Genomic DNA, 238251 nt, shown 5'->3' on the forward strand with positions numbered 1-238251 from the left:
CCTGAATATTCATTGGAAGGACTGATGTTGAAGCTGAAACTCCAGTACTTTGGCCACCTCATGCAAAGAACTGACTCATTTGAAAAGACCTTGATGCTGGGAAAGATTGAAGGCAGAAGGAGAAGGGGACGACAGAGGATGAGATGATTGGGTGGCATCACCGACTCAATAGGCATGAGTTTGAGTAAACTCCAGGAATTGGCGATGGACAGGGAGACCTGGCATGCTGCAGTCATGGGGTCGAAAAGAGTTGGACATGACTGAGTGACTGAACTGAAATGAACGGTCCTAGGCTTTGCTTCTGCCATTCTCTCTGCTAAGCATTATTCTCATACATATTGGCAGTGCTTGTTCCCTTAGATCAAGGATTGACATTTTCCGTAAAAGGTCAAAGAATAACTATTTTATACTTTGTGGTCCATATCACCTCTGTTGCAACTACTCAACTCTGCTGTGATAGTGCAAAAGCAATCATAGACAATACATAAATGCATGGCTCCAATATATCTTTGTTTTTGGACACAAATTTGAATTGCTTATGAATTTCACATATGCAATATTTTTCCAAGAAATTTTAAATCATTTACAAATGTAAAAACCAGATGGTTCTTTACCACTAGCACCACCTAGGAAGACCCTTAGCTCTTTGAGCTGTACAAAAACAGGCAGCTAGCTCGTCAAATTTGACTCACAGATTGCTGACGGCTTCCTTATTTATATCTACCAGACCTCTGTGCATATGTGCTTCTTTGGAGAGCTCTTCTATGGCCACTTCATTCCATATAGCCTTCCCCTTCTCTCTTCCTTTGCTTTGCTTTATTTTTATTCATTGAACTCCTCCAGACCCAATATATATTTTTATTTGCTTATTTCCTATCTTCCTTCTAGGATATAAGCACCGTGAGGCAGGACCCTGGTCAGTTCTTTTTTTCAGAACCTCTGTCAGTATGACAGAACCTGAAACAAAATAAATGCTCAATACTTCCTGAATGAATATTTTAGTGCTGGTTTGATATTGTGACTTAGGGCTTCACCAATGGTTCAAGCAGTAAACAATTTGCCTGTGTGCAGGAGATGTAGGAGATAGGGGTTTGATCCCTGGGTTGGGAAGATCCCCTGGAAAAGAAAACGGCAACCTACTGCAGTATTCTTGTCTGAAAAATTCCAGGGACAGAGGTGCCATGGACAGTCAGTCCCTAGGGTTGCAAAGAATCAGACACAACTGAGCGCACACACACAACGCACAGTAAGAAATAAATATTTGGTCTTCATTCCTGGTTTTTGGCACAGAGCTCCTGAAACTTGGAATTTCTTAAGTAATAAGAGTGACAAAAGTGTCTTTTATTATGTTAATAAAGTGACTTTAGGACTTAGGGTGTTGGTAGCCAGGAGAACCATGTGATTTTAAGGTTGGAACTTTCATCTCCACTTCCCACCCTGACCTGTGGGTAGGAGGTAAAGGCGGTGGAAAAGGGGCTGGAGTGTGAATAAATGTTCATGGCTAATGATTGACTCAATCAGGTTTATGTAATGAAGCCTCCTTAAGCGAAAGTGAAAGTGAAGTCGCTCAGTCATGTCTGACTCTTTGCAGCCCCATGTACTGTAGCCTATCAGGCTCCTCCATCCATGGGATTTTTCAGGCAAGAGTGCTGGAGTGGATTACCATTTTCTTCTCCAGGGGATCTTCCTGACCCAGGAATTGAACCTGGGTCTCCCGCATTGCAGGCAGATGCTTTACCGTCTGAGCCACCAGGGAAGCCTCCTTAAACCCCCCAAAAAAGACGGCTTTGATAGCTTCTGGTTTGACAAACAATGGAGGTTGAGGAGCATGGTGATTCTCTGTGTCCTTTCCCCATACCTGACTGTATATATCTTTCATCTGGCTATTCTTGAGTTTTATCGTTTATGGTAAACTGGTAATCTAGTAAGGAGACTGGTTTCCTAAATCCTGTGAGCCACTCTAGCAGATTAATAGAACCCAAGGTGGGGGTCATGAAAGCCTCTGATTTCTAGCCATTTCCAAAGCACAGGTGACAAACTGGTCTTAAGACTGGTCTCTGGAGAAGGGAGGAAGTGCCCTCATGTAGAACTGAGCCCTTCACCTGTTGGCTGTGATGCTCTCTCCAGGTGGATAGTGTCAAATTGAGTTGAATCAAAGGACTCTCACTGGTGGAGAAGTGCTGGGTGGTGTGGGAGACCCCCTACACACATAGATACACACACCAGAATTGGGAGCAGAACCCTTAGCTGGTCATCTCTCTATGATATTACTCATTAGAATTAGAATTTCTTGTGGTGGTCAGAGTTAGGAATTATTCTTAGATATAGTCTGAATCAATGCAGAGTAAAATGATGTTTCTATTAACAGTGAATTTTTATGAAGCTGTATTCAAATGGAAATTATGGCAGAATCAGATTTCTCTAAAACTGTACTTGTGATTGATGTTTTTTGGACCTCTATTGAATTCTCTATACTTACAGTGTTGGTTTGGTTTTGTACATTAGTCTGTTTAAATTATTTTGTACTTTGATAGCCCCTGCATCAGCTATCCCAGACATCTACAAGTCTGACAATGTTTACTATGTTCCTCAAGACCTATCAGAGTAATGCAGAAGGGGACTGATTCTACATGACTCTTTCAGGTGGCTGGAGCTCCATTAACCCAACCTATGGGAAAATCTTGTAAGTGGTCCTTTAGGTCAGGATTACAGGAAAGTCCTCCACACATGAATTAGGAGTAGAGGGAAGGGGGACTTCATATAATTCAACCAAAAGTCAATAGCTGAGGTATTCAAAGCATAGGAAGTGTTTGTTGCTGTTTTTGTTCAGTCACTAAGTCATGTCTAACTCTTTGTGACCCCATGGGCTGCAGCACACCAGGCTTTCCTGTCCTTCACCGTTTCCTGGAGCTTGCTCAAACTCGTGTCCATTGAGTTGGAGATGCCATCCATCCATCTCATCCTCTGTCACCCCCTTCTCCTCCTGCTTCCCTGGTGACTCAGAATCCCTCAGGTAAAGAATCCGCCTTCAATGCAGGAGACCTGGCTTCAACTCCTGGATTGGGAAGATCCTCTGGAGAAGAGAATCACTACCCAGTCCAGTATTCTTGCTTGAAGAATTCCATGGACAGAGGAGCCTGGTGGGCTATATAGTTCATGGGGTTGCAAAGTGTTGGACACAACTGAGTGACTAACACTTTCAGTTTCAGGAAATGCTTAATATCAATATTAATATGTCTAAAGAGAGGATGTGTCTATCATAAGGGTGTGGAATCAGCTGTGGAGAAACAAAAGTGATCCTTGAGACCAATATCAGCCTCACTTCTCTAGCCTTCTGTCAAGCCTCCTGATAGAATATCTCTGTTCAAAGTTGGATATTTGGATCACTTAACAAACTCTGTTTGTTATATCTGATTCCACATTCATATGGACACATTTTGAAGATTCAGCTACTCATGTGATAAACCCACAGGGAGAGAATAGGCTGCTAAGATTGACCTTACACTATGGGCTTTTTTTTCTGTGTGTAATTTCAATACAGCACTGTTAAAATGACATTTGGTTTTAATCAGTTTCTCAGGGATTTTGTAAGCAGGAAGAGATCGAGTTTCTGAGTGAGCCAGGCTGAAGGTCAGAATCTCAACAATGGTGAATATACCAAGGGACTTGTCGTTTTGAAGAGGCCAGTTTGGGACATTGATAAGCATGTGTATTTTGGCATGATAATCCAGTAAGGGTTTTGTCAAATTTCCCTCTGAAACAAAATAAGTTATTTATGGCATTAGTTATACTATTGAAAAATGAACATTAAATACATTTGACATGATTTGTTCTTAGTGAGTGCCTGCTGGCTCTTGATAAATATATTCCTTTAAATAATTGCCACAAGATGTTTTGATATCTATTAAACACTTTTCCAGGTTTACTAGTTTGAAGTTTTTGGTGTCTCTACTATCCTCTTTATTTAATTTATTTATTTGGCTGTGTCAGGTCTTGGTTGTGGCACTCAGGACCTTTAGTTGTGGTGAAATCTTAGTTGCATCATGTGGAATCTAATCCCCTGGAAAAGGATCAAACCTGGGACCCCTGGACTGGGAGCATGGAGTCTTAACCACTAGACCAGCAAGGAAATCCCTGAAGACTAGCCTTGAAACACCATGCTCTGTCCTTGGATAAGAAGGTGGTGAGGGGTGAGAGGTGGAGGTAGAAGGATATAACTGCATTGTTTCTCTGTTTAAAATGTCTGTGTGTTTATATCATGAAAAAAATACATCAAAAAGTTCTAACTAGTTTATAGTAGCGACTAACGTGTTCTAAATCCTAAACACTTATATTATTATATTTCATCCTTAAATCATATTTTTAGAGGTGTGGTTTTATTTTTATTATTCAGATGAAAACACTGAAGATCAGAGAAGTAACCTGCCTAAAGCTAGCAGTGGCACCAACTGAGCTCAAGTCCGTCTGATTCTAAAGCCTGTGTTTCTGATTGATTGATTGATTTTTTTTTTAATTTATTTAATTTTGGCTGTGCTGGGTCTTCGTTGCTGTAAGGTCTTTCCTCTAGTTGCGGTGAGTGGGGGCTACTCTTTGCGGCAGTGCAAGGGCTCTCATTGCTGTGGCTTCTCTTATTGCAGAGCACAGGCTCAATAGCTGTGGCGCACAGCTTTCGTTGCTCCTAGGCATGTAGGATCTTCCCAGTTCAAGGGGCGAACTCGTGTCTCCTGCATCGGCTGGCACTCTCTTTACCACTGAGCCACCAGGGAAACCCTTGATTGATTTTTAATTGATGTATAGTTGAGCTACAATAAAGCCTGTGTTCTTACCTCCACATTATATCAATCAAACAAGTCCTGGCCTATTCTTAAGATCATTTATTCCTCAGTGAGTACATCTTGAATCAGAGAAAAATAGAGCTGAGTGACATTTCCATTTCTGGTATTTATAACAAATTTGAAATGTGAAACAAAATTATATTCTGTTACTCATTTGTTTAAGATGGTAACTCATCCTTAAGTTTTTTAAACCCCATTCATTAGTATCTGGATGTTAGCCTGAGCCAGAGGAACCAGCAGGAAATTCTGCATTTACAAATCTGGAGAGAAAAAAAAAAAACCAGGGAGTTTCAGTGCTACAGCAAAAATGTTTATTAAGTATTTAGTATCAGGCATAGACATAGTAGAGGCCTTCCCTGGTGGCTCAGTGGTAAAGAATCTGCTTGCAATGCAGGAGACACATGCAGAAGACATGGGTTCAATCCATGGGTCAGGAAGATCCCCTGAAGGAGGACATGGAAAACCAGTCTAGTATTCTTGTTTGAAAAATCCCATGGACTGAGGAGCCTGGTAGGCTACAGTCCATAGGGTCACAAAGAGTCAGACAGAACTGAAGTGACTGAGCATGCGCACATGCATAGACATAATAATATAGTTTACAGTGTCCCTAGACCCTGACAAAACCCAGTGAGGGCAGAGACCGTGCATAATCCAGCTGCTTCACAGAGGTCCTGGGCCAAGCAAGGAGCTCAATAAAGTCTGTGAAATGAATGAATGAATAAACAAAAGGCACTTAGAAATCACAACAGATAAATACAAATTGACAGGAGACTTCTTTACCCAACTGTAGCAAACTTGAATCGAGGGATATTGCTTAACGTTTATTAGGTTAATGTAGGCAAAATAATGGACACAACGCTAGGTAAAATGAAAATAAAACAATACAGAATTAAAACAACAACAACACAGAATTGAGAACAAAACAACTCCAACCCCAAAGCCAAAAACAGTCCCTGGCCCTCCAGCAGCACTGAAACCAGTAAGGGGGTTCAGTTCAGTTCAGTTGCTCAGTTGTGTATGACTCTTTGCGACCCCATGGACTGCCACATGTCAGGCTTCCTGTCCATCACCAACTCCCGGAGTTTACTCAAACTCATGTCCATCGAGTTGGTGATGCCATCCAGCCATCTCATCCTCTGTCATCCCTTCTCCTCCTACCTTCAATCTTTCCCAGCATCAGGGTCTTTTCAAATGAGTCAGTTCTTCACATCAGGTGGCCAAAGTATTGGAGTTTCAGCTTCAGTATATCAGTCCTTCCAATGAATATTCAGGACTGATTTCCTTTAGGATGGACTGGTTGGATCTCCTTGCAGTCTAAGGGACTCTCAAGAGTCTTCTCCAACACCACCGTTCAAAAGCATCAATTCTTCGGCGCTCAGATTTCCTTATTGTCCAACTGTCACATCCATACATGACTATTAGAAAAACCATAGCTTTGACTAGACGGAAGTTCACGGTTCACATACTGCGGAAGCCTGGCTTGGAGAATTTTGAGCATTACTTTGCTAGCGGGTGAGATGAGTTCAGTTGTGCGGTAGTTTGAACATTATTTGGCATTGTCTTTCTTTGGGATTGGAATGTAAACTGACCTTTTCCAGTCCTGTGGCCACTGCTGAGTTTTCCAAATTTGCTGGCATGTTGAGTGCAGCACTTTCACAGCATCATCTTTTAGGATTTAAAATAGCTCCACTGGAATTCCATCACCTCCATTAGCTTTGTTCCTAGTGATGCTCCCTAAGGCCCACTTGACTTCACATTCCAGGATGTCTGGCTCTAGGTGAGTGATCACATCATTGTGGTTATCTGGGTCATGAAGATCTTTTTTGTACAGTTCTTCTGTGACCTGTAGGGGGAGTGACCTTATTTAAGAAAACTGGAGTGATGCATTCCTATCACATGCTTTATTAAGGGCTTGCCTTGTGGCTCAGCTGGTAAAGAATCTGCATGCAATGCGGGAGACCTGGGTTCAGTCCCTGGGTTGGGAAGATCCCCTGGAGAAGAGAAAGGCTACCCACTCCAGTGCCTGGAGAATTCTATGGACTGTATAGTCCATGGGGTGGCAAAGAGTCAGACACTACTGAGCCACTTTCACTTTATCATTATAAAAGATACTTAGTGTTTTCCTGAAAGGACTCAGTAATATTGATACCTTTCCTGATGATTTAGTTAGGAAACAGGAACCAGATCATAATTCTATTATAAGTTTGTATTGAATTCTTCAAATATACAAGGCAAAAAGAGAGATACCATTTTTTAAGCACTTGGTTTGTAATAAGTGTTCAATAATGGTCTTTTGATACTTTCACCAGTATTGTCCCTAGGCTTTATAGTGTCTCAGTGATACAGATGTCTTTATTAGGTGAAATGGGATAATAATAACTTTTTGTTATTATTATTAAATTTGACTTGAAACACTTAGACACTTACATAGCACTTATTCTATGCTAGGCTGTATCATACGACTCTTTGCTACCCCATGGACTGTAGCCCACCAGGCTCCTCTGTCCATGGGATTTCCCAGGCAAGAATACTGTAGTGGGTTGCCATTTCCTTTTCCAGGGAATCGTCCCTATCCAGGGATTAAACCCGAATCTCTTCCATCTCCTGCATGAGCAGGAGGATTCTTTACCTCTGCATCACCTGGGAAGCCCCCCAATAATAATGATTTTTTTGTTATTGTCAAATTTGACTGGAAACATTTCAACACTTATGTAGCAGTTACTCTATTCTAGGCAGTATCCTAGGTATTTTATATTTAAAAATAAACACGCATTTAAAAAAAATTGAATCCCTAGGTATTAATTTACTTAATTCTTACAAAAACCCATGAGACAGGCACTACTATCACCTCCATTAATCAGATTAGAAAAGACAGGGTGTGGCATGGTTAATGTGCTCAAGGTCACATAATTAGCAAGTGGTAGATCTAGGATTGGAGAAGGCAACGGCACCCCACTTCAGTACTCTTGCCTGGAAAATCCCATGGGAATGGAGCCTGGTAGGCTGCAGTCCATGGGGTCGAGAAGAGTTAGACACGACTGAGTGACTTCACTTTCACTTTTCACTTTCATGCATTGGAGAAGGAAATGGCAACCCACTCCAGTGTCCTTGCCTGGAGAATCCCAGGGACAGGGGAGCCTGGTGGGCTGCTGTCTATGGGGTCGCACAGAGTTGGACACGACTGAAGTGACTTAGTAGCAGCAGCAGATCTAGGATTTGAACCTAGCATATTTCACTAGCTTCATGTGATGTTGCCTGCTACTTGGGATTTTGTTCATTAGAAACACCAGGAGAAAACTGCACCTCCTACTCAATCAGAATTTCTAGCAGTAGTGTCCATGATCTTGGATCTTATCCAACTTTCCAGGTGATGCTTCTACAATTAGCTCAGTGTGAGTCCATGATTTCATTGACAGTTTTGTTCTTTCCTTTGTTCTGTAATATAACGGTAATCTTAGAGTTGATGGCACTTTAGAATAGATGAAATACAAAAGATGTTTCTTTCATCTCTCAGAACTATCCTTTTTCACCTGATCAGTGAATGAGATATGTATATACCTTCTTAGCAGACTCAGATTCTCATATAGAAAAAAACCAGAACGTGAATTACAAAGTGAAAAGAAATGTCGTGAACCCAGAAGACTAGATGGTAGTCCAGAATAAACCCTCACCTTCACCCCTTTCTGTCATATTATTCCAATTTTGTTGAAATTTTTGAAATATGGGTGGGATGGAGAAAATTGAAGGCAGAAATAATAACTGATTGAGCTGAAAGGTGTAGATAATTTATTATAAGGCTGGTGTGATTATCCCTGGGTGTTCAGTTCACCATACTGACTCCTTTTAGGGTTCAGGCAGGATCCTATCACATTCATATCATCAAGTTCTATGTAGTGAGATATTCTCAAACTAATATTACTTTGCTCACTTAGGCACAATTAATTCATAAACCCCTGCCAACATATTGATCAGGATCTAAAACTATTGAAAAATAAAACAAAAACAAGAAAAGTGTTCTAAAGCTAGCAAATAATCAATTACTACACAAACTCACTCAAAAATTAAAACAAAAAGTCAAAATCTGTTAGAAGCTAGTAATGCAGAGAAAAACATCTTATTGAAAGAGCAAAGTGTAGAAAAGCTGAAGCCAGGTGTGATTTTGTAGCTTGAAAATGTCAAAAGGGGAATTCCGTGGTGGTCCAGTGGGTAGGAAGGACTTTCCTGGTGGATCAGTGGTAAAGAACCTTCCTGCCAATGCAGGAGACACAGGTTCAATCCCTGGGTCAGGAAGATTCCCTGGAAAAGGAGATGGCAATCCACTGCAGTATTCTTGCTTGGAAAATCCCATAGACAGAGGAGCTTCGTAGATTATAGTCCATGGGATTGCAAGAGAGTTGAACGTGACTTAGTGACTAAACAACAACAACAACAATCAGTGGTTAGGACTCTGCACTTTCACTGCAGGGAGCCCAGGTTTGATCCCTGGTTGGGGAACTAAGGTCATGTAAGCCGAGTGGCATGGTGCAAAAAAAGAGAAAAAAGAAATATTGTCCCATTGGAATGATTACCAACAAGCCAATGGCCAAAGCTCTGATAATTTTTAGTTTTAGAAAAGTAATGTGATTTTATTCTACAACTGAAAGAATTTTAGGGAATTATGGCTTTCTTAATTTAGACTTCTCCCTACAACTGTCCAGGTATTTAAAATTAAAAGCAATCTAATGTTTGCTATGAAAAAATATTTAGTAAAGTTACAATTTGTATAGTGTCTGTCTAAAATTGTATGGCCTGCTAGCTTTGGACTTGGTACTCCTTGTGTCTTCAGCTCAAATCAGTGAGAAAGTCACCCAGCCAACTGGAAATAAAGGAGTACAGGAGTACAAAAGTACACTCACACATCCGTGCTGGAGAGATGGGAAGAAACCTCTAGGTAAGAGGCAGTACAGGGGGAAAAGGAGCCAACTCAAGTAAAGAGAGGCTAATTGAGCAGAACCTCAGTTTAGTAGCCTACAGAGATAATCATGGAGCCGCTCTTCAGTCTCTATGAGGTGCTTGGCCATCTTTGAGAATGCTATGGACTTGTTGCTTCTTTTTTCTGTATGCTCTTCACACTTCTTTGTCTGATGTATATTCCATGACTCTGACAAGTTAGGACTGATCACATAAAACAGAAGGGCAGTCAGTTCAGTTCAGTCGCTCAGTCGTGTCTGACTCTTTGCAACCTCATGGACTGCAGCATGCCAGGCCTTCCTGTCCATCACCAACTCCTGGAGTTTACTCAGACTCATATCCATTGAGTTGGTGATGCCATTCAACCATCCCATCCTCTGTCCTCCCATTCTCCTCCTACCTTCAATCTTTCCCAGCATCAGGGTCTTTTAATTTTTTTTTTTTTTAACGCACATTTCTCCAACAGATTTATTTCTTTAAAGGAATGGATTTTGAAGAGAAAAAACATGGGGCAGAGAGGTATGGAATAGAAAATAAATACAAATGTAAGCTGTTTTACTAATTGCTTTATAACCACAAACTAGTACAGAGAATGTCCTGTACAAAACACAATAAAGGTTCAAAGATGGAGGTGGTCCCTTAGGCAAGGCTGAAGACTTCAGTCTCTGGTATTTAGAATTTAGGCTGCAGTCCTTATTTTTGGATGGATCACTGGGTGTGTGGCACAGTCCATGCTTTTAACCAGATTTGAACAGGAGAATGGCCACTTGGCCCAGGTAGAAGTAGATGAAGTGTTTGGTTTCATGTTCCTTCGGAGGAACTACCGAAGTTCCTCCCCACGATGCAGTGCCAGGTGGAGTTGCACTTCTTGTCAAACTCCTTCTTGATATGGGCCGCAATGTCCTTCTCTATATTATACTTTTCCAATGCCTGAGTAGCACACTCCACCGAGTCCTGTTGCATCTCCTCCGACATATCGGCATTCTTGATTACAGCCTTTCGGTCACAAATGGTTACCAAGGAGCAGGGGCTGGCCGACTGCAACAGTCTCCTGGGGGAGGGGCTGGTGAAGCTCGCTACTGAAGCCGTGACGCATCTCACTTCTTTGCATCAGGTGGCCAAAGTATTGGAGTTTCAGCTTCAGCATCAGTCCTTCCAATGAATATTCAGGACTGATTTCCTTTAGGATGGACTGGTTGGATCTCCTTGCAGTCCAAGGGACTCTCAAGAGTCTTCTCCAACACTACAGTTCAAAAGCATCAGTTCTTCGGCACTCAGCTTTCTTTATTGTCCAACTCTCACATCCATACATGACTACTGGAAAAACCATAGCTTTGACTAGACAGACCTTTGTGGGCAAAGTAATGTCTCTGCTTTTTAATATGCTGTCTAGGTTGCTTTTCTTCCAAGGAGCAAGTGTCTTTTAATTCACGGCTGTAAGTCACCACCTACAGTGGTTTTGGTGCCCCCCCAAAATAAAGTCTGTCACTGTTTCCCCATCTATTTGCCATGAAGTGATGGGACCAGATGTCATGATCTTAGTTTTCTGAATGTTGAGTTTTAAGCCAACTTTTTCACTCTCCTCTTTCACTTTCATGACGAGGCTTTTTAGTTCTTTGCTTTTTCCCATAATGGTGGTGTCATCTGCATATCTGAGGTTACTGATATTTTCCCCAGGAATCTTGATTCTAGCTTGTGCTTCATCCAGTCCCAAGGAGAGTGTTTATAAACAGCATTAAGTAGGGACTTCCCTGGTGGTCCAGTGCACTCCCAAGACTGCACTCCCAATGCAGAGGGCCCGGATTTGATCCCTGGTCAGGAAACTAGATCCCATATCATGCAACTAAGAGTTCAAACGCCACAACTAAAGATCCTGAATGCTGCAGTGAAGATCAAAGATCCCTAATGCCACAGCTAAGCCCTGGAGCAACAAAAAAATAAATATAAATGGATAAATAAGTGAATGAAAGCCAGTGCCCTTATTATTATCCTTAAAAAAAAAAAATGGATAAAGCAGGTATTTCATGGACATCCAGAAAAGAAAAGGAAATGGGCCACAAAGGATTAGCACTTGATGAAAGTACAAGGCCAGAGTCTATGAATTCCATTGGTAATGGTTCCTATTGCACTCTACTTTGTTTCCTGGTTCCCTGTAGCCCAGACTTTTGGGTTCATTTAGACATCATTGTTTGGCCTGCTCTTGTGTTCATGTCAATCCTATATTTACAAGACCTTTGAAGTCCTATACCCATCATGATTCAGCTCAGAGGCTCTATGTCCCAAGTTTACATTCCCAGCTCCAAGAATCTGATCTGCCCAGCCAGCCAGTATGTCAGTTCTCATTTAAATAGGTGAGGAACCCTGACCCAGCTAGCTGATGTAATTCTGCCTTTGTGGCAGTCATATGGGACAAGAGTCATCAGTTAATTTCCTTCTTTCAACAGAGAAGGTAGATGGAGACAATTTCAAAGAAGGGGTGTGGTTTAGATTGGTATCCTAAAATACGTCTGTTATATTTGGCACAATTAATTATTACTATGTAGTTCCTAATACATAATTATTACTATGTAGTTCTTGCCTGGAGAATCCCAGGGGCGGGGAAGTCTGGTGGGCTGCCGTCTCTGGGCTCTCACAGAGTCGGACATGACTGAAGCGACTTAGCAGCAGCAGTTCCTATTACCATTATTGCTTTTGTGTGACTGTGTGGTTTTTGTATTCTTTTCTTGCTTCATTAGACTCTCAGCTCCTAGAGGGCAAGATTTAGCACTGTGTGACCTCAGTGTGCTTTGGTTTCCTCATCTATAAAAAGGGATTTGTTGGGGCCCAGGGCAGGCTGCTTCAAAATACTCCTCAATGGCCTATTGATTATTTTTGAACTAAAGTTACTTAAGAAGTGATCAGTGCAGGAGGGACTTTGGTCCTCCTTTCTGTCTCCTGAAAGTAGGAAATAAATCTCTCATATGAAAGGTGCATTCTCTATTTCTGGAGTGTTGACTGAAAAAAAAAAAAGTATAGCGTGCAAGTTGGGAATTATATTTTATTTGGTCACCTTAGTGAGGACTGTAGCTGGGATGGCAGCCTCTCAGACAGCCCGAGGAATTGTTCTAAAGAGGTAAGAAAGGAACCAGGCTATATAGGGGTTCTTGCTCAAAACAAAACATGCAGTCAAACATCAAAAGACTACTGCTAATTACAAAAAAACAGCATCTCAAATTACTGATTTTAGTGCTTCTCTATGTAAAGGAAGATGTAAGAGTCAGGACTTATTGAAATCATTCCTTAATATGCATCTTAACTGTCTAGGGCCTGTATTCAGTTTTTCTTCATCCTGAATTCCCCTCAGGGCGCACCATCAGGGCCAACCCCAGTGGCTGATGGCTTTAGGACCCACAACATCTTTTGTTTACTGAAATGGCAGGCAAGGTTGAATATGAACAAACCTTCTTACTTTTAATTTACTACCCTAAGCCCAAACTTTGTTTAGATGCTTCACTGATGAAGCATTCAAAGCCTGATTTATTTATTCTGTTAATTCCTCACAAATGTATTGTTTCTTTGTCTACAAAATATAAAATCTGCCTGCTTTGAGCACTTCTTAGGTCCTAGTTTTGGTGCTAGTGGTAAAGGAACACACTTGCAAATGAAGGATATGCAAGTGTTGTTCGATCCCTGGGTTGGGAAGATATCCTGGAGGAGATCATGGCAACCCACTGCAGTATTCTTGCCTGGAGAATCCCGTGGACAGAGGAGCCTGGCGGGCTCCAGTCCATAGGGTCACACAGAGTCAGACATGATCGAATTGACTTAGCACTTCTGTACACAAGAATTAAATTTGTTTCTTTTTCTCCTGTTAATCTTTCTTGGGTCAATTTTATTATTAGTCTAGCCACAAGAACTCAAGAGGCAGGGTGGAAAATTTCCTCTCATTCACAGATTCATAAAAGTATCTAGGTCATTAGGTGCTTGTAAGGGTTAAAGATAATGTGCTCAGTAAATATTACCTATCAATATTGTCTCCTCTTCTTTGTAGCTTCTTCAGTTTCCCTGTTCCCAACATACCAATGGTGAGTGGCATTTAAAAATTTGTGTGTGTTTGTGTGGTTGAATTCTTCTTTGGGAAATCACGAGTGGATTTTGCCTTAGGAATGAGTGGGATCACTTCTTTATTAAGAAAATGCCAATTGTGCCTTTTCTTTCCCAGTTCTCTCACTGTTCCATTTTGTTGATATTGCAGATCAATTTTCCTCAATGATATAGCTCTTTTTTTTGCCCTTTTTGACTGTGCCACACAGCATTAGTTCCCTGGCTAGGGATCAAACCCACACCCCCAGCATTGGAAGCCTGGAGTCTTAACCACTGGACTTCGAGAGAATTCCCAACCATATAGCTCTTATATATTGTACGTAAATTATTTGCTTACATATGTTTAACATATGCTAAATAGGTTGCTCTGGGAAGATACTTTTCTGCCTTTGTGTCACATTTGTATCTGTTAAAATCTTTACTTGGAGCTTGGCACAAAGGAGCTCAGTATTGAACAAGTATCTGAAGATCTAGCTCTGAGCTTTTATTCTAGCAGGCCTGTAGACAGATATCCAAGTGATAAAGTGTCAAGAAACATTCAAGACTTGGAGATAGTCAAAAGAAATGACTGGATGTCCTTTCAGTAGAGTGTTGGGCATTGTCTGGGGGAACCTTAGGGATTATCTTATTCTATTTTACTGATTTTCCTATTGACTAGGCTATTTTAAAACTGTGAGAGTAGAAGTTAAATCTTAGGAAGCTAATAGCAATACAAATAATTCACGTTCCTAGCAATGCAAATGAATTTTACCAGGCAGAACATATAAATCTCTCAGTCAAAATGAACTTGCTTTAACATCTTTCTGGTTTTCTCATTAATGAATGAGTTGAATAAAATCTTTGGCACAATTTCATTTTGTATTTGCATGGGAATAGTGATTTTAAGTCTTTGAAAAAGTATACTTTAATAGAAATAATGTGATAAGTCCTGTAAAGGAGGCACAAAGACTGGGGAACACAATGTGGGATCAATTTATTTGCCATCACTGGGGAGGGAAGATTTCACCCAGGAGGGGACTTTTAAGCTGGAGTTTGAAAGAAGAGTTGAAGTGAGGTGAAATTGTAGTTAGGAGAGAAGATGGAGGGAAAGAAAAACTGCAGTCAAAACAAAGTAGCTGTGGGGTCTGTTGAGGGATTCCCCTTGGCTTCCAATGCTTAAGAGGCATTAAAAAAAAAAAAAAAACAACTAGAGATATAAACCTTTATTTTACAACTTTGTCATAATTCACTTTTGAATGAGACATGTACTGCTGCTGCTAAGTCAGTTAAGTCATGTCCGACTCTGTGCAATCCCATAGATGGCAGCCCACCAGGCTTCCCCGTCCCTGGGATTCTCCAGGCAAGAACACTGGAGTGGGTTGCCATTTCCTTCTCCAATTCATGAAAGTGAAAAGTGAAAGTGAAGTCGCTCAGTCGTATCCAACTCTTCGCGACCCCATGGACTGCAGCCTACCAGGCTCCTCCATCCATGGGATTTTCCAGACAAGAGTACTGGAGTGGGGTGCCATTGCCTTCTCCGGAGGCATGTACTGAGGACAGTTTAAAATACTGGGAAAGCGAGATGCTGAATATCTTCCAGCCAGGAGCAAAGATGTGGCCACTCTTGGGGCCTCAGGCAGCATGGATCAGATGCACCCGTGTTGTCCAACCTGTTTTACTTAGCGCCACCTCCTTTTTTGAGGGCCGTTAGTCCTCATTTCCTGCCAAATTTTCACAAGAGGCTTCCTGTTCTTCCAAATGAGCCTTAGAGCTCTCACTGGCTCTTCAACCACTTTTAAGATGTGGGGAGACCTTGGAGTTAGCCCTCCTGATACTGTGGTATCCCATGGAAGTCGTCATCAGCTCTAGGATCAAAGGTCCAGTAGGGATTTGACCCCTTTAGGTATCACAACACATACTCTATGTAGATTTACTGGGGATTTAGAGCTTGTTGTTCAGTCCACAAGTCATGTACAACTCTGCGACCCCATGGACTGCAGCATGCCAGCTTTCTCTGATCTTCACTATCTCCTGGAGTTTGCTCGAATTCATGTCCATTGTGTGGACATGAGTCGGTGGTGCTAACTAACCATGTTATCTCTCTGCCACCCCCTTCTCCTTTTGCCTTCAATCTTTCCCAGCATTAGGGTCTTTTCCACTGAGTTGGCTCTTCGCATCAGGTGGCCAAAGTATTAGAGCTTCAGCTTCAGCATCAGCATCAGCCCTTCCAATGAATATTTAGGCTTGATTTCCTTTAGGATTGACTGGTTTGATCTCCTTGCAGTCCAGGGGACAACCAAGAGTCTTTTTCAACACCACAATCAGGACTTATTCAGGATTTAGAACTGAAATGCTTGTCTTCTTAACAAATTTAGACATATTTTCATTCATATTTGAAATTTTGTGTGCATGTGTACAAATAATTATATTTTAAAAATAGTGAAATATATCCCACAACCCCTTATTCTTATTGAAAATTTAATTCTGCAATAGGAAAACTGCCACAGATTAACTACATAATGTTAATCATGAGCATGGTTTCCTAATTAAATCTATTAATAGACTTAAATGCCATCATTTATATTTTTTCTCAATATAAAAAGAAATACATGTGTTCATTGTGGAAAAATTGGAAAAAAATGGGCAAAAAGATTAAAATTGTTTTTCATAATTCTACCAACTAGACACAAGAACTGTTGACCTGCCTTTCAGGATTTTGTCTTTGTTCACACAGAGAGTTTGTTTTTTTTTAATTTATAAGAAAATGGCTACTTCTGTCTTTCAATTTTAAAAATCAAAGTGAAATTCACACAACATAAAGTTAGCCATTTAAAAGTGAGCAGGTCTGGGGATCTTGTTGCAAAACATTTTCATCACTGCAAAAGGGGACCTGGTACCCATTAAACAGTTACTCCCCATTCCATCCACTCCCACCCTCTGGCTACTGCCAATCTGTTTTCCGCAGCTCTGGATTTACCCATTCTGGCTACTTCATATAAACAGAATCATACAATATGTGACCTTCTGAGTCTGTCGTCTTTCCCTGAACATATGTTTTCTGATGTTCAGCACATTACAGCATGTATCAGTACTTCATGCCTCATTGTGGCTGAATAGCATTTGAGTGGATGTATATATCACAGTTTATCCATTCCTCTGTTGGTGGATGGCTATTTCTTTTTACAATCTGCTTGTTAAAGTACATAATAAAACTTTAATACATCCTGAACATTTGTCCTTGAACAGTTTTTACAGTCTTGCTCCACAAGAGGTCACAGGAACACGCCTACACAAATGCAACATTTAGAAATAGATTAAAAGAAGAGTTAAGTCAGAACTTCGGATTTTGGATTACTACCTCATGCATATCAGTACACCCCCACATTGGCAAACACATACTGTGATTACCATCACCATTGGAACAAGACCCTCCTGAGTTTCCTTTTTTGTTTCTGCCTTCAGATATGAATTCTTTCTTGAAGGAGGGGATATTATGAGGAAGTGCTGATTCCTGTTCACTGTCACCTCTCTTGAGGGATGTGGTGTTAAGAGGCCCAGTCTTTTAATCATCCTGACCTGTCCCTAAGAGTGCTGTACTTGGTGGTCTCAATACCCTCGTGCCTAGCTATTTGCATGATTGTATTCTTTTCCAGCAATCAGAAGAACATACTCAGTTCATTTCATTCTCTAACTCTAGGACCAGATTAGTCCCTATTTAGACACCTATTACTGTCTATTTAAACATTTATTTTCTCAAGCCCCATGCCATCAAACTCAATTCATTTCTCCAGAGGCATGGAATGGTCTGTGTATGCCTCAGCAGGCCACACCTAAGTTTTGCTAACTAATTTCAACCATTGTTCCTCATCTCAAAGCCGCTGGCCTTTAGCCCCACAACCACTATCTGCCCCTCCCCAGTGGATGGGGTATTTTGTTTTCTGAGGTCTTGGAAAGATATGTGAGCTCTAAAGTATTTGTCAAATTTTTACAAACTCAATTTACATAATGTACCCCCAATCCAGCTAATAACTACTTGGCTTAATAAACATTTCTTGAGTTCCTACTGTGTTCTAGGCACTCTGCCAGGCTTTAGGAACTAAAAAAAAGAGCTAAAAATATGAGTTAGGATTTGAAACAATTCTAACAGCATTCACAAAAAATAGTGGCTTAAACAAGACTATCTTTATTTCTCTCTCATGTAAAAATCCAGATGTGGAAAGATGGCTCCACAGTTGTCTGGGACTCAGAGGAAAGTGTCCAGACTTTCTACTCTGCCATCCTTGGGGTTGGGCCTCATCCCCATTTACCAAAACAGAGCTCCAGCCATCACATCTATATTCTAGAGAAACAGGAGGGAAGGAGGAAGGAGAAGGCATAAAGGCTATGATGACTACCTTGTAAGGAAAATTTCCAGAAACTGTTGTACATCTCGTCTTCATTTTGTTGTTGTTCAATTGCTCAGTCGTGTCTGACTCTTTGCAACCCCATGGACTGTAGCACATCAGGCTTCCCTGTCCTTCACCATTTCCTGGAGTTTGCTCAAACTCACGTTCATTGAGTTGGTGATGCCATCCAACCATCTCATCCTCTCTTGTCCCCTTCTCCTCTTGCCTTCAGTCTTTCCCAGCATCAGGGTCTTTTCCAATGAATTGGCTCTTCACACCAGGTGGCCAAAGTATTAGAGCTTCAGCATCAGCATCAGTCCTTCCAATGAATAGTCAGGGTTGATTTATTTTAGGATTGACTGGTTTGATCTCCTTGCTGTTGATGGGACTCTCAATTGTATTCTCCCACAACGCAGATGGAAAGCATCAATCCTTTGGTGCTCACCCAGCCTTCTTTATGGTCCAGCTCTCACATCCATATGACTACTGGGAAAACCACAGCTTTGACTATATGAAACTTTGTAGGCAAAGTGATGTCTTTGCCTTTTAATATGCTGTCTAGGTTTGTCATAGTTTTTCTTTCAAGGACCAAGTGTCTTTTAATTTCGTGGCTGCAGTCACAGCCAACAGTGATTTTGGAGCTCAAGAAAATGCAGTCACTATTTCCATTGTTTTCCCATCTATTTGCCATGAAGTAATGGGACCTGATGACATAATCTTCATTTTTTGAATGTTGAGTTTTAAGCCAGCTTTTTCACTCTCCTCTTTCAACTTCATCAAGAAGCTCTTTAATTCTTCTTCACTTTCTGCCATGAGGGTTGTGTCATCTGCATATCTGAAGTTATTTATATTTCTCCCAGCAATCTTGATTCCAGCTTCTGCTTCATCCAGCCCAGCATTTCACATGATGTATTCTGCATATAAGTTAAATAATCAGGGTGACAATATACAGCCTTGATGTAGTCCTTTCCCAATTTGGAACCAGTCCATTGTTCCATGTCTGGTTCTAACTGTTGCTTCTTGACCTGCATACAGGTTCTGGGGGAGGTAGGTAAGGTGGTCTGGTATTCCCATTTCTTTAAGAATTTTCCACAGCTTGTTGTGATCCACACAGTCAAAGGCTTTCACTTAGTCAATGAAGCAGAAGTAGATGTTTTTCTGGAATTCCTTTGCTTTTTCTATGATCCAGCAGATGTTGGCAATTTGATCTCTAGTTCCTCTGCCTTTTCTAGATTCTGCTTGAACATCTGGAAGTTCTCGGTTCATGTACTGTTGAAGCCTCAGTCAGTCAGTTCAGTCGCTCAGTCGTGTCTGACTCTTTGTGACCCCATGAATCGCAGCACGCCAGGCCTCCCTGTCCATCACTAACTCCCAGAGTTCACTCAGACTCACGTCCATTGAGTCAGTGATGCCATCCAGCCATCTCATCCTCTGTCATCCCCTTCTCCTCTTGCCCCCAATCCCTCCCAGCATCAGGGTCTTTTCCAATGAGTCAACTCTTTGCATGAGGTGGCCAAAGTACTGGAGTTTCAGCTTTAGCATCATTCCTTCCAAAGAAATCCCAGGGCTGATCTCCTTCAGAATGGACTGATTGGATCTCCTTGCAGTCCAAGGGACTCTCAAGAGTCTTCCCCAACACCACAGTTCAAAAGCATCAATTCTTCAGTGCTCAGCTTTCTTCACAGTCCAACTCTCACATCCATACATGACCACTGGAAAAACCATAGACTTGACTAGACAGACCTTTGTTGGCAAAGTAATGTCTCTGCTTTTCAATATGTTATCTAGGTTGGTCATAAATTTTCTTCCAAGGAGTAAGCGTCTTTTAATTTCATGGCTGCAGTCAACATCTGCAGTGATTTTGGAGCCCCAAAAAATAAAGTCTGACACTGTTTCCCCATCTATTTCCCATGAAGTGATGGGACCGGATGCCATGATCTTCGTTTTCTGAATGTTGTCTGAATATTTGAAATCCTAAAAGATGATGCTGTGAAAGTGCTGCATTCAATATGCCAGCAAATTTGGAAAACTCAGCAGTGGCCACAGGACTGGAAAAGGTCACTTTTCATTCCAATCCCAAAGAAAGGCAATGCCAAAGAATGCTCAAACTACCGCACAATTGCACTCATCTCACACACTGGTGAAGTAATGCTCAAAATTCTCCAAGCCAGGCTTCAGCAATACATGAACTGTGAACTTCCAGATGTTCAAGCTGGTTTTAGAAAAGGCAGAGGAACCAGAGACCAAATTGCCAACATCTGCTGGATCATCAAAAAAGCAAGAGAGTTCCAGAAAAACATCTTTCTGCTTTATTGACTATGCCAAAGTCTTTGACTGTGTGGATCACAATAAACTGTGGAAAATTCTTCAAGAGATGGGAATAGCAGACCACCTGACCTGCCTCTTGAGAAACCTGTATGCAGGTCAGGAAGCAACAGTTAGAACTGGACATGGAACAACAGGCTGGTTCCAAATAGGAAAAGGAGTACGTCAAGGCTGTATATTGTCACCCTTCTTATTTAACTTATATGCAGAGTACATCATGAGAAACGCTGGACTGGAAGAAGCACAAGCTGGAATCTAGATTGCCGGGAGAAATATCAATAACCTCAGATATGCAGATGATACCACCCTTATGGCAGAAAGTGAAGAGGAACTAAAAAGCCTCTTGATGAAAGTGAAAGAGGAGAGTGAAAAAGTTGGCTTAAAAGTTGAAGCCTAGCTGGAAGGATTTTGAGCATTACTTTGCTAGCCTGTGAAATGAGTGCAATTGTGCGATAGTTTGTCTTCAGTTAATATCCTGTTTGTCAGAACTTTGCCACATGACCAAATAGCAAGGTAGCAGGCTGGGAGATGTGGGCATCTATTTTCCAGGTAAAATGTGGGATTCTAGTGAGGAGAAAACAAATAATGGTGAAGGCACTCAGCCATTTTTCATTAAGACACAGGCCCTGCCCTCTGGACAGATAAGGGAAGGGTCGGAGTCCATGACAGAGGGATCCAATTCACTCTGGGCACAGCTCTCCAGAGGTGAACTAGAGCAAACTTCAGGAGATAGGGAAGGACAGGGAAGCCTGGCATGCTGCAGTCCATGGGGTCACAGAGTCAGACACAACTTAGTGATTAAACAACAACTGAGAAGGAAGAATAGAAACTAGTCAGGCAAAGGGTGTGGTGGACGCGGTGGTGACTGTGGTGAGGGAGTTTCTAGATGGGAGCGGTAGCCAGTTTCCAGAGGCTAGAAAAATCCAAGGAATTAGTAAACTGTCAGTGTGGTTGCAACATATACTTAGAGTTCAGAGTATCAAAAAATGAAACTAGAAAGATAAGCAGGGGTCAGTTCATGTCATGTCTGGTGTATTTTACATAGCAATTATTTAATTGGCAAAAACTAAAACCAAAAATATTAGTTTCCCTGTAAACTCTCACTTAAATGAGTTTATGAAACACTGATATTTAAGGAAATAAGTTTTGTTTATAGAGCATTTTATTATTCAGAGTAGAATCAGTTTCTGCAAAGAAATGAACCATTTACTATCATTCCTCTAAGATGATGTGTCTTCTCAGATCCTAGCAACAAAAGAATCCAAGTAGATAAAAACTTACCTTATTCAGCTGCTTATAAGAGTCATCCCTACTCTTTAAAACAGTGTTTAAAAATTGCCCTGTGTTTAATGTGGGGCTAGTGGTAAAGGACCCACCTGCCAGTTCAGGAGATGCAAGGGACTTGGGTTTGATCCCTGGGTCAGAAAATCCCCTGGACTGGGGGCATGGCAACCCACTCCAGTATTCTTGCCTGGAGAGTCCCATGGAGTCCCATGGAGAGCCTGGCGGGCTATAGTTCATAGTGTTGCAAACAGTTGGACATGACTGAAGGGACTTAGCACACATGCACTGTGTTCAGTGCACCCATATTAGAGATAAAAGGCTGAAAGCATAAGGTATGAGTAAATAACTAATATTCTGAGATACAGTCACCAAGAAGACAATAATTTGATGCTGCCGGTAAAGAACTTGACTGCCAATACAGGAGACGTGAGTCGTGAGTTCGATCCCTGGTTTGGAAAGATCACCTGGAGAAGGACTTGGCAACCCACATCAGTTTTCTTGCTTGAAGAATCCCATGGACAGAGAAGCCTGGCAGGCTACAGTTCATAGCATCTGTAATGGGGAGTCAGGGCTTGCATTGCTATCCACCAAAGAAAATAACATCTTAAAGATGTAAAAAAACTATAAGGTCTCCACAATGAGAGTAAACATTTAAAAATATGGGTATCAGACCCCTCAAACAAATGGACTCACTTGGCAAATTCAATTTTTAAAACATACAGATAGTTCACCAATAAAGAACTGATAATAGGACTTCCCTGGTGGTTCAGTGGTTGAGAATCTGCCTGCCAATGCAGGGGACATGGGTTCAGTCCCTGGTCCAGGAAGATTCCACATGCCACTGAGCAACTAAGCCCGTGCGCTCTGTGCTCCGCAACAGGAGAAGCCACTGCAGTGAGAAGCCCTTGCACTGCAACTAGAGAAAGCCCCTTGTGCAGCAATAAAGACCCAGTTCAGCAACAACAACAAAAAAGAACTGATAACAGACATATTAAAGATCAGCATTATAACACTAGGTTTACAAGTAGAAATTCCAGTTACCTCTGTAGGTAAGAATAAGAATGACAGAAATGATGCCCTTTAATGTTTGAAGAGAAAATCCTTGAGTTCCATGGCATGGTAGTCAGCCCCCAAGGTGGCACCCAGTGATTCTCATTTTCTGGTATTCACTGTTTTGGAAAATATTCTCCCACACCAGATCATGGCTCGCCTGTGTTTCTAATAAAATATGGTGGAAGTGATGGTGTGTGACTTCTGAGGCCAGGTTATAAAAAGCATTGCAGTTTCCTCCTTGGTCTCTCTTGGATCACTGGTTCTTGGGGAAGCCAGCTGCTGTGGAGCGGACAATGCTATGGGGAGGACCGCATAACCAGGAACTGAAGCTCCCCCGCCCTTCAACCACGGAGCCACCAGGATCAGATTGCCAGCCATCAGAGTGTGCTGTCTTGGAAAAGGGTCCTTCAGTTTCAGTCAAGCCTTCAGATGACTGTAGCCCTGGCTGACACTTCTTTTTTAGGATAGCTTTATGAGCCTACAGTTTATTAATAATAAAATTTACTCATTTTAAGTGTACAATTCAATGATGTCTAGTAAATTTACAGAGTTGTGCAATCATGACCACAGTCTATTTTTAGGATATTTTTGTCACACGCAAAGAAACCCCATGCCCATTAGCAGTTACTTCCCATTCCACCACCAGCCCCAGGCAACCACGAATCTTCTTTCTATTCTATAGATTTGCCTTTTCAGAAAACGTAATCAAAATGAATCATGCAATATATGGCCTTTTGTGTCTAGCTTCTTTTATTATCTGGCTGACATTTGGAGACACTCCAAGAACTAGAACCTCCCAACTAAGCCACTAATGAATTATTGAGGCACAGAAACTGTGTGTTTATTGTTGATTTTAGCCACTAAGTTTTGGGGTAATTTGTTACACAGTAACGGGTAGCTTGGAGAAGGCAATGGCACCCTACTCCAGTACTCTTGCCTGGAAAATCCCATGGGATGGAGGAGCCTGGTAGGCTGCGGTCCATGGGGTCGCTAAGAGTTGAACATGACTGAGCAACTTCACTTTCACTTTTCACTTTCATGCATTGGAGAAGGAAATGGTAACCCACTCCAGTGTTCTTGCCTGGAGAATCCCCGGGGCAGGGGAGCCTGGTGGGCTGCCGTCTATGGGGTCACACAGAGTCAGACACGACTGAAATGACTTAGCAGCAGCAGCAGCAGCAGCAGCAGCAATGGGTAGCTAGTGCACAAGAGTATGTGATTACTGCTGGGAAACTACCTCAGATGGCCAATGTTCCATTAAACCCTAAAGGTACAATATTTTTATTATTAAAACATGTAGACTTATAGTTATGAAATAAATAATCATGGAAATGCAATGTACAGCATAGTGACTATAGTTAATAGTACTATATTGCATATTTGAAGTTGCTAAGGGAAGAGGTCTTAAAAGTTCTCATCAAAAGAAAAAGAATTTTTGTAACTATGTGAAGCCATGGTATTAGCTAGACTTATTGTGGTGATCACTTACAATATGTATAAGTATCAAATCCTTATGTTGTATACCTGAAACTAATATGTCAATTATACTTTAATAAAAAAAACAAAAACAAAAACTTGTGGACATGAGAAGCCATAACTTACAGCTGTATTGAAATATTTTGTTAATGTTACAAAACTGATACTTTTTCTAATTTTTTTTTAAAGTAATTACCAGATCAGAATAAAAATCCCCACTTTATTTTCAGGTCCATGCAAAAGGTTGATGAACTAGGAAGAAATGACTGTAGACAGTTAAAATGTAGTAAGGCTGTCCTAGTGGGTGGGCTACTAAGGAAACTTGACATATTAGTCTGGAATGAGTTTTGATTGATCAGATTGGACAGCAAAAGGCTTGGCTGTGATTCCAGGAGACTTAACTAACCAGTTCTGAGTTTAAGGTGTTGCTTTGCTATCATGAAGTCATTTAAAGGATTTGTGAAGGAAGAGTGAAATAGGTGGATGCAGGCTTCAGATTTTCAGTTGATATCAAAAGGAAGAAGGAAGAGGTCTCCAATCTAACAACTGTGTGACTGGGCCAAAACCTCATGGGATGTTGTAAAACAAGAGCCAATAGTGAAATGATTTAAATACTATGAAATTAAAAATGCTCTTAACAATCCGAGTAAAAGGTTTTGTTTGATAATGGTTTTGACTCTTTTTTTGGGGGTAGGGAGGCACACTGCACAACTTGTGGGATCTCAGTTCTCTGACCAGGGACTGAACCTGGGCCTTGGCAGTGAAAGCCATGAGTCCTAACCACTGGACTGCCAGGGAACTCCTTGACTCAGTCTCTAATGCAGTGAAAGCTGATGATTAAGAGATTCATCTAAAGTCCAGTAGCAGCAATGGTTTTCAAGCTTCGGAAATGTTTCTTTAAGTTTTGAGGGTGAAGATTAAAAATCTTTATGACACTTAGAAACTGTTCGTTTCTTAGTACATAGCTATCATTCACTAAAACACTAGCTTCTATAACACATATTCATTATCCCTGTTATTCAACATGTATTACTGTTTAGTAAAATATTTGCCTTATGTATGAACATAATGTTGGGATTCCTTCAAACCTATTAATCTGCTTATATTTTGTTCCAGTTTTTACAGAAATGTTTGTCTACACACATTTAGAAGTCACTTCTAAAGGAATTTATTTAAATTTACTGTATTTAACTGCTTGCCTTATACCAATTCTTACTGCTACATACTGTATATATAGGAATTATCCCAAATGTATTTGCTACTGTGGCATGCTTTTTAGTTGCTAGTACCAAGATGCAGCACCAGTACTTGCCTTTATAGTGCATTATGCATAGTACGGGGTTTCATTTTTTGTGTGTACATTTTGCTGTCTGTGATATTTTCCCTTTAAAAAAAAAATATGGCTTATTTCATGGGCTTCCCTAGTGGCTCAGTGATAAAGAATCTGCCTGCAATTCAGGAAATGCGGATGTGATCCCTGGGTCAGGAAGATCCCCTGGAGAAGAAAATGACCACCCACTCCAGTATTCTTGCCTGGGAAATCCCATGGACAGAGGAGCCTGGTGGGCCACAGTCCATGGAGCTGCAATAGTTGGACATGATTTAGAGACTAAACAACAAAAACAACACTTATTCATGGTTAGTAATATATGGTTAAACATATAGAACCCATGATTTCCTGGAACCCAACATACTGTACACGGTATACTTTATTTACACAAGTATGTTATGCTTCCACAAAACCATTGAAAATCATTTAAACGCTTTTACACTCACACAAATAAATGCATGTATACTGAAGTGAAGTGAAAGTCACTCAGCTGTGTCCCACTCTTTGTGACCCCATGAACTATACAGTCCATGGAATTCTCCAGGCCAGAATACTGGAGTGAGTAGCCTTTCCCTTTTCTAAGGGATCTTAACAACCCAGATATAGAACCCAGGTCTCCCTCATTGCAGGAAGGTTCTTTACCATCTGAGCCACAAGGAAAGCCCAAGAATACTGGAGTGGGCAGCCTAGCCCTTCAACAGTGAAACTTCCTGACTCAGGAATCGAACTTGGGTCTCCTGCATTGCAGGTGGATACTTTACCAACTGAGCTATCAGGGAAATCCCATGTATACTGACAAATACTTTTTTTTCAATCACTATTAATACTTTACCTAGAATTATAGTAGGCATGACTGATCTTTGTATTTAAGCATTTTATTTATTTATTTTTTCACTTCAAATATTGATTGATTTCTTGATTTTTGGCTGAGTTGGGTCTTTGTCACTGTGCAGGGGCTTTCTCTAGTTGCAGAGAGCACGGGCTTCTCATTGCAGTGGCTTCTCTTGTTGTGGAGCACAGTCTCTAAAGCTCTGACTCAGTAGTTGTGGCACAAGGGTTTAGTGGCTCTGAGGCATGTGGGATCTTCCTGGAGCAGGGATTGGACCTGTGTCTCTTGCACTGGCAGGTGGATTCTCAACCACTGGGCCACCAGGAAAGCCCCTGACAGGTACTTTTTTACCCCATACATTTTTTCAGGAAAAATTGGGTTTTACTCACTTTAAAATCTTGTATTTCAGCACAAATAGAGTACTATGATGCAGGCATCAAGAACATAGAGAAAATAAGATACTGATCCTGACTTGAAGTATCTACAACTCCAGTAGAAGAAACAGACACAAACCAAGACTGAGATCCCTATGTGATATGTGTGTTTCAAGAGGAAGAAGCCTCAGGGTGTTTGGAAATAGACAAGAAAGGTTTTGAGTAACCAACTTTTAAGTTCTGGTTTGTCAGATCAACAAGGGGAAGGAGAAAGTAAAGAGCATGAACCCAGAAGCTTAAGAGAACCTGTATGCTCCAGACACAGCAAATAGCTCTGTGGGGCTGGAGCATAGTGGGTGTGAGGGAACAGCCTGAGATAAAATAGGAGGATTAGGCAGAAGTTGTAGAAAGTGGAGATTTTAAGCAGAGGAATTTTTCCCTTAAAAAGGTTTCTCAGGCTGCAGAGCTGTGGATGGATTGGAGAGCACGGAGATGAAAAGCTGTCAAACCAGTTAGGAGGCTTTTAGAGTAATCACTTGAGAAATGATGAGGTAAAGGGCAGCAGGGATGATGAAGGGCATGAATTAGGGACCTGGAAAAGTGATCCTTGGATATGGACAAGAGAGAGAATGGGAGTGAAATTAGCTTGCAGTTTCTAGTTTGGATGACTGGGGGAACAGTTATGCCATTAATTGAAGATGAAAATAAAAAGGCCTTAGGTCACTGGGAACTATCTTTTGACTCGTTTCACTAAACAGATTACCAACTCTGGCCAGGTTGTTGCCTGCAGTCTTCCCCAAATTTCTAATTATGCTCACAGTGATAACAAAGTCACCTTCCTAAAGAAGCAGAGGTTTATACATTTCTGCATTTGAAGCATTTGACGGACACCCCCCCATCCCCACCCCATGAGATTCCCAGGTGGTTCAGTGGTAAAGAATCCGCCTGCCAATGTAGGCGACAAGGTTCATTGTCGCCTGGGTGGGGAAGATCCTCTAGAGGAGGAAAGTATTCTTGCCGAGAAAATCCCATGGACAGAGGAGTCTGGCAGGTTACAGTCCGTGGTCGCAGAGTATGACTCTTTTGAGCACGCACACATTCCTCGCCCCAGCCCCCCACCGGCAGCCACACACACTGCGGGCAGATTGATATCTAAAATCGAAGCTTTTTAGTGGAACATTCAGGACTCCACATGTTCAGGCTGGCCACAAACTAACTTCTTGCAGGTATCCATCTCATGTTAACTACCTTTCCTTTTCCCCACCCTATATATCTTCAGACTTAAACATTAATCTAATCTTTGTTCCTCTAACCTACCGGGTGCTAGGTCGCTTCAGTCGTGTCTGACTCTTTCCGACCCTATGGACTGGAGCCCATGGGCTCCTCTGTCCATGGGATTCTTCTGGCAAAAATACTGGAGTGGGTTGCCATTTCCCCCTCCAGGGGATCTTTCCCACCCAGGCATCGAAACTTCATCTCTTATGTCTTCTTACATTGGCACATCCTGTCACTTTACACTTCTAAGCCTTAGCTCAGGTTATTTTCTCTATTTGAAGGCAGCGTTTATGTCAGCCTCTTCCTAACACCCATACTCTTCTTCTTCTTCCTCTTGTGGTGCATAGACTTTTGTGTCTCAATCCTAACACTTTTGGCGTTCTGCTTGGTTTTATAGTTGTATCTTGCTCCCTTCTACTTCCTTGCCTCAGTGACGTAAATCACACACACAGTATAGGCTGAAAACCTTGTGACAGACAGTCTAGAAAAATCAGGGAATCCGTGACATCACGCATGAAAAAAGAGTCTAGAGGAGTCACTCATTCCAGGGGGCTCCTTTCGATGGTCTAGAACAAACTTGTGACGAAAAGGGGGAACAAAATAATTTGCTGTTAGACGGCTTCTCTACACAGTTCCAAGATATTTTTACTGTTTACATCAAATAAAATATCTAATGCACTGTACTTTTAAAAAGCACTAAGGGATTTAGATTTACAGAGGTGGGATTTCCTGGTGACGGGTGTCCTCCTGAGGTCAACTGCACTGACCATCATGCAGTGTGCTTGGTAATGGATTAAAGACTCAGAGAAGGAAACACACACCCAGCGGTGCGTCTGCGAGAGGGATTGGGCCTTGGCCAGGAGAGGCCTCCACCCCGCCCCGCGGCCACCCCGGCGACCGCCCCCAGCGGCCGCAACCCAGAGGCTCCAAGGGAACTCCCGCAAGTCTGCGCGCGCAATCCTGGGACAGGGGTCCGCGAGGCGCGCGCTATTGCCCTGGAAACCTCTGTGCGCGCACGCGCACAAGCGGGGCGTGAGAAGAAGGACCTTGCTAAGGGCTTAACAGCGGGAGGAGGGGTTTACCCTTCCCCTCGTCCGGCTCTGCTCAGAGGGTGGACGCGCGCGCCGCCCACCTCCCTCGGGAGGAGCGTCTCTTCCAGCACGCGCCCGGCTCGCGTTCTCCCCCACCCTTTACCCCTCCCCCTCCCGCACTCTTGCTCTCCTCCCGCATTTGTGCGCCGGTGCAGCCGGCGGTGGGAGCATCCGGGCATTTCCGCAGCCGAGCGGCAATCCGGGCGGCGGCGGCCGAAGAGCTTCTATAGCTGGGACGACGCCGGGGGGAGACGAAGGGGGGGACGAGGCCTTAAGCCAGAGCCGCAGCGGGGTGAGTCCCGAGAGAGGCGAAGCGGGAAGCTTTCTCGCGGCCGGAGGAGGGACGGGAGCAGGGCTCTTTGCGCTCCTCGCGCATTCGCCTCCCAGCCGGGTCTCCGGGGATGCATCTGCATCAGGTCCTCACCGGAGCTGTCAACCCTGGAGACAACTGCTACTCCGTGGGCAGCGTCGAGGATGTCCCTTTCACGGTGAGTGGTAGTCCGGGAGTCTGAGGGGAAGAGGCCGCGGGCTCGACGCGGGGGCCGAAACACCTTGTCCCGAGCCCACGCCTCCTCGGTAGGCTGCGAAGTGTTGGGGGGCCCCGCCCGCGTCCTCTTTGCACCCCAGCTTAGGGGGCGGGCCGTGGGACTGTGAATCCTGCGACTGCTGAAGGAAATTACCCGTCTGGGGGAAGGTTTAGGAATCCACCGTTATGTGCGTCCTCAGCAAGCGGGCCCCTGGGGGTGACTGGACTAGAAGGTTCCTCGCCTAGGATGGCCCCCTGGTCTGCGGTGGAGGAAGGTGAAACCACTGAAAGCCCAGAGCGTCCGTTTCACACCTGCTCTTGGAGGCGCAGAGACTCGGTCTGTCTCGGCGCGTGGAGGCGATGCTGCACCTGGCTCCCCCTGCCCGCGGTGTTAGGGCAGCGAGGAGCCGCTGGAGCCGGTGGCTTTAAGCCCGACCCTCTTCCTCCTGATATGCAGAATCTTAATTCCCACACGAAAATGGAAAAAATTAATTCTCTGCCCCCGAGAAATTTAGAATGGAATAATTAGAGTGACAGAGGCCTGGGGAGCTGTTATTTATCACGAGATCACGGTTTGGTAACCTCCCTAGATAATATTTTAATCCGTTTGCCAGGTAGGCTTGTTTGTTTATGAGATAAGGCAATGTTCAAATTTTATGACAGTGTTTTTGTTTGTGAGGTTAAAGTTAAAGTGTATGTAAACAGTAATGTGTTAGATAGAACCTCTTAAAAATCTGGGTGAAACAGACATGTTTCTCAAGGAGCATGGCTGAATTAGTCCCTTTGAGAATGGGATGTTGTTAGTATAGACAATTCAAACCAAGCCCTGGAGCTTCTTTTACCCGTAGAGAGACTCCCATGGATTGATGAGTTTTTTGTATTAAATTCGTCCTCTTCAGAACAAAATGTAGACGATGAGACCTCGACTAAATACACATTGTTATTAATAACCATTCTGCTTGGTAAAATTGGAAATAGTATAATGTGCTTTTAAGAAAAAGGAAACACTGTTTTCCAGAAGCATGTTTTTAAAGCTGCAGAAATAAGAAAAGCTCCTGCAAAACTGCAGAATCATTATGTAGCACAGTGCATTCTGGAGCAGAAATTATCATTGTGATGCATTAGAGATAACCCCATAATATTGCTTTTTGGGCACTTTAATTGTAAATGTAATCAACTTGGCTTTGTACCAGTTTAGAATGAACCATTAGAAAATATAATTTGCCTGACTGTATTGTTATACCTATCCATGTCAATGTTGTCATCTATGTTTTGTGTACTGGTGACGTAAAAGATCCATATGGTGTTGAACTTGGGCTTTAGGTGTGTAGACAGTTTGGGGGATGTAGAAGATATTTCCTTCTCCCCTAGTTTTGTAGCTGGAGAGGAAGTTCACCAGGGTTAGAAGAGCAGGCTTTCTCCATCAAGAAACCAGTCTGGAATCTTGGCTTATGGGGTATCTCTATACTATTATGGTGGTGGTAGTTTTTAGTTTCTATCTAGAATAGAACGGTGTCTTATTGTGAGGCTGGTATATAGGGCTAAACAGGTTCAGGTGCAGTCAGGAAAAGCCAGTTAATGCTGCGCAGGTGTGGTTATGCTGTAGGCCGCCCATGAGCAGGTCCTTGGAAATCATTTTCAAATCTTTTTCCTTTTCCCTCATTAGTCTGTTAACCACGTCTAGCTGACTCTCTGCAGTGACTATCAGATTTACCCCCTTTCATGTCTTTAGCTTATTGTAGAACCTTATTTGTATTACTTAATATTAAGGATTTCAAAACTGGATTTTTTGACATTTCTGATCACCTCAGTTCATGCTCCACACAACTGGTGTATAATAATCTTCAGATACCATTTTACCCTTTTATTCTTGGCTCAATAATACTTAGTTGTTCCTGATAGCTGTATTGTGCAATTTAAACTTGTCAGATATTCTTCTGCTGTCTTTGACTTGATATTTGAGTGTGTACTCTTTATCTTGGCCCCTCTGCTACAGACATGCTAATCTTCTTACTCCAGCCTACATTTTTATGTAGACAAGAGAATCCTTTTTGTTTTCCCAAATAATGATTCACAGTTTACCTGGTTTAGGATGGCTGCCTGTGACACTGGGTCTTTTGGAATTTACACTCTTGTTGTACCATCTCATTTTAATATCTTGGTTTTGAATGCACTGATCCAGCTATAATTTTGCCTTGAACTAGAAATGACCTTTTGGGCTCTGTGAAGAACAGAGTTGCTTGAAAAAAAATGAGAACAAGCTGTTTTCAAGTACTCAGGAATCAGCTACCAGTTATTTCAATGCCAGTGATAGTACAGGGAAAAATGAAATTAAAAAAACCTCCTTTATGTTAGCATGCCGTTTGATTTGTACAGAAATCAGATGAAACAGCTCTAGTTCTGAGTCAGGTGACTAAAAAGGGGACCAGCCAGGGCTGTAATGGAAGTCTTGTGACTTCTCATCTGGTGGGCTTTTTTTCTGTAGTATGTCTCTTTCCTGTCAGAGTCCTTGCTCTGAAGGGTGTGTTTGTGTGGAAGGCCTAGACGTGGCCAGTGTAGAAGGAAAGACCGTCTTGGAGCTAGCCAGTAGTAGTCTGAGGACCTTTTCAAAATTGGGCAGATCAATTATATCAGAGTCTACACACAAAGTTTTTGAAAAAGAGTTGTAAAAGAACTTTGATGTGTTCATGTCATTGTAATTGAAATACAGTCATCTATTTATATTGCACCGTGTGTGGTGGCTGTGTTGTCAGGGCATGATCTCTGCTCTGTTGACGTGGTGGTGCGGTTTGTAGTGGACAGTCCCAGTGATGAGTGTACTTTTAGTGCTGGCGTGTGGGCTGTGATGCTTTTCACTTGTGTTTTGACAGTTTTTTTAAACACTCCATTGTAATTTTATAAATACACTTACATAAATGCCACCTTTAAATAGTTCTTTTCTCTTCAATATAAGTTCTGAGTTCTGGAAATATTGTTATCTTGCAATAAGTCAGGTCCTAGGTAGTTCAGGGTTGATCTTCTACCATGTATGAGCTTTGTTGTACTTTTATTATGCCATCAAGACATTTCCAGCTACCTTCTTATAGGTAGGTAGGTGGATGTTTAAGGCTTAATGCAGCAGATAGTGTAAATTTCTCCTTATTTATATTGTTTATTACTCTCTGAAAATAGTATTCAGTTTATTAATTTTACTTTTCTGTAAGTCTAGTCAAGGCTATGGTTTTTCCAGTAGTCATGTGTGGATGTGAGAGTTGGACTATAAAGAAAGCTGAGCGCAGAAGAATTGATGCTTTTGAAGTGTGGTGTTGGAGAAGACTCTTGGACTGCACAGAGATCCAACCAGTCAATCTTAAAGGAAATCAGTCCTGAATGTTCATTGGAAGGACTGATGTTGAAGCTGAAACTTCAAAACTTTGGCCACCTGATGCGAAAAGCTGACTCATTTGAAAAGACTCTGATGCTGGGAAAGGTTGAAGGCGGGAGGAGAAGGGGACGACAGAGAATGAGATGGTTGGATGGCATCACCGACTCAATGGACATGAGTTTGAGTAAACTCTGGGAGTTGGTGATGGACAGGGAGGCCTGGTGTGCTGCAGTCCATGGCGTTGCAAAGAGTCGAACACGACTGAGTGACTGAACTGAACTGAAGCATTAGAATATTAATTAAAACAATGATGGTACATGACGATTATTAATATTAAAATATTTTTTCACTTAAGGGGTATAATCTATATTTTCAGACATATAAGGGGTGTTGATGTTATTTACTCCATTCTAATTTGAATTCAACACACTGAAGGATATTAACAAAAATTAGCCATTTCTAGCCTTCAGGGAACTTATACTGGCAGAGATAAAAATGATGTACATAATTACGATATAAGGCAGATGAAAGCGATCACATGTAGTTGGGAAGATAAGAAAAGATTTCTTGGAAGATTGATACTTAGAAAGACAGGGAGTGGTATTAGGTGTTTCTGGATGGCAAGAACAACAAATGCAGTGCACGGGACATGGGTTCAATCCTTGGCCCAGACAGATCCCACATGCTACGTGTAACTAAGCCGTGTGCCACAACTACTGAGCCCATGCCCCTAGAACCCACAGGCCACAGCTGCCCAGCCCATGCTCACAACAACTAGAGAAAGCATGCGGGCAGCAACAAAGACCCAGAGCAGCGAAGTCAAGGAGTGGTACGATATAAAGGACGTACTTGTTTAGTTGCTCAGTTGTGTCTGACTCTTTTGCAACACCATGGACTGTAGCCTGCCGGGCTCCTTTGCCCCTGGGATTTCCCAGGCAAGAATTCTGGAGTGGGTGGCCATTTCCTCCTCAAGGAGATCTTTCCCAACCCAGGGATTGAACCCGTGTCTCCTGCTTTGGCAGGCGGATTCTTTACCACTGAACCACCTGGGAAGCCCAAAGGATGCATTACTGGGTGACTGTTCTTTCACAAAAGTGGTTAAAAAACAAACACAGGACTTAAAAAAGCAAAACAAGACTTCTTTATTAGATAGCAAATTCAGTTAGAATTTTGAGAAATAGGATTTGTAAACATTACCTGGGGCTTTTTAAATTTCCTTGCTGCTCCGGGTCTTTGTTGCTGCCTGCATGCTTTCTCTAGTTGTGGTGAGTATGGGCTTCTTTTCTAGAGTGTGAGGGCTTCAGTGGTTGAAGCTCATGGGTTCCAGGTGCCTGGGCTCAGTAGATGTGGCACTTGGCTTAGTTGCCCCACAGCATGTGCGATCTTCCTGGGTCAGGGATTGAATCCATGTCCTGTGCATTGGCAGGCAGATTCTTAACCACTGGACCACCAGGGAAGTCCTTTACCTATAGCTTTTTAGGAAAATGTATTTTCTGACATTCTTGACTTTTATTATTATTATTTTTTCTAGTAATGAATGAAAAAAACCCTTTATTTAAAAGTTAGAAGATAATATTATATGATTTTTTTTGACATTTAGATATATTTTAATTCTACTGTAGCATAATAGTATTCTAGTCCTAGAATTACAGCAACACCAAACTTTGAAAATAATCAGCTTGTTTATACATTTAACAGATATTTGTTGAGCACATGGATGTGTGTGGCTCTGTGGAGATTTTAAAAAACAGAACAGAACATAGTCCTGATTTCAGGGAGTTTATTAAAAAGTGCAAGAACCTGGTAATCTACTAGGGGAATTAAGACATATACTTCACCACAGCAGGCCAGCTGTGTGGTATTGTGAGATATTTAAATTCTTGCAGGAATACAGAGGAAAAAGAGATCACTTTTGGCCGGGGAAACTGGGGAGTTGGACAGAAAAACTGCTGCTATCCTGACTGGTTATCAACAGGTATTAAGGACTTTACCTATGCTAAGAATAAAGGAAAGACAGAAGTCAAGAATTTAGAGTGGACTTGTTTTCCAGGAGAAATTGGCCCATTTATTCTGGGAGAGTAGCTTCTTGTGTATTTAAATTGATACATTTTAGAGTTTGTAGCCTTGTATTCATTGTTAGCCTTTAGGTTAATAGGAGGTTCTGTAAGGTTTTTACTTATGTCCCTGTGTAGATTGTTAATTAGCCTCCCTTTTAGAGAAGACTCTTGGCAGCTACCCTGAAACTCTGGTACAGCCCCAACTAGTGCCTCCCTAGAAATGGGAGGTCAGAGACCAACTACTCATAAGACCCTTGGTTAAATCACTGAACCTTTATTAGGTTTATCATCTGTAGAGTGAGGTTCTTAAATTAGGTTCTCTTTAAGTATTCAGACCTCGGATGGCATTATATGGACCTCTCTAGGAGAAAATGGAACCAGAAACATAAAGTAACTGTGGTGAGGTTGTGGGTCTGGAGTCTGTGTACACTGCCCGTCCACTTGTATGTATGTACGAGACTGTTGGTCACACTTCACAGTCAGGGAACCTGGACCTCCATTCTGGCTCAGAGATTAAGCCGTACAGAGCCTTTGTGAAGTAGCGGGTCTTCTTTGGGCTCACAGTTGAGAAGGAGGCTCTTGTTTATGACTGTATTCTCAGTATCTGGTCCTTGGTACTGTCAGAGTGCAGTATGGAGTGGGAGATGGGGCCAGGGTGATGGTGTTCAGGGTCTCTATACTGCTAGATAGATTTACCCCTTTACTTTCTGTTCTTAGCTTTTTGGGTATTTAAAAGATGACTTTAGAAATTATCTTAAAAGATGATATAAATGAACTTATTTACAAAACAGGAATAGATTCATATAAAAAACAACTTGGTTATCAAAGGGGATGTGGGGTGAGGGAGAAAAATGAGTTTGGGTTAACATATACATACTACTATATATAAAATAGGTGAACTACAAGGGCCTACTGTATAACACAGGGAACTATACTCAACATCTTAGAATAACCTACAAGGGAAAAGAATCTGAAAAGGGATGCATACATGTGTATACCTGAGTCATGTTGCTGTACATTTGAAACTAACATAGCATTGTATATATGTAAATACTTCAATTAAAAAAATTTAATATCTTTTTAAACTTGGATCTTGAGACACTTAGAACAAATTAGTTTCAATATCTAATCATCAAAAAGAGTATAGGATGTTGGGTTACAACCTCAAAGGCACAGTGGAAAAACAAGTCATGCCTGACCAATTTAATTTCCTTCTATGATAGAATGCAAAGCAGTGTTTAAAAGGGGATACTAATAGAGAATATCTGTGATTCAGATTCAGTAAGGGTCTTCTAACTTGTGGCTTATCTTTTAAACAAGTTTGGAAACCAAATATTTTAATATTATGAGAAGTTTCAGGGTTTTCAATCTTTTTGAGTTTGTAGAATCCTTTTTCATTGTGTTTTTGCTCTGGAATGCTAATTCATGATATATTAGGACCTGTTATTGAGGAAGCAGGTGCAGGCTACACAGGTGGTGTGACTATAGCTCACATAACCCTGGCACTTGATACATAACACAGGAAACCAATTGACTGTGCTTTTATTCTCAGTCTGTCTCATGTTATGATTGCTAAGGGCTCCTTTAATGCTCCCCTTTCCCTTCATCCTAAACACACAAAAAATATGGTTAGCTTACATCTTTTTAATGGAGAAGTCACTCAGTATAAAGGGGTCACTGGATAGAACCAGGCTCCTTTAAACATAGTACATGATAATTTGGTGTGGTGATTTGAAAGGCATAAATGACATCCTCTTAGATTATCATTGGATATATGTTCCTTTAGGGGTATTCCTTTAAAAATTGGACCCTTTCAGGAATAATAATTTAATTTATACTGAGTCATGTTTTCTTCTGTGGTTTTAGAAGAAACCTAGGAAACCGGAGACTATTTGGGGATTATGCAAGGGGGCATAGAGAGACCCCCCTGCCAAAAAAAAAAAGTTTTGGCTCAGTCTGAATTCAGACACACAGATAGCTTATATGGTAGCTACAGTTCAATAATAAGGCTGATATTTATAAGGTTGATATTTTTCTAGGAGTAATGACTTTGATTTTGTGATATGCCAGCAGCCTCCTCATGTTTTCTCTGGCCTTGACTATGTCTCTACTTAAGAGGATCTAATCAGAAGGAGATACTCAAATTATTATCATGTACTCTAACCATAGCATCAGAGAAGGCAATGGCACCCCACTCCAGTACTCTTGCCTGGAAAATCCTATGGATGGAGGAGCCTGGTAGGCTGTAGTCCATGGGGTCGCTAAGAGTCAGACACGACTGAGCAACTTCCTTTCACTTTTCACTTTCATGCATTGGAGAAGGAAATGGCAACCCACTCCAGTGTTCTTGCCTGGAGAATCCCAGGGACGGGGGAGCCTGGTGGGCTTCTGTCTATGGGGTCGCACAGAGTCGGACACAACTGAAGCAACTTAGCTTAGCAGCAACCATAGCATCTTTTATATGGATAAATTGTCAGTGTTTCCAGCAAAGGCCAGTTCCTTTGTTGGTACCGATGATCTTAAATTGGAAGTCATTTTACCCCAAGTAAGGCATTTGGCAGTATCTGGAGATGGGTTGTTGATAAGGTTGTGGGGGAAGGACTATCATCTAGTGGGAAGATGCCAGAGATCCTGATCAATATCCTATGATATGCATGACAGCCCCCCCCCCCCCACCATGAAGAATTAGCCTAAATTGTCAGTGCTGCTGCCATTATGAGAAACCCTGGTTAATATCCTAGGTCCCATCTCCTCTTACGTACTCAAGGGAATTGCTTTAACAGTTTTTCTTTTTGCTGTCCTATAAAATTGCTTTTTATTCTTCTTTGAAATAGTTTCTTCATTTTCCTCCCCTGGTTTTCTTTTACTTCCCTTAAGTACTTCTCAGCCTGATTCCAGATTGCTGTAACTAGCTGTTTCTTTGATATCTCCCTCTTGAGTGTAATAGCTATCTGATAGTATTCTCCTCCTTCAGCCTTTTCTAAATCAGTAAATGACTACCTTATCTTTTTTTCCTCCCTCAGTTCCCTTGGAATCTTTTCTTTCATTTCCACTCCAGACCTACTGTTGCCAATTTCTGTTGGCTATTCTTCAAAATGCATCCAGAATCTGCCCACTTGTCACCTGTGCTGCTCCCACCCTGGTCCAGGACACCATCATCTTTTTCCACAATTACGACAATAGGTTCTTAATGGGTCTCCCTGCCTGGTCTGTCTTTAGTTTTATCCTTCTTCAGTTTATTTTCAACATAATAGTTGGAATGATCCTATTACTATATAAATCAGATCTTGTTAGTTTCTTGATCAAAATTTTCAAATGACTTTTTTTTTTCCCCCAGAGAAAAGAGCCTAGTGCCTTCAATGCCCTTTATTACTATTTCTTTAAGCACCTAGAACAAAATCTGTTGGGTATAAAAAAGTACCCAATAAGTTAATAGATGAAAAAGGACACCTTAGTATAATATGAAACATTGTTAAGTAAACATGACCACTTTTATAAGATTATTTTATAATACTTTTGATATAGGTCAATGGCAGTTAGGCCATATTTATATAAATGAGTTATAGGATGGGGTCAGGGAAAGCTCAGAGAATACAATCCAGGTATAAAGCTTCATTGGTCTGGTTTAATCTGTGTGCGTGTGTGTGTGTGCTCAGTTGTGTCTGACTTTGTGATACTATGTACTGTAGCCTGCCAGGGTCCTCTGTCTGTGGGATTTCCTAGGCAAGAATAGTGGAGTGGGTTGCCATTCCCTGCTCTAGGGGATCTTCCCAACCCAGGGATCAAACACGCATCTCTTGCATTTCCTGCATTGGCAGGCAGATTTTTTTACCCCTGAGCCACCTGGGAAGCTCCTGGTTTAATCTAAGGATGCATATTAATATATTAAGAAGAATTGACAGATTTTGTGCCCACTAAGCAGTTCTAAATTTTTCACAGTTGTGTTTTTAAATGACTCTAATACCTAAAAAATTAGAGATTAACCTGATACCTGGACTGTAGGGATTCTGTATTTTAAGTTACAGGTTTTAAAAAATAGCTGAGGTGGGGTGGGGCCTGAAATTGAAAATTGAGTCCAACAAAGACTTGATTGAGGTGGTTGCCCCATGTGGTGGTAAACTGAACTCAGCTAAAGCAGTATTCCTGATTAGAAACAAGATTTTCTTTAGAAAGTAATTTTAAGAATGTTGGGAATTCCCTGGCGGTCCAGTGGTTAGGACTCCATGCTTTCACCTGGTTGGGGAAAGCCTTGGGGCACTGCCAAAAAAAGAAAAAAGAATGTGCTAATAAATACACTCATGGAACATTTAAACATGGCTATCATTTTATGCTGAAAAAATTTTATATAATCCAAAGCCCAGGTTGGCCATTAAAACCAAAAGCAAACAAAAATCATTAAGAATTTGATTTTTTGTTTTAATATTATTAAATATGGTATCTAGTGTTAAAAACTCAACAGTGCAAACAATGATGAAATATAGAAAGTGGAAAGGAGAGTTTCCTTTTCCCAGGAGAATTTTGTTTAGCCTAACTTCCTGGTTTTCTTTGATTGAAAAAATATTTGAATGCTTAAGCATTGTGCATACCCTCTAAGGCAAACCAGCTATTAAAAATGCACTGTTGTATACTGTTGGTGTGTATTGTTATAAGCTGTAAACTAGTAAAATTGCTAAAGTAGTTGAACAGTAGCTCTTTTTTCTGGAAATATTTAATAGTGCCCGTTGTATGTGGTTGATATATAGAAACAATTTTTTTTGAAATTAAAGGATTAATATTCATCTTGTATGTTAAAGTGGTATATGAAATGAAATGTTTTACAATTTAGATCTGGTATAGGAATTTTGAATCTCAGAATTAAAGAATTTAGTCAAAGCCACACAGCAAAACCTGTGGTAGGATTAAGACTGGAACCAGTAAGCAGATGGGATCTAATTAAACTTAAAAGCTGTTGCATAGCAAAGGAAATCATTCACAAAGGGAAAAGACATCCTGTGTAATGGAAAATATTTACAAATGATGTGACTGACAAAGGATTAATGTCCAAAATATGTAGGTTAAAAAAATAAAAACAACCCAATAAAAAAATGAGCAGAAGACCTGAGTAGACGTTTTTTGTTTTTGTTTTTCCCAAAGAAGACATACCTTCCAGAGAAGGCTAATAGGCACATAATTATCAATGCTGAGCATTTTTTTTTTAATCAGAGAACTGCAAATTAGAACAGCAGTGAAGTATCATCCCACACCTGTCAGAATGGCTGTCATCAAAAAGTCTACAAATAGTGAATGTTGGAGAGGATGTAGAAAAAAAGAAACCCTTGTACACCCTTAGTGGAAATGTAATGATGGTGTGGGTACGATGGAAAATAGTCTGGAAGTTCTTCAGAAAACTAAAACTATCATATAGTTCCATGCCTGAGTATATATCCAGAAAAAATGAAAACACTAAATTGAAAAGACAGCTTCACCCCAATGTTTGTTTATATTATAGCTGGGATATGGAAGCAACCTAAATGTCTATCAATAGACAAATGGATAAAGAAGATGTGGGGTATGTGTGTTTGTATTTATATATACACACATACATACACAATAAAATAGTATTCAGCCATAAAAAAGAATGAAATTCCACCATCTGCAGCAGTGTGGATGAACTTATGAATATTATGCTTAGGGTTGTTGATGTTTAGTTGCTAGTTGTGTTCCACTCTTTTGTGATGCCCTGGGCTGTAGCCTGCCAGTCTCCTCTGTCTACAGGATTTCCCAGGCAAGAATACTGGAGTGGGTTGCCATTTCCTTCTCCAGGGGATTTTTCCTGACCCAGAGATAGAACCCATGTCTTCTGCTTGGCAGGTGGATTCTTTACCACTGAGCCACCTGGGAAGCCCCGTGTTTAGTGAAGTGAGTCAGGTAAAGACAAACACTTCATGATGTTACTTACATGTGGAATCTAAAAAATAATGTAAACAAATATGCAAAAATGAAAACAGAAGCGGACTCAGATATAGAAAATAAACTAGTAGTTACCAAAGGGGAGGGGTAAGGGGGGAGGGGCAAATGAGGAAAACGGCATTAAGAAATACAGAGTACTATATATATTGGGCCACCCGGAAAGTTTGTTTGGGTTGTTCCATAACCCAAATGAACTTTTTGGGCAACCCAATAGAATAGGTAAGCAGCAGGGATATATTGTAAAGAACAGGGAATTACAGCTATTTTTATCTTATAATAATTTTTAATGTAGTATTATCTATAAAAATATTGTTATATTTGCTGAAGAGACGCTTCTCCATTGTGTATTCTTGCCTCCTTTGTTGATTAGTTGATGGGAGGTGTGTCAGTTTATTTCTGGGCCCTCTAGTTTGTTTCATTGACGTATATGGCTGTTTCTGTGCCAGTACCACAGTGTTTGACTACTGTAGCTTTATGGTATTGTCTGAAGTCTGGGAGGATTCAAATTATGTTTCTTCTTGATTCAGTTTTGGCAGGCTATATGTTTCTAGAAACTTGTCCATTTCTTCTTGGTTGTACATTTTTTTTTGGCATTTAGCTGTTAATAATATTTTCTTATGGTATTTTGTATTTCTGTGATTTTGGTTGCTGTTTCTCCTCTTGCATTTTTAATTTTATTTATTTGGCTCCTCTCTCTTTTTCTTCTTGGTAAGCCTGGCCAGAGGTCTATTTTTGTTTATCTTTTCAGAAAATCAGATCTTGGTATTATTGACTTTTTAAAAAATCTCTTTTATTTATTTCCTCTCTGATTTTTATTTCCTCCCTTCTATTGACTTTAGGTTTTGTGTTTCATTCTTGAAAGACATTTTTGCTAGGTTGAGGATGGCAATATTTTCTTCTTAGCATCTTGAAGATGTCACTCCTTTGTCTTCTGGCCTCCACTGTTTGTGTTGAGAAGTTAGCTGCTAGCCTGTTGCTCCTTTGGAAGTTATATTTTTGCTTTTTTCCCCTCTAACTGCTTCTAAGATTTTTCTTGTCTTTCTGGAGTTTAACTGTGTTGCATCTAAGTGTGCCTTTTTTTTTTTTTTTTTAAATCTTCTTTGGGACTTTTGAGATTTTTGAACCTCTGAGTTGATGTGTTTCATCAAATCTGGAAATTTTTCAACTAATAGCTCATTGAATATTGTCTCTGCCCCATTGCCCTCATGAGACTAATATATTAAACATACATTAGACTTTTAGTTCTATGTCTAAAACTATATCTACTGTATTTTCATTGTTTTCAGAAAGTGGTTTTTTCTAAATCCCTTTGCTAATCCTATCTTAAGTAATACCTAATATGCTCTCTTGTACTTACTGCACTGGCTAGTCCTAGATTTTGTTTTTTGTATGTGCATTATAGGATTGAAAAAAAGTTCCTTTTTTTGCTGAAAGTTTATATCATGAAGACATCTTGAATATCGTCAATTTTTTTTCGTTGATATGGTCATGTAATGCTTTATTTAAGCTGTTATTGTGATAAGTTACATTGTGATATTTTGCAAAATGAATTAGCCTTGTATTGCTGGTATAAATCCCACTTGGTTATGGTGTGTATTATCTTTTTTATATAGGACTGGATTTGATTTGCTAATATTCTGTTGAGTGTTTTTGCATCTGTGTTCATTCTTGAACATACCCATTGTCTTTTCCCCTCATATTGTTTTTGTTTAGTTTTGGTATCATTGTAATGCTGGTTTTGTAAAATGAGTTTGTAAGTGTTTCTTCCTTTTCTGTTTTCTACCAGGGATCAGGTAGAATTGATATCATTCTGTAAGTTCTTTAACAGTTAAAGAACTATTAAGGTAATTAATTCATCTGGGGTGTGTTTTTGTAGTTTCTCATTTTGGAGGAATTAGTCTTTTTCTTCTGTTTCACTGTTAGATTTATGTGTGTGGAGTTGTTTACAGTATCTTATCTTTTTATTATTTGCAAGATTAGTACTGATATTCTTTCTTTTCTTGATATTTGTAACTTGTGTCTTCTCCTTTTCTGTGTATACTTCTAGAGGTTTATAAGTTTAATTGAACTTTTTCAAAGAACTGTATTTTAAAAAATAATTTATTTTAAATTGAAGGATAATTGCTTTACAATATTGTGTTGATTTCTGTCATACATCAGCATGAATCAACATAGGTATACATATGTCCCCTCCTCCTCGAATCTCCCTCCCTCTTCCTACCTCATCCCTCTGGGTTGTCAGAGAGCCTCATCTGAGTTCCCTGAATCATACAGCGAGTTCCTGTTGACCGTCTGTTTTCCATACGGTACTGTATGTGTTTCTGTGCTGTCTTCTCCATCTGTCCCCCTGGTCCTGTGTCCACAAGTCTGTTCTCTATGTCTGCATCTCCATTGCTGCCCTGCAAATAAGTTCATCAGTACTGTCTTTCTAGATTACATAGATATGCATTAAAATACGATATTTGTTTTTCTCTTTCTGACTTACTTCACTCTATATAATAGGCTCAAGGTTCATCCGTATCATTAGCACTGACTCAAATGCATTCATTTTTATGGCTGAGTAAAATTCCATTGTATGTATATACCACAGCTTCTTTATCCAGTCATCTGTTGATGGACATATGGGTTGCTTCTGTGTCCTGGCTATTGTAAATAGTGCTGCAGTGAACATTGGGGAACGTGTGTCTTTTTCAATTATGGTTTTCTTAGGGTATATGCCCAGTAGTGGGATTGTTGGGTCATCAGTTCAGTTCAGTCGCTCAGTCGTGTCCGACTCTTTGTGACCCCATGAATCACAGCACGCCAGGCCTCCCTGTCCATCACCAACTCCCGGAGTTCACTCAGACTCACATCCATCGAGTCAGTGATGCCATCCAGCCGTCTCATCCTCTGTCGTCCCCCTCTCCTCCTGCCCCCAATCCCTCCCAGCATCAGAGTCTTTTCCAAGGAGTCAACTCTTCACTTGAGGTGGCCAAAGTACTGGAGTTTCAGCTTTAGCATCATTCCTTCCAAAGAAATCCCAGGGCTGATCTCCTTCAGAATGGACTGGTTGGATCTCCTTGCAGTCCAAGGGACTCTCAGGAGTCTTCTCCATCACCACAGTTCAAAAACATCAATTCTTCGGGGCTCAGTCTTCCTCACAGTCCAACTCTCACATCCATACATGACCACAGGAAAAACCATAGCCTTGACTAGACGGACCTTTGTTGGCACAGTAATGTCTCTGCTTTTCAATATGCTATCTAGGTTGGTCATAACTTTCCTTCCAAGGAGTAAGCGTCTTTTAATTTCATGGCTGCAGTCACCATCTGCGGTGATTTTGGAGCCCAGAAAAATAAAGTCTGACACTGTTGCCACTGTTTCCCCATCTATTTCCCCTGAAGTGATGGGACCGGATGCCATGATCTTCGTTTTCTGAATGTTGAGCTTTAAGCAAACTTTTTCACTCTCCACTTTCACTTTCATCAAGAGGCTTTTGAGTTCCTCTTCACTTTCTGCCATAAGGGTGGTGTCATCTGCATATCTGAGGTTATTGATATTTCTCCCGGCAATCTAGATTCCAGCTTGTGCTTCTTCCAGTCCAGCGTTTCTCATGATGTACTCTGCATATAAGTTAAATAAGCAGGGTGACAGTATACAGCCTTGACGTACTCCTTTTCCTATTTGGAACCAGTCTGTTGTTCCATGTCCAGTTCTAACTGTTGCTTCCTGACCTGCATACAGATTTCTCAAGAGGCAGATCAGGTGGTCTGGTATTCCCATCTCTTGAAGAATTTTCCACAGTTTATTGTGATCCACACAGTCAAAGGCTTTGGCATAGTCAATAAAGCAGAAATAGATGTTTTTCTGGAACTCTCTTGCTTGTTCCATGATCCAGCGGATGTTGGCAATTTGATCTCTGGTTTCGGTAACCAGTGTTATTCCTAGTTTTTTAAGGAATCTACATAATGTTCTGTTTTCCATAATGTTTGTAGTGACTGTATCAATATACATTCCCACCAACAGTGTAAGAGGGTTCTCCTTTCTCCACACCCTCTCCAGCATTTATTGTTTGTAGATTTTTTTTCTCTTTCTCTTTTTGATAATGGCCATTCTGACTGGGTGTGAGGTGATAGCTCATTGTAGTTTTGATTTGCATTTCTCTAATGAGTGAGGTTGAGCATCTTTTCATGTGTTTATTAGCCATCTGTATGTCTTCTTTGGAAAAATGTCTGTTTAGGTCTTTTGCCCACTTTTGGATTTGATTGTTTTTTCTGGTGTTGAGTTGTAAGAGCTGCTTGTATATTTTTGGAAATTAATCCTTTGTCAGTTGTTTCATTTGCTTTTATTTTCTCCTATTCTGAGGGTTGTCTGTTCGCCTTGTTTATAATTGCCTTTGCTGTGCAAAAGCTCTTAAGTTTAATTAGGTTCCACTTCTTTATTTTTGATTTTATTTCATTACACTAGGAGGTGGGTCATAGAGGATCTTGCTGTGATTTATGTCATGGAGTGTTCTGCCTATGTTTTCCTTTAAGACTTTTATGTAGTTTTGGCCTTACATTTAGGTCTTTAATCCATTTTGACTTTATCTTTGTGTATTGTGTTAGGAAGTGTTTTAATTTCATTCTTTTACACGTAGCTGTCCAGTTTTCCCAGCATTTCTTATTGAAGATACTGTCTTCTTCCCATTGTATATTCTTGCCTCCTTTGTCAAACATAAGGTGCCCATAGGTGTGTGGGTTTCTTGCTCGGCTTTCTGTCTTGTATCATTGGTCTATATTTCTGTTTTCATACTAGTACCATACTGTCTTGATGACTGTAGCTTTGTAATATAGTCTGAAGTCAGGAAGGTTGATTCCTCCAGCTCCATTCTTCTTTCTCAAGATCGCTTTGACTATATGGGGTCTTTTGTATTTTGTATTTACAAGTTGTGAAATTTTTGCTTCTAGTTCTGTGAAAAGTGACACTGGTAATTTGATAGGGATTGCATTGAATCTGTAGATTGCATTTGGTAGTATAGCCATTTTCACAATATTGATTCTTCCAACCCAGGAACATGGACTGTCTCTCCATCTCTTTATGTTGTCTTTGATTTCTTTAATCAGTGTCTTACACTTTTCTGTATGCAGCTCTTTTGTCTCCTCAGGTAGATTTATTCCTAGGCATTTTATTCTTTTTGTTGCAGTAGTAAATGGGATTGAGTCCTTAATTTCTCTTTCTGATTTTTTGCTGTTAATGTGTAGGATGCAAGTGATTTCTGTGTACTGATTTTGATTTCTGTGACTTTACTGTATTCACTGATTAGCTCTAGTAGTATCTTTAGGATTTTCTATGTATAATATCATGTCATCTGCAAACAGTGTTTTTACTTTTTCTTTTCCAGTGTGAATTCCTTTTATTTCTTTTTCTTCTCTGATTGCCATAGCTAGGACCTCCAAAACTGTGTTAAATAATAGTGGCAGGAATGGGTACCCTTGTCTTGTTCCTGATCTCAGAAGGAATGCTTTCAGTTTTTCACCATTGAGAATAATGTTTGCTGTGGATTTATCATATATGGCCTTTATTATGTTGAGGTAAATTGCTTCTCTGCCCATTTTTTTAAAGAGTTTTTATCATAATGGATGCTGAATTTTGTTAAAAGCTTTTTCTGCATCTATTGATTATCATATGGTTTTTATCTTTCAGTTTGTTAATATGGTGTATCACATTGATTTGCTTATATTGAAGAATCCTTGCATTCCAGGGATAAACCAAACTTGATCATAGTGTAGAAGAAAGTCACCCAGTCGTGTCCGACTCTGCAACCCCATGGACTGTACAGTCCATGGAATTCTCCAGGCCAGAATACTGGAGTAGGTAGCCTTTCCCTTCTCCAGCAGATCTTCCCAACCCAGGAATTGTACTGGGGTCTCCTGCATCGCAGGTGGATGCTTTACCAACTGAGCTATGAGGGAAGCCTGATCATAGTGTATGGTCTTTTTAATAACTTTCTGAATTTTGTATGCTAGTGTTTTATTGAGGATTTTTACATGTATGTTCATCAGTGATATTGACTTGGATTTTCTTTTTTGTGTGTGATGTCTTTGTCTGATTTTGGTATCAGGTTGATGGTGGCCTTGTAGAATGAGTTGAAATTTCTTCTACAAGTTTTTGAAAGAGTTTCAGAAAAATAGGCATTAGCTCTTTAAATGTTTGATAGAATTCACCTGTGAGGCCATCTGGCCATGAGCTTTTGTTTTTTGGAAGATTTTTGATCACTGTTTTGATTTCAGTGCTTGTAATTGGCTTATTCATAATTTCTATTTCTTCCTGGTTCAGTCTTGGAAGGTTGAACTTTTCTGAAAATCTGTCCATTTCTTCCAGGTTGTCCATTTTATTGGCATATAGTTGTTTGTAATAGTCTCTCATGATCCTTTCAAAGAACTAGATTTTTATTTTGTTCATATTGTTTTCCTGTTGTCACAGGACAACAATTTCCTGTTCATCGATTTTTCCTTTTATCTTTATTATTTCCTGACTACTGCATGCCTGGAATTTGTTTTGCTCTTCTTCTACTAATTAAGATGGAAGCTTATATTACTTGTCTGAGGATATTCATATTTCTATGAGCATTTTTATAGTAGCCATTTCAACATCTATGTGTGACAGTTTCAAAATCTGTGTCTGTTGATTGTCTTTTCCCATATGAGATTTTCACAGCTGTTTGTATGCTGAGGAATTTTGCATTGAACCTGGGCCGTTTAAAATATTGTGTTATGAGACACAGTATTTAGGTTTTGTGTAAATTCTGTGGAGGATGTTAATTCAGCAGGCAGGCAGCTTATTTGGGTTCATGCCAAAAGGTCTGACCGGCCTCCTATAGGTTGTAGTTTCAGTGTGAGTTCCATTTTCAAGGGCCTTGCAGTGCTGTTTGAAGATAACCTGTGTATATGCAACAAGTGGCCAGTATACAGTAAGACCTGGGCCGTGGTCTTGCCAGTAGTTCAGATCCCCAGGGTGTTTATTCTGCTGTTTTAGGTATGATCTATGCATGTGCTGCCCAGGGATGAGCCCAGAAATTTATAAAAATAAGCATTGGATTGTTCTTCGAGTTCTTCCCTTTTTGTGATTTCTCTGATACTTTCTGGTTCCCCGGGGCTCCCCTTGGTGGTTCTCTGGCTGGAAAGTTGAGAGTTCAGTTACCCTGCTCTGTGCTTCCTATGACTGTGTTTGTGTTCAGTGCCAAGCAGCAGTAGGGCAGAGAAAGGAAAGTACCAGGGATTTCCCCGAGTCTTGTGGGATTATAGCTCCTCCTGTTGGAGCTCTGAGATTGCTTGGGGCTGACAAATGAGAAAATGGAGAAAAGAACAGAATAAATGGGGAATTTTCTCTCCCTCTCTTGGAAAATTGAGAGTCTCTTTTCCTACTTCTTGAGCCCAAAGTAAATTGCTGCTCCTGGAGCTATTTTTTCGTGTGTTCTGGTTTCATCCTAACTTTATTTTTTATTTATTATTTTTAATACAAATTTATTTATTTTAATTGGAGGCTAATCACTTTACAATATTGTATTGGTTTTGCCATATATCAACATGAATCCACCACGGGTGTACACGTGTTCCCCATCCTGAACCCCCCTCCCACCTCGCTGTCCGTACCATCCCTCTGGGTCATCCCAGTGCACCAGCCCCGAGCATCCTGCATCGAACCTGGACTGGTGATTTGTTTCACATATGATATTATACATGTTTCAGTGCCATTCTCCCAAATCATCCCACTCTCGCCCTCTCCCACAGAGTCCAAAAGACAGTTCTATACATCTGTGTCTCTTTTGCTGTCTCGCATACAGAGTTATCGTTACCATCTTTCTAAATTCCATATATATGCATTAGTATACTTACTGTATTGGTGTTTTTCTTTCTGGCTTACTTCACTCTGTATAATAGGCTTCAGTTTCATCATCCTAACTTTAAACTCTCTGCTAGTACAGTAAATTTCAAATTTTGTTCTTTCCTAGTTCACCTGTTATCATTTACTTTTCAGAGTTTTAAAATACTTATTCCATGCATTTTCTCCATGTTTTAATAGCTACATTCAGTGGCAGAGACATATTGTCATCCTTACTTGGACCTGAAACTATGATACTGTTTTTCATATAATCAGAAAATATCAAGAATCAGCAATAAATCTAATAATACATGTAGAAGATTTCTGTGGGCAGAATTTAATAAGACTTTATTGAGAAACCTAAACAACAGGAGGTAGATACCATATGTATGGACTGGGAGAATCAGTACTGTAAAAGTATCGATTATTTCCAAGCTTATTTATAACTTTGATGTATTCCCAGCCAAAAATTTAAGAGGATTTGTGAGATGTGATGGAATGATTCTAAATTTGATGAAAATAGATAGGGCCGAGAATAGAAAAGTCTTTTTCTTAAGATGAGAGGACTTCTGCCAGCCCAAGATTTATAAAGTTGTAGTCATTAAGGTAGTGTGGTGTTGGTGGCCTAAAAATATACCAAAGTAACAAAACAGAGCACCAGAAACAGACTCACACATTCCTTGATGCTTTTTTTTTTTTTTTTTTTGGACCATGCTGTGTGACATGTGGGATCTTAGTTTCCCTATTGGGAATCAAACCTGTGCCCCCGTGCATTGGAAGCTCAGTCTTAACCAGTGGACCACCAGGGAATTCCCAATTGATGCTTGATTTATGTCAAAGATGACATGGTACAGTAGTATAGAATGGTTGATTGTCTTAGTCAGTAGTACTGGGACATTTTCTTATTTATATAGGAAAAAAAAAAAGAAACTTGGCTTCTATGTCACCCCATACACAAAAGTGAACTCCAGGTAGGTTACAGATCTAGTTTGAAAGACAGAACAATAAAGCTTTTAGAAGGGTTTATTTTCTTTATTCATGACCTTCAGGCTTCAAAATATTTCTTAAACAGAACACTAAATATACCACATTGTATATAAATTTATTTTTTGATATGAAACAGGTTTCTCATTATTGAAGAAGGGAGTTAAAAATATGTAATGTAGGAAAGCTGGAATGAAACCTGTGGTGGATATAATCTGATTAGAAGTGTCAGTGGGACCTCATATGTATATATGTATATCCATATATGTATATGTTATGTGTTTATAATGTGTAAATTTGTGTATGTATTTATATATATTTGGAGAGCGAGAGAGAGAGAGAGCAATGATGTATAGATATAGAGACATATAGATATGGTGGGAATGTATGTATGTCCTGGAAGTCATTGCTTCTAAACCTTTCAATGGAGAGTTGAAGATGTATGTTGGTGTCCACATACATACACACATGCGTTTATGAATGTAAGCATGTGTGCACACAGACATGTCTGTTTCCTAGTCGGTCAGCTGAGAGGGGCCTGGATGCAGTTGGTACTCCAGTAGCAGAAATGACTGGCATCAAGATCTTGGTTTTCAAATGCCATTTTCCACTAAAAGGAAACAGCATTGGAGAAACATCTGATTCTAGGTTGGACGATAAGCCTAGATGGAACCTGGAATCTCTTATGCCAGAAAGTAAGGAATTGTTCAAAGAATGGCGAGAATATGTGAAAAGAATGCAGGGCTAGCTTGAAGGATTCCTACTGGCCAAGTCTGGGACAACTGGAATATGAAAATAAGTGATGGTAGTAGATTATCACCCTTTGAATAAGGTAAGAATCCATGATCTTAAAGTGCAAAAATCATTAAGAAAACTCAAAGGGAAGGGATAAATTAGGAATTTGGAATTAACATATACACATTACTATATATGAAACAGGTAAATAGCAATTTCCTACTGTATAGCACAGGTAACTATATTCAATATCTTGTAATAAACTTTAGTGGAAAAGAATATGAAGAAGAATATATGTATGTATAACAATCACTTTGCTGTACACCTAAAACTAACACAGTGTTGTAAATCAGCTACACTTTAACTGCGCTTCAATTAAAAAAAAATAAGAGGACTTCCCTAGCGATTCAGTAAAGACTCCATGCTGTCACTGCCAAGTGCCTAGGTTCGATGCCTAGTCAGGGAACTAAAATCCAATAAGCTGCTCAGCCAAAAAAAGAAAACTCTTCCTTATAGAAGAAAGTCAACTAATAATGCAATGATGGAATTAGAAAATTACCATTAGACAGCCATCATATTTAATAGTAATAACTGACTAGGTAAGAATCATCAAAGGGATGCTTGCAGGAATATCTTCCTGCAAGATACTTATTAATTACAAAGGAAAATTAATACTTTTATAGAGGAGAAACTTTGCAGATACTGCCTTTATCAACTGATTGAAGTTAACATCACCGGAGATGGGACAGATAGATAAATGTGCTTCTTAGTAAAATGCTGTGAGACAGTGGCCACATTTCTGTGCCGTTTCTGCCCCAAATCCATAACTGGAATCTAATTTTGAGGATCTGAAAATGTAGCCCATGAATTTGGAAAAGATAATTGCATCACATATATTTAACAAAGGTTTAGTATCCAGAATATAAAAATACCTACAAATCAGTAAGAAAAGAACCGAGAACTTTTTAGAAAGTAGATAAAAGTCGTGACCAGGTATTTCACAAAAAAAGAGAAAATCTAGATGAATTACAAGCATACGAAAAGGGAATTTTCCTCCATAGTAATCAGAAATTCAAGTTGAAATCATGAAACACCATTGCAAACCTACCACATTTGCAAAAGATTAATTTGACGTGTCTGGTGATGGCCAGAATATCCAGAAATGGAAATTCTTATACTTCGATAGTGAGAATATTATTTCATACAGCTACTTTGGAAAATGTTTTATCATTATATACCAAAATCTAAGATACATATACTCTATGATCTATCAGTTCCTCTTCTGTATATATATTCTAGAGAAAAACATTTAATATGCAGTATATTGCTACAAGTACTCTTGCCTGGAAAATCCCATGGATGGAGGAGCCTGGTAGGCTGCAGTCCATGGGGTCACAAAGAGCTGGACACGACTGAGCGACTCTTTCACTTTTCACTTTCATGCATTGGAGAAGGAAATGGCAACCCACTCCAGTGTTCTTGCCTGGAGAATCCCAGGGACGGGGGAGCCTGGTGGGCTGCTGTCTATGGGGTCGCACAGAGTAGGACATGACTGAAGTGACTTAGCAGCATATTGCTACAAGAATGTTCAGAGCAGCATTCTGGTTTATTTGTTTTTTACAGCAGCATGGTTTTTAATATGCAAGCTGTTCAGGGACTTAGAATGGATGCATTGTGGTACATAAAAGGTAATATTAATAAGGTAATAGTAATAAGTAATGAAAGTGAATGAATCACAGCTACATGTATCATGTATCATGAATTTACCTCTGACCAGATATTCCTGAAAAGAGCAAGATAAAAGAATATATGCATTATGCTTTCATGTACACAAAGAGAACTGGCAAAACTAAACCAAATTATTTAGGCATGCATGCACAAGTAGAAAAACTACAGAGCAAAGCAAGGAAGTGGTTTCCCAAAAAAGTCAGGGTAATACTACTCTGCTTGCAGGAGAGAAGTGTACTTTTGAAGGGACGTGTGGTCTTTTGGACTGCTGGAAATACTGTCTTTTTAAAGCGATGGTTACACACATGTTCATTTTAAGTTTATTTTTTGTGATGTCTGTTTTATGTAAACCTCTAAATTAAAAAAAAATTGGCTTAGTGGAGTTTTCTGAGTAAGTGAATATAGATGTACTTTGTTTTTTTGTCCATGATTTTAATGAGAATCTGAAGCCTTCTTTGTAAATTAAGAAATATATAAACAAAAACTTATCCGCCTCTCCCTTTCCCTGGCAAAATGTAAACTTCATATGATAGAGAGACCCTGCCTGTTTTCTATCGCGTTATGCCCTGAGTGCCTGGTCCACACTAACTGCTCAGTAGACATTTGTTGACTTGAATCCCCAACAGTCATCTTGCTGTAAATACTTGTTCAGAGTTAAATGGAACAAGTCAAGATACAAATTACCTAAGTAATGGGGAATTGTAAGAATATAGAAGAAGAGTTAGAAGACTGACTGAATGAAAACTGTTGCCTGCCTTATCAGTAAACAAAGGATGTTGCAGCTTGGAACACAGGGCAGAGATGACTGGGCTGCCTGCAGCCAATCCTCAGCCACTGCAGCCACCCCCAAAGGTGAGCCGCCAGGGGACTCAGGATGGGAAAGAAGGGGACACTGGTCCTAGGTAGCTAAGGTGCATATCAAGCTATGCTTTCAGTGAGCCCCCTCTTTCATTTTCCTGTACATAGAAAAATGCTCAATTCATTAACTTGGTAATGTCTGGTTTTCTTCAGTTAACAGTGATCTTTTAATGTTCTGACTACCTGGTCTTTGTTGCAAAACTCCTATATATCCTAATTTCTCCCTTACTACTTCAGAGTAGTCCCTCAGAGCTATCTGAGAGGCTGCCTCCCAGCCTTGAGGTCCTCAGAAAGTCCATCAAATAAAATATAATTCTGAATTTTTAGGTTGTGTATTTTGTTTTTTTTCAGTCAACAAGAAAACTCTTCCAAGAATCTTGTAACACAAGGCGTACATGGTACAGCTCGGCCTCGGAAATCAGGAAGCTGGTCATCTCTGGAGCTTGGTTCCGTTGTCTCTGTTGGGCTGTGTGGCTCTCATAATATCTCAGTCTCGCTCTCTGTTGGATCCATTAAACCTGGCTTATATGAGGATCCCAGGGACTGCCCTGGTGTTTGTGTACAAAAGTCCTGTTGGGTTTACTGCCTATTACTGCCTGCTACATTTCTTAGTATTTCCTTGAATATCTGGAAATTGGAATCTGACCCAGGTCACCTTTTTAAACCAGGCCACATCATGGATTGCCTGCTAGAATATAATTTTTAGTATTAAATTCTTGGTCTTCAGAATCAGTGTCAAACCCTGGGTGGTCCAAGCAGTTGTATGCAGTGAGTGTCTGTCATGGCTGCCCTCTCAGAAGGACTGTGGGTGGGGCAATTTTGCTTTGAAAGGTCTGTGAGTATGGTAGACAACACACTTGACATGATAAAGCATAATTTTTCTATTATGGGATGTTTAGGTTTCCATTTAAAATTTTTTTGTGTGTGAAATTCTTTATTGGAATGTAATTGCTTTACAGTGTTGTTAGTTTCTGATGCACAGCAACGTGAATCAGCTATATGGATGCATATGTCCCCTCCCTCCTGAGCCTCCTTCCCACCTCCCCATCCCCCCATCCCACCCGACTCCTGTAGGTCATCACAGAGCCCTTTTTTTTTTTTTTTTTGACTTTAAATAATACTGCAGTAAACATCTTGGTACTAGTTGTAATGTTTGTTTGCATGTCTGAATGTCTTTCAGGATAGAGTCCTAGAAATAGAATCAAAGTACTTAAATCTCTTTAGAGTCTCTTAATTCATATTACCAAATTGTTTTCCAGAAAAGTCACATGTTTTTATACTGCAGTGATGTATGAGAGTTGAGTGGTGCACCATATTCTTGATCATTGGTTTTTGCTGTTTATTCTTCGAAGGTGAAAAAAAGTACACTTGGCTATTTAGTGCTCCAAAGCCTTTCTCCAGATACATACAGGTTCCAAGGGATCACAGATGACTACTTTAGTAACTGTATCTCTGTTATGCATTTTTTTTGCTAGCTTTCTATCCTAGCATGTCCTTATTGCTACTGCTGCAATATCTTGGACAAGTCCACATTTTCCTTGAAGCCCTGCTCTGCATGTCCCCAGTCTTTGTACCAGTTGAGGTTCCACTCAGGGCAAGGGACAGAGGAACTGAAGTAAAAGCAAGGTTTATTTCTGTATACACATTGAATCATCAAGGAGGGCAACTGAGCTTCAGGGTGGTTTGAACTAAAAAACTGGTAAGATCAAACTGCCCCTTCTTAGATAGTTTGGATACATGTTTTCTTATGAGTTCTTTCTTATTCCTTGATATCTCATCCATTTGCTTCTCAAACTGGTGATTTCAATTTCACAGTGCACATGGGTCTTAATGGCTGCCTTATCCCTGAATATGTATGACTTTTCACATCAATTCTTGTTGATTCTGGTTTCTTTGGCTTAAATTCCTCAGACTAGACTTTGGCATAGCTCATCCTTTCCATCTGTTAGCCACTGGTCATTATTCTGGACCCATCCTTGTCTCCTGTCAGCTTTGAGTAGGGGAAAGAGTCATAAGGTATAAAATATTTAGGGTTCTGTGTAAAATAGTGTACACTGGATTACGTGATCTTTTTATCAAGATATTTGGAAGCACATTTGTGTACACTTAACAGAACCACAGTTTAAAGGTGAAAGGAGTCTCAGAAGTGATCTAGTCACAGTCTTTTATTTGGCTGATTGAGGAACCATGTACAGAGAGACTATGATTTTTCCATTGTTACAGTCAGTGTTAGCACCCCTAGGTTCTCAGGAATGTACTCTTTCCATCATATTGTAGGATTGGAAGTTTAATTACAATTTAATAGTTTAATCATATTAGCTGGGAAATATTTTTATGAATACTATCAGGACTGTCTCCCTCAGAATATCAACATTTAAGTTAAATGATTTTCTGGAAATCCCCAGTAGTTACAAAATAATTGAAAGTTGTCATAAACATTACATATTAATATTGCTATATAATATACTTAACCTTAAAATTCTTTCACATGGAAAACATATTAAGAACAAATTAAGAAGCAAGATATTGGATACTTATTTTCTCTATTTCTAATAATTTAATGTCCAAAAAGTTCATTCTATTTCTTTAGATGTAGAAGTTTTAAAAAGTAGTATTTTACTTCAGTATTCTCTATGAGGCAAATAGATGGAGAAACAGTGGAAATGGTGGCAGAGTTTAATTTTTTGGGCTCCAAAATCACTGCAGATGGTGACTGCAGCCATGAAATTAAAAGACACTTACTCCTTGGAAGAAAAGTTACGACCAACCTAGACAGCATATTAAAAAGCAGAGACATTATTTTGCCAACAAAGGTCCATCTAGTCAAAGCTATGGTTTTTCCAGTAGTCATGTATGGATGTGAGAGTTGGATTATAAAGAAAGCTGAGCTTCAAAGAATTGATGCTTTTGAACTATGTTGTTGGAGAAGACTCTTGAGAGTCAATTGGACAGCAAGGAGATCCAACCAGTCCATCCTAAAGGAAATCAGTCCTGAATATTCATTGGAAGGACTAATGTTGAAGCTGAAACTCCAATACTTTGGCCACCTGATGCAAAGAGCTGACTCATTGGAAAAGACCCTGATGCTGGGAAAGACTGAAAGCAGGAGGAGAAGGGGAGGACAGAGGATGAGATGGTTGGATGGCATCACCAACTCAGTGGATATGAGTTTGGGTAAACTAGAGTTGGTGATGAACAGGGAGGCCTGGCGTGCTGCAGTCCATGGGGTTGCAAAGAGTCGGATACGACGGAGCAACTGAACTGAACTGATGAGGCAAATTACTTTTAAGCTTTAGAGTACAGATTTGATGAGGTTGAAAGGTAATTCTCAGTTTTTATACGTGCTGGCCAGTCCATAGGGCTTATTGTTACCAGTGTATAAATAAAAGTGCAATAAGATCCAAATTTATATGCCACTGTGTGTGCCTTGTGACTTAAAATTTTGCCTTGTGACTTAAAATTTTGATTAAATTGTGTGAACTTCCATTTCCTTATAGCAAAGTGGGGTTAATAACTAACTTGTAGATTTACTGCAGTCTTGAAAGAAAGACTAGGAATATGGAATGCCTAGTACAGTACTTGTTACCCAGCAGGCTTTCAATAAATGGCCGATTTTTCTTGTATTTATTTTTCTAGCTTTAAATATGGGTGCCCTGTATTTATATGAATCAAAACTCTAAGGAGAGGTGGTAGTCTAACAGTAACACTGTGGAGTTTTCTTGTTAAATTAGACTATAACACTTTATTAGTGAAACCTTTCAACATGCTTAGTGCCTCTTGATTGATCAGTGCTATTCTTTTTAAAATATAGACCCATCTGTCAGCAGTTGTCAGTGATCTTAAACTTTGACCCTGTAACTACCAGGATGTTAAAACATCCAGCTACTCCATAGAAAATGCCAGTTTAATATACTTGTACTCTGTTTTCTTTTAGTAAAGGTCATGTTTGTGTAAGATTTTAAAGAAAATTGGGAATTCCCTGCTGGTCCAGTGGTTAGTACTCAGTGCTTTCACTGCTGAGGGCCTGGGTTCATCCAACCCTGGTCAGGCAGCTAAGATCCCATTCCTTTACAGTTTAATTTAGCTAAGACTGAAGGGAAATCTGAGAAATTAGAACTGTGTTTGAGTTATGAATATTAGTTATTTGTATTTTTAAAAATAATATAGTCACAGCGATGAGCATCTGTAAAACTAAGGTTAGAGCAGACTCTGTTACGCCTATTCAGATACACTTAATCATTGTTGAGAAGGACACTGAACCCACTAGAGGAAGCAGCAGTATATTATGATCATGATGGTGTGTTAATTCAGAGAATTTTATGGCATTAGAAAATGAGACATTTTTTTCATGTGTAACATTTTAATAAAGTAGAGAGTTGCTTTGTTTTTCAGCCTCAACTAATTGACAGGACTCCTAATGAAATTTTGGGTATCACAACTAAAAACATAGAATCTTGGTAATAACAAATACACAAGTTTTTAGCTTCCATGTAATAATTTTGGGGAATATAACACTTTGTCTAAGGAAGAGATTCTTTAAGACAAAGGAGATTTATGGTCCCTGGGAAAATCAGCACATTCACTTGACTTTAAATATTATTTGCAGGATTTCAGAGACCTCTCCAGATCAACTATGACTCACACACAGTAGACTCAGGTTGAAAACTTGGAAAGTTAGTTTCAGTGCTCAAAGAGGAGACTGCTTTTCTCTTTCCTCATGGGATGGATTTGGTCTCCAAAAGTAAGGTTAAAAGAAGTGAGGATTGATACTTTTAGAGCACGTCGTTGCCTTAAGAACTTGGGCTATACAATTATCTCTTAGTTATAGTAGTTATTCTTTATCATCATAAGGACAGTTCAGTCCTCCCATAAAAGAAACTCCTTCCATGAATAGAAGGAAAAGATGCTTTTTAAGACTCTTCCTCTTTTCTTGGACTTCATCTTTGTGTTTGGACAAATCATATCCTTGACTTAAGGATAAAATATTTTATAGGTCATACTGTTATACGTACTGGTATATGGTACTACGGCAGAGGAATGGTTCTCCCAGGAACCCAAGGGAAGATGAACTTAGTTAAGCGATTCCATTTTAGTGCCCATTTTCCTGCTTCCCTATAATGATCCTGTGATCTCTGTACCACATGTGGAGTAGCTAGTTCAGAAAGATTTATTTACCTAGTACAAAGGAGCCCACATCCTGTACTCTCTGGAGTTGGATTAGTATTTGCTTGTAGTCCCAGTGAGCACTTGCTTTTCTTCCTGCACTATAAATTCTTCCTCTGGTAAAACTGAATTCTGATAAAGAAGAATGGAAAAAATTGCATTTGACCTAAAATTGAAAGAATGGAAATCTCTTGAGTAATTATAGGTTTTGTAGAAACCTTCTTAGTTGCTGGTCTGAGCTAGGTGCTATGGGAAATTATACTTGGGATTGCAATCCCTTGTGGCTCAGCTGGTAAAGAATCTGCCCGCAATGCGGGAGACCTGGGTTCAATCCCTGGATTGGGAAGATTCCCTGGAGAAGGGAAAGGCTACCTACTCCGGTATTCTGGACTGGAGAATTCTATACAGTCCATGGGGTTTGACTGAGCAACTTTCACTTTTCACAAAGATGTACATAGGCCTTTAAGACATCTTAATGGAAGAGAGTTGGGGTGATGCAGTGGAAAGAGAAGGAGCTTTATTATGACTCAAATGAATCCTCACTCTGTGAACTTGGGAGAGTCACTTATCCTTTCCGGGCCTTGGTTTCTCCATCTTTGAAAGGAGGCCTGTGAAGATATAATGTTCATATGAGCCCCTAGCAGACTGCCTGATCATAGAGGGTATTCAATAAATGGTAAATAATTAAGGAAGGCTTTGATAGATTCCCTTATGGTGGGTCTTCTAAATCCATGATGCTATTACATCAGAAGATGAGCCAAAATATCTCTTTCTTTGTATAGCTACCATCATAAACTTGGCCCAATTATTTGTTTATATCAACTGTCTGAACTCCGTATTCTTTAACCTAATTTCCAGGTACATAGACATCTGGACCCAGAAATGTGGAGTAGCTAGTTTATGTTTGGCCAAGTCAGAGAGATTTATTTACCTAGTACAAAGGAGCCCACATCCTGTACTCTCTGGAGTTGTGTTAGTATTTGCTTATCCATAGGATAAGCAAATAGGATGATTTTGAATCATTTATTTGTTATACAGGTATCTGTATCTATTGAGGGCTGCTTATGTGCTGGGTGCTGGGACTACCGTGGTAAGCAAGAAGCTGATCCTTGCTCTGATGGACCTTTCAGTATAGTAGCAACCAGATAAACACACATGTATATAAAATCTTGTGAGCCTTCATGTAATTAGAAAGCATGTAATTCAGTAGTGACTGATATGAGTCCTCTGTCCTTGCATACTTGGGGATTATGTGTACTTTAGACTCTTTGGAGAAAGGTAAAGAATTATAGTATTCAGCTTCTGCACTTTTCCACCTCTTTGTCTGCAGTAGTTCATGGGTTCCATTTTAGCCATGACTATGGATATTATATAAAATAGTAGGCACTACCTAGGTGTGGTTCCACAGTTCTGTTATGATGGTTAATTACTAGTTTGATAAAGGATTTGACTGTTTTAGACGAGTAGTCCCTAAACTTTTGGTGATGGTATAGTATTCTACTCTATGGATATTCATTAATTTAACCACTTCTCTACTGATGATGATGTTGTTCACTCACCCAGTCATGTCCATCTCTTTGCAATGCAATGGATTGCAGCACGCTAGTCTTCCCTGTCCTTCACCATCTCCTGGAGTTTGCTCAAATTCAACTCATGTACATTGCCTCAGTGATGTTGTCCAACCATCTCATCCTCTGATGCCCTCAGTCTTCTTCTCTGTCTGCCCTCAGTCTTTCCTAGAATTAGGGACTTTTCCAATGAGTCAGCTGTTCACATCAAATGACCAAAATACTGGTTCCTACTGATAGGTGGTATGATTATTCTCAGTTTTTGCTGCTTTAAATAATGAAGCAGTGAATATCCTTCTCTATATATTTTGGCAAACTTTGTAAGTATGCTTATAGTAGAATAAGGACTTGTCTAATCAAAGAGTATGTTGTATGTAATTTTGATAGATATTGCCAAATTCTTTTACCCATGAAGATTCTCATTTAGTAAGTCTTAGGTGGGACCAAGCAATTTGTATGTTTAACAAGTTCCCTAGGTGGTTTTGATGCAGCCAGGTTTGAGAACTATTGCAGTTCAGAAAGATGGCAAGATTCTTGACTGCTGAGGAGCATGGTACATGTCCTGTAGTAAAGGTCAGGCAGTTATGGCCATCTAGGGAGAAGTAAAAATCCTCTTCAGTGACTGAGCAGCAGGAGCCCAGGTCCGGAGCAGCAGTTGCTGGGGATGGCCCATCTTCCAGAGAAGACTTATCTGAACTATTTCAGGTCTCTTTGATATGTCATATAGGGGAAAAGAACATAAGAATTATTTGAATATCTTCCACTTACTGTATAATTTTGGGAAAATAAATGAACTTGAATGTTTATTTATATAATGATAGTCTCTTCCTCTCAGGTTTGTTGCAAAGGTGAAAGAGGGAGTGACCTAATGTTTATTGAATGCCTTTTGTCTTCTGCGAGTAACTTAACACATCTCTCTCTGTTGTGGCAGTTCATCCTTTAATTGTGATTGGTGATTCACTAGGTGATCTCCCCGTTAGACTCCCTGGGACCACATCTTGGGTTTTTGTATTCCCAGTTGCTAGCCCAAACTTGGGACATCATGCACTGTTTTGTTTCTTTAATGAGTGATGTGTGCTAAGCACTGTAGATAGAGTTTCTACTTTAATTCTATTATCCTGTGAGGTAAGTACTGTTTCCTCTCCACAAGGAAGAGCTCAGAGAACTTTGGTGACTTGCTTAAGATCAAGTAGTACTGCAGAACAAACACTGAAAACCCTGCTTATGGTGATTCCAGTCTCTGTCAGGTTTTGCTCTTACCATCAATCTGCTTTGCTGAGGTAATGCTATGAAGCACTTTGGAAATTGTGAAATGTTTAAGGGTAAGATTATTTTTGTTATTTTAATAATGTAAGTGTAAAGACTTTTCTGCCTGTACTATTACCAATCAGTTTAGCTTTCTCGAATATATAGTGTAGCAAATCTGCCTTGTCTGGGAGAGTATAAGTAGTTATTTCCTCCTGTGAGTGATTTTTTCCCCCCATATTTCCTATGCTTAAAATTCTGTTTTTGTTTTTCCATTTGGGAAACTTTTTGGTACACATAAACACAGGAGTTGAAGATATTTGGTAACATTGGAAGTTTTGGTAACAGGTAGAAATAGTGTCTGTCTTTCTCGTCTTTACCTTCAGTTCCCTTTTTCATTAACAGCCGTATGTGGACCTCACTGGCTTAGATATTAACAGACGTCAGCCCTGGCTACTGGATATCTGTATTTTGCAGGATGTGACCATATTGCTTAAGGCTGTAGAAATAGTGGGGCAGGGGAAACACCTCATAAACCTTATATTTATGGTGCTTTTTAATTTGAGAATTATCTTGTTAGGTGTTTTGAATATTTACTTGTAAGTTGAGTTTGGAACAAGAACAACAAAATGTCCCCATCCTCTGCTCTTTGTGTCATCATAAAATTCACAAAGTTGCAAAACAGGAATAGCACACATCAAGAAGTGTGGCAATAGGAAGAAATAACATGGTTTTGCTCAGTATAGTTCTGTTGAACAAGGGAATTTTCCAGGAACTTGACTTTGTGTTTTTTTTTCCCATAGCAAATATTTGTCACATTTTATATACTGGTTTGTTTTTTATTTTCTTTAAATGTGTGTGTGTGTAGCCACTTTGAGTTGGTCTCCTCCCCGTCTGTGTGTCTCTCTCTCTCTCTTTATCTATTGTGCTTGAGGGGAGGGGGCAGGCAGGCTTCATCATGGATTTATTTACGCAGTTGAGTTTGGTTAGTGTTTGCCTGTAGTACATGTAATTCTGCCTCGGGGGTTCATGTCTATTTAACTAGATCTTTAAGCCATGTGGAATTGTATTGGAAAATGCATCTGATTTCTATCTTGATCTTCCTGAAGCCTGGTTTGAACCCTGGGAACACAACTGCAGCCTTCAATGCGTTATTACTCTCAGATGAAGGTTTTATTTTTCAAGGTCTCATCTCATCTCTGAGATGAGCATCAGAGAGAAATTCCAAACAAAAGGATTAATGAGGTATGGAGGCTGTAATGTTTAAGACCTGGAAGAACCTTTTTTCCTGTTAGTTAGCAGTTATTGAATGATAATGTATGGTGTGTCATGCATTTGGTGTGACTTTTAATGTTCTGATTTGGAAATTGGTATTTTTAATATTACGTTAACTATATTTGTAAGCTATGTCATAGTATCCTTTGCAAAAGCAACAAAAACTAAGATAAACTAATAATAATTCACAAGTTACATATTTTACATAATATAAAACTTTTCTTTTTAGGCGTATGGATCAGGCTGTGATATTGTTATTTTGGCAAGTGACTTTGAATGTGTGCAGATCATCCCTGGTGCTAAGCATGGAAACATCCAAGTCAGCTGTGTGGAGTGTTCTAACCAACATGGAAGAGTAAGGGATTTATTTACTTTATTAAATATCATCTTTTAATATATTTAACTATCTCAGAGAATATTCTTATGCTTCTGTACAAGGCTTGCCTACAATTTCTAATTATGTAGTATACCTTGCTTAGATGGCTATTAGTAGGAAAGGGTAATGATAGGTTGTATACAAATTACAAAAAACTGTTAAGCTGATAAGTGATAATTGTTCTTCCTGTATATACTGTCTTAAAAGATCTGCAGGCTTCACATTCCTGTACCTATTGATATTCTTCCAGTTGATAATTCTGGCAGCTATTATGCCAGTAGCAGGAAAGTAAACCTTTATCTTCTATACCTAGCATACCTTATCTCTCTCAAATTACAATAATGTCAGATTTTTATCAAGAAATGTAGCAAGTTGTTAACATCTAGTATAATATTTGTCATATAACTGATGCTTTGTCAAGTTTCTGTTAATTAATGAAACTCTTTGTTGTTTGAAGAATATTAAAGCTCATTCATTCAGATGTTGAACAGAGAATTTATTTTAAAATTATTCAGATTTCATCATTTGTTGCTGTCCCCCCAAATTTCAAACATGATATACATCAAATTTTGATTATATGTAAAGTAAATATAGCATTTTTGCTGTATATTCTAGCAGTTCTTTAAGGCCAGTATTGTGTAGCAGAGTTAAATGTTTCTATGAGAATATAAGAATGATATTTTTCCTGTAATAGTTTTAGTGTTCTAGAAATTTGTATTTACTGAGTAATAACAAATTTTATCAAATATATATTTAATCAGAATATTTATGGTGCTACATAGTAATGCAAATTTATGCCAAACAATAAATTACAGTTATTATACCATTTCTACCCCTGCCCACCTGCTGGGTACCCACATTGTCCTACCTTCCTGTTTGTATCAAGCTTTAATATTTGTATGAAAAATATGACAGTCCAGTAAAAAAAACAAAAACTGACATAGTATAAAACACTGAATTTCCTGGTGTTTTCTGACACTTGTTTCTTGCTTTTATGATTTTTTTCCCCCATTTGTTCTCCTTAAGTATTGTGTACTTTTTAGAAAACACTCAGTGTCAGATTTCTCATTAATTTTTCATTGCTTATCTCCCTATGCCAAGTGTGGTAGCTTTAAACCTGCCTAGAGCTGTTATGATAGTTGTCAGAGATGCATTTTAAAAAGTTATTTATGTGCTGGTGATAATAAGAATAAGCAGATTCTCTGGGAGCAAAGTTTTTTTTTTTTTTTCATATAGAAGACCTTGGTTTTCATAACTGTGTTTTTACTTTTTCCAACCTGGTTGGAGGTAAAGAAGACCAAGTTGGGACATCCCTGATTCATTGTCTTTTATTGCCATCTTTTAAAATTTTCTTTATCCCCAGTCCTTGTGATGGTTACTCTCAGTTTAGGACTTTGTATTAAGCCATGATAATCATTTGTTCATTCATTCATCTACATGTTGAATGTGATCATTCATAACACTTCCACCTGAGTGTTACCTTAGCCAGGCATTTTAAGTAGCTCTCCTCCTACCATTGTGGAGGGAAAGCTTTTTCTTGAAAAGAGTGTTAGATATTAAATAACAATTAAAATAACTTTTTTTTTTTTTTTTTTTTTTTTGCATTAGAGTGCCCTGAAATCAGAGTGGATGTTTTTGGTTGACCTTAAAAACCAATGCCTAATTTAGCTTTATAGGTTAACTCATAGACCCATGATAGGTGTGAGAAGAGAGGGTTTTTGGTCTTTCCCCTGCAATTGGTTCTCTCTTGCCAACAGGAGGATAGATTGGGAACTGGCTTTCAAGGAATTACTAGAGAACAGGCACTGATAGCTCCTAGGGAAAGAGGAATTTGTGGGTCTTCTTAGGTGTGTGACCTGGAACAAAGTCCTCTGGGCTCCCAGACCCTTGGCTTAAGTTCATTGGAGATGTCCACATCAGTTGTTTATCCTTTAGTTGCAGAATGTCTCTCTGGTTTCTCCCTAGTCCATTTTTTTCTATTCCTTCTTCTCCATGGTGTTCCCAATTGGTAATTTTTTTTGTTTGACGGTATAGTTCATGTCATTTTTTTGATATATTTTTAATACCTGTTGCTCTTTGATGTCTTTTTCTACTTCTCATGGTTTTAATAGTATTTTCACTGGACTGTAAGGTTTCTGACAGATGTACCATTGAAATGTATCTTTGTTAGTAAAATTTATTTCTGTATTTGAAAATGAAATTTTTATAGGAAAAGATGATTTCTTTGAATAGGTCAGCCTTATATTTGATATGTGAAATAAAGCCTGTTGAATTTTTGAACAGAGAAGAGATTCTTAAGTCCAGGACTTTTCCAGTTATATTTATCGAAAAGAATAAACCATGAATACTGTATTCGGATTGCATGCAGTCAGTTTACACATTATTGTAAAAAGGAAGTTATTTTTGTTTTCTTTTTCCCTTAAATATTAATGCTTTGTTTATTCTCTTTTAGATTGCAGCTTCATATGGTAATGCTGTTTGTATTTTTGAGCCCTTGGGCATAAATTCTCATAAGAGAAATTGTGTAAGTATTAAATGGTAGTAGAAAAGTTTTATAATTGAGTTTGGAATCCAGTTGACAGCAGTAAAGAGCTCCTTAGGAGCAGGTGCTGAAGGTGGGCTGGAATATCAGTGTGAAGTTGGTCTGGTGATTTATGGTAAAATCTTTTACATTCACTGGGAATATATTCCTAGGCCTTTTAGAAACTCAGTTTTCTAGAATATTCCTAATTGAGATTGCCTTGTTAATTGGAATCTACCCTAGTTGAACTCTTATTTATTATTTCTTATCTAGATGACTAGTCTCTTGTCTAATATCTATACCCCTTGCCTCTTCTCTTAGCAGAGTAGATCGTGTCACTTTTCTGCTAGAAACTCTTTTATGGCTTCATATTTCTCACATTTAAAGCCCAAAATTCTTAGAACGGACCACAGTCCTTCCTCCACGCCTCGCTTGCCCCTTCATCTGTACCCATTTATTACCTCTCAGAGCTCATCTCCTGTTTTTGTCCTTCTGGTCACTCCAGCCGTAGTGGCATTTTCACTGTTCTTTGGATAGTTGCCCTCCCATCTTAGGGCCTTTACATTGGTTGTTCTTTTGTCTGGAACGTCCTTCTTTCTCTAGGTAGCTCCAGGCCCAGCTCTTACAGACCCTTTGTTTTTGTTCAGTAGTACCTTTTCAGTGGGATGTGCGTTGACTGTCCTTTTAAGAATTGCCACTTGCTTCTCCCACCTTCATCCTAACCTGCCTGTCCTTCTATTTTTAACCTTTTTTCCATAGCACTTAACCTTGTTTATTTATTTATAGATTACCATTTAGTAAGTAACGTAAGCTCCATGTAAGCTCCATGAGGGTAGGGAGCTTTGTTTCTTTTGCTCACTGATGCCTCTCAAGTACTTAGAACAGTATTTGGGACATTACTTCTACTCTCTGGGTACTGAATTATATTTTATGTTATTTAATACTCAGAACGGAGAAGGCAACGGCACCCTACTCCAGTACTCTTGCCTGGAAAATCCCATGTACGGAGGAGCCTGGTAGGCCGCAGTCCATGGGGTCGCTAAGAGTCGGACACGACTGAGCGACCTCACTTTCACTTTTCACTTTCATGCATTGGAGAAGGAGATGGCAACCCACTCCAGTGTTCCTGCCTGGAGAATCCCAGGGACGGGGGAGCCTGGTGGGCTGCCGTCATGGGGTCGCACAGAGTTGGACACGACTGAAGCGACTTAGCAGCAGTAGCAGCAGCAATACTCAGAAAATCCAATATGGGTAGAATGCTTTAAAAAACTTAAAATTACTGTATGCATTTGGGACTTCACCATCTGAGACATATTTGCAACTGCCAGTGTGAAATCTGAATGCCAGGATTTCACTTCTTGACATATTTACCAGTAATTAAAAAAAATATTGTATTATTAAATGCAGTAAATAAGTGGTTTTGATATTTTTCATTAAATGTATGTATGTGAATATTACATTTCTTTTCAGAAGTACAAGTTATATCAGTCTTTTCCCTCTAATAGTGTTATGAAATACATATCAAAGTTTTGGGTACTTAAGAGTCATCTAGAGTACATATTTAAAAATTCAGATTAAGTAAATAAATGATACAAATGACCTTATTTACAAAACAGAGACTCAGACTTCAAAAACAAACTTACGGTTACCACAGGGAAAAAGGGGAAAGTATAAATTAAGAGTTTAAGATGAATGTATACACACTAATCTATATAAGATAGATGATCAACAAGGACCTACTGTGTAGCATAGAGAACTCTACTCAATATTCTGTAATAACCTATATGGAAAGGAATCTGAAAAAAATATATGTATATGTGTAACTGATTCACTTTGCTGTACACCTGAAACTAACACAATGTGGTAAATAACTGTACTCCAATATAAAATAAAAATTAAATTAAAAAAAGGAAAAAAATTCAGATTCCAGACCTCACTTCCAAAATTTTTGCTTTGTAATTGGTCCACAAGTTACACTCTGAGAAAATATTAAAGGAAAGAATACCAGGGATAGCTCCAGTTTTAGGAATAATTTAGTTTTTATTTAAAAATAGATCTTATGAGTAGTATTTAAAATACTATTGTGACTTGTTGGGTTAGTAGAGATAGGGTTTAAAAAATAACTTTTCCCTAATTAAAAAATATAAAATTATTTTTATATACTGAAATTCAGGTTTTGTAGTTGTATTTTAAAATTCCACTTCCAGATAGTCATGAAATCTTGAATAAATTATTTAATTGTTAAAAATATTTTTAAGGTATTATAATTAGAGAGGGTATTATCATTTATTAAATTATTACTTGCCAAGCAGTTAATATATAACTTGCCTAATAAAAGCTGGGGATGACATGACATGCATTAAGTTGCACCATACTTTCACAAAAGTACATTTTATGTTTGTCTACTGCAAAGAAATAGCTAAACTTTTTTACTGAATTTAATGTGAAAGGCCTTTGGCTTTTAAATTTTAAATCTTCTTTCTATACTTTACAATGAAAACAGTAATAAAATAGGATGCAGATTACTCAAATATAATATATGTCAGCTTTGTGGGTTTTATGTATTACATAGTTTAAATTTGTTGACTTTTTGGAAGGTTGAAAGAAAAAGTGAAACTGAAAGTCGCTCAGTCATGTCTGACTCTTTGGGACCCCATGGACTATCCATGGAATTCTCCAGGCCAGAATACTGGAGTGGGTAGCCTTTTCCTTCTCCAGGAGATCTTCCCAATCCAGGGATTAAATCCAGGGATCGAACCCAGGCCTCCCACATTGCGGCTGGATTCTTTACCAACTGAGCTATCAGGGTAGACCTAGTTTTATTTTAGACTTTGACGCCAGAAGATGATGTTAATTTGCACTTCATTCTGATGTGCATTTGCTTTGTTTTTACAAATGTTTATTGAGCATCTGTGTACTAGTCATTATCACACTCAGTACACAAAGCTCATTATGGCATAATTCCTGCCCTTGAAGAGTTACAGTGTAATAGGAGAGTCAGACATATAAACAGATAATTCAGTCTGATCAGCATTACCATGGTGCATGTGTGCTAAATCATTCCATTGTATCTGACTCTTTGCTACCCCCTGGACTATAGCCCTCCAGGCCCCTCTGTCCATGGGATTCTCCAGTCATGAATTCTGGAGTGGGTTGTTACAGTGGTATAATGCAAGTAAAAACTGCTCTGAGTGCTGCCAAAATGTCAGAAGAGGCTTCACTGGAGAGGTAATGGTTTAGCTAGTTATTGATGTAACTGTAGGAGTTGCAGGTAGAGAAGAAAGGATACCCTAGGAATAAGAATGTGTTTTTAGACAAGGAAGGAAGCCTGGGAGACATGCTTTGACTGGGCATGGCAAACAGCTTTATATGGTAGAATAGTAAGTGGAACCACTGTAAATGATTTTTAAAACAGTATTTTGAAAATAATAGTGAAATATTTATATTTGTTTCAGATCATGAAGTCTTAAGTTGAAGAAAATGATAATGTAGTGTTTGTGGATATTATTTTGAAAACGTATCTTTTTCTTTTTTTCTTTCTCTGTATATTTCAGCAACTCAAGTGTCAGTGGCTTAAAACTGGGCAGTTTTTTTTGAGTTCCGTGACATACAATTTAGCATGGGACCCTCAAGGTATTTAGCAATTATCTTTAAAAATTATGGAAAGTTAATAATTTGTTTTAAGTGTATGATTACAATGTGATATAGCCTCCCACAATAAGAAAATGATCAGTAATATTCTTTTTTTTTGTCTACTGAATGAGTGTACTTTCTTTTTCATATACACTGCTTTGTATAGTGCTTAATTTACTATTAGTTCTGTGCTTCGCCCCCTACTTTTGAATGTTTGTTCCAAGAGACAATGATGATTTGTTTCATTAGTTAATGTGTTACACTTTACTTTTATTGTATTTATTAAGAAATAAAATCAGGAATAAAACAAGATAAAAACCTATCTCATTTTGTTATTTGTATTTCAAGAAATTATTGTCTTTAATATTGAAAGATTAGAAACTTCTAATAATAATGGTTATTGTCCCTTTTTACATTCACAGTTAATGAAGGTAATTTAATAGTCTGTGTAGAAAAAAACAAATTTTATTAATCTTTAGTTATGTCTCATAGCCAGAGAATATCCTGTGTTGTATATATCAGAGTCTTTGGGTTTGTTTTGTTATTCTACTTTGCTGTTTTTTTTTTTTTTTTTCCTAGATTTTACCTGATAGACAACGTCTCTGTAGGCTTTTTGTTGTTTTTGTTCTCAGATTTCTCTCAAGTTTTCTTATCTAGTGATTCATGCAACTTTTTAAGTGGATATACTCTACAAGTGTTTTTCATAGACAGTTTTGCTTATTTTTCACAGAACAGTTTATAGACTGGAGTAGACACCCTCATGTGTATTTATTTCTCCAGATAATCCTTGCTTATTATAGAACATTCTTTAATTTTCAGATAACAGATTGTTGACAGCAACCGATTCTCTTCAGTTGTGGGCTCCTCCAGGAGGTGACATTCTGGAAGAGGAGGAAGAAATCAATAATAAAATTCTTCCTGTTTTAAATGATTGGAAGTGCATCTGGCAGTGCAAGTTAGTGTCTCACTCTGTTGTTCATTAATTTATAAAATGCTTCCTAAACAAAGTTCCCTTTCATAATGATCTTAGAAGCCTAGAAAATAGACTTTTTCTGACCAAAACCCATTATAACTTCATCCTCTAATATGTGCTACAATAGATTGTTTAAAAAAAAAAGATGAAAATATTTTCATAGTTAATAACCTCAGGACTTGGGTTCAGATGGTTGACACAAAGGAAGTATTCATTAGCGCATAAACTATAGATGGGCTAGGCAGAGGGAAGATGTGGTGAAAGGATGGCTGTACCATTGACAACACAGATTATATGAAGGGATCCAACTAGCCAGGGAAGGTGATGAGCTCAGTTTTTAAAATGTTGCATTAAGATGTTGGTGGAGCATGTAGGTTGTGATATCATTTAAGCATGTTAATTGCATTCTTTGGATCCCCAGAGTGAACCTTGGGTTGGTTTTAATGAGTTAATTTGTATTTTTAGGGAGGTGAAATATTTAGACTTATTTTTAGAGAAGTGAAAACACTCTTCTTTGATGATGTTATGAAAAATCTTATTTTGACCATTTATATATATATATAAAAGGTGTTCTAGATTTTAAAAATGCTAACTGTTTAACTTTGTCTTTTTAGAACCTCAGTATCTGTACATTTGATGGAGTGGTCCCCTGATGGTGAATATTTTGCTACTGCTGGAAAGGTAAAGGACCAAACAATACATAAACAGGAAAAAACAAAAGAATTAGAAATATTTCTCACTCATTCTCATTTTCAGATTTTTCATCTGTAAAATTGGAAGGATCCTACATTACAAAGGTGGCCTGAGGAATAGGTGATAGCTTTGTAAAATACCTGATATGTCTCCCATAGGCAGTTGGCATTTGGGAAATAGTGGCTATAATTTTTATTATTTGACCATTGCAAAAATTTACGGTTTTTAAAAATAATTTTTATGTTTGAAAATAGCATATATGCATAATTTAAAAAGTAAAATAATACTACTAGATTTGCAATGAAAAGATGCACTCCCTTCTGAATCCCACTCTTAATTCCTGTGTCCTAGAGGCAGTGATTTGTACAATTGCATATTTAAATACTTCTTTCCATATTCTTAAGTAACTTGCTTATGCTCCCATTGTTTAATTATTTTTTTTTTTTTCTTTTTGGTTTTATGTATCATCTCTGGCCTCACTACTATGGAGGCTGAGACTAGTTCTCTAGCTGATGTCTCCAACTCCATCTCCACTTAACCACACATATGTGTATTCACTTCCCTTCCTCCTATCTTTCTGCTCTAAGTGTCTCATAATATTTGGGAAAACCAGTATTTATTATGCACATTATTAAGAATATGTAAAAGACTCTTCATGGAATAATTACTTTGGTGTTAATAATATGTTTTACTGTTTGCTTAGTTTTCTGTATACCTAATTCATCCCTCACACCTCTAATGTTCTTTGAATCTCCTCTCAGTATAATTCCCGGTAGAAGGTATCCTGGAAATGTGTATTCTCTTTGCTCTGGCTTAGTTGCTCAGTCTGGCTTAGTTGCTCTTGGAGTCTAATATAGAGCTCTCAGTTCAGGATTTTCTTTTACCAACCTCAGGGGATTCTCTGTCCATCTTCTTTGTTAAATTCTCTGTTTCTTAGCATCATTTATCTTCTTTCCTTGTTTTGATGGAGATATCCTCTAGTAGGTTCCTGAGAAAAGATGAATGGGAAAAAAACACATTAGAGGCCTCTCAAGTCTGAGCAATTCTTTCTTCTGCTGTTATGCTTTATTTGACTGGGCATAGAATTTGGTGGGAACTAATTTTCCTTGAGAATTTTAAATGTCATGGTTCTGTTGCCTTCCATTGTTGCTATTTGAGAGGTACAGTGCCATTAAGACCCTGTTCTCCCAGCTCCATCCAGCTTCTAGAGGTTTTAAGAATCTTCCCCTTATCCTGGTGTTCTGAAATGTCAAGATGTGGTGGAATGGGTCAATCAGCTATAAATATTTACATATATACACACACACACACACACACACACATAAGGGATAAAGACTCTTTTTGTGTAGGTAATTTGATGTACCCATTCAGTCTGAAAGCTCATGTTCTTCAGTTCAGGGGAATTGCTTTGTATTATTCCTTTTGTGTTATCTCCTTCCTTTCATGTTCTCTTTTCTCTCATTCTGAATCTCCCCTTATTCAGTTGTGGATCCTTCTATACTTATCCTCTAATTTTCTGTGGGCCCCCTCATTGTTTTTTTGTTTGTTTAAATTCTGGGGTTTTTTCCTACTGTCACATTTTTTATTTTCAGGAGTTTTTTTCACCTAATTCTATGAATGCTCCTTTAAATTTATGTAATATTTCATAAGTATAAAATGATAATTAAACACATGCAGTGTATTTACTTGTATTCAGTTGTGCATGGAATTAAAATTTCCATATTACACTTCACAAGGCAAGGATAGGTTTTCCAACAACATCAGAATTCACTCAAGGCTCTTTGAGTTAATCTTTAGTTGTAGAACACTCAGCTGTATTGTGGTTGAATAATTGGCACAGAGGTAATTAGTTGCTCAGTAGTTGATGACATTATAGACAGGAAGACTGCGTAACATAGGCAGAAAGACTGCAGTTGTGTGCAGTTTAGCAGTAAACTAATAAATAACTATTTCAAAGAATATTTGGAGGTATTTGCATGAGGTATTACATGATGTGAGTTGTCATGTAATAGTAACACATCTGTGATTTCTTTTAAACACAAAGTCACAAATACTGTTAATAACATTTTGGTATGTTCTTTACATTCATAACTGAAATTTAGCATGTCCTTCAGTTCGCAGTTATAAAAATAGAGAAGTAATTATTTTCCCTGACTCAAGTTCCTGGTAACTCTGGGTCTTGGTTTTCTTGGTTTCTCAAGAAGCAGACTCCCAGACAAGGATTCTAGTTCAAGTCATTAATATGGGTGGTGCTCACAAAGAAATACACTGGATTTGAGGCAGGAAAGTAAAGTTGCTTTAAAAAGACTGTATTTACAGGTGATGAACAGGCTTAAATCTCTGGGTAATTCTGGGAGCCAGCGCTTCTTGCAACATTATGTTCCTCACACTCTTCACGCGCATCACACATACACATATTAGTTAAGGGCTAGTGAGGGCAGAACATTGGTTCTCAGCTTTTATAAACAATTTCTGAAAAACTCAGGCAAAGTTATGTAGATACTGTCAATTGGAAATGGCTCACTGAAATGCTAAGGCATGAGAGGATACAGTTGATGTATCAAAAATATTTTTTGTATCTTGAATTCTATCTGCAGGTGCCTTGGGTTAGAAGACCTCAGAACCTCTGGTCTAAACCTGGATATTTTATTTATTTATTTTTAATTGAAGGATAATTGCTTTACAGTATTGTGTTTGTTTCTGCCAGACATCAGCATGAATCAGCCATAGGTATACATATGTCTTTTCCCTTTTGAACCTCCCTTCCACCTCTCTCCTCATCCTACCTCACTAGGTTGTTACAGAGCTCTGGTTTGAGTTCCTTGAGTCATAAAGCAAATTCCCATTGGCTGTCTATTTTAAATATGGTAATATAAGTTTCTGTGTTACTTTCCCCATCCATCCCAGCCTTTCCTCCCCCCAACCCCTGCACTGAGTCCAGAAGTCTGTTCTCTGTGTCTGTCTCCATTGCCGCCCTGCAAATAGTTTCATCAGTACCATCTTTCTAGATTCCACATATATGCATTAGTATACAATATTTGTTTTCCTCTTTCTGACTTACTTCACTCTATATAATAGATTCTACGTTCATCCATCTTACTAGAACTGACTCAGATGCATATCTTTTTATATCTGAGTAATATTCCATTGTGTATATGTACTATAGCTTCTTTATCCTTTCATCTGTCGATGGACATCTAGGTTGCTTCCATGTCCTAGCTGTTGTCAGTAGTGCTGCAGTGAACATTGGGGTTCATGTGTCTTTTTGAATTTTGGTTTGCTCAGGGTGTATGCCTAATACTGGGACTGCTGGGTCATATGGTGGTTTTATTTCTAGTTTTTTAAGGAATCTCCATACTCTCTTCCATAGTGGCTGTATCCATATACATTCCCACCAACAGTGCAAGTACAAGTCGACCAGTCGTGTATGACTCTTTGCAACCCCATGAGCTGTGTAGCCTGCCAGGCTCCTCTGTCCATGAATTCTCTAGGCAAGAATACTAGAGTGGATGGCCGTTCCCTTCTCAAGTATCTTTACAACCCAGGTCTCCTGCATTGCAGGAGGATTCTTTACCATCTGAGCTACTAGGGAAGCCTAAAAGTACTGGAGTGGACTTACATGAGCTGCTTGTATATTTTGGAAATTTATCTTTTGTCAGTTGTTTCATTTGCTTTTATTTTCTCCCGTTCTGAGGTTGTCTCTTCATCTTGTTTATAGTTTCCTTTGCTGTGCAAAAGCTTTTTTTTTTTTTTTTTAATTTTATTTTATTTTTAAACTTTACATAGCTGTATTAGTTTTGCCAAATATCAAAATGAATCCACCACAGGTATACATGTGTTCCCCATCCTGAACCCTCCTCCCTCCTCCCTCCCCATACCATCCCTCTGGGTCGTCCCAGTGCACCAGCCCTAAGCATCCAGTATCGTGCATCGAACCTGGACTGGCAACTTGTTTCATACATGATATTTTACATGTTTCAATGCCATTCTCCCAAATCTTCCCACCCTCTCCCTCTCCCACTTTAAGTTTAATTAGTTCCCATTTATTTATTTTTGTTTTTACTTTCATTACAGTAGGAGGTGGGTCATAGAGGATGTTGCTGTGATCTGTGTCATAGAGTGTTTGGCCTATGTTTTTCTCTAAGAGTTTTATAGTTTCTGGTCTTACATTTAGGTCTTTAATCTATTTTGAGTTTATCTTTGTGTATGGTATTAGGAAGTGTTCTGATTTCATTCTTTTACATGTAACTGTCTAGTTTTCCCAGCACCACTTGTTGAAGAGGCTATCTTTGCCCCATTGTATATTATTCCTCTTTGTCAAAAATAAGGTACCCATAGGTGTGTGGGTTTATTTCTGGGATTTCTATCTTGTTTTATTGTTCTACATTTCTGTTTTTGTTCCAGTACCATAATGTCTTGATGACTGTAGCTTTGTGTTACAGTCCGAAGTCAGGAAGGTTGATTCCTCCAGCTCCATTCTTTTTTCTCAAGATTGCTTTGGCTATTCAGGGTTTTTTTGTGTTTCCAAAAGAATTGTGAAATTTTTGCTTCTAGTTCTGTGAAAAATGACATTGGTTATTTGATAGGGATTGCATTGAATCTGTCGATTGCATTTGGTAGTGTAATCATTTTCACAATATTGATTCTTTCAATCTAGGTACATGGAATATCTCTCCACCTGTTTATGTTGTCTTTGATTTCTTTCATCAGTGTCTTAAATATTTTTCTGAATATAGCTCTTTTGTCTCCTTAGCTAGGTTTATTCTTAGATATTTTATTCTTTTTGTTGCATTGGTGAATGGGATTGATTCCTTAATTTCTTTGATTTTTTCACTGTTATTGTATAGGAATGCAAGTGATTTCCATGTATTGATTTTGCTTTGCTAAATTCACTGATTAGCCTTAGTAATTTTCTGGTAGTATCTTTAGGGTTTTCTGTGTACAGTATCATGTTGTCTGCAGAGAGGGAGAGTTTTATTTCTTTTCCAATCTCGATACCTTTTCTTTCTTTTTCTTCTCTGATTTCCATAGCTAGGACTTCCAGAACCATGTTGAATATTAGTGGTTAGAGTGGGCACCTTGTCTTGTTTCTGATCTTAGAGGGAATGCTTTCAGTTTTTAACCATTTAGAATAATGTTTGCTGTTGGTTTATCATTTAAGTCCTTTACTGTGTTAAGGAGAATTCCTTCTATGCCCATTTTTTGTAAAGTTGTGTGTTTTTTAAAATCAAAATAGCCTTTGAATTTTGTCAAAGGCTTTTTCTGCGTCTATGGAGATTATCATATGGTTTTTATCTTTTACTTTTTTAGTATGGTGTATCACATTGATAAAATCTGGATATTTTATTTTTTATCATCCACATTTAAATCTAAAATCCATGTACAAAAATTCTGTGGTTTGAGGAAGAGGTCAGGTTTCACTTTTTCCATATGGATATCCAGTTGTAAAGCTAAATTTATTGAAAAACCTCTGTGTTGCCACCTTTGTCAAAAGCAAATATCCAAACTAGTGTGGCTCTGTTTCTGAATTCTTTTCTCTGGTCCATTGGTCTTTCCTTGTAGCAATGCCACCTTCATTTCTATAGCTTTTAAATTGTCTTGATGTGTGGAAGAACATATTTTCACATCTTGTTTTTCTTCTTCAAGATTATCCTATCTACTTTTGGCTCTTTATGCTGCTGCTGCTAAGTCGCTTCAGTCATGTCTGACTCTGTGCGACCCCATAGACGGCAGCCCACCAGGCTCCCCCGTCCCTGGGATTCTCCAGGCAATAACACTGGAGTGGGTTGCCATTTCCTTCTCCAATGCATGAAAGTGAAAAGTTAAAGTGAAGTTGCTCAGTTGTGTCCGACTCCTAGCGATCCCATGGACTGCAGCCCACCAGGCTCCTCCATCCATGGGATTTTCCAGGCAAGAGTGCTGGAGTGGGGTGCCATTGCCTTCTCCATGGCCCTTTATATTTCCATATAAATTTTAGAATGAGTATGATAAATTTTATAAAACCAACGGAAAACCTCTTGTGATTTTGATCGATACTTCATTGATTCTATAGATCAGTTTTGGGAGAATTGACATCTTTACAGTTGAGCCTTCTCATCTATGAACATGACATAGTCTTTCATTTAGATCTTTTTACTTTTCTCAGTAATGTTTTATAATTTTTTGCAGCAGTCCTAAGTATCTTTCGTTGGATTCATTCCTAGGTATTTGATATTTTTGATGTTGTAAATGATATCATTTTATAATTGTATATAGAAATTCAATTAATTTTTGGTCTTATATCTAGCAGTCTTAATAAACTCAATATTAACAAGTCCCCTGTAGATCTTTCTGTACTTTCTGTTTGCATAATTCTATTATTTGTGAATAATGACAGTTTTATTTCATCTCTCCTAACTCTTAAGTGTTTTAATGTCTTTTCCTTTTTTTACTCTAGTATCTAGAACCTCCAGGATAGTGTTGAGGAAAGGTCTGAGTTTGGTTATCTTTTCCTTGTTCCCAGTATCAAAAGGACACCTTTCACAGGGTCACCATTAAGTATAATATTTACCATAGGTGCTTACTATACTCTTTTTTAGATAAAAGAAGTTTCCTTCTTATTTGTAGATTGCTAGAATTTTAAAAATAGCAAATGTTGAATTTTAGCAAATACTTTTTCTGCATCTAATGATATTGTCATTATTTTCTTATTTTCTTTATTAGTGAGATGAAATTTGTTGGACTTATTTATATAAGTCTTGTGTTTTTGAAATAATCTCAACTTGATTGTAATGTATTGTCCTTGATGGATTTGCTTTGCTGATGTTTTATTTAGGATTTAGGAGAGCTCTCTGTTAGAGTGAGACTTGGCAAATATTTTTTCCTTTTTTGTACAGGTATACCTGGTTTTATTGTGCTTTGTTTTATTGGGCTTTGCAGTTAATGTGTTTTTTAGCACTTTGAAGGTTTGTGTCAACCCTGTGTTGTCAGATGGTGGTTAGCGTTTCTTTAGCAGTAAAATAATTTAAAATTAAGCTGTACATTTTGAAAGCTGTAATGCCACTGCACGCTGAGTAAACTACTGGATAGTGCAAATGGAGCTTCCGTGTGCACCAGGAAACCCAAAAATTCGTGTGGACTCCCTTTATTGTGATAGTATTTGCATTATTGTGGTGGTCTGGAACTAAATCTGTAATATCTCTGAGATGGCCTGTAATGATTTTGATTTCAGTGTCATGCTGGCCTCATAAAATTGGATATATATTTTTAAAATATAGTCAATAGAATGGGTTTCTGCAAGGTTGGTGTTTTATTCTTAAATGTACTGGTGAAGCCATCTGGACCAGGAGTTTCCTTTGTGGGATTCAGTTTTTTAAATAGTTACAGGGCTGTTCAGATTTTATATTTCTTTTTTATGTCAGTTTTAGTAAATTAGATTTATATGGAATTTTCCAGTTTTAACTAAATTTTCAGATTTATTGGTGTAAAATTGTGCAAAACGTCTTTTTAATATATATATGTGATGATTTTTTTTCATCTTACTAAGAATTTATCAATTTTATAAATCTTTTCAAAGAACTGACTTTTGGTTTTGTAGGCTTACACATTGTATGTCTGTTTACTCTTTTATTAATTTATTTGGTTCTGTTTTTTCCTCAAACATTTTTAGGTGGATGTTCAGCATTTGTTGTTTCTTTGCTTTTTTCAGCATTTGTTGTTTCTAATGTGTACATTTAACACTAGAGATGTCCCTTTAAGCTTAGCTTTATCCCATAAGGTTTTTTATTCCATAATTTTTGACATGTATTATTTTCATTATGATTCTAAATACAAATTTTTCTAATTTTCAGTGTGGTTCATTTTTTGATTCATGGGTTGTCCAGAGTATGGATTAGAGCCTGGTTCAATTATGTTGGGTGGTGGTGGATGGCATAGAAGTGTTTTATTGGTGGTGACAACTTTTATTTTGTGTTACTAAGTAAACTTACAAGTAATTGGTTGTTAAAATAATAACCAGTGATAGGGTTATAATAGTGACTACTAGTAGTTGACAGTTCAGTTCAGTTCAGTCGCTCAGTCGTGTCCGACTCTTTGCGACCCCATGAATTGCAGCACGCCAGGCCTCCCGGTCCATCACCAACTCCCGGAGTTCACCCAGACTCACGTCCATCGAATCAATGATGCCATCCAGCCATCTCATCCTCTGTTGTCCCCTTCTCCTTCTGCCCCCAATCCCTCCCAGCATCAGAGTCTTTTCCAACGAGTCAACTCTTTGCATGAGGTGGCCAAAGTACTGGAGTTTCAGCTTTAGCATCATTCCTTCTAAAGAAATCCCAGGGCTGATCTCCTTCAGAATGGACTGGTTGGATTTCCTTGTAGTCCAAGGGACTCTCAAGAGTCTTCTCCAACACCATAGTTCAAAAGCATCAATTCTTTAGCGCTCAGCTTTCTTTATAGTCCAACTCTCACATCCATACATGACCACTGGAAAACCAATAGCCTTGACTAGATGGACCTTTGTAGGCAAAGTAATGTCTCTGCTTTTCAATATGCTATCTAGGTTGGTCATAACTTTCCTTCCAAGGAGTAAGCGTCTTTTAATTTCATGGCTGCAGTCACCATCTGCAATGATTTTGGAGCACAAAAAAATAAAGTCTGACACTATTTCCACATCTATTTCCCATGAAGTGATGGGACCGGATGCCATGATCTTCGTTTTCTGAATGTTGAGCTTTAAGCCAACTTTTTCACTCTCCACTTTCACTTTCATCAAGAGGCTTTTGAGTTCCTCTTCACTTTCTGCCATAAGGGTGGTGTCATCTGCATATCTGAGGTTATTGATATTTCTCCTGGCAATCTTGATTCCAGCTTTTGTTTCTTCCAGTCCAGCGTTTCTCATGATGTACTCTGCATATAAGTTAAATAAGCAGGGTGACAATATACAGCCTTGACGTACTCCTTTTCCTATTTGGAGAACCAGTCTGTTGTTCCATGTCCAGTTCTAACTGTTGCTTCCTGACCTGCATACAGATTTCTCAAGAGGCAGGTCAGGTGGTTTGGTATTCCCATCTCTTGAAGAATTTTCCACAGTTTATTGTGATCCACACAGTCAAAGGCTTTGGCATAGTCAATAAAGCAGAAATAGTAGTTGACAGTTAAGTACCAGCAACTGTGCCTTCAAAAGCTGTGGGGCAAGTGTTTTACAGAAGGGGAAACTGCAGTTTCACGATTTGCCTGAGAACACAAAGGCAGTCAGAAAGTAGAAGTGGGATTTTAACCCAGATGTTTTGGATTTCATACCCAAATCAGCTGGCTTTATAGTTCATGAAGAAATACTTATTGCAAGTGCATTTGTGCAGATGCTTTGAGGCTTGAGTGAGTATGCATTCTTCTAGGAAAGGTGTATATAGTTTCTACCAGGTGCCTAGGAAGCAAAAGAAAGTGTTAGTCACTCAGTCATGTCTGACTCTTTTTGACCCCATGGACTGTAGCCTGCTAGGCTCCTCTGTCCATGGAATCCTCCAGGCAAGAATGCTGGAGTGGGTTGCCATGCCTTTCTCCAGCGGATCTTCCCAACCCAGAGGTTGAACCTTGGTCTCTTACATTGAATGCAGATTCCTTACTGTCTGAGCCACCAGGTACCTGGGGGCACGCCCAATTCAAACTAAATTCTCACCTTGGCAGTTGTACCATACAGTGTGTGCTTGGGTCTCATGAGACCTGTTTTGTGGGTGCAGATGCCCAGCAGAGACTTCTTCCTCCACTCAGAGTCCAGGTGCAGGAGAATCCTTCTTTACCATACTCCTTTTCAGAGAGGGTTTTTTCTTGATTTCACCTTTCATTTAGGGATAGTCCTTAGGGTTGTTCTTTTTTTTTTTTTTGTCCCTTTCTTTCTTTTTTTTAAATGGTGTTATGCAAGTACCTCTGGTCTGACTTCTCACCTTGCATGTATGGTGAGCACTATGTGCTGGACAGCACTATGTGCTGTCTCTATGTAGAGAGACATAAAAATTTTATTTTTAAAATTTATTTTTGAATGGATCATAATTGCTTTACAATATTGTGTTGGTTTCTGCCATAAGAGCATTGTTAATCAGCCATAAGTATGCATATGTCCTCTCCCTCTTGAACTGCCCTCCCACCCACCACCCTACCCCACCCCTCTAGGTTGTCAGAGAGCACCAGATTGAGCTCCTTGTGTTATATAGCAGTTCCCACTAGCTAACTATTTCACATACAGTAATGTGTATGTTTCAACGCTACTTTCAATTTGTCCCACCCTCTCCTTCCCCTGCTGTGTCCACAAGTCTGTTCTCTATGTCTGCATCTCTATTCCTGCCCTCTGTAGGTTCATCAGTACCATTTTTCTGGATTTCATATATATGTGTTAATATACGATATTTGTTTTTCTCTTTGACTTATTTCATTCTGTGCAACAGGCTCTCTATTCATCTACCTTGCTACAACTGACTCAGATTTGTTCTTTTTTATGGCTGAATAGTATTCCTTTGTATGTATGTACCATAGCTTCTTTATCCATTCCCCTGTTGATGGACATCTAGGGTACTTCCATGTCCTGGCTATTGTAAATAGTGCTGCAGTGAACATTGGGGTACATGTTTCTTTTGAATTATGGTTTTCTCAGGGTTTATGTCCTGGAGAAGGCACTGGCGACCCACTCCAGTCCTCTTGCCTGGAAAATCCCAGGGATGGAGGAGCCTGGTGGGCTGCAGTCCATGGGGTCGCTGAGTCGGACACGACTAAATGACTTCACTTTCCCTTTTCCCTTTCATACATTGGAGAAGGCACTGGCAACCCACTCCAGTACTCTTTCCTGGAGAATTCCAGGGATAGGGGAGCCTGGTGGGCTGCCGTCTATGGGGTTGCACAGAGTTGGACACGACTGAAGTGACTTAGTAGGGTTTATGTCCAGTAGTGGGGTTGCTGGGTCATACGATAGTTTTATTCCTGGTTTTTTAGAAACCATTCTATTGTTCTCCATAATGGCTAGATCAATTTACATTCTCATTAACAGTGCAAAGAGGGTTCCCTTTTTACCACATCCTCTCCAGCATTTATTTTTTGTAGGTTTTTTGATGATGGCCGTTCTGACTGGTGTGAAGTGATACATCATTGTAGTTTTAATTTACATTTCTCTAATAATGAGTGATATTGAACATTTTTTTCATGTGTGTATTGGCTATCTGTGTGTCTTACCTGAAGAAGTGTTTAGATCTTCGGCCCTTTTTTTGATTGGGTTCTTTTTCTGTTACTGAGCTACATGAACTGCTTGTATATTTTGGAGATTAATCCTTTGACAGTTGCTTTGTTTGCAATTATTTTCTCCCATTCTGAGGGTTGTCTTTTCCTCTTGTTTACTGTTTCCTTTGTTGTGCAAAATATTTTAAGTTTAATTAGAACCCATTTGTTTATTTTTGTTTTTTCTTTGCATTACTCTCAGAGGTGGATCAAAGAGAATCTTGCTGTGATTTATGTCAAAGAATGTTCTGCCTATGTTTTACTCTTAAGAGTTTCATAGTTTCTGGTCTTACATTTAGGTCTTTAATCTATTTTGAGTTTATTTTTGTGTGTGATATTAGTAAGTGTTCTAATTTCATTCTTTTGCATTTACACATAGCTGAAGAGTTTTCCCATCACCACTTACAGAAGAGAATGTTTTTTCTCCATTTCTTGCCGCCTTTGTCAAAGATAAGGTGCCCATAGGTGTGTGGGTTTATCTCTGGGCTTTCTGTCTTGTTCCATTGAGCTATATTTCTGTTTTTATGGCAGTACCATACTGTCTTGATTACTACAGCTTTTTAGTATAGTCTAAAGTCAGGAAGGTTGATTCCTCCAGCTCTCTTTTTGTTTTTCAAGATTGCTTTGGCTATTGTGTTTCCGTACAAACTGTGAAATTTTTTGTTCTAGCTCTGTGAAAATTGCCACTGGTAATTTGACAGGGATTGTGTTAATCTGTAGATTGTTGTGAGTAGTGGAGTCGTTTTTGCAATACTGATTCTTCCAATACAAGAATGTGATATATCTCTCTGCTTGTTTTGTCTTTGGTATCTTTCATCAGTGTCTTATAGTTTTTTGCATACAGGTCTTTTGTCTCTTCACAGGTAGGTTTATTCCTAAGTATTTTATTCTTTTTGTTGCAGTGGTGAATGAGATTGTTTTCTTAAGTTCTCTTTCTGATTTTTTGTTGTTAGTGAATAGGAATGCAAGGGATTTCCATATATTGATTTTGTATCCTGTGACTTTACTAAATTCATTGACGTAGCTACTGTATTTTAAACTGAAGCTGTATTCCATTGGACATTGGTAGAGTCCCTTATGACAGTTCATGCTCCCACTGTAAGCATTTGAGCAATTAGATGTAATCAGAAGAGAATTTTGATAAACTCCCACTACGTACCTACCCCTGTCTCCCTACATCTGTGCCAGTATGTTTTGCCTTCCCTTGTGTTGCCATGGATGAACTATCTGCTTTTATACAAGTCATTTCTTCCACTTTTGGGCTGGATTCTGTTTGTCCTGGCTTCCTCAGGGACCTCACTGTTGCAATCCACTCCTCTTTTCTCAGTTTCCCTTCTCCACTGGGGCATCATATTAGCATACGTTATGGACTGAATATTTGTGTCCCTCTGTCCCCATTCATATGTTGAGCCCTAACCCCACCCCCCAAAGTGATGGTATTTGGAGATGGGGCCTTTTGGAGGTAATAGTCATGAGGGTGGACCTCATGATAGGAATAGTACTCTTATAAGAAGAGACACCAGAGAGCTTGTTCTCTCTCTACTACATGAAGACATACCAAGAAGGTAGCTGTCAAAAAGCTGGTAAGAAAGATCTCACCAGAACCTGACCATGCTGACATGCTGATCTTAGACTTCTAGCCTCCAGAACTGTGAGAAAATAAATTTCCATTGTTTCAGTCACCCAGTGTATAGTATTTTGTTATGGCAGCCTGAGCTGACTAATACAGCATAGCATACCAAACATGCTCTATATAATCTTGCCCATTCTAAAACAGACAACAGCAGTTAACACAAACCATCTCTTGACCTTCTCTCTCAGATTCCGTTAGTTCTTTGCCTCATAACACTTTGAAAGGCTTGCTCATAGCTGCTATCTCCAAGTTTTTCTATTTTCTCATTTTCTATTACAATTGTTATTGTTTTAACCCAGGAAAATCCTTTCCCCAGAGACCTGTGTGGCTTTTCCCCTTAATTTCTTAAATGTCGCTGTCTTAGTGAGGCTCTCCCTAAGCATGCCTTTTAAGATTGCATCTCACCTACCACTGTACTTTCTTTTCCCTTTGCCTGCCTTAATTTAACTCACAACATTATCACGAGGAGTTTGTGTTTGTTTTCTTTTATTGCATAACAAATTACCACAAACTTAGCAACTTAAAACCACACATTTATTATCACAGTTTCCATGGGTTAAGTGTCTGGATGCAGCTAGCTGGGTGTTGTGATCAAGGACTCTAAAGGCTGGAATAAAGGTGTTGCTGAGCTGAATTCTCACCTGGAGACTTGACTAGGGCAGAATCCTCTTCCAAGCTCTCTCAGGTTGTTGCAGGATTTCTTCCTTTGTAGCTGAATGACAGGGCTGGTAGTTGATTTCCCTCATATATTTTAATGTTTCTGTTTATCTCCTTTTGCTTACCCAGTATATGACGTTTGCCTCTGCTATGTGTGACAGCTAGCTAAGCTATGAGACTATTTTAGGATATATGGTGTTTTGACAGGGTCACTTGGTGCTTTAAAAAATATTAATGAGCCATGTAAGATGATCATTATTCATTGTCTGAACATCTTCTGATTATTTGAACTATCTCCTCTAATGAATCTGAAAGATACCTTTGTGCTTCAGACAAAAATAAGTAATAACACTGAAAGGTATGTCCTCTTAAATAGGACAGCTAGATTTTAAGCTCCTCAAAGATGAGTTTGTTTGTGCATTCTGTAATGCCTCATACCCTTTTTTTCCCCTGAATTTTTATTGCACACAGCCTTAGTGATTGATTGATTTTTTTTTCCATTGTGTTAATCACATTCCCTTAAGTTTTTAATGTTCAATTCTGAGAGCTAAGTGCTTTACATTTCTTAGGGAAAGATAAGAACAGTTTTGGGATTGACATATATACACTACTATATATAAAAGCTTCCCTGGCGGCTCAGAGGTTAAAGTGTCTGCCTGCAATGCGGGAGACCCAGGTTCGATCCCTGAGTCCGGAAGATCCCCTGGAGAAGGAAATGGCAACCCACTCCAGTATTCTTGCCTGGAGAATCCCGTGGATGGAGGAGCCTGGTAGGCTACAGTCCATGGGGTCGCAAAGAGTCGGACACGACCGAGTGACTTCACTTTCACTTTCTTTTCATATATAAAATAGATAATAAGGATCTACTATATAGCACAAGGAACTGTATCCAATTGTCTATAATGATCTATATAGGAATATAATTTAGAAGTGTGGATATATATGTATATCTATGTATATCGGACTGACTTTGCCATATAGCAGAAACTAACACAACATTGTAAATCAACTATACCCTAATAAAAATTAATTAAAAAAAAAGAATGCCTTTGGGGGTTAGTAAAGTATGTCATGGATTTAAAAAACTTACTTTTTTGAGAAGATAACCACATCTGATTAATATTATCTTGATAAAAAGAACAGAAACTAACATTGTAGTGTTGTGTCTCCCCCCTCTTCAGTCTGTTCTGCTGCTGTTAATAAAGCCAAGTTTGTCTGACTTGATGAAACAGATGGTGACTGTGATCTCCCACTAGAAGGCATTTTCCACCACCTCTGCTGCACATGACAGGATTTCAGTTATGGGGTTTGGGGACTAAAATTCAATTAATTTCAGGATTTCTAATATTATAGTTCATTGAGTTAATTTTGATGGTAAGATCTATTTTTTAAAATTTATTTTAAATGAAACAAAGGTGAATATTTTTAATGATAAAAGGTGCAGTTCACAAAGAAGATGGACATCATAAACTGCTAGACACCTAACAACAAAGAACAGATATAAATAAAAAATGAAAAAATGTAAGGGAGAAGAAAAAAGCATATGCTCATAATGAGACATATTAACATTTCTCTGAGAATGTTTTATCAAGTGAAGAAAAAATAACAGCATCTTGAATGATGTTGTTAATAATTTAAATATAATAGACTTACATTTAATTAATTTATATTAATCTTGTATCCTACACAAATATATTTAAAATTTTGTATCTCATACATTGTTATTGGATATCCATAGGACATTTAGAAAAACTGGCAAAAAAGACATTACTAAATTTCAAAAAGTAGAATTTTTTTTTGTGTGTGTGATTGTTATATGTATACACATATATTATTTTTGAAATAATTTTCCATTATAGGTTATCACAAAATATTAACTATAGTTCCCTGTGCTATGCAGTACACCTTTGTTGCTTCTTGCATATCTATTTTTTAAAATTAGAAATCTAGCATTCTACTCATACTAAGTCAAACAAGTAGAATCAAAATGTCATAAACTTTTTAGTTAGGTAGAAATTCATAATTTTTCAAAATATATATATTATACATATTATTTATATATATGCATACAGAAGCTTTTCTTCTATACTTGATAACAGCTTGAGAGGACCTCAGAAAAAAAAAGGAAGGAGAAATTGGAAAATATAAACCAAATGAAATGGGAGCACTGAATATCAGATAGAAAAAGTGAAACAAATTAGATGAAAGTAAAAGTTAGTCCAGTTGTTTTTAACATGGCTGCTCATTAGAAACATATCTAGAGCTCTGGAGAAAAAAAAAAGCAATACCTGGGCATTTTTATTTTTCGAAAAATTCCAAGGTAATTCTGATATGCATCTGGATTTTAAAGAGTGATTACAGGTTTTTCTATTAAATGGTAGTTTTGGTGATACAGAGTTCTGTTATTTTTCTGTTGACCAATCATGATACAGTGGTATTAAGTGAGTAATAGTTACATAATCACAATAGTAAAAGATGTTTATGAGTTCTCATAATCAATAACCAGAAAAAAAATAAAAGATGATTACAAGCCACAATGGGAACATGATTAACCTAACATGCATCCCTGTTGGCTCAGACATAAAGAATCTGCCTGCATTATGGGAGCCTGTGTTTGATCCCTGGGTTGGGAAGATACCCTGGATGAGAGCATGGGAACCCACACCAGTATTCTTGCCAGGAGAATCTGCATGGACATAGGAACCTAGTGGGCTGCAGTCCATGGGGTTGTAAAAAGTCACACTACTGAGAGCCTAGGCAGGCACGCACATAAAATAATTACTTAGAATGGGGATGGCGTGGGTCAAGCAGAGAAATGGGGTAAATTGGAAGTGCATACACGCCTGTGTTTTCATTGCTCAGACAGTCTGTATCTTTAGGTTGGTGCATTTAATGTACTTACTGATATATATGACCCTGTTATCATTTTCTTAATTGTTTTGGGTTTACTTTCTGTAGGTCTTTTCCTTCTCTTGTTTCCTCCCTAGACAAGTTCCTTTAGCATTTAGCAAAAGCTAAATTTAGCAAAGCTGATTTGATGGTGCTGAATTCTCTTAACTTTTGCTTCTCTGGAAAGCGTTTGATTTCTCCATCAAATCTGAAGGAGAGTCTTGCTGGGTAGAGTATTCTTGGTTGTAGGTTTTTCCCTTTCATCACTTTAAATATATCATGCTATCCCCTTCTGGCTTATAGAGTTTCTGTTGAGAAATCAGCTGATAGCCTGATGGGAGTTCCCTTGTATGTTATTTGTGATTTTTCCCTTGTTGCTTTTAATATTTTATCTCTGTCTTTTAATTTTTGTCAGTTTGATTACTATGTGTCTTGGTGTGTTCCTTCCTCCTTGGGTTTATCCTGCTGGGAATCTCTGTGCTTCCTGAACTTGACTGACTATTTCCTTTCCTGTGTTTGGGAAGTTTTCAGCTATTATCTCTTCAAATATTTTTCTAAGTCCTTTCTCTCTTTCTCCTTCTGGGCCTCCTCTAATGAGAATGTTGGTGCACTTAATGTTGTCCCAGAGGACTCTTAGGCTGTCTTCATTTCTTTGCATTTTAATTTTTTTCTATATTCTGTTCTGTGGCAGTGATTTCCACCTTTCTGTCCTCCAGGTCATTTATCCATGCTTCTATCTCAGTTATTATGCCATAGATTCCTTCTTGTGTATTCAGTTCATTTCAGTTGCTCAGTCATGTCCGACTCTTTGTGACCCCATGAACCGCAGCACACCAGGCCTGCCTGTCCGTCACCAACTCCCGGAGTCTGCTGCTAAGTCACTTCAGTCGTGTCCGACTCGGTGCGACCCTATAGACGGCAGCCCACTAGGCTCCTCTGTCCCTGGGATTCTCCAGGCAAGAATACTGGAGTGGGTTGCCACTACCCAAACCCATGTCCATCGAGTCGGTGATGCCATCCAACCATCTCATCCTCTGTCGTCCCCTTCTCCATCTGCCCTCAATCTTTCCCAGCATCAGAGTCTTTTCAAATGAGTCAGCTCTTTGCATCAGGTGGCCAAAGTATTGGAGTTACAGCTTCAACATCAGTCCTTCCAATGAACACCCAAGACTAATTTCCTTTAGAATGGACTGGTTGGATCTCCTTGCAGTCCATGGGACTCTCAAGAGTCTTCTCCAACACCATAGTTCAAAAGCATCAATTCTTTAGCGCTCAGCTTTCTTTATAGTCCAACTCTCACATCCATACATGACCACTGGAAAAACCATAGCCTTGACTAGATGGACCTTTGTTGGCAAAGTAATGTCTCTGCTTTTCAATATGCTGTCTAGGTTGGTCATAACTTTCCTTCCAAGGAGTAAGCGTCTTTTAATTTCATGGCTGCACTCACCATCTGCAGTGATTTTGGAGCCCCAAAAAATAAAGTCAGCCACTGTTTCCACTGTTTCCCCATGTATTTGCCATGAAGTGATGGGACCAGATGCCATGATCTTAGTTTTCTGAATGTTGAGCTTTAAACCAACTTTTTCACTCTCCTCTTTTACTTTCATCAAGAGGCTCTTTAGTTCTTGACTTTCTGCCATAAGGGTGGTGTCATCTGCATATCTGAAGTTATTGATATTTCTCTGGGCAATCTTGATTCCAGCTTGTGCTTCCTCCAGCCCAGTGTTTCTCGTGATGTACTCTGCATATAAGTTAAATAAGTAGGGTGACAATATACAGCCTTGACACACTCCTTTTCCTATTTGGAACCAGTATGTTGTTCCATGTCCAGTTCTAACTGTTGCTTCCTGACCTGCATACAGGTTTCTCAAGAGGCAGGTCAGGTGGTGTGGTATTCCCATCTCTTTCAGAATTTTCCACAGTTTATTGTGATCATTTCTGTTTGTTTCTTCTTTGGTTCTTTTATGTCTTTGGTAAACATTTCTTGCATCTTCTCAAGCTTTGCTTCTGTTCTTTTCCAGAGATCCTGGATCATCTTCACTGTCATTATTTTCTGGAAGATCGCCAGTCTCCACTTCATTTAGTTGTTTTTCTGGGGTTTTATCTTGTCCCTTCATCTGGGACATAACTTTCTGCTTTTTCATGGTTATTGATATTCTGTAATTGGTTTTGTTTTAGTTGCTGTGGGATTGTGGTTCTTCTCACTTCTTCTGTCTGCCCTCTGGTAGAGGAGGCTAAGAGGCTTGTGTAAGCTTTCTGATGGGAGGGACTGATGGTGGGAAAAACTGGGTCTTTCTCTGGTGGGCAGGACCTTGCTCAGTAAAGCTTTAATCCAGTCATCTGCTGATGGTTGAGGATGGGCTCTCTCCCTGGTAGTTTTTTGGCCTGAGGCAACCCAGCCCTTGGGGCTTGTTGTTGTTGTTGTTCAGTCCCTCAGTCATGTCCATATCTTTGAAACCCCTTTGACTGCAGCACGCCAAGCTTCCCTGTCTTTCACCATCTTCCAGAGGTTGCTCAAACTCATGTCCATTGAGTCAGTAATGCCATCCAACCATCTCATCCTCTGTCGTCCCCATCTCCTCCTGTCTTCAGTCTTTGCCAGCATCAGGGTCTTTTCTAGTGAGTCAGCTCTTCGCATCAGGTGGCCAAAGAATTGGAGCTTTAGCGTCAGAATCAGTGCTTTCAGTGAATATTCAAGACTGATTTCCTGTAGGAGTGACTGGTTTGATCTCCTTGTAGTCCAAGAGACTCTCAAGAGTCTTCTTCAGCACCATCAAAAGCATCAGTTCTTTGGCACTCAGTTTTCTGGTCCAAGTCTCACATCCATACATCACTACTGCAAAAACCATAGTTTTGACTATACACTTACCTTGGCAAAGTGATGCCTCTATGTTTTAATATGCTGTCTAGGTTGGTCATAGTTTTTCTTCCAAACGCACGTGTCTTTTAATTTCATGGCTGCAGTCACCATCTGCAGTGATTTTGCAGCCCAAGAAAATAAAGTCTGTCACTGTTTCTATTGCTTCCCCATCTATTTACCATGAAGTGTTGGGACTGGATGCCATGATCTTCCTTTTTGAATGTTGGGTTTTAAGCCAGCTTTTTCACTTTCCTCTTTCACTTTCATCAAGAGGCTCTTTAGTTCTTCTTTGTTTTCTGCCATAAGAGTGGTGTCGTCTGCATATCTGAAGTTACTGATATTTCTCCCAACAGTGTTGGTTCCAGCTTGTGCTTCATCCAGCCTGTCATTTTGCATGATGTACTCTGCGTAGAAGTTAAATAAGCAGGGTGACAGTATACAACTTTGATGTACTCCTTTCCCAATTGAACCCGTTTGTTGTTCCATGTCCGGTTCTGTCTGGTTGGTTCTTGACCTGCATACAGGTTTCACAAGAGGCAGAGAAGGGGTCTGGTATTCCCATCTTGTTAAAAATTCTCCAAAGCTTGTTCCACACAGTTAAAGGCTGTAGTGTAGTCAGTGACACAGAAGTAGATGTTTTTCTGGAATTCTCTTGCTTTTTCTATGATCCAATGGATGTTGGCAATTTGATCTCTGGTTCCTCTGCTTTTCTAAATCCAGCTTGAACATCTGAAAGTTCTCAGTTCACATACTGTTGAAGCCTATTTTGAAGAATTTTGAGCATTACTTCGCTAGCATGTGAGATGAGTGCAATCGTGCGGTAGTATGAACATTCTTTGGTGTTGCCGTTCTTTGAGATTGGAATGAAAACTGACCTTTCCAGTCCTGTGGCCACTGCTGAGTTTTCCAAATTTGCTGGCCTATTGAATGCAGCACTTTCACAGCATCCTCTTTTAGGATTTGGAATTACTCAGCTGGAATTTCATCACTTCCACTAGCTTTGTTCGTAGTGATGCTTCCTAAGGCTCACTTGACTTCCCATTCCAGGATGTCGGGCTATAGGTGAGTGATCACACCACCATGGATATCTGGGTCATTAAGATTGTTTTTGTATAGTTCTTCTATGTATTCTTACCACTTCTTAGTATCTTCTTTTTCTGTTAGGTCTGTACCATTTATGTCCTTTATTGTGCCCATTTTTACATGAAATGTTCCCTTGGTATCTCTAATTTTCTTGAAGAAATCTCTAGTCTTTCCCACTCTGTTCTTTTCCTCTATTTCTTTTCATTGTCCACTTAAGAAGGCTTTCTTATCTCTCCTTGCTGTTCTTTGGAACTTGGCGTTCAGATGGCTGTGTTTTTCCTTTTCTCCTTTACTTTTTCCTTCTTTTTTCTCAGCTATTTGTAAGGCCTCCTCAGACAACCATTTTGCCTTTTTGTGTTTCTTTTTCTTGGGGATGGTTTTGATCATGGCTGCCTGTACAGTGTTACAAATCTCTGTCCATAGTTCTTCAGGCAGTCTGTCTATCAGATCTAATTCCTTGAATCTATTTGTTACTTCCACTGTGTAATTGTACGGGGTATGATTTAGTTCATACCTGAATGGTCTAGTGGTTTTCCCTACATTCTTCAATTTAATCTGAATTTGGCAATAAGAAGTTCATGATCTAAGCCCCAGTCAGCTCCCGGTCTTGTTTTTGCTGACCATATAGAGCTTCTCCATCTTTGGCTGCAAAGAATATAATCATTTGATTTCAGTTTTGTCCATATGGTGATGCCCATGTGTAGAGTTGTCTCTTGTGTTGTTGGAAGAGGGTATTTGCTGTGACCAGTATATTCTCTTGGCAAAACTCTGTTACCTTTGCCCTGCTTCACTTTGTACTCCAAGGCCAAATTGCCTGTTACTCCAGGTATCTCTTGAATTCCTACTTTTGCATTCCAGTTCCCCGTGATAAAAAGGACTTTTTTTTTTTTTGGTGTTAGTTCTAGAAGGTCTTGTAGGTCTTCATAGAACTGTTCAACTTCAGCTTCTTCGGCATTAGTGTTTGGGGCATATTCTTGGATTTCTGTGATATTGAATAGTTTGCCTTTGAAGTGAACTGAGATTATTCTGTCATTTTTGAGATTGCACCCAAGTACTGCATTTTGGACTCTTGTATAAGGCTTCTCCATTTCTTCTAAGGTATTCTTGCCACAGTATTATAGTGGTCATCTGAATTAAATTAACCCTTTCTGGTGCATTTTAGTTCACTGATTCCTAAAATGGCAGTGTTCACTCTTGCCATCTCCTGTTTGACCACTTCCAATTTGCCTTGATTCATGGACCTAACATTCCAGGTTCCCATGCAGTATTGTTCTTTACAGCATTGGACTTTACTTTTCACCACCAGACACATACACAACTGGGCATTGTTTCTGCTTGGGTCAGCCTCTTCATTTCTTCTGGAGCTGTTTCTCCACTCTTCTCCAGTAGCATATTGGACACCTACTGACCTGGAGAGTTCATCTTTCATTGTCATATCTTTTTGCCTTTTCATACTGTTCATGGAGTTCTTAAAGCAAGAATGTTGAATTGGCTTGCCATTCCCTTCTCCAGTGGACCATGTTTTGTCAGAATCTCCACTATGACCTGTTTTGGGTATCCATACATGGCATGGCTCATAGTTTCATTGAGTTAGACAAGGCTGTGATCCATGTGATCAGTTTGGTTAGTTCTCTGTGATTGTAGTTTTTATTCTGTCTTCCCTCTGATGGATGAGTATAAGAGCCTTGTGGAAGCTTCCTGATGGGAGAAACTGGCTGTGGGAAAAACTGGATCTTACTCTGCTGGACAAGTCATGCTCAGTAAATCTTTAAACCACCTCACCTTGGCTTCTTTGTCTTTGGACATGGGTTATCTTTTTTTTCCTAGGTACCAAGCATCCTCCTGTTGATGGTTGTGATTTTGATGCCTTCGCAGGAGGAGATGAGTGCATGCTGTTCTACTTGAACATCATGTTGAACCCTAAGCTAATATCTATATTTTTTAATGTGTGGTAAATTAAATTTGTGGAGGGCTTACGAGTGTTTTAACTTTTTATCTAAGCTAGAGTCTTACTTATTAAAGAGCCCTTCCCCCCAGGACATACCCAAGTAAATCTTCAGCTCAATAATTGTTTTTTTTTCTTTTGTTTCCTTGATAGGTTTATTTAAATTCTGTTTATGTTTCCAGATAAAATTTGAAATTATTTGTTCTAGTTCTGTGAAAAATGCCATTGATATTTTGATAGGGATTGCATTGAATCTGCAGACTGCTCTGAGACCTAACCACTGGACTGACAGGGAATTCCAAGTATGATCATTTTAGCAATATTAATTCTTCCAGTTTAGGGACACAGCATATCTTTCCATCTGTTTGTGTCATCTTCAGTTTGTTTCATCACTGTCTTACAGTTTTCTGAGTATAGGTCTTTTACTTCCTTAGGTAGGTTTATTCCTTGGTATTTTATTATTTTTGATATGGTGATAAATGGGATTGTTTCCTTAATTTCTCTTTTTGATACTTGATTGTGACTTTTAGAAATGCAACGGATTTCTGCATATTAATTTTGTATCTGGCAACTTTACTGAATTCATTGATGAGTGCTATTAGTTTGTTGATAGCGTCTTAAGGGTTTTCTGTGAATAGTGTCATGTCATATGGAAACAGTGACAATTTGTATTCCTTTTATTTATTTTTCTTCTCTGACTGCTGTGGCTGGGACTTCCACAACTATATTGAATATGTGTGATTAGAGTGGACACCCTGTCTTGTTCCTGATCTTAGAGGAAATGCTTTCAGCTTTTCACTGTTCAGTATGAAGTTAACTTTGGGTTTGTCATATATGGCCTTTATTATTTAGAGGTAGGTTCCCTCTGTGTCCATTCTCTGTAGAGGTTTTAGTGTAAATGGCTGTTGAACTTTTTAAAAAGCTTTTTTTTTTAATTTATTTTTTAATTGGAGGATAATTGCTTTACAATGTTGTGTTGGTTTCTTCTGTAGAATAGGACAAATCAGTCATAATTACATATATAAATCCCCTCCCTCCTTAAGCATCTGTTCCCTGTTCCATCCCACCCCTCTAGGTAGTCACAGAGTGCCAGGTTGGGCTCCCTGTGTTATATAGCAGCTTTCCACCAGTCACCTATTTTACATATGATAGTGTATATGTATCAGTGCTACTTTCTCAATTCATCCTACCCTCTCCTTTACCCATTGTGTACACAAGTCCATTCTCTAAGTCTACATCTCCTTTCTTTCTCTGTAAATAGGTTCCTCAGTACAGTTTTTCTAGATTCCATGTATATGCATTGATATAGAATATTTGTCTTTCTCTTTCTGACTTACTTCACTCTGTATAACAGTGTCGGTGTTCATCCATCTCACTACAACTGGCTCAAATTCATTCCTTTTTATGGCTAAGTAATATTCTGTTGTATATTTCTTTTTATATATCTTCTTTATCCATTCATCTGTCAGTGGACATCTAGGTTGCTTCCATGTCCTTGTTATTGTAAATACTGCTGAGATGAACATTAGGGTACATATGTCTTTTTAATTGTGGTTTTCTAAGGGTATGGGCCCAGTAGTGGGATTGGTGGGTCATATGGCAGTTTTATTCTTAGTTTCTTAAGGAATTTCCATACTGTTCTCCAGAGTGGCTTTATCAACTTATATTCCTACCAGTAGTGCAGTAGGGATTCCCTTCTCTCTGCATCCTCTCCAGCATTTACAGTTTTTTTTTTTTTTCTTTTGATGATTGTCATTCTGAATGGTAGGAGGTGATACCTCATTGTAGTTTTGATTTACATTTCTCTAATAATGAGCAATGTTGAGCATCTTTGCAAGTATTTATTGGCCATCTGTATGTCTCCTATGGAGAAATGTCTTTTTAAAAGCTTTTTCTACATCTATTGAGATGATCATATGGCTCTTATACTTCCTTTATTAATGTGATGTATCACATTGATGTGCAGATACTGAAAAATCCTTGCATCCCTGGGATAAATCCCATTTGATTATGATATATGAGACATTTAATGTACTGTTGAATTTGGTTTGCTAATGTTTTGTTGAAGATTTTTGCATCTATATTCATCAATGATATTGGCCTGTATTTTTTTTGTGTGTGTGTGTGATGTCTTTGTCTTGTTTTGGTGTCAGGGTGATATGCTGGCCTCATAGAATAAGTTTGGAATTATTCCTTCCTCTGCAGTTTTTTGGAATAGTTTCAGAAGGATAGGTGTTAAATCTTCTCTGAATGTTTGGTAGAATTCACCAGTGAAGCCATCTGGTCCTAAACTTTTGTTTGTTGGGAGTTTTAAAATTGCTGATTCAGTTTCATTATGGATAATTGGCCGGTTCATGTTTTCTATTTCTTCTTGTTCAGTTTTGGAAGATTGTACCTTTCTAAGAGCTTGTCCATTTCTTCTAGGTTATCCAGTTTATTGGTATATAGTTGCTTAGAGTAGTCTCTTATGATCCTTTGTGTCTCTGTGGTGTCACTTATAACGTCTTCTCTTTCATTTCTGATTTTACTGATTTGGGCTCTCTGTGGTGTACACTGGAGAAGGCAATGGCAACCCACTCCAGTACTCTTACCTGGAAAATCCCATGGACAGAGGAGCCTGGTAGGCTGCAGTCCATGGGGTCACTAAGAGTCGGACACATCTAAGTGACTTCACTTTGACTTTTCACTTTCATGCATTGGAGGAGGAAATGGCAACCCACTCCAGTGTTCTTGCCTGGAGAATCCCAGGGACGGGGGAGCCTGGTGGGCTGCCGTCTGTGGGGTCGCACAGAGTCAGACACTACTGAAGCGACTTAGCAGCAGTGGTGTATACACACACACACACACACAGTGAAATACAACCCAGCCATAAGAAAGAATGAAATTTTACCATTTGTAGCAATGTGGATGGACTTGGAGGGTATTATTATGTGGAATCTAAAAAATACAACAAACTAATGAATTAAACAAAAAAGCAGGCTCACAAATTTAGAGAAAAAACTCTATAAATATAGAGATAAATATAAATATTGAGAACAGTGGCTAATGTGGGGAGTGGGAAATGGGGGAGGGGCAGTGTAAAGGTAGGGAATTTTGAAAAGGGGTTTATTATGGGATTATATGAAATCATGTGTATGAAACTTGAAAATTATATATCACTATAGATTTTAAAGGATCTTTCAGTATAAACAAATTCTGTTCATTTTTATGAAGTTTATATCTAAACACTTTGTAAAACAGTTGATTACTTTTTAAAATTTGAAAGTAACTTAAAATATCTTTGTTTTTTTCCAAAAACATTTTTCCTTAATAGAGGATTACCCACTGAGAAAAAAACTGGGCTTTCTCGGGGCTAGAGTGAGAAGAATTTTTGAAGAGCATGATTTTGGTAGGAAGGGAAGGAGCAGGCTACAGAATGTTCCCTGAAACTTTTCCTCTTCTTGAGAGTGCTTCTCTTTACCTAGATATACTGTTTTGGTTACTCAGAGATTGGCTTATTGACTTTTATTTCCCCTTTAACATGGAAATATCTTTACTTCTTTAGCATAATATATATTTATTATTAAGAGAAACATGCAAAGAAAATGAAAATCCCCTGCCAAATAGCCCTACCCCAAGTAACAACAACAAAAAAAAGGCCACTGTTCTCTATTTAATATATATTCTTTTAGACTTTTTGATGCCTTTGTAAACCACACAGAAGTGTATGTGTATACATATTCTTTAAGCTGATTTATTCACTTAATGTATCAAAGACTAATGTGTCAATACACATATATCTTTAAAGGCTACATAGTTTTCCATTATATGAATGAATGTATATCACAATTAATTTAACCAGATAAATATTAATGAACATTTAATAGTTCTAATTTTTTTCTGTTGCTATAAAGAATGAACATCATTTTGTGTAAATCTTGTCCCTGTATTTTTTTTTAATAATCAACTCTATATGCTGTAATTATCTCATTAAGGTAATTAACCTAAAAGGTTTAATTAGCATAAAATGAAATTATATTTAAAATATACAGTTCAGATTATTTTAATAAATTTAGAGACCTGTGTAATCACCACCATGATCAAGTTATTGGACAGTTCCATCATCTCAGAAGGTTTCCTTTTACCTCTTCCCAATTAATCTTCACTCCTATTCTTAATCCCAGATAATAAATAGCTGCTCTCCTTTCTATCACATAGATTTGCCTTCATTAGAGTTGCATGTGAATGAAATTGTATAGTTGAATACTAGTATATATATCTATTGTGTCTGAATTCTTGCACTTAGCACAATATTCTGTGATTAATCTATGTTGTATGCATCAGTAATTTGTTCTTTTTATTTCTGAGTTGAATTCTATTACTTCGATATTTCATAATTTGTTTATCCATTTATCTGTTGATGGATATACAGGACATTTGGCGTTTTAGGCTAAAATGATCAAAGCTGCTATGACCATTCATTTGCAAGTCTTTGTATAAACATTTTGTTTCTCATGGTTGGAAAAATACAGTAGCAGTGAAATTGGTGGATCATATGGTGCTTTACAAAGAGGTACCAAATACTTTCCACAGTTGTACCATTTTGCATGCTCACCAACAATTAAATAGTTTCAGTTGCTTCACTTGCTTGCCAACATTTGATACTGTCAGCCTTTTTAATATTAGCCATTGTAATAGTTTGTGTAGGTGGTATCTTACTGTTGTTTTCATATGCATTTCTCTGACTTCTAATGATGTTGAGCACATGTTTATTGGGTGTCTGTATCCTTTGGTTGGTGAAGTGTTTATTTGCCTTTGCCAGTTTAAAAACATTGGGTTGGTTTTCTGATCATTACAGAATTGTAAGAGTTCTTTGTAAATTTAGTATAATTGAAAGATAAAGGAGAGCAGGAAGATGATGATGAAATAGGATGGTGAGACTACTTTCTGCCCCACAAATTCATCGAAAGATCACTTGAATGCTGAACAAATTCCACAAAACAACTTCTGAATGCTGGCGGAGGACACCAGCGACCCAAAAAGGCATCCCATTCTCTTCAAAAGGAGGTAGGACAAAATATAAGAGAAAAAGAGAGACAAAAGAGTTAGACACAGAGACCCGTCCCGGGGAAGGAGTCGTGAAGGAGAAGTTTCTAAACACCAGGAAACCCTTTCACCAGCGGGTCTGTGGGGAGTTTTGGAATCTCAGAGGGCAACATAACCGGGAGGAAAAAAAAAACAAAACACCCCCACATATTACTCATCTAACTGCAACACTCAGCAGAGAAGTAGCGCAGACGCTTGCGTCCACTAGCAGCGAGCTGGGGCTGAACAGGGAGGTGCCAGCTACATGCTTAGGGTAAGGACAGGGCCTGAATGCCCTGAGGACAGTCTTAGGGAGCTAACATGAGATAGCAATCCAAACTGGGATAGCCAGAGAGAAAAAGAAAATGAGAGAGAGAACTTTCCCGGGAAAAGCTCTAACCTGAGGCACAGCCTGGCCCACTCACAGAACAAAGGACTGAGCAAATAGCAGAGGAGAGCTAGCTGGCTGCAGACTGGCCCCTCCACCTACTGGAGGCAGAGAGGCAGGCGGGCGACAGCCAGAGCCAGAAGTCAAGGGGCAATCTCGTCCCCGGAGATGGTACCCTCTACCAAACTGTGAGTGGGCTCCCAGTTGCTAACCAAGTCTTCCTGGGATCCTGGACGGTTGACATCCGCCAGGAGGGTCGCAGTCAGAGATCAGCTCCCCAGAGGAGACACACAGCACACCTGAGATGGCGCTCCCGGGAAACTGAGTGACTGGGACCTGGGAGGTGATGATGCACCACCCACTTGGGGAGAATGTGCTTGCCAAGCACTTGGTTGCCTGAGCTGCTTGGACCTGGGAAGGCCACAAAACTCAGGCTCAAATGAGTCTGTGCCTTTGTGGAGTACCCAAGAACCCGAACCTGGGTGGCTTAGACTTGGGAAGTGCACGCAACCCAGGGCCCACTTTTGACAGTTTCCCTGCAGAGCAACCTGGAGCCTGAACAGTATAGACTGAGAAAGCACACACATGAGCGGGGGCAAACCCAGCATGGTCCGGATACTGTGAGCACTCCCCAGATACAGTGATGTTTGTTTGCAGTGTTCCTCCCTCCCCACAGCACAACTGAACAAGTGAGCCTAAATAAATGACTACCTTCGCCCCCTTGTGTCAGGGTGGAAATTAGATATTGAGTTCAGTTCAGTTCAGTTCAGTCGCTCAGTTGTGTCCGACTCTTTGTGACCCCATGAATCGCAGCATGCCAGGCCTCCCTGTCCATCACCAGCTCCTGGAGTTCACTCAGACTCACGTCCATCAAGTCAGTGATGCCATCCAGCCATCTCATCCTCTGTTGTCCCCTTCTCCTCCTGCCCCCAATCCCTCCCAGCATCAGAGTCTTTTCCAGTGAGTCAACTCTTCTCATGAGGTAGCCAAAGTACTGGAGTTTCAGCTTCAGTGTAATACCTTCCAAAGAAATCCCAGGGCTGATCTCCTTCAGAATGGACTGGTTGGATCTCCTTGCAGTCCAAGGGACTCTCAAGAGTCTTCTCCAACACCACACTTCAAAAGCATCAATTCTTCGGCGCTCAGCCTTCTTCACAGTCCAACTTTCACATCCATACATGACCACTGGAAAAACCGTAGCCTTGACTAGACATTGAAGACACTTGCAAACAGAAGAAGCCAAATTAAAGAAGAGGGAACTGCTTTGGAAGTGACAGGTACAACAGATTAAAATTGTGTAGTTAGCACTGATTACGTTGGAAGGGGCCTATAGACCTTAAGAAGAAGTATAAGCTGGAACAAGAAACTATCTGAAACTGAACTGACCCCACACTGCCCTCAGAAGCTCCAGAGAAATTCCTGTATATATTTCACTATTATCATTTTTTAATTTAAAATTTTTTTAAAAAATTTTAAAGTTCTTTATTACTCCTTTAATTTTTAAAACCTACTATTACCTTGCCAAAAAAAGACCCTCTTTTAAAGCAAATTTCATATATATGTATTTTGTAATTTTTGCAATTTTTTTTAATATTGTATTTTTGAAAGTCTAATCTCTACTTTGGATTTTTAATCTTTGCTTTTTGGTATTTGTTATCAATTTTGTATCTTTAGGAATCCAATCTTCAGTTACCCACTTTTACTTAGGAGTGTAATTACTGGCTTGATTGTTTTCTCCCCTTTTGACTCCTTTTTCTCCCCCAGGTCAACTCTATCTCCTCCCTCCCCCTTCTCTTCTCTACTTAACTCTTTGAATCTCTTTGGGTGTTCTGGGCTGTGGAGAACACTTAGGGAACTGGTTACTGGCTAGATTGGTCTCTTTACTTTTGACTCCCCTTCTGCTCCCCCAGGTCACCTCTATCGCCTTCCTCCCTCTTCTCTTCTCTGTGTAACTCCATGAACCTCTCTGAGTGTTCCAGACTGTGGAGAGCAAATAGGGAATTGATTACTGGCTAGCTTGCTCTCTCCTCTTTTGATTCCTCCTCTTCTCCTCCTCGTCACCTCTAACTCCCTCCTCCCTCTTCTCTTCTCCATGTAACTCAACCTCTCTGGGTGTCCCTCACTGTGGAGAATCTTTCCACCATTAACCTAGATGTTTTATCATCAGTGCCATATGGATGGAGAGGTCTTGAGGCTACTGTAAGAATAAGATTGCAAACCAGAAGCAGGAGGCTCAAATCCAAAACTTGAGAATACCAGAAAACTCCTGACTCCAGGAAAATTAATCGACAAGAGCTCATCCAAGAGCCTCCATACCTACACTGAAACCAAGCTCCACCCAAGAGCCAACAGGTTTCAGAGCAAGACATACCAAGCTAATTCTCCAACAACACAGGGACATAACCCTGAGCATTAAAATACAGGCGGCCAAAAGTCACACCAAACCCATAGACACCTCAAAACTCACTACTGGACACTTCATTGCACTCCAGCGAGAAGAGATCCAGCTCCACCCATCAGAACACCCACGCAAGCTTCTGTAACCAGGAAACCTTGACAAGCCACTCATCCAGTCCCACCCATAGGGAGGAACCTCCACAATAGAGAGGAACCACAAACTTCCAGCCTACAGAAAGGGCACCCCAAACACAGCAATCTAAACAAGATGAAAAGGCAGAGAAATAATCATCAGGTAAAGGAGCATGATAAATGTTTACCAAACCAAACAAAAGAGGAAGAGATAGGGAGTCTATCTGAAAAGAATTCAGAATAATGATAATAAAAAGGATCCAAAATCTTGAAAACAAAATGGGGTTACAGATAAATAGTCTGGAAACAGGGACTGAGAAGATGCAAGAAAAGTTTAACAAGGACTTAGAAGAAATAAAAATGAGTCAATCAATAATGGATAATGCAATAACTGAGATCAAAAGCACTCTGGAGGGAACCAACAGTAGAATAACGGAGGCGGAAGATAGGATAAGTGAGGTGGAAGATTAGAATGGTGGAAATAAATGAAGCAGACAGGAAAAAAAAAAGAATTAAATGAAGACAACCTCAGAGACCTCTGGACAATGTTAAACACCCCAGCGTTCAAATCATAGGAGTCCTAGAAGAAGAAGACAAAAAGAAAGGCCATGAGAAAATTCTTGAGATAATAGTTGAAAACTTCCCAAAATTGGGGAAGGAAATAGCCACCCAAGCCCAAGAAACCCAAAGAGTCCCAAACAGGATAAACCCAAGACGAAACACCCCAAGACACATATTATTCAAATTAATAAAGATCAAACACAAAGAACAAATATTAAAAGCAGCAAGGGAAAAACAACAAATAACACACAAGGGAATTTTCATAAGGATAATGGCTAATCTTTCAATAGAAACTCTTCAGGCCAGAAGGGAATGGCAGGACATATTTAAGTGATGAAAGAGAAAAACCTACAACCCAGATTACAGTACCCATCGAGGATCTCATTCAAATATGAAGGAGAAATCAAAAGCTTTACAGACAAGCAAAAGCTGAGAGAATTCAGGAGCACCAAACCAGCTCTTCAACAAATGCTAAAGGATCTTCTCTAGACAGGAAACACAGAAATGGTTTATAAACTCGAACCCAAAACAACAAAGTAAATGGCAATGGGATCATACTTATCAATAATTACCTTAAATGTAAATGGGTTGAATGCCCCAACCAAAAGACAAAGACTGGCTGAAAGGTTACAAAGACAAGACCCCTATATATGCCATCTACAAGAGACCTGCCTCAAAACAAGGGACACATACAGACTGAAAGTAAAGGGGTGGAAAAAGATATTTCATGCAAATGGAGACCAAAAGAAAGCAGGAGTAGCAATACTCACATCAGATAAAATAGACTTTGAAATAAAGGCTGTGAAAAGAGACAAAGAAGAACACTATATAATGATCAAAGGATCAATCCAAGAAGAAGAAATAACAATTATATACACACGCAACATATGAGCACCACAATATGTAAGGCAAATGGTAACAGGTATGAAAGGGGAAATTAACAGTAACACCATAGTAGTGGGAGACTTGAATACTCCACTCACACTGATGGATAGATCAACTAAACAGAAAATTAGCAAGGAGACATGAACTTTAAATGATACGAAGGACCAGTTAGGCCTAATTGATATCTATAGAACATTTCACCCTAAAACAATGAATTTCACCTTTTTCTCAAGTGCACATGGAAACTTCTCCAGGATAGATCACATCTTGGGCCATAAATCTAGCCTTGGTAAATTCAAAAGTTAAAAAATTGAAATCATCTCAAGCATCTTTTCTGATCACGATGTGGTAAGATTAGATGTCAACTACAGGGGAAAAAAAACTATTAAAAATACAAACATATGGAGGCTACATAGCACACTTTGGAATAACCAACAAATCACAAGAAATTAAAAAAAAATCAAAATATGCATAGAAATGAATGAAAATGAAAACAACAACCCAAAACCTATGGGATTCAGTAAAAGCAGTGCTGTGGGGAAGGTTCATAGCAATACAAGCTTACCTCAAGAAACAGGAGAAAAATCAAATAACCTAACTCTACACCTAAAGCAACCAGAAAAAGAAGAAGAACCCCAGGGATAGTAGAAGGAAAGAAATCTTAAAAATAAATGCAAAAGAAACAAAGGAGACCATAGCAATAATCAACAAACCTAAAAGCTGGGTTTTTGAGAAGATAAACCATTTGCCACACTCATCAAGAAAAAAGGGAGAAGAATCAAATCAACAAAATCAGAAATGAAAATGGAGAAATCACAACAGACAAAACAGAAATACAAAGGATCAGAAGAGACTACAATCAGCAAGTATATGCCAATAAAATGGACAACTTGGAAGAAATGGACAAATTCTTAGAAAAGTATAGCTTTCCAAAACTGAATCAGGAAGAAATAGAAAATCTTAACAGACCCATCACAAACATGGAAATCAAAACTGTAATCAAAAATCTTACAACAAACAAAAGCCCAGGACCAGATGGCTTCACAGCTGAATTCTACCAAAAATTTAGAGAAGAGCTAACACCTGTCCTACTCAGACTCTTCCAGAAAATTGCAGAAGAAGGTAAACTTCCAAACTCATTCTATGAGGCCACCATCATCCTAATATGAAAACCAGACAAAGATGTCACAGAAAAAGAAAACTACAGGCCAGTATCACTGATGAACATAGATGCAAAAATCCTTAACAAAATTCTAGCAAAAAGAATCCAACAACATATTAAAAAGATCATACATCATGACCAAGTGAGCTTTATCCCAGGGATGCAAGGATTCTTCACCATTTGTAAATCAATCAGTGTGATACACCACATTAACAAATTGAAAGATAAAAACCATATGATTATCTCAATAGTTGCAGAGAAAGCCTTTGACAAAATTCAGCGTCCATTTATGATAAAAACCCTCCAGACAGCAGGCATAGAAGGAACATACCTCAACATAATAAAAGCCATATATAATAAACCCACAGCAAACATTATCCTCAGTGGTGAAAAATGGAAAGCATTTCCCCTAAAGTCAGGAACAAGACAAAGATGCCCACTCTCACCACTACTGTTTAACATAGTTTTGAAAATTTTAGCCACAGCAATCAGAGAAGAAAAAGGAAGAAAAGGAATCCAGATTGGAAAAGAAGTAAAATTCTAACTGTTTGCAGATGACATGATCCTTTACGTAGAAAACCCTAAAGACGCCACCGGAAAATTACTAGAGCTAATCAATGAAGATAGTAAAGTTGCAGGATATAAAATCAACACACAGAAATCCCTTGCATTCATATACACTAACAATGAGAAAGCAGAAAGAGAAATTAAGGAAACAATTCAATTTACCATTGTAACGAAAAGAATAAAAACTTAGGAATAAAGCTACCTAAAGAAACAAAAGACCTATATATAGAAAACTATAAAACACTGATGAAAGGAATCAAAGATGACACAAATAGATGGAGAAATACACCATGTTCATGGATCGGAAGAATCAATACAGTGAAAAGGAGTATACTACCCAAAGCAATCTATAGATTCAATGCAATCCCTATCAAGCTACTGATGGTATTTTTCACAGAACTAGAACAAATAATTTCACAATTTATATGGAAATACAAAAACCCTCGAATAGCCAAAGCAATCTTGAGAAAGAAGAGGAACTGGAGGAATCAACCTGTCTGACTTCAGACTACACTACAAAGCTACAGTCATCAAGACAGTATGGTACTGGCACAAAGACAGAAATATAGATCAGTGGAACAAAATAGAAAGCCCAGAGATAAATCCACACACATATGGGCACCTTATCTTTGACAAAGGAGGCAAATGGAGAATGGAGAAAAAGACAATCTCTTTAACAGTGGTGCTGGTCAACCACTTGTAAAAGAATGAAACTAGAGCACTTTTTAACACCATACACAAAAATAAGCTCAAAATGGATTAAAGATGTAAATGTAAGACCAGAAACTATAAAACTCCTAGAGGAAAACATAGGCAAAACACTCTCTGACATAAATCACAACAGGATCCTCTATGACCCACCTCCCAGAGTAATGGAAATAAAAGCAAAAATAAACAAATGGGACCTACTTAAACTGAAAAACTTTTGCACAATGAAGGAAACTATAAGCAAGGTGAAAAGACAGCCTTAAGAATGGGAGAAAATAATAGCAAATGAAGCGACTGACAATTAATCTCAAAAATAAACAACCAACTCCTGCAGCTCAATTCCAGAAAAATAAGGGACCCAATCAAAAAGTGGGCCAAAGAACTAAACAGACATTTCTCCAAAGAAGACATACAAATGGCTAATAAACACATGAAAAGATGCTCAACATCACTCATTATCAGAGAAATGCAAATCAAAACCACAGTGAGGTACCATCTCACACCAGTCAGAATGGCTGCTGTCAAAAAGTCTACAAACAATAAATGCTGGAGAGGTTGAGGAGAAAAGGGAACCCTGTTACACTGTTGGTGGGAATGCAAACTAATACAGCCACTATGTAGAACAGTGTGGAGATTCCTTAAAAAAATGGAAATAGAATTGCCATACGACCCAGCAATCCCACTGCTGGGCATACACACCGAGGAAACCAGAATTGAAAGAGACACGTGTACCCCAACGTTCATTGCAGCACTGTTTACAATAGCCAGGACATGGAAGCAACCTAGATGTCCATCGGCAGACAAATGGATAAGAAAGCAGTGGTACATATACACAATGGAATATTACTCAGCTATTAAAAAGAATGCATTAGAATCAGTTCTAATGAGGTGGATGAAACTTGAGCCTATTTTACAGAGCGAAGTAAGTCAGAAAGAAAAACACCCTATATAGTATATTAACGCATACATATGGAATTTAGAAAGATGGTAACGATGACCCTATATGCAAGGTAGCAAAAGAGACACAGAGGTAAAGAACAGACTTTTGGACTCTGTGGGAGAAGGTAAGGGTGGGATGATTTGAGAGAATAGCATTGAAACATGTATATTATCCTATGTGAAATAGATTGCCAGTCCAGGTTCGATGCATGAGACAGGGTGCTCAGGGCTGGTGCACTGGGTTGACCCTGAAGGATGGGATGGAGAGGGAGGTGGGAGGGGGGTTCAGAATGGGGAACACAGGTACACCCATGGCTGATTCATGTAAATGTATGGCAAAAGCCACTACAATATTATAAAGTAATTAGCCTCCAATTAAAATAAATGAATTTTAAAAAATTTGAAAAAAGAAAGATAAATATATTGTAGATATTTCCTCCCAGATTATGACTTGCTTTTTTATTTTTTTTAATTGATGTCTTTTGATGTATGTTGTTCAGTCACTCAGTTGTGTCCAAGTCTTTGTGATCGCATGGACTGCAGCTTGCCAGACTTCCCTGTCCTTCACCATCTCCTGGAGTTTGCTCGAACTCATGTCCATTGAGTTGGTTGTGCCATCCAACAAGTTCGTCTTCTGTTGTCCCCTTCTCCCCCTCCTTTGATCTATCTCTGCATCAGAGTCTTTTCCAGTGAGTCAGCTCTTCTCATTATGTGGCCAAAGTATTGGAGCTTCAGCTTCAGCATGAGTCCTTCCAGTGAATATTCAGGGTGGATTTCCTTTGGGATTGACTGGTTTGATCTCCTTGCTGTCCAAGGGACTCTCAAGAATCTTCTCCAGCACCACAGTTCGAAGGCATCAATTCTTTGGCACTCAGCCTTTTTTTTAATTGTCCTGCTCTCATATTTGTGCATGACTACTAGAAAAACCATAAGTTTGACTGTACAGACCTTTGCAGGCAAAAATAATATCTTTGCTTTTTAATATGCTATCTAGGTTTGTCTTGCTTTTCTTCTAAGGAGCAAGCATCTTTTAATTTCATGGCTGCAGTCACCATCCACAGTGATTTTGGAATCCAAGAAAATAAAGCCTGTCACTGTTTCCATTTTTTCTCCATCTATTTGCCATGAAGTGGTGGGACCATATACCATGATCTTTTGATGCATAGAAGTTTTTAATTTTGAAGAAATCCAACCATTTTTTAAATATTGGTTTGTGCTTTTTATGGCCTAGATTAAAAAACTTCTTTGTCATTAAAAAAAAAAATTTTGTCTATCCTGAAATCACAAAGATATTTTACTATGTTTTCTCTTAGAAGTTTTACAGTTAAAAAAAAAATGTATATTTTATTGAAGTATAGTTGACTTACGCTGTTCCAAGTGTACAGCAAAGTGATTCAGTTATACAAATACATGTATATTATTTTTCAAATTATTTTCTATCATAGGTTATTATAAGATATTTACTATAGTTCCCTATGTTATATAGTAAACCTTTGTTGCTTGTTGCATATCTAATTTTTTATTAGAAATACAGCATTCTATTCATACTAAGTCAAGTGGAATCAAAAATTTAGGCAAAAATTGATAAGTTTTCTAATATATATTGTACATATTTATATATATATATGTATACAAAAGTTTTACTACAGTTGATAAAGGCTTGAAAAAGAACAGCAAAAAAAAGAGATGGAGAAATTGGGGAACATAAACTAAATGAAATGGGAGCAATGAATATGAAATAGAAAAAGTAGTATACTAGATAAAAATAAATGATCATCATATAGTCCAGTTGTTTTTAAACATGACTGTTCATTAGAAACATCTGGAGCTCTGGAGAAAAAAAGCAATGTCTGAGTATTTGTATTTTTCAAAAAATTTCAAGATAATTCTCATATGAATCTGGATTTTTAAAAGTGATTACAGGCTTTCTTATTAGATCCTAGTTTTGGTTATATAGAGTTCTTATTTTTCTGTTGATCAGATGAGTCAGTGATATTAAGTGTGAAGTAGTTACATCATCACAATAGTAAAAGATGTTTATCAGTTTGCACAGTCAAAGCCAGACAAAAAATAAAATAATTACAATTGCAGTTCATAATGGGAACACGATTAACTTAACAATATAAAATAATTACATACAATTTTGGGGGGGTGTCAAGTAGAGTGTTGTGGTAAGTGGAAGTGCATATATGCACGTGTTTTCGTCTCCCAGCCAGTCTATGTCTTTTGGCTGGTGCATTTAATCCATTTACATTTAAGGGAATTAAAAACTCAGCAGTGGCCACAGGACTGGAAAAGGTCAGTTTTCATTCCAATCCCAAAGAAAGGCAATGCCAAAGAATGCTCAAAGTATCGCACAATTGCACTCACCTCACACGCTAGTAAAGTAATGCTCAAAATTCACCAAGCCAGGCTTCAGCAATATGTGAACCGTGAATTTCCAGATGTTCAAGGTGGTTTTAGAAAAGGCAGAGGAACCAGAGATCAAATTGCCAACATCCGCTGGATCATTGAAAAAACAAGAGAGTTCCAGAAAAACATCTATTTCTACTTTATTGACTATGCCAAAGCCTTTGACTGTGTGGATCACAATCAACTGTGGAAAATTCTGAAAGAGATGGGAATACCAGACCACCTGACCTGCCTCTTGAGAAACCTATATGGTTTCTGTCTTCCCTCTGATGGATGAGGCTGAGGCTTATGTAAGCATCTTGATGGGTGGGAGTGGCATGGGAAAAACTGGATCTTGCTCTGGTGGGCAGGGCCTTGCTCAGTAAAGCTTTAATCCAATTATCTGCTGATGGGTGGAGTTGCACTCCTCCCTGTAGTTGTTTGGCCTGGGCTTCCCTGGTGGCTCAGAGGTTAAAGCTCTGCCTGCAAGGCGGGAGACATGGGTTCAATCCCTGGGTCGGGAAGATCCCCTGGAGAAGGAAATGGTAACCCACTCCAGTATTCTTGCCTGGAGAATCCCATGGACGGAGGAGCCTGGAAGGTTACAGTCCATGGGGTCGCAAAGGTTACAGTCCATGGGGTCGCAAAGAGTCGCAAAGGACACGACTGAGCGACTTCACTTTCACTTTCAACCAAGCTCTGGGGTCTGTGGGCTCTATGGTTGGGTTAACGGTGAACTTCAAAAAGGTTTGTGCCAAGGGAAACCTTCCAGCGCCCCTGTCCTTGTGGTGAGCCGCTGCTGACCCATGCCTCCACAGGAGACCCTCCAACACTAGCACATAGTTTTGGTTCAGTCTCCTGTGGGGGTCACTGCTTCTCGCCTCTGGGTCTTGGCGTGTGCAAAATTTTGCTTATGCCCTTCCAGGCTGGAGTCTCTTGTTTCCCCAGTCCTTTATAAGTCCTGTAATCAAATCCTACTGGCCCTCAACACCAGATTCCCTGGGGATTCCAGTCCCTTTGTCAGATCCCTAGGCTGGGAAGCCTGATGTTGGGTTCAGAGCCTTCACAACAGTGTGAGAACTTCTTTGGTCTTATTGTTATCCAGTCTAAATGGCAACCCACTCCAGTATTCTTGCTTGGAAAATCCCATGGATGGAGGAACCTGGTAGGCTACAGTCCATGGGGTTGCAAAGAGTCGGACACGACTAAGCAACATTTACTTTACTTTTACTTTAGTCTTTGTGTCACACACTTGTCAGATATGGGATTTGACTTTATCATCATTGTGCTCCTCCGACCATCTGCTATGGCTTCTTCTTTGTCTTTGGACATCGGGTATCTTTTTTTTGGTGGGTTCCAGTGTCCTCTTGTTGATCATTGTTCAACAGCTAGTTACTGTTTTGATGCTCTCACAAGGGGAGATGAGTGTATGTCCTTCTGCTCCACCATCTTGAACCAGAAACCCTTAGAGTTTTGATTTTTACATTTTGGGATTTATTTTTTTTTTTTGCATTTGATTTGAGGTCAGTTTTTTCCCAAAGGGATATCAAGATAATCCCAGTTACATTTTGAAAAGGGAATCCATTCTCCATTGAATTTCCTAGACAGCTTTGTTGAAAATCAATTTCCATACATATGTGGATCTGTTCTTGGCTTCCTTATTTTGTTCCATATATAAGTTAACATACACATTTATGTGTGTGTGTGTGTGTGTGTGTGTGTGTGTATATATGCCTTTATGCTAATGATATGTGTCTTGATTATAGTGACTTTATAGTTAGCTTTGAAATCGAGTAGTATGACTCCTCTTTTTTTTCCCCTTTGGAAATTATATTTATTAAATAAAGTACTTCTGTGAACATACATACTCCTCAGCTGTTCTTTTTTTTTTTTTTAACTTTTTACTTTGTATTGGAGTATAGTCGATTATGAACTCCTTATTGCCAAATTCAGACTTAAATTGAAGAAAGTGGGGAAAACCACTAGACCATTCAGGTATGACCTAAATCAAATCCCTTATGACTATACAGTGGAGGTGAGAAATAGATTTTAGGGACTGATAGACAGAGTGCCTGATGAACTATGGACTGAGGTTCATGACATTGTACAGGAGACAAGGATCAAGATCATCCCCAAGAAAAAGAAATGCAAAAAAGCAAAATGTCTGAGGAGGCCTTAAAAATAGCTGTGAAAAGAAGATAAGTGAAAAGCAAAGGAGAAAAGGAAAGATATACCCATTTGAATGCAGAGTTCCAAAGAATAGCAAGGAGAGATAAGAAAGGCTTCCTCAGTGATTAATGCAAAGAAATAGAGGAAAACAGTAGAATGGGAAAGGCTAGATATCTCTTCAAGAAAATTAGAGATACCAAGGGAACATTTCATGCAAAGATGGGCTCAATAAAGGATGGAAATGGTATGGACCTAACAGAAGCAGAAGATATTAAGAAGAGGTGGCAAGAATACACAGAAGAACTATACAGAAAAGATCTTCAGGACCCAGATAATCATGATGGTGTGATCACTGACACTCACCTAGAGCCAGACATCCTGGAATGTGAAGTCAAGTGGGCCTTAGGAAGCATCACTATGAACAAAGCTAGTGGAGGTGATGGAATTCCAGTTGAGCTATTTCAAATCCTGAAAGATGATGCTGTGAAAGTGCTGCACTCAATATGCCAGCAAATTTGGAAAACTCAGCAGTGGCCACAGGACTGGAAAAGGTCAGTTTTCATTCCAATCCCAAAGAAAGGCAATGCCAAAGAATGCTCAAATTACTGCACAATTGCACTCATCTCACATGTTAGTAAAGTAATGGTCAAAATTCTCCTAAGCCAGGCTTCAGCAATATGTGAACTGTGAACTTCCAGATGTTCAAGCTGGTTTTAGAGAAGGCAGAGGAACCAGAGATCAAATTGCCAACATCCGCTGGATCATGGAAAAAGCAAGAGAGTTCCAGAAAAAACATTGATTTCTGCTTTATTGATTGTGCCAAAACCTTTGACTGTGTGGATCACAATCAACTGTGGAAAATTCTGAAAGAGATGGGAATACCAGACCACCTGATCTGCCTCTTGAGAAATCTGTATGCAGGTCAGGAAGCAACAGTTAGAACTGGACATGGAACAACAGACTGGTTCCGAATAGGAAAAGGAGTACGTCGAGGCTGTATATTGTCACCCTGTATATTTAACTTCTATGCAGAGTACATCATGAGAAACGCTGTGCTGGAAGAAGCACAATCTGGAATCTAGATTGCCTGGAGAAATACAATAACCTCAGATATGCCGATGACACCACCCTATGGCAGAAAGTGAAGAAGAACTAAAGAGTCTCTTGATGAAAGTGAAAGAAGAGAGTGAAAAAGTTGGCTTAAAGCTCAACATTCAGAAAACTAAGATAATGGCATCCGGTCCCATCACTTCATGGCCACTAGATGGGGAAACAGTGAAAACAGTGGCTGACTTTATTTTTGGGCTCCAAAATCACTGCAGATGGTGATTGCAGCCATGAAATTAAAAGACGCTTACTCCTTGGAAGGAAAGTTATGACCAACCTAGACAGCATATTAAAAAGCAGAGACGTTACTTTGTCAACAAAGGTCCGTCTAGTGAAGGCTATGGTTTTTCCTGTGGTCATGTGTGGATGTGAAAGTTGGACTATAAAGAAAGGTGAGCACTGAAGAATTGATGCTTTTGAACTCAGGTGTTGGAGAAGACTCTTGAGAGTCCCTTGGACTGCAAGGAGATCCAGCCAGTCCATCCTAAAGGAAATCAGTCTTGGGTGTTCATTGGAAGGACTGATGTTGAAGTTGAAACTCCAATATTTTGGCCACCTGATGCGAAGAGCTGACTTATTTGAAAAGACCCTGGTGCTGGGAAAGATTGAGGGTAGGAGGAGAAGGGGACAACAGAGGATGAGATGTTTAGATGGCATCACTCACTCAATGGACATGGGTTTGTGCAGACTGCAGCAGTTAGTGATGGATAGGGAGGCTGGCGTGCTGTGGTTCATGGCGTCTCAAAGAGTCGGACATGACTGAGCGACTGAACTGAACCGATAGTTGACTAAGAATGTTGTGATAGTTTCAGGTAAAAGTGAAGGGAACTAGCAATACATAATACGTGTATCCATTCTCCCCAAAATGGCCCTCCCTTCCAGGCAGTCATACAACACTGAGTAGAGTTCCGGGTGCTATACAGTAGGGCCTTGTTGGTTATCCATTTTAAATATAGCAGTGTGTACATGACCATCCCAAACTCCCTAACTGTCTCTTCCCTTTCAGCAACCATATGTTCTGTTTTGAAGTCTGTTACTCCTCTGACTTTTTTCTTTTCAAATATTTTTGGTGGTGTCAGTCCTTTGATTTCCTTACAGATTTTGTCAGTTTTTACAAAAAAACAAAAAACAAAAAACAAACCAACTGTGATTTTGATAGTGTTTACATTGTATCTCTACAGGTCAACTTGAGAAGAATTGTACATTAGTAGTAGTTGGTCTTCTTATCTACAAATGTGGTATACTTCTCTCTTTATTTAGGTTTTCTTTCTCTGAGCAGCGTTTCATCATTTTCAGTGTAAACAATTTATCTTTCTAATGTAAAACGTATTTACAAAAATTGCATTTCTAATTATTGGTAACATATAGAAATAGAGTTGATTTTTTAATTTTGAGCCTTAATCTCATGACCTTGCTTATCAGTTCTAGCAGCCTTTTTGGGTAGTTTTCTTAGGATTTTGTGAATAAAGACAGTTGTACTTCTTCCTTTCTAATCTGTATGCCTTTTATTTTTTTTCCCTTACCTAATATATTGCAAGTACTAGGACATCTAGTACCATTTGTTGAATAGAAACAATGAGAACAGATGTTCTTGTATTGCTCCCAGTTTTATAGGAAAAGCATTGTCTTTTACCACTATATATGATATAAGTTGAAGGTTTATCATAGAGTCACTCAACTTAATCATGTGATGTATATTCCCTTTTATTTTTCTTATTTCTGTGTGTTGAGAGTGTTATTTTTCCTCCATGAATTAGTGTTTACTTTTGTCAAGTGCTTTTTCTGCATATAGTGAGATAATTATGTAGGTTTTCTTTTTCATTGTGTTATCGATAATATGATAAAATGCAGTTACTGATTTTTCCAATGTTAAACCCACTTGTCTTTGCTGGGATAAACTCCACTTGGTCAAAACTTGTTTTTTAACATACTGCTGGATTAAGTTTAAAGGTGTTTGCATCTTTGTTTATGAAACATATTCATGTATAGTTTTTTTATGTCTTTGCTTTTGATGTCTGGCTAATAATAATGCCCTTATACAATGAGATCATTTTTTCCTTAATTTTCTGAAACAGTTTGTGAAGGATTGGTGCTATTTCTTCCTTAAATGTTTGGTAAAATTCATCAGTAAAGCCATCTAGGCTAGTATTTTAGTTACAGTTTTAGGGTTTTGTTTTGTCCTTTGGTGAGAAAATTTCAAATTGTGAATTCAACATCTTTAATAGATGTAGAGCTATTCAGGTTTTCTATTTCCTCCTTTGTCAGTTGTTTTGAAATTATCTTTTAAGGGATTTAATATACATTGTTGAATTGATTGGGATAAAATTATTCATGATATTCCCCAGTTCCTTTGTTGTTTATGGGATCTGTAGTAATGTCATATCTTTCATTCTTGATAACAGTAATTTGTGTTTTCTCTCTAAATATTTTTGATTGCTCTAGATCATAAATTTTATTGATCTTTTCAAAATAGCTTTTGGATGAATTGATTTCTTGTTTTTTTTTTTTCGTATTTTATTTCATTGGTTTTTATTCTTCCCCTTATCTCTTTAACGTGAGTTCTCTTTGCTCTTCTTTTACTTGATGCTTCAGATTGAAGCTTAAACCATTGATTTGTGACCTTTCTTCTTTCTTGATGTATAGCATCTAAAGCTGTACATTTCCTTCTAAGCACTCATGTAGCTACAACCCCGCAAGTTTGATGTTTTGTTTTTATTTTCCTTCAGTTCAACATACATAAAATTTTCTCTTGTAATTTAGAAGTGTTTTTGATTAGTTTATAAATACTTGAGAATTTTCTCTCTAATACTGATTTCTAGTTTAATTCTTTGTGGTTTTAGAGTTTTAGATAGTAATATATAAAAGTGTTGAGGCTGCTTCACTAGAGGGGAAGCTAGTGGAAATGGGAGAAGGGGCTAGATTGCCTTGGTTGTGGAGGCTCTCTGACTTTCCTTTTGACTCCTTAGGGGCTCTCAGGTACGTTAAGGGTTTTTATGGTACATAATCTGAAACTACTGACATAGACTATGCAGTAAATTTGGGAAGGTGAAAACAATGCTAGGTGAAGAAGGTACTTGGAGGAAAGCAACTAGTGCATGGTTAAGCGCTTTGTCTCAGAGTAAGTACTTAAAGAGATCTGTTGTGTAAATCAGATATCTGAATAAATGAGCCCTCAATAGAAACATACACTGTGTAGTATAGATTGAGAATGAATACTAAGATGGAAAAGAGGCAGAAGTGTTTGTCCAGTTCAGATGAAAATATTTGCACCTATACACACTTTCCAGAAACACATAATTTCATTGTTTCTTAGAGATTGAGATTTTTTTTCCATAAATGTTATTTTATTATTTTCCTTCATAAACTTTTCACCATTGAGGATGAAGCACTATAAAAGAGATAGTTCCTGTTAAATAGGATAAAATTGTTTAGGCCTTTTAACAAAATTCTTAGAGCTAAGTAAAATGATTGTGAGTGCCTATTGGTATACCTTTAAATATCTTAAGTGGGCATAAAGGTGGTTCCCCAAAACTGCCTAAATGCCTTCTCGTCATAAGAACACACTATGGCCCATGAGCCAAGGATGGATTTTACATTTTTAAAGAGTTATAAGAAAAAAACAACAACAACAAACACAAAACCAATAAAAATCTGTATCAGAGGCTGTGTGGTCCACAAAACTTACTTGGCCTTTTACAGGAGAAGTTTGCTGCATCCTGACTTAGAATAAGAAGCAATTTTTAAAAAAAGGTTTGACTCATCCTTTCAGATCTCTTCAGAAAGGAGAAAAGGATAACAGTGCCAGATAGCATGGCTTCTTTCTTATCCAAGTTATCATCTGGTTTCAGAGTCTTTTGAGTCTTGTCTTTATAGGGAGGGCCCTGGTGTATTGAAGTGGGGGAGTTTGGCTTCAATCTCTATTTGAAAACTACCTTTGTGTAGAGAATATTGATAATGAGCACATCCATTTATCCTTCATGAATGGTATCATTTAGAGTAATAAGCATTTTATTAATAGATTTAGTTCTGTACTATATATATAAACTTTATATGTATTTTTTATATATAGGTTAATTTTTAAAGCTTCTGTTCAAACCACTTAAATTTTGAATTGTGTGTGTACAAATTAATTTTATGTTGGCCTATATATTTTTACAGGATGATTGTCTTTTGAAAGTGTGGTATCCTATGACTGGTTGGAAGTCTTCAATTATACCTCAGGATCATCATGAAGTGAAAAGGAGACAGGCATCTACTCAGTTTTCCTTTGTGTATTTGGCACATCCACGAGCTGTAACAGGTTTTTCATGGCGTAAAACTAGCAAGTATATGCCCAGGTTAGACGAGTATGTCATATAACTTCATTTTGTATACTTATATGTTTATAAAAATAATGAAAACCAAAGTTCTTTTGATTGATATGGTGACAGTTAAGAGCATAGGTTCTGGGTGTCAACTGCCTGAATTCATATTCTGCTGTTGTTACCAGGTTTGTGAGCTTTTGACTAAATTTCTTAAGCGCTCTTTGCCCTTGTAGATGAGGGTAGCAATAGTACCTACCTCAGAGCGTTGTGTGAGACTAAAATACGTGAGTGCGTGTGAATGCTTACACAGGCCTTTGCACACTGTGTGTGCCCAGGCAGCATTAGCTAGTATTGTCAGTATTAGCAGCAGCAATAGATTCTAAGCAGCAAACATTTACAGGTAACAGAAAAGCACACATTAAGGAAGAATAAAACATGGTAATAAACTGTTAGTAATCCATATGCTGGTAAAGTGTAACCACATACAGTGAATAAAGTGTCCCAACTTTTTCTTAAGGCTAGCAATAGAAACTTATCAAATTATTCTCATTGTTACAGCATCTTTTAAAAGCATTTGAAAGATTAAACAAGCTATAAATAGCCTAAACAAATGATTCTTGTATTATATGTAAGTTCTAAAAATGCTTTCTTAGAAATCTGTATTCCTTCTTGAGGAAAGGTTATTTCATCTGCTAAGTACATCTGAGCACCATTTGCCCTTGATGGGAAATATAGCACACTCTTTGTGGGGCTCAGTAAATGATAACATGGGGAATGTATACAGTTTTGGAATCTAAATAAAAGGCTATTCTAACTTAATCTGCTTAAGTTATTTGCACCTATGGAAAACATTTGCAGAACACTTTACCTTTGACTGAGTCAAATTCTGTGTAAGCATTTTTTTAACAGGAAAATTTTTTGTGCTTTTTTTTTTTTTTCCATGATGAGAGGTTAAGTCACTTCAGCTGCTTGATACTGTGACATTTTTGCTTAACTTAATGGAAATTGATTTATAGTTTGAAATTATAGTCTTCTTACAGTTTTATTAATACATTTGTTTCTCTATTTGTAACTGTTTAGATTATAAGAAGGATAAGGCGACTACTGTGATCAGCCATATAGTTTAATTATAATTAATGATCTTTTGTTATGGTAATTCTATAATTTGTAATGACAGAAATGTAGGTTTCCTTTTGCTGTTTTGTTTGTTTTGTTTAGGAGATACTAATCCTCCAGAGCCTTGTTTTCAAGCAGCACATGTATATAATCTGGCATTAATTTATTTGTTTCCTTTGTCACCCCCACTTCCTAGTTTTTATGGTGTTCAGCAGTACTGTGTGTGATTTCAAGCTCTTTGATTGATACTTTTTCTCCACACAGTGTAACTTCTAAAACAGTTGGACACATGCTATACTGTCATTTAGTTTAGCTATTCAGAGTTTAAGTTTAATGTATTAAGGTGAGTGTCGAGCACAGTTAGGTTGTTCTTATTTCATGGTAACAGATTGCATCCTGAGTCCAGCCTGCCACCTTGCAGGTCTGAGCAGGTAATAAATGGGTGTTGGTGAGAGTGTGAAGTAGTCAGTAGAAATCCATTATCATTATTGGAAAAATAACTGCAGATAGATATACTGTTAGTTTTGTACTAATGTCGTCTTTAAGCATGAGGAACTAAGTATGAATAGCCTTTAATTTTTGATGGCATTGGTATTCATAGTAACTTCTGTTTATTTCTCTTTATCATTAGAGGTTCTGTCTGTAATGTGTTATTAACTTCATGCCATGATGGTGTCTGCCGGCTCTGGGCAGAAACCTTACTTCCAGAAGACTGTCTTTTGGGTGAGCAGATTTGTGAAACTACCACTTCCAGCGTTTCCAGCAACCTTACTCATGCTGGAAAACACAAAGACAGAATACAGCATGCTCTTGAGGTACTATGTTATATAAAACAGTAAATGAATCTTGAAGATAATGTGTCATGTAAAAGTCCTTGAAATTGGTTGTAATTAAAAAATATATTTTGTGGGGAATTCCCTCATGGTCCAGTGGTTAGGACTAGGTGCTTTCTCTACCAGGGCCCAGGTTCAGTCCCTGGTCAGGGAAATAAGATCTTGCAAGCTGCATGGCATAGCCAAAAGATAAAAAAATAAAATACCACAATAACCTTTAAAATATAAACAGAAATATTTTGCTTTTGTTTCATGAGGATTGAATTTTACTAACTAAAAGTGACTTAAAAAATAAAGTTAAAAATGACTGTGAATAAGAATAAAAGTGTTAAGATATTAAGTGAACTTATATAATTGCATAATTTTCATGGTTTACTATTTTGAAAGTGAAATAATTTTTCTAATTTTTAAATACACTATAAAAGTGCTTTCTAAGAAATTAGATTTTTATAATATAGTGTGAACTATTGTGCCCATTATGATTAGGGAATAAAATGAGATAAACATATTACTTATGCTTATTCTAAAAGTAGATTAGGAGAAAGAAAAAAAATGTGGAGTTTATAATCCAACTCTTCCAGTATGTGTGTTTGTGCATTTTTTTTTTTTTTATTTATAAGATTGAGATTGTAGTAATGTTTTATAACTTGCTTTTTATACTAATGTGTTATAAACATCTCTCTACAATACTAATTATACTTTTACATTGCATATTTACATGAACACTTTAATGGTTGCATAGCCAAAATGGTTTTTGGATTTTTCAGCAGGCAGAAGTATTTTGGGGATTTTATAGGCTTAAGGATGTGGTCCTTTAAAATTTTATATAAAGTAGTCCTGCTCTGATACTGTGATTAGGCACTATTTATACATTTTTTTCAACATTTAAATCATAAATGAAATTAAAAGAAGTCAGAACAGAGTTATAGTATGTTTTGATATTGATTGCAATTTAGTAGGAAAAAGTATTTTATTTACTAGATGTTTACAATAATTTATATATACTTGTGTAACATTTTATCTTTAAATTATATATAAGCTTTTGGAGGCTTAAGGACTTTTAGATATTTCTGTATCCTGCATGTTACCTAATATATTGCTTTTCAAGTATTAGTTAAACTTAATTACTGCCACATACAGTAAAAGCAAAAATGTAATATGTAATCAGTGATTTGACAGTTTTGCACTCTTTTAATAAAATGTTGTTCAATAGTAGTGTTAAAATTGTTTTTAATAGAAAAAGCCTGATTACTTGACTTACAAGCTATTTTGCTTTCTAACACCCTTTCCTACAAAACTCCTAACTGTGAGGTATATATAATTCTATATATACTTAAATTATACCTTTTGTTTCTAGGAGAAAATAACTGGCCTTGCCAATCTAATTTAAAATAATGATAAATGTCAAAGATTGAGTGAAAATAATTTGATAGGTATAATCAAAGAAATAAACAGGGAGACCAGAGACAGAGGACACACCATAGAACTGATACTGTTTTTCACACGAAAAGTGACAAGAGCTGTGGAATTGAAAGGAAGGTGCAGATATTTTACCTTAATAGAGAAATAACTGAGAGGATGCTACATTTTGTTTAACAATGTGAGGAATAAATGAAAAGAATGGTATATTATTAAATATTATTAGGCATGGTTTTGGGGGTGGTTGTGTGACACAACAAGGAAGTGCCATGAGGTGGAGTTATGATGTGGAGAAAAGATGGTGCCAAGAGTTGACATGGCCTCATGGGAAATGGCACCCCACTCCAGTACTCTTGCCTGGAAAACCCCATGGACGGAGGAGCCTGGTGGGCTGCAGTCCATGGGGTCGCTAAGAGTCGGACACGACTGAGCGACTTCACTTTGACTTTTCACTTTCATGCATTGGAGAAGGAAATGGCAACCCACTCCAGTGTTCTTGCCTGGAGGATCCCAGGGACGGGGGAGCCTGATGGGCTGCCGTCTATGGGGTCGCACAGAGTCGGACACGACTGAAGCGACTTAGCAGCAGCAGCAGCAGCATATCAGAATAGTTCAGATGATGGGGTATGTCAATACAGAATTTTTATCATAGATACCTATCACAATTTAAGCAAATTCCATAGGTCATCACTTTCATGAGGTCTTTTCTGGCTAAGTTAAGGTTTCCCATTGTTATTCTGTATTTTTGTACCCTCTTTTTGTCTTTATAATAGAGGTTATATATGATTATTTAGCTGGCTATGTAGTCCTTGGGTCTGCCCTGGTGGCTCAGAAGGTACAGAATCTGACTGCAATGCAGGAGACCTGGGTTTGATTCCTGGGTCAGGAAGATCACCTGGAGAAGGAAATCACAACCCACTCTGATATTCTTGCCTAGAGAACAGTGAGAATTTTCAGGAGGAATATTCTTTCTGGTAGGAAGATTTGGAATTTTTTTTAAACACTCATATGACTAGTAAATTTCATCTCAGTACTGGGATATTCCCAAAAAACTAGACTTTGGATTCCTAATCTTTATAGCAGTTTCTGTAGATAGTAAGTGTTTTTGAGCAACTGCTACCTTGAATTATAAAATATGCAAGGCCAATGGAGAATATATTCATAGTTGTTCTATTGTAGTTAAATTCTCCTATAAGATAGGTTTTATAGAAAGGAAAATTGTAAGATCCTTAATTATCAGAAGTACTTTGATCAGCATTAGTTAGACTTCCCAGACTTAGATTTAGTAATTATTTTTCTGTTTTAGACAATACACCATTTGAAAAATTTAAGAAAAGGACAAAGGAGATCTTCTGTTCTTGTAACTCACACTGAATTAAAGCCTGACCAGACGACAACACATGAAGTTCAAAGACATATTTCCCACCATGCAAATGCACTGTGTCATTTTCACATTGCAGCAAGCATCAACCCCGCCACAGGTAAAGGATAGTAAAGTTTTCCTTACTATCTGCTGAAACTAGATAAATTGAAAAGTAGTACTACTTTTATAATCTGTTTTTGATTTTATATTAACACTCCATGTTTCCTTTTAAAATACTTCTTAATTAGAATAGAAATATAAGATACCATTTCTTACATTGAGACTGTGATTTTCAGGGAATAATTTCGGATAAGTATTTTTGAACACCTTAGTTTGTCTAGAATATAGCAAAGTTTCTAAGTAAATTAGAGCTTTAGTTGAACCTCGGGATGAACAGAAGTGGCAGCTTGGTTAATTAGTGTGATATTCCTTCCTTCCTTCTATATTTTCACCATTATTCTCTCTTCTCAACTCTTCTTTATAACTTTGTTTTTGTATAGTTTCCTTTATATTTCAGCATATCTTGTTTTATACACTCATACACTTTCTTGTCCTGCATTCGAGATAGTTTTTCTTCTAACCTTTGTATTTTATTTTTGCTTTTTTCTTCCCCTGTAGTTGAGAAGTATTTTCAGGCAGGTTCATTGTTGGCAAGAGCATGTTTAAAACTTCTGTTTAAGTCATTGTTTTCTTTCTGCATGAAAAACATGTGATAAGGCCTAGGAGTTTCATATTATATTGCTTGAAGAACTATATTTGTACAAAGTTATAGGAGGGATTTATCTGGGCTTCCCAGATGGTGCAGTGAGTAAAGAATCCACCTGCCAATACAGGAGATGTGGGTTCAATCCCTGGGTTGGGAAGATTCCCTGGAGGAGAAAATGGCAAGCCACTCCAGTATTCTTGCCTGGAAAATTCCATGGACAGAGGAGCCTGGCAGGCTACATCCATGGACTCACAAAGAGTCAGACATGACTGAGCATGCACACATTTGGTTATGGGGCTTCCCTGGTGGTTCATTGTTAAAGAGTCCACCTGCCAATGCTGGCGGAGAAGGCAATGGCATCCCACTCCAGTACTCTTGTCTGGAAAATCCCATGGACGGAGGAGCCTGGTGGGCTGCAGTCCATGGGGTTACTAAGAGTCGGACATGATTGAGCAACTTCAGTTTCACTGTTCACTTTCATGCATTGGAGAAGGAAATGGCAACCCACTCCAGTGTTCTTGCCTGGAGAATCCCAGGGACGGGGGAGCCTGGTAGGCTTCCCTCTCTGGGGTTGCACAGAGTCGGACACGACTGAAGCGACGCAGCAGCAGCAGCAGCCAATGTAGGAGATGCCGGTTCAATCCCTGGATTGGGAAGACCCCTGGAGAAGAAAATGGCAACCCATTCCAGTATTCTTGCCTGGGAAATCGATGATCAGGGGAGCATGGTAGGCTATAGTCCATGGAGTTGCAAAAGAGTCAGACATGATTTAGCAACTAAACATAGTTATGTTTTATTGAAATGGCAGTCTCTTGCTTCAGGGTAAAGATAGAGGATTTTATTTTTAAATATTTATTTATAAAAGATGATACTCAGCAGATGGAGTTGTGAAAAAGTGACCTTTAGATGCTTACCCCCATTGTATTAAATAGTAGTGGTTATAGGTGTGTGTTGTTCAGTATGGTGGCCATGAACCACATGTAGCTGTTTGAGCAATTGCAATTCGGATAGTCCAAACTGAGATATGCTCTAAAATACACACTGGATTCTTAAGACTTTAGAAAACAATGAAATAATGTAAGATCTCTTATTAATAATTTTATTTAATATTGATTACATGTTGAAATGATAATATTTTACATATATTGGGTCAGATAAAATATATTATTAAAATTAAGTTTACCTGTTTATATAATGTGGCTGCTGCTGCTGCTAAGTCGCTTCAGTAGTGTCCGACTCTGTGCGACCCCATCGATGGCAGCCCATCGGGCTCCCCCGTCCCTGGGATTCTCCAGGCAAGAGCACTGGAGTGGGTTGCCAGTTCTTTCTCCAATGCATGAAAGTGAAAAGTGAAGGTGAAGTCGCTCAGTCGTGTCCGACTCTTAGCGACCCCATAGACTGAGGCCTACCAGGCTCCTCCATCCATGGGATTTTCCAGGCAAGAGTACTGGAGTGGGGTGCCATTGCCCTCTCCGTATAATGTGGCTACTAAAATAAAAATTATGTATTCGCCTTGTATTTGTGGTTTGCATTATACTTCTATTGAGTAATAGAAGTTTGCTGTGCTACTTGATTAAATGTTTTTTTAAATAGATTATCTTTTCTGACCTAACATCTCAATTGTATTCTAAGATTTATAACACCACTTGTTTTCATAATGGTGGTGGTTTTAGATTTTTATAGATTTTCAACCTTTGTAAAAGAACCTTATCTTGAGTTATTGACTATGATGAAAACTTCAAACAAAAAACAATCAGTGATAGTATGCAGATACTGTGTTAGAAAGTTTTGACTTTTACCTGTATGTACTATTCTAATCAAATGAAATAGGGTCACAGGATCATTCCTTGTGGATAGGCATTCTGTTACATCATTTGAGTCTAAGTACTAGATGTGTTCTTGTGGCCATTAGGCTTTGTCTTCTAGCATTTTTATTAACTTTCACCATTTAGCCAGTTTTAACCATCTTCACCCTAACTTATCTACACATTATTTTAAAAATTATTTTGTACAAAAATTGAACATCATGTGTTTATAGGTACTGTTTGTAAAAAAATATATTTAGGTTGACCTAATTGTTTGTTAAATACAAGTAATTTTATATTGCAGGACTTGTCCGCCTTTTTTTTTTTTTTTAAAGAAAACCTCTCAACCTTAGAGTAAAGTTGAAAGCATAATATAGTGAATACCCATGTGCTCTTTACCCAAATTCAGTCATTAACCTTTCACCAGGTTTGCTTTTATTCTGTGTGTGTGTGTGTGTGTGTGTATACCTTTTCTCCCTTTTCCATTATCTTTGGCCGAGCCATTTGAAAGTAGTCACTGACATTTTCCTTCATCCCCTAAATATTTTACAACATTACCTAAATATTTCAAAATGTGTCTTCTGATAAAAAGAGTATATTCTAATGTTATAGTTCCTATTTACATCTAGATTCTTTTTTTAAATGCATTTGTTATTTCTCTTTAAGTCCCACTAATTTAGAATAATCACTCTTCAAAAAAATGTCTCAAGACAGTTATCTCTCAGTTATCTTTTAGGATGTCTTACAGTCAGAATATTTGTCCATGATAAGATTTGGGTTGAGATTTGGATTTTTACCTAGTACATAGGTATGTAGGGGATGTACTGTTTTACAGGATTGTTAATTTACATTTCTAATTTTATTTGATTTGTTTAATTTCTGTTAGAAAACCAGGCTTGTAACCCAGGAAGTAGAAAAAAAGAACACTTTGGAGCTTTATTTAACATTGATATTTATAAATAAAACACTTCTAGAATATATTACTTATTTCATCTTTAGATTCCCACTTCTTTTGCAGAGGACAGTCTTTTTTCTTTCTATTGAGTGGGTTCTTTACAATTTGATTCGGGATTAAGGAGATTGTTGTTGTTTTTGAATTATACTATTTTGCATGAACTGATCTATAGCATGAATTTCAGTTACCCCACATGGACAAAATCTGCTATACTTAGAAGTTTGCTTGCCTTCCTGCATTCTTTCTTAGCATTATTTGCCTAAACTTTTAAGGAAAGTTTAAAACAGTCAACAAAGTTGGAAGAATAGTACAGTGAACACTGATTTCACCCACTTTGATTCAACAGTTGCTAACATTTTCCCAATTGCTTTATTCTCTCTGTGTATACACACACATATATATATGTGTATGTGGGGGTGTGTGAATGAAATTTTTTCTTAATGTTTTCAAAATAACACATCATAGCACATCACCCTTACATAATTTAGCAAGTGCCTAAGAATAAGGAAATTCTCTCACATAATCACAATATCATTATTGTACCTAAGAAAATTAGAAATAATTCCATGGTCTCTAATCATCATAGTTAAATTTCAGTCATCTCAAAAATGTCTTTTAGAGTTTCTTTTCTGTTGTATCTTTCTGTTCCCTTGTCCTCAAACCAGGATTCGATAAAAGTTTGTGCATTTGGTGTGTTTGGCTTTTAAATGATTAATTCCATGTAAGTCTATGCCATTAATTCATTTGCCATTAAATTTAATTAAAATTTCAAATCCTGCTAGAGTTATATTTACTTTTTGTTTAGCACATTTTTTGTGTAATGGAATTAGTCTTTCTAAGCACATGTAGTATTTTAAAAGATGTTAAGAATTGATATAGAAATTTTATCTTTTTTGATTCCACAGATATTCCAAATGTCTTTGTTGGCACTGTATTTAACATTGATGATGGAAATGGGGGCTTTGTAGTTCATTGGTTAAACAACAAAGAATTTCATTTTACATCATCTACTGAAATATTTATGCAGCAATTAAGAAAACTTTCTGAAAGGCAGGTAGATCATGAAAGTGATGAAGGCAATAAAGAAGATGAGGAACATTCACAGGAGGAAAGAGAGAGGGGTTTACATATGAAACTAGATCATGGTGAGTATCCTATATTCAGGTTTTTCTTTTTTTTAGGCTGACAGCTTTTTGTGAAGCTACTTTTGGTTTGTAATCTTTCCTTACTCCTCTCCTTCTTTTTCACTTTTCCATTCATTCCACAGGTCTTTTCTGACCATCTAATATGGACCATCTACCATCTAACTTCGCTGTCTTATAATGTATTGCTTTGAATAATGTATTACTTTGCGAGCAATGTTTTTTGGCGGGGGCGGGGGTGGCGGGGGACAGGTTTTGCTAATAATAGAAATGATAAAGATAATGTGATAGTGTGAATGAAATTTTGATTTATCTAAAACTAAGAAATGTAGTAAATTTCAGTTCAGACCAGAAAATAATTTCCTTCCTTGTTTTTTTTTCCCCGGCCATAAATTGGGGAAGGGATTCGTGATTGCTAAAGATAGTATGCTGTTTATTGATTGTCTAGTATGTAAATAGGCTTCCTTGGTGGCTCAGAGGGTAAAGCCTCTGCCTGCAATGTGGGAGACCTGGGTTGGGAACATCCTCTGGAGAAGGAAATGGCAACCCACTCCAGTACTCTTGCCTGGAAAATTCCATGAAAGGAGGAGCCTGGTAGGGTATAGTCAATGGGTTTGCAAAGAGTTGGACATGACTGAGCGATTAAACTGACTGAGTATATATGTGAATTTTCATATTATTATTACTATGTACTGATGAATTTATTTTCTGACTTAGAATTATCCCTAGATAGAGAATCTGAAGCAGGTACAGGATCATCAGAACATGAAGATGCGGAAAGAGAGGGAAGTCCCAGAACCTGTGCACGGCCTATTATATCAATGCCACTGCCTACGGTCCTGCTTGATCGGAAGATTGAAATGCTTCTAGCTGAATGGAATAAGAATCCTGACATGCTTTTTACCATACACCCAGTAGATGGTACCTTCCTAGTGTGGCATGTAAAGTATTTGGATGAATATAATCCTGGAATATTTAGACAAGTCAAGGTATATTTGACCGATGAAGCAGCTTTTACATTTCTTAAAAAAGTGAAACAGATACCATTCAGATTTAGCAGTTTTTCGAAAATATTTAAGCATTTTATTTTTGATAAGCAACTGAGAAGAGAATAACTTGCTCCCAAAGGGGATCAATAATAGCCAATTTTACAAACGTAATTAATTCAAGTAAAATAAATTTAACTATGAAATGCAATAGTGAACGTCTGAAAATGTGTATATTAGGTTTTTTTCCCTAGGAATTAACAGTATTTTGAATAAACTTAAGAAATTACCCTAGGAGGCTTCCCAGGTAGCCAATGCAGGAGACATAAGAAATGTGGGTTCACCTCTTACACTGTTGGTGGGAATGCAAACTAGTACAGCCACTATGGAGAACAGTGTGGAGATTCCTTAAAAAACTGGAAATAGAACTGCCTTATGATCCAGCAATCCCACTGCTGGGCATACACACTGAGGAAACCAGAAGGGAAAGAGACACGTGCACCCCAATGTTCATCGCAGCACTGTTTATAATAGCCAGGACATGGAAGCAACCTAGATGTCCATCAGCAGATGAATGGATAAGAAAGCTGTGGTACATATACACAATGGAGTATTACTCAGCCATTAAAAAGAATACATTTGAATCAGTTCTAATGAGGTGGATGAAACTGGAGCATATTATACAGAGTGAAGTAAGCCAGAAAGAAAAATACCAATACAGTATACTAACGCATATATATGGAATTTAGAAAGATGGTAACAATAACCCTGTGTACGAGACAGCAAAAGAGACACTGATGTATAGAACAGTCTTATGGACTCTGTGGGAGAGGGAGAGGGTGGGAAGATTTGGGAGAATGGCATTGAAACATGTAAAATATCATGCATGAAACGAGTTGCCAGTCCAGGTTCGATGCACGATACTGGATGCTTGGGGCTGGTGCACTGGGACGACCCAGAGGGATGGAATGGGGAGGGAGGAGGGAGGAGGGTTCAGGATGGGGAACACATGTATACCTGTGGTGGATTCATTTTGATATTTGGCAAAACTAATACAATTATGTAAAGTTTAAAAATAAAATAAAATAAAATAAAAAAAAGAAATGTGGGTTCAATCACTAGGTGGGCAGATCCCCTGGAGGAAGGGATGGCAACCCATTCCAGTATTCTTGACTGGAGAATCCCATGGACAGAGGAGCCTGGAGGGCTGCTGTCCATAGGGTGCAGAGTCGGACATGACTGAAATGATTTAACACTCAAGAAATTATCCTAAAACTGTGACTCAGGATGAGTCCCCCCACTACTCCAGTTTTATTCATTAAATCTAGCTATCTTTATCTGTTACCTTTCTGAACAATATTTGTTTAGATTTGTAGTTGTAGTTATTTAGATGTACAAGCGAAACACCTGCAACTATTTCTTCACTCTTCTCATAGGCTATGAATAGAGATGGTATTATATAAATAGAGGAAAAGGATTAGAACATAAAGAAGTTGAAAGTGATTTTTTTGCTAGGAAGCTGAGGTTTGACATTTTGAAAATTAAAGTATTTTTAGAAGACTTTGAGTGGAGGCAAACTACTTACACTGAGTCATAATAATTGTGTTTTTCAGGTTTCTTTTTCTTCTCGGATTCCTGTTGCATTTCCATCTGGTGATGCAAGCTCTCTTAGTAAAAATATCATGATGTATGCCTGTATAAATGCTGTGAAAGATTCTCAACACACTCCCTTACACCAAGACATGCTGGCTGAATGCAGTCCTCATGGATCACTGACGCACTCTGGATCACACAGTACAAATATGAGCATTTTAGCTCCCACGGTAATGATGGTCTCTAAACACATAGATGGCTCTCTCAATCAGTGGGCAGTCACGTTTGCTGATAAGTCTGCCTTTACCACTGTTCTAACTGTATCTCACAAATTTAGATATTGTGGTCATCGATTTCACCTCAATGATCTGGCATGTCACTCCGTTTTACCGTTATTATTGACATCATCTCATCATAATGCTCTGTTGACTCCTGAATCAGATTTTCAGTGGGCCTCAGACAGTAAATTAAGTAGATTGATAGATCCTATAAGACACATAAAGGGTTCCTTGAAACAACCTCTCAGAAATGCAGCAACGCGTACATTTCATGACCCGAATGCCATCTACAGTGAACTTATTCTGTGGCGTGTGGACCCAATAGGACCCTTGTCATACACTGGAGGAGTGTCAGAGTTGGCACGAATTAACTCTTTACATACTTCAGCCTTCTCTAATGTTGCTTGGCTTCCAACTCTTATTCCCAGTTACTGTCTTGGTAAGTGTTCATTTTAATAGTAAAATTAATAAATCTTTAAAACTGTTATTTATATACAAAGTAATTTATATTTATTATTATTAGGGGGCTTTTAATAAGTATTCAAATGTAGGTATCTGACTTGAGAGTTTCTAAAAGTTTGTTTTTAATTTTTTCACTCTCATAACCTATTTTCTATTGAATTTTTTGTTGATAATTTTATATTTATTAATTGTATCCATTTCATTGTGATTCTGGACCACAGTTATACCTAAAAAGAGAAGTATGGAATTTTTTTCTTGTACTTCAGTCATTAATAAAAATATATATTATAATGCAGAGTGTTTACTTTCTCAGGCACGTATTGCAATTCTGCTAGTGCTTGCTTTGTTGCTTCTGATGGCAAAAATCTGAGACTCTACCAAGCTGTAGTAGATGCAAGGAAATTATTGGATGAACTGTCAGATCCAGAATCTTCAGTAAGTATTTCCTAATCTTTATTAATATATCTAAGCTAAGAAGCCATTCTCTTTTGTCTAGGACTTTCATTTGTTAGTAGGTGTTCAGGGAGTAACCATCTGGTCTGGGCTCTCTGTAACTAGTTTGTTTTTCCTTAATTTCTGTTTCAAGGTAAATGAGTCAAAATTACCATCTAATGATGCCTTCACTGCTGTGGCCCAGATTCAATCCCTGGTCGAGGAACTAGAATCCCTGTAGTCCAGAAAAAAATTACAGTTTATACAGCACACATCAATTTTACATTTAAAGAAATAAATATGTATTTTTTTCCTAAAATATATTTTTTTCTTGACATTTTTCACTCTCTCATTTGGTTCCGTTAATTTTTCTTTGTTCAAGAAAGGTTTTAAGGGAGCTTCACCAAGCTCTATGTTTAGGTTGGGAAAATTTGAACTTTTCTTAGCTTGAGTCATTATTTTAAAAAGTCCTGTGGTTAGAATATGTTATCAGTGGGTGGCAGTATCTCATTCCACTCATTCTGTATTTCAGCTGGAAGTCATGTATGTTAGTTAATACTCAGATTTGAATGGTGATTTTTCCATTTAGCTATGAAAACATGGCTTTTTATAAAATAACTGTTCTAATAAAAATGCTCCCAATATTGAAAATCAGTGACTGTTTTTGAATGCCTGTCATGTGTTCCTAGATACGTAGGGACTATAGTATCTGCCTTTAAGGAGATTTAAATTTAGTTGAGATAAATTATTAAAAGTTTAAATAACAGTTTAAGACAGAAGAAGTGTCTGAAGGTGATATATAATCAATTGGCAAACACTATTTCATAATTCGGAGAAGGCGATGGCACCCCACTCCAGTACTCTTGCCTGGAAAATCCCATGGATGGAGGAGCCCGGTAGGCTGTAGTCCATGGGGTCGTGAAGAGTCGGACACAACTTAGCGACTTCACTTTGACTTTTCACTTTCATGCATTGTAGAAGGAAATGGCAACCCACTCCAGTGTTCTTGCCTGGAGAATCCCAGGGATGGGGAGCCTGGTGGGCTGCTGTCTATGGGGTCGCACAGAGTCGGACACGACTGAAGCGACTTAGCAGCAGCAGCAGCATTTCATAATTCAAGAGGCGAGAGAGATCAGATTAGGGTAGCCATAGAAGTTTTTATTAAGGACAGTATTCGAGTTCATTTTTGATATAGAAAGATAGATCCTTAGTCTTTGTTGAGTGAGAGGATGGCCTGAAAGTGGATATAGGAAAGTACATGTCTAAGTAAGTCTTGTTCCAAAAACAGTGATAATTGGATTGGAGTCACAAGGTTGACATAGAGAAAGTCTAGAAAAGTAGCATCTTAAAATTATGTAGGTGGAAGATTTGAGGTTCCCCTAGTCTAACTAGCTGTCTGATGCTTTGTTTCTCTCTACCATATTCCTGCCAGCTTGTCTTCCGACTTCTGAGGAGGGAAACTCCACTCTAAATGCAGCACATTCAGTCTTTGAATTACCATCACAGTTATATTGAAATTAAATTTGTAGCCCTTAAAATCTACTTGTTAGCTGTAGTTTCATTTAGAATAAGTCTAATGTTTCTTATGGGCTTCTCAGGTGGCTCAGTGGTAAAGAATCCGCCTGCCAGTGCAGGAGACATGGGGTCAATCCCTTGATCAAGAAGATCCCCTGGAGAAGGAAATGGCAACCCACTCCAGTATTCCTGCCTGGGGAATCCCACGGACAGAGGAGCCTGGTGGGCTACAGTCCATGGGATCTCAAAAGAGTCGGGCATGACTGAGTGACTAAACAACAACATTTCTTACATGAGAGATCACCTCAGACACCTGTCTTGTAATCCCCAAATTTGTTCCCTCAAGCCAGACCTGCTGCTCCTCTGCCCATAAATTTATCTAACTGCTTTGTATTTTACCCTGGTTACTGTTCTGAGCAACTTTCGGTTTGTTTATACACTGGAAATTGTAGGATCTCTAGCATATACATTATGCCCTCTCTCAGTAGATTATGTCTTGTCAGTCATGCCACATTCTTTGTATGTAATTAATTCATATTGAGCTTTCAATTAAATGTCAGTCTTTTTTTTTTTTTTTTTTTTTGCTAGCAAGCCATCTTATATTTGTGCATTTGAATTTGGGACTCAAATATAGACTTACTTCCCTATTGCGTTTCACTCAGTAGTACAGGTGTTTAGCATCTTTTTGAATCCAGATTCCGTTATTTGTGTTACTTCCGTATGACTTACATCATCAGCCTGTTCGATGAATGTTGTTCTGCGTTTTCATCTAAGTCAGTTAGATGAAATTCAGATGTAATTTCTGAATTTTATTACAGAAATGTTAAATGTACTGGGCTGAAGAAAGGACCTAGCAGTATACATTTGAAATCTTTCTCCATTTTTTATTGTCTAGAATATTTCTTCAGCTTATCCCAAGTATTTGCATGAGTCAGCTTGTCATGCAAATGAAATGCACCCTGTCTGCCAAATCTCTTGTAGTCAAAAAAGGAAGTCAGATTTGTATGAGATTGTTTTAATGTATGGTAGATTGTGTGTACCCTGATGTCTTTTGATGACTAAAATGAACTAAATAGACATCAGACTCTTTATTCCAGCTTACAGAAGTATGCTGTTTTCCTTTTTGAAAATTATAACATTTGTCTGCTTTTTGTCTTTTGGCTGTGGCAATCCCAATAATTTCTCAGAGAATATACTCTATGGTTCATTCTTCTCATTGGCAAAATGTATCAATAACCTGGGCATTATTTTTCCAAGAAAATAGAAATTTCATTTAGAGCAGATGAATACGTTCTTGGAATTTTAAAATTTATCTTGGTCTTCTGCTCCAGTGTAGTTACAAATGTACTTTTTTCTTAAACCTTCCATTTTAATTTTTTTAAAGTTAGAATGTAATATTTATTCATTGTAGAAAATTTTTGACCCTTTCTACTTTCATAAGCTAAATTCTTGAACAAAAGACTCCAGAGACAGGACTTCCCTGGTGTTCCAGTGGTTAAGAATCCACCTGCCAATTCAGGGGACATGGGTTCGCTCCCTGGTCTAGGAAGATCCCACGTGCCCCGGGGCAGCTAAGCTGGCGTGCCACAGCTGCCAAAACCCCACACTCGAGAGGCTGTGCTCTGCAACAGGAGGAACCCCTGAGTGCTGCAGCAAAGAGCCCTCACAGGCAAAATTAAAAAACAAAACACATTCCAACGCTGTGAAAAAAATCTACTTATCTAATTTTCTCTATATGTACTTTTTTTTTTGCCATGTAAAGTAACATATTCTTAAGTCCTAAGAATTAGAATGTAGGCATCTTTTGGGGCCATTGTCCTGACTACTACAGCACACTAAGTTCATGTTCAACATGAAGATATGAAAAATGAACTGAAATGCTTTAGATTTTGAATTGCTCACTGGAGAAAAATAACGTTATGTGGATAATCTTGTTTACGAAAACCAGCCACTGACTTGGTTTTTAAATATTTTGATAATTTAAGTCTTACAGAAATTTCATCTGAAATAGTTTTAAGTGACATGCAGTGTCAGTAATTTGTAATATAAAGTCAGCATTGTATTTGGATTTTCTAGAACCAATTCACAAATTTTGCTTAGTGTAGTCTTATCCATACTTAAAAATGGACTTGGGAACTTAAAAAAAAAAATCCAGTCACAATGTTGCAAAAAGAAGTTTTGGTAAGCTGAAGTTAAGTTATTTTTGGTAAAAATAAATTTAAAATGATTTTGTGAGTTTCAATATACTCCCTTTCATTTTTTAATGTTTTTCAACCACTTTAATGTTCTGAAAAAAATTAACCTTAAAAAAAAGTATGAAAACATGTCTGTGTAATTTTACTTTTGTCTTAGGCTCCAATATGGTTCATCAAGACACTGTTGGATCCTGTATTAAAACATTTGCTACTTTTTCTTCATTATTATTTACTGTATTAATTTTTATTTAAAAATATTGCATTAAGAATTTATTTATCTTGATTTTTGAGCTTTTGATGACCCCCTTAAAATTGAAGGTGACATTGAGTGGGATCCTGTAGTGTTGAACAAGGCATTCAGTATGTTTGTTCGTTATAGCGCTGGCAGATAGATATTCCTGCAAGGGGATCTCAACCATGGCTATATGTTGGATGCAGCTGAAGAGCTTGTAAAATGCCTGATGATCAGATTGTACCCAAGAACCAATAAGTCAGTATCTACAAGTGAGACCTAAGCACCAGAGATTATTAGTTCAGTGTGCTGAGAACCATTGTTCATAATTGAACCGTAGTTCAAGGTTGAGAACCATTTATCTGCAATAGTACTTCTTAAATTTCAGCATGCCCGTGAATCATCTGGAGAGCTTATTAAAATAAACATGTATTAGCTTTGGAGTCTAAGAAACTGCATTTGTAAAAAGCTGCTGCTCCAGTGACCACACTTTTAAGGAGCAAAGATTCATGGTGTGTTAGAGAAATTCTGGTGTTCTAACCTCACTAATTGTAGGTCACAGTTGAGTCCAGCTTTCAAATGGACAAACCCAGCAGACTGTTGGCAGCACTTCCAGGTGTCTTAACTAACATTTAAAATCCTGAATCTTGGGTGAATGTACCCATAACAATAAATTAATCCCTTCCCAAGCACTTATTTTGTTTTTGTCTGATAACCCTAGAATCTGTTCCCATGCACGCCCTCTGGAGTTCTGCTGATATAAATTGGGAAGATCCTACAATTGCAGTGTATATTGCCACTTTCCCATAGCTAACCTTGTACTTACACCCCGGGCTAAGCTGGGATCTTACTACTATGAGTGTTCTAAAGGCAGTAAGAGTGGAGGTAGTACTAAGGAGAATGGGCATCTCCATGAGAAGTAATTGCTTCAGGTGAAGTTACTGAAAGGTTTCTGTGCAAGAGAGAGCTGCTTGGAAGGAGAAAGAAGGAAGACTGCGTTTTATTTATTTATTTTATTTTTTAGCAGAAAGATTTTGTGGTTTGGGGATCCAGAGTTAGGCTTCCTCTGTTTACATATCTCCATCCCAAGTCACAGAGTCCCACTTCTTCTCATCCTTTGCCCCTATTGTTGAGGGCAAGTACAAGCCCTAGCAAGATTGTACTTTTAAATAGCATTGTAGATCTGCAGCCATCCACATAGGCACAGGGCCATGTCCTCAGCCAGGTCTGTGTTGGACCATTAAGGTTGCTAAATGAAGACATGTTCAAAGAACTAGATGTCTTGAAATTGTATACTGCTTATGTAATGGTGGCTCAGATGGTAAAGCGTCTGCCTGCAATGCGGGAGATCTGGGTTCGATCCCTGGGTTGGGAAGATCTCCTGGAGAAGGAAACGGCAACCCACTCCAGTACTCTTGCCTGGAGAATCCCATGGACGGAGGAGCCTGGTAGGCTACAGTCCATGGGGTCGCAAAGAGTCGGACATGACTGGGTGACTTCACTTTCATTTTCACTTTATGTAATCACTGTAGGTTTTTCTGCTTAGTTAATTTTAAATATGAGAGTGAGTATAAAAAGTTGAAATATTTCTTTGAATTTGTGAATTGCCATTGTAAATCAGTGAATATTTAGAAGAGCCTTAAATATCCAAGATGCTGTTTCATACTGACAGTAGATTCATATATTGTTGACTATGAACCTTCTCTTTCTTTTTTTTTTTTAACAGAAACTTATTGGAGAAGTGTTTAATATTGTGAGCCAACAGTCAACTGCTCGACCTGGCTGTATTATTGAACTTGATGCAATAACCAACCAAGTAAAAACGTGTTTGTGAATTGGTGATATTAACTTGCTTTATCCCAGAGTGCTTTACGGGCATATGATACACAGTTGAACCTTGAATGTGGGAACTGGGGGCACTGACCCTTCTCACTGTAGAAAATTCACTTATAACTTAACAGTCGGCTTTCCACGTCCTCATTTCTGCATCTGTATATCCAACTAGCTGCAGATCATGTAGTACTGTAATATTTACTATTGAAAAAATTCCACTGAAGTGGACATATGTCATTCTTACATGTTGTTCAGGGGTCAACTGTATTTCATTCAGAGAATAATTCTGTTGTTTGATACTAAATATACCCAACTTCTTTTGATTTCTGTAGTGAAAATTTACAATGATTTATGTACAGTCCAGCTGCATAGAGGCTCAGTTTGTGGTTTTTCTTTTTGTATTATTACTTACTTCAGCTCAGTAGATGCCTTTGGAGTGTTTGGCTTGTTAGGCTGAGTATTATATATTTTTTATGAGATCCATTAAAATGAAGATAGAAGTAGGATCAAAGCATGCATTTACTCTCTAATCATAGATCTTTGATGTGGGCGCTGTTCTTCCCTCGTTGACTTAGGAAAGGAGAATGCTTTTGTCTATGGGGAGTTTGTAAACCCCATCATAGCCCTCAGGATATTTGTTTTTTCAGGGCAGGGTCATGTTTATGGACTGAAGGGGATAGAGTAGTATATTCATTCCAGATATGAAAAAAGGTTACTTTGGTGAGGAAGTTGCCACCACTTTTCAAACAAGGAAATGAAGAAAGAGCTGACCGTATTTAAAAACAAATACATAGTTAGGTCATTATTTTTTCATAGTCCCTTGTACATTATGTCAGGCAAAATTTCCACCACTGTAGAAAAATGATCACATCAGCTCTTGGCAACAGAAATGTGGCTGCCAGACTCAAGTTACTAATTTCAGGAAACCCTTAACCTATAATTTCCTTTTTTTACTCCATAGGGATATGGGAGAAGAGTGTATTAGCTTCATTCCCGTGAATGTCTTAATTTTTAGTGAACTGGCTGTTAAAATTCATTTCCCCAGCGTACTCCCTTCTCTACTCTTCACTATGGTATATTATTACAGACTTTTTTTCACTTAGCATTTCGATTTTTACTTCATTCTTATTGAAGATTTTTTTTCCCTTTCCATTTGTGGCTATCTTTATCACAAGGGCTGGTAAACTGCAAGCACTGACAAATGACTTATGCTTATAAATTACAAACTTTAAAACTCATTCTACATTTGTTTCCAGTGTGCTGTATTATTTCTGTGTACATAAAGGTGTCACCCTTCCCTTTTCTCACATTTGGGCATCCTTGGTGGCTCAGTGGTAAAGAATCTGCCTTCTAGTCAGTCCCTGGGTTGGGAAGATCCCCTGGAGAAGGAAATGGCAACCTACTTACTCATGGACAGAGGCGCCTGGCAGAGTACAGTCCATGGGGTTGCAGAAGGTTGGATACAACTTAGTGACTAAACAACAGCAGCAACATTCTTCTTCCTTGGAGGAGATGACTGTTTATACTTTGACTGTGAAGGGATTTTTTTTTTTTTAGTGTTTCTATATAGAGAGACATAAAAATACATTACAATTTTCATTAAAAATTTGTTGGTCAATCTGATCAATAGTCCTTTAATTTTCTTCTACTATGAAAGGAGGCTGATTTGCTTTATACCCTAAGATTGTAGCCCATCCATTGAGTGCCAGGATTATCACAGTTGCTTCCGTTCCTTGAAATCCAAGGGACAGCCATCTAATTAATTGTCTTGACCTACTTCCACAATAAGTTTTTGTTTGGATTTAGCCTTTCTTTGAATTTCAGTTCACTTTTGTGATTCTAAGTAGCTATTTGTGATCATCTGTACTCTTCTTCTCTGTGTGGTCCCACATGATTATGTAACATCAGCTGATTGTGATGTTTCCGTCCATTCTTTTAGAAATCTACTTACTTAAATGTAGATACATTTTTTCACAGATGTGGTCATTCTCACTGGCTGTTATGGGATCCTTCATAATTCCTACTAGACAGATTTTTTGGAAGTACTTTGTGGAATTTTCTGGGTTTTCTTTTTCTGGTTCTCAAGTGGAATAAGAAAAAGGAACCTGCAGTAGTGTGCTTAATATGGTCTGCATGGCCTTCTCCATCTGGTCTTGAAACCTTTTTTTTTTTTTCAGTATTTTTTTTCCGAGATGCAAACCTGTTAATTTGTTTTTATTAGTTTCACAGTTCTGCTATTGACTATAGCATATTTGAAAGTAATTTATCTAGTGATTTTTTTCTCTTCTTTTTCCCACTATACTTTGTTATTCTATAAAGAATAGAAATTGTTGGATTTATTTCTTCTACATTAGGGTTCTTGGAGAGGTAGTGAGTGGAAGATATGGAATTGCAAAGATAAAACTTTACTTTTTTTCATATTTGTAGTGTGGCTCTAATACACAGTTGCTTCATGTGTTTCAAGAAGACTTCATTAGAGGATATAAACCACATAAGGAAGATATGGAAAAAAAGGAAACAGAAATATTTTTTCAACCATCCCAAGGTATTTTTAAAAATAGTCTTGAGTTTGATACCTTAATCTTAAAAAAACTCTAAACTTTCACTGAATGTAGGTCTTTTATCAAAAGTCATCACTCTCATGATTTTTGACAAATATACCAGTTCTGTGATTATGTTTTTTTCTGGGTAAAGAACATATGTGGGTAAAAATTTGATATATTTATTTTTTAATTAAACTTTTAAAAATAAAATAAAATTAAAAAAAAGAGTGGGAACATTTAAAAAAAAAAAACTTTTTGGGATGTAACTGATTAATAATGTGATAGTTTCAGGTGGACAGCAAAGGGACTCAGCCATACATATACGTGTACCTATTCTCCCCCAACCTCCCTAAAAATTATATTTTGAAAGATACTTTCACTGGTGACATAGCCTTTTGCCAATAAATGTTATTTATGGAATCTAGTTTAATTGTTTAAAAATTTAACCTTGATTGTTCAACACTACAGTTAAATTGTTTTGATTGGTAGTAGGTATCCCTGTGGTATCTTAAGGAAGCCAATTAATTGCAGTATAAGTATACTAAAGATTATTGATGACTGTAGAAGGAAGATATTATGTTGTATGGTATATATACCAGGAAACTCAGGTACTCTGAGCATTAAAGGTACTGTCTCATAGATTTACTTTCTGAAGGGTTGTATTACTTTCTTCTTGAGAGAAAGTAGTTCTCTTAAGGCCATTCAGGGGTAGGATGGGGAGGGAGGTTTAAGAGGGAGGGGACATATGTATATCTATGGCTGATTCATGTTGATGTATGGCAAACACCATCACAATATTGTAAAGAAATTAACCTCCAATTAAAAATAAAATGTAAAAATGTAAACCATATGCTGTTTAGTTTAAACTTTTATTATTTAGCTTAAAATATTCCTTTTAGAGGTTACAACTTTGTAATTATAAAACTTTCATGTTCTATTTGAAAGTGAAATTTGAAAATAGAACATACCGAGTAGAATACTTTCTGTTTGAAGATAGGAAAGATATGTCCTACTTTAAGAATTCATTTTCTGTGATGAATAGTTTTTAATTTTCAAAGAGTTTCCAGATATTTTATCTGGTTATAGCTTGAAAGTATTAGAAGTTTGTGAGTATAGCTTTTATCACAGAATTATGTACAGACTTTTTTTTTTTAATTGTTATATATTTCTTTTTTTTTCTTTTTCTTTTTTTTAAATTTTATTTTATTTTTAAACTTTACATAATTGTATTAGTTTTGCCAAATATCAAAATGAATCCACCAATGTACAGACTTTTAAGGAAGACATTTCTACTGAATGTGTATGGTTAATTTCATTTCCTTTAGTGGAAAATCAGAATGAGTTCCTGTACTCTGTGAGGCTAGCTCAAACATCTTCTCAAACATCAGCATGAATCAGCCATAGGTATATATATGTCTCCTTTAGTTTTTGTAGTTTCCTCAATATTCTTGATTTTATAGCTGTTTTCTTAAGGGACTTGAAATGCGTGTTTCTCCTCTTCCCTTACCCTGCTGCATGTTATACACTGTTAAGTGTTTTGTTTTTGGCTATGCTAGGCCTTTGTTGCTCCATGGGCTTTTCTCTAGTTGTGGCAAGTTGGAGGCTGTTCTCTAGTGGTACATGGGCTTCTCATTGTGGTGGCTTATCTTGTTGCGGAGCACAGGCTTTAGTAATTGCAGTTCCCGGGCTCTAGAGCACCGGCTCAGTAGTTGTGCATAGGCTTAGTTGCCCCATGGCATGTGGGTTCTTCCCAGATCAGGGATGAAACCCGTGTCTCTTGCATTGGCAGACAGATTCTTTACCACCGAGCCACCAGGGAAGCCCAGCATTGTTGGTTCTTAATTTGTTTGGATCCATATCCATATAGAGTCCACACATAATGTTTCATTTCTAGGAGTCTTTTAAGCTAAAGCAGTCCCCCTTTATACTCTTATCATGCCACTAATTTCTTTTAGAGAAAGTTATTTTATAGCAGTTTTTCTGACCAGTTACTTGTGGATATCATTTAAAATTTTTCCTGTGAAGTGCAAATGAGCTCTTATGTCCATCACAGAAGGACATAAGAAAGAACATAATGTTAGGATGTCTCATTTTTAGTGATGCTAGGATTCAGAAAATTCACCTGGTGGCGCCAGTGTGAAATATGCCAGCAATCTGTTATCTCATGGTTTCTTCCATTGATATTGTTGCTTTTCAGTCAGTTATTTCATTAAGGATTGTTCAAGTATGATTTTCTAGTTTTATCAATTCTCATTTATTTATTAGCTGGAAAGCATTTGTAAGGAAAAGCTTTTCCTTATCCACGAGAGCTTTTTGGCTGTCTTGAAATAGAGTTCTTTTTAGAAAAGTCAGAGTAAGTGCTTAGTTCTTTCTCTTTAATTGATGATTTCAAAGGAGTTTGTTCCCAGGTTCCTGCTGGTGGTTATGGATGAATGTTGTTGTCTTTCTTTTTACTTTGTGTGTCATTATGAACCCATTTTAGAAAAACTCTTTATTGAATAATATGCATACAAAGATATATCAGTCATTAATTTTTATATACTTAACATATTTCAGTGAGAACAATCATAATTTTAATGTTCACATTGTCCTGTATTAGACTGGTAAAGATACTTTGAATTGGTCCTGAGTCCTTTTGACACAACCCTGTTAGTTTTGATAATTTGCTTTCTTTCAGGCACAGCAAGATATACCAGCCTTCTCTTATAAATAGCCTTTGCAAGAATGGAGTCACCCCCGCCCCCAAATTGTTCCTTCCCATGGAGCATGGTATTCAGAGGCCACAATTTGCATTTTAGCAGTGCTCCTTGCCAATGAGTTGCCATTATGAGTTTTCATTTTTTTCTATTCTTTCTTTTCATTGAATGAAATATTCTTTAAATTCTGTGGTGATTTACAGTTTTCAAAAGTTTCACACCCATAACTTCATATAATGTACAGGTTTACATTTTTCAAGAAAGTTTTTGCTGTCCTTTGTAGATCTCATTATCCTATATGAAAAATGTAATTGTCAACAGGAAAAATTATGTTCACAAATAATCTTTTCATAAAATGTAAAATTTCTAAAAAGTCTCTTCGGTACCACCACGATCAGCCCTCCATCCGTGACTGTTAATTTTTTTTTAATGCTATCTTACATATAGAAAAAGCAGAGTATATGTTTACTTCATTCTTTGCATTTAATTTCCAGTTTTCCATTTAAGGAGTTAGTGCCCCACTTACTTCCAGGGGCATCCAATGAGGCTGACTTGCTCCTGGGCTTTTCTCCCTCTCTTGCTTTGCTTTCTCTCTCTCTCTTCCTTTCATTTCTTCCTTTCGGTCCTTCTTGTCCTTCCTTTCCTCATTTATTGTTAAGTGCCCTCTTATTTTTGGTATTTTTATGAATGTGTTTTAATAAATTGTGTTCGTTTTTATTCTTTGTTGCTCAGATGGTCCCATCTTTGATCAGTAGGCATCCATTCATGTTGGCTTTTGTACTTAATGACGTAGCCCCATTAGTCTTTGATAGCCACTTAACTTTTAGCACAAAAGATATAAAACTTTCTAAACATCTTTTCTTCCTTTTCCTTCCAGCTTCTATACATACCAAGAGATTTTGTTTAAACAAATGTCTATCTCTTAACCCTATAGAAACATATGAACGTGTGAAGTCACTCAGTCGTCTCCAACTCTTTGTGGCCCCATGGACTGTAGCCTACCAGGCTCCTCTGTCCATGAGATTTTCCAGGCAAGGGTACTGGAGTGGGTTGCCTATAGAAACATGTTAACTTAAATTATTTTCCTTTAACAATAGGATATCGGCCACCACCATTTTCAGAAAAGTTCTTTCTAGTAGTAATTGAAAAGGACAGCAATAATTGCTCTATTCTCCACATGTGGCACCTTCATCTTAAATCCATACAGGCATGTTTAGGTAAGTAATTATATAACAATTTTATGTAGAGATAATGTGAGATAAATTCATTTTTACTGGACATGCTTTAGGTTGGTTAAAATGATGATCCAGTGAACTGTAAATTGAATTGCTGAGTTGAAGTATGTATATGCCAAACTTTTAATTATAGGGCCATAAATTGTTAATGAAACAGGTTAATCTAAAAACAAACCAAATGGGTTCATTGAGACATATTAAATTAATAAATTTGATTGATTTTTAATTAGTATGTACTAAAGGTCTATTATGACTCTGTTCTAGATACCATGTCTCTATAAGTCAGTTTTGCCCGTAAAATTAGTATTATAATTTTTTGTTGGTTAATACACACTGTCATCTGATGCTGTGCACATTTGCTATAGCATATCTAAAAGAAGCAGATTTTCTATTTAGAAAAATGTGATTCTGAAGTTCAAAAGGGTGGAACTGATTTTGTGGAATATTAGGAAATGCAGCAGTGATTAAAAAAAAATTTCAGCCACACTTTTGCCATTCATGTTCATATTGATGTTTTTTCAAACCAGAAGATGTGTAATATGAAGTACAGAAATTGATTATGAATCTTTCTTTTTAAAACAAACTTTGACTTCCTGAGAGAGAATTTAAATGAATAATTGCATGGTTAGCCTTATCAAACTGAATCTGCCTTAAATTGATTAATCCAAAATTTTTTAGAGTTTTGAAAATTGATGATTATATAATTTTAATGATTTTATACATACTAAACATTACAGAAAAATACTAGTGTATATGTTTTTTGTTCCCTTGGTAATCAACATCATCATGTAACTATGTAAATAGCAGTTCTAACTGGGCCCTGAACTGGCATTGAAGAAGTCAAATGATTCAGTAGAACCTTTACCCATGCCTGGTTGAGCCTAATCCTCTTGTGGTAGGAGGAATCCCCAAATCTTTTCAAAGCCTTTGGAGTTAATTCTTGGCATAATGTGTTGTTTCACAGAAATGCAGGAGTAGAGGGATCTAAAATCTTGTCAGGAAGATAATTTTATTTCTTTTTTTTTAAATTGAGGTAACATTGGTTGATAGCATTATATAAGTTTCATGTCTACAATAGTTAATTTGACTTCTATATACACTACAGTTTGCTCATCACCAAAAGTCTGGTTTCCATCTGTCACCATAGAGTTGACTCCCTTTACCCGTTTCACTCCCCACCACCCCTCTTTCCCCACACACATCCTCTTTCCCCTTTGGTGACTACCAATCTTTTCTCTGTTTCTGTGTTAGTCTTTATTTGTTCATTTATTACTTAAAAATATTCTACATATGAGTGAAACCATATGATATTTGTGTTTTTCCATCTGACTTATTTCACTTATATAATACCCTCAAGGAAGAGAATTCTTAACCTACCAGATGGGGACAGAGGGTGAGATGAACATACAAATATAATAAATAAATGTTGCAGAGTATCTCATACATGTCGCAGAAGCACAAATAACTAAATCTGCTTAGAGATTTTTCACTTCACCTAAATGCGAAAGCTGAAAACTTTTTAAACAAAGATCAAGATCACTGTGCTTACAAAGCCATTCAACTAGTACTATCTGAAGTTTGTCTGAAGTTTCCTATGTTCTTGAAATCGTGTTTATTGTTTCAGCATTTGATAGTTGATAGGCGGGTATTTTAGTGTCTTCTTTGCCACTAGCTAATTATAGGAGCTTAGGAAAATCATTAAGCTTTCCAAGTTTAAATTTCTTCATCTCTTGAGTGAGTCAGTACCTTGTTATTTGTCAATTTGATTTATGACCTATCTCTTGCAGAAACACCTCGGCTGCTTATTAATGCAGATTTCTGGAATCTACCCCAGAACAACTGAGTCAGTGTTTCTATGTTTAGGCCTGAGAATCTTCATGTTAAAGCTTCCTCAAGTTTTTGATGTGTTTTCAAGGTTGAAAACAGTGAAACTAGGGAACATAAGTTTTTTTTCCCTATATCTTACATGTTGTGCTTCTTCACTGACAGTATCCCTGTGATGTAATTGATGATGCTAAGAAAGGGTGAAATAGTTTAAGAAAATTCTCTCAAGGAAAATTTTAAACTTGATCTTGTCTCCAGAACATTTTGAAGAAACTCTATTTCTTATATTATAACAAAGTATTGTTCTAGTTCATGTACACAGTGATGATAGTAATCTATTTCATAATTTGTTTTCAAAGCTAAAGCTTCAGAAGGTGTTTCATCAGAGAGTCTACTTTCAGTCCCTGGACAGAAGCATGTAGACTCTTCTCCAGAAACCTCTCCTAGCATGAGCCCCATGTCACATTCCTCATCAATTGCCAACCTTCAAACTGCTAGTAAACTGATTCTGAGTTCTAGATTGGTATATAGCCAACCTCTTGATCTCCCAGTAGGAGTTGAAGTAATAAGAGCAACACCTTCAGCAGGTAAGATGTTAAAACTGGACACTTGTAGCTCAGAGCAGTCTTCAGTGCATAAGATGGATGTCTCTTCTGAAACAGGTGTAAATTTGACATTAAAAGTTTTGTTTTCTAACAGACTCACAGACTTAGAAAATGAGCTTATGATTACTAGGTGGGGGAGGATGGAGGAAGGGATAGTTAGGGGGTGTGGGCTGGACATGTACACACTGCTGTATTTAAAATGGATAACCAATAAGGTCGTACTGTATAGCACAGGGAACTCTGCTCAATGTTATGTGGCAGCCTGTATGGGAGGGGAGTTTGGGGGAGAATGGATACATGTATATATATGGCTGAGCCCCTTTGCTATCCACTTGAAACTATCACAACATTGTTAACTAGCTATGAAAAGTGAAAGAAAGTGTTAGTCTCTCAGTCACGTCCGACTCTTTGTGACCCCGTAGACTGTAGCCCACCAGGCTTCTCTGTCCATGGAATTCCCCAGGCAAGAATACTAGATTGGGTAAGCATTTCCTTCTCCAGAGGTCTTCCTGACCCAGGGATCAAACCCACGTCTCCTGCATTGCAGGCAGATTCTGTACTGTCTGAGCCACCACTGCAGTATGAAAAAAAAATTAAAAAGAAAGATCTGTTTTCTACTAATGATGCATCTTTTTAGAAACATGTATATATTAGAAATTATTTCCTGTGATAAATATAAAATAAATACAATCAGCTTGTCAGATTATGGTGTGAATGTTTTAATGCAGGGTTTCTTGCCTGCACTGTGGTTTCCAGGGAATTCTCCAGGAAAGAAGACTGGAGTGGGTAGCCGTTCATTCCCTTCTTCAGGGGATCTTCCTGACCCTGGGATCAAACCCATGTCTCCTGCATTGAAGGCAGATTCCTTACCATCTGAGCTACCAGAGAAGCCCCCTATAAATAGGAATACTGTGATAGCAAAATTGCAAAGAACATATATGTTCATATGTGAATTATTGAAGCTTTTTTTTTTTAAAAAAATTAAGGCTTTTCATCCACATTGTGCTATTATAAAGTATGTTTGAACAGGAGTTGGCAGATACTTTGGGGGGAAAATACAGGATACAAGTTTATAGTTTGGTTTGCTTAAAGATACTGACTTTAGCAAGGTGGATAAAATAGTTTGGAGAACAGGACTGACATCTGAGTTTAAAATGATCTGTCACTTGCGGAATTTGTGATTGAGGAGATCCTAGAATAGTGTTTTTGAAGAATCAAAATCAGAGTTTCAAGACTATTCCAGTTACTGATGAATGATTTTGAGTATGAGATTCTCTTACTCATCCCTAGCTTTTGAAACTTTCAAAGTATTTGGAAAGCTTATGATATATGCAAATAAGTTTATTAGAATTAATAATGATAAATTCTATTTTGCAGGGAATTTATAAAATGCTTTCAAACATCTTACTGGACAGTAACACTCCAAGGGAAGTAGTAACATAATCCCCATTAGATAGGTAGACCAGACTCAGATGTTTAAGTGGCTTTCCCACTGTTAGGAAGGTGTTGATAGACTGGAACTTGAATCCAGGCTTTCTGATCAATCTTAAGATTAAGATTAACCAATCTTAATCACTGTTACCCCTCATGTTATAGTTGACAATAAATGGGAAATGTTAATCTTTTGGCCATCAGGAATAAATATGATAGTTCTAGTTCAGTGTTAGGAGAGCATGAATTAAACCTGTGAAAAAGGTGAGATCTAATGTCTGTCTGGTTGACTGAAAGCATTTTGTGATGGAGTAGATCTAGTGTCTGGATTATTTGAGGGCCAGTTAGAGGAATTTGAAGGGCAAATTCTAATGACTGTTAATGTATTTATGATGAAAGTGATAAAAGATATAGCATGAAAGTCCAGCGAAGTGTGTGTGGTAAAGATGTAATTTATAGCAGATAACAGGTTTATTGATTGATTAAACTTTGACTTGTTTGATTGATTTTGAGTTTCATTTTAATGAAATATTTGATTTAGTAAGGGACTACAGAGTTATTCTGAACAAGCTCATAGTGGATTTGAATTAATCACATTCTAGACTTTGAGTATTAGCATATTATTTTGTAATTCTCTTACTATGATGACCTACTTTTTCTTTTTTAAGGCCATCTGAGTTCCTCTTCAATTTACCCAGTGTGCCTTGCACCTTATTTAGTCGTTACAACTTGTTCTGACAATAAAGTACGCTTCTGGAAATGTTGTATGGAAACCAACCTACAGTGTAAAAGTGATGAGAAGGAAACCTATCATTGGAGAAGATGGCCCTTGATGAACGATGAAGGAGAAGATAATAGCAGTACAGTGAGCATCGTGGGAAGACCAGTTGCTGTTAGCTGTTCATACACGGGTCGCCTTGCAGTGGCTTACAAACAACCGATCCACCACAATGGTTTTGTTTCGAAAGAATTTTCCATGCATGTTTGCATATTCGAATGTGAATCTACAGGAGGGTCAGAATGGGTTTTAGAACAAACAATTCATCTTGATGATTTGGTCAAAGTTGGGAGTGTACTTGATTCAAGGGTCAGTGTTGACAGTAATCTCTTTGTGTACAGCAAATCAGATGAACTTCTGAGCAAGGATAGATACCTTATTCCGAGTATCAAACATTTAGTACATTTGGACTGGGTATCAAAAGAAGATGGTTCCCACATTCTCACAGTGGGAGTCGGTGCTAATATCTTCATGTATGGGCGGCTTTCAGGAATTGTGACTGAGCAAACCAACAGTAAGGATGGAGTAGCTGTCATTACTTTACCACTAGGTGGAAGTATCAAGCAAGGAGTTAGGTCACGATGGGTTCTTCTTAGATCTATAGACTTAGTGTCCTCTGTTGATGGTACACCTTCATTGCCTGTCTCTCTCTCTTGGGTAAGAGATGGGATCTTGGTGGTAGGAATGGACTGTGAAATGCATGTATATGCGCAGTGGAAGCACGCTGTCAGATTTGGAGACGTTCACACTGATGGTTCTGAGGCAGAAGAGACAGCAATACAAGATCATTCTGCCTTTAAATCTAGTATGTTGTCAAGAAAAAGTATTGCTGAAGGAACAGCTATTGCTGATGATGTTTTTTGTTCACCAACTGTAGTTCAAGATGGTGGCTTATTTGAAGCTGCGCATGTCCTTTCCCCTACTCTCCCACAGTATCATCCCACCCAGCTGTTGGAATTGATGGATTTAGGGAAAGTTCGCAGGGCCAAAGCTATTCTCTCGCATTTAGTAAAATGCATCGCAGGAGAAGTTGCAGTAGTTAGAGATGCTGATGCTGGAGAAGGCACTAAGCGACACCTCTCTCGAACCATCAGTGTAAGTGGCAGTACAGCAAAGGATACAGTCACCATAGGCAAAGATGGTACTCGAGATTATACTGAGATAGATTCTATTCCTCCACTACCCTTGTATGCATTGCTTGCTGCTGATCAAGATACAACCTACAGAGTTTCAGAAGAAAGTACCAAAGTGCCACAGAGCTATGAAGATCATGCAGAAAGTCAACCAGAGGACCAGTACTCAGAGCTGTTCCAAATCCAGGATATAACAACGGATGATATCGACTTAGAGCCAGAAAAGAGAGACAACAAATCAAAAGTAATAAATCTTTCTCAATATGGACCAGCTTACTTTGGCCAAGAACATGCTAGGGTACTTTCTAGTCATCTCATGCACTCAAGTCTACCAGGCCTTACCCGTTTGGAGCAGATGTTCCTTGTAGCTTTGGCTGACACGGTGGCTACCACCAGTACTGAGCTTGATGAGAACAGAGATAAGAGTTACTCAGGTAAATACTCTCACTAAAAATTTAGAAAGTTATTGTCAATAGAACTAACTGTCTGTGTTATTTATATAATGACTCACGTATTAAATTGCAATCTTTCTTTAAACCTTACAGGGAAATGTTCTCTCTAGTTGACAGTTACTATTAGGTAATATGATCAGTTGTGAAAGAAAAGACAATTGGGGTAGACTCTGACTTGTGCACATAACTTTATGTATTTGTGATATCTGTGTATATCCTCACCTGAGTTTTTATCCTGAAACTCTTATATAATTTTGGACATACAGTCTTTTTTTTTTTTTTTTAATAGATTGATTCTGTTTAAAAATAAAAATGGTTTATTTTTATTTTGCTTTTAGTGATAAAAATGGCCCATTTGTTAATTTTACTATTGAACCACCAGGTTTGTAAGGAGCTACCCCACCCCCCCCCACAACTCCCCTGGCACAACTTGTTCATCTTCACATTTCTAGGTACAAATAATTTTTTTTATAATCACCTAATTTTCTCCAAAAAGTCTTGAGAAAGAGGTTTTCATACATTTTAATGTAACGCGTGTCTTGCTTAATTCATTCTGTAACCAGAAAAATTTTGGCTACCTCCTGAAACTAGATTCCATTGTTTTTTATGCAGATAGTTGAAGGTAATGGTGTTGATTCTAAATGATGACATTAGCAAAGGATACCGAAAATGATTGATCATTCATTCATTCAGTAAATACTGTGGAGGAGTGAACAATTGCTATGTGCCAGCAGCTTCATGTACTTTATCATATTTAATTATCACAACAATCTGCTAGTAGGTAGCCATTATTATACTTTATTTTTTTAGAGGAAGACACTGAGAGATTCAGGAACATATAAGATCTCATAGACAGTAAATGGCAGAACTGAGATTCAGATATGGATAAATCATTGCCTCCAAGCCTGTACTCTTTTAATTATTTCACAAGATTTACAAGTTTGAGGAAAAAAGTCTGTTCCTCAAAGCTACCTGGAATATCTCTCTTCATATAGACTTATGCCCTTGTAATGTGTCTCCAAAGTTTTTTGTAGATTAAAATAACTAGTGACTTTTAGAGGATTTTGCCTATGACTTATTTTATAACTCTAGTAATTAAAACTTCTTTGAATCATTATGAGGTTGTATGCAGTAGAGCAGGATTCTTCCCAGAAGAGCCTTAAGCCTTTGGAAAACTTAATATTTATTAGTATATATTAGAGATTTTACTCTGGGGTATTAAGAAAATAGCTATGTCACAATCTGTGAAAAATAGTTTAAATTTTCGGATATAAAACTGCATCCTTCAGTTCAGTTCAGTTGCTCAGTCATGTCTGACTCTGCGACCCCATGAATTGCAGCATGCCAGGCCTCCTTGTCCATCACCAACTCCCGGAGTTCACTCAAACTCACGTCCATCTAGTCGGTGATGCCATCCAGCCATCTCATCCTCGGTTGTCCCCTTTTCCTCCTGCCCCCAATCCCTCCTAGCATCAGAGTCTTTTCCAATGAGTCAGCTCTTCGCATGAGGTATCCTTAAGTAGGCAATATAAAAATTGTTCCTCCTATTATAGACTTTCATGAGGTAGATGAGGCAGGAATGAATGTCTCCATTTCACAGGTGGGAAACTGAAGCTCAGAGATTAAATAGTTACTTATCTCAGTTGATGGATTCTAAGTAAGTGAATCCCTCCTTTGTTCAGATGAGACAACCTAGAGGTATTCTGGATTCAGCTTTCTCTCACTCCCCAATCTAGTCCATTGTCATATGCTGTTAGTTCTACTGTGTGGAGACTCCAGACATTTCTCATCACCTCTCCTGTTACCACTCTGGTCCAAGTCACTGTCACATTTTGCCTAATTATTGACAAAGGCTCCTAAAACTGGTTCATTCCTGTTACCTCAGTCTGTCCCTCACATGGGAACTAGTGATTGTTCTAAAACAAAATCACCTTAAATCTCACCTCTGCTCAGTAAACACTGGTGGCTTCCCATCTCACTTTAGAAAAAAAGCCAAATCCTTCAGTGGTCTACAAGGCTCCAGGTGATCTGTCTTCACATCACTCTACTGCATTGGCTTTCCTGCTGTCCCACAAACACACCAGGCACAGTTGTCTCAACATCTTTGTACATACTGTTTGCCCTGCACAGAATACTTGTCTTCCAGATTTAGGCACCCTTCACTCCCTAACCACCTCAGATTTGTGCTGAAATGTCATCTTGGTGGAAAGTTCTTCCCTGGTTGCATAATATAAAATAGAACCCTCTTACTCCAGCACTCCCTTTTCTCCCAATCCGGCTTTATTTCTCTCTGTAGCATTAATTTTCCCCTAGACACATTACTTCTTTGTTGTTTCTCCCTGTCTCCTAAGATGTAAGCACCCTGGAAGTAGGGACCTTGCCTTATTCCTGCCCAATCTGCAGTACCTAAACTGTGCTTCCGATGTAGCAGATGCTTAATTTGTTGAATGGATACATGAATGAGTGTATGAACAAATACAGCTGATGGGAAGTAGAGCTGGAACTTTGACAGTTTAAAATGTTTTATTTTCTTCAAGAAAATATTTGATTCAATACTCTTGAGTACTTCCTAAGTGGCAGTTACTGGGCTAGGTGCTGTTAGTATTTTTCTGTTGCTTTTATCCAACAGTGGCTATAATTTTGAGTTAACTTATGCTTTCATACCTCTGCTCAACTTTTGACTAAGAGCAAATTTGTGAAATCAGAATTGGAGTTCAACCTTAACTTGGTAACACTAGCCTGAGGAGTCAAATTTCAAATATGGATAGTACTGTATTTCATTTGAGCTAACCAATCTAGAAAATATTAACCTGTTTAATTATATAATAAATAATTTTACTTTATTATGTAATTCCTAGTTTTTAAAATAGGAAAAATTCTCATAGGGAATATTTTTTAAAATTATACCTATTACTTTATACTGGATTTCAAAATTTCTTTCCTTTTCATTTATTATGAGTAGCTCTAAGTACTGTTATTACCTGTACTGATAGGTGCTTACATTTTTCTCAAATTTTTTCTTTTGACCATTTTATTATATACATGTACTTATTGAGAAGCTATATGTATTGATAAAGATATTGAAGTATTCAGAAAGGAATACACTCAAAAATATGTATTTTTTGTAAATTATTATTTAATGTTTATTTTCTAACTTTCCATTGGTTTATGACCTGTTGCATTCCTTTTTCCTTAAATTATATTGTCTTTAAAGGAAGAGACACATTGGATGAGTGTGGTTTACGGTACTTATTGGCGATGCGCTTGCACACTTGCCTTTTGACATCGCTGCCTCCTTTATACCGAGTACAGCTACTTCATCAAGGTATTGTTTGAACCTTTGTGCAACTTTTATTTCATATTGAAGTGGTTGGTATATTCACTGTTGTGTATAAACGTTAGATAAGTCATCACATGCATACGCATCGCTAGCCTTAAGATCTTCCTGTCACAGGGTAAACTTACCCTTTTACTGTGTTATTTTTCGGCTGTACTCGGTGACTTTTGCTCATCTGGCTCAGTTTCTCAGACTTCAGTCATCAAAAGTCATAGTAATTTAGGAGTAAACTGGGTAGTCTGGTGTTATAACCTAAAGTGGTCCTGAATTTCTATGATATCTGATACCCTTGCTTTAAAAATTTTGCCCTATGCATTGTTGTTTGTGTTTACTTTAATATAAGCATTATAAGTTATTTACTCACAACTAAAGCTGATGTTTCAGGAATATCTGCCATATAGTAACCCAGTAGATTTGCATACTTCCAGCACACTGCCACATATGCTGATTTGAGATATATAGACTTATATCAGCCCCCTAACTTAGAGATTAAAAAATCAAAACTGTAGAGTTTAAAGTGACCTGGCAAGATATAGGTTGTTAGAGTTTGAATTAGAATTCCAGTGTAGTGGGCTGTGTCCCTTTTGAAACCAGCATCTTGGATACAGCCCCATAAAATATGTTTTAGTATTGTAGGACCTAGAATATCAGGCTTTATAGTTCATTATTCTTACCCATAGTACTTAACCTTTACCGTCAATAAATGCTTTTTTGAAAATATGATTCCAACAGCTGTCTAATAGTCTATCATGTTTTTAAACTATAATTCATCTATCCTTAATTTTTTTCTAAAAATACAAATTTTGCTTTTTTTCTTACTTGAATTATCATGCTACTGAATGACCTTACAACTTTACATATAAATATTCATATATATCTAATTACTTCCTTATATTAGTATTCTGGTGGTGAAACTACTGAATCAAAGGGTTTGAAAATTCTTAACACTTATAAGTATTGCTACTTTCAGAAAGACTGTGCTAACTTAAATTCCCAGAACCAATGTTAATGATGCCAAAACTCAACTCATTGCAATACTTGATATTATCATTTAGAACAATCTATGCCATTTGGAATCGGAGAAGGCAATGGCATTCCACTCCAGTACTCTTGCCTGGAAAATCCCATGGATGGAGGAGCCTGGAAGGCTGCGGTCCATGGGGTCGCTGAGGGTCGGACATGACTGAGCGACTTCACTTTGACTTTTCACTTTCAGGCATTGGAGAAGGAAATGGCAACCCACTCCAGTGTTCTTGCCTGGAAAATCCCAGGGATGGGGGAGCCTGGTAGGTTGCCGTCTATGGGGTCGCACAGAGTCGGACACGACTGAAGCGACTTAGCAGTAGCAATGCCATTTGGAATAGGTTAAAAAATGGTATCTCAAATTTTAGTTTTAATATTTTAAATTTTAGTTTTAAATGATGGTCAGATGGTACTGAATCACTTAATGACAGTTATGTACGTTGCCTAAGGAGACTTAAAACACCTCAAATTCCTAAAGCTTTGTCAAATTCCATTTTCCCTTTAGTACAGTTAAAACATTGGAGATGAGAAAAGTGACTGGTATTGTCGGTGATGGTCTGATAACAGTTTTCAGGGAAAAACTTAAATAGCTAGTTGTTGTTCAGTCGCTAAGTTGTGTTTGACTCTTGTGACCCCATGAACTGCAGCACACCAGGCTTCCCCATCCTTCATTATCTCCCAGAGTTTGCTCAAACTCAGGTCCATTGAGTTGGTGATGCCATCCAACCATCTCATCCTCTGTCCCTCCCTTCTCCTCCTGCTCTTAATCTTTCCCAGCATCAGGGTCTAAGTAGCTAGTAGACAAGCTAAGAAGAACAAAGATATATTACAAAGAATAGCCTGATGTTGGTAGACAAATAAAAATAAGTGCCTGTTGGTGTGCCTGGTTTTTTTCTTCTTAATACCTTTTTTCACTTCTAATAGTTAGGTTTCCAAATAGAGTCACTGCTCTCTTAATCTTATTTTTGAACCAAATTCCTCTGACATGCCTGTTGTGTGTTTTGGTTTCCTTTTAGTTATACCAAAAATTTAATCAACGAAATTTATTTAAGGGTATAGGGTATATTTTATATTGTTATTTTATATTAAAATGTTTGTGTCAGCAAAAGTATGCATTTTGCATTGGCTTATAATAGCAATTTCTAAATAAGTGTCAATTTTTTTATAGTTATTTCATACACTGACTATTTCTTAAACCAGACAGATTTGGTGGTGGTGGTGGTTTTGTTGCTAAGTTGTGTCCAATGCTTGTGACTCCATGGACTGTAGCCTTCTAGGCTCTTCTGTCCATGGGATTCTCTAGGCAAGAATCCTGGAGTGGGTTGCCATTTCCTTCTCCAGGGAATCTTCCTGACCCAGAAATCAAACCCAGGTCTCCTGCATTGTAGGCAGATTCTTTACCAACTGAGCTGTGAGGAAAGCCCCGGACAGATTTAAATAGAGAATTAATCTGCATTTTAGGGTATGACAAAATACAAATTGATGTTTCTAAGTTTTGTTCATTTTCCTCTACATTTATAGTGACAGTTAAGGCTTTTTGCATTGATTCTGTGATATGATTTCAAACACAGTTGTATAGAAATGGTAGCAATGAGAAATGTGTTGAGAGTCCTGTGTTGTAATGTGACTATCAGACTGTCATTGGTCTAAGGCATTTCTTTGTTTCCAAAGGGATTCTTGCGGATGGCTGATTTGACTGTCTGGCTTCTCTCCTGGGATCCTCAGGGTTCTTCCCGGGAGCATTCTCACTGTCTCACATCACTCCATGGTTCACTTCTGTCATGTTTCTATTTCACCTGCTCCAAGTGGAGTAAAACCAGTCATTCAGCTGTTAACAGACTCATGGAGGGTGTCACTAAATCCATTTTGTTGCCTCTAATACAGCCTAGATCCCTGTCAGTTTTTTTTTTTTTTTTTTATCAGGGCAAAAAAAGTATTTGCTGTATACCATCAGTAATTAGGCAGCTTTAAACTCTCTTTTTAAAGGAGACACCAAAGACAGAGGAACGTGCCTCCTAACAGTTCTTCCCTGGGGCTGTCATTAAGGTGAGAGTTTGCTTTCAGGTAATACATGTAGCTTCTTGGCCAGAGGGATGAATGGGGCAGTTTTCAGTGTCCAGTAGTGATGGATATGGTCTGCAAGCAGGTGGCACTGTGAAATGGGACCTACATGTTCATGGAGCACATAGGCTTGACCAGACCTTTTATTCTTGATTGGTTTGGTATGTGTGAAAACGTATGAATGGCTCAATATTCAAATATCTTTCTTTCTAGTGATTAGCTTTTAATGTTTCCATTCTTCCAGCAAATATATTTCAGAAAAAGAATTTGGTTTTGTGTTTCCTGTCAGTGATCTTGTATTTAGATGCTTACACTATAAAAGTTTGAATGAAGAAATCCTTTCATACTTTTTTTTCTGCTTGAAAATTCTCTCTAGGAGGAATTACATGAGTATGTAGAAAATTACTTTTGTTTGTTTTGATAGAGTTCTGATGCTTATTATTTTGTCTTTTTAATTTAGGTGTATCTACTTGCCATTTTGCCTGGGCTTTTCATTCTGAGGCTGAGGAGGAGCTGATTAATATGATTCCAGCAATTCAGAGAGGGGACCCTCAGTGGTCTGAATTGAGAGCTATGGGAATAGGTTGGTGGGTCAGGAATATCAACACTCTTCGAAGATGCATTGAAAAGGTAAGTGTATGTCATTGCATTTTGGAGTTAAGTATTTTCTTAGAGCATAAAAGATATTATCTTCAGAAAACCTGTGGTGAGGGATTCATCTGTACATCTTGAGATCTTGAGAATTTCTTAAATAAAAATTTTTGGACATTTCTGAATCTTGACCTTTATAAACTCTCCATTCAGTATATCAGTTGTCTTTTACCATATATACTAAGTATATAATACTTATGCCATATATACTAAGTATATAATACTTATGGAATATAGTATATTCTGCAATCAGTTGAGATGTGTCCCGGTTTAGGAAAATACAAACTGTATGTCAGTTATATACATTAGATAGAAAAAACATTGTTTTTATAAAACAGATTCTCTGCATGGCTAGGTTAATACATAACAAACTTCCTTTGTACATTTAAAATACCATTCAAAAAGTTTTGATTTGTGGCACTTGAGGAAGATATCTATGGCAGCAAATGAAACATGCTATAAATTTCAAGATGGGTGTTTGAAATCAGTTTTCTAGTAGAAAAAAATGTTAAAAATTTTTTAGTAGAAGCTGACAGTTATTTCAGTGTTGGCAGAACCTAACCATGACTGAGCACTTTTTGTGTACCAGGCTTGGTTCTAGTTGCTTTTCATAAAATATTTCATGTTATCTTCTCATTGGCTGCATGTTCCTATCTTGATTTTACACCTCATAGAACTATGACTCAGAGAGTTTGGGTAACCAGTCCACTGAAGTTCTCAGAAGTACAATTCATGATACATTTGTGGAGTATGAATTCATTTCTTTCAAGAGGAATTTACTCCTCTAAAGTAGTAGTTCTCAAATTTTAGTGTCTGAAGAATCACCTGGCAAACTTATTGGAAACACACATCCCTCACTTCCACTCTCAGAAATTTTTTTTGTTTTTTTGTTTGGCCGCACTGTATGGTTTGGGGTAGTTAATTCCCAGACCAGGAATTGAACCTGTGTCCTCGGCAGTGAAAGTGGCAAATCCTAACCACTGGACAACCAGAGAAGTCCCCATTAAATTTTTTCCATATCCCGAAGTAAAGGAAAAAGAGGAGATCATATTTTCTCTGAAATGTTCAGATGTTGCCTACAAAGTCTCTTTAGTTTTTTATCAACAATGTGTCTTGTCATTATAAATTGAGTATTTTTTATAATACATATAATTAATTTCCACAAGTCATTTATCTCTTAAAATTCAGTCAAAAGGATATGTAAGATTTTTTTCTCTTGAAATGTATGTTATAAATCATTAACTGAAGATGAATAAAAATTCTTGTAAAAATTATTAAATATTGAAGTACTAAAATAATTGAAGGCAGAGAAAATGCTTAAAAAGGGGGAGGAGAAATAAAAGCATTGAGAGTAAAGCATTTTTGTGATGTGACTTTTAGGTATCTTCCCCTGTCTCTCCCATGCCTTGGTAGTGTTCTACTCTGCCATCAGGCAATGTTAGCTGAAAAAACATATCATTTCGCTTCTCAACTTAGTTTTATGCAGATGTTAGCTTGGTATGTTTGAGAAGTATATGGTCTGCATGGTACTGTGTTCAAAACAGTATGATATGTACAATAATGTTACTGGGTTAATAATTTTTAAATTTACATTGAGTTCATTGGTTCTGTATAATTTAGCAAGTTTGGCCATATGGCTCAAAGGGGGGTTGTCTGTTGTGGTACATGGGGAATTAGGTATTCATTAAGACTTTTTTCTCATGAAATTTCTAAGAACTAAAATTTGAAGGCCGTTCAAAATAACAGAGCTTCGACCATCTACATTTTAATTACATGCCAGAAAGCATGTGTCAGTCCTTCAGAACTGTCAAATTTGATTGAAAAATACCAAGTTATGTTTGTTTAAAAAAAGAAAAGAACATTTATTTTTGCCTGTAGTTTTTTAAATGTGTGTGTGAGTATAATTGATTTTTGTTCATAGATGTATATCAATATTGTAAAATCACATATATTTATATACCATAGAAGTCAACATTTTAACTTTAACAAAACATTAAGGAATTTAATATGCTTAAGTTTTAAGAAAAGGTCTCACCAGGAATTCTCTGGTGGTCCAGTGGTTAGAACTCTGTGCTTCTACTTCTGGAGGCCCAGGTTCAATCCCTGGACACAAAACTAAGATCTGGCAAGCTGAGCAACACGGCCAAAAAGCATAAATCATGTCTATCAAATATTCTGCCTTCTTTATTGTTTCCTGTGTTGGTTTTGTCACCATCTGGTTTCTAATACCTTTTGCACCCCTTGTTTACTGTGCGACCTCAAGTATTTCAGTTAACCTCTCTGTGTCTCAGTTGTTTTGTGTAAAATGGGGATAGTAATAGTACTTCTTGGATCATGGTGATTCAGTAAGACAAATGAAAGGTTGCCTGGTACATGGTAAGTAGTCAGTAAATACTAGCTGCTGTTACTGTTTTTATTGTAATTACAGGTATGCCAAGGGTTGTCTCTAGGAGCATGTGTTATGAGCTACTGGAGATTGTGGAAGAGAGTCAGTTCTTCCCATCGTCATAGTTTCTGTCAACCATGGAAGTAGTAGGGAAACATTAATTGTTGTAATTCTTTTATCAAATAGTTAATTCATTTTTTTATTGACCATTTAGGTTGCCAAAGCTGCTTTTCAGCGTAACAATGATGCCTTGGATGCTGCATTATTCTACCTTTCAATGAAGAAGAAAGCAGTTGTGTGGGGTCTGTTTAGGTAAATTGCTTCAACACTTAATATGATTTAATGGAATGAAGATTGTGCTGTGAATTGAAGTTGTAACACTTCTGAAAGTACTTGGATAAATCCTTATTTGTTTAGTTTCCTTATTTGTGCCTTGGTTTCTTTATTTAAGAAAAATAAGCATCGTATTATTTGAGCTTAACTAAAGAGTGGGATATTGTTAAAAATAAGTTGATGAGAACAGTTGGGAAAGTAGAGTGCTCTTGCTTCCTACTTATGTGTACGTATTTTGAGTTTTCTCCTTATTAGAAGAAATGAAGCAAAGCTTGATAACAAATACATCTCACTAAAGTTGTTATTCTTCTTTTAGCTGGCTGTTTGAGATTTTAATTGTCTATTTTCATATATTCTGTACAGGATTAAATATTTGAAATTTGGTTTAACCACTTATGTTTGTGCTCTGGTACCCAGGTCACAGCATGATGAAAAAATGACAACATTTTTCAGCCACAACTTTAATGAAGATAGATGGCGTAAAGCTGCTTTGAAAAATGCTTTCTCTTTGCTTGGAAAACAACGCTTTGAACAATCTGCTGCTTTTTTCTTGCTAGCTGGTTCCTTGAAAGATGCCATTGAGGTATATCTGAGAAAATGTGCTATGAAATACCTGTAAGAGCTTGAAAACCTTGGAAGGTCATAGAGTAGATTGTAATGTTTGGTCATGTGTTTATAAGGATAGAGGGTAGAGAATAAACACAGAGGTAACTAACTTAAATAGTGGCACTGTGACAATGCAGTTATAAGCAGATGCAAGTGAGAAGCATAAATGGGACATTTTATATAGAGAATACTGCATTTCAAGGTAAGTATATGCATTTCAATTATAAATATATAGAAGAAGTGGTTTATGAATATCTTCTTCCTGGCCATCTTGTGATTCTAAACTATTGAAAGTGTGCACAGGTCAGAGTCCCCTTACTTGGTATAGACAGGCAGATATTTTAAGTTCTTTTTCTTCTAAATGAAATTCATAGCTAAAGAACTGAGATCACAGTTTATACTGTTTTGTAATGTAGTCATCTTAGATACTGGAAGGTGAGTGGGAAGAGATAAAACTTTGATTTTTGGATATAGAATTTTGATAGCTGATTAAGAGAGTAATTACAGATATTTCTATTTATGAGATAGTCTTCTTAGGATATCAGTTATAATGAATAATCCAAACAGGTGAAGGAAAAATGTAATTGGAAATAATACACCATGGAAAATATCCAGCAAAGTGAAAGTACTCTGTATAGAATTAGTCCTGTTTTCAAAATTATCTTAAGGTGTGTAACTTTTTAAAATAACAAATATTTATAATTTTCAAATGGGAAGTTTAGCCTAGAAAATACTCAGGCAAGAAGAGAAATATTGATTGAGATGCTCATATTGCCTAAAGGACCTCAAATTCTCAGATGAGTAGTTACTTTAGAATACAAACTCAAGAGAGAGTAAGAATAGTGTATGTAGCTTTATTTCTTAAGCTACTTGCTATGTAAATAGAAGATTCTTTTAAAATAGTAATAATTGTGTTTTTATATGGGAATATATTTGGAAATTAAGAGGAACTGATTATATCACAGGTGTTATTTAATTTAAAAATGAACCTTGTTTAAATTAATCCAAGTCTAAGATGGTACTGATATACCTTCTTTTATGCTTATTTTATAAATGAACTTTCTAGATTGGAAGCTACTAAGTTCTCAGTTCAGTAGCTCAGTCGTGTCCGACTCTTTGCGACCCCATGAATAGCAGCATGCCAGGCCTCCCTGTCCATCACCAACTCCCAGAGTTTACTCAAACTCAAATCCGTTGGGTCGGTGATGCCATCCAGCCATCTCATCCTCTGTAGTCCCCTTCTCCTCCTGCCCTCAATCCCTCCCAGCATCAGAGTCTTTTCCAATGAGTCAACTTTTTGCATGAGGTGGCCAAAGTTTTGGAGTTTCAGCCTCAGCATCAGTCCTTCCAATGAACACCCAGGACTGATCTCCTTTAGGATGGACTGGTTGGATCTCCTTGCAGTCCAAGGGACTCTCAAGAGTCTTCTCCAACACCACAGTTCAAAAGCATTAATTCTTCAGTGCTCAGCTTTCTTCACAGTGCAACTCTCACATCCATACATGACCACTGGAAAAACCATAGCCTTGACTAGATGGACCTTTGTTGGCAAAGTAATGTCTCTGCTTTTCAATATGCTATCTAGGTTGCTCATAACTTTCCTTCCAAGAAGTAAGCGTCTTTTAATTTCATGGCTGCAGTCACCATCTGCAGTGATTTTGGAGCCCCAAAAAATAAAGTCTGACACTGTTTCTGCTGTTTCGCCATCTATTTCCCCATCTATTTCCCATGAAGTGATGGGACCAGATGCTATGTTCTTAGTTTTCTGAATGTTGAGCTTTAAGCCAACTTTTTCACTCTCCTCTTTCATTTTCATCAAGAGGCTTTTTAGTTCCTCTTCACTTTCTGCTATATGGGTGGTATCATTTGCATATCTGAGGTTATTGATATTTCTCCCGGCAAACTAAGTTCTAGTTTTTTAAATTTCTTGCTATTTCTTAATCACTCTCTCAACCTCTGGACCTCTTTCCTCTACTCTGATAATATAAATAGTGGATAATTTCAGGAGTTCAGTGGGATATTTCATATCTCTAAATAATTATCATTAAATAAATATTTATTAATATTTAAATTTATAGGTATGTCTTGAAAAAATGGAAGATATCCAGCTAGCCATGGTAATTGCCCGTTTATATGAATCTGATTTTGAGACTTCTTCCACTTATCTGTCCATCCTAAATCAGAAGATTTTGGGTTGCCAAAAGGATGGCTCAGGATTCGATTGTGAAAGATTACATCCTGATCCTTTCCTCCGTAGTCTTGCTTACTGGGTAATGAAAGATTACACCAGAGCATTGGACACGTTATTAGAACAGACACCAAAGGAGGATGATGAATATCAAGGTAGGACATTTTATGTGTTTCTCTTTCTTTTTTTTTAAAAGGCCGTTTCTGAATAGATAACATATACTTAGATAATACACACACACACATACACACACCCCCCGCCCCACCCCCCCGCCCCTGCCCTCTTCGTTGCCAGATTTACTTTTCAGCTTTGAGAAATCAGTGTCAAAATTTTTTATGTGGCTAGAAGTTCAGTCACTTACTACCTGTAATTGAATCTGGCATTTTGTTATCATAATTTTAGTAGTACTAAGAAGATTTCACACATGTTTTTACTCTCATAGCTATATATCAAGGTATATAAGATTACCATACTATTCTAATTTCATATATATTAAAGTGAAGCATACAGAATGTTCCCACATTACATAGCTCTTTCCATGTATAATAGCCAGTTTTCTAAAAAAGTGTATATTTTGGTTGTTACACATAGTTGGTATGATGTATGGGCCTACAAAAACTTTATTCTTGTGTGATGAACTTTCTTTTAGTTATCCCAAATAATTTATTTTCCTAGAAGCATTTGGAAGGTATCTATTAGCATTGTTTGCAGTAATCATAAAATGGAACATTTTAAGTATTCATCAATAGAATAGTTAAATTAATTATAATGTATCCATACTGTAGAAACAGTATGCTATTAAAAGTGAGGTAAGTGAGGTGGAGTGATGTGTTAATGTATGTTGTATTCAGTGAAAAAAGTAAGGTATAGAACAATATGGTCCTGTATTGGTGTTTTTCTTTCTAACTTACTTCACTCTGTATAATAGGCTCCAGTTTCATCCACCTCATTAGAACTGATTCAAATGTATTCTTTTTAATGGCTGAGTAATATTCCATGGAATTTAGAAAGGTGGTTATGATGACCCCATATGCGAGACAGCAAAAGAGACACAGATGTATAGAACAGTCTGCTGGACTCTGGGAGAAGGCGAGGGTGGGATGATTTGAGAGAATAGTATCGAAACATGTATACTATCATATGTGAAACAGATTGTCAGTCCAGGTTCGATGCATGAGACAGGGTGCTCAGGGCTGGTGCATTGGGACAACCCTGAGAGATGGGATGGGGAGGGAGGTGGGAGTGGGGTTCAGGATGGGGAACACATGTACACCCATGGCTGATTCATTTCAATGTATGGCAAAACCCACTACAATACTGTAAAGTGATTAGCCTCCAATTACAATAAATAAATAGAAGAGACATCATTTTTCTTCCGTATCTTGTGTTGTTGAGACTTGTACTTTAGTGTTAATTTCAACAAATGTATTAAATTTCTCATTTCGAACAAAAAAGGAAAAAACCAATATGGTCCTTGTACTTATGTGCATATGTCACACATACACGTACTGTGTGCACGCGCACACTGTGTCTGGTTTCCCGCTCCCTCTCCCTTTTTTGTTTTCTGGAACAAATCATAAACTAAATTGGCACTGGTTACCTTTTAGGAATAGGAGTGGAGAGATGCAAGCTTTTACTTTTCATTTTGTACTTTCCTTAGTTATAATTTTATGTGTTATTTTTAAATACTTAAAGAGCTTAAATGAATAAAGAGATTCAGGCTCATTTTTTATTTTCTTCTTTACAAAAAAGAAGTGTAATAATTTAATACAGTAGTCCCCTCTTATCCACAGGGATTATGTTCTAGGACCCCTAGTGGATTTCTGAAATGGTGTATAGTACCACATCCTATATAAACTATGTTTTTTCATATATATATGAGATAGTTTAATTTATAAACTAGGCACAGTAAGGGATTAACAGCAGTGACTAATGATAAAAGAGAACAGTTATAACAACAATATACTGTAATGAAAGATGGGAATGTGGGTTTTCTCACTCAGAATCTTATTATACAATTTTAATGCCTTTTCCATCTTAACCAAGCACTTATCATGCACTGTGCCCATAACTTCTGCAGTTTGAGGTGTGACAGAAAAACTAACATGAATTTCTTTTTCATTCTTCACAATTTTGTGGATAGATTTTTTCTGACCATAGATAATAGTACCCTTGGCTTATGAATTTTTTGCTTTCCTTGTTAAATAGAGAACTTCCAAATTTTCATATAAAGGAAGCACTTGCAGCTTCTCTTTGGCATAGATGAACTGCCAGCATCACTACTGTTGCATATGGGGCTCTTTGTTATTAAATAAAATGAGGGGGACTTGAACACAAGCACTTTGGTGCCCTGATAGTGAATCTGATAATCGCAGTGGCTACTAAGTGACTAGTGGGTGGAACACTCTGGACAAAGGATGATGATCCCTGTCCTGGGGAGGATGGAGCAGGATGGTGCGAGATTTCATCTTACTTCTCAGAACAACTCACAATTGAAAACTTATGAATTGTGTGCTTCTGGAATTTTCCATTTAATATTTTTAAACCTCAGTTGACCTCTGGTAACTGAAACCGTGGGAAGCAACACTGCAGGCAAGGGAGGGACGACTGTAAATATTAAAAAAAAAATTTAAAGCAAAGGAAATAAAACCTTTAGAAGAAAAATATCTGAGCTACCCAAGTAATTTTAATAAAAGGTACACATTTTTACAGAAGGAAGATTCTATTTATTTCTTAATATTTTCCAGGTTAACTTTTAAGAGGTTGTTATTGGGGAAATTTTAATGTATACATAAAGAGTTATACCCATCTAACACAATCAGCTGTATTAATACTGCACTGTAATAGATTTATAATATTTTTCACACAAATAATACATAAACAAACACAAAAAATAATAAAACATTTTTAATTATATGGTATCTTGAAAAGTACACCAAACATGTGAACTAACTTATATTAGACATGTAAATGCCTGTTCACATCTTTGAAAGTTTGCAGTTTGAAGGTTTGTATTTAGGGAACTTACTGTATAGATATATTTTGAAGCAAACCCAACAGATCATTTCGTCTGTAAATATTGAAACATGCATCTCTAAAAAATAAAGACTCTAAAAAACATAGCACATATCAGTTATAACACATAACACAGTTTTGTGAGTAATCAAATCCTCATTGTTCAGATTTCCCTGGTTGTCTTATAAAATCTTATACAGTTGATTTGTTTGACCCAAGATCCAGATGAGGCCTGTATCCTGTGATTGGTTGAGGTGCCTCTTATGTCAGTTTTCATCCATATTTAGTTACTGCAGCATGCCTCACCCCCCAATTTATTTGTTAAAGAAGTCAGATTGTCTGTCCTGTAGTTTCCTGAGTTTTAGATTTTGCTGGTTGTATTCTTGTTGTTTCATTTAATGTTTTTTTCCCCCTCTGTTTCTCTGTATTTCCTATAAATTGATAAGTAAGATTTTAGAGGATTTTAGTAGTTTTTTTTGGCAGAAGTATTTAATAGATGGGTAGAGCACTTCCACCAGGGAACTCATTTGGAAGTGTTAGTTGCTCAGCTGTGTTCGACTCTTTGTGACCCCATGGGCTATAGCACGCCAGGCTCCTCTGGCATGCTTCCATGGCGTGCTCCATGGAATTCTCCAGGCAAGAATACTGGAGTGGGTTGCCATTCCATTCTCCAGGGGATCCTTCCATCCAAATGATTGAACCTGGGTCTCCTGCATTGCAGGCAGATTCTTTACCATCTGAGCCACCAGGGAAACCCTCAGGGAACTCATAGTGTCAGCTTATTTTGCTTTTTGTGGAATTAACAGCTATCAGTGACTGCCATCTACATTAGTTTTTGTAAAATGACAATATTCTAAATTTGTCATTTTATCCTTTTTGAGCTGGAATGCTTCTCTAGAGTACAGTCTCCCTTGGCAATGACTTGATTACTCAATTCCAGTCGAATACATAGTAAAAGGAATATAAATGTTGGATTCTTATTTACTAGTTTTCAAAGTAATAGCTTGGTTCTCTAGCATCCTAGAAAGGTGACCAATTAACTTTCATTTTTTAAGGTTATTTTGAATTCACAGATTAAGATAGAGGTGTGTTTTAATCCATTGCAGGTTATTATTATGGATGCTCAGATTATCAGAGCCTCTTTAAGTCCTTGCATTTGACATTTTTCTTTGATAGTTTCTTTGCTTTCTGGTATGGTAAGATGTTTCAGGCTCATATTATACATCTCCTGCCCAAGACCTGGAAATGACCAATCCTCCAAAGAATCCTGGTTCCTTTTAGTTAGGAGTGATATTTAGACACCACAGCCTGAACACAGGGATCCCCATTGCTGCGGGTGTGGCCATTGTTCCTAGGTTGTTTCAATGAATGAAGCTAGGAAAAATTTTCCACCCTGAGGTACATGTGTTCACACTGACATTTCTAATTTCAGATATAGAGTTCAGATATTTCAAAAATGTATATCATGAAAAACTTGGATTCTTATGACATTAACATAATTATTTGCTGTTTTATATAATATATATATATATAAAATAGTTTCAGAGTAATGATGCAGATATTTTTGTAACAGCATGGTTACTGAGAACAGCTTAAGCATTTTTTTTTTCAGTTTTTTGTTTTGATGGTATATATGACTCAGGATGGTCAGTCATATTACTTATTTTTAAGTCACTTTTTAGTTCCTGTCTTGTGATTATGGTACCAGCTTGATGCAAACAATCATTTGTGTAATTTTGCTTTTATTGTAAATTTTTAAAAAGTAAATTTTCTTTTAGAATTATATAAAACGTTAAGTGGTTTTGAAATAAAATGAAGGTATTTTTAGAAGAATCTATCATCTTTCCTCATCTTTCTACCCTGTTTTACCCTCCCTTTTTAGGGGACTAGTTGAAAAAAAATTGTGTATTCTTTTTCTATTAAAAAATGTGTGTTTGTGTGTATAGATGTGTTTTTAATTTTTCTAATTTTTTAAATAACAGATGGCTTACTATATATACTCTTATGAATCTTCTTTCACTTAATATATTCTGGATATCACAGGGAAATTTTAATTTCAGCTATATTGTGTGGATGTACCATAGTTCAACTAATCCTGGGTTAATAATTAAGTTTCCTTTATTTTGAGGAAATGCTGACACACTTTATTCTTTTGTAACATAATTACAAATTAACATCATACCTTGCAATTGTCTCTGTTTGATTTCTATAGTTATCATCAAGTCTTGTAACCCAGTGGTGTTTAGTTTCTACAACTACCTTCGAACTCATCCTTTGCTTATTCGAAGAAACCTTGTCTCCCCTGAAGGAACTTTGGCAACTGTAGGTCTCAAAACTGAGAAGAACTTTGTTGATAAAATTAACCTCATAGAAAGAAAATTATTCTTTACTACAGCAAATGCTCATTTTAAAGTTGGATGCCCTGTTTTAGCCTTGGAGGTACTCTCCAAAATTCCAAAAGTTACCAAAGTGTCTGCCTTACCCTCAAAAAAAGATCAGCCTGATTTCATTTCTAAAAAGATGGATGATGTACCTTCAGAATCAAAAACTCTGAGCGACAGTGATAGAAGTTTTGGCACTGATTGGTCAAATGTCACTTCATCACAGATTGACTGGAGTCAGCCAGTGGTAAGGATAGAAGAGGAACCCCTTACTCTTGATTGGGGTGAAGAGCATGATAGTGCCTTAGAAGAAGAGGAAGAAGATGCTGTTGGTTTAGTAATGAAAAGTACAGATGTCGGGAAAAAAGATAGACAAGAAGATCAGAAAACTCCAGACCCTAACGTGTTATTGACCCCTCAGGAAGAGGATCATCTTGAAGGTGATACTGAAGTTGATGTGATTGCTGAACAACTAAAATTCAGGGCTTGTTTAAAGATCCTTATGACTGAACTAAGAACATTGGCTACCGGTTATGAAGTAGATGGAGGAAAACTCAGATTTCAGCTCTACAACTGGCTTGAAAAGGAAATTGCTGCCTTGCATGAAATATGTAATCATGAATCGGTTATTAAAGAATATGCCAGTAAAATGTATTCCAAAGGAGAGAGTGATCTTCTAGATCAGGAAGAGAAGGTGAACAAACCAGATATTGGCTCCTATGAGCGGCACCAGATAGAAAGGCGGAGACTCCAGGCTAAACGAGAGCATGCGGAAAGACGGAAGTCATGGCTGCACAAGAACCAAGACCTCCTTCGAGTGTTTCTTAGTTACTGTAGCCTCCACGGAGCCCAAGGTGGTGGTCTGGCCTCAGTACGAATGGAGCTCAAATTCTTGCTACAAGAATCACAGCAGGTATCAACCTTACATTTGTTCTCAATCTTGGTTATTTTAATAATTTCAGTAACTCTTTCATTTATAGTTTTAAAGCTCTTTCTACCAGTTAATTTTAACATGATCAGCTCCTCTATTCAGAGAAGCAGATATTTACACTGTGCATACATATTTTTAGACAAAAGTTTTGATAAATAGAAGTAGGCTAAAAGCTTGAGAGCACAGCTGTGTCAAACTCATCTCTATACTCTCTGCATCTCACATAGTACCTGGTATGCCAGTTTTTGTGGAATGAGCAAGTACATTAACATATTGCTTTTACTCAAATGTTTACTGCCAGTATTTTTATCATATAACTTAATTGCTTTTTTTTCTCCTTCATTTTAACCACTTTGGAAAAAATAACCTACTGTCACTCACAGGAAACTACAGTGAAGCAGCTCCAGTCGCCACTGCCGCTGCCTACCACTCTACCTCTGCTTTCAGCAAGTATTGCTTCAACAAAAACAGTCATAGCTAATCCTGTATTGTACTTAAATAATCACATCCATGATATACTCTATACTATTGTTCAGATGAAAACACCACCTCATCCCAGTATTGAAGATGTGAAGGTAATGTAAAGTTTATGATCATTTGATACTGTACACACTGAGAAGGTAAATAAGTTATACTACTCTTCCAGTTTGAACTTGGAAGAAATATCTAAAGTATTCTTATTTGCTGCCTTCTGAGTCTGATCAGTTCAAGACTGTCTGTCCAATGAATGTAAGTTGAAAGTAAGCATTCTTGAAATTCTGCCATTTGCCACACTGGATGGAATATTATGCTAAGTAAAATAAGTCAGATAGAAAGACAAATACTGTATGTTATCACTTATATGTGGAATCAAAAAAATAAAACAAATGACTATGTAACAAAATAGAAATGGACTCACAGACATAGAAAACAAACAGTGGTTAACAAAGTGGGCATATGTGTATGGGGGCACATTAGGGGTAGGGAGTTAAGAGATATAAACAACTAAGTGTAAAATACTTAGTATAAAATAATTAAGCAACAAAGATATCAGATCAGATCAGTCGCTCAGTCGTGTCCGACTCTTTGCGACCCCATGAATCGCAGCATGCCAGGCCTCCCTGATCACCAACTCCCAGAGTTCACTGAGACTCGCGTCCATCGAGTCAGTGATGCCATCCAGCCATCTCATCCTCTGTTGTCCCCTTCTCCTCTTGCCCCCAATCCCTCCCAGCATCAGAGTCTTTTCCAATGAGTCAACTCTTCGCATGAGGTGGCCAAAGTACTGGAGTTTCAGCTTTAGCATCATTCCTTCCAAAGATATCCCAGGGCTGATCTCCTTCAGAATGGACTGGTTGGATCTCCTTGCAGTCCAAGGGACTCTCAAGAGTCTTCTCCAACACCACAGTTCTAAAGCATCAATTCTTCCGCACTCAGCCTTCTTCACAGTCCAACTCTCACATCCATACATGACCACAGGAAAAACCATAGCCTTGACTAGACAGACCTTTGTTGGCAAAGTAATGTCTCTGCTTTTCAATATGCTATCTAGGTTGATAGCACAGGAAAATATAGCCATTATTTTAGAATTATCTATAAAAAGATTGAACCACTATGCTGTACACCTGAATCTAATATAATAGCTTCTTCTTACTTGTGGAAAAGTTACTGTCTTCCTTTAAGACAGGCAGATACTTTTTTGGAAAAATTAATTCATTTTCTATACAGTATTCTCAACACACATTCCTTTAGATCCCCATCTTGTTTAAATGAATCATTATGTAGAAATATTTATAACTGTTCCTTACATGCTGGGATATTATGAAAATGTAAGTTCAGGAAGTATCTTGGGGAAAACCATGATTGATTAGAAGTGGTCCCAGCGAAAGTACTCTCATTGGTATCTGCCTGAAGATTTTGTTTTGTTGGAAACTGTGCAGTAGTTCAGGGTAATGAGAATATGGACAGAATTCAGTTCAGTCCCTCAGTTGTGTCTGACTCTTTGCGACCCCATGGACGACAGCATACAAGGCCTCCCTGTCTATCACCAACTCCCAGAGTTAACTCAAACTCACCTCCGTGGAGTCAGTGATGCCATCCAACCATCTCATCCTCTGCCGTCCCCTTTGCCTCCTGCCTTCAATCTTTCCCAGCATCAGGGTCTTTTCAAATGAGTCAGCTCTTCACATCAGGTGGCCACAGTTTGGGAGTTTCAGCTTCAACATCAGTCCTTCCATTGAACACTCAGGACTGATCTCCTTTAGGATGGACTGGTTGGATCTCCTTGCTGTCCAAGGGACTCTCCAGAGTCTTATCTAACACCACAGTTCAAAAGCATCAATTCTTTGGTGCTCAGCTTTCTTTATAGTCCAACTTTCACATCCATACATGACTACTGGAAAAACCATAGCCTTGACTAGATGGACCTTTGTTGGCAAAGTAATGTCTCTGGTTTTTAATATGCTGTCTAGGTTGGTCATAACTTTCCTTCCAAGGAGTAAGCATCTTTTTATTTCATAGCTGCAATCACCATCTGCAGTGATTTTGGAGCCCCCAAAAATAAAGTCCGACACTGTTTCCACTGTTTCCCCACCTACTTGTCATGAAGTTATGGGACCGGATGCCATGATTTTAGTTTTCTGAATGTTGAGCTTTAAGCCAACTTTTTCACTCTCCTCTCTGACTTTCATCAAGAGGCTCTTGAGTTCTTCTTCATTTTCTGCCATAAGGGTAGTGTCATCTGCATATCTGAGGTTATTGATATTTCTCCCAGCAATCTTGATTTCAGCTTGTACTTCATCCAGCCCAGCATTTCTCATGATGTACTGTGCATATAAGTAAATAAGCAGGGTGACAATATACAGAATTAACTACCCCAAATTAAAACTATATCCTATGCTGAAAACGTAAAAGCAGGTAGATGCTAAGAAACCCTAGGGAGAATGGCAGGATCTGGAGAGTTGATCAAACTTCCTCTGTACTAGCCTAAGTGTATTTGTCCTGTGCTTTTTCCAGTTCCAGTGGCTGATGTCATTTCAGTTCCCCAGCATTTTTTCTTTAAAATTTTTTTGTATGAAATGCACATTCAGTCTCTGGTAGTGTGTGCTTCTGAAGAACCCTAGATTTACTGGTCATGTCATCCCATTGCTTGCATGCTGAGTCGCTTCAGGTGTGTCCAACTCTTTGCGACTCTGTGGACTGGAGCCCACCAGGCTCCTCTGTCCATGGGATTTTGCACACAAGAACACTGGAGGGGGTTGCCATGCCCTCCTCCAGAGGATCTTCCTGACCCGGGGATCGAACCCATGTCTCTTGCATCTCCTGCATTGTTAAGGCATGATCTTTACCACTAGCGCTACCTGGGGAAGGCCCTGTTGAGATTACTTAAATTATTTGATAGGTGAATATGGAAAAGTAGAAAATTCATTCAATGCTTATAATTAAGTTGGCATTTAATGTAATCTAAGTTAACATTTCTAGTTCCAGGAAATTTGGATAAGCTTTGAAAAAGTATGAAACTATTTCTAAGATCCCTTCAGATTTTAAGATTGTAGGAATCAAGTGTTGATTCAGCATGGCATTGTAGGTTTTGATATTATATTGATAATTTTTTAAACTATCAAAATTTAAAATTTTCAGACTGCATTACTCCTAAGTGGATGGATGTCTTGCTTTCTGGAAAATTAACCATTTCACACAGTGATTGATACATTTTCTAAACATTTAATTCATTCTTATTGATAAGATCAGTTCTTCAGTTTCATCAAGGGGAATTTAATAAGGCAAGTTTAAATAAAAGCTCTGAAAATTATCTGCTAATTTTGGTTCTGTTTTTTTTTGAGTATTACTATTTAAGCTATTCATTAGCAGGCTAGGACAGTCCCAGCAATGTGAACGTTGACACTTTACTCAAGGCCTGCAAAACGGCAGGCTCACAGTAATGAATATTTGATAAATATGTGTATAAATCAGTTAACTTTGTTGTAAGAATGCATATTAAATTAGGTGAGTGTTATTTTAGAAGCTTTAAGGCAGAGTTAGTAGTCTCATGTAGGATCTAGTCTTATTTATGATATTGCTAGTTTCTTGGGTATTTTCTGATCTTTAACCTACTACTGTTTGTAGAAATATCAGTACAAAATGTAATTGTGGCTGTTTTGGTTTTAGGTGCACACACTTCATTCATTAGCAGCATCACTTTCTGCATCAATTTACCAAGCATTATGTGACAGTCATAGCTACAGGTAAAAAAAAAAAAAAAAAAATCACCCAAATAGTATTTATACAGCAAAAACATTAAACTGTACCACAGTTATATTAAGGTTCTGCTTCCAAGGGACTGAAAAATCCTGGAATATGACCACCGTGTGTACTTTATGAGAATGAGAAAATAATTGTTTAGTTTAGCAATCACCTAGTAACAACAGAGACAAGTAGAAAATGACAGATGGTAAAGGAAAATTATCATCATCATCTTCTTTTTGTTTTCAAGAAAAGAAGTATCCATTATCCAAAGTAATTTATAATATGAAGTTTTCTAATTTTTTTCTCCCTTAGGAGCTATTCCTTTGGCATTAGATTAGTTCCTGTTTGTTTGCTTTTCAGTTGAAAGAGGGAAAACTTTTGAAAAATGATAAAGTACATTCCTAGGATTGAATTATTAAAATCAATTTTACTTACCTATTTCGGTATCAGTCTTTAAAAGTGATATCAACAGATGTAATGGTTTGAAATTTTGTTAAATGTCTAATTGCCTTCATCAGTGTATACTTTATATTTTAATGACCGGGGCAATATAAGTAGTAAGAAATTGAATCAGTCAGAAAGATGACCTAGACTTAAATGAATTATGTTAATAAATGAAAATTTGTACTATAAATAGGATCACATTAAATGTATATTAAACATGTATCTAGATTTTTTTTTTTTTATAAATTCAGCAGCCTCTTGTGGGAAGACTGTTATTGCGTAAGGAGTTAACTCTCTCAAAACGGCCTAACTCTTGATGTTGGCCTAGTAAGGCCATGTCTAAGTGAACTCTCAAAACTTGGAAGTGTAAATAAGAAAAAGGGTTTATTTAGTTGACAGTGATCACCTTAATGATCAAAGACAATTTGTTTGATATCAGTCACTGCTTCAAATGGTGCCAGATGAGAATCCAAATACATTTTGTTTAAATATATCTTTTCTAGTTCTTAGGCTGTGATTGACTCTCTGAGAAGTCAGATTTATTTTCTTCTTTTGTATTTCCCCCACTCCATAAAGATGAGGAAAGTAAATATTTGGGCATGTTTGACTTTAGGTTTTTCTAAAATAGTTTCCTGCAGATTTTAGTTGACCTTTTAATTCAGAATTGAGCTTGCACAACTTGGCAGGACTAAGAATGCAACAACATAGTTGCTGAAACTTTCTGATATCCTGTTACCAACAGTAATCTCCTTACAGCAGACTTTTAAAATACAAATAAGTGAATATGGAAAAGATTTTTAAGTTTTAAGCGGCATTTGGGAAAGGTTTTAAAGACTAAATGTCATCTGCCCAAATAGAACATTTGGTATTTTCTTGTAAAAAACTATCAATAAATAATTGTAACTAATTTAAAAAACTTTCTGAAATAAGTTATTATTGGAACATTGAATTCAGTTTTAAGAGTTTTGTTTTTGCTACAGTTATTTAAAAAGTGTGCTTAAGGTATACTTGCTTTTTACCTCTGTGGACGATAAATAACAGAATTTTGTTTGGTTTGGCAGTCAAACAGAAGGAAACCAGTTTACAGGAATGGCTTATCAAGGGCTTCTTTTAAGTGATCGTCGAAGACTAAGGACAGAAAGCATTGAAGAACATGCAACACCAAATTCTTCTCCTGCTCAATGGCCCGGTGAGAACTCGAGTGCTGTTTTTATATTTGTTTAAATTTTCTATTTGGAAACTCCTTTTTACAAAACTACTAACTGGTTCCCTGATTGTTGTTTGTGGATTTGGTGAATCACTTTTTGTTTGTTTGTTTTTGATGATATTTTCTGCCATGGATTAGGAATTCTTAAGTATTGTAATGTTGTCTGAAGATTCAGAAAGTTAAGGCTTCAAAAACCAGCTGTGCTGACCAGCATAAAAAAAGCAAGGTTTAACATCTTTCCCAAGGGTGAGCACAATTGTGTTTCTTATCCTTAGACATCCTGAGTTAGAGTCTTAGAGAGCCAGTATCACACAGGTTTTTTCACTGATGTGTCAGAATACAGTTATTCTCAAGATGTTGGTATATTTAGGACAGGAGTGACCGTCCTGTGACACATATGTCATGGTGTCTGCCAGTCCTTTCCCTCTGGTTAGCTCTTTCTCACTCTCAGTATCAGTTATTTCAAACCTCTACTCTCATCATCCTTTCCTCATTTGCCATGTCATTTAATTTTTACTGTAGTTTTATAAATTTCTACTCTTTATCTATGTCTGTGATTACATGTTAATGATCTTTGTAAAGAGGGGCAATGAAGGAAGTGACAGACTCAGAGTGTGTATTTAAAATTCTTTTATACATGTTTCTCAAAACATTGTTGTTTTGACTTTTTATTGAATTTCAAACTTGTAAAAGTTTCAAAAATGGTACAAAGAATTTTTGTATAATCTTCACCCAAATTTCCCAACGTAGACATTTTACCATACTTGCCTTATCATTCATTCCTCCTCTCTCCCTCGCTTATTGTGTGTCTGTGTGGATATATATATATACTTTTTTATGAAATATTTGAGGATAAGTTGTAAAAATGATGCCCCTTTACACATATCAGTTTATCTTTCCTAAAAATAGGCATTCTCTTATTAAATATAACATTGTTACCAAAATTTAGGATGTGTTAGGAAATTCAGCATCTTAATATTGATACAGTACTGTTGTCTAACCTGTAGGGTTTTTTTTTTTTTTTTTTGACAGTTTCACCAATCATCTCACTGAAGTCTTCCATGTTGTATTCTTAGTTGTATTGTCTCACGAATCTCCTCTAATATGCAGTCCTCCTTTCTTTGTCTCTCCTGACTTTGACACTTTCAAAGAGTACTAGCCAATTATTTTTTAGAATGTTCTTATGTTTCAGTTTTTCTGATGTTAACATTAGATTCAGGTTATGAAGAGAGATTGTACCCTTCTCAGAGCAAAATAGCAAGAGGCACATGATGCCACATTGGTCCCAGCACTGGTGCCATTAACTTTGACCACTTTGTGTGGTAGTTTCTGCCAGATTTCTCCTTTGTAAAACTATTCTCTTTTGCAATTCATAAGTATCTTGTGAAGAGAGTGTTTGAGGATTGTGTAAAATGTCATACTTTTACCTGCTAATTATAATGTTCAATGATGACTCCTGCCTGAATCAAATATAACTGTGGAGATTACTCAGTGGTGATTTTCTAATTCTATGCTTCTTTCTATGTATTAGTTGAAATTGTGATATAAGGAAGAGCTTTCTCTTCTTTTTGTTTATTCACTCATTTATTATTTCATTGTGGATGAATGGATTCCTGTTTTAGTCTGTAGGTTATAAACAATTTCTATCATTTATTTTGTTGTTCAAACTATGGATGGTGATTTAGTCACTAAGTCGTGTCCAACTCTTATGACCCCGTGGACTATAGCCCTCCAGTCTCCTCTGTCCATGGGATTTTCCAGACAAGAATACTCAAGTGGTTTGCCATTTCCTTCCCCAGGGGATCTTCCTGGCTCTGCAGTTGAACCCAGAATCTCCTGCTTTGCAGGAGATGTAAGAGATCTGGGTTCAGTCCCTGAGTTGGGAAGATCCCCTGGAGAAGGAAATGGGAACCCACTCCAATATTCTTGCCTGGTAAATCCCATGCACAGAGGAACCTGGTGGGTTACAGTCCATAGGGTCGCAGAGTTGGACACGACTGAAGCAATTGAGTATGCATGCATAAGTGGATGAAAACTGTGGAATTGTATGTGTATCTGTCTATCTATCTATCTATATATATCTCCATGTGTGTATATTGATACTATATATATAGTATAATATAGATACATAATTGTGGTTCAGTTGCAGATTTGGATTTGTTTCCCTTCTGGAGCTTTATGCTGATATACTTCTTTTAATATTATATACCCTTACAGGTGTGAGTTCACTTATTAATCTCTTGAGTTCAGCCCAAGATGAAGACCAGCCAAAATTGAATATTTTGTTGTGTGAAGCTGTTGTCGCTGTGTACTTGAGTTTATTGATACATGCTCTTGCCACAAATTCCTCCAATGAATTGTTTCGACTTGCAGCCCACCCATTAAACAACCGAATGTGGGCTGCTGTTTTTGGAGGAGGTGTGAAACTTGTTGTGAAGCCTCAAAGACAATCTGAAAATATTTCAGGTAAGATAAATTTGATAACAATAATGTATATAAGTATAAATAGTTTCTTATATGAAAATTAAAGATTTAATGTTTTAAGAATTTTTGTTTTGAAAATCAGTGATGTTTAATGTATAATCAGTCTTAGAATAATAAATAATCTCATATTAGAATAAAGAGTACAGTTTCAGTGTAACATTTTTTGATAAATTTGAAAAGAATAAAAAAGAAAAAAGGAACGGTAAAGTTAAGTGAGGAAATAGTGTTGAGGAATGAGGTCGTGGAAAAGGATGGTTTTTATTTTTTTATAGTTTATCATGGTGATTTTGAGTTTATAAAAGCTTTATTAATAAGTTTTGGTCATTATCATAAATAACTGGGCTAAAATTTTTGGACTTTCCGTAATGCACAAAGTTGAGTTAGGTCTGAACTCATTGCCATGATATATAGGCATATATAAGAAAAACACTCAAGGTTTGTTGATTGAAGTAAGTAAAAGCATTAAGGGTGTTATCTGTAACATAGCATGGAAAGTTAAAGATTTCTTAACTATGGAATAGTAAGCTAATCTGTATCCTAGTCAATATTCTTTAGAACTTTCTTTAGCAATGTGTTTGTTTAAAAGGTAGAAATATTAATTGAGAATTATTTTATTTTGCAACCCACATTCTTTTCTCAGCTTTTATTTTAAGATATCACACTTATTTTTTAAAAGTTTTAGAAAAAAGTTTTTAAGTAGAGAAGATTTAGATAAATCCTCATAGTTCTTACAGACTATACCAGTAGTTGGCTTCAGATTAAGTTCATGGTCATACTCAGCCTCTTCCAATCATGCACATGGTCTTTGAATTCCATTTTCTGTGCTCTTTTTTTTTTTTCCTTAGGGATGAGAATATATTTTTAGTCCACTTTTTAAGATGGTAGGATGGTAAGGTATAGACTGATGCTATGGGAACGTTTTCCACCTTGGTGCTGTAACACAGAAATTGCCTGTCTTAATTCATCCATAGAAATGGTCATGTTACAGATGATGAGATAGTGGCTCAGAGAGCCACTAGCTAAAGGCACAGGTTCTAACCTGTGTCCTTGGTGCCCAAGATCGAATCAAATGAATAAGTTCCCATGTAAATCAAAGTAAGGGAGATGATCTTACTGACTCCCATTGTCTCCACTCCTGTTACATATGGATGAGTCATCTCCATCTTCCTTTCCAGTTGTACTCCACTGTAAATTGAAAAGTTTTCCTCCCAAATCACTTCTTTTCTCTTCCTGAGTTTTCTATTATTGTTTCATGGTAATTCACTCATCAAATCATCATGCTTAAACTTCTGAGGACATATTCATGTTTACATTCACGAACACCTGCCATATGCCAGGTTTTGGGGTATGGTGAACAAAACAGACAAACTCCATACTTTTCATGACGCTTACACCTAGTAGAGGTAAACACACAATTAACAAATAATAGTATTTCAGGTATGGTAAGAACTGCAATAAAAATATAGCAGAGTGAGTAGACAGAGAATGATGAGGGAAAAGGGGGTGGGAAGACTTTAGTTAGGGTGGTCAAAAGACACATTTCTGAATAGATGACATTTGATCAGAGTCCTAGGGAAGTCAGGGATCAGATTGTACAGATACCTGGGGCCAGAGCATTTCAGGCAGATGGAGAAGTGAGTGCAAAAGTCATGAGGTTGGACTAACTTGACTTTTTCCAGGAACTGTTGTGCTGGCCAGATGGCTATCCTGAGCCAGGGAGTATGGTCAGAGATGAGATAAGTAACTGGGGGCAAGGTCACTTAGGGCTTCATTGGTCATTTATTATCACTGTTATTCTAAAGGAAGATAGGAAACTACTGGAAGATTTTAAGCAGAAGAGTGATGTAATCTGATGCAGATGTTTAAAAGACCCACTCTAATTGCTGGGTGGAAAATAGTCTGTGTGAAAGAATAAAAGTAGGGAGCCCATGTGGGAGGCTGTGGAAATAGCCCACTTAAAAGATAATTGTGAAGAACAAATTTGAATCAGTTCTAGTGAGGTGGATGAACCTAGAGCCTATTATACATAGTGAAGTAAGTCAGAAAGAGAAAAACAAATATAGTATATTAACACATATGTATGGAATCTAGAAAAATGCTATTGATGAACTTGTTTCCAGGGAAGGAATGGAGATGCAGATGTAGAGAATGGACTTGTGGACACAGTGGGGGAGGGGGAGAGCGGAACAAATGGAGAAAGTAATACCAACATACGTACACTGTCAGGTGTAAGATGGATAGCTGGTGAGAAGTTGCTGGGTAGTACAGGGAGCCCACTCTGGTGCTCTGTGATGACCTGGAAGGCTGGGCTAGGGGGAGGAGAGGGAGGCGAGGGAGCGGGGGATGTAGGTATAATTATGGCTGATGTGCATCGTTGTGTGGCTGAAACCAACACAATGTTGTAAAAATTAAAAAAAAAAAAAAGTCTTCTCCCAGAAGATAGTTGTGGGTTACCATCAAGAGTGAATGGATAAGCAAAATGTGGTATATAAGTAGAATGGAACGTAATTCAGCATAAAAAAGAGTGAATATTAACACATGCTATAACCAGCATGAACCTTAAAAATATGATGCTCAGTTTAAGAAGCCAGACACAAAAGGTCACACAGTGCATGCTTCCATTTATATGAAATATTCAGAATAGGTATATCCATCCGTAGAGACAGAAAGCATATTGGTTGCCATGGGCTAGGGGGAGAAAGGAATGGGGAGTGATTGATTAGTGTGGAGTTTTCATTTGGTGTGGTGAGAATGCTTTGCAACTAGATAGGGATGTTGGTTGCACAACAGTATGAATGTACTAAATGCCACTGAACTGTACATTGTAAAATGGTTAATTTCATGTAAATTCCACCTCAATTAAAAAAAGATAAAAGTGGTGTAGCCTAGTGACGGACAGAGTGAAAAGTGATCATGTTCATCAAAGAGAACTTGAGATAGAATTATCATTTTCTGTGACAGGGAGCCTCAGGAGAGGACCACGCTGACTTCTTCCTGGCTATCTCATATCCAATTAGTCCTGAATCCTTTTGATATTCCTTGTATGTATTTCTCACATCTAAACCTGCCTTTCGGTCTTTACCACCCACTGTGTTAGTTCAGGCCGTTCCATCCTCATCGATCGTGTAGACTTTACCTCACCATGTGCCTCATTCAAGATGCCTTCATGAGAATGGCCCACAGGATGAGCTCCTAGCTTTCTATCCACAGGCTAGTCCATGCTCCAGAGTATCCATGTTACTCCCCTCCCTGACCACCTGTCTAGCAAAAGAAAATTATTCCTCATTTAGCCAAGCCATTGATCGTTTGTTTCTGGTGTCAACTTCCTCTTTTCACGTTGAGCCTCTGCTTTTCTTTTAAGGCATGCTTTATATCCTACATATTCATTCAGTGACTCTTTCTTGAACAGCATAGCCAGAAATAATCCCTCATGTGCTCTGTTTACTACTTGTTGAATCTACATCATTTATTTGATACGTTGTATATAGAATTGCTTGAATCTTTATTCCGTATATTAATGGTACATAGGCTGCTTCATTGCAAGTTAATCCTTTATAGTCTATCCTCATCTACATCTCTGTCATGATTGCTGGAAAACTGATGCAGTGACTAGAAAAGTTCACAAGCACAGATACAAGTAATTTAGTGGAAACCAAAAACATGGCAAGAATGTTCTTTGCAAGGCTGAAAAGAAAGGTTAACTCTTGGAATTAATAATGGAAAATAAGAATGGGATTTTTTTTTTTCCCTGTCTTTAAATTCAGCACCTCCTGTTCCTTCTGAAGACATAGATAAACACCGTAGGAGGTTTAACATGCGAATGCTGGTCCCTGGAAGACCTGTAAAGGACACTACCCCACCACCTGTGCCTGCAGAAAGACCATCTTACAAAGAAAAGTTTATTCCTCCTGAACTTAGTATGTGGGATTATTTTGTTGCAAAGGTAAGGGGCCTGAGGAACGCATGCTTTATGTGTGTCTGTTTGCATCACATAGGAATGATGGGGCAGCCTCTGGGTTCAATCACCATGGTTCATACATTTCATCTCTCAACCCCAGAAGCTGAATAATCATTCAGGAATGATCAGACACTTGATATGGTTGAGACAAATTAAAATCATATGGGACTTAGGTATAAACCAGAACTCAGTTTACTAACATAATCAGCATCGTCCTTTTCTAGGGACTGGAATACTTGTATCTGCCATCTAGCATCCCTTCTCAGAGAAGGCAATGGCACTCCACTCCAGTACTCTTGCCTGGAAAGTCCCATGGATGGAGGAGCCTGGTAGGCTGCAGTCCTTGGTGTCGCTAAGAGTCGGGGACTACTGAGCGACTTCACTTTCACTTTTCACTTTCATGCATTGGAGAAGGAAATGGCAACCCACTCCAGTATTCTTGCCTGGAGAATCCCAGGGACAGAGGAGCCTAGTGGGCTGCCGTCTATGGGGTCCCACAGAGTCAGACACGACTGAAGTGACTTAGCAGCAGCATCCCTTCTGATTGTCAGTAGTTACTTTGGTTAGCATGAAATTAGAGCAGGAGAAGGTGGATGGATATTTCAGAGTTTCATCAGACCGTGGATTTCATGGGGCCCTACGACATATCTATTTCTCCACAGCAGAAGGAACTTCTCTGGGGATCAGAATTCTCATGGTGACTAGATCCTACACAGTCCCGTTTTGTACAGTGTTGGGTGTGTGCTTTTCTGCACTTGGTGCTTTGAGCACTTCACATTCTATTGATAGGTTTCCTTCTTTACCTCTGTTGCATTATAATTCTTCCCACTCCCAAGATTGTTTGGGAGCAAATCCAAACATGAAATTTCATTCATAAATATTTCATTATGTATTTTTTAAAAAGAAGGGTTTTGAATCAGTAACACACGAGCATTCTCTCTCTCTCTCACATAGACACACAAACACACACAAATTTACATGCACACACACTCACACACGGTTCTTTACTATCAAGTATCCAGAGAATGTTCACATTTTCCCCCATTATACCTTAAATGTTTTTGAATAGTTGGTTTGTTAAATCAGGATCCAGAATGATTCATATATTACAGTTGGTTGATACGTCTTAAGTCTCGTTTAATCTGTAGGTTCCACCCCCACCTCACTTTGTTAAATTTACCCCTGCCCCTTTTTTGCCCCAAAATTTGTCATTTAAAATTTTTCAGTGGCTTGCTGATGGCATCCCTGTGTTTGGTCTTTTGACCATATTCCTCTGATTTTCTGTTTTTCTCTAAAGTGAGAGTTAAATTTAGAGACATTATCACATTCCACCATGATTAGGTAGGGAAAAGGGAGTACAGGATTACTTCATAGGTGGTTTTGTGTATTTCCACCAGGAAACATTCTTTTTTGGGATGTTAATTGATGATCTTTGCTTGAATCCATTATCATGAATTTGGGGAGTTTTATTTATTTGCTGAAATATTTCCTTATTCATCCTATTTGGTTAACCTGAAGTGCATTTTGAAAGAGAAATACAGGATAAATGCTTTATTCTTTGCTTTTTGTACCAGTTTTCAGAGTGATGAGTTGATTCTCTAGCATCCTTTAGAGGAAGCAAGTGGCTTTTGTTATTATGGATTTCAATGTGATTTATGTATTGAATATTTTAATCCACTGCAGTTATCCTGTGTAAACATTTTATATTTTGATCCCAAATTAGAGAAAGTACCTCCATGAGTAGATACATTTTATAAAGCTGAGATTTTTATAATGCTGGAAGCAAGTTAAATTTCCTCATCAAGTATCCAACTATTTCAAATGTCAAGGGCTTGAAGCAAGGATCTGCTGGAAATTTTATAATGCAAATCAAAACTCCAATGATGTATCATCTCACACCAGTCTGAATGGCTATCATCAGAAAGTCTACAAACAATGAGCACTGGAGAGGGTGTGGAGAAAAGGGGACCCTCCTACACTCTTAGTGGGAATGTCAGTTGGTATAGCCACTATAGAGAAACAGTATCCCTTAAGAAACTAGGAATAAAACTACCATATGACCCAACAGTCCCACTACTGGGCATATACCCTGAGAAAACCATAATTGAAAAAGATACATGTACCCCAGTGTTCACCGCAGCACTACTTATGATAGCCAGGACATGGAAGCAACCTAGGTATCCATCGACAGATGAATGGATAAAAAAGTTGTGGTACATATATACAATGGAATATTACTTAGTCATAAAAAACACATACAAGTCAGATCTAGTGAGGTGGATGGACCTAGAGCCTATTTTACAGTGTGAAGTAGGTCAGAAAGAGAAAAATATCTTGTATTAATGTGTGTATATGGAATCTAGAAAAATGTTACTGATGAACCTATTTGCAGGGCAGCGATGGAGACATAGAGAATGGGCTTGTGGATGCAGTGAGTGAAGAAGAGGGTAGAATGAATGGAGAGAGTAGTATTGAAACATATTACCATATGTAAGATAGATAGCCAGTAGGAATTTGCTGTATGGTGCAGGGAGCTCAAACTGATGCTCTGTGATAACCTAGAGGGGTGGGATGTGGTGGCGGGTGGGAAGGAGGTTCAAAAGGAAAGGGGCATTTTTATTTGCCCTACAGATTTTAAGTTTATTAGTTTGAAGCAAATTTTGTTTGTTAAAATCATTTATCATTTTGAAGTCTTAAAAATACTACTTTGTCAATTTTGCTGCTACTGCTAAGTCACTTCAGTCGTGTCCAACTCTGTGTGACCCCATAGATGGCAGCCCACCAGGCTCCCCCATCCCTGGGATTCTCCAGGCAAGAATTCTGGAGTGGGTTGCCATTTCCTTCTCCAATGTATGAAAGTGAAGAAGGAAAGTGAAGTCGCTCAGTCATGTCCGACTTGTAGTGACCCCATGGACTGCAGCCCACCAGGCTCCTCCGTCCATGGGATTTTCTAGGCAAGAGTACTGGAGTGGGGTGCCATTGCTTTCTCCGTTGTCAATTTTAGGTTTTCTCTTTTCTGGTAAGGCTGCTTCAGATATAAAAGGTATCAAACTGCCCCAAAATACTTCGGAGCTGTTGCTGCATAGACACATTTTGACTTAGCTGATCAAATGTTGAATTTTTTTAAATTATCAAAAATTAGGTATTAAGAATCTATCTCAAAATGTGAATCATGTGAAATAACTATTCATTTTGATGAGTATGTTATAGTTTACATAGCCATGTTCCTATTAGCTTTTTGCTATATTTATTTTTTCATTTTTATTAATAATCTGTTTTGAAAAGCCTATTCACATTCTGATTATGTAATTAAGAAGTACTGGGTCAAAGGCTTTTGATATATATCTCCAGATTACTGATTTATACTCTGAGAATAGTGAGCACACATATGACTTTACTCTCATTATGTATTCCTTTTTCGTTTTTGTTAATTTGGTTAAATTTTTATTTCCTGTTATAGTGATATAAAAATGTTAATGAATCTACAGCCATTAGGTTTTCTACTTTGAGGAACTGACTGTTCATGTTCTTAACTAAATTATCTATTAAAACTGTAATATTTTTCTTACTTTTAATGAACTATTTATTAAGCATATTAGCAATTTATCTTACTTGTGATACTTTTTCCAGTTTATTTGCCTTTTAATTTTATTTGTGTTTTTAACATACAGAAGTTTTAGGAAGTTTATTTAGTCATGTCTATTCATACTTTTGGAGAAGGAAATAGCAACCCACTCCAGTATTCTTGCCTGGAGAATCCCAGGGACAGAGGAGCCTGTTGGGTGCCGTCTATGGGGTCGTGCAGAGTCGGACATGACTGAGCGACTTATTTTTATAAAATGATGTTACATTGTTTTTAAGCAAAGTTCTTCCCACTAATAAATATTTGCTTTTGTTATCCTCTCCTCTCCCTTTGTTCCCTCCTCCTCCTCCTCCTCCTCATTCTTTGTAACTTTTAACTCTCCTGTTCATCTTGAGTGAAGTGAGAATCACACTTTGGTGCCCTCCTTATCCTCTCTTCCCACCCTTACAAGTAGTTGTCTTTCCTTCCCTCCCAACAACTTAAGATGTTACCTTTGTCATACATTAATTTCTTATTTATATACTCTTCTTGGACTATATTTTTCCATCGATCAATTGCTAGACTGCACTTGTTTTAATTACTGATTTTAATATTCACTAAGAAACCTTATCTTTCACTTTAGACAGATTTCTCAGCTAATCTTACCTATTTTTTTCTTCCCTGTGAACTTTACAGTCATTATCAAGTTTCAAAAAAGGAAAAGAAATCCCTATGGAAATTTTTATTGCAATTACCTAAAACACATAAATTAAAGAATCATTATTTTTAATGCTCCATTAAAGGGATTTGTAATTTCCTTCACCAGTAGGTCTCACAGTTGTCATAAAGTTTTTTCCTTTGGTATTATGTTTCTTAATTACCTTTTTTTCTTCAGAGTTTTTGAACTAGTTGTTGCTGATATATAAGAAAAAGACTATTAATTTAAAAAATATTTGTGTTGTATGTAGCTATTATTGAATCTGAGAGTTTTAACTTGGTTTCTTGACTTTCCCAGGTCTAGTATAATTTTCAAAAGAAAATTTTAATTTAGATTAATACCACTTTAAATGTTAATTATTAGGATAAAAATAACCCAATTATACATTCAAAAATAACTTCACATTTTATTGCAGCCATTTCTCCCTTTGTCTGATAGTGGAGTTATATATGATTCTGATGAAAGCATTCATAGTGATGAAGAAGAAGATGATGCTTTTTTTTCAGATATACAGATACAGGAGCACCAAGACCCTAACTCCTATAGGTAAATGAGGCTTTCTTCTTTTTCTTTCTGCCTTTTCTTTTGTAAAAATTCCTGATATTACTGGTTTTAAGCAACATTACTATTATATCATGAATTTGTATAAGAACCGACTTATATTTTCAGGTTAGGAATTCTTTACTTTTGAGGTAAATTGCTAGATAGTAGAGTATTTCACATCTTGTTTCAAAGAATAGCTGGCAAAAATATTTTTAGTGAGGAAAAAATTACATAATTTATTGATATGCTATTAGATTCCATGTGGCTGTATAATAAAACCCTTTCCATTGTTGCATATCTTTTATTTTCAGAGACTGCAAAAGTACTATTTTTTTTTTTAGTAGTAAATGGTTAGGAAAAAACAGCTTATTTTCTGGGTGGGAGATTGGGCCAAACAATTGACACAGTACTATGTTCTCATGATTTTATTTTTCAATTAAGCAGAATTTTTTTAATCCTATTTGAACAGCTGGGCTCTTCTACATTTGACAATGGTTAAGCTTGCACTTCACAATGTCAGGAATTTCTTTCCCATTGCTGGATTGGAATTTTCTGGTAAGTTTGGAATTTGGAAATTAATGCTAATAATTACCAAGTTTCTTGTTACAAGATCCATATAAAAGAACTGGAAAAAAAAAAAACAAAAACTGCATTGGAGATGTTATGAGGTGTCTTGTTTATCTTAGGTTCCAGTGTGTGGTTTTTAGTTCACATGGCAAGAATTACTGACCACCTGAAAGGTTGGAAGAAAAAGCAGGAAACCAGCCTGTAGAAGTGGAACATTTTCTCAGCTCATATTAGAAAGCTGGTCTTTTGTTCAAAGCATTAATAATCCAAATGATGTTAGATTAACATTTTCAGATTTGTTTCTATTTTCAGACGGTTTGGCTCTAACAACTTGGATTTTGTAAATATGTGGGGATGGTCGACATCTTTAATCAAAGTAAAGTATATCCTATTACATTTTAGAGTTGCCTGTAACATCACCATTGGGTATTGCTGTGATTAAAAACTTGGAGAATTGGGAGCAGATCTTACAAGAGAAAATGGATCATTTTGAAGGTCCTCCCCCCAACTATATCAACACATATCCAACTGACCTTTCAGTTGGAGCTGGACCAGCTAGTCTTCGAAATAAAGCAATGCTAGAACCTGAGAACACTCCATTCAAGTAAGAATTCTCTTATAATGCTAATAAGAGTAGCTTGGCTTAACCTTTCTGGAAGACAGTTTGGCACAATATTATACCAGTAGCCTTTAAACCATGCATGACTTTGAATTTGCAATCCCGTTTCTAGCAGTATATGCCAAAGAAAATATCTGAATTCTGGATAGAAAATTATTTTTCCTCTATTACCTATGCTTCAATATAGAATTTTATAATCAGGAAGAAACCTTTATTTTTGTCATCATTTTAAGAAGTCTTAAATGCTTTGGGATAACAGTCTACATATGCAAATAAGATGCTACTGACCTTTTGTCTGTAATTTAATGCTAAACACAGTAAGGTTTTTTTATTGATGTTTTGATCTTCTATCTGTTCATCTGTGTGCTGTGTGCTTAAGTCACTTCAGTCATGTCCGACTCTTTACTAGCCCATCGACTATAGCCCACCAGGATCCTTTGTCCATGGGATTCTGCAGGCAAGAATACTGGAATGGGTTGCCATCCCTTCCTTCAGGGATCAAACCTCTTATTTATTGTCTTTTGGCAGATGGGTTCTTTATCGATAATGCTACCTGGGAAGCCCCTTTTGATAAGCAGCATCCTGTTTTTTGAGGCAGCTGGCCATGATGTCGAGTATTGCTCATAAACTTGAAAGATCAAGGCTTTTTAGTTTGTTAGGCTGTTAAAAATTAAATGTGGGACTTTATATTTATTGGTGACATGCTATAACCAGCAGATCCAACCTAAAGAATAATTTAAAAAGAGAATAAAAAGAGATTCATTTGACTCTCAGCTCAGCTTGTCCATTTGGAGAATCAGTAATTAGAGAATTAATTGCCAGATGAAGGAATGATTTATAGAACTAAAAATTCAAAGTGAAACATTGAATTTTGTTGAGGTTAATGCTATATTTTCTTTGCAGTAATGGAGGTTTTGAAAAATTATCTGCAAATAATGAAACATTTTCTATATACTAAAATAGTGTGATACATTTTTTTTTTTTTTTTAACTAGATCCCGGGATTCTTCTGCACTTCCAGTCAAACGACTTTGGCATTTTCTTGTTAAACAAGAAGTACTTCAAGAGACATTCATGAGATATATTTTCACTAAGAAAAGAAAGCAGAGTGAGGTATTTTGGGAAAAAAAATTCTCTCATAATTTTCATTTAGTTTTCTTTAACATTTCTAATGATTCTAGTGCTTGATTTATTTGAAATTTACTTTTGGTTTGAACTCATTATCTTTCATACATCATAGGTAACATTGTACCAAACTTGAGAGAATTTTTTTAAGATAAAAACTTACAATTTTTATTTCATAACAATCAAACAACATAGGTCCTTGGATAAATCCGGTATAATCAAATGAAAGTTGATATGTCCTTTATAATATTTGCCATTGGGATTTTTACATGTAACAAACATTGTGAGGGATGGCTTAGGGAATTTAATATATAAATGAGTATACTCTATGTTATGATTCTCCAAATATCATTTAATTGAAAATGCAGCATAACCCTTTATTTACTTATTACTTAGCATTTAGAAATGAACAGGATAAACTGTAGAAGCAACAAATTCAAGATAATTTTGTGAGAGAGATTAAACTACAGAAATAACAAATGTGAGATGAAGGAGATTACTTTTAAAAAGTGAGGCAGAGATTCTACACTGCATGGTGATTTTTAAGCTAAATATAAGTTAGGAATGTAATGCCATACAGAGTTCAAGAAGAACCATGAATTTGAGAGAGTGGCACTTTTGACCTTAAAATGATCTCATTATAAAATGAAGGGTACACAGATGGTTTATATAAGCATTTCAGTCCATTTGGCTATTTAATGAGCTAATGAGCAGTTTGAAGAGTGTTCTGAGTGTAAGATGTGATTAAAGATTTGGCAAACAAAAACAGTGAGAAAAGAAAAATGAATTATATTTCACACCAAGAGGGACAATCTATGTGGTTCAGTTTCCCAAGGTAGAAAGTAGAACTGCCTCTCACATGTTCCCCGTGCCTACGGCAGCAGAACCAGACTCACTCTTTTCACTAGTCATTCACTCACTTGGATGGCCATTGTGGTCAGTTCTGGTCAACAGTCATTTATTTTTTCTGTGGATTTAAAAATTATGTACTTAAGTGAGGAACTGGAGGAATGAAGTATAGGGATTCTTTTGTATCTTATAAGCTTTTTTAATAACAAAAGACTCCAGTGGTATGGAAATTATTGATGTAGGGTTTTATTGAGGGAACCCCAGAGCTATATTCATTTCCTCTCATTTAATCTGTTGTTTACTGCATTTTCTATAGTGATACTGAGTCCAAATCCCATAAAACAAGATATAGAAAGTCTAAGAAATAGATTTAAAAGATATTGCTTAATTAGAGCTCTGTTATTCACAGAAAGCCAGTTCAAGCCAGTTTATTGAAGGATCAATTTTCTGAGTGTTAGTTCTTCAAATTATTGACTGATTTCTTGAAAGTATGCTTTAGTTGTTCATAAGGTTTCTGACAGTTTTGTTTTGTTGAATCATCAGAGCCTCAGAGTGCTGTAGGAAGCCAGGGTCAAGGTTGATCGGACCCTCAGTACTTGTCTTGAGATTCAGGATCTGTTGTTTCCTTTCTGGTTTCCCTCATTCTTAACAAAAGTCTCCCCGATTCTGCCCCTTACCTCCACTTCTCTATGTCCCTCCATCTCTGTGCTCTTGGAATCAGGAGCCCAAGCTGTATGTACTTTTCTGTTTTTCTACCAGAAGAGGCTCTCCAGGTACAGGGACGTGGGACAGACATAAATTGAACGTTTCTTAAAATGCTGTTTATGTAAGTGTTGGTTGGCTCCAGCATGGGAAGTACATGGCTGGGGGTTTACATGGAAGAATTTTTATCATGTACCCTTTTGTACCTTTGAATTTAAATGGTTGAATGAAATCAATATCTTGTTCGTGCTTCGTGTTCAGTCGCTCAGTTGTGTCTGACTCTGTGACTCCATGGACTACAGCCCACCAGGCTCCCCGGTCCATGGAATTTCCCAGGCAAGAATACTGGAGTGGGTTGCCATTTCCTTCTTCAGGGGGTCTTCCCAACCCTGGATTGAACCCCCATCTCGTGTGTCGACTGCATTGACAAGTGGTTCTTTATCACTGCTCCACCTGGGAAGCCCAGTGTCTTGTTCAGTACTGTCCAGTAGAACTTGCTGTGATGATGGGAATGTGTATCTGTTCTGTACAGTGTAGTAGTCATCAGCCACATGTGGTTATTGAGCCACATGCGGTTATTGAGTTGAAATATGGCTAGTGTGATTGACGAACTGAATTTTTAATTTTGTTTGAACAGCCACATGTGGTTAGTGGCTTCTGTGTTGACTAGCACAGATCTGCTGAAAAAATGGTTTTCATTTATGAAAAAACATTATAAAAACAATGTTAAGGCTGTTAGGTCAAAATAAAATTGGTAATTTAGTTCAGAAATATGCAAAATTTATTAAAACTACCCATATAATAAGAGTGGTTTATCTTTTTAGATTATTAAATAGGATATTGGTGGTCTATAGGTTTGGTAAATCTAGTGAATTAATGACCAAAATTGGCAAAATAATCTTAAGAATGCTAAAATTTTGGCTAATTTTTTTAAAATCACTTAATAAAAATAAAATTCTGAGAAATGCTGAAATTTTAGAATCACTAGAAGATATGTTTACTCACTGAGTATGTTAGAGACTACTCTACAGAACAAGTCTTTGTGAAATTGGTAAGTGTGGGAAGCTTAGCCCCTTGATTAAAGGTGGATAGGGTCTTCAGCAGTTGGCTTCTGCTGAGTCACCCTCTGCACACATGGTCCCATTCCTTCAGCATCAGCTGCAGCAGCCCTTGGACAGTCACAGAAGGCGTGGGGCATTGGGCATGTTGGCTGAAAGAGAAGCAGGCACTTCAGGAAGTTTTGGTATTAGGAGGAATATGTTGCTGCGATGAAACCTTCAGCGGTTTCCACAGCAGAGCAGAAATACCACTTCTGATTGTAGGCATCCCTAATGGTCCCGTCATCAACCAGGAGCAAAGTTATTTGTGTGATTTCTTTCCCAAGCCTCAGCTCATCAAACATGTACTAGTAAGGAGAAAAATCCTAAAATTATGTCTAGTAAATGGTTGATGTGAATTTTAATCCTTGAATCTCTCTTCATGGATATATTCCTTCTGAGTAAGAATGTACTTTTAATCTGTGTTTAGAAAAAAAAAGTTTTCATTTTTTACTTGAAATAAACCCCTATAAGGATAGGAATCTATAGTAGAGAATGCATCTGCTTGTATAAATAGGTTTTATTTTTCAAAATTTTGGGGTTTTTTCAGTTTACAGTTAGAACTTACAAGTTATATAACTGACATACAAATAATGAATTTAATGAATTTTTATTTTGAAATTGCTTTTAAATGTATAATACATAAATTTTGCCTGTTTTGTGTTGTGTTTTATCTGATATCACATTTTACTCAGTTTAATTCTTAACGTTGTGCTTGTAAATTCATTTTTACCATCTTTAAGTGATGGAGTGTCCATTTCAATTTGAAGATTTTTTTTTTTTTTTTTTTTTTTATAATTCCGTTTCATGCGTGTGTTTTGCATTTGTGACGATGTGGTGTTGTTTAAGTCTATAGAAGAACATGTGAAGCAGGTCAAACAAAACTGCGTAGCAGAAGATTGCCACATCAAGGTAGTGTTCCATGCTCTCAAATTTAGCTCATTCTTTAAAGTTCGAGGAGCTAACCCCTCATCTCTGATACTAACCATGATCTGCCCAGCTGGCTAACTAGTCAGAGTGCTCACTGCTCCCACACACCTCAGTGGCACAGGGTAGGAGAGGCTCCACTGTGTCAGGCTTGAGCTCTCTTGCAGTTGGTTCTTCTCCTTGTTGCTTCCTGTCCCGTCTTCACTTCTGTCCCTTTTCAAAATCTGTTCTAAAGCATGATTGTTTTATGCTTCCTCCTTCTTGCTTCTGCCTCTTGTTGCCTTCCTGTCACCTTTGACTCTAAGCATAACACTTGCCTCTCATCCATCTCCTTCATTCCTTTCTAACTGTTCTTCTCTCCAACTTCTTACTCCTATCTCATCACCCTTATTTAAAAACATATCATTTCTTACATGACTCCACTGTCTTTCTCTGTCTTTTTCTCTCACATTCTTGCTGCTATGTCTTTGTGCACTTTGGGAAGAGACAAGAGACACATTTTCTGTTACAAACACTAATGAAAATTATGTTAGCTAATCTTTTGTGACAGTTACTCAATATCCTGTAATCAAATGGAAATTTTGTAATTGGGGTGATTGCAGGGCATCAGAGAATCAAAGCTAGTTCCACATTTAATTATCAACACACTAAAATTATTGGTACCTTCTTTCTTGCTGCTGCTACATTTTCTTCTTGTCCTTTGAAGTTTTGTGGGACATACGTATATCTTTATAAAGCTGTGCCGTGACAACTAAAACTGCTGACATGTGTCTTGTAGGTTGAAGCAGATCTGGGCTATCCAGGTGGGAAGGCAAAAATCATTCATAAAGAGTCAGATATGATCATGGCATTTTCCATTAATAAGGTAAATGCTTCAGTTATTATGAAGAATGTAGTACGTTGATTTAGTGAAATTGCTTAGTTATTGACTCTGCCTTTGCTTTATAGGCGAACTGTAATGAAATTGTTTTGGCTTCAACACATGATGTACAAGAACTCGATATTACTTCTCTACTGGCCTGTCAGTCATACATATGGATTGGAGAAGAATATGACAGAGAATCCAAAAGGTTTGCTTATCTTATATAGTCAATTTATTTTATTTATTTTTAACACCAAAAACACTTTGCATGGGGTATAGTAGTCAGTTTTAAATATAGCTTTCTTCAAAGAGTCTATTAAATGGTTATGCTTGTGATTTGAAGTGTCTCGAAAACTATTTGTGTCTGTCTCCCTTCATTTGGGAAGGAGACAAACATAATTGGTTTAGCTCCCAATAAAGGCTCTCCTTTACTTCAGTATACAAAGTACTCCTACTTCTTCCATTAGACCCTGAGCTACTCCTAGGTTTTGAGTCAGAATAATCCTCAAAGCCTAATGCTAATTACTGACATTTTAACTCCAAAGAAATGTCAGAAATTTACACAGTGATAAATAAATTTACCTGATTTGGATAATTACTGTAAAAAGCAGAATACACAAATATATTAAGTAGACTGAGTCATATATACTAATTTTCAGTGTTTCTTCTTACATATCTCCTTATAAGCATACCTTTTTTTTTTTAAGATAAAAATGTAGACAGCCTTACTTTTCAGTAAAACTCTGGACACTGCACCAAGAGTGCAGGAACACTTTCCTATTTTGGGGTGTCTCCTCCACGTTTGCCCTCCCTCTTTTCTCCAGACTCTTGGAAATTTTATGTACTGGGAATGGTGCCAGGATAGCCTCTTCCACTGTTCTGGTTCTCGCTTGTTAGTATAGAATATAACTAAGTTGCAGTCATACTACAGGGTAGATGGAACTGTGTTATATAACAATTAAAAATTAACATTTTAATGTGATAACTAATACCTCACTCTAGGAAAACTTTTAACTCAGATTTCTTCAAAATGTATGAATTTTATAAATGGGTATCTGTACTTGAAGAGAACATACAGTCTTTTTCTATACAGGATAAAAAGCCAATCTGTGTTAAATACTTCAAAACAAACATTTGCTCTAATTTGTACAACAACAAAATTCCCCCAAACATTTAACTTACATTTTGCCTAAATGCAAAAAGTTAACCAGTACTAAAATTGGCGATGATTGGGACTTGTACCTAAGTTTTCCTCATGGATATTTATTCATTTTATTTTTTTAAAATAAAGACTGTCCTTTGGGTAGATAAAAAGGTCTGTAATTGGAATTTGTGTTGAAAAATGGAACTTTCACAGTAACACACAAATGTTTTCCACAGTTCAGATGATATTGATTATCGTGGTTCCACTACAACTCTTTATCAACCCACTGCAACCTCCTATTCAGCAAGTCAGGTGCATCCATCTTCCTCTCTGCCATGGCTGGGCAGTGGACAGACTAGCACTGGAGCTAGTGTGGTATGTCATTTACTATTAGGTATGGTTTCTGGATATGGACTCGCTCAAAAATAGGTGTAAGTCACTTTGACAGAGGAATGGTGGGCTGCAGATCTGAGCCCTGGCCAGCAGGTGGTAACCACAATGATGCTAGCTAGCGTGCTGTGAGTATGTGTCAGGTGCATGCTTGTTTTTTTCTCGTAACAACCTAGGTGATTTTCATTTTATAAATGAGCAAACTGAGAGGCACATGGTGGTAAACAGACGGAAAGGAATTCGTGTCTACTCTGTGTTTGAAAAGTGCACCAATGACATTATTGTTAATCATGGTAGTTAAGGGGTCCCATTCTCATGTTCTGCTCTGAAGAATCTGGAGATAGTTCTGATTGTCCTCAGGGACGGGCACTTGGAGGAGAGTTCCCTTTATCCCTAGATGAAGCCGCTTGGTGTCCTCACAGTCCACACAGACCAGGGCCAAGCCATCAAGTGACTGTGCTTCCCCAGCCTGTTCAGACAAGTGTCACGTATTTAGGGGGTCAGAAAATCCACAACAGGGTTTATTTAAGTACTAATCCAGTGTGAGAGAATAAATGTTATTAGAATTATAGAATTAGATGTGGCCTGAAGCATATCCTTCCTATCTCTTCTGTGATGCCACAATATAAATTCATTTTCATCTTCTTTTAAAGCTTATGAAAAGAAATCTCCATAATGTTAAAAGAATGACGTCACACCCAGTTCATCAGTACTGTAAGTGTTTGATTCATTATCAAAGAACTGTGAGTGGCCTCTATAATTTTGAAGCTGGCTTATAGAATTGGAAATATTGGAACCCTTTCTTGAGCTTTATATCTTAAGTTTTTGCTTTTCCTCTTGTGTCTCAGATCTTACGGGTGCACAGGATGGCAGTGTGCGAATGTTTGAGTGGACACGACCTCAGCAGCTTATCTGTTTCCGCCAAGCCGGCAATGCAAGAGTCACCAGATTATATTTTAATTCACAGGGCAACAAGGTTAGTTCTAGGGGGTTACTACTAAATTCATCTGAAAATAATTGTGGATATTTATGAATAAATGGCTAGTAAAGCTACATCTAAAAACAAATTCAGTCACTATAGATCTAAGCTTAGCAGGCAGTTTGGAATGGAAACAGAGAGAGATTTATTTTTAGGGGGGCTCCAAAATCACTTCAGATGTTGGCAGCAGCCATGGAAGTAAAAGACACTTGCTCCTTGGAAGTAAAGCTGTGACCAGCCTACACAGCATATTAAAAAGCAGAGACATCACTTTGCTGACAAAGGTCTGTCTAGTCAAAGCTATGGTTTTTCCAGTAGTCATATATAGATGTGAGAGTTGAACTATAAAAAAAGCTGAATGCTAAAGAATTGATGCTTTTAAACTGTGGTGTTGGAGAAGACTCTTGAGTGTCTCTTCGACTGCAAAGAGATCCAGCCAGTCCAGCCTAAAGGAAATCAGTCCTGAATATTCATTGGAAGGACTGATGCTGAAACTCCTATACTTTGGCCACCTGATGCCAAGAATTGACTCATTGGAAAAGATCCCGATGCTGGGAAAGATTGAAGGTAGGAGAAGGGGACGACAGAGGATAAGATGGATGGCATCACCGACTCGATAGACATGAGCTTGAGCAAGGTCTGGAAGTTGGTAATGGACAGGGAAGCCTGGCATGCTGTAGTCCATGGAGTCACAAAGGGTTGGATACAAATGAGCGACTGAACTGAGGCAGTTTGGTGTCTGTTTATATAGCCCTTTGGCTCTCAATAAGAGCATAAATCCACAGAATTTTGTGTGGATCAATTAATCATCCACTTACAGATACACTAAATATTCTGTGATTGTAAAGAATTCTGTTTTTGTTGCATGTGTTGATGGTACCCCTGTGTGAAGTCAGGCACCTGAGAGAAGCCAGTTCCCGCCCCCCCCCCCCCCCCAAATTATACTACAGAAATTTGGAGTAAAGCAGTGAAATAGGCATGGAAAAGCCTTTAAAAGGTGGCAGGATATTTTCAGTACTTGGGGTTTCCTGAGACCAACCTAGATAGCATATTGAAAAGCAGAGACATTACTTTGCCAACAAAGGTCCGTCTAGTCAAGGCTGTGGTTTTTCCAGTGGTCATGTATGGATGTGAGAGTTGGACTGTGAAGAAGGTTGAGCGCTGAAGAATTGATGCTTTTGAACTGTGGTGTTGGAGAAGACTCTTGAGAGTCCATTCTAAAGGAGATCAGCCCTGGGTGTTCTTTGGAAGGAATGATGCTAAAGATGAAACTCCAGTACTTTAGCCACCTCATGCGAAGAGTTGACTCATTGGAAAAGACCCTGATGCTGGGAGGGATTGGTGGCAGGAGGAGAAGGGGACGACAGAGGATGAGATGGCTGGATGGCATCACTGACTCAATGGACATGAGTTTGGCTCAACTCTGGGAGTTGATGGACAGGGAGGCCTGGCGTGCTGCGATTCATAGGGTCACAAAGAGTCGGACACAACTGAGCGACTGAACTGACTGAGAACTACAGCAGCAGGAACGTACGTACAGGCAGGATGTTGGTAAAGTAGGACTGAGTGACTCTCCTTTTGTTGTTTTTTTTTTAAACTTTACATAATTGTATTAGTTTTGCCAAATATCAAAATGAATCCACCACAGGTGATTTTAGCTTTGACATGGCTACTCAGAAGCTGTATTTAATATTTACACTATTCTTACAGTGTGGTGTTGCAGATGGAGAGGGTTTTCTGAGTATCTGGCAAGTAAACCAAACTGCGTCAAATCCTAAACCTTACGTGGTAAGTATCACTCAGTATTCCCGGGGTACATGCAGAGGCTGCCTTGTTTGTGAAGTGTTTGTTTCAGACAGCAGATCCTACTGGTAGATCTTTTGGGAAAGGGACCGCTCTGCCAGGAACCACAGCCCAGCACCCATTGCCCTCATTCTAGGTCAAAATAACCAAAGACTTTGGTCATCCTTCAAGCTGTGAAAACCATTGTATTTGAAAATTTTTAGGGACCTTCCCTGTGTGTAGTACTATTTAAGATACATTTCTATTATACTTTTATCCATTTTGAAATCTCTAACTTCTTAATGATAGAATTTTATAGTGATTCATTTTAGGTACTATAATAAGAACCAGACAGTTCCATGCATGCCAATTTTCTCCAGAATATTACTTACTAGATTTTAACCAGTCCCCATAGGCGACTTCATCCATTAATCCAAATCCCGTTTCAGTCATTTGATGATGCAGATGAGCATGTCTGGAGATGTTTCTCTTAAATTAATACATTATAGACTGTGTCATAAAGTCTTTATAGAAGTGGAAGTGACCTTCAATCTACCCTCTGGCCTTTGTCATTTCTGTAATATACCAAAATAATTTCAAACAAAATGTCTATTTTATTTTAAATACCCTGCTCCTCCTCCTGACTCCTCACCTCCAAGTTTCTGTTCTTCCACACCTGATACAAAAAGGAGAGTCATATCTGTCTCAGTAAGTGGTTTGCTACAGCTCTGGGACATCCTTAGGCAGTCTTGGGCAACCTTAAACCTGTGGATTATTTTTCAGGACTACTTTTGACTTTGTTTTTTACTATTGCTCTTTACCTGGAGTGAAGGCAGGGCCCACAGAGGTGGTAAGGAAGCTAGGTATCTATATTAAGGTTACAGTTTGACTTAAGTCCTTCAGGTCTAAGACTAGATGGGCATGTAGGAGTTGTTCCTCTTTGGGTGGTGGCTGTTTGTTATGATTTAATATTATTAAAGCTTATTAAATATATTTGAGATAAGCACTAAAATTGCCTGGACCCTTAATATAATTAAATTTCTTGCTTAAATTCATGTACTTGTTTTATCCCTTTGTTACATAATCTAAAAAAGTCACCTTTAATTCCATGTTTTTACCAACTTCTTTAAGTTTGATATTAGCCAAATAATGTGCAGATGACAGCAAATCCTATCATTTACTCTTTATTCTAGATTTTAAAAACTGTCTACAGCTTTTGCATGTAGTAAATGATTAGCAGAGCGGTGTGTGTGTGTGCTGTACCACCTCTTACTGGGTTCTGAGATAACAGCAGCTGCACTTCGTCCCCACAGAGCTGGCAGTGCCACAGTAAAGCCACAAGTGACTTTGCATTTGTTACCTCTTCAAGTCTAGTTGCCACATCTGGACACTCCAATGATAACAGGTGGGTTGACAAAGATGCAAACCAGAAATAAGCCTATTTTAGGCAGAAAGGCACTCTTGCTAGAAAGTATGCTATGCTAAGTCACTTCAGTCGTTTCCGACTCTGTGCAACCCCATAGACGCAGCCCACCAAGCTCCCCTATCCCTGGGATTCTCCAGGCAAGAACACTGGAGTGGGCTGCCATTTCCTTCTCCAATGCATGAAAGTGAAAAGTGAAAGTGGAGTTGCTCAGTCGTGTCTGACTCTTAGCGACCCCATGGACTGCAGCCTACCAGGCTCCTCCGTCCGTGGGATTTTCCAAACAAGAGGTACTGGAGTGGGGTGCCATTGCCTTCTCCAGAAAGTATGGATTTCTATATTTAGTCAGGTTTTACAACCTCAGAAATACAAAAACTGTTACAAATTCTTTTAAGCAGTTTTCCTTATCAGAAAGAGGCAAAAATTACTTTTTTTTAACCGGTGTTAAATACTGGCAGATTTTTGAGACTCTGTAGCACAGAGTCGGACACGACTGAAGCGACTTAGCAGCAGCATTCTCAACATCTTCTTTGCCTTCGATTGTTTTCATTGACAGCATGTGCCCATGAATGATACCTCTCATTTCCCTGTGGTGTTGATGCCCAGGGATAGAGAAGCATCTCTTCTACTCAGGAAATAATGTCTCATTTTCCCTGGAGTAATAATGGAAGAGAGAGAGGGCCAGGAGATGAGATGGGGACGAGTCAGGTGGGACCCATGTGAGACACAGAATCCTGTAGTTTGAAAAGGATAGACTCTTGGAAGTGATATATCCTCAGTCCTAACGTCTACTACCCTTGTCCTAGTTGAGAATCACTGCTTTATAAATGTAAGTGAACCAAAAAACCATAAGACTCAATAAGTAAAAATATTTGATGTAAATCCCAGTGATGATTTAGAACAACTTGTCTATGATGTATTTTTATTAGAAATGTATGCCTCTGGGACACATTGATAACACCTGGAAACAGCCTCATTCATGGTGAGTCAACTCTTCGATTTTCATTATGCTGTGAAAGAGTGCTTTCCTGGTTTTAACTAGTAAATTCAGTGTGTATAGTTTGTTCATGGGTTAAAAATGGAGAAATATATAGAATGAATAAAATTCTAAAAGTTGCCTGGAATGCTGGCTGGCTTGCTGAGGTAAATATGTATGGTCTCAGACATCCAGCTAGGCTAGAGTAATCTTTGTGTTGTATTCCCTTCAGAATACATGGTATGGGGAGTGGTGCTACTAACAAGTCTTCCCAGTTGGTGCTGGTGGTAAAGAACCCACCTGCCAATGCAGCGGTCACAGGAGACACGAGTTCGATCCCTGGGTCGGGAAGATCCCCTGAAGGAGGTCATGGCAATCCTCTCCAGTATTCTTGCCTGTGGAATCCCACGGACAGAGGAGCCTGGTGGGCTTCAGTCCATATGGTTCCAGAGTCAAGGCTGTTGAAGGAGTTAGTGGCAAAGTATTTATTGAGCTCACCAGAAATGAGATCATATTTTAAAGAATTAAACCTAACCATAAAATGAAAGTTAACCTTATGATGAATTAGAAATATGAACAATGCCAATTGAACATTATTCCTTTTGTGACAGCGTTTCCAGATTGCCATCCTATAGATCAGTTTTCCACACGATACCACCAAAAATGCTCAAAGTTCTAGTAAGTTTTGAGTTAAAAAAAGCTAGGTGGACTTAAAAAAAAAAAAAAAAAGATTTCTTTTACGATGAAGAGGTATTATTTGAGAGATGTAATTTTCAATTTTGATTGAAAAATTCTTGTTTTGGTGAATAATTATTAACATCTTTTAAATTAATATTAAGGCTTTAATCATATTAGAATGCAGAGAGTCCCAGGAAGGATAGCTTCTTAATTTGTAGCTGGCAGTTTTCACACTAGTGTAGTTTTAATTACTTCATTAGGAAGAATAGTTGATTTACAGTGTTTTTGAAGTATAGTTGATTTACAATGTTAATTTCTGCTATATAGCAAAGAGATTCAGTTGTACATGCATTCTTTTCCATTATGGTTTATCACAGAATATTAAATATGGTTCTCTGTGCTCTAGACAGTTGTTGATAAGGCTTTATGTATAGACAGGGACTGTGAAAGGGTAAATACTTGTTGTCATTGGTGGGTGTTAGTAAAGACATTGAGTATCACTGAGAAGCTTGTTCTCTGCATTTTGGCTTCTGCATTCTTAGGAGACAGTATAGCTTAGTTAGGGCTTAAATTTCCTGTGTATATGTGTGTTTTCATACTAAGGTTATGAATAAGAAGTTTTTTTCTGTCAGCGCTTGCAATCTTTTTACTTTGATCATGATTATAGAAATTTAGAAGGGAAACTGTGACAGTAATTTCTGTATTACTGAAATGTGTATTTAAAAATTACCAGCAGTACCAAAGTAGACGTGGTTTGGGAAAGGCTCTTGATGTTTCTCTCCAGGTTTCACATGCCACGATCATGGTGCCACGGTTCTTCAGTATGCACCAAAGCAGCAACTCCTCATATCTGGAGGCAGGAAAGGCTACATCTGCATTTTTGACATCAGGCAGAGACAGCTCATGCACACATTCCAGGCGCATGACTCTGCTATTAAGGCACTGGCTCTCGACCCCTGTGAGGAATATTTTACTACAGGTTCAGCAGAAGGTAACATCAAGGTGAGTCATCATATGAGAGACGTGCAAGCGTGCTATTATGTTTATCTTCTGTCAAGGCTGATTGGCAAGGGGACCCAAAGCAAAAAACTAACCACCCTCTTTGTGCGAACACTGTCTATCTCTTGCTTCCTTCCTTCTTTCCGTGTGGTTCTTGTTAGGACCTAGAAAACCAGATGAACTCAGTATCCTCTCAGGTCATAAAAACCTTTAAAGAACTCTATGTGTTTAATTAATGCATGGAGTTTCTGGGGACCTCCTCCCCTCTCTCTACCTCTGTCTCCAGTCCCTGACTCTATTTTGCACAGTTGAGGTTTCCAGATAAGTGAGGCAGTACTGTTCTTTTATACTGCCCCAGGGCCAAAGCTTAGTATGTTAGGAATGTATTTAATTGAACTAGAGATGGGGTTATATATGGTTAATATGAAACAAGAAGATGTGGAAAAAAGGAATTTGAAAGAAGGTACAGGGAACTGTAAAGATAGTAAATGGCCCTGTGAATGGTGTTATTTTTAATTAAATAAGCTATTGGGAAAGAGGTAGTTTGGGCTTTAAAGAGGTCATTTGGGCTGGGAGAACACAAGTGAAGGTCTTGTTTTTGAAAGTTTCTCATCTCTTTCTTAAAAGACTTACACTTTTTTGTTTTCACGTTTTCCTCTAAACTAGGTTTGGAGATTGACAGGCCATGGCCTAATTCATTCATTTAAAAATGAACACGCTAAACAGTCCATATTCAGGAACCTGGGGGCTGGAGTCATGCAGATCAACATCACCCAGGGCAACCGGATCTTCTCCTGTGGGGCAGACGGGACATTGAAAACCAGGGTTTTGCCCAGTGCTTTTAACATCCCTCATAGAATTCTTGACATTCTGTAGGCTTAAAGGTTGGGGCTTTATTTTTATAAACACTTCAGTTAAAAACACCCTGCAGAAATTGTTAGGCATTTCTGCTTTCCAAGCAGTTGTTTACCCATTGAAAAGAATACAGAGAATCTCTGTAGAATCTGATCAAAGGTGAGTGTTAGGCCGCGTTGTGCCTATGTGGGCTGGTAGAATGACTGTGCATGTAACCTTTATCATGCTGACAATATTTAAATAAAGCAAAACCTAGTATTGTATGAAGGGTAGCTATTCTTTACAGCATTTAGCAAACCTGACTCAGAAAACAATCAAGGTTAGAAGTTAGCCTGTAACTAAGTTATAATAATGAGAAGGACTTTTACACTAAATCTAGGAAGAAAATGTTGCTGTTTCAGGTTTTTCTTCCTATTCTTACCACGATTGTAGCATGCCTGCAGTCTCCTTTGTTGAATGAAGAACAGTCATAAAGAGTTAGAAGCTCCAGGTCACCAGAAACACTCTAAGCTTTGGAGCCCCGTGCAGTGACTAGTTCTCTGCTGTGAGAGGTTGTTCCCATTCTTTTCCTGCTGAATATTTTTCCTGTTAGTGTTTATACTGAGCTAGTACTGTAATTTGCAAATGAGTGCAAATTAAATGCAATGTTTTCCTCACAGTTTGCACATTCACATTTTTTGGACTGCTAGTTTTTCTATTTAAATATTTGCCTTCATGTTAGGAATGTAATAGTTGGACATGACATTTTTGTAGTTAACCAAACCATACCAAGTTAATATTTCTTTTTTTAGTCCAGTTTAGTACTTTTTCTTTTCACTATTCAAGGTTAAACACTCACAACATTTGAAGGCTATGTTGAAACTATACCAGTAGAGCATTTCATATTATAATTAAAATGAATGTTAGGCTTTTTGTGGCCAATTAATAGTTGATGAGATTGGTGATATTATTTATTATCACAGCCTATTGTATAAACTATGCAGAGTTAAATATTATTTGCTTGAAAAATATTAGCCAATGTTGTCATATTTTGATGTACTTCTTGGTTATGACCAAAAATATGTTCTTGAAATATTGAAACCAGTGTCTGTGTGTTTAAATGTTTACCAGCAAATTGTCTTATCATGTTAATGAGAATGTTTAATGCCTGTGCAGTAAATAGTGAAATATAATGGCATCAAAGCACCTTTCTCTGAGGGCAGTGTGGTATTTAGGCTGTGAAATACATATGTAAAAGGAAAATAAATGTTATTTGTTAGAGTTTTATCTCAGTTTGGTGTGGCATTCTTTGATAATATTTATAACAGTTGAGACCATTTTAACTTTAATAAAACTTTGCTTAACTATTGGAAAATTCTTAAGATATTGGGCAGTTCATTCATTTACAAATATTTATGAGTGCCTTCTATATGAGAAGCCATTTTAGGAAACGGGATACAGAGGTGACCAGACAGAAGGCACGCAATGTTGGGATTCAGTAGGGTAAGAACTAACATTACTTTATCTTCTTGATTAAAGTTAGAGTGCGTTTTGGTGTCCACACTGGTGAAGGAGCTAAGCTGGGGATGGTGCTCATGTGGACTGGTGAAGAAAAGGGAGGATGCCTAAATACTTAGGAACACAAATGCGACAAAAATAATAAGCATACACATATACATACCGGGGCTTTCCTCAGTGGCTAAGCAGGTAAAGAATCCGCCTGCAACGCGGGAGACAAGTGTGTGATCCATGGGTCAGGAAGATCCCCTGGAGGAGGAAATGGCAACCTGCTCCAGTATGGGACAAAGGAGTTTGGCGGGCAGCAGTTCATGGGGTCACAAAAGAGTCGGACATGACTGAGCATGCATGCACATACACTTACCTCAGTTCTGCATACAGTAACTTCTATATGTTGCATTCTCTCCATCACTGTATGTATTATACTAAAGTAGTACCTGGTGATGTGGTCAGTCTGTAAGATAATAGAATTTTTCAAAATTGTAGATGATTTACAATACTGTTAGGTACGCAACAAAGTGATTCAGTTATATATATTTTTCCAGTTCTTTTCCATTATATTGAATGCAGTTCTCTGTGCTATACAGTAAATCCTTGTTTATCTATTTTATATATAGTGGTGTGTATCTGTTAATCCCATACTCCTGATTTATCCCCCACACCACCTTTCCCCTTTGGTAACCATAAGTTTGTTTTCTATGTCTGTAAGTCTGTTTCTGTTTTGTAAATAAGTTCATTTGTATTTTTTTTTTTATAGATTCCACATATAAATGATATCCTTTGTCTTTCTCTGAAGGTTTACTTAGTATGAAAATCTGAAGGTCAATGGGCTTCCCTGGTGGCTCAGAGGTTAAAGCGTCTGCCTGCAACACAGGAGACCTGGGTTTGATCCCTGGGCCGGGATGATCCCCTGGAGAAGGAAATGGCAACCCACTCCAGTACTCTTGCCTGGAGAATCCCATGGATGGAGGAGCCTGGTGGGCTACAGTCCATGGAGTCGCAGAGAGTCGGACATGACTGAGCAACTTCACTTTCACTTTCATCTGTATTACTGCAAATGAACTCCGGGAGCTGGTGATGGACAGGGAGGCCTGGCGTGCTGCACTTCATGGGGTCGCAGAGTCGGACACAACTGAGTGACTGAACTGAATTGATCCATGGCAGCATTTCATTCTTTTTAATAGCTGCATAGTATTCCATTATATATATATATACACACACACCATATCTTCTTTATCCATTCATCTGTTGTAAACAGTGCTGCTATGAACACTGGGTGCATGTATTTTCAAATTAGAGTTTTCATCTTCTCTGGATATATGCCCAGGAGTGGGATTGCAGGATCATATATGCTAAATCTAGTTTTAGTTTGTTTTTGAGGAACCTCCATACTGTTTTCCATAATGGCTGCTGGAATTTACATTCCAGCCCAACAGTGTAGGAGGGTTCCCATTTCTCCACAGCCTCTCCAGCGCTTATTGTTTGTTGATTTTTGATGATGGCCATTCTGATCTTCATGAAGTGATACTACTCCTGGGCATATATCCAGAGAAAACTATAACTCAAAAAGGTACATGCATCCCAGTGTGCATTACAGCCCTGTTTCACAACAGCCAGAACATGGAGGCAACCTAAACGTTCATCAAAAGATGGCTAAAGAAGATGTGGTGTGTGTTATATATATATATTACACACACACACATACACACACAACAGAATATTATGCAGCCATAAACAAAAAAAAACCAAAATGCATTTGCAGCAACATGGATGGACTGAGAGATTGTTATACTGAATGAAGTCAGAGAAAGACAAATAGCATATGATATTGTTTTCATGAGGAATCTAAAAAAGGATACAAATGAACTTATTTAACACAACAGAAGTAGAGTTACAGATGTAGTAAACAAACTTATAGTTACCAGGGAGGTAAGGGAAGGTAGGGATAAGTTGGAAGATTGGGACTGACATATACACAATACTATATATAAAATATCAGAGAAGACAATGGGACCCCACTCCAATACTCTTGCCTAGAAAATCCCATGGACAGAGGAGCCTGGTGGGCTGCAGTCCATGGGGTCGCTAAGAGTCGGACACGACGGGGTGACTTCACTTTCACTTTTCACTTTCATGCATTGGAGAAAGAAATGGCAGCCCACTCCAGTGTTCTTGTCTGGAGAATCCCAAGGATGGGGGAGCCTGCTGGGCTGCCGTCTATGGGGTTGCATAGAGTTGGATACGACTGAAGCGACTTAGCAGCATATATAAAACATAAGGACCAACTGTATAGTACAGAGAACTCTACTCAATACTCTAATGGCCTATATGGGAAAAGAATCTAAAAAAGTGGATATATTTTACTTGTTCTGAAATCTATTTTGTCTGAAATTAACATAGCTATTTTAGTTTTCTTTTGATTCATGTTAGCATAGTTTACCTTTTTCCATTTCTTTACTTTTAATCTGTGTCTTTAAAGTAGGTGTTGGGTCTTGGGTTTTGTTGTTTTTTTTTTTTTTAAATCCTGACTGTCTTTTACTGGTATATTTAGATCATTTACATTTAAAGTGATTATTGATAAGAACATGGTAAATATTAATACAGCTATAACTGTTTTCTCTTTGTTGCACTTGAAAAAATCTTTTCTGCCTTCTCTGGTGTTAGTTGAGCATTTAATATGATTCAACTTTATCTTCTCTTATTAAATCTATTATACTTCTGTAAAAGGAGTGTAAGTGGCTGCTCTAAAATTTTTCTTCTACATTTGCCACAGATTTAAGTTACTTTCAGGTAACATTATACTGCTCCATAGATAGTACAGGTATACTGTACTGTTCCCATTCCTCTCTGCCGCCTCTATAACGTTGCTGTCATTCACTTCCATTTTCCATCATCTCAGTACATTGTCTCTGTTATTACCTTTAACAGTTACATATGGAAATCAATTGTGAGTAAAAAAAATACGATCTTACCTACATTTATTTCTTCTATTTCTTTTCCATTCTTGATGTAGATATCAGTTTCTGATCCATATAATTTTCTATCTCTTGAAGAACTTTAACCATTTCTTGCAAGGCAGACCTGTTAGTGCGATTTCCACAGTTTTTGCTGGTCTGAAAGACAAAAAAATCCAGTAAAATTCTTTTCCTTGTTTCTTTCTTTCCCCTTTTTTTTTTCTTTTTTCTCTGTACCACTTTGCTGGTGGGATTTTAGTTCCGTGACCAGGGATTGAACTCAGGCCATAGCAGTGAAAACATCAATGCTAGAACCCCCAAAACAAACCCATGAGGCATTTTTCTATTGTTAGTGATAAATAGATTTCAGAATCCCTGTTTTATAGGTAAGACAGTTGAGACTCAAACTCTGCAATGTAAGAATTCAAATGAGTTTCACTCCTCAGTTCAAACCCACATAGCCCTGCATTGTTGTGTAAATATTGCCCTCAGTTCAGTTCAGTTGCTCAGTCATGTCTGACTCCTTGTAACCCCATGAATCGCAGCTCACCAGGCCTCCCTGTCCATCACCAACTAGCGGAGCTTACTCAAACTTGTGTCCATCGAGTCGGTGATGCCATCCAGCCATCTCATCCTCTGTCGTCCCCTTCTTCTTCTGCCCCCAATCCCTCCCAGCATCAGAGTCTTTTCCAATGACTCAACTCTTCACATGAGGTGGCCAAAGTATTGGAGTTTCAGCTTTAGCATCAGTCCTTCCAATGAACACCCAGGACTGATCTCCTTTAGAGTCATGGACCTAACATTCCAGGTTCCTATGCAATATTGCTCTTTACAGCATCGGACCTTGCTTCTATCACCAGTCACATCCACAACTGGGTATTGTTTTTTGCTTTGGCTCCATCCCTTCATTCTTTCTGAAGTTATTTTTCCACTGATCTCCAGTAGCATATTGGGCACCTACCGACCTAGGGAGTTCCTCTTTCAGTATCCTATCATTTTGCCTTTCATACTGTTCATGGGGTTCTCAAGGCAAGAATACTGAAGTGGTTCGCCATTCCCTTCTCCAGTGGACCACATTCTGTCAGACCTCTCCACCATGACCCACCCGTCTTGGATAGCCCCACACGGCATAGCTGAGTTTCATTGAGTTAGACAAGGCTGTGGTCCGTGTGATCAGATTGACTAGTTTTCTGTGATTATGGTTTCAGTGTGTCTGCCCTCTGATGCCATCTCGCAACACCTGGGTTCCTCTACAGATATCTAAATACTTCTCACAGATTCCCATGGACTCTCTGAGAAATATATGGTAGGCATATTACTGATACTAGATATGTCTTTGGACTTCATGGTGCATTCTTCAACTTAAGCTCCACACGCACACCCACCCCCCAAGTTAAGGGAGTTAAGAGTATGCAGGCTGACACAAAGAGCGAGAGGAAATAAGCTTGTGAGAGACTCTTATCCAGTCCCTAAAGGAAAACTGCCTCAGGCTACCTGTATAGGACAGGATGTGTTGCATGTCTGTCAGTCACGCAGTTGTGTCCAGCTCTTTGCGACCCCATGAACTGCAGCACGCTAGGCTTCCATGTCCAGTCCCCTTGATGAGGCCAGGGATCTGATTAGTCTGGTGGTCTGGCATGTAAAGCACCGGGGGGAAGTCACAGAGAGAACAAGACTGAGAAGTTTGCCTCAGGCATATTCCACTCAAATTCAAACCTAGGAATCTAGCTTTGGCTAAGGCTCTGTTTGACCCAGGAACCTGAGGTGGGCAGGAACGTGCTATAACCTTGTGGACACTACCTGTAAGTATAATGGCACCACACTTGCTCAGGGCACCTGTAAGTCACAAGGCTTAGGGACTTGTGAACGATAACCGCTGTTCTTAGGACCTGTCCTGCGGCAGGTATTGCAGAGATATATTCCAAACACCTTGGACTTTAAGGTGGCCAACCGCACAGGTATATTTTCCAACACACACTGGAAGGAACAACAAAAAGCACATAATACCACACTCAGGGCAAAACACTCAAGATCCCTGATTCCTGAAGGAATACCAATCAAAGGGACAAGGAGACATCAAATCCACCAGGCAAGTTAGGTGTCGTCACAAGGCTACAGGCACTAAATGCGGGAGAGGGGCTGGAGCAAAGGGAGCCCCCGACACTGTCGGTGTGAAGGACTGGCAACTCCCAGAAAAATGGACAGTCTTCGAATGCCTGCCAAAAAGTTCTCAAGAGAGACTAAGCCTAGGCGCTGACATTCCCAGCCCTGGGCTTAAACCCCTAGAAACCCATCATTCAGAAAGAGACGTGCACATCCACAAGCACTGCAGCAATATTCACAGGAACCAAGACAGAGAAACAGCAAAATCCCCACCGATACGTTAGAGCTTCAACAAGATGTGCCGCCTATAAGGGACGGACTATTACTCGGCCAGAGAAAACCCCACTGAGAGACGGGGATGTTATGCCCCTGGAAGCCACGGGGATGGAAATTGAAGGATCCTCTGCTCCAGAGACTCAGCCAGACAGCGGAAGACCACAGGGCCCATAATGTCCCCGTCTGGACTGAAGAAAAATAAACGAAGGATCGAATTTACACCCCAAAGAGAGACCCTGAGAAGGTTCTATCTCATACCAAGGGAACCAGAAAAAAAAAAAAAGACAAATCCAGAAGTGAAGGGGGTGGGGATGAATTAGGGGGTCCAGGCTAGCAGAAATAGAGAACTCGGTATCCATCATAGATAATCCACCAGAATTATCAGCTTTCTTACTTTCTTCTTTCGTTTGTTTTTCACATACACACAGAAGTTTCTGCCTCTGACCCGACCACAGAAATGGCCATCTCTAAAGGTAATCCACAGAGATAGTCTCTTTCCTTCCTCATATACACTGAAAACTGGGTCAGACATAGATAATCCACAAGGACCTTGTGCTCAGCAGGGGGCATGACCTTCTGCAAGAAGCTCTGTGACAAAAAAAACCCAGAAACATAGATACAGCCTATAGTTACCATCATATCTGTATCAGAGGTCTGTACACTGACAACAAGCACAGAACAACCAATAGACTATACAACTTGGGCACGATGTCAAAGGAAAAGAAAAGTAATTCCTACTGTATCTCCTCGAACCTACTTTATTTGACGTTTCTCCTATACCAGGAGTCGACGCAAGCTTGTGTCCCAGGTTGGGACAGGGTGAGGTCGAGACAGCCTGGCAGGGTGCCCTTCCTGAGACCCCTCTTCAACCTCCAGTGTCTGCTCGGCTCTGGCTGGGACTGGAGTCCGGAGTGGAATCAAGGCCTGGAGGATCTTGGAAGCAATAGTCAACTGATCTCCACCCTCTCCTGGTGCTAAGGTTCCCAGCTCAAGCTTCCTTCCCGAGAGTGCAGCTTCCTAGGCACCTTGGTGTCTAGATCTGGGTGCTCTGGACCTGTTGGGATTAGTTAAAATGCAGGAGAGTATAGCTTTAAGGAGAGGAGGCTGTGGGACACAAGCCCCTAGGTGTTTGCTCAGACACATTGCACTGGAAGGCACAGCCCAGGAACCTGACATTCCCTAAGGCTCTGGTTGCACTAGGAACCCAAGGTGGATGTGGAAAAATGCTGCCCACTTGTGGACATGTCCTGGCAGTACAACCGGACAGCCAGGGCTTCGGGGCACCTAGAGTCCACAGGACATGGGGGGCTGTTAACCATAATGGCTGCCCTTAGGACTTGTCCCAGGACGGGTATTGCAGAAGTAAATTTTGGCCAAGATGGAACTTAAGGAAGTCAGTTGCTACAGCTATATTATCTTCACACCTTTGAAGGAAAAATCAAAACCAGAAAACTTAAACCTCAATAAGAAACCAAAATGCTTCCACATTCCTAATGACTGCAGGCATGTCCATAAGAAGGATGACAAGAAATCAAATCCCACTGGTCTAGTTAGCATTCTCACAGGGCTACAAACAGTAACTGGGAGACTGCCTGGAGGAAAGGAACCCTGCTACCTACCCCTGGGAATATACACGGTTGGTGCCCAGAAGAAAGGACAGCCTCCAAATACCTGCCCAAACACTGTCAAGAGAGGTCAGTCAAGGAGCTGACATTTCTACACCTGGCTCTAGATTCCGAGAAATCTATCATTCAAGAAAACACAGGGACCCCAACATGCACTGCACTTCTAATCACAAAAGCCTCTCTATTGCTTCTGTAGCTATTTCTCCACTCTTCTCCAGTAGCATATTGGGCACCTACTGAACTGGGGAGCTCATCTTTCAGTGTCATGTCTTTTTGCCTTTTCATGCCGTTCATGGGGTTCTCATGGCAAGAATGCTGAAGTAGTTTGCCATTCCCTTCTCCAGTGGACCACATTTTGTCTAAACTCTCCATCATGACCCATATGTCTTGGTTGGCCCTACACGGCATGATCATAGTTTCATTGAGTTAGACAAGGTTGTGATCCATGTGATCAGTTAAGTGTATATGTTTGGTCCATATGTGTATATGTTTGGTGGCTCAGAGTTTAAAGCACCTTCCTGGAATGCAGGAGACCCGGGTTCGAGCCCTGGGTCAGGAAGATCCCCTGGAGAAGGAAATGGCAACCCACTCCAGTACTCTTGCCTGGAGAATCCCATGGAGGGAGGAGGCTAGTAGGCTACAGTCCATGGGATCACAAAGAGTCGGACACGACTGAGCGACTTCACTTCACTTCACTTCACTTCACTTCAACATACAGACCAGTTCGGTGTATGTGTGTACTCATATAGCTGATTCAGTTTCTCTACAGAAGAAGCAAACATTGTAAAGCAACTATACTCCATTAAAAACTAATAAAAAACAAAAAGTAAAATAAAATAAAACCCCCCAAACTCATAGACAGAGAACTGGTTGGTGGTTGTAAGGGGAGGTTGTTGGTAGTAGGGGAAAAATAAGAAAGTGGTTATAAGGAACAAACTTTCAGTTATAGATTAAGTCTTGAGTATTTAAGTTACAGCATGCTGAGTATAGATAATATAGATGAAAATACTGTATTGCTGATTTGTAAGCTGATAAGAGACTAGGTCTTGGAAGTTCTCATCACAGATTTTTTTTTTAGCTATGTCAGATGTTGGATATTAAGTAAACTTACTGTGATCATTTCACATTATATATATACATAAAATATGTATAAAATCACTGTGTTGCATGGATTAAAATTAACGTGATATTACGATTATATGTCCATAAAACTGGAGGAAAAATCCAACCAACAAATTGACTGCCTGCTCCCCCTAAACATGAAATGAAGTCTCAAATATGAAAATGGTCAATTTGTCAACTGCACATCCATATAGAAGAAATGCGAAGGGAATAGAAAGGAGTCAGTCCTTCAAGCCAAAAGGAAATGGTACTACATGGAGGTCTGCACCTTCACAAAAGACTTAAGAACACAAGTAAGTATATCGGGAAATTAAAGACTTTGACCTATTTACCTCTGTTTAAAAGACAATCAGATTCCCTGAAGCAAAAATAATACAAACATTTCTGGTTTTATAACATAAGTACTGGTGAAATACATGACACCAATGTCAAAGAGGCCAGGAAAGGGGAATGAAAGTATGTTGTCAAATACTGCATATAAAATGGTATATTGCTGAGGCAGACTGTGATAAAGATACACAGTTAAATAATGTGAAAGAACACAGAAAGGACTTATAACTGCAAAGCCAGAAAGAGCATAAGGTGAAATTACATAAAAGTTTTCACTCCTCCAAAAGATAGCAGCACACGGGAAAAGGTGCAAAGGACACATGAGACAACAGAAAGACAGTAGATGTAAACAGCACACATTGACCATTACATTAGATATAGATGGTGTAAACTTGAGGGCCGAAAGGTAAACGGTTTCCTGTTGCAGGTCGTGAAGTCTCTGTTGCAGCGACGTGACGCTGTTGTAGCACAAGTGCAGCCGCAGTCTATACATCAAGGGATGGATGTGGCTATGTCCCAACAAAATAGTATTTTCAAAAACAGGCCATCTGCCAGGCCATAGTTTATTAGTCTCTTAAGTACCTCAATTCAGAAGTAAATATGGGGCAGAAGTAAGTAAATACAAGGCAGAAGTAAATATGGGGAGATAGCATGATCTATATATGCTGTCTACAAAAAAGATTTCAGTATGATACCCACAGATTAGAAGTAAAAGAATAGAAACACATAGATGTACCATACTAATGTTGCAGAGAAGAACCAATTCTGACTCCATGTTGGGACTGTTTCTTTGACTTGTTTTGGTTGCTATTGTTATAATCATACATAAAGCCCTGCCTCAGTAAACCAACCCTCAGCCTGAATGTTGGATTAATGTGCCTTTGTTCAGCCCACAGATAATTTGACCCCCTACCTGTTAATGGCTGCAGGAAAGAAAGATTGGTGCTGTGTCTGCTCAAAACTGTTTGATGCTTAGTCACCTAGTGGACTACAGTGCACCAGGCTCCTCTGCGGAATTTTCCAGGCAAGAATACTGGAGCGGGTACTCATCCCTTTGTCCAGGGGATCTTCCCTACCCAAGGGCTGAACCAACATCCGCATGGCAGGTGGATTCTGTGCTGCTAAAGGTCCAGGGGAATCCATTGATTAGAGAAACATAAAACCCCAGTGAGGTATCCTCTCACACCAGCCTCAGAATGTCAGTTATCAAAAAGGCTACTAACAATAAATGATAGAGAGGGTGTAGATAAAAGTGAATCTTCTACATTCTTGGTGGATATGTAAATTTATACAGCTACTATGGAGAACAGTATGGAAATTCCTTTAAAAACTAGGAATAAAACTAATATATGACCAAGCAATCCATTTCTGGCCATATATCCAGGAAAACCCATCATTGTAAAGGACACATTTGCCCCAAAGTTCACAGCAGCACAATTTACAATAGCCATGACATGGATGCAGTCAAGATATCCATTGACATCTGCCTTGATAAACAAGTTGTGATACATATACACACAATGGAGTATTACTCAGCCATGAAAAGAAATGAAACTGAGTTAGTGTATGAGGTGGATGAACCTCACAGAGAATGTCATGCAGAGTGAAGTAAGTCAGAAAAACAGATATTAATTCATATATATGGACTCTAGAAGAGAGAGATACATACTTCTGAATCTATTTTCAGGCAGGGCAGGAAAAGACAGGCAGTGGGGGAAGGAGAGGGTGGCATGAATTGAGAGAGTAGCATTGATATACACACACTTACTTGTATAAAAATAGATAGCTTGTAGGACAGAGAAGGCAATGGCACCCCACTCCAGTACTCTTGCCTGGAAAATCCTATGGACGGAGGAGCCTGGTGGGCTGCCGTCTGTGGGGTCACACAGAGTCGGACACGACTGAAGTGATTTAGCAGCAGCAGCAGCTTGTAGGAAGCAGCTATGGAGCACAGGGAACTCAGCTCAGTTCTGGGTGATGACTTAGACAGGTGGGATGGTGGAGATGGTGAGAGGGAGGCTCAAATGGCAGGAATGCTGATTCACATTGTTGTACACCAGAAATCAGGAAGATATTGTAAATCAATTATACACCAACTAAAAAAATTAAATATTATCTGTACCACCACCAAGTTCTGGACAGAGTGTGGAGAGAAGGGAACTGTCCTACGCTTTTGGTAGGAACATAAATTGATACAGCCACTATGGAGAACAGTATGGAGATTCCTTAAAAAACTAGGACTAGAACTACCACAAGCCCAAGCAATCTCGCACCTGGGCATATACCTGACAAAATCTATCACTGAAAAAGCCACATCCTCTGTAATGTGCACTGAAGCACTGTTTACTTTAACCAGGATATAGAAGCAACACAAATGTCCATCAGTGAGGACCAGCTAAAGAAATCATGGTACATATACACTGGACTATTAGTCATAAAAAGAGAATGAAGTGTGTTATGTGCAGAGATGTGGATGGACCTGGGGACAGTCATACAGAGTTCAGTTAAGGCAGAAAGAGAAAAAGAAATATTGTATATTAACATGTGTGGAACCTAGAAATGTGGTATAATGAACTTATTTGCAAAGCAGATCTAAAGAAACAGAACAAACCCTACAGACATCAAAGTTAAAAAGGACATTGAGAAGAATTAGATTTGGATTGACAATTTATACTATTGAGTCTATGTCTAAGATAGATGACTAATGAGAACCTACTGTATAGCTCAGGGAACTCCACTCATTGCTCCATGATGACCTAAATTGGAAGGATATCCAAACAGAAAGCTGATGCATTTTCTGTACAGCAGAAAATTAAACACTGTAAAGCAACTATACACCATTAAAATTTTTTTAAAATAAAAATCCCAAACTCAGAGATACATAGAACTGATTGGTGGTTGTTAGAGGAGTCTCTTGGTGGGAAAATTAGGAAAAGGTAATGAAAAGGTACAAACTTCCAGTCATACAATAAGTCCTGGTGATACGATGTACAGCATGTTGAGTATAGATTGTAACACTGTATTACATATTTGTAAGCTGCTCTGAGGGTAGGTCTTAACATTTTTACTAATTTTTTTTAACTATGGCAGGTGATGTATCTTAACTAAAATTATGATGATCATTTTATATTACATATGTACATACATATATATACATGTATAAAATCACTATGTTGTACACTAAGAAATGGAGAATTTCCTGCCATACCAATAAATCAGGATCACAGTTATCAGTGATTCCAGCCCATCTAACGTGAACTTCTGAGCCCAGAGGGCACCCAGGAAGAAAAATATCTGCTATTCATAGCAGCCACCAGCCACTTCCCAGGGTGAGCCTTGAGGAGCTTGGGCGGGGGAAAGAAAAGTCAGGATAGTGGCTTCTGATAGCAGAGATGCATATGACAGGAATGATTTCAGTGAGCCCAGACTCTTGCATCTTCCCATACATAGAAACGTGTAAAATTCCTTAAGTTGAGATATCTGGTTTTCCATAATTAACAATAATATTTTGATGTTCAGACTACCTGCCCTTTGTTGCAAACTTCTATATAATGTGACTCTTCCCCACCCTCCTTGGAGTTTCCTCAGGGTCATTTGAGGTGGTGTCTCCTGGGCTTGAAGTCCTAAAAATTCCCACCAAATAAAACTTCCTCTCAACTTTTAGGTTGTGACTATTTTTCAAGTCAACAACACCTAAAACTAATGTGCCAATTATACCTCAATACTACTGGAGTAAAAAAATCCAACCAAGAAACAACTGATTACCAAATATGCCTAAACATTAAATGAAATCTTAAATATACAAAAGGTCAAACAATAGGTCACCTACAGATCCAAACAGAAGAAATGTGAAAGGAATGTAAAGGAAGTCAGTCCTTGAAGCCAAAAGTAAATGGTGCCACATGGAGGTCTGGATCTACAGCAAAGAGTAAACCGCATCAGTAATGGCAAAACTATTGTTAATTATGTAAAGGTTTTTACTTCACTATTTGCCTATCTTCAAAAGATAATCAGATTGCTTGAAGCAAAATAATACAAATATTTTGGTTTATAATACATGTACTTATGAGATATATGACAAAAATATTAAAAAGCCCAGGAAAGGAGAATGCAAGTATTCTGCCAATGTTTTACACTGTGTATAAATGGTGTATTGATTGAAAGTGGACTGTGATAAACATGCACATTATATGGTGGATTCATGTTGATATATGACAAAACCAATACAATATTGTAAAGTTAAAAAATAAAAAAAAAGTTATAACTACTAAGCAGAGAAAGGAAATAAGGTGAAGTTATAAAAAAAAAACTTTCACTCATTCAAAAGACAGCAGCAAAAGAGGAAAAAAGGAACAAAGGACACATGAGACAAGAGCAGGACAGATTTCAACCAACCATATCCATCTTTACATTAGATGTAAATGGTGTGAACCAAAGTTCAGCAAACCTTTTCTTACAGGGCCAGATGATGAATAGTTTCCCTTTGCAAGTTACCAAGTATCTGTTGCAACTCCACGACTCTGTTGTTGCACAAAAGCAGCCACAGTCAATGCAAAAAGAAATGGATGTGGCTATATTCTAATAAAATATTATTTTCAAAAACAAGCCATCGACCAGGCCACAGTTGACATATGGCCATAGTCAACAAAGTCATAGCTCCTGTTGCAACACCTCAATTCAGAGGCAAAAGTAGACTGGGGGAAAAAGCATGACCTAAATATATGCTGCCTAAAAAATGTATTTTAACAGTATGCATAGATTAAAATAATTAAAAAAAAAGTGTACCAGGCTAATATTGTAGAGAAGAGCCAATTCTAACTCCATGATGGAATTGTTTCTTTGAGTGGTTTTAGTTGCTGTTGTTACAATCATACATAAAGCCCTGTCTCAGTAAACCCAGTCCCTCTGCCTGACTGTTGGACCAAAGTGCCCTTTTTCAGTCACAGGAAGATAATCTGACCATGCTGACCTAAGCATAGTTTCAGGAAAGAAAAGATTGTTAGTGCTGTGTCTGCTCTGTTATGTCTGACTCTTAGCCACCCAGAGGACTCTAGCGCACAGGCTCCTCTGTCTGGGGAATTTTCCAGGCAAGAATACTACAGTGGGTAGCCATCCCCTTCTCCAGGAGATCTTCTCTACCCAGGGATTGAGCCCACAGCTTCTGCATTGCAGGCAGATTCTATATTGCTGAGGCTCCAGGGCAATCCAATTGCTGCTGCTGCTAAGTCGCTTCAGGTCGTGTCCGACTCTGTGTGACCCCATAGATGGCAGCCCACCAGGCTCCCCTATCCCTGGGATTCTCCAGGCAAGAACACTGGAGTGGGTTGCCATTTCCTTCTCCAATGCATGAAAGTGAAAAGTTAAAGTGAAGTCGCTCAGTCATGTCCCACTCTTAGCAACCCCATGGACTGTAGCCCACCAGGCTCCTCCATCCATGGGATTTTCCAGGCAAGAGTACTGGAGTGGGTTACCATTGCCTTCTCTGTCCAATTGTTAGAGAAACCCAAATCAAAAGCACGAGGTATCATCTCAGAAAAGTCAGAATGGCTATCATCAAAAAAGCTACAAACAACAAATGATGGAGAGCATGTGGCAAAAAGTGAACCCTCATATGCTCTTGGTAGGAATGTAAATTTATATAGCTACTACGGGGAACAGTATACAGATTCCTTAAGAAATTAGGAATAAAACTACCATGTAACCATGCAATTCCATTTCTGGACATATATTCAGAGGAAAACATCATCCAAAGAGACACATGTATTGCAGTGTTCACAGCAGCACAAATTACAATAGCCATGGCATGGATACAACTGAAGGTCCATCGACATCTGCCTCCACAAATAAGTTGTGATATATATACACAGGGTCTTCCTCAAGGCTCATATGGCAAAGAATCCACCTGCAATGCAGTAGACCAAGGTTCGATCCCTGGGTTGGGAAGATCCATTGGAGATAGGAATAGTATCCAGTCCCATATTCTTGCCAGAAGAATTCCATGGATAGAGGAGCCTCATGGTCTACAGTCCATGGGGTTGTAAAGGTTGGACATGACTGAGCAAGTAACACTTTTCACTTTTCATATATATACAGTGGATATTATTCAGCCATGAAAAGGAATGAAATTGTCAGTGTGTAAGATGGAGGAACCTAGAAGACAGTCGGTCACAGAGAGTTCAGTGAGTCAGAAAGAGAAAAACAAATATGGTAAACAGATATATGTGGAAGCTAGAAACGTGGTAGAGAGGAACTTATTTGCAAAGCAGACCTGGAGGGATAGAATATACCTATGGACATCAAGGTTAAAAGGGGTTTTGGGAAGAATCGGGTAATTTGGACTGACAAATGTACACTATTGAATCTATATCTAAGATAGATAACTAGTAAGAATCTACTGTATAGCTCAGGGAACTATACTCAATGCTGTATGATGACCTAAATTGGAAGGAAATCCAAAGAAGAGGGGATATATGCAAACATAGAGCTGATTCACTTTCTGTATGCCAGAAACTAAAGCATTGTAAACCAACTCTACACCATAAACAATAAAAATAAATAAATAAAACCCCAAACTCATAGATTACAGAGAACTGCTTGGCATTTGCTAGAGGAGGCCCTTGGTGGCGGGGGAAATAGAAAAAGGGGTGTATAACTTTCCTGGGGATGTCATGTACAGCATGCTGAGTATAGTTTTTAATGCTGAGTTACATATTTGTAAGCTGCTCTGAGAATAGGCCTTAACTTTTTAAAACTATATCAGGTGATGGATGTTAACTAAACTTACTGTGATCATTATTATCTATTACATACTATATATACATATATATGTGTATATTTTATTTATATATATATAAATATAAAATCCCTATGTTGTACACTGAGAAATGGAGTATTTCCTGTCATATCAGTAAACCGGATGTCACAATCATCAGTAATTCCAGCTGTACAAATGTGAATTTCTGAGCTCAGAGGATGCCCATGAAGAACAATATCTGCTATACAGCTACCAGCCACTCCCCAGGGTGAGCCTTGAGGAGCTTGGGGATGATGTGAAAAAGGCAGGATAGTGGTCCCTGATAGCTGAGATGTGTATGAAAGGATTGATTTCAGCAAGCCCAGACTCTGGCATCTTCTCATACATAGAAAAGTGCTGTATTTCTTGAGATATCTGGTTTTCCTTAATTAATAATAATATTTTGATGTTCAAACTACCTGCCCTTTACTGCAAACTTCTATATCACCTCACTCCACCCCTTGCCTTCTTGGAACAGTTCTCTTAAAGTCACTTGAGATGCTGTGTCCTGGGCTTGCAGTCCTAAAACTTCATACCAAATAAACCATTCTTCTTAACTTTTAGGTTGTGACTACTTTTTAGGTCGACAACACCTAAAACTAATGTTACAAGCCAATTATATCTCCATAGTACTGGAGGAAAAAAATACAACCAAACAACTGACTACCTGCTCTCCCTAAACATAAAATGAAGTCTTAAATATGCAAATAATCAAATGATTTGTCACCTGCACACCCATATGAAAGAAATGTGAAAGGAATGTAAAGGAAACCAGTCCTTGAGGCCAAAATAAAATGGTACCTCATGGAAGTCTGCATCTGCACAAAAGAGGGAAGAACACCAGTAGTGGTAACTACACTGGTAAATTATATAAAGACTTTTACCTTTCTACTTACATCTCTTTAAAAGACAATCAGATGGCTTGAAACAAAAATAATATAAAACATTCTTGTTCCTATAACACATGAACTGATGAAATACATAACAACAATATAAAAAAAGCCAGGAGAAGGGAATGAAAGTATGTTGTCAAAGTTCTCACACTTCGTTTAAAATGGTGTATTGTTGAAAGGAGACTGTGATAAAGATACACAGTATCAGTTCAGTTCAGTCGCTCAGTCCTGTCCGACTCTTTGCAACCCCATGAACAGCAGCACGCCAGGCCTCCCTGTCCATCACCAACTGCCAGAATTCACTCAAACTCATGTCCATCGAATTGGTGATGCCATCCAACCATCTCATTCTCTGTCGTCCCCTTCTCCTCCTGCCCTCAATCTTTCCCAGCATCAGGGTCTTTTCAAATGAGTCAGCTCTTCGCCATCAGGTGGCCAGTATTGGAGTTTCAGCTTCGACATCAGTCCTACCAATGAACACCCAGGACTGATCTCCTTTAGGATGGACTGGTTGGATCTCCTTGCAGTCCAAGGGACTCTCAAGAGTCTTCTCCAACACCACAGTTCAAAAGCATCAATTCTTTTGCACTCAGCCTTCTTCACAGTCCAACTCTCACATCCATACATGACCACAGGAAAAACCATAGCCTTGACTAGACGGACCTTTGTTGGCAAAGTAATATCTCTGCTTTTGAATATGCTATCTAGGTTGGTCATAACTTTCCTTCCAAGGAGTAAGCATCTTTTAATTTCATGGCTGCAGTCACCATCTGCAGTGATTTTGGAGCCCCCCAAAATAAAGTCAGCCAGTGTTTCCACTGTTTCTCCACCTATTTGCCATGAAGTTATGCAATCTTATTTTTCTGAATGTTGAGCTTTAAGCCAACTTTTTCACTTTCACTTTCATCAAGAGGCTCTTTAGTTTTTCTTCACTTTCTGCCATAAGGGTGGTGTCATCTGCATATCTGAGGTTATTGATATTTCTCCTGGCAATCTTGATTCCAGCTTGTGCTTCCTCCAGCCCAGCATTTCTCATGATGTACTCTGCATATAAGTTAAATAAACAGGGTGACAATATACAGCCTTGACTTACTCCTTTTCCTATTTGGAATCAGTCTGTTGTTCCATGTCCAGTTCTACCTGTTGCTTCCTGACCTGCATATAGTTTTCTCAAGAGGTAGGTCAGGTGGTCTGGTAGTCCCATCTTCAGAATTTTCCATAGTTTATTGTGATCCACACAGTCAAAGGCTTTGGCATAGGGAGACTGTGATAAAGATACACAGTATAAACTAAAACAACACCACTAGAACTTATAACTACTAAGCCACAAAAGGAAATGATGAAGTTATAAAAATGTTTTCACTTGTCCAAAAGATAGCAGCAAAAGAGAAAAGGAGAACCAAGGACATATGAGACAATAGCAAGACAGTAGATGTAAAACAATCATATACATCATTACATTACATATAAATGGTGTAAACCAAAGATCAACAAACCTTTTGTACAGAGCCAGAAAGTAAATAGTTTCCCTTTGCAAGTTATGAAGTCTCTGTTGGAACTACATAACTCTTTTGTGGTAGCACAAAATAAGCCGCAATCAATACATAATGAAATGGATATAGCTATGTTCCAATAAAATATTTTTTTAAAGTCCCTGTTTCAGTACATCAATTCAGAGGTAGAAGTAGATTGGGAGGAAAGCATGATCTCAATATATGCTGCCTACAAAAAATATTTTAATGTGACGGCCACAGTTAAAAGGAAAAGTATAGAAAAGATGTACCTTGCTAATTTTGCAAAGAAGAACCAGTTCTGACTCCATTTTGGACTGTCTCTTTGACTTGTTTGAGTGGTTGTTTTTATTATGATCTTATATAAAGCCCTGTCTCAGTAAACACAGTCCCTCTGCCTGACTGTTGGACAAAAATGCCCTTGTTCAGCTCACAAGGACATAATCAGACCCTACCTATGAATGACAGCAGGAAGGAAGAGATTGTGTGTGTCGTGTGTGCTCAGTCGCTCCATCCTGTCTCACTCTTCATGACCCCATGGACCCTAGCACACCAGGCTTCTCTGTCCATGTAATATTCTAGGCAAGAATACTGCGGTTGGTAAAGGACCAACTCCAGGGGACCTGCCCACCCGGGGATTGAACCCACATCTCCTGCATTCCCGGCAGCTTCTTTACCACTGAGCCACCAGTGGAGTCCACTTATTAGAGAAATGCAAACCAAAACCACAATAAGGTATCATCTCACATCAGCCAGAATGGGTGTCATCAAAAGGGCTCCAAACAATAAATGCTGAGAAGGTGTGTAAAAATGGAACCATTCTACATTCTTGGGAATGCAAATGGATACAGCCACTATGATGAACAGGATGGACATTCCTTAAGAAACTAGGAATAAAACTACCATGTGATCAAGCAATCCCATACCTGCGACCCCCATGGACTGCAGCACGCCAGGTGTCCCTGTTCACCACCAACTCCCGGAGTTTACTCAAACTCATGTCCATTGAGTTGGTTATGCCATCCAACCATTTCATCCTCTGTCATCCCTTTCTCCTCCCACCTTCAATCTTTCCCAGCATCAGGGTCTTTGCATCAGGTGGCCAAAGTATTGGAGTTTCAGCTTCAGTATCAGTCCTTCCAATGAATATTCAGGACTGATCTCCTTTAGGATGGACTGGTTGGATCTCCTTGCAGTCCCAGGGACTCTCAAGAGTCTTCTCCAACACCACAGTTCAAAAGCATCAATTCTTCAGCGCTCGGCTTTCTTTATAGTCCAACATTCACATTCATACATCACTACTGGAAAAACCATAGCTTTGACTAGACGGACCTTTGTTGGCAAAGTAATGTCTCTGCTTTTTAATATGCTGTCTAGGTTGGTCATAACTTTTCTTTCATGGAGCGAGTGTCTTTTAATTTCATGGCTGCAGTTGATGGATGAAACAGATGAACAGGCTCCATCTTGAAAGCAGGACTCCATCTTGGCCCAGACTGTGGACTTGGAGCTATATGCCCAGTGTCTATGGAAAGGACATACCAACTGGAAAACTAGACCCCCCAGATGGAAGAGCCCCAGGGCTCATACCTAGATTCTCCGTCACCTAAAAGAATACCCTAATTATCTGTGTAACCAAATAGAATCATAAATTCTTTATGCTTATTGGGGTATCACCACAGGCCTATTGATAATTGTTTCCACTGTTAACTACCTAGGCCTAAGGCATACGAATAATGGATTTAAGGCATACAAATCATGGGTTAACTTTGGTTGTATCTTTATTTTCCTTTGTTCAGACTAGTTTCAGAGAATTTGGGGAGGTGGGTTTGGTCATGTACACTTAGGGTATATAAGGTTTTCACAAAAACTGGTTGGGGTCCTTGGCTAAGAGGAGACTCTGCCTGGGGCCCGCTGGTGTAATAAACTGCACTCCACTATCTGCATTGTCCTTCTGAGTGAGTTTGTTTCCCAGAATGAGTGGCTACAACACAGTCACCATCTGCAATGATTTTGGAGCCCAAAAAATAGTCTGTCACTGTTCCATTGCTTCCCCATCTATTTCCCATGAAGTGATGGGACTGGATGCCATGATCTTCATTTTCTGAATGTTGAGTTTTAAGCCAACTTTTTCACTCTCCTCTTTCACTTTCATCAAGTGGCTCTTTAGTTCTTTGCTTTCTGCCATAAGGGTGGTGTCATCTGCATATCTGAGGTTATTGGTATTTCTCCTGGCAATCTTGATTCCTATACACAGAACAATGCTAAATTTCTTAACTTGAGATATACTGTTTTCCTTAATTAACAATAATATTTTGACGTTCAGACTACCTGCCCTTTGTTGCAAACTCCTATATAACCTGACTCCTCCCCCTTCCTCCTTGGAACAGTTCTCTTAGGGTCACTTGAGATGCTATCTCCTGGGCTTGAGTCCTAAAAATTCCCGCCAAATAAAACTTTACTCTCAACCTTTAGGTTGTGACCATTTAAGTAGACAACACCTAAAACTAAGGTTATATACCAATTATATCTCCATAAAATTGGAGGGAAAAAATCCAACCAACAAAGAACTGATTGCCAGCTGTCCCTAAACATGAAATGAAGTCCGTCTAGTCAAGGCTATGGTTTTTCCAATGGTCATGTATGGATGTAGAGTTGGACTGTGAAGAAAGCTGAGTGCTGAAGAATTGATGCTTTTGAAGTGTGGTGTTGGAGAAGACTCTTGAGAGTCCCTTGGACTGCAAGGAGATCCAACCAGTCCATTCTGAAGGAGACCAGCCCTGGGATTTCTTTGGAAGGAATGATGCTAACGCTGAAACTCCAGTACTTTGGCCACCTCATGCGAAGAGTTGACTCATTGGAAAAGACTCAGATGGTGGGAGGGATTGGGGGCAGGAGGAGAAGGGGACGGCAGAGGATGAGATGGCTGGATGGCATCACTGACTCGATGGACGTGACTCTGAGTGAACTCCGGGAGTTGGTGATGGACAGGGAGGCCTGGCGTGCTGCGATTCATGGGGTCGCAAAAAGTCGGACACGACTGAGCGACTGATCTGATCTGATAAAAAGTTTTCGCTTGTCCATAAGACAGCAGCAAGTGAGAAAAGTGGAAGAAAGGACACATTAGACAACAGCAAGAAGGTAGATGTAAACCAGCCTTGTTGATCAATGCTGCTGCTGCTGCGAAGTCGCTTCAGTCATGTCCGACTCTGTGGGACCCCATACATGGCAGCCCACCAGGCTCTGCCGTCCCTGGGATTCTCCATGCAAGAACACTGGAGTGGGTTGCCATTTCCTTCTCCAATGCATGAAAGTGAAAAGTGAAAGTGAAGTCGCTCAGTTGTGTCCGACCCTCAGCGACCCCATGGACTGTGCCCATGGGATTTTCCAGGCAAGGGTACTGGAGTGGGTTGCCATTGCCTTCTCCCATTAGATGTAAATGGTGTAAACTAAAGATCAGCAAACCTTTTCTTAAAGGGCTAGAAGGTAAATAGTTTACCTTTGCCAGTTATGAAGTCTTTGCTGCAACTACATAACTGTTTTGCTGTAGCATAAAAGTAGCCACAGTCAAAACAAAGAAATGGATGTGGTTATGTTTCAATAAATTATTATTTACAAAAACAGGCTGTCTGCCAGGCTATAGTTTACTAGTCCCTTGTTTAAGTACCTCAGTTCTGAAAACCACAACTTATACATGCTGCCTACAAAAAAATATTTTAGTATGATGTCCTGTACTGAGTACACATGCTCCCATGTCCAACTCTTTGGCAACCCCATGGACTGTAGCACACCAGCATCCTCTGTGAATGGAATTTTCCAGGCAAGAAGACTGGAGCAGGTTGTCCTTTCCTTTTCCAGAATATCTTCCTACTCACAGATTAAAAGTAAAAGGACGGACATGATGTACCATGCTAAAGTTGCAGAGAAGCTCCAATTCTGATTCCACGTTGGAACTGTTTTTGACTTGGTTTTTGGTGCTGTTGTGATTATAACCATATAGAATGCGGTGCCTCAGAAAACACAGCCCTTCTGCCTGACTGCTGGACTAAATCGTCTTTGCTCAGCTCATAGGGAGATAGTCTGACCCTGCACATCTGTGATTACCTACAGGAGAGAAGAGATTAACACATTCCTTTCAGAAGTTGGCAGCTCCTGGAGCTGTTTTGCAAGTCTGATTGCCCCTTTTCACTTTGCTTCTTCACTGCCTATCCCTCTGCATTCTGCCTTTTTACTTTATTTCCTCACTGCCCCCCGCCTCCATCTCTGTTCTACAAGAGAGCCTGGCATCCTGACCCTGATAAATGGGTATTTTGAGACACTAGTCTGCCATCTTCTCAGTCAGCCAGCTTTCCTACTCAAGTCATATTCCATGCCTCCACACCTTGCTCAGATTTGTTGGCCTGGCGACTGTGTGGCCTAGAGACTGAGTTTGGACTCTGTACCTCTAATAGGAACCAAAGGGAAGAGGGAGGGCCTATGTTTACATTAGCCAGAGCACATCTAGAGCAGAAGAGGGGCAGGGTAAAGAGAAAGAGAGAAATCAAACAGAAAGATGGCTACCTCTTCTGCCAAATGAAGCAGGTTGCGGTATTTCTTTCATCTCCAGACTCTTAGGAGTGAGACTAACCAAATAAGACAGGAAACCGCTGTCACGTAGCTGTGCCTTTAGCCTTTCTACTGTACTGGAAGGATCAAAGGAGCTAGAAAGAATGGAGGGATCCTAGGCGTTTTTTTCTTTTTTTGTATGTGGTGGCAACAAAAATTTTTATTCAACTGGTTCAGAAAAAAGTTTTGGAATGAATGCATTTAGATAACCAAATACACTTTAAAAACAAATCTTTGCCAAATAGTTTACTTTAAACTTCAAAACAATTTTTTTGTAATGTATAATTAACTACCCATAGCTATGTCATACCATAAACATGCTAATAGATGGTTGTTCTCAACATTCAAATCTTTCTAAGACTGGTAACCAGATTTACGCAAGTGTTAATAAGGGATTAAAACCATGACCTTGACAACCTTAACTTACCCTGAGCTCTTTGAAGTTTCGTCTGTTTAGTCTTTGGAGGTCTCTGAATATTATTTTAAGTGTTATCGTGTTACTTCTGCTGGATAATAGTGCAAGTGCTAAAATGTAAAAATCACGTAGTACAAGGTTTGGAAATCATGCAGTTTAGATGCAGAAAAAAATTAAATCAAGGCAAAATCCTTTTACTGAGGAAACTGAATAAAACGATGTGGTGACCATAAGTCTGAAGGATGGCTTCATTTATAAAATTTTAACAAGTAACTTGTAAAATGACAAATTTATTTATCATAATCTAATTAGATAAGGGCATTAAGTAAATTATCAACAAAAAAACTGTCATTCTTCCATTAGAAAAGGAGCTGGACTCTCACAGAAGTTAGTTACAATTTAAGTACAATAGAGAAGCAATATATTACTGCTTTTACATACTTAACAATGCATCTCGAGTGTCTGAGTTTTGTAAGCTATTTTATCAATATTGTTCACTTTTCCATTGGCTCAGACAGTAAAGGAATCTGCCTGCAATGCAGGAGGCCTGTGTCAGATCCCTGGGTTGGGAAGATCCCGTGGAGAAGGGAATGGCAATCCACTCCAGTATTCTTGCCTGGAGAATTCCATGGACAGAGGAGCCTGGCAGGCTATAGCCCACAGGGTTGCAAAGAGTCAGACACAACTGAGCAACTAACTAACACGTTTACACCTTTATCAATATTACTCTATTTCCTCACTTTTGGAAGACAAAGACCATTTCCCTTAACACTTCCACAGATAGACAACCCACTTTGCTAGTTCTTAAAGCTATCAGGCTTCTTGACAGATTTCAGGCAAAAGATAATTTGTGGTTTCTTCTACTTTATCCTTATTGCAATTAATCCCCAACTAGAAAGGTGCTGATATTCCTTGCATTTCAATTGACAAGTTTTTCTATGAAGCATTTTAAAATAATTAACATTGTTTTGCCCACTCCTTCAAATTAGAATATTTTTAGAAGTCATGATTTCTCAAAGGAGATTTATATAGACCATGCAAATAGAACAGCACCCATATGCACAGAGGCACTAAGAAAAAGCTAGAGGGTACTGCTTACCATTTTAGCTGCAGTCACTTAGACATTAAAAACTAGATTTGAAAAAGCAAAACAAAAACTTTTCATTTGGAGCAATGCAAGAACAAATAGCAGTTGAATCTGGGTATCAGCTGTCTATGTATGACAAGTGATAAATCCATATGACTTCAGACAACTTTTCAAATAAGTTTATTTGAAACACAATAAACTATTGCCAAGAAACTTCATGAAAATTTCATCTCAAAAGGGTCAAAAAAGGAGAATTAACTGCTTTGAATTCTTTGCATTCAGGGCTGCAAACCAAATACACATTATTACTTAAATCAGCATTATTTAAGAATTTCCAACATTGACAACTCTTGTAAAAAAGCATCCAAGCACAGGACAGAGAGCTGCAGCACACAGCATTCTTATGGGTAAGCAACAGACATCTGAACTTACTTGGAGACACCGTGAGTCACTAGTGAACTCTGCTTCCAAGTACTCCTGCAAAGCACACCATAGGCTCAGTACATGTTCTCAGCCCCTCAGCTTCAGTTCACATTACCACACTTACAGATCTGTGACAGAAGAGAACACACACCATACAGCATTCACAGTAGTTGACAAACATCGTTTCACTTAACACATTCAGCTAACGTAGGTTAACGAAGAACAAAACTAAAAGTCTTCCAACAGATGCAGATGTCCTTTGAATGCAAAAAACATTTGTATGTTATTTGCTATCACTGCTCTCAGCACACCCTCTTACCAAAGCCACAGGACTGAGAGACACATCTTGTGTCTTTTTTGTAACACAAGTTACAAAATATCCATTATGCACCACCAAATCTCTGCACACACTCTTTCCTTTCCTCGCTCATACTGGCACCATCATCAATTCCACACAAGGTTTCAAAAGTTTTAACAGGCCTCTGGTTCCATATCCCAGCCTTGCATTCACAGCATTGATACAAGCCCATGAAATAAAGAGTAGTGTATAAAAATGAGACACTTACTATCAAAGATGCAGCCTGTGCAGCGTGATAAGAATTCTTGACTGAGAAAGCATGCAGACAGAAGTATTCCTATGGTAGAATTATTTACAACACTACTTTCAGCAAAGTGCTTCTTCCATAAACACTTGAAATGAGATGAACTGGAAAGACTAAATGAAGGCTTTCTATTGTACTTTTGTATATGAAGGAGACAAGGGCTAAAAAAACAAAAACAAAAGAACCAAGCACTGTGATACCATGCTCTCCAAAGAGGAGATTTCCCAAGGGAAAAAAAGTGATATGGTGGGATTTGAATGAAAACAAGAAAAACGTAGTTCTAACCAATGGTTTCCATTTTAAACATGCAAATAATTCACTTCACAAGTCCATGGATAAAATATTGCAGGAGAAACATTTTGTAGTGTGTTGGTTTATCAATGAGGTTAATAGCAGTTCACTTTCAAACACTCAATACTTCAACCCTTTATGTAACAAAACTAAAATTCATTTAGCTCTTTTTCTAAAGAAAAATGCCAGATATACTGCTGAATATACCTCCACACTGAAGACGCCAATTTTAAAAATTCTTAAATACGTATTTTACAATATATTTACCATGCGTTTAGAAAAATTTGAATTCCCACCAGTTTATACCAACTAACCATAACCCAAAGTCAACATTCCCTAGCCAGAAGATTCAGAATCCATGCTTGGGCCAAAGCCTACATTAAAACCACTGCCTGACCCTGCATTTGATGCGGATCTCCAACCAATTGCTGCACCTGAATTAGAAGCACTCTAAAAGTTACTTCCAGTACCCAAAGCCTGACTCGGTTCTCTCTGCATGTTGCCTTGTCTTTCGTTATGACCTGACGGGCCTGGCTGGTTCTGGTGACTGGCTAACATGCCCATGATACCCCAGCTGCTGTGCAGAGCTCCCTGGGCTGCAGCCATCATTGCTGGACTAATGCTAAAAGCACCAACATTCCTCCATCTGCCCATATTACTACCTGGATTATTTCCCAAACCAGCCCTGCCCTCTCTACTGCTGATCTACTGAATCCACCCTGACTCCCAAAGCCACCTGGATCACCGCATCTTCCACTGCTGTCTGTTGCTACTGTGTTTAGGTTCAGCCTTGGATATATGTATGTCGATTCCTTTAATAGTCACCTCCTCTCCACAGAGAGACTGGGCAACCTGATCATCTGCAAATGGAACAAGGCAAAAGCCCTGAACAGCATGGGATTAAAGACATCTACCACTTCCCCGTACTGGCAAAAGAACTGCTGCAGCTCATCAGCAGTCATGTCCTCTGCACAGCACCCAGTAAACACCTTTCTGCTTCCCAAAGGCTCCCCTGGGCTTTGCTTAGAATTTGGAAGTTTACAGTCACACTGTTGTCCATCTATCACATGTTGCTGTGACATGACTTTCACCTGGGTTTCATATTCTGTAAAATGAACAAAGTCAAATGCTTTCTAATGACCAGTTTTTAGAATATGCATTTATTTGGCTGTGTCGGGTTTTATTAGTTGCAACATGTGAATTTTTAGTTGTGGTATGTGGGATCTATTAATAATTCCCTTAACAGGGATCGAACCCAGGCCCTCTGTATTGGGAGTGCAGAGTCTTAGCACTGGGCCACCAAGGAAGTTCCTGAATGACCAGTTTTAGAATCTTTCTTGACCTGAACCCTAAGAACCTCTCCAAGGGTACTAAAATTCTCTTTTAGGTCCTGCTGTTTTCCATGGGAGACCCAACACTATTTCTGGACTACTTTTTTCATGTTCACTGCTGATGAAGCATCCATTTTTCTTTTGTTATTGTTGTGATAGCTGACATCGTACACCAGATTCCCTCAGCCGGCATTAGGGGCATGCAGAATACCTCCTACCAGATGGACACCTCTCATATACTGAGACCTGGCTTCCTGTAGTGCAGACCACGTGCCCCATAAGCTGGGCTGCATTGTCCCACGTGCCCCATAAGCTGGGCTGCATTGTCCCATCATTTTATGATGGTATGCGAACGGGCTCGTTATTTTCATCTTTGGTTACCCGAATATATTCAGACAACTTTGCTTGCCTTTCTGCTAGGCTGCTGCCAGGAAGCCCGACAAGGAAACTGAAGCAGCGAGGAATCCTAGAGCAGTCTGGCTACCACTTCACTACCGCACCCCTAGGCTTCTTTCTGAGAGGCAGGAAAGAGCAGTTACTCACAGTGTGGGCTCTGGTATCTGACTTCTCTAATTTGAATCTTAATTTCACCATTTACAAACTGAGTTAGAGTGAGTTTCTTAATATCTTTTAGTCTGGAAAAGGTGGATACCATTTATACCTTATGGACTTTCTATGAGAATTATATCAGATAATACATGTGAAGCATTTGGTACACATCTCACAGTCAGCACTCAAGTGAACTCTGTGACACCGATGTTGCCAACCACCGTGTTATTCCTTTGGAGAAGATGAAGTATTGTACACTGTTTGTGCAACAATTTTTAAGTTAACACAATGACCTCCATCCTCTAGCAATAAAATGTTCTTAAATATAAGTATCATTTGAACATAGATAAATAATAAGGATTTACTATGGTAGCACTCGACTCAGAACTCTGTAATGACCTATATGGGAAAAGAATATAAAAAAAAGAGTGGATCTCTGTATATGTAAGAAAGAAAAATTACCATTCGGGATAGCATGGCTTAATCCAGGTGAATAAGGGAAAATTCAGTTTGCTAGCTTTTTCTTTTACTTTCACACTACAACAAAACAGAGTACTTCTGACACCAGATGTGTGGGAGTTTTCTCGAACTACAAAGTTCTTGGATATTCGTTGGTGTCTTAAAATTCTACTCAGTTCTGACATCATCTACCTGGAGATAGCACAAGAGCCCACAGCTAAGGGCTCAGTCCCGCACAGGTGCTCCTGCTTCAGACGCCAAACCCAAGTCCAGGTAGTTGCCTGTGCTTCTGAAGTTCCAGCGGCTTCCTCCTTGGTTGAGACTAATTTGCAACAGCATCTCACAGAATTCAGAGGAACGTTTTCCTTACTAGATTACCATTATAAAATGATAAAACTCAGGAATAGCCAGATGGAAGAGATGCATAGGGCAAGGCATACAAAAAGGACTTGGAGTTTTCATGCCGCCCCCGCCCCCCACATCTCCACATGTTCACCAACGTAGAAGTTCTCCAAACCGTGTCCTTTTGGGTTTTTATGGAGACTTCATCATATAGGTGGGAGAAGGCAATGACACACCACTCCAGTACTCTTGCCTGGAAAATCCCATGGATGGAGGAGCCTGGTAGGCTGCAGTCCATGGGGTTGCTAAGAGTCAGACACAACTGAGCGACTTCACTTTCACTTTCCATTTTCATGCATTGGAGAAGGAAATGGCAACGCACTCCAGTGTTCTTGCCTGGAGAATCCCAGGGACGGGGGAGCCTGGTGGGCTGCCGTCTATGGGGTCGCACAGAGTCAGACACTACTGAAGCGACTTAGCAGCAGCAGCATCAGCAGCATCATATAGGCATGATTGATTAAATCATTTGCCACTGGTGATTGATTCAACCTCCAACTCCCCTCCCTGGGACTGAAAGTTCCAACCCTCTAAGCACGGCTGGCTATACTGGTAAGCAGTCCCTGTATTTATGTTACCTAGGGCCTTTCCAAAAGTCACTTCATTAACAACAAAAGACACTTTAATGGCTCTCATCACAGGAAATTTTGAGGTCTAGGAGCTCTATGCCAGAAAGTAGACAAAGACCAATATATATTTATTATAAATCATGAAATTTTATCAGGTTTCAGCAACCTGAAACTAGGTGTAGGTCAAACCCAGCCCACAGCTTTTTTGTGCAGTCTGCAAGCTAAGAATGGTTTTTACATTTTTAAATAGTTAAAACCAGGACTTCTTTGGTGGTCCAGTGGTAAAGAATCCCTGGTCCAGAAAAATTCCACACTTCGTGGGGCAGCTCAGCCTGTGAACCACAGCTACTGGAGCCCATGGGCCTAGAGCCCGTGCTCCACAACAAGAGAAACCATGGCAATATGAAACCTGTGCACTGCGAGGAGGAGTTCCTGCTCGCCACAACTAGAGAAAGCCCGTGCACGGCAATGAAGACCCAGCACAGACAAAAATAGATTAATTTTTAAAAGTCATCTTTAAAAAGAATAGTTAAAACCATTTTGTAACACATAAAATAATCAAATTCAAATGTCAACGTCCATAAACAAAGCTATATTGGAATCAGCCATGCTCACTCATTGACCTATTGTTTGTGAGTTTTTTAGCCACAGCAGCAGAATTCAGGAGTTGCAACAGAGACAGTGTGGCCCACAGAACCTAAAATATTTATTATCAAGCCTTTTACAGAAAATAAATTTGCCAACAAACTTGATCTAATGCATCCTTGAATTTCCCCATTATTTCTAAATGACCACAAACAGCAACGTGGAAACGGCCGACCCTTATAGCTCCATTCCAAATAGCAGAGTCCCAACCTTTTCCTGGCCAGGTCCTCACCTTGGTGTGGTGACCTTCTTTTGTTGGGAGTTGAATTTTCTTTGGAGCTTGGCAAAAAGCTTCTTTGGAGCTGATCTTCAAGTCCGCGGTCTGGTCTTCAGCTTTCTCTGCCTTCCACTGCAGAAGTCAAGAGCCTCTTTGTGTGCTGTTAAGGAGGCCCTGGGCTTTCCACGTAGCTTTCAGTTGGCAATTGCTCTCACCTGTCTATTATCTTTTTTCCTTAGCAAGAGCCACCTGATTTCATGATCCTTTGATTCCCTGTTTCTTCATGATCTCTAACACCTGATACATAATACTAGCTGATGCATTCCATTCCCACTGCTACATCATTCCAGTTTCCCACCAGTGAAAGCTTTAATGATTGGATCATCTCGTCTCACTGGCTATTTTTGCTCAATCACTGTCAGCCATGAGGTCCCTGTTACAAACAGGGTGGTGGATGATTCCGCTTCAAAGCTGCATCAGCGACTTCTTTCTGGGACCGCTTCAGGTTAGGGGTGCCAGATTTAGCAAATATAAATACAGAACTCCCAGTTAAATTATGAATTTTGGATAAATAAAACTTTTAGTGTAAGTATGTGCTTAGTCACTCAGTCATGTCTGATTCTTTGCAACCCTTTGGACTGTAACCATGGACGGTCCATGGGATTTCTCAGGCAAGAATACTGGAGTGGGTTGCCATTTCATTTTCCAGGGGATCTTCCTGACTCAGGGATTGAACCCACATATCCTGCACTCCAGTTCAGTTCAGTTCAGTTCAGTCGCTCAGTCATGTCCGACTCTTTGCAACCCCATGAACCACAGCACGCCAGGCCTCCCTGTCCATCACCAACTCCTGGAGTCCACCCAAACCCATGTCCATCGAGTCAATGATGCCATCCAACCATCTCATCCTCTGTCATCCCCTTCTCCTCCTGCCCTCAATTTTTCCCAGCATCAGGGTCTTTCCCAATGAATCAGCTCTTTGCATCAGGTGGCCAGTGTATTGGAGTTTCAGCCTCAACATCAGTCCTTCCAATGAACACCCAGGACTGATCTCCTTTAGGATGGACAGGTTGGATTTCCTTGCAGTCCAAGGGACTCTCAAGAGTCTTCTCCAACACCACAGTTCAAAAACATCAATTCTTTGGTGCTCAGCTTTCTTTATAGTCCAGCTCTCACATCCATACATGACCACTGGAAAAACCATAGCCTTGACTAGACGGACCTTTGTTGGCAAAGTAATATCTCTGCTTTTTAATATGCTGTCTAGGTTGGTCATAACTTTCTTTCCAAGGAGTAAGCGTCTTTTAATTTCATTGCTGCAATCGCCATCTGCATTGATTTTGGAGCCCAGAAAAATAAAGTCAGCCACTGTTTCCACTGTTTCCCCATCTATCTGCCATGAAGTGATGGGACTGGATGCCATGACCTTAGTTTTCTGAATGTTGAGCTTTAAGCAAACTTTTTCACTCTCCTCATTCCCTGCATTACAGGCAGATTCTTTACCCACTGAGCCATCTGGGAAGCCCCTAGTATAAGTATATCCCTGCCATTTCTGGGACATATTTATATTTAAAAAATTTTGTTCTTTATCTGAAATTAAAGTTTAGCTGGGCAACCTGCATTTCACCTGGCAACTCTACAACAGGTTCCTCTGGAAGCAAATTCTGAGATGGAGCTTAGTTAGCAGGGTGTCATTAAACAGTGCCCTTACTATCAATACCTTTGGGAGGATTGGAAGAGAAGGAAACAGGATAGCAGAAAGAAAAGTCTGTGATGCAGACCCAGTGACAGGTCTGGCTGAGCCATGGGGATCTCTGGTACTAGAATGGCCCTTTATAGCAGTTTCAGGTTGGGCTGAATTGTCCAAGCCTTTATACTCACTCTGATCCATCACTGGATGAGGAGGTGCTTCCTGGGTGAAGCAAATCTCTGCAGACAGGGCAAATCCTGAAGGGTCTGACAGCTGAAGGCTACGTGCTGACAGCACTCCCAGCACCGGGGGCAGAAAGTCTTTCCTGACGTGGAATCCATGTAGTGGGTACCTCACAGTGTTTACTATGCTTGGACAGAGGACTAAAACATTGACCAGAGAGAGTAAATGATATTTAAGAAGGATATCAACGGACATGAGCTTGATCAAACTCTGGGACATTGTGAAGGACATGGGGTTGCAAAGAGTCAGACACGACTTAGCAACTGAAAAACAGCAACAAGGACTTTTCCATTGGAACATCTATGATGCTCGAGTGAAATAATGCTCAAGTGAAATAATGAAATAACGTGTTCCATTGCCTAGAAGAGACCATGACACACAGATGGTAAGCACCAGGCAGCAGTTACATTGATGTCTCGAAAAAATTGGGGCAGGAAGGGTTGTCCAGTGGTGGGGCAATTTTTAGAGTAACAGGCAGTGCTGTGCCAGCTTACTTATCTACCTCTTGGAAGGTGATGACTGTTGAGGAATTCTTTGTTGGGGAGTGTTCTATGCCTGACTAGGCTTAAATTGGCAAATTCCTCTAGATACAGATTTTTAAAAAGGAACACCTTTTGAAAAAAAATTTTCAAAGTTAATTACTGTCTTTTTCCAAAGACCAGACCCTTCTCTTGGATATGTCTGAGTAAGGTGGAAACCATGATCATAAAGTTAGGAAACAATGTCTTATCTTCACCGACACTTAGGCTGTGATGTTAGGTGAAACTCCTCTGGGTTCACTTTTCTAGGCTTTAAAATGAGAAGCTTGGAATGGTTTTTATGTGAAGGTTCTATCTAGTGTTGACCTTTTGTAACCCTGTGATTGTGTGTGTGGCTTCTTGGCAAATGAATTAGGAACACTAACCAAGCCAGGTTGCTAGACACACGACTTTAGCAATTTTAGAATTAATTTTTTTAGATTTTTAGAAAGTAGTTTAACAACCACTGTTCAAGTAGCTCAATTTTTGAGGCTGATCATGACAGATTGGAGGGGAAAGTAGGGAGACAGGTTAATTTCTTTCGTATTTTAAATCTTACAGTGAACAGCTATAAAACTGGATATGTTAGCATCCCATGCAAAGTCTGAATGGTCCAAGTAAAGAGGAAAGGCTATTTTCTCTGAGGACTTTTATATCTTTTTTGCTTTGTATTATTTTAATGACAAAAGTCATCAGCAGTGCATGCCTGGTCCTGTCAGGAACAGAGACTCTTCTGGGGAAGGTTATAAAGAAGTTCTCTAGGTCAAAACAGCGGGTCCTTGAATTTTTTTTCATGATTTGAGGGCAGTTTTTCTGTAAATTTGCCGGATGACTAAGGGACCATTTTTTTGGTGGCATGAAGTGTTAACTCCCTAGTCATACAGATCAGCAGAGGGACACTGTTGATGCTGTTTACCTCTCACTCAGGTTGGCAGCCCCTGAATAAGGCTGAAAGAATAACAGGGTCACTCTGGTTCCCTGTAGGTTTGAAATAGAAAAGTACCACTTATGATTTATCAAGAATCATATAATTTTTAGAGCACTTTTCATTTCACATGGAAAAACCAAAGGAGGTAAGTAGTACTATCCACATTTTACAGATGACACAGAACTTCTGAGAGATTGAGACTTGCCCAAATTCACACAAATCCAATTTTAAAAATTCCTTCTATGTTTAGCCTGTAACATCATGTCCTTTTTAGTTGCCTAAACTAAGCCAATAAACTAACAAATCTTCATTGCACTTACGTCTGTTTAAGTATCTAGTTTTAGTAACTAGCTGCACATTTTTCATGTTTTCTGATAGAGAAAACAATCCATATTAATGACTTTTTTCAGTACTCAGAAGGAGCCAGCAAACTATGAGAGTTTGAATAGAGGAGCAACAAATATGAATATAATTCTACCACAATACTGGTTTTTGGTTATCTTTTCTTCTAAACATTATGTATAAATTAACATGAGATAATAATAACAGTACACTTGTTTCAACATGTGATTATGTTCAGCAATGATTATTTTTATTGACTAATTAAAGTTAAATAAATTACAACCAAAAAAGATACATTCACCATGATCCATTCATTGTTCAGAATAGCTTAGAATCTGTGGTTACAGATGGGAAATTACGGCTTTTAATGATGTGGTTCACCAGGTCATAGCAGCTGCATGAAAACTGAGAAGCTCAGTCGTGAACTTCTCCTTTAGATGCTCTGTGATCAGCTAGTCACAGTCAAAATGTAGCCAGTGCAGTTAGAAAAAGACACCTGGTTCTTTAAGAATTTTAGTGTCTTGTTTGACTTTTTATCTTGCAACCTTGGAAGGTAACAGACTGTGGAGGTACCTAAGATCAGAACTCCTCATTTTAAAACTTTCCTCCCAGGACTCTTTCTTTGCCATAACACCTGGGCTAAGGACACAATATCAGTTTGCAAGAAAATGCTTTGAAATGGGGTCCACCCAACATCTGAGGTTGAGAGGGATGGTTCTATTTACTCTCTGGTGGGAAGTTATCTGCTTTAGATTAAAGAAGAATTAGGGAATTATCTGGTTTGATTCTGACATCAGAAGTGCAAATGTTTGAAAAGTGCTTTAAAGTAACTTTGCTTATAAGCATCAATGTAAACTGCTAAAATGATATCTTGATTTGAAAACATTAGCTGGTACACTCTATTTTAGCAGTGAGCGCAAACCTTTTTTTAAAATCAAGCACTGTTTGCAAGAAAGAATGAGTAAAATCTGAATTCTTTTCACTCTGTAAAGACAAAATTTTCAACCCTATTGTGAAATTACTCACTAATTTTTGTTTGTTGGTCAAACTCAGTTGTCTTTATATTACTCCGCCATAGTGAAAAAAAAAGGAGAGCAAGAAATCCCAATCTATACGTCTCTAGCAGTGAGTATATGATTCCTTACCAACAGTTAAGGGTGCCAAGATAAATCAAATACCAAGACTGGGGTTTCTAAAACTTTTTCTAAAAGAAATATGGGCTAATTCAATAACTAACCTCTTTTGGTTGTTACTATATTTACAGTTAGTATTGTATATATTACTTTTATAATCATCACTATGAAATTATATACATATTCAGGTCCCCTGTGTCCAGAAACAGCCAACATATATTTTTAAATACTTTAAAAGAAGAGCAGCACATAGTAAACACATTGATCTTGAACACGAAACTCTATTTTACTTTGTTATAAAACATGAATCTGAAGAAGACATTTTAAAAAAAAGCTGTGATGACATGATACAACCAATCTAATTAAAAAGTGGGGGGAAAAGTTTCAAATACCCATTATTTTGAGAACACAGCAACAACAAATTCCCTCATAGCTGCCTAGGTTTATTCAGGGGGTGTGGAGACTCAAATATTTCAATCTGCACATTCCCTGAGTTTTAAAATGCTTCCACTAATATGGTATAAAACCAGGACTCAGGGCCACTGAGAATCGATGAGGCTCCAGTGAAAACGTTTCAGAAGCTCCCCCCTAACACATGCATGTACTCAGTGAGGGCAAAGTGCTGAAAAATCTTTACATAAGTATTTCCCTAGGTGTCCTTCCTGGCTGTAGGACCCCAGGACTCCTCTCTACTCTCGGTGGCCCTGCCTGGACCTCAGTGCTGGGCTGAAGGATGTTTGAAGAATCGAGTTGGCAGAAAATATGTGTATTTAAGGGCATTTAGGAGCAAGTACACAGAAGAACTATATGAAAAGATTTTAATGACCCAGATAACCACGATGGTGTGATCACTCACCTAGAGGCAGACATCCTGTAGTATGAAGTCAAGTGGGCCTTAGGAAGCATCACTACGAACAAAGCTAGTGGAGGTGATGGAATTCCAGTTGAGCTATTTCAAATCCTAAAAGATGATGATGTTAAAGTGCTGCATTCAATATGCCAGCAAATTTGGAAAACTCAGCAGTGGCTACAGGACTGCTGAGGCCTGTTTTCATTCCAATGAAAAGGTCAGTTCTCATTCCGATCCCAAAGAAAGGCAGCACCAAAGAATGTTCAAACTACTGCACAATTGCACTTGTCTCACTCTTTAGCAAGGTAATGCTCAAAATTCTTCAAGCCAGGCTTCAACAGTACATGAACTGTGAACTTCCAGATGTTCAAGCTGGATTTAGAAAAGGCAGAGGAACTAGAGATCAAATTGCCAAAATCTGTTGTACCATAGAAAAAGCACGAAAGTTCCAGAAAAACATCTATTTCTGCTTTATTGACTATGCCAAAGCCTTTGACTGTGTGGATCACAACAAACTGTGAAAAATTCTGAAAGAGATGGGAATACCAGACCACCTGACCTGCCTCTTGAGAAATCTGTATGCAGGTCAAGAAGCAACAGTTAGAACTGGACATGGAACAACAGACTGGTTCCAAACTGGGAAAGGGGTACATCAAGGCTGTATATTGTCACCCTGCTTATTTAACTTATATGCAGAGCACATCATGCGAAATGCTGGGCTGGATGAAGCACAAGCTGGAATCAAGATTGCCAGGAGAAATATCAATAACCTCAGATATGCAGATGACACCACCCTTATGGCAGAAAGTGAAGAGGAACTAAAGAGCCTCTTGATGAAAGTGAAAGAGGAGAGTGAAAAAGCTGACTTAAAACTCAACATTCAAAAAATTAAGATCATGGCATCTGGTCCCATCACTTCATGGCAAATAGATGGGGAAGCAATGCAAACAGTGAGAGACTTTATTTTTTTGGGCTCCAAAATCACTGCAGATGGTGACTGCAGCCATGAAATTAAAAGATGCTTGCTCCTTGGAAGAAAATCTATGACCAACCTAGACAGCATATTAAAAAGCAGAGACATTACTTTGCCAACAAAGGTCCATCTAGTCAAAGCTATGGTTTTTCCAGCAGTCATGTATGGATGTGAGAGTTGGACCATAATGAAAGCTGAGCACCAAAGAATTGATGCTTTTGAACTGTGGTGTTAGAGAAGACTCTTGAGAGTCCCTTGGACTGCAAGGAGGTCCAACCAATCCATCCTAAAGGAAATCAGTCCTGAATATTCATTGGAAGAACTAATGCTGAAGCTGAAGCTACAATTCTTTGGCCACCTGATGTGAAGTGACTCCTTAGAAAAGACCCTGATGCTGGGAAAGATTGAAGGCAGGAGGAGAAGGGGACGACAGAGGATGAGATGGTTGCATGGCATCACCGACTCGATGGACCTGAGTTTGAGTGAGCTCTGGGAGTTGGTGATGGACAGGGAAGGCTGGATGCTGCAGCCCATGGTGTTGCAAAGAGTTGAACACGACTGAGCGACTGAACTGAACTTGGAGCAAGTTAAACTGGATTTTCTCCTGGCATCCAAAGGGACCAGATCACATTCCACCCTTTGGGTAGTTATAAAGTAATTATCCACCAATTAAAAATTTTTAAAAAGTCACAAGGAGAAAAAAGCCAGATAACATACATTAAAAAGAAAAACTACATTAGGGTAAGAACAGTTCATTAACTGCTTTTTTTTTGGGGGGGGGGACACTAAATTTTATGCTGTTCACACCCTTGTGCTATACTATAAACTCAAAGCATATAAATGACCACTTTTTAGTCTGAAACAAAAAAAAAAATAACAAACAGGCTCAGGTGAATAAGCCCTTCTAAGAATCAAGCTCACTTTATTTTTCTAGATCAGGGGTTGGCAAACTATTGCTGTAAAGGGCCAGAAAATAAACGTTTTAGGTTTGGGGAGCTGTTAGTCAACTTTCTTAGAGTGATTCAACACTGCCAGTATACAGCAAAAGTAGTCACAGCCTATAATACGCCTGTGACTGTGATAATATGCAAATGCCTCTGACTGTGTTGAATAAAACTTTACAGAAACAGACAATGGGCTGTCTTTGGCCCAAGGGTCACAGTTTGCCCATCCCTGTTCTAGATAATAACCACGAATGGCACCTTTCTTCTGAAAACTGCAAAGTGCCTCTCAAGGTTCTCACTGGATTAATGTCCACTTGCACAGTATTTACTCTGAGAGCAGATCCAGATCTAGAGCAGAAAGACCCTGCAAGACCTGCAGATTCAATGTTTACGAGCCGAGCTGCAGATCGGAATGGTCAGAAATTGACAGGAACCCAGGAAGCCTGTTTCTGCTTCAGTGCAGGCAGCTATTCCTGGCTTTGGCTAATTTTGGCATGGTAATCAGGAGC

General features: G+C 38.3%; 1 protein-coding gene and 2 pseudogenes across 2 annotated transcripts; 1 reads left to right on the forward strand and 2 right to left on the reverse strand.

The window, feature by feature from the left end:
- Positions 1-10239: 10239 nt before the first annotated feature.
- On the reverse strand, positions 10240-12037 carry LOC129622105 (dynein light chain 1, cytoplasmic-like; annotated as a pseudogene).
- A 17494-nt stretch (positions 12038-29531) lies between these two features.
- DMXL2 (Dmx like 2) lies at positions 29532-200699 on the forward strand. Of its 2 annotated transcripts, XM_055537960.1 has the most exons (44): positions 29532-29757; positions 62793-62918; positions 65392-65463; positions 69015-69093; positions 69913-70048; positions 70681-70747; positions 115696-115874; positions 117589-117772; positions 120516-120690; positions 124944-125183; positions 125898-126169; positions 127780-128476; positions 128813-128934; positions 134600-134689; positions 137134-137251; positions 141043-141162; positions 143364-143591; positions 145709-147385; positions 150618-150728; positions 154285-154454; positions 157076-157173; positions 157612-157777; positions 159879-160143; positions 165216-166297; positions 166699-166890; positions 170462-170538; positions 172045-172172; positions 174408-174656; positions 178439-178617; positions 183328-183458; positions 183925-184010; positions 184425-184626; positions 185636-185753; positions 189263-189325; positions 190119-190205; positions 190289-190410; positions 191583-191721; positions 192390-192450; positions 192585-192712; positions 194426-194503; positions 195811-195902; positions 196850-196902; positions 198359-198576; positions 199240-200699. In XM_055537960.1, exons 1-44 carry the CDS (start codon positions 29671-29673, stop codon positions 199447-199449), a joined length of 9174 nt encoding a protein of 3057 aa, XP_055393935.1. In that variant the 5' UTR covers positions 29532-29670; the 3' UTR covers positions 199450-200699. The 2 variants fall into 2 exon arrangements, with proteins under 2 accessions (XP_055393935.1, XP_055393936.1); XM_055537961.1 differs by lacking the exon at positions 189263-189325.
- Positions 200700-203912: 3213 nt separating this feature from the next.
- Positions 203913-228476, reverse strand: LOC129622106 (TAR DNA-binding protein 43-like; annotated as a pseudogene).
- Between the last annotated feature and the right edge of the window lie 9775 nt (positions 228477-238251).

This window comes from Bubalus kerabau, chromosome 10 (genome assembly GCF_029407905.1).
Source record: "Bubalus kerabau isolate K-KA32 ecotype Philippines breed swamp buffalo chromosome 10, PCC_UOA_SB_1v2, whole genome shotgun sequence".
NCBI lineage: Eukaryota > Metazoa > Chordata > Mammalia > Artiodactyla > Bovidae > Bubalus > Bubalus kerabau.

Coding starts and splice junctions, on each gene's coding strand:
- DMXL2 (XM_055537960.1), top strand. CDS start 29,671: ATGCATCTGCATCAGGTCCTCACCGGAGCTGTCAACCCTGGAGACAAC. Junction 62,919..65,391: donor GTTCTAACCAACATGGAAGA/GTAAGGGATTTA, acceptor ATTCTCTTTTAG/ATTGCAGCTTCATATGGTAA. Junction 157,778..159,878: donor CCTTGAAAGATGCCATTGAG/GTATATCTGAGA, acceptor TTAAATTTATAG/GTATGTCTTGAAAAAATGGA.